This window comes from Tenrec ecaudatus, chromosome 4 (assembly GCF_050624435.1).
Source record: "Tenrec ecaudatus isolate mTenEca1 chromosome 4, mTenEca1.hap1, whole genome shotgun sequence".
Taxonomy (NCBI): domain Eukaryota; kingdom Metazoa; phylum Chordata; class Mammalia; order Afrosoricida; family Tenrecidae; genus Tenrec; species Tenrec ecaudatus.
In genome coordinates, this window is record NC_134533.1 from 176,814,685 (window position 1) to 177,096,347 (window position 281,663).

The following is a 281,663-nucleotide window of genomic DNA, read 5'->3' on the forward strand; positions in this document are numbered from 1 at the left end:
GGTGTATTCTTGTATCATTGGATTGCATGGGCTCTTGGTCAACAAGATCCTACTGCTGAGCTAGGTGCCTTGCTGGGTGTCCAAGTGCTCTCTAACATCGGCCCACACCACCACGCACCGAGTCTGTCTGCACGGTGCTGCGTCCACTTGGTTCTCTACAGAATGGATGTTTCTTTTCTGTTGCCAGTGCCACACCATTCGCAACTCTCATTCCCACTGAAGGGGCTCCTCCAGCGACAGCCAAAGCATACGCCATCTGGACCAATTTACCAAGATGGGCTGAAACTTAGCAACAAAACGTAGCCACACTGCCAGCTTTACTATGAGAGCCAACTTGCTTCTCTGCTCTTTTTTGCCATGTATGTGATTCCACCATTCTCCTGATACTTTGTTTTTAAAAGGAGAAGATGCATTTGGGAGAAGTCAGTGGAATGAGAAGGCAGTAAGGACTTCCTGGCCAACGGCAGGGAGTGGTCAATACAGATTCTGGTTTCCCGCTCCCAGGTCCTCAGCTGCGGAGACAGTCCTGCGCCTGGGATCACACCCTCCTCCGGACAGCTTGTCTTCAGGCCTGGGGGAGGGGAGGGTTACTTTGAAGCAACATGAGGCAAAATTCTCCCGGGTAATAGTGACTGCCAAGCTCTCCACCAGGCTGGCCGATGCTTTGCATTATTGTGTGATGCTTCCCTCTGCCTAATCCTGTTTCCTTTCCTTTCCCTTCGAGTCACAGGTTTGTCAAAGAAAAGCGCCCTGGAGAATGTTACCAAGGTGGATTATTTCATTCGGAAGGGGAGGGAGGCCAGAAGTCAGTCTGAACTCAGTTCTGCTGACCGCGAGGGCAGGGGGGTTTTAAGGACGGGAGTGAGTTCATGGAAAAGTACGAAGCACGTGGAGAGTGGGGAAGCGTTAAGTAACAGGGTGTGGAGTTATCTCCTGCGCTTATGGTTTAGACCAACATGTTCCAACTGGATTCTAGGGGCCTGGGAGAGAAGACTGGGCCCTAGCCTCAGAGATCAGCCTGCTGATTGTTTCGCCAAGCAAGGGAGCAGTAAGGCCATCTCTGCCAGTGCAGATCCTTCATATATATTTTGTACCCCAAGCTCTATAAGTGTTTGGAGAACCCAACCTTCTACCGGCACCGAGCGCAAAGCAGAGGCCACATTCCCAGTCATAAGTGTGGGGAGGGGGGGGGAGGGTGTTTGGAGCTGGCAATGAACATGAGCAGGAGAAACACCCAGTATAAGGTGGTCTTTCACTTGTGAAAACTTTCACTGCTGGAAACTGGACTTTTACCAAGAAGGGAATGCCCCGTGAGTCAAGTATCAGCTAGTTGAGATGTATGGAGGAAATCGCAGCTGAAGGATCATGACATTAGTACCACTGATCCTTAACAACGATAAATACAACACAGTTGAATGCCAGGTGCAGAGGCCAGAGTTGCTCTTTGGTTGCACACAGAGAAGTCCTCTCTAGAGAGGATACAGTAGAGAAAGCGAAGGACCAAGTTCAGTCAACTTCAACAATGACTAACTTATAAAGGGAATTAAATACACAACGAAGCAGATCTGTTACGCCAACTTGAAGGCCCTGTTGAGGAAATCTGTACTTTGTCTAGTAAGATAATGGCACAGAGCAGCAGTTCTCAACCTGTGGGTCGAGACCCCTTTGGAAGTCGAACAACCCCTTCACAGGGGTCGCCTGAAACATACCAGTAGCAAAATTACAGTTATGAAATAACAACAAAAATAATTTTATGGTTGGGCGGGGTCACCACAATATGAACTGTATTAAAGGGTCGTGGCATTAGGAAGGTTGAGAACTACTGACAGAATGCCATTTAAGACCCCAAAATTTGAGACTCACAGTTGTAAGTTACCATAAGCTCAGTCAGCAAGTAAGTCAATTGCAACTGCCAAGGCCATGTCTAGGTCGTGTCTTGATTAGGGGAGCTGATTTCCAGTCTTCTGGAGAGGAACTGGTGGGTTTGAACTGCCCATCTTTCATTAGCAGTTGAGTACCCCAGCTCATTGCTTTTCTAGGTATCCAGGACCGCGAGTATCATTTAATAATGTCCATCTCTGAAAAATGCTGTGTTTTTATAAAGAAATGCTGAGACAAAGGAATAGCAGTATGACTTTATAAGATTATTTATCCTTTGATGAGCATACAGTTCATTTCCCACAAGACAATACACAATTCCTCCAAATGAATCAAAGTTCACAAAACAAGCATTGAAGGTATAAATTCAGACAATGAATGTAACAGGTGTGAAATGAGAATTGACAGCACTCAGGAAAACATTTAAGAAAAAACTGAAATAATCTGGCAGGAAGATTAAATTACAAATTCCCCTAGAAGAGACTTAATTGAAAATATTAGAAGAAGAATTTAAAAGCCAAGATAATTGAGTGAAATGAAGATAGAGGTTAAAATGATTAGAGAAAAAGTAATATCAATAGGCAAAAAAGATTTAACATGCATACAACTGAAACTAAAAACACAACAAAACTGAAAACTAAAAACACAACAAAAGAACAAAATAAGTATTTAAAAACGAAATCCAAGAAAATCTTCCAGAGAGAAAAAAGCAGCACGTTGAAGGGGCCCACCAGTGCCTGGTAAAATTAATCTGAAGTGATTAATTCTTAGAGATAACTTAGTAAAATTATTGGATTTTAAAGATCAAAGGGGGAAGGAATGAAACTCCTGTGGACGTGAAAACAGAGAAAAAGGAAATTTAATGTGGTGACGATCGCTTTTACAAGAATTAACACCAGACAAGTCCCCAGGAGTTGAGGGTTGATGATGCTCCAATATCCAACTCTTCTATGATGCTATTCAGCTCCATTTCCCCACCCCACCCCCACCCCCAACTCAGTATTTCCCCCACATTTCTGGGTTCTGGAAATCACTGAAAGGTCCCACATAAACTCACAAGTTTTGAGGAGGTGTCTCACCTGATAAAGGGGCGGGGGGTAAGGGGGCTGGTCACTCCAAAATCCCAAAGTGAGTCAGGGGGTAAGCCAGATAGATGCTGGGTCTAGAGGACGAGATCCTGGCTCTTACCAGTGATGAGATCAAAGCCCCTGCTTCTCGGAGGGCTCGTTATTTTATACACAGCAGGGAAGCAGGTGACATGGCAAGGAATCCTTTTCACAGTTTCTCACCAGTGAGTCCCATCAGTATCTTCACCTTCCCAACAGCTCCAGGTAAGGAAAGGTCGTTTGATGGGAGTTACATTGAGTATCAATAGCGTAATCAAATTCGCATATAACCTCTCACCTTTTTAATGAGATCCAAAGATAATAATCTATTCTCCACCCTGGACTGTAGCTGATCTATGTCCATGTGACCCGGGACCCCTGGCAGGATGTTTCCAGTAGGCAACGGCTGTCTAATCTTAATTCGCAAGGGTTTCCCCAGAAACAGCTTTTCTCTTCTCAGCTGTAGTCTACCATTTGTTTACATCTACTGTAAGCAACAGTAGCCAAGACAGCCATTAAACGAGCCTGGCCGGATTCATGCCGGTTAGTAAGGCTCGGTCTTACTCTCGTCCTCTTCCTATTGGCAGACAATACTACTGGCCCTCCCCAATGGAACTGCAGCCGCAGGCACATGGTGTCCAGCACGCTCTCACTAAGGGATTATGGCTGAACGGGCTGTATTCATTGGCCATAACTCAACGAGGAAGCAACTCATCTTCTTGAGAACATTTTGCAAAGCAAACTAAGAATAAAGCAAATATTCAATAAAGGACAAAAATATTCTTCAACTATAAATACTACATAAAAATCCGGTGATACGTGCAAGAAATTAAGATGTACTTACAGGTCCATCCTAAGAAACTTAAACGATAGTTTCATCTAAGAGGTATTTGGGAGAAACTGATAAACATCTGAGACTAAAGAATCTAAACCATCTGTCTGAGAAAACCAGAAGGGGACACTTCCTGACTTGCTTCTTAGGCTACTATTACCTTGTATTACCGTGCAAGCAAAACCAGACAAAGACAGTACAAAAAGAAAGAAAACAACATCAATATCTCTCATAATTATAGATGCAACAATACCTAGAATATTATCCAAGAGAATCCAACAAAACAAAAATAATGATACTTTCTGATCAAGGGGGAGTTTATTCCAGGGGGGCAGAGCTGGTTCAATATCTAAAACGTAAATTATCAGCTAAAAGCTAACACAAGGGTGAAAGGGGTGACTAATATGTAAAAGTTTTGTGTTGGGGACGTTGTTCTCTGTACTGCTGTCAAGGTCATGGCTTGGAGCATCTCCCAACTAGAACCCTTTGTACTGGGCATTCTCTCCTACTTGGCTGTAATTCCCTGTTCCAGGATTGGTGTTGATGTGTTTGTTTTGCTTCTCGGTATGTGTCATATGGCACTTGGTCAACTCCACTGCCACTTCCTTTGCCTGCAGCACAGCGTTGTGTAAAGCCGCTTGGGGCCAGCTGGGAGGAATGACCCACCAGCGATGGAAGACACAGCCACCATTAAAACTGATCTTACTTGCTTCTCTTTTCTGTGAGTAAACCCTTTCCCGTGCATTACCTCTGTGGGCCATGTCTTTTGGCAGCTCCAGCGCTTGCTACCGGTGGAGTGGGTTGAGCCACTCGGGCTGTGGCTCCTGGCCACAGGTAGGCAATCTCATGCCCTTGCCAATCTCCATCGTCCTGGCACTTCTCTGGAGGTGGTAATTGATAGCGCTCTGGCATCTTTCCCCAAAATAGAATAATAAAACTTTAAAAATAAGAGAAAGATTAAGAGTAGAATATGCGCTATGTGTAATAAATAGACGGCAAAGATATAATTTAAGTTGATACACTAATTGGCGGAAGCCTAGGGAAAGCAAAGGCATCTAAGGACATCAGGAAAGGGTTAGTATAAATTCACTAGGTCAAAACTAAGAACTTTTTCAAAGAAAACAGATAACAGAGACAAGGAAACACAATATACATAGTAACTATTTAATAATGCACAAAATAACATGACAGAGTTGAATTGAAACACATCTGTCACATTAATTCATGTTAAAGATTTTAAGTTGATTATCAAAAAGAAAATTCAGATTGGTACACACACAAACAAAGTCATATTTAAGATGGATACAAGAGAGACCCCTAAAATAAAGCAAGTTAAAAAGGCTAAAAATAAATGAAGGGCAGCAGTACATCAGGAATATATAAACAAGAGAAAAAATAAAGATGTTGTTCTTGATACGAAATAAACTATCACAAGGCTGTTCCTTAGGACGTTTTTTGTAATAGCAAAATATTGGAAATAGCAGACATGCTCCGATATAGAAAATGGATGGGAGGGCGAATAGAGTATCCATCTCTACAAACTGATAAGGAGTGGTTTCCAGGATAGTGGTCACCTGGAAAAGAGCACAGTAAAAAAAGGGAAATAATACTGAGAATGATGAGTGTAACGAATGTACAAATGTGCTTTATACAATTGATGTATGTATGGATTGTGGTAAAGAGTTGTATGAACCCCCGTTTGTAATCATTTTTAAATGATTTTTAAAAAACAAGGGGGTAGTAATTAAAATATTTTAATAGCGAAATAAATCTGTAATATTTCTAATTGCAAATGTACAGAGATTTCACAGCCTCACAGTCTTAGAACACAAACCATGTTCTCTGTACCTTATGATACAGGGGAGTCGCAGTCAGAGGGAGGTGCTCCAGCCAAGCTCCGTTTGCATTTTCCCTTTTTCACATACTTAGAAAAAGAGTAGTGATGGGGGCATCTGTGTTGGGCGGGGGTTAAGGCTGAGTCGGTAGTATACTGCCTTATATATAAGAAAAAAGGAGATTAAGAGTCTAGACATGTTTCGGCTTGTCTTTATAAGGCGTAGGTAGACGGGGTGGGGGGTGCAAGAGGCACGGAAGGAAGACTTCTGAATACGCTTTTCCTATCGTTTTTATTTTTGAATCATGTAAACAGTGTACAGATCCCAAATGTAAAGTTAAATGAAAAGTATCAAACACCAAAACTGAGTAGGAAGAAAAGAACATAAACCTAGTTGTATATGGAAAGGATGGCATTACCACAGGGGGCAACAAGCAAATAAATTGTAACCATGATACTCTACATGTCTTTCTCCGGTAAGTAGCAACTGGGGTCTTAAACGTCTGAGAGCAGCCTCTAAGGTCCAACTGTTGGTTCCGCCCAATCAAAGGAAATAAGAGCGATGAAAATCAAGAGACACACAAACCTTGAGGCCAGTGGACTAGTTGACCTGCAAACACCCTGAGTCTCCACACCCGAGACCAGCAGAACTAGATGGTGCCCAGCTACCATGACCCACTGCTCTGAAAAGGACAGCAGTAGAAGGTCCTGAATAGAGTGGGAGAAACAAGAACCAGACCTCGAATCACGAGAGAGACTGGTGGAAAACTCCTGAGACTATCTAGCCTTTAGTTCCCTTTTAGGTCTGGAATTGAACTCTCCCCTGTCTTAAAATAATCAACCACCGAAGACCCAAAGTGTAGCATTTGGCACAGGACAACATTCACAGGCTTAGGAAAGAAGGTGGCGACAGGCAGCGCACAGAGGGAGGGGGATAAGTGTACATTGAGGGGGTTGCAGGATGTATGAATTGTTGAATGTAAAACTGGTGCTCTTTCTCTAAGCTTTCACCTAATTTACAATAAAAAGTGAAGGGGGCAAGTTAAAACTAGGAAACTCAGGGACTTCTACCCTGTCTTATTGGGCCACGATGAGTTGGAATTGAAGGGGGTGAAAGGTCTTCAAATTAATTTTGTAGTTTTCTTGTTGCTGAAAAAAAATTGAAAATATTTTAAATGCATCGCAGAATAGTGCAGTTGCACCAATTATTTAATATGGCTCTTTGAACCATAGTCTGGTAACTCCCACTAAAGGACTTTTCCTGGAGGATCCCGGTAAGACGATGGTGGCCTATGCTAATAGGATTGTATGACTCAGCTGTGAGTGATTGTTAAGCAGGCTTAATGGTGATCGAGGAAACTTGGAAAGCTAACACAGGGATTGATGAGTTTTTCCATTCTGCTGGATGTTAAAGGAGCCATTTCAGAAGCAGGAAAGAGGGGGAGGGAAACCTCACCACCATCAAGAAGGAAGACCCCGGAATGGCATATCTAATTTGGACCCTAAGCTTCCTCATCTAAGGACAGAAAACGGTGACACCAGAGAGGTGGCAGAAGCAGGACCCAGAGCTAGCCCACCAGACAGAGTGAGTAATGCTGAGTGTCTTTTGATTGGCAGCTTGCTTGCAGTGTGATGCCTCCAGGCACCTAAGTAGGGCCCACAGTTTGCTGAACCTTGGAGCTCGGGCTGAGTGCCTTCAGGCTTAGGCTCACGGCTGAGGTACAGTCCCTGTGGGCATTTATCAAGGAGCACTGGAAAAGCTCTGTATCATTGCCTGCTACGAGAGAAGCCAGGCAGCCGGGTGGCCGAGAAGTCAAGTATGGAAAAGAAGAGTGTCTGCAGGCACAACCAAAGCTGACACACCCTGTCCTAATTAAAAGGCTATTTCCTGAACGTTTCTAATCTCTAATAGCAACCTAATCACGTGCTCTAGTCTTAAATATTTCTCGCTTGTTCCATGACAGAAATTTCTTCTCTGGCTTTTTAAATAGTGTTGGTGGTCTTTCTTACTCTTTATTTGTATTTTTATTGGGGATGTGGGTGGGGGGTGGGAAGTGTGAGGGGATTTGGGGAACAAACGATAAATGCAGAAGGGGGGAAGGAGCATTAAAATGGAATATGATGATATATATAAATCTTTTAAAAAGCTAACTATGAAAGTGTATGATATGTAAATATTATATCAAGAAAACCACTAGAAAAAAAAAGGAAACCAAAGTTGACCAATCGTTAGCATAGGTGAAGGAAGAAGTGTTTTTTGCTTAGGGGGAGTTTTTGCTTAGGAGTTGGGTTTATGTTCATGGTGGTGGAATAATCTGGAAAAGGCTATCAACAGTGGTTGTACAACAGGAAGTATACAATCAATGGTGCTGAATTATACAGGTAGAAGTTGTTAAATTGGATGTTTTGTTGTGTATATTTTTGCTACAAATAAAAAAATAATTACACGAATGAGTACAAGGAAGAAGAAAATGTTCTAAAATGGATTGTGCTAATGATTGTACAACTCTTCTTGGTATGATTGATATTGGATTGTATGACGTGGACGAAAAAACAAAAGTGTATAAAAAAATTTTTTTGGGTTCCACCAGTAGCTCATCACCATGGCTGAGGAAGGCACAATTACTGGAGGTATAGTGGATGTTAACACAGCTTTATAGAAGGTGCCGGAGACTGCTTTTTCCACGAGGGTCTAGTAGGTGGAATTCTTGAAACTGTCAAAGCCTTAGCCAGGCGCCAAACCAATCTTTAGGCTTTTATCCAGCTGTGATGAATCCACGTATGTCCACCTAGTGGGGGCCCTGGGTGCCGAACACCAGATCAACCTTATTCAGGTTAATGACACCTTATTAAGGCCTCTGAAAAACTGACAGAGAAGGAAAACCCCCAAAAGTGGTTGATTGCAGTAGTGTGGTTAAGGCCTAGGGCAAAGAATCTTAAACCGAGTAGGTCGTTGAAGAATATTTCAAATGCAAAAACTGAACAAATTAAATGTGGTTCTAATGGTTTTCCTTTTTTTATTGACAGTAGAATAAATAGGCTTCTGTTAATGAATGGGAAAAAAAAGAAGAGTTGTATAATCTTCACCATAATCCGTTTTAGAACATTTTCCTCATTCTTGTACTCATTGTTAGCGCCCATTGCCCCCACCCTCCCCTGCCACACCCCCAAGGAACCATTAATCCAGTTAAAGTCTCTATAGATTTGCTTAGCCTGCATTTCACATACAGAGTAACATTAAAAGAAAATAACAATAAAGGTAAAACTGATATGAAACCTCAATAGAAGAGAAAGCAGAAAATATTAGAACTAGACCACATTTGAATGGATCATAAAGGAGATGAAATGATAAGAGGGGACATTTTGGCCTAACTGCATCTGCAACGGTGGACTTTCCAAAGCATTCTGCATGTTAGCAAACGAGTCACACCCTGTTCTCTGGGCAGAGGGTTCACCAGGGACTTAATTCCCATGTATTTCCCCTAAATGTTGGTTTATTTGTTTTACACAGGAACAACTTTAAAATGTGTCAAAAGGATTATCAAATGAAAGAGCACATTTTAACCTAACTATGTCATAATAACTTTACAATGCTCTCTGATAACAGGGTTATTCAGACGCAGCATATGAGGCTTATTCCATGTGAGAACCCTATGTAGCAGTTACATAATCTGTCAACTTGTGAAGGGGGAGAGTCTGGCCTGTCAATCAGCCTCTGTGTGCGCATGGCCTTCTTCTGAAGATTCTGGGAACTCCTGTCTTCCTCTCTGGAGGCAGGACACACTCTTCACTGCTTGATATTCCTGATGACAAGCCACATGGAACTAGAATGATGGAGCCCGAGCTCTGGAGTTGGAGACCCATGCCAACACTGAGATGCTTTCACTGCCACTGGATTCACAAGAGTTTCCAACCACTGGCCTGTGACCTTCCTGCATTCAGTGTCATTGCATGTGTTTCATGAGTCTGAAAAGGAATTTAGATTGGTATGGGCTAATAGACTTATGGACTTGATCTGGACTGGGCTGGGATGTTTTAATATACAATTTTTTATATACATAAAGCTCTCTCTTATACACGAGTCTCCCTAGAGTTGTTTCTCTAATCTACCCAGACTAACACACCTTGCAAATGGATTTTGGGCTTCTACTGTCAACCATATCCTTCTGTAAACTAAGTGTTCACAATGTTAGCGCTGATATCATCCCCTCCTTTAGATTTGGATTATATTATTTCCATTCCTTGCATCACACAGGCTGGTGTGCTTCTTCCATGAGGACTTAGTTGACACCTCACTTAGAGGGCTGGGAATTCTTATCTTATTCTTTCTTAAGCATCATCTCCCTCAGTGACAGAAAGGGTATGTGAAAGTGGGAAATGCTCAAATGCAGACATTTCCTGCTGTTATTTGCTCTTCCTCTTAACCCCTCTTACTGGCACTGGGTTAATGTTTACCACAGAAAGAATGATGAACTTTCCAGGTGGAAGAGACAGTGAAAGTATGTACAACTGACATCCTCTCACAATACTATTCCCTAAGACCCAACCACCTGTCATGGCCCTGGTCCTGGAAGGTTTTTGTTTTTTCCCTCCCACTATTAGTTTATTTCATAAACCTCTCCCCAGCCCTAGTGATGTAGTGGTTACATACACACTGGGCTGCTAACCACAAGACCAACACTTTGAAAATACCAGATGCTCCCCAGGAAAAATGAGGCAGACTGCTCTTGTAAAGATTTATAGCCTCAGAAATCCACAGAGACAGTTCTACTTTGTCCTCTAGGGTTCCTATGTGATGGAATCGTCTGGACTGTAATGAGTTTGTTTTCCCTGGCCCCTGTGAGTTCTCTAGGATTGGTTTTAAAACTGAATATAACTTACATGTCTGAGACTCTGCTTTTTAAGTGTGCCTAGATAATTCCTTAGGTTATTGGATAATTACGACATTGATCATAGTTTGTAAAATTTTATTATTCCCATGTGGTGTAACCAGGAGTTTGAAAAAAAAAACAAACAACCCATGTCAAATGATTTATCCAGTTACAGATTGAATTATGGATAGGAATCCTGAAGTCACTGGAATGACAATGGAAGGTCGACATCTGGATTTCAAAGGAGACAGCCCAAGTATGTCATAATCAACTTTACAATGCTGTCTGATAACAGAGATATTTACACCCCTCAACTATCAGAGAGCTTGCACAGGAGTTAATAGTCCACCGACTATTACCTTACTAGTATTACAGATTTATTTATACACGCTTAAATAGAACTTTCTGAACTGGTTGCCTGCTTTGGCCAAGAATCCTAGAGCTCTGGATTAGTCAAATGGGCCTGGCACAGATACTGTGTGTGTGACCTTGCGCAGGTGCTTTCACCGAACTTTTCCATTTCTAAATGTTACCTTTCAAATTTACTTTGGTAGCTCTATCGAGTTTTCAAAAAGAAAAAAAAATCAGTAGCTTGTTGAAATTTAATCAGAGGCTCCCCACCCCTCCCTTCCCTAGCCGATCTACAGGGTTTCACCTGAGTTTTTAATCTTTATATTGGTAATTAAGGCTGCAAGCAGGTGGACTGGTGCTCAGTATCTGGGTTATTTTTAGTAAAGGGCCTTCCCCGACTCTCCAGTAGAAATTTCCTCCTTCGAGCTACGAGACCCGAATCCGCACACGGATCTGCCTTCAGGAAGCCTCTGCCTTTCTCTCTCGTCTTCCTCGGATCAAGGAACTTATCAACCCCAAAACACGCGTGGGGAGGGCCGGGCTGCGTAGGGAGATCCTTTGTTCTTTCCAGGTGTGTGTTACAGTGGCTCTCCTAGTTGGTTTGGAGCTCAAAGGTCAAGAGATTGATAGGTTTGTTAAACGCAACCGACACCTGGCTTAGCCCAGCTTCGCCATGCTGCTGCTGTCTGTAACCCCGCAGGTGGGTGAGGACTTCTTGGAGTTCTTTCCGAGGAGCGTTGATTGACATGTACCAATCAAGATTTTCTCCCCAGAGGGCCTTCCAGTCCCGAGATGGGGTGCGAGCTAATTGGCTAATAGTCACAACTGGTCTTTCCCCCGCCCCTCCCCTCCGGCGTGAAGGTAAAGAGCAGAGACTACTGGGAAAGTTCACAGACGAGAGAAACACGTCCGGAAGTGGCGTTTGGGACGACCTTCCTCTGATGCTGTCCAATGAACTTTCTGTGTCGGCCGTAAATTGGGTCCACGAGTCAGCCAAGGAGAGCATTTTGATTGGTTGGTTGGACCCTCGGCAAAGAGACTCACGGGAGCCTCGCCGTAGCTCCCCTTGCCCTTATTGGTCTGTTTGTGTGTCAATCTTGTGGCCTCAGGAGGGGGCGGGAACAGGCTGCCGTTCCGGCCCCGCCTCTTCCTGTGCTGGTGGGAGACCAGGCAGCAAGGCCGCTGGGGCCGGGAGCGCGGCCCCGTGGGCGGGGCGACCCTGCTCGGCTCTTCGCGTCTCTGCGGCGGGCGTGTCCCGAGGCGCGGGGCCGCGAGAGGCGGGCCTGGGCGGAGGGGGCGAATGAAGGGCGGGGCTGGGGCGGGGTCGATGTAGGCGGAAGCGGTGAGCGAGTTCGAGCCTTAGCTGGAGTCGAAGCCGTTCGGGCCGCCTGAGCTGCGTCGGCGGGGTTGGCCGGGGCGGCGGGCCGCAGAGCCTGGGCGGGCGGGCGAAGGGCCGGGAATCGAGGCCGGGGCTCGGGTTGCGGGCGGGCCGAGGGCTCGGCCCTGTGCGGTCTGCGTAGCGGGCTGAACTCCCGCCCCCGCGGAGTCCGGGGAGGATGCTGCCGGGGGCCCCCGGGCGGGGCGGGCGGCGGCGGCTGCAGCGCTAGCAGCGCCGGGCGCCGGGCGCGGGGCGCGTTGGGTGGGCGGCGGCATGAGGCGCAGGGTCGGCGCCCGCGGGAGGGAGGCGCTGCCGGCAGCCCGGCCGCTCCCGCTGCAGCTGCTCGCCGGGCTCGCCGGGCCGTGCCCCTGGGGCTCCGGCCGCTCCCGCTTCGGCCGCCACCCGTGCCGCCGCTGGTGACTGCTCGCCGAGCGCCCGGAGGCTTCACCCGCGCCCTCCCCCAGGACGCGCCCTCGGAACTCCGGCCCCTTCGTCCTGGACGCGGAGGCCGGAAGATGGCCTGGGTGCTCAAGATGGACGAGGTGATCGAGTCCGGGCTGGTGCACGACTTCGACGCCAGCCTCTCGGGCATCGGGCAGGAGCTGGGCGCCGGCGCCTACAGCATGAGGTACCTGGGCACCTGGGGAAGCCCGTCTCCGTGGGGAGGGCTGCACAGCACTGGGCGTCTGTCCGCCTCGGCCGCTCCCAGGTGGTGCCCGGGCCGCTCCGGCCCTGCCGCGTGGCCGTTGGCAACCTCCGAGTCTCGCAGGCCACTGCCCACCTTGGTGGCAGGCACTGAAAGGCTTCCACGAAGCGCTTCTGGGTGCTCTTAAGCTGTAGACACACCCCACTGCGAGGATGGTTTGGGGAGGTGGGGGGAAGGGGGTACCTTCCAGAGCAAGGGATTTACAAGCTCCTTGGTGATGGATTCTGCGCCCGTGAGAAGGGTTAAAGCCTCAGAACCCCCAAAATCCAGTCGCTGTGCATCGGAATCGACTCGTTGGCAGTGGGGTCTATTTTTTGGTTGGTGGTGGCATATACGTTGGGTGGATACTTTGCAAACGTTTGGGTATCAGGGCTTGCTTTGTGGCTTTTCATTGTAGTTACCTAAGGCTAGCATTTTTTTAAGTGCAAGAGTAACGACGGGGGTTGGGGTGGGGAGGGACACTGATTTTAACGTAGGTGTTTTTCATTGTCTTGAAAGTGGAGTTTCTCCCTTGTGGGGCGGGGACAACCTCAGGCAGTTTCTTGGCAAGGGCTTCAAGATGTAGCATTGCACCACAAGCAATTGTTTAGTCTGTGTGGTGTCTGTTCTAGCAACCATTCATTTTCTTTAAGTTTCAGGAGCTGAAACCAGACGAGCTTGTTCCTGGGCCTTTACTTTAAAAGACAGTTTTTACCTACTGTCGGTTTGGAAGCTAGTCTATGTTTCATTTAGCAGCTGTGGAAATAGAGTTTACACACCAGAGTTGAACAGCTAAAGGCTTAGTTCAGTTACTCAGCTACTCGTTTTTTCTTGTGATTTTCGTAAAGCTCCCTGAATGTGTTCGTGGAAGTCATGTCTGACATCTTTTGAAGTGCTGTTAGTTTCCCCATCGAGCTCAGGGACACATCTAACCAGACATGGCTCTTAGAGACTCAAAGAAGGTAGAGTACAGGGCCAGGGCCGGTTGAGAGATGCCCTCTAAGGTGTTTGGCTTTTACGTCGTAATCAGAAACTCTGGGCTGTGACAACGGTCAGAAAGGTGTGGAGTCCTTTCCCAGAACGTGGAAGAGAGAGGTAGGAAGCATCTCAAATGGGCTCTTAGCCACCACTGTGTGTCCCCGAGTTAGCCCCTGCTGGTCTCCCTGAACTTGGCACTCCTCTCTGCAGTCCAACTGGAAGGCTCTCCAGGCGGGGCTGTTTATGTTCTAGAACAACTGTCTCAGTTGTTGAGGAAATTGAGTTTCTGAAAGTCATGGGGGTCTCTCTAGACAAGAGTGCCAGGCTCAGTGCTTCCCTGGTGGGGGGACACTCTTGGAGGGTAGTGCCATGCTGTGCCCTGACACTTCCTGCAACCCTAAGCTTGAGGTCAGGAAGGAGAGCACAGGTGAAGGAAGGTCAACGTGTGCATTTTTAGTTGCTTCTCAAATTAAGTTAAAATAAAATCTTGTTATTGAAAACTTTGTTTAGGGGGCTATTTTAAGCTTTCAGCTTTTTTCTGGTTTTCCTTTGAGCCTCACTTGGTTTTGGTGTTTAATGAACTAATTAACATAATTAGTTAATTGTGTTACCTAATTAACACAATACAATGAACTTCTGTTTCTGGTTTATTTCCATGAAAAGGAGGGGAAAATCGATATTGAACCTCTTCCCAATTTTTGTTCTTAATGTTATGCTCAACATTTTTTAAATTGTGTGGTGTTCACAACACTTTCTAGGAGACTTAAAAAATGTTTTTTCCTGAAAATACACAGAAAGCCGTCACCAATTCAACAAATTCTTCATGTATATGAGGGGGCTTCAAGTGTTCATGAAAAAATTCCATTGCCTTTCAGTTCCATGTTCTATGAATTTTTTGAAGCCCTCATGTTACTGGCTCAGTGACATTGACCAGGACTTGATTCTTCCTGAGGTTGCACAGTATTCCGTGGTCTGTGTGTCCCACATTGTGCTTATCCATTCCTCTGTTCATAGATATTTCGGTCACTTTCATTGTTTAATCTGTAGTGAACAATCTCACATTTTTTCCACCCCATCATATTCTGTTTCTAGATAGGACAGACATGTGTTTTTTCTCAGATTGACAGTGCCTGACAAGGATAGAATCCCGCATAAGCAAAGTAAGCGCAGGCTGACTTGTACTTAGTCTGGTTAAACCTTTCAGCCTGTGCTGACATTGTTTATTGGGTACTCTGTCCCTACTGATGGGTACCGAGGATTGAGATTGCTGAAGTATAGGGTAGTTTTTTAGAAACCACCGGACCTGTTTTCCACAGTGGCTGTGCAAATTTGCATTCCTTTTAGCAGTAGATGAGGGCTCCAATTTCTCTACTTCATCACACTCCCTATTGATTCCCTTTGTTGTTATCCTAGTTCCTTTTTTAAGCAAAAGGGAAGAAATTTATTGGAGCCCATACGGGAAACCCTAGAGGGGCCCAGCATACATACTCTACTGTGTAGACATGCTCAGCAAAGGGTGATACCATTCACTGTACCCCCATGTCCCAGAGGGACTCCCCTTGAGCCGGTTATCCTAGTTCTTAGGGAGATAATGCGGTATTATTTCCTTGCATTGGAGTGCTACCACAAGGTTGGCATTTCAAACCCACCAGCTGCTCCTAGGGAGCAAGATAATAGATTACCTGCTCCTGTAAAATTGTACAGATTCACTCCGAGTCAGAATCGACTAGGTGGCGATAAGTTTGAGCTTTAAAAAAAAAAAAAGGTGAAGGAAAGGTGTCTTGGTGGTGCCACAGGTTAAGCACTGGGCTATTAACTACAGGGTTAGTTGTACAAGCTCACCAGCTACTCTGAGGGAGAAAGACAAGGCTGTTTGCACCTATGCAGGAGTGTGGTCGTGGACACTCTTTGGAGCAGTTCTCTCCTATAAGTTCCTGTGAGTTGGACCGCCCTTGTAAGGCATGGATCCTGATTCATTCTTCTGCATGTGGATTTTGGTTTCCCCAGAACCAGGTATCAAAGAGACTCCTCCTTCTCCACTGAGTGGGCTTTTCATCTTTGTCAAAAATCTTTTGATACAGATTTATGGATTTTTCGATTTTCAATTCTATTCCACCCATGTATAAGTCTTAAACTACTAGTAGGCTGTTTTAATTACTGTGGGTCTGTAGTATGTTCTGAAATTAAGTATGTACCATCCCACTTAAGATTGCTTGTCCTTCCGTATGTAGTTGAGGATTGGCTTTTCCATTTCTGTAAAGAGGGGTTTGGGGGACTGCTCTGGGTAGTATTGTCATTCAAGACCTTTAGTCCAGCAACACTCAGTGTCCTTTCATTTACTTAGGTTTTTAAAACTTCTTTTGATATTAAACACAGATAACTGTGTACAAATCTGTAATTTTCCTGGTTTAATATATTCTTGAGTACGTTTTTCTTTTAGATGTTACTCATTAGGAACAGTTTTACTTTTTGTGGTTGTTATTTGATCTGAAATTTCCAGCACCTTTGAAAGCAAGTGCCATTCTTAAGGCGTGGATTTAGTAATGCTCAGTGCTTGAGTCCTCAAAAGCTCAGAGGCCTCTATGTATGCCCTTGCCTGACGCAAAGGCAAGACCGCTTATTTGAAATTCTGATTTAGAAAGTTTGAAGAAGGCAGTAGACTGCCCTGGCTGCCTGGTCCTTTTCCTGGGCCTCCACAGTGCCCAGAATGCAAACTTGTCTTGGTGCAAGCTTGCTGTTCTCCACATGGGCAGTCTTTTCCCTCTGGCATCAAATGGAAAGTCAGGCTGTTGATAAGTGGCTTTCCTTTTCCTTTGTTCTGTCTTAAGTTAGAATAAGTGAGGTGATAAACTTGAGATTATTGGAAAAGTAATTCTTGATAAAAATTTATTCTGTTAGGAAGTTTTCATTTTTAATGTGAATTGAAGTATGCTTGCTGTATTTGCTTTTTTAATGGCTTTAAAAATCATTTTATTGGGGCTCATACAACTCATCACAATCCACACATACATCAATTATATAAAGCACACTTTATACATTCGTTGCACACAATCTCAAAATTCTCGCTCTCCGCTTGGGCTCCTGGAATCAGCTCCTCATTTTCCATTTTTTCCCTTCCCCTCCCTATCCGTTCCCCCTTCCCTCATGAACCCTTGCCGTTTATAAATTACTATTTTATCATATCTTACACTGCCCGGTGTCTCCCTTCACCCACTTTTCTGTTGCCCATCCCCCAGGGAGGGGGTTATATGTAGATCCTTGTGATCGGTTCCCCCTTTCTACCCTCCTCCCCCCCACCTTCCTTCCCGTATCACCACTCTCATCACTGGTCCTGAGGGCTTCATCTGTCCTGGATTCCCTGTGTTTCCAGTTTCCATCTGCACTGCTGTGCATCCTCTGGTCTAACCAGCTTTGCAAGGTAGAATTGGGATCATGATAGTGGGGGGGGGGGGAAGCTTTTAAGAACTAGAGGAAGGTTATGAGTTTCATTATTGCTACACTGAACCCTGAGTGACTCATCTCCTCCCCACTACTCCGCTGCAGGAGATGTCTAGTTGTCTACAGATGGGCATTGGGTCCCCATCACACACTCCCCTCATTCATGATATTTTTCTCCCCACCTTTGGTGCTTGATACCTGGTCCCCTGGACCCTTCGTGATCGCACAGGCTGGTGTGCTTCTTCCATGTTTGCTTTCTTGCTTCTGGGCCACTTGCTTACTTTCAAGCCTTTAAGACCCCAGACACTATATCTCTCGATAGCCAGGCACCATCATCCTTCTTCACCACACTTACTTATGCACACATTTGTTTTCAGTGTTTATATGGGGAAGGTGATCACACAATGATGGTTTTTGTTCTTTGGTGTCTGCTACCTAATCCTTCATCACCTCATGATTGCACAGGCTTGTGTACTTCTTCCATGTGGGCTTTGTTTCTTCCCAGCTAGGTGGCCGCTTGTTTACCTTCAAGCCTTTAAGACCCCAGACACTATCTCTTTTGATAGCTGGGCACCATCAGCTTTCTTCACCACATTTGCTTATGCACACGTGTCTTCAGTGATCATGTTGGGAAGGTGGGTGTCGTAGAATGACCATTTAGCTGAGAAAAGTGCTCATGTATTAAGGGTATGTGCAGGAGGAGGCCCAAGGTCCACCTGCTACCCTACTACTAAACCATATAAAATCTATGTGCATATAAATATATGCACATAGATTTATTTCCCCCATAATTATAAATATATTTACATATGTACATGTCTGTATTTAGGCCTCTATGTATGCCCTTTGCCTCCTCCTTTCTTCTGTTTTCTTATGCTTTCCTCCTGCCCCACTACCATGTTCAGCCTTCATTCTGGTTTCAGTAATTCCTCTCTGTTACATTGCCCTTGGTCACTCCCTACCAGTCCTCCCATCCCTTCCCTGCCACTGGTTTTGAACCACTCATTGTTCCCTTGTCCCTGGGTAGGCTATCACCTCCTCACTTCCCCCACCTTCCACTCTCACACAGCCCCCCTGGACCTCTGGTCCCATTGTTTTCTTCTCACATTGTTTATCTAGCCTATCTTATCTAGATAGACCTGCAGAGATAATAATATGTGCATAAAATTGCAGATGGCTTCAACAGCACCAAAGTGGCACATAAGAACATTGCGACCAGCAGCAACACAGACAAACTAACAAACAAAAAAGCCACTGACATACAAAATCTAAAAGAAAAGAAAAAGCCTGTTAATAGTTCAGGACCTCCTTGCTCTGCTTGCCCTGCCTCTCCATTACATGCCCCCAGTGTTTTACCTTAGTGTGGTGGGGTCAGCTCAGTCACACATCCCCCACCGTGTCTCCGGTGCTGTCCCGTGTAGGCTCATGGGTCAGTGCAGGATGTCGCATCTCGCAGTGGGGCCAGCCTTATGGTCCTTTCTGTGCATTGGACGCTCTGAGCCGGCCTGTCTTCCTCTGAGCTCCCTGGGCCTTGGTGTGCTCCACTCCCTTCTTCCGCTTCCTTTGCTTCAGCTTCCCTCTGGGTCTGGTAGGTCAGTTCCTTTCCCACACCAGACGATCTGTTTTCATTTTCTGTGGCACTCCCTTCCATGGTGGGGCTTGGGCTGATTCTGGTTGGGGCCAGGCGTGTGTATGGTCCAGTCTTTTTGTGGATTACGTTGCCCTCCTGGTTTGGGGTGTCATGGTGGGGTCTTTATGCACATTCCAGTTCTGTGGGGACACAACCAGTACTCTCTTCCTGGGTGGATTAGTGCCCTATTCCCCCCATGCCATCAACTCATTTTCTCCCCACCCCAGTTCTCCCTCCTCCTGCCCCCCTTCCCCGTCTTTATGTTGGACTCGCATGTACCTCCCTGGGTGTGGTCTGCCCTCCCCGCAACTAACTATGCTTCCACCCGTTTATTGTGAGATAGGTGTTTATCCTTCTATTCCTGCCATGCTGATTGGACTTACCTCAGGGGACTCATGTTATACCTGTCCTTTTGAGATTGGCTTACCTCACTTACCATGATTCCTTCCAGCTCTTCCCACGAAACGATGTGTTTCATGTGATCATCTGTGCTTTTCAGTGCTGCATAGTACTCCATTGTGTGTATGTGCCAGAGTTTACTAATCCATCATCAATCGATTGAAACTTAGGCTGTTTCCAAGTCTTTGTGATTGTGAATTGTGCCGCAATAAACATTGGAGTGTAGATGACTGGTTGTGTTTAATTTGTTGCTTCCACCGGCTACATGCCCAGTAGAGGGATGACTGGGTCATAAGGTAGATCAATTTCCATTTTCTTTAAGTATCTCCAGATTGCTTTCCACAGTGGCTGTACAAATCTACACGACCAGCAGCCTTGGAGGAGGGTTCCTACTTCACCACAGCCCCTCCAACACTTGATGCTCTCTGATTTGCTGATTTGGGCTAGCCTCCGGGGTGTTAGGTGGTATCTCATGGTTGTTTTCATTTGCATTTCTCTTACTTTTTAATGGCTTTTAAGGAAGAGTATTAAGACTGCTTTTAGGGAGTGGTTTCATCCCTTTTTTAGGATAATAGTTTGAAATAAATGATTTCTTTAAATAGTCTTAAAGTATTTATTTGTATTAGACGATGTAGGCTGATTGTGTTGGGGATATGTTAAGGTTAATTCCTTTTTTTTAAATCGTTTTATTGGGGGCTTATACCTCTCTTATCCCATCCATACATACATCCATTGGGTCAAGTACATTTGTACATATGTTACCATCATCATTTTAAAAACATTTGCTTTCTACTTGAGCCTTTGGTATCAGCTCCTCATTTTTCCACTCCCTCCCCCCTCCCTCACTCCCTCATCAACCCTTGATAATTTATATATTATTATTTTTTCATGTCTTAACACAGACTGCTGTCTCCCATCACCCACTTTTCTGTTGTCCATCCCCCTGGGAAGGGCTTAAATATAGATCATTGTGATCAATTCTCCCTTTCTCCCCCAACCTTCCCCTGACCCTCCTGGTATCCCTACTCACATTATTGGTTCTCAGGGGCTTATCTGTCCTGGATTCCCTGTGTTTCCAGCTCTTATCTGTACCCGTGTATATGCTCTGGTTAGGTTAATTTCTTAACACGTTTGCTTCCCTTTGCTCTGATTCTCTTTGTGTGTTCGATTGTTTTTGAAATGAGGCAGGGTCATATTTGGGTAAAGCCTAGCTAGAATATTAGGATTGTAGAGATGGACAAAGAGACCTTTAAAATCTCCAGACTAATGCTTTTATTAAAAATTAGTAAACTGCGACTGAATGTTGCTCACTGACTGGCTTATGTGAGAGCATTGCTGTTCCGAATGAAGGCTGCTTTCACCTGAACCCCACTGTGACCTGAAATCTGGGTCATTCGTGGTCTGTAAGTAGGTAGCCATTAACCCAGTGACTTAAGAAAATAAAACTCATTAAAATGCTTACTAGTGACCTCTTCATCTCCCTGTGCACCTGAAACTGAAAATCTGTAATAAGTTAATTTTCAGGATTGACAGCCATGTTGAACTGTTTGTTGAAGGTAATAGGAGTGAAGGTGGCGTCTGTAAAATACTCACAAAATGGACATTGATGTGTAATATGTTGTGATGCCTGTGTAAATACAGCGGGCATTGTCCCAGCGCCACTGTTTGTTAAATTTTGCTTAATATAAATGTATTTTGAAGCAAAAAATAAACTTTATGGTTTGTATTCTCAAGTAGGCGTAGATCCATATTTTGTAGAAAATTTGCTAAATCAAAATGACTTTGGGAGAAAGACAAGTTTCATTACTGGCAGGAAGGTGAAATGTCTTGTGAGTACTACGCAGTATCAGGAAAATGTCAACTTTGATCAATGTTAAGTTAGTCAACTAATAGTAAAATAGGGCTTATGTAGCTTTTAATAGCTGTTATCTTTTTCTTTCTTTTTTCCCAAGTACAAACATTGTATTTTCCCGTGGAAGAAGAGAGGGGAAGGCAAAAAGAATCAGCCTGTGTTATAAAATGATAGGGAAAGGAAGTCAAGCTATAGTGAAATCAACCATCCCACACACCTCAGTGACTGAAAGGCTCACTAAAGCCCAATGGAATGAGGTGAAGGGATAAGGGAAATGTTCCAATTTTACTTCATTAACTTAAAAGATGAACAAACTATATGGTTTAAATGTTGTTGATTATCTTCTGATGTCATGGCAACACGATGTCTTGGAAGGTGACATGTGTTAGAAGTTAGAAAAATTTTAAGTTCAGATTTAAGAAATTTAAAAAATTATTATGGTAACTAAGAATTCGAGGGGACTTCAGAGGTCATGGGCAAGTGGAATTAAAAGATAAAAGTAAAAAAAGTAAGCTTTGTCAACATAAAATTCCATCAAGGCTAAGGGAATGTCAGTGAGCAACTGTGATACTAGCCTCTTCGTCTGGTCCTAAAAAGGAATTATAGCCATGTCAATGCAGTCTTTTCTACATTATTCATTACAGAAAAAAAAAACCACTGTGACCCTGTAAGACAGCATAGAACTGTTCCTTAAGATGTATGGGCCTATAAATCTTTTAAAAAAAAATAGATTGCCTCATCTTACTACTGCAGAGTGACTGGTGGGTTTGAACTGCTGACCTTCAGGTTATCAACCAGTTTCTTAACACACAGTGCCACAGGATACCTAACCCTGCCCTCCGTTTTTGCCAAGGATTTTACTCTTGACTGATCCCCTTTTGCTGTGTCTGGACCACTTCCACCTCTTGATAGCCATTGCTTTTGCGATTTCTTCAGGATCATACTGGTAAAATCTGTGTTTCATATCTTGTTCTAATTTTTCCAAGACATATTTTAGGATCTTGACCTGACTTGATTCACATTTCCATAGAAGCAGCCCTTGGTAGAGCTGATCTGGATGCAACACTTTTTGATACCCATTGAGCCTCCGTCGCACATGCAAATTAGGCTGCTTTGGCAACAGGCCAATCAGAGAATTCAGGGGAGCACACCCTGCCTGTTAGTAATGGCTTACAGTCTTCAACCAGGTACGCTGCGGAGTGGCATGTTTATGCAAATCAGGCGTGGGCGAGGACAATCTTTTACCCAATTAAGGGGAAGCAGGACACAGGTGCTTCTCTAAAGAGCATCACCCCTTGTTTGCTCAAGCTTTACAGCTGCAGTGCTCTGTCACCTAGGCTGGGTGGAAGAATACCCAGAGCTCAGGTTAATAAATTCCAAGTAATGGCCGGGCCTCATGGCTCCGGACACACCTCCCTGGTATTTTTCTTCACTTCCTCCATGTCTTCAAATCACTGATGACCTTTCATATTCCTCTTCATCCCAGAAAACAAAAAGAAGTAGCACGGAGTGAGGTTAGGTGAGTAAGGTGCACGGGGCAAGAGAGGCATGCCGGTTTTTTTTGCCAAAAACTGGTATGCTTATACTTGTGTATAAACTGAGTTTTTCAGCATGTTTTTGTGGTAAAATTAGGTGCCACGGCTGATATTCAGGTTGGCTTATACTCGAGTATATATGGTAGTTTAATTTTTAGGTAACAGGTATTAAAATATGTGACTAACTTTGAGAAATGATAAATACGTTCCCAAGATAGATAGTATGACTGTCTCCCAGAGATGGAAGTTTTGTGTCTCTTTATTCTGGGAAGAGGGTGAAAACATTAATCCTTATTTATTTTACAGCTAATTCATCAGGAAGTCCTAATGATTCTATTTTAAAATATATACAGAACCCAGCAGCCTTACGTCATCACCCTAGCTTACGACCCTGGGTTGAGTTCACATCATCGCTTTTCATACCACTCAACCGTTTATGCAAATTTGTTTTGTGTCCATGCTTGCTATCCCCGCAGTGTGTCAGGACTGCCCCTGTGCTTTCACCCTGTGTTCCCTATTTCAATGCCTCCAGTTTCCCTGCCCTGCTTAGTCTTCACATCTCTGCTTTGGGGCAACTGTTTATTTTATAGGGCAATCTGTTATTGGCTGAAAGCTGACCTCTGGGAGTGGCTTCAGTTTCCGGTTACAAGGTTGTCTCAGGGACTCAGTCTTGGGACTTTATTCTGCATTTTTCTCCCATTCTAACCAAGAGCTATTGTTTCCGTGATCAGAGTGGTCATACATGTTAATCTATATTCAGAGGTCTTTATTTTGTCTTAATTCTGAAGACTAGGAGGTTTTCTCTCACTAAAGGGTAAGGTTCGATACAGTTTATACCCTTCATTTAGGGCTGTTTGAGACTTGCCATTGTATTGCTATGAGCTCATACTGTTCAATGTGCTTCTTACAGTGGACCTGGTAGGCTTGCTAGGGCATCATTCTTTAAAAAAAAATTTTAATCATTTTATTAGGGGCTCATACAACTCTTATCACTATCCACACATACATTAATTGTGTAAAGCACACCTGTACATTCATTGCCCTCATCATTCTCAAAACATGCCAGGACCTATTTCAACATTTTCTTGCTGGGAATACTACCTGCTTGTGAGTTGTATTTGAAAGACGTTTTGGGGAGGGAGGGGAAAAAAAATAAAGAGGATCTGATGCAGAGGGCTTAAGTGGAGAGTAAATGCTTTGAGAGTGATTAGGGCAAAGAATGTACAGATGTGCTTTATACAATTGATGTATGTATGTGTGTGGATTGTGATAAGAGTTGTATGGGCCCCTAATAAAATGTAAAGAAAAAAAGAAAATGATTAGGGCAAAGAATGTCCAGATGTGCTTTATACAATCGATGTATGTATATGCATGGATTGTGATAAGAATGGTATGAGCCCCTAATAAAATGTTTAAAAAAAAGAAAGAAAGAAAGACGTTCTGTAATGTTGATTTTGCTTTCTTTGGGACAGATAAAACAGGTGAAAATTTGTTTTGTATGAACACTGGTTTAGAACTCATAAGAATGGCATTTAAAATTACTTTTATAAGTCTTTTTAATGTCTTGCTTAGTAGAAAGATAGATGATTTCTTGGATCTGCTATTTGTTACGTTGTTTTGTCTGAGGTGCAAGAGCGCTTCAAAAAGTTTTTAGAAAAATAGAATAAAAAAAGTGATGGGATTCTTTTTTTCCAGCCTCAGTAGATACATGGTTGGAAAAAAATTGTATTTTGCTAGCTTTACTACGTTGTGTCTAAGGTGGTGGTATAGTAGTGGTTACGAGTTGGGCTGTTAACTAGAGTCAGCAGTTAGAAATCACCAGCTGCTCTGCAGGAGACAGACAGCTGTTCTTTCCTCACCTGGCTCTTTGTCCTTTCTTAACCTCTCAATCTATTTCATAGCATTGTGCCCTTATTGCTGCCTTCTGGAAAAGAACTCCTTACCGATGTTCCACTGTCTCCCTTTACTCTTCAAATATGCTTGAGCTGCTAGTAAACTTGTCTGAGGTCTTAATTTTGGCACTTGTATATTCCTGCGATAGAAGCTCTATTTGTTCATTGTCAGTATAACTCTATTTCTTGTTACTTGTAGGCTTTTACAGATGTGTTTTACTTTGTAAAACAGTAAGCATAATTTTTTAAATATAGTATCGGTCTGATAATTAAACTGAAATCTTTGGGCTCACTGTCAGTTTGTGTCCAATCAGAGATTTATTTAATGAGGTGTTTGAGTGCAAAGATGCTGGAAGGGCTTGGGTGAGGAGAGTGTACTACCTGGTGACAAGGAAGTCGTCATGTGATTTGGGGTTAGCTGCTGTGAAACTTCTGACACAGGCGGCTTTGCACTTGCCTGTCTCTGACTTTCCTTTGCCACTCCTTCATTTCCTGCCAGTGGTTCCCTTTGGGAGTAACCTAGCAAGGGCCCAACTGACAAGATGTCAGATTTTTGTGCACACACTGACTGGGTAAAATGCCAGATAATGAGTTCGTTAATAGTGCGGGGTTAGGTGTTTAGGTCGTTTTCAGGCCACTAATGCTCTGCAACTTAGAAAAGCACTAGACACCAGCAGATAGCATCTGGCCATCTGTTGCTTTTGCTGCCGCTTTTGCTAGTGAAATATTTTTGTTCTCGTGTGCCTGTGGTTTTGAGTGCTAGTACGTCTTGGACTTTTGCTTTTGCTTCTCAGAACCCTGAGGTATCTACCAGTCTGGGAAGACAGACCTTCCTTGAAATTCAAAGTAAAGATTCCCTGGGCCACCCTGGAGCAGCTGACTGGCACTAAGAAGTAGCGCAAAGGCTTCCTTATTTTTGGTCATGCTTGGCTGGCTACTTAGACCTTTGCATCACAGTTAAATGTGGGTGTGAGTATCCTTGCCCTCAAGCCCCCAAAACATACGGAGGTGTGACACACCCTTTGTAATATGTCTTGACTGAACAACTGTATCCTGAGCATTTCTCACCTAATTGTAACCTACTAACTTCCAGAGTAAGACCCATAATCATGAGCATTGTCTATGAGTTCTATGTGACCACCACCATGAATTATAGAGCCCAGTAAAAGTCTGGTGCTGTGGGAGACAGAGCAATTGGTATCAGAAGTGTTGGATTCATTTTTAGTTGCTCCAGACTCAGGGAAACCATGGTGGTTTGTAAGAAAAGGGAGGGGCAGAAATTCTTTGATGGTTACTTTGGTTATTGTTAGCTATAATGGCTGAGAAGAATATTTTTTAAAACCTGATAAGCTGCAACTGGGGAGAAAAACTGCTTCTGGAGTGGCCTGGGGCCAAAGCCAAGCTGGTTCAGCAAGATAATTGACAGTGGGTCAGAATTTACTGTCAGATGCCATATGTACAGAAATGGAGAAACACATAGTTCAAGGGTGTTAGAAAAGATGAAAATTTCGCGTTATTAAAAAGGTTAAGGTTATTTGTTTATCTGATTGCACTGTGTATCTTTGACAAGATTTTATTGTGTGTGTTATGAATGATACTTCTGGCTAATTTTTGCCATCACTTTTCTTTGGGATAGGCACAAATATGGATCTTTCCTGATCAGTTGGTTAGGTGGCTGTCTTCCAAATTTCTTGGCCTACATGAGTAAGCACTTGTAGCTTTTGCATCTGTTTGTTGAAACATTTCAACTACTTGAAATGTTTTACAGCAATGTTTTCAGTGCAGTGGTGGGGGGAAGACCAGCCCCCCACAACTAATTACAGGTTCGATAGGCGCAATTGTACGGTTAAGATATATAGAAATTATAATAAAGTCCTAGAGAGCATGAGAAATAAAAGAGAGATCGAAATAATGGAGTCAGACACATTTCATGGTCGCATGCTCACCTCAGCCCTGCATAGAGATCTACATGGAGCTCAGGGAAGGGGAAGAGGAAGACAAGGGGAAAGGGAACAACGGGAGTGAGGACCAAGGGAGAGAGGATGGGGGAGTGGAGAGAGGCCAAGAGGGAATCTTTATTGCTAACCCAGGCTTATATACTTTTGGGGGGGCATGCAAGCCCCCTAATTACAGGCAGACATGTGTCACAGGAAGGGGTTGTACTATAGGTAATACAGCAATGAGAGTAGGACAGTTTAGAGATATACATGCAATAGGAAGAGGAGGGATTGGGGGTATACATGTGACAAGAAGGGCAGACCCTAGATTCAGGATGGCAGCCTAACTGGACGTCACTGAGCAGGTTTGACCTGCTCTCTTGATCTCCATAGAAACCAATATCAGTAGGGTGTAAACCCCACCTATAGAAACCAGACTAATGGTCACAAGCCTTTAGAGAGAAGTAGCCCATTGTCCTTACCAGCAGGGAGCAGGCCCTACCTGTGGTGGAACCAGACAGTAGTCTGACAACTGACTGACTTCAGGGAGGTAACTTGACAATCGTTTACCATTGGCTGCAGTGTCCTAAGTCTAACATATTTGGGAGATGACTTTGTATAAATCTTTGTTTCCCATAGTGCAGGTTAGATGTCTTCCTTTTAACAGTATTAGTTCCTGGAAGTTATCTTTTATTTATTTGTTTGCTTTGGAAGCTATTGTTTGAAATGGATGAACATCAAACGTTTGTTTTTGGTACAGTGGCAGTGTATTCCTACAATTTTCCAGTGTCATTCAATATTTTGCCATGGACTCCTTCAATAGTATAACTTAGACCTTGAATTTTTTTTCTCCAGTTCTTTCAGCTTGTGACATTGTTCTTCCATTTTGAATTTCTAAATTTACGTCTTTGCATGTTTTATTATAATACTTTGGCTTCTCAAGTTACTCTTTGAAAACTTTTGTTCAGCTTTTACTTCATTGTTTCTTCCATGTGCTTTAGCAACTCTGTTAAAGAGCAAGTTTCATAGTCTCAACAACATAAAACATAACCTACTGCGTTAGGGTTGCAATAGTTTATTGTGCTAGCCTGGCCGATAAACACAAGTAGGATTAATTGAAGGGCGGAGGGATAAATGGCTCAATGAGCCTTGCCTTGCTTGTTCTGTGCCTCAATTTAAAGGGGTACACTACCTGTGGGATGCCTAGCCTGTGGATTGTATCGCTGTAAATTGAGGTCCCTTTAATCCCACAGGATTGGAATGTTCGTCTCTGGAGCTAGTGACCGACAGTTGGTGACCTGCCTTGCTGTTTGCTGCCTGGGTACATATAGCCCAGCTCTCTCTACAGAAGGGGACTGGCAACTGGCGGCTCTCAAGCCTTAAAGGACTGCTAGTGTCTCACAGCTGTATAATTTAATGGTTCATTTCTTGTATTATATATCTTTATAAACATATATATAATTACTAGCAATCTGGTCTTGTCTCTCTAGAGAACCCTGTCCAACACAAGGGTCAACTCCAACTCGTAGCATACTTTGTGTAAGGTTTCCAACCCTATAAATCGCCGGTAGCATAGAGCTTCATCTTTCTCCTGTGGCGCAGCGGTGTTAAAAACAGTGACTGCAACAGTGGGCTCAAATACAGCAATAACTGGGAGGATGGCATAGGACAAGACAGGGCTTTGTTTCAACCTGTTACGTGCTGTCCAGTTGGTTCCAACTCATACTGACATTCTAGCATAAGTAAACGTGCTCTGTAATATTGGCTAGCCTTATGTTTTTTAAATTTTAGTATATCATTTTATTGGGGCCTCTTACAACTCTTAAAACAATCCATATAGCATAAAATCTTTTTTTTTTAAATCATTTTATTGGAGGCTCTCACAGCTCTTTACACAATCCATGCATCCATCCATTGTGTCAAGCACATTTGTACATATATTGCAATCATTTTCACAACATTAATTTTCTACTTGAGCCTTTGGTATCAGCTCATTTTTTCCTTCCCTTCCTCATGTTCCCTTAATAATTTATCAAGTATTTTTTCATGTCTTACACCGACCACTGTCTCCCTTCACCCAATTTTCTGTAATTTGTCCATCTCTCCCCCCCACCCCTGTTGTGGTGGTTGTGTATATTGATTATTGTGATCGGTTCCCCCTTTCTCCACTCACCTTCCCCCTACCCTCTTGTTATCGCTTCTCTCATTATTGGTCCTGAGGGATTTCTCTATCCTGGATTCCATGTGTTTCAAGCTCTTATCTATACCTGCATACACACTCTGCTCTAGCTGGATATGTAAGGTAGAATTGGGGTCATGATGGGGGAGGGCATTAGAGAACTAAAGGAAAGTTGTATATTTTGTGGGTGCTTTACTGTACTCTGAGATAGCCTGAAATCTTTATAGAAGCACATTGCCAAGTTTTGGGGTTTTTTTGGATTGCCAACTCTTTTTCTCCTGCAGAAACATCAATGGGTTTAAAATCACTGACCTTTCAATTAATACTGAGCACTTAATTGTTTTGTGGCCAGGGCTTCTTAAATATTTTATAGTATCCTAATCTTTACCGCTAAATTTTATCATGTTAAATTTTGCCACATTTTAGAGCTTTCCATTTTGTCTTATAAAATATTTAAAGTATTTTGAAGACACAAGTTTGATGTATCACAAGGTCAAGACTAGTAGCTTTTTATTCAGAAACATTAAGTTTTTAATGCAATTTGAGAGTCTGTTTAATACACCCATGCATTACTTAATGTCCAAGGTACGTTTTGTGAAATGCAGGACATCGGTAGTCTGGTCCTGCTTTCCCCTTCGTTCCTTAGTCATCTTCAAGGTGCTGAGTGGCTCACTTTTGTAACAGCAATGAGAATCTTCCCTTTGTTTTTGAGATTCCTTTGATTGTTGAATATGACATGCCCAATTGTGAGCACACTGATTTTCCATCACGTGTTGTTTGATAACCTTTTGTTTCATACGTAAATTGATACCTCGCCTCTGCTTCCTGTTGTTGCTATCATGAGCATTAGGGTTGTTGTGTTTGAAGGCCATGAAGCACTTCACCGTAATATTTAAAAATTACAAGAGCTTGGCAAGGTGGGGGATTTGGATGCTTCTGCCTGTGGGTTGACTCATACTGCTGTATCGTGAGCTTTTTAGGTAGCAGTACAGTACGTACATAAACCAGTAACAGGCATTCATTCTGATGATTAAGACAAAGTATTATGTAGCTCAGAAGTAACAAAGCCCACGTGGAAGAAGCACACCAGCCTGTGCGATCACGAGGTGCCAAAGGGACCAGGTATAAGGCATCATCCAAAAAAAAAAAAATACCATAGTGAATGAAGGAAGTGCAGAGTGGAGACCCAAAGCCCATTTGTCGGCCACTGGAGATCCCCTCATAGAGGGGTCTAGGAGAGGAGATGGGTCAGTCAGGGTGCGAGGTAGTACCGATGAAGAACACAGCTTTCCCCCAGATCCTGTTTGCTTCCTCCCCCCAACTACCATGATCCGAATTCTACCTTGCAGGTCTGGATAGGGCAGAGGTTGTACACTGGTGCATATGGGAGCTGGAGGCACAGGGAATCCAGGGTGGATGATACCTTCAGGACCCAAGGGTGTGAGGGGAGATACTGGGAGAGTAGAGGGTGAGTGGGTTGGAAAGGGGGAACTGATTACAAGGATCCACATGTGACCACCTCCCTGGGAGATGGACGGCAGAGAAGGGGGGGGAAGGGAGGCTCCGGATAGGGCAAGATATGACAAAATAACAATCTATAAATTATCAAGGGCTCATGAGGGAGGAGGGAGCGGGGAGGGAGGGGAAAAAAAGGGGACCTGATGCAAAGGGCTTAAGTGGAGAGCAAATGCTTTGAAAATGATTAGGGCAAAGAATGTACAGATGTGCTTTACACAATTGATGTATGTATATGTATGGATTGTGATAAGAGTTGTATGAGCCCCTAATAAAATGTTTTTTAAAAAAAGAAAACAAAACATTTTTCCCTCTCGAGATACGTTCTGCAGTCAAAATTTCTTCCCTGTGGTAATAGCCTTCCTTCCTATCGTTACAATAGTCTCTCTCCCCTTTCTTTCTTTCTGAATAAACCTCCCACCAAATCTCTAAAAAAAAAGACATAGTATTATAGATTACATGTTCTGTACCATTATGCACCTGGCAACATAATTCTTTTGCACACACGACACATGAGCTACATGTGTTGCATGTGGAAGCTATTGCATTTACTATGTCCCCTTGTCTGATGGGAATTTTGCTGCAAGCTATGGGACTGCAGAGGCCCTGGAGGCATAGTGGTGGGCTTTCTAACCAAAAGGTCAGCAGTTGGCTCTCCAGGAGAAAGAGGAAGTGTATTTTCCCCCTGTATAGTGTTATGATCTTGGAAACGCACAGGGGCGGTTCTACTCTGCCTAGGGTCAGCATGAGTTTGAATTGGCTTGCTGGCAGTGAGTTTTAGTTTATGGAAGGACAAATGTACATGAGGCTGAGCATTCAGTTCAGCAGCATTCAACAACAGCAACATGGAGCTCTTCCAAACGCTCATGGGAAATAGAATGAAAAGATCGTGGAAACTCCCATGAATTTTTAGAAACCCCCCCCCCTGATTCTATCCATAGAATTCGACTTAGGAAGTCATATCACATTTTTAAAAGTGACCAGAACTGGCTAGAGCTGGATAATGGAAATTGTGAATATGGGTGGGAAGATGGAATATTTAAGGTCTCTGTGTACGATGAACCGTGAATGACAAGGTGAATGAAATGACCTATTGGGGACCCAGTATCAGAGGAAGGGCTCTGCGGCGGACTGCATGTGGCGGCCATAGGCTCCCTCGTGGAGAGCGCATCGGCTGGCAGCGAGGAGCAGATCGGGTAGGGCCTTGCCGAACTTTTAAAACCTGGTTGGAGGATCAATGGAGGACTCGGAGGATTGAAATGATGTTCCTTGAAGGATCACTCACTGCTCCTTGTTGGAGTATGTTTTCTAATTAGGTAAAGAATTAATTGCGATCTTTAATGTATTTCTTACAGCCATTTTTATGTAGTCTTATGTCTTACTTTGATAATGTATACCTAATAATATAACTTACAGTAACTTAGAATTACCATGTAGTATATACCCAAGAAAATAGAAATTATATGTCCACACGAAAATCTGTTCATAAGTGGTCATAGTATCATCATTCATAATAGCCCCAAATAAAAACAACACAAATTCCCATCACATGCATGGTGAAATATGATCTATTCACACTGTGCACTTGGCCATAAAAAGGACTGACGTACTGATATGCTTGCTCCTCATAGATGGGCCTTGAAAACATTGTGCTAAAAGAAGTCAGTTATAAAAGGCCACATATTGACTACATGATTCCATTCATAGGAATTATCAAGAAACCGCAAACCTAGGAAGAAAAAGTAGTTTCCGGGTTGTCGGGGGCTGGGAGCAGGAGGAGAATGGGGGGCCACTTTTGCTGGATACAGGACAGGTTGCTTCTAAGGGTAATGAAGAAAAGTTCAGAAATCAGTGTAAATGGTTGTAAAACTATGGGTATGTTAATCACTTAAATTGTACACCATAAAGGAGTGAATTGTTTGTGATGTAAAGACAAAAACAACAACAAATACCCAAACACCTATAACTACCACTTTGATTAATGGAACTGATAGTGCCCTGGTAGGCCCACCTTTAAGCCCCTCCCAATCTGTGCTCCAAGTTATTCTTGTGGGGAAAAAGAAGTAGCTACTTTTACTACTTTTTACTTCTCAGCAGCAGCCTTGGTTTTAGACAAAGTATCAAGCTACTGCTCTCAGTACCGGCCTGCCAGGCTGAACAGAGAACTTTTTAAACAGTGTGGCGTGCCATTTTTGTCATGTGCCTCCTTGTAAATCTCTAGTCCTGTGTGAAACACCTGCGACAACAATAATAGTTCCCACCTTTTAAGACCGGTAGATGCACACTTTTGACTTTCCAAAAATAATTTAAAAACAAAAATTCACTGCCATTGAATTGATTCCAATGTATAGTGTCCCTCAAGGATAGAGTAGAATTGCTGCCTCTGTGAGTGTCTGAGGCTGTAAATCTTTAAGGGAGTAGAAAGTTTCAGCTTTCTTATGTGGAGCGACTGGTAGTTTTGAACTGCTAACCTTGTGGCTGGCACCCAACCTATAACCTACCTATGTCACAGGGCTCCTTAAACAATAGTAAGATACTGTATATATTGTGAGGAACTTTGGTAACTTAGTGGTTATGTGTTGGCCTGCAATCGTCAAGGTCAGCAGTTTAAAACCACCATCTGCTCCTCTGGAGACAGATGGCCCTTTCTGCTTCCATACAGTCTCAAAACTCACATGGGATAGTTCTGGCCTGTCCTAGAGGGTTGCCATAAGCCAGTATTAACTTTAAAAAAAATCATTTTATTGGGGGCTCGCACAACTCATCACAATCCATACATCCATTGTGCCAAACACATGTGTACATATGTTGCCATCATCGTTTTCAAAACATTTTCTACTTGAGCCTTTGGTATCAGCTCATTTTTTTCACCTCCCTCCCGTTCCCACCCTCCCTCCCTGCCTCACGAACCCTTGATAATTTATAATTATTTTTCATGTCGTATACTCACCGATATCTCCCTTCACCCACTTTTCTGTTATCCGTCCCCCTGGGGGGGCGGTATATGTACGTAGGTCATTGTTCTCCCCCCACCTTTCCCTTAACCCTTCTGGTGTTGCTGTTCTCATTATTGGTCCTGAAGGGTTTATCTGTCCTGGATTCCCTGTTTCCAGCTCTTACCTGTACCAATGTACATGTTCTGGTCTAGCCGGATTTGTAAGGTAGAATTGGGGTCATGATAGTTGGGGGTAGGAAGCATTAAAGAACCAGAGGAAAGTTGTATGTTTCACTACACCCTGACAGAGCCAGTCTTAACCTGATGACAGTGAGTAGTAGTAGTACATATATTGTGGACCTGGCCTGCTACTTAATCAGCAGCATGAACTTTACTTATTATGTTATATCTGAATTTCTATTTCAAATTAGTTATCTCTCCTGCCATCTCTCTTTCAATGAAATATAGGATATTAGTATTACCATCCTTTAGATTAAACATAAGCATTAACAATTCTTTTTTTCATTATATCATACTTAATGATAATTTTAAAAAGGAATTCTGCAAAAATGGTTTTATATGTTAATATGTGTCGATACCCAAAGTAAGGTTGTGCTTTTTCCCCAGCGATGTGTTGGCATTACCCATCTTCAAGCAGGAAGATTCCAGCCTTCCACTGGACGATGAGACAAAACACCCTCCCTTTCAGTATGTCATGTGTGCGGCCACATCACCAGCAGTAAAACTGCATGATGAAACACTCACGTACTTGAACCAAGGTCAGTATAACGAGACCGTATTTTGACATACAAGAATTTACAAATTCTAAAGTAAATGTTTTTGGCATTCTGGTCTAGATTACTGATAAAAATTCAAGTCTTCTTCTCCCCCCCCCATCTTTGTTTATAACTGGTTAATGAAAATTATAGGAATTTTACCAACAGCCAGAAGAATGAGTAGTTTGTGGGAACTGTTTTATCGAAGAAGAGTCTGTGGTGTACATTCTACAGGGCTTTTCGGAAAAGTGGGGAGCTGGGAGAAAAGGCTATCAGTGGTTTTAAGAATGGAACCAGAGGAAGAACCAGAAGTTCAACTCAGAGAGGAAATCTGTTGCTGAAAATATAAACATCAAGATGCATTCTATGACTATATTGCTTCAAATTTTATCACCTGTAATTGTCTATAAGATCCAGGGAACATAGTGGTTATACATGGGAATGCAGGTCCCACAGATTGAAGCCACCAGGTGTTTCCTAAGGAAAGATGAGACTTTCTCCTCCCATCAGAAACCACAGTTCTGGAAACTGACAGGGCATTCACCTTGTCCTATAGGGTTGCTATGAGTCAGAATTGACTGGATGGCAGTGAGTTTGGTTTTCATTGTCATATGCTTTGTCAGAGTGTTTGGGCAGTAATATAAATGGGAGTGTATAATAGGGTAAAGTTAATTATAGATTAAGGGATTCTTTTTTAGGTGCTCCTAACGTTTTGGATACAAGCCAATGTGACTCAGCAAATATAAACTAAAATACTTTGATATGCATAAATTAATTTGTAAGATGTATGTATTGAAGATGTTTACTTCTCTTTCAAAATTTGTGTTATGAAAATAGTACGTTTATTGTAGAAAAATTTAAAAATATGAGAAGGAAGAGATATAAAGCCAAAAATGGACTTCATTTGTATCCCAACATTTTTGTGAGACTAGGTACTTTGGATTTTTCAAATACTTGTCCTCATTGCTTCCAACTTTTCCATCCCAATCACCAATAATAGTCAACGCATCTCGATTGTATGTTTGATCGATTTCAGACTAGAGATGTTGGTAGAATTCAGTAATTTCTGCATCACAAACTAGTGGTGGGTACATAAAATGAATAGTTGTGTTGATATGATTTCCTTGTATGCGGGAAACATTAATGTCTTACCAACAGCATTGTACTTTAAAATTGCTCTTGAAATGTCTTTTTGAACAAATGCAACACTGTACCTCTTGACTGTGTCATAAAATGGCCACTCCCAGTCCACTTCAGTGTATTGACCGTGTTAAAAGGTGCTTGCAGCTGCTCCACACCCCATCAGCAAGTCAGCAGTGAAGCCTAGACTCCTCCTTCAGTGGTTATGGTTGATTCGCTTTGAGAATGCAGCTGGCTCTTTATCATTCACATTTTGAGTGACTTCCATTCTAGCACTAACTCTGACAATGTTGTGCTTTTGTTGATGAAGCTTTTCAATAACTGTTTTGATGGTTATTCATAGCTTTTTCAGAGGCTAATTCATTTGAAGTGTGGACAATCTATTCTTTCTTCATAGTTTGTCTTATTCTGGAAGCGCCCGAAACCTGTTCACTTTTTCTTTTTAAAGTTTTGTTTGCACTCTATCCATGCCATACAATTCAATAATCAGTCATACCAAGAAGAGTTGTACAATTTTCATCACATTTAATTTTAGAACTCTTTCTTCTTCCTTGTAGTCATTATTCATGTTTTTCCCCAAATTGTAGCAATAATATACACAACAGGGCATTCTCTATTTCCACAACTTCCACCTGTATAATTTAGTCTTTTTTTTAATTAAAAGATCATTTTATTGGACCTCTTACAGCTTTTACAGCAATCCATACATCAATTGTATCAAATATATTTGTGCATATGTTGCCATCATTATTTTCTAGGAAAGGTTTTTTTTTTTAAATTGTACTTGTGTATAAGCCAAGTTTTTCAGCACATTTTTTTTCTTTTTTACATTGATTTGGTCTTTGTGCTGTACAGCCACTATTGATATTCTTTTCCAAATAATTGTACCAGGGACATAAAGTCAGTGCCCTCTAAGCTGAAACCTGTTCTCTTTGGACGCACCTGTTAGTATTTGGAATACCGATGACTTAGACAAGCCACCACAGTACAACAAAATGACAGATAAGTGGAGTTTATCAGGTGGTTTTTAGCTGGATTGCAGTAGTCACAGACCTCACAGACAAGTTTAGCGATTACAGGTTAATTAAAGAAGTTAACAGGTTACAGTTCAGCTGAGAAATGCTCAGGATCTAGCTATTCAGTCAGGACAATTGCTTCTCTGCAGTGCCCACACTCAGGCCTCTCTGGCCCTCAGTCTCTGGGCATGGCCTTTGCCCTCTTGTGCAGTGTTTCTATTTTAGGGCTTCTAGAAAACGCGGGAGGGCATTCAGGCCGCTGGAAGGCACTCTTTTCATTTCCAGCTCTATGGTCAGCAAACCTAGCTCCCCAGTTAAGTGCCTCAAGGCACCCCACTCCACAGGCTAGCTAGCCTTCTGCCCAAAGCATTGTTTTCCTTAACTCTAGGAATTCCACATGTCTCATGCTTTGTCTCCTGGCTCTCTTGCTGCTGCTTCTCTGTCCAAGCTGCCTCCTGGATCATGGAGGTTCCCTGTGTATCGTCCAGAGGACATGCTAACTAACCTGACTTTTCTCTCTTGCTGGTAATGAGGTCCTCTCTTCTCCTGCAGTGATGGGTCGTTTTGTACCCAACAGAATGGCAATCCCAATGACTCCTGTTCACAAGCACTGACAATTGAATCCTGTCAATATCTCCTCCTCCTTTCTCTGAACCATACCCAATAGGAAAATATCATTTGGTAGGCGGTAAGAGACTTGGGCTAGAAAGAGCTTTGTTAAATAATTCACTGTAGTTGGCCATCTTTATAACCACACTGTTCTTTAGGTCATGGCTCCCTTCCTAGAGCCTCTAATAAAATTTTCCAATGCTGCCTCTATGTTTGACGAAAACAGTTTCTCTTGGTGAATGATAACATCCTTGATGATGTGAGAAGATGGGGTACTGGAAGTAGGCATGCCCTTCTCTAGCAGTGGCTCAGGCAGGACTGGACCCTTTCCCAGGACAGCCATGTAGTGGGATTGTTGCAGGAGTTTCTGAAACAATTCACCCAGTCTATCTTAAGAGGACCTGGACTGCCGAGCAGAAGCCCAGGATGCCTTAGACGAGAATCAGCACCATCTTGTGTGAACTGCATTTCGATCTTGGGACCACGTTCTCCAGAATCCTAAGCCCTTCATGTCATCTAATAGAAACAGATAGACCATTCTTGTACTGAAATCCCCAGAATCCCTCATGCCTTTAATCCACCCTTCCACAAGTACTAGCTGTTGTCATCCTTCTGTCCGAACCATGCTTCAGGCTATGGTTTCCCTTTAAGGGTCATATAATCAAGTTGCCTAGTGTTAGGGAAATTTTTTAAAATTTAATTAATAAATAATTCACTGTACTCCTGAAAATGAGAAATCCTCAATTAGATGGGTTGACATGATAGCTGTAACAATGGATTCAAACATACCAATGTTCATGCAGATGGCACCAGACCTTGAAATCTTTTGTTCGGTTATACATAGGGTCACCATGAGGTGAAGCCAATTTGATGTCAGTAAACAGAGTTCTTTGCGGAGTGTCGGGTAAGCATTGAACTGCTAACCAGAAGGTTGGTGGTGCAAACCGCTTAGTTCCACAGGAGAAAAGGCATCTGTTTTCGTAACTATGTACACCCTTGGAAAACCCTGTGTCTATTTGCTATGAGTTAGAACCAACGATGGCAGTGGGTGAGGTGTTAGACAAGTGCTTTGAACTAAGCCACGCAGTCAGATCTTGGCTTCCATGACTTCGTGTAAGGAAACTAGATTTAAAAGTGTCTATTCATGGGTGCATGAATAGGCATGAACACTGCAGATACACATTTACAATCTGGTAGTGCCATTGCATTTCTAAACCAAAAAGGGAGGGGAAAGTGGAACTCTGAAAGGATATTTAGAAAACAAAACTAAAAAGTAGGATTAGAACTTCTAGAGTATTGTTCCTTGACTCTGCTAATTTTATTTCTTAATAGTTGAACTTTATAACTCAGAACCTAGACTATATTGCAGGAAGCTATGTTATATTTAAAAACATGGAATCGGGGTGGGGGCCCCAAATTGAAATTATGCCTGTTTAAATCTGGTGACCTTAGTGGCCATGACTATTGGAGATATTTGTTGTTAGGGACTCCTAAATAGTCTTCAAATTGTGATAAACCTGGAAGACAGACAGAGGTCTGCACCACCACCACCCCTTTAAAAAAATTATATTTGAAGCACGAAGCCTAAAATTTTAGAGAATATGTATTTAAACCAGTCAGAATGTTTGAATTTTTTTAGAAGAATACATACCAGATCAGTAAGTCTTAAGAGCCATTTGTGGAAATACATTGGACTTACATTGAGTATAATTGTTTCTTCATTAAGCTGACCTGGAAAAAGAAGATAAGAACATTAGAATTTCTTTCTTTTATTTGCTTTCAATCCTGAGTATTTTTGAGTGTGAGTATCCCAAGAAAACTTTTCAGAGGCAGATGGTCTTTCCGTACTCTGGCAGTGAGAGGGTTTCTAGGATGCTGTGTACTTGATTCACCTTGCCCCTCAGCATTTCTTGAACCAGAAAACCAAACCCACTACCGTGGAGCCTGTGTTAACTCATAGAGTAGAAATGTCCCAGAGCATTATCAAAGCTCTTATCTTTGTTTTAATTTTTTTAATTGATCATTTTATTGGGTCTCATGTAGCTCTTAGAATAATCCATACATCAGTTGTATCAAACACATTTGTACATTTGTCGCCGTCATCATTTTCAAAACATTTTCTTTCTGCTTGAGCCCTTGGAATCAGCTTCTCTTTTTTATCCCCTCTCCTCCTCTACTCTCCCACCCTTGTGCACCCCTCATACATTATAAATTATTATTTTTTTTCATACCTTATACCATCCACTGTCTCCCTTCACCCAGGTTTCTGTTGTCCGTCCCCCTGGGTGGTGGGTAACAGAGGGTTATATATCTTATCATTGCGATCAGCTCCTTCTTTCTCCCCCCACCTTCCTCCTAGCCTCATGCTATCACTATTCCCATTGTTGTTCCTGAGAGGTTTATGTGTCCTGGATTCATTCTGAGAACCCTTATTTGTACCAGTATACGTACTCTGGTCTAGCCAGATTTGTAAGGTACGACTGGGGTCATGATAGTGGGGGAGAGGATGCATTAAAGAGCTAGAGCAGTGGTTCTTAACTTTCCTAATGCCGCGACCCTGTAATACCGTTGCTCATGTTATAGTGACCCCCAGCCATATGATTATCTTTGTTATTTCATAACTGTAATTTTGATACTCTTATGAATCAGGAAACCCCTGTGAAAGGGTCGTGCAACCCCCAAAGGAGTCGCAACCCACAGGTTGAGAACCGCTGAACTAGAGGAATGTGTGTTTTGTTGGTGCTGTGCTGCACCCTGACTGGCTTGTCTCTCTTGTGACCCTTCTGTGAGGGTCCAATTGTCTAGAGTTGGGCTTTGGGTCTCTTAACTCCCATCATTTTGTATCGATATGATTTTTTTGTTTTGGGTCTTCTGATGCCTGATGATACCTGATCCTGTCGACACCCCGTGACCACACAGTCTGGTGTGCTTCCATGTGGGTTTTTTTTGCTTCCCTGCTAGATGGCCACTTTATTAACTACAAGCCTTTAAGACCCCAGACAGTGTATTTTGATAGCCAGGCATCATCAGCTTTCTTCACCACATTTGTTTATGCACCCATTTTGACTTCCACGATTGTGTTTGGAAGGTGAGCATCACAGAATGCCAGGTTATTAGAACAAAATGCTCTTGCATAGAAGGAGAATTTGAATAGCGACCCAATGCCCGTCTGCTACCTTAGTACTTACCATTTCAATATATGTTCCTAGACCTGTATCCCTGTCATTATATATTAATATATTTACACCTGTGCATGTCTATATTTATACCTCAATAAATGTTTTCATTCTTACGGAAGTTGACTCCTTTCTTGGACTGGATTGGTTTAACAGGGTCAAACAGTGTCCTGTTAGCAGCTGAGTATTTAAGTAATGTGCCACTAGGACACTGCTGCTTTGCTTGAGGTGCTCTTACTGTCTCAGTGAAGTAGTCTGATGATCAGTCTTAGTCCACCTTTTTATCTCAGCTCCTCCTCAGGTGACCCTGTGTTCAAATGGCTTTTCCTAAGCACCATAGTGAAGACTACTCCCATTGTCGCCTTTGTTCTCATCCTCTTCGCCCCAGCCTTCTGTAAATCTACTTGATTGTTAAGTTATTTGTCCAACGGACATCTTAATGTGTTCAGTTGAACTTGTTTACATAAGTTAGAAATATATGTTAGAAATGTCTGTCGGTGTGGTGTATAATTCTACTTAAGTGAAACATCTAGAACAGGAAAACCCATTGAGACAGAATTAGTGGTTCCGGGGGCTATGGGGTAGGAGCTAGGGGAATGGCTGTGAAGAGGGTACAGGGTTCCCTTTTGGGGTGACGTAAATATTCTAAAACTGCTGTGGTGATGCTTTTATAACTGAATATACTCAAGACCACTGAGCTGTACTCTATAAAAAGGTAAGTTTTATAGTATGTAAAGCATGTCTTCATAAAGATGTTAGTAGAATTTGTCTTTGGAGATACTGTGTACATGCATAATAAGTTTAGTGTGAGAGTGTCCCGAAAATACATGGACAAATCCTAACAATCAGAAGGGGAAAGAATGGTGTACTTTGCAGAGAAGAGAAAAATCAACTTGAATTTGCATCTCTGATGAATTAGCATTACACAAGGGCTTCAAAAAGTTTGTGGAATAATTTCATCTTTCAATTCCATGTTTTCACAAACTTTTTGAAGTCCCTTCAAATGCACTTCTCTGTTCTGAGAGAATGTTGGGTTTATATTAAAGTGATGTTCTCTTTATGGATTGTTTTTAATGTATTTTAAAATAATAGGTCAGTCCTATGAAATTCGGATGCTGGATAATCGGAAAATGGGAGATATGCCAGAGATGAGTGGGAAAATGGTGAAGGTAAGGACTCAAGCCAAACTCACTGGTGTTGATTCAATTCTGAGCCATAGCAGTCTGATGGGCAGAGTAGGGGTGCTCCTCAGCGGTTTGGAAACGAAATCCCTATGGCTGCAGACAGCTTCATCCACCTCCCCCCCATCTTCTGTGGAGCCTTGGTGACCTTCCTCCAGTTAACAGCCTCGTGCTTAACCCACTGTACCACCAAGGCTCCAAATGGAAGGACAGTTCATTTTAATTACTAACAGATGCATGCAATGATGGAATGAGGTTGCAGTCTTGCTGCCAGAGCTTTGACTAAAATATTGTTTAGTTCCATACCAAGAAGGTGTAGATGTAGTAAAACTTCTGTCTGACCTGTAGCTCTATATCTTCACTTTAAAATTGGAACTACAACAGTAAGTGCTATCAAAGTCAAGATCATTTGTGGGGGAAGATGTGAATGTTATTTAAACGTTGTTTTTTAAATATCTTAAAACCTATAAAAATGTTTTTTTCTCACCAAAAAAAAAAATGTTTTTTTCTCTTAAAAGTTCTAAGTAGAAAAAAATCTGTGGAGCCGTTTCAATGTATCTGGATGAAACAACTCATCCCAGACATAGGAGCGCAGAGCCATTGGCTTGTAAGCCAGTTCTTTTTAGAATATATTTTTGAACCATTCTTGTGCCCTGCAGTCACATTAGCTCTCCTGGTCCTTTTCTTTCCCGCTGAGAGGCCTGCCTGGGTGGACATCACACTGAGGGACCTTGTCTCTTTGTGGAGCTACCATTTAAAAGAGCAAGCATAGGAAAGGCTGCTTGGTGAGGAGGATAGATCTTCAGGCCGCTTGGTTGCAGGCAGTTATAAACTGGGGTACTAGCTAATAATCCATGTTTTCTGGAAAGGCTACCTTCTCAGCACCAAAAGGCCTAAAGAACCTTTGGGTGTGTTGCCATGTCTTCTCAGCACTGCGTCCAGGAAGTCCCCGCTCGTCTAGGTGGTTGCTCTTGATGCATCTCCTATTGCTAAGGGAAAGATGGGGGCTCAGTATCATCGCAGTTGTTGCCTCACCAATCTGTGGGAGCTCTGAAGATTTTCCCTTTCTTTCTTACTCTAGGTAGGAGCTCTCAACATATTTAAGACAGAAGTAAGGAGGTGTTTGGGGCCCAATTTCATATTTGCCATTTGGATTTTGAGCTTCCTGTGTCTGTTCCCCATCAGTTGGCGTTGGGCACACACTTAGATAGTTTGTGTAATAAAAGTTTCTGTGAATTTTGCAACAAAATCTGTGGTTACCCTTGTTTATGCCTACAGGAGTAGAATTACTGAGCCATGTGATAAGTCTAACTTTTTATTTTTTCTTTTTAAAATAATTTTATTGGAGGCTTGTACAAATCTTATCACAATCCATACATACATCCATTGTGTCAAGCACATTTGTACATTTGTTGTCATCATCATTCTCAAAACATATTTTTTCTACTGAGTCATTGGTATCAGCTCCTCAGTTTCCCCTTCCCTCTCCCCCCCCCTCATGAACTGATAATTTATAAATTATTATTTTTTAAATGTCTTACACTGTCTAGTGTCTGTCTCCCTTTACCCACTTTTCTGTTGTCCACCCCCCAGGGAGGGGGTTATTTGTAGATGCTTGTGATTGGTTCCTCCTTTCTAACCCACCTTCCCCTTACCCTCCTGATATCACTTACTCTTATTATTGATCCTGAGGGGTTTATCTGTCCTGGATTCCCAAGTCTAACTTTTTAAAAGGAACCACTGGACTATTTCCCCCAACTGTTCACTCCAATTTAGAATGACTACATTGAAAAGAAATACCATTATTATACCGCTATTTTAAATAAAGTTAATTTGACCACTGGACGTGGATTTTTCCTCTCTGCTCATATTTTTTTCTTTTTACTTGTTCCTATGTCTTTGGACATTTTGTTTGTCTTAAAAATAAAATTCTTTCCTTACTGCTTTTATAGGAATGGATCTTAATTTTGAGTTGTAATACCAAACTCTTATGGAAAGTCACTTGCATTCTTTATATGAGTTAAACTTTGACCAAATAATTATACCCATACTGTAGACCTCTGACTGCAGATACTTTCAGACTAGCTGACTTATAAAATATTTAAAGCAAACGTTTATACGCTATTTTGTATTGTAGGTTGGTACATAAATAGTGAAAGTGCATCTGAATTTTTAAGTAGAGCAGTTTAGAAATAGTCAAATTTTCCTCGCTTGTTCTGTAGAGCATCATAAGAGTTGTGTTCCACGACAGACGGCTACAGTATACAGAGCACCAGCAGCTTGAAGGATGGAAGTGGAACCGCCCAGGAGACAGACTTCTTGATTTAGGTACATGTCAAAAGCCCAGGGAGTAACGAGGGCAGTTGTTGCTCCCCGGTGTGCTGGCACCAAAGGGAGTTGTGTGGAAAGGATTTTGGTATTAGCAGATTCTGTGAACGAGTTGTTTTGTAGTTAAAAACAAAGTCATTTTCCAGGCGGCAACAGTTCTGGAGCCATTACATTTTATGAGCTTGAAGCCATCTACTTCTCAATGAATGCTTTTTACCATGGCTTAAGGAAATGAAATATAACCATGGTGTGAGAAACTGTCATACTTACTACATGGGTTGTGAGTTGAAGAGGTAGGCACAAGCTCAGTATGGTGGTATAATAGTTTTATGTGAATACATTGGAGGAAGTCTTAGTCATTCAATGAGGGTGAGTTTTTCATGTGACTTTTTTTTTTTTAATCTAGATATCCCAATGTCTGTGGGAATAATTGACAAAAGGACAAATCCAAGCCAATTAAATGCAGTTGAATTTCTGTGGGACCCTGCAAAACGCACATCTGCTTTCATTCAGGTCTGGATTTTCACATTTGTGACTTAGTCTTGTAGAAGGCCATGGAGAAGATTGAACTCTTGATGTCTGCTATACACCCGCTCCTCACTAGGTTCCAGAGGCTAGGTCAATATGCCCCCCCAAAAATGAAGGTGATCATGTGAGATCACAAAATAGAAGATGACTACATCATCACTTAACCGCCAAACCATTGATAAGCATGACGCAGACAAGTTGACACATGCTGTAACCGTCTTAGCAAGTATTGCGGTCACTTCACTTTTTGGTATTATTTATTACTGCCAGATGTACATACGTTGCTAAAGTGCAAAATACTTGGGGATGGTATATTTTTTGCTATTATCGTAATGTGAAATCTTGGATAATGATAGATAAACAGGCATAAATATCATTTCCTTTACATATTTGTAAATTATCCTGTGATATCTTTAAAAATATATACACAGTAAAATGAGGTTTAATCTACTAAATCAGTGTTACTGTAAATTAGCATGGAGACATTTAATGATTTATAAAGCATAACAACATTACAATAACATCATAGTGCTGAAATAGTCAAACCCAACAATAGTAAGGAAATCGTACTAGTGAACCCTATGTACCCTGCACTTGGCTTCAGAGGTTCATAAAAGCAGTGGTATACCCTTTTAAAAATTGTTTCTTGAATACTCAAAAATAATACTACTATTGTGCCTGAGAACAAAACAAAACAGTGAAGAAACACTACCACTAAGACAAACTTAATAATAATTCCAATTCCCTTGGGGCAGTGATTACATCATTCCTCTCGATATGATTGACCTATTGAATTGTAGGATATGTGGATTCTGTGCCAATTAAACTGTTAAAAAATGCCCTGTCTACTCAAATTTGTAAAGAGTGATATTAAAGCTACCGAGTAAGGTAACAGTTACGTAGAAAAGAGAAACAACCAAGTCGGCCAGGGCTTACTTTTGCCTTTTTGTTTGTTTATAGATGTTGGTCCCCATCATCTAATAATCAGTAGACAGGGTTTGTCACCCTTGGGATTTTCGTTAGTTGAGCAGTGAATTAAGATCTACCCTTTAATCTCAGGTTGTATAAGAGTCTTTTTGCATAGATTGGTATTAACAAGATGAGGGCAGGGCTGCAGGATCTTGAGTGGTCGTAGAAGGGTTAACAGAAGACGTTAAACGAGTAGAGGATTTGTTGGCCTGTAGAAGCTCCTACACAAACTACTATGTGTAGGAAGACTACTGAGAGTTGGCTGGCTGCAGCAGGGTAGGGGCATTGGAGGGCAGACAAGTTTTGAAATGCGGTAGATCTTCGCTTAGATGGCTGGGAGTCAGGACAGGATGGTGCTGATACACTACGGATGTAAAAGTTGAGTCCAAGAGTTGAGTCCAGGTGGGGTCATAGGTATAGGAGGGAGTCACCATACTGTTGGAGCCTTGACCAACCAAGTCCTGCATTAGCGAGGAGGCCCCGGATGATCCGGAGCGCATCCCAGAGCCCAGAAAGACTCATTTCTATTTGCAGCTAAAGGACAGCCAGGCGGCACACCTGATTCAGAGACATTAATGAGATGCACGTTTGGGAGTTCATTGTCAAAGACCTTACATTTGTAGTGCAAGCAGGATATCCAGGAGGTGACAACATAGAAGGCAATCAAAGGAAGGGGCTTTGAATCCATTGCAGTATAAATTGTTTTCTTAGGTACATTGCATCAGCACAGAATTTACTCCCCGGAAGCATGGAGGCGAAAAGGGGGTACCCTTTAGGATCCAAGTTGATACCTTTAAGCAGAATGAAAATGGGGATTACACGGATCATCTACACTCAGCTAGCTGCCAAATCAAAGTGTTCAAGGTAAGAAATGGAAACTAGACTTCAGTAATTAAGACTTTGTTCCACCCATAAATCTACTAGCTTTTTTCAGCCGAGTGAAATAATCAATGTACTTTGTTTTAAGCCGAAAGGAGCAGATAGGAAACAAAAAACAGACCGAGAGAAGATGGAGAAGAGAACTGCCCATGAAAAAGAAAAATATCAGCCGTCCTACGACACCACCATCCTCACCGAGGTAATGTGGAGCGGTGCTTTGGTTTTGGAAGAGAAGCAGAGGTTTGCATATTAGCAGCATCCCAAAGAGATGAGCGTCACTAGGAAGGGTTATGTTAGGGGAGGATTGGGTGGCAGGTTGATAGAATGACCTTTGTGAAATTCGTGGGAAATAGTTAATATGAATATGGGGGTTTTAAGAGTGTAGTTTCCTGGGTGGGATCTTGAATGAAGAGGTTGAAATCCCAAATCAGGTCTTGGGAGCAGACCTTAAAGACTCTGAAGTTGGAGAGAGGTGAAGTTGGGCGGTAGAGTGTCGAGAGTTTGACCACAGCTGGGGTTTTGCAGGTTCTTTGCTTTCGGCTCCTGCTAGTCAGACATTTGATTGGACTGCAGAGGCATGAAGCAGGGTATTAGATCTTTCTTTGTATAATGAAAAGACATTGATCCCAATCTTTGGTGTTTGTCCAGATGAGGCTTGAGCCTATAATTGAAGATGCAGTTGAACATGAGCAGAAAAAGTCCAGCAAGCGGACTTTGCCAGCAGACTACGGTGATTCTCTGGCAAAGCGAGGCAGTGTAAGGGCTTCTGCTTCTCTTTTCATTGTGCGAGAGACCGTGGGCAGTGTTAGATATAGGACCAACTTCCACCGAAAAGTAAAGCCAAATTGTTTTTGATGTCCTTGTCTTGATTTAATTTGCTTTTGTTTAGACTTACTGCTTTCTGTTTGTTCCTCACTGAGGAAAATTTCCTAAATCTAACACTTTAAAACAGAGCAAAAACAATGTTGACTGTATTGGGTGGTTTTGGAGGGGAAAAAAATCGACACTCATAGATCCATGTTCTTTTCCCTGTCTCCTCCTTCCCGTCCTTCCTCCTCCTCTCTGTCTCTCTCACACACCTTTCTTCAAGAGCACTGAAATTATCGGCAAATACTTTCTATAGTAAAATCGTTTTCTGTAATTTAAAAGGTGTTGCTTGCTTTCTCCTGTGTACAACTGACAAGCAAAGTCTGCTCACACCGAGAGGCTGGAGGGCAGTGAGCTTTGTGTCCGTCCCCCAACCCCACCCCACCCCACCCCCGCATGTAGTATGAGAATGGGTGGGCATGCTTTCAAAAAGCCTGTCTGGCAGCACTGAGAGAGAAGAACCTGGCCGCATTAGTGCTTCCTCTTGGCCTCTGCATTGCGACTTCACGCTTTAAGCCCAAGTAGTGAACTGTGCCACGCGTAGGCCTGGCTGCTGCCCCAACGTGCAGCCAGGGTGCTTTTGGTCGACAGCGAGCTTTGTCAGGAAACGTATAGCAGAGTCTTCATTTTGTGCTGTAACTCTTTGCCACTGACAGTCCACAAAGGATCATCGTGTGACTCTAACGTGAATCAGCTGTAGACTCTCAGCAAATAAAAACCCAGAGGAGTACACACCTTGTCAAATTGCCGTCATCCTAGGTAGTCATGTCAACACTAGTCCATCTTTGCAGTGTTTCTGCATCAAGATCCACAGTGCAGATTTCTTACTTTGATCTATGGACTTTAAGGTCGCTATCACAAAGACTTTATTCTCAACAAAGCAATGGGTGAAAATGTTTTAAATGCATCATTGTGCAACTTAGATGGAAAATGTACGCACCTATGTGTCAGAAGGAGCACATGTGTTACGTTTTCTGTTATTGGGCTCTTTCCATTCAAATCAAAGCGGCACAGAATATCCATGTACCCATTTCCCAAAGCACATCTCTCCTCCACACACGTATCTTCACGCCTTCTCATTTACCAGCTCTGGGCTCATAGGTGATTCCTGGCAAACCTTTTTGGGCAGATCATAATAACAAATCACTTTTCCCTTCCTATGATAAGTCATTCAACACATTAAAAGGCTGGTGGTGATTGAGTTGGGCGGGTGGGGGGGGGTTTCTCTGGTAATTTATAAAAAACAGAACTCAGTGAGAGTCCAGCACTAACCTGAAAGTGGTGAAGTTGTTGATAAGCTTTCAATAATTCCTAACTCAGGTCTAAAACAGGTAAAACTGCAGCATTGGAATGTCACATCTTCCCAGTTAATGTGCTGCTTGCTGCCCTTGCTGTCTTTGATTTGGTTAAGATGATTCTAGATGTAGTTATGGTTCATCTTAGAAACCTGTTTTTTAAAAAGCAGGGTATGGGTCAATCCTTAAAAAAGAAATCCCACAGCACTTTATATACTTCTTACATGCTTTCAAATCCTGCCTACCAAGGCAGGCCAATTTCTCTTGTAGTTCTTGGACAGTTCCAATTGGCTTTCAGTAAAACGGGATATCCAGACTTAAAGACTTTTTGTTAGAGTTGAAAAGATGCTGTGTGAACTGGCCCCACACTGATGAGAGTCACTACAGTTGGCTCCTAGGAAAAGATTCACAACAAAACCCTTACTGTGTCTGTTGATCTCTGCCCCCAAGCTGTGTTTTATTGACTCAAATCAGGGCTGCCAACTGCTGCAGCCCGGGATGGCTCAGCGTTGCCTAATGGAGTCCAGGCCAGGGCTTGCTAGAGCTTTCTTGAATTACAGATTGTTTTTAGGGGAACAAGCCACTGGCAGCCTAGTGACAAGATAAAAGAAACATTGTGAAAATTTTCTGGTATGCTTTATTTTTGAGCTGAAACTGCAAAGGAAACCTGTAAAATAGGGACACTGGCAGGTTGTAGCATTTCATTCATTCTGGCAGCTACAGAGCAGAAAATCTGTTACTTCTAAAGTTAGAAGCCTCCCAGTAGGGCCAGTTTTCATTGACTACTACTAGGTTCCCAGTGTTCAGTAAATTGAGACTCATATTTATTGGGCGAGTTTTAGATGTCAACACTATTAACTCTTCTTTTGCTATCAGAAGCTCAATGTGTAACAGTGAGATCATCCTGGTCAGTAAACCTGGCCGCACCGCCTTACTGTGCCGTACTCCTTAGTACTTCTAGAAGGCTGGTTTCCTGCATTAAATAGCTGGCAACGATGGCCAGAAAACATGGGAGGAAACACGATATTGTATCTTTCTCCCGGGTATCTGCCTGGTGGGTTCTTTCAGCCAAGTTCTTGTACCATCAAGCCGTCAGAGCTCCTGGCATTCTCCCTGTAAATAACTAGAATTGTCAGTTGGTTCAGTGGTCTTGGGTTCTTCAAACTGCAAGCAGGGTGTGCTCTTTTGTAATGTGAAAGAAACCCAAAGAAAGATCCTAGTGTGAAAAGAGTGAGCGTTGTGGTATGAAGATCATTTATGGCGGCGTATTAGATGCAGTAAGCTTGGCCAAGCTATCCAGTTAGAGTCTCCCTCCCGCCTTTACAGTCACGATAGTAGCTGAACACTACCAAGGGGATACTATTGCAGAACATTTTGGTTTTGGAATTGCTATTTTAATTTTCCTTGTACCTGTGCTTCTTCGAGGGGGTGTCAGACACGTGGGGGCCTGAGCTCTGGGAGAGATGTGCGCCCAGCCTGTTAGGTCTTACATACTTGGTCTTGTCAGTCTTTCTGCCCTACCCTCAAACTGAAAGTTTGCATTACAAATTCGAGTACTTGAAAAGGAACTAATTTTCTGGCATATTAAACTTATTTATATTGTCTGTTAAAATGATTAAATCGCTCTTAAAAATTATCCTATGGACTCTTAAAAACTCAAACACAAAAAAAAACCTCAACTACCATGAGGCATGCCAACTCAAAGTGACCCTATAGGACAAGGCAGAATGTCCCTGTTTGAGGTTCTGAGAATGGAACTGTTTACAGGAGTAGAAAGCCTAATCTTTCTCTCACAGAGGCAGGTTGATGCTTTTGAACTGCTGATCTTGTGGATCGCAGCCCAGTGCACCACCAGGACTTTCTGTGGACTCTAGAGACCACAATCTTTTCACACCCTTGGCCATTCATTTGAAGAGTGTGCTCAAGCTTCTGAAGAAGCCGAAATTCTACCTCATTCTTCTCGTTATCCCATGCTTCTGTTTCACTTCCCTCAAAGAGTTTTAATCTTATGTCTGATTGTCTCTTCATAATGACTTTAATACTTTAGAATACATTCTTAATTGGAATTTAAAATTAAAAATTCTCAACATTGAGAACTTTAAAACTTAGCATTGTTATTACATATTTATTAAAGGCTGAAATGTTACTAGAAATGTATTTTGAATGAGACAGGATAGAATATAAATTCCCTTTTAAATAGATGTAAGAAGGCTTTATAAGTAAGTAGATGGGGGAGAGTTGTTTCAGTAGTTCCATTAAGTTGAACAACTTTTGAGATTATCTTCCAAAATCATATTGTAATTATGTATATACAGCTGGCAGCTCATTTAGGCCCTCCTTGAATTCTGCTGAAAGAAAAATGAAAACACCTGACTTACATTTTTGTAGACTGTTAGGGCCCTGTGCTTTCCTCTCCGTCTCTCTTCCGGAGGCTTTGCGTAGTCCACTGCTTGTCTGGTGGGAGGCTTTGTGCCCCAGGGCCCCAGGGGAAGGAGACGCCCTTCTTGTGTAAAGTGGAGGAGGAGAGTGCTATGAAAGAAGCCCCTGGGATGAGGGCTTTCCCAGACCCACGTAGATGAATATTTGGGGGAGGGAAATGGAGTCCCAGCAGGGCGTGCTTTACAGGCTGCTCCTGGAGACCATACTGGCCTGCTCAGTGTAATTTTTAAATTAAAAGGAAATCATTTTATTGGGGGCTTGTACAACTCTGATCACAATCCATACATCCATCAGTTAAATCAGGCATGTTTGTACATATGTTGCCTTCATTCTTTTCTAGACATTTACTTTCTACTGTGTTCTTGGTATTAGCTCCCTTACCCCCCAGTGTACTTTTAATTTAGGATCTTTCAACCCGTGTGCTAGTGTGACTTTGCTCTATACTGGATTAGAAATGGTACCTTGAGCTGAAAACCACTTCACCAAGCTTCTAGCAGTGACAGACAGAGGCAGGCAGTGTGACCTAGTTGACAACACATTTTGATGGTGGATCTGTGTGGTCTTCCTTAGGGATCCCTAATCCGAGGAAACCAATGGTGGGCATGGGCACTGGGCGGCTGCGGGGGAGAGGGCAAGGTGGTGAGGAAGGGCCCTTAGGTAGGGCAGAGGGTCTGTCAGGCGTTGCTTATGAATCTTTTCTTGTCTCTGCTATTCTTAAACATTGATAGGCACTTGTTAGGGAACTGCGATTTCACTAAGATTTCAGTACAGAGGGGGGTGAAATTGTGCAGAAACATACACTTAACACTTTAGGTCTATTCTACGAGTAATCGGTATCTAGCTGCACACACCAGCAAAACATGTTCTGTGCCACACAGAAGTAAATTTGAAGTGTTTCTGTGAGGTTTGCTTGATGAGTGTCCATTATCTTGCGCTTTATAATCTTGGATTTGGCCAAACTAGAGCGTGAATAATAAAGATTTCTTCCATGTGCTTTTGAAGCCAGTTATTAATTTCTTCTTGTTTCTGTTCTTAGTGTTCTCCATGGCCCGATACCCCCACAGCCTATGTGAATACCAGTCCTTCTGCAGCGCCCACGTTCACCTCCCCCCCGCAGAGCAGCTGCAGTGTCCCCGACAGGTACCGATGGTGTGCTTGTGTGCGTGAGGCCGTGTCTTGCTCGCTCGCCGCATTCCTTAGCATCCTCTGTGTGTGCTTAAAGATACATGTGCGGCTTCAAAAAATGTGTGGAAAAATCAAATGGAAAGGTAGTAGAATTTCTCCATGAGCATTTGAGCCCCCTCCGTATCCTTGTACTTCAGTTTCAGAGGGAAACGCTTGTCTGTTCTTCCTGGGCCAGCTCTTTGCTCCCAGAGCCGGGGGCCTCCCACAGGCACACCAGCAGTTACTATTTCCAAAGGGAGCGTTCTCCCGGCACTCTGTGAGGTAAAGACATTAATGAGGCTCTTGGGTAAAGAGAGGACAATAAGGAGGCTAGGATCACTGAGGTCCAGGTGCTGAGAAAGGAGCCAGGAAGGTGGCCACAGCCCCTGTGGAGTGGTTCTGCATTTTCCTTTTCCTTCTGGAAAGACAAGGAGAGTGGTCACAAGTGATTCCAGTCACCAAGTTGAGTCTGACTTGGGGGGCCCCATTATAAGGCTTTTGAAACTGTCAGTCTTGATGGGAGCAGACAGCCTCGTCTCTGCCCGCCGTGGGGGTGGCGGGCTGGCCTCTTGGGTAGCGGCTTGATACTGGACCCACTGTGCCACCAGGGCTCCTTGTGTGAGTTCAACCACCGTATACACCGTGTGTACTCAACTACCGTATAGACCATATATACACAAGCCGGGTTTCTTCAGCACATTTTTCCTGCTGAAAAAAGCCCCCCCGTTTTTTTGTGATAAAATTAGGTGCCTCGGCTTATACTCGAGTATATATGCTAATGCATATTTTATATTTTGGATTATTATGCTGTTTATTGTAGTTTATTATGTTTTTATATCATTATTTTGAGTTATGTTTTATTTGATTTCTCATTTCCCCCATCCTCACCCCCTCCAACTGAAGAATAATCAACTTTCATTTTCCTGGCACCACGAGAGATCATTAGAACTTGAAGTTCTTACTAGGACAGGTGGTGGAGGCAGGAAGAATGAAGACGAGGGGGGTCTTCGGGGACTTGATCTCACCAGTGGCGTCTGTTTATTACCCCTCCCGCCACCCGCAGGATTGTCTTAGATTAAAGTCACCTACTTTCAGAGCCTTTACGGTCTTTATTTTGGGAGGGGAATTATATAAAAAAGTCATCTTTTCTTTCTCTTCTCCCAGTAATTCTTCTTCCCCGAACCATCAGGGAGATGGAGTGTCACAGGCCATTGGTGAGGTGAGTATGTTTCCCTATGCACTCAGCTGCTCTGAGCGTGTCCTCCTGTATGTTTAGGGCTCTCACTGGGTGGTCCCTTTTGGGGACCTCTTGTCATTATTGGGTCACTTGAACCGTTGAAGTTATGTTCTTGGGCATTTTACTGTAAATCTATAGAATTTCTGTGTTCTGTTTATAATATGCCAGAGACTTGGATTGTTTTCTCTCAAGTTTAAAAATTTCCTCTATTTATATTCGTTTGTTGTTAATAGCAACTTCAGCCCTCAGCCACGACCCAGGAAACACAGCAATGGCTGCTCAAAAACCGATTCTCTTCCTACTCAAGACTGTTTTCCAATTTTTCAGGTATGCTTGTGTATACATTTTCTTTTGTTTCTGTAAGTAATTTCCTTACCCTTTAGAAATTTGACTTTTACTGGTAATAATTATAGATGGATGAAAAGCTGTACAGAGGCCTCTGTAGCCATCACCCATTTTCCCCCACCAGTAACACCTTGCATATCTGTGTCATACCACTAGGAAATTGCTAGTGGTACAATTCATAATTTACCAGATGATGCGAATTCACTTGCGTGTATATGTGCACAGATCTTTTTGATTTCCCTTTTATTAACGTGTAGTTTTATAGGAAGTTACAAAGAGAATCCCTATGTACCTGGCATTCAGTGTCATTCACCGGGTTACATCTCGCATAATTAGCATTAACCAGGAGACTAATTGTGGTGTAAGGTGCATCAGTACCCTTTTACCATGGGTAGATTCCTGTGACTGTCATCATTGTTAACATCCAAAACAAAACTATGCCATCACCTGAGGCATCCCTTCTGATTGCCTCTCTTATAATTGGACCTACACTACACTCTTTGCCACCATTCCTGATTCCTTACAACCACTAATCGATCCCCATCTCTATGACCCTGTCACAGAGCTGGTAGAAATGGAATCATACAGTATGCACAAACTTTGGGAAGCCCCTCTTATAAATCATCTGCTCTCATTGACTGTTGTCATTTGGCAAAGTGTTCTTGACATCCCTCTAAGTAGCTGCGTGTATTAAGAATTTGCCCCTTTTTATTGCCAAATGGTACTCCCTGGCGTGGAGAATCTTTGATTAACAACAAACAAAAACGACACCCTCACTGCTAGTTAGGCAGTTCTAACTCACAGTGACCCTTAGGACAGGGTAGAACCGCCTCTCTGAGACTGTACAAGAGTAGAAAGCCCTTTCTCCTGTGGTTTTTGTTCTTCATAAATTTCAGAGTTCATTCAGCTCTCATATGTGAATCCTACAGACAGGAGGAGAATTCATCATCTTGCTACATAGCCGAGGGGACAGGGATCCCATATAAAGCCTGCTGCAATCCTGGAGGGCCTCTTCGTTTCTCTAGCCTGTGCTGTCACAACTGGTACAAAGGGCCAGATGGGATCAGCTCCTGGGTGACCATCCCAGCTTCAAAAACAGCTGGTCTGTGGCCAGTCTTCCTCTCCTGCACCCCACCCCCTTTTACGTTAAAGCAAACCCTAGATGCCAGTTCAGTGACGTGTGCAGCTCTCCTGCCATGCTCGCAAATGAAAACTGGCTCTGTGATCTCTTTTATGTTTCAGAAAGACTTTGTATTGTATTTTAAATTTAATTTTTTCAAAATTTGTATTGTAAGTAAGCCCTCCTAATCCTAGTTTTACCAAGTATAATAGTGTGACTTCAGGCAAGGCCCAAGATTCTGGACTTGAAATTCCTTTTTTTTTTTCCTCCCCTTAAAGAATATCGTAACTGATCTGGGTGGTTTCCAAGTCGAGTGACCTGCAGTTACTTTTATCCACAAAGCCACAGCAACAAAACCAAGTAGGCAGTGACATCCTCTGTTGGGACAGACAGACTTAGAAGCCTGGTGACTTGGTTAACAGCCTCTGCTCTAAGGTCCGCCACACAGGATGGGGAACAGGCCGTGTTTTCACTGGCTCCGAGGGACGAGGATGGCGTAGGTTCTTGAGCTGTCCAGGTAAACGTGTCCACTCAGGACCCCTCAGGGTTTTGAAGGACGCTGCGCCGACTGTGTGAAAGCAAAACCGTCCCACTTATTGCCAGAAGCTGATCCCAGCTGAGAGACTAGAGGACAGAGCGGACTGCTCGTCTGCGTTTGTGCCGCTATCACATCAGTCTTCACAGGAGTAGACAGTCTCATTTTCCTCCCACGGACCCACCGGCAGCCTGGAACCGCTGAGGCTGTGCTTCCCAGTGTGCCACCAGGGCTCCAGCTGTGAACACAGAGCTCAGGGAAACTGCCAACTCTGCTAGTTCTTATGGGAGAAAAAATTCTGCTTTCTAGGTGCCGACTTATTAAAATTGACGAAGGAGGACTTAGTTCAAATTTGTGGTGCAGCGGATGGGATTCGGCTCTACAACTCCCTGAAGTCAAGGTAAAAGATTGTGTTTCAAAGGAATAATTTTGCTTGAAATATGAGTGTACCTTCATGTGGGGAATTGGGGCCGAATGTCTTTCCATGCTAGGTTGGCGTGTGCTTGTGCGCGCTGTCGAGCATGGGCAGGCTCGTGCTCACGAGGAGACTGTTTTGTGTACACCTTCAGGGCAGGCCCAGATATGATGCAGGCACTGATGAGGGCAGAGGTAGACTGTAAGACTGGTAGAAATGCACATGGGCAGGACTGATTTATGAAGACGACTGGGTTTGTTGCCAAGAAAACAAAACTTCTCATTTAGGTGAGCTATACAGAATCTATGGTTTTTAAGGTCGTGACTACTAAACAGTTGTTAAAAATGTAAATTTTTATTGTGAAGTAAAAGGATAAAACTAAACGCTGTTGGCTTTTAAGATCTCCACTTACCACTGCTGTTACTAGACTTTGATGTCAAAGTTCCTTTTAAAATGGAATCTTAACTAACTTTACAGTATTGACTTAACTTTGCAACTTAATCTGCCAACATGTGACAGACCTTCTTCAGTGGTTGGAGTCTGGGTCATCAGATTAGACCACCTGTAACAGTGGTGTGACAGGCGTGGTTTTTACTGGCAAATCACTGTATGTAATGGAGTAACGCTGTACAGTTCTCATGGGATTTAGAACTTACATTCCTGTCGTCGGTGGTTTGTGCCCACCCCGAGACGGCAGCTTTCTCTTCTAGGCTCATGAGTGGCATCTTCTGATTACAGGTCGGTTAGGCCTCGATTAACCATCTATGTCTGCCAGGAGCAGCTGAGCACCACACCGCTGCCTGGGCAGCAGCAGGCTGCAGGCAGTGCAGGCGAGAATGGCACTTGTACAGCCTATGGTGGGTATTGAGGGCGTGTCACTGTCCTGTCCCTCGGTGGCTGAGGCTGAGGTAGGAGTGGGACGGGCCTGTCCACTTGTTGCTGCAGGAGCCCTGATAGCTAATAGGAAGGTGGCAGCTTGAGGGCCAACACCTTGGGCGAGGAGGGAACCGAGTTGGCCCGCCTGTTATTTCAGCCCCACTGCGCAGTTCTAGGAGCCCCCGTGGCGTAGTAGCCCCATGTTGGGCTGCTAACTGCAAGGCCAGTGATTTGAAACCACCAGCTGCCCTTCCAGAGAGAGATGAGGCTTTCTACTCCCGTGAAGAGTTCGTCTGAGAAACCCGAAGGGGCAGTTCTACCCTGATCTCTAGGTTCACTATGAATCAGAAGCCGTTTGATGGAAGTGAGTTTGACTTGGGTTGTTGCATCTCTGTTGCAGAAGGCTCTTTATATCAGAAATAGTGACGGTTTGGGGGTTTTAGACCCCTAATGTGGATATATTTTTATATATATTATATATATATATATTTACTGATAGCTTAACCAAGAGTGAGGGTTTTTCTTTCCCCATTTTACTGACGGGGAAATCAAGAGTCTTAAAGGGTCACACGTGCAGAGAAGCATCTGAGTAGTAGTAGTACTGTGTGGACTGTGACACAGCACGGGGAACCTCGTGCGTGCTGGTTGTACTGGTGCCACTGGGAGTACATTCCAGGCGATTTTCCATCTGAGTGTGACAGAGCTTCATCCTGAGGAGTTTGCTTAGTGTAAGGAAAGATAGGAAACTAAAACAGCTGTTTGCTCTACGGATGGGCGGGAATATGCAAAATACTTCATGGTGAACATTTAGTGCTTTTTCATTTGGAACTATTTTGACTTCAAAGTTCATTTTTTCAATTTTTAAGATTTAGGATACAAATTGTTTTTATAAAAGAATATCTTTGGAAGGAAGTAGGGTATAGATCCATCCCCACCTGAGGCTAAAGCCTAAGTTGTAGAATATACTGGATCAACATCTAATACCCTTTTAAGTTTTGTTTTTTTAATATAAATTCCTCCCAGAGATCTGCACTGTCATAAACTCCTTTAGTCCTGACCACCTCCATAAAGACCACGCGCCCGTTTGACTTTGAAACTGGCGTACAGGCAGCTCGCTGTTCATTGTAGAGAAATCAAGAACATCTAAAACTCCAAATCCTTTTCTGGAGATTGCTTTAAATGTGCATTACCTAGTGCACAGCCTTGCTGTTGAGCATGTTCGTGTGGTTCAGATGGAGTGTCAGGGAAGCTTGAGAGGACTGGGGGAGTGCGCGTTGTCGTTCTTTATTTGGTACTTGGAAAAGTGTGCAAGAAGCCCAAGGTGACTGTTGAAATGCTGTTCTTTTTATTTCAGTTTATCATGCCATCTACTTGGAAGAAATGGTTGCCTCAGAAGTTGCTCGAAAGCTTGCGTTGGTGTTTAATATTCCTTTGCACCAAATTAACCATGTTTACAGACAGGGTCCCACTGGCATTCACATTCTTGTTAGCGATCAGGTAAATAGTGCCCATCTCCTCTTCCCTGCCGATTATACCGGTGATTTACTTTGACACACTGTAGGACCTGCTCTGCAAATACGCGTGAAAATTATTCCCAAAGTGCAAAGGAGCAATTTTTAGCATTTAATGAAGAGCTTCAAGCAGCCCCGTGCTGAGGAATACAGTGGTCCCCTCTCCCTGACACTATTGGGTTCCACTCTAGGCTCTGGCCCTTTTTATGTCTAGAGGCATTTGTACTCCTTATTAGAGGACTAGTTTTAAACTACACATAAGACTAAATTGACTTTGTTAAGAGACTCACAGAACCTGCAGGCAGCACGCTTCCCAGTAGGTCACAAGGGTGATGGGAGGGCTCGCTCCGGGGGTAAGTACAGTTCGGATGGGTCGACCACTGCAGTGTGTGCATTCTTACTAGCTCACTCCATTCATAAACAGTGCCTGAATGTATAGACTGACAAGTGAGTTTTGATTATTCTGTACATATGCTTTCTTCCTAGATGGTTCAGAATTTTCAAGACGAGAGCTGTTTTTTATTCTCTACCATAAAAGGTACATGTGTGCTGCAATTGAAATGAGAATGTGTGCCTAAGCACCCTCTTGTCTTATGTTTTAGTCTTGGAAAATCTCCAATGGTTGCTATAAAGTTGCATGATGGACAGGGAATGGCTGGGATAGATGACTGGAAGGAATCACAATTCACTCAGCCATTGCTTTCTGAGCGCCTTGTGTCGTGAGACACCATACTTTGGGAGTTAGTTGGTTTGAACAAAATAGCAATAGTTGCTCAGTTCTTGGAACCGGGAAAATCAAACAAAAATTAGAACTATCTTTTAAGGGCCATATGGGGTTGGTGGCTGAGCATCAGGAAAGGCCTTTCTGAGAGGTTCTCATGAATGCTGAGTTAGCCAGGGAGCCTTCCGAGGTGCATGGGCGGCTGTGCGATGGAAAGAGGGCCAGTGGGGAGTGGGTCGAGTGAAGCAGGAGGCTGGTACTTGGTATTGATGGGAGTTGGGATTTTGTTGAGAAGCTAATGAAGTAGTTTGAACAGAGTGATATGATCAGGTTTTTTACTCTAGCTTCTTTGTGGAAGACAGCAATCTGGAGGCAAGAGGTGTCATCCAGGTGAGATGTGGGGGTAGCCCATAGATTCATAGACAGGGCCCCACATTTGAGTGTGAGGAAGAAGGAGGCCGAGCCTCTGGCCTTGGATTGAGCACAACTGATCACCCCATTGACGAGGTCGCTAAGGTTGAGGGTAAAGCAATCAACAGTTGTTTGGGAAATGTAGAAGTGGCAGGTGGGCAGTTAATTCTATCAGCCCATGACTCAGAAAAGGCCTTTTAAAAAGTCCATCGGTAAGTTTGTACGTTTTCAGCCATAGTTACGGTCACTGATGATGCAGGAGGACTTCGAGTGGGTACCGGCGGATTCCCAGTGAACCGTAGAGGGGGGAGGGTTAGTTTAGTGCAGTCGATCTAGAAAGGGGCAGCCTGAAAGCGTGCTTTCCCTCAGCTTACCCACCCGAGGAACGAGTTTCCATTGCGAACTGGTTCGCGTTACCTACTTTCAAAGCCGTTTCTTGCTCAGTCTAACCCGGCAGGGGCTGGTGAGGTTGGCAGACGGGGTCCCTCCCCTCCCATCCTAGGTGACTGGTTTTCAGGCGCCCCGCTTCTCACCTTCTACTGAACAACACGAGGCTGCCAGGCAATAGTGCTGCTAAGGAATCCACTCCATCACCCCCAAAGGGGAAAACTTTCCAAAGAGCTGGCTGTGGGCTGCCCATCCTGCTTCCTCCCTCTCCATGGGAGTGTCTGAAGCTGGTCGCGAAAAGCCCTCCAAGAAAGGGGACGTGCGCCTGGAGGTGCCTGGAGAAAGCTAGTCTCTGAATTAGAGGGAAGAGATCATAGTTTAGGTTTTCCTAAGCTTACTAAAAGAATGTGTTTAATCACTCTTTACTTTTTTTGGCAGCTGAAAATGGTGGCGGTATCTACATAATCTTGAAGTGATGTCCTTGTCCTAGGTAGATTGAACTTTTATTCAGTACCAAATAAGTCATGCTTAAAGGTGTGTGAAGACTGAATCCAAGAAGTCTCAGCGTTGGATTTTACCGTCTAAAATGTTTCATATTGAAAACATCAGATGACCTTCCAATGAGATACTGTCTGAGGTGACTCGTCGCCGTCACTGCCACAGCCGAGCTTCCTGGTGAGAGCGAGCCCGGTGGAATGGCCCATGGGCTGGGCGGCCTGCTTCTCTGGCAGAGGCCAGCAGTAGACGTCACTAGGAGCAGCCTTGCTTCTTTTACACTGTATGAGGCTTGGAGATGAATGTAAACTCTTACTGTGGGCATTTACCTTTCTGTGCCAGTTTGGCTTTTATTGCCTGGACCTTCGCTGACAGGCGGGGTGGGCAGCGCTGTGTGGAGCCCTGCAGGACATAATCTGCGGGGAGACACTGTCTTGACAGTGAGCCGGTGGTCGGGCTAGGAGGCTGCACCTTCTCAGAGGAAATCCTGTCTAAGAGAGTGTGTCTGATGGGATCAAGCCAGGAAGATGGGTTTCAAGCAAACTGCATTATCAGGAGTACCTTGGTGAGAGGATCAGTGTAAATCCTAATAGGTACAAAGACTTTTTTGTGTTTTGCTTTGTCAGTTTTATTGAAAAATGTTTTGCTTCTGCTTCCATTTTTAGCATTTTAGCTTCTGGTTTTTCCTTTTTAAAGCCCCATTGCCTTTAAAATTCATGTGGGTATCCTCTTCCCTCTCTTGTACTTTTCAAGCTCTATGCTACCCTAGACATTGAAAATGAGTGACCTCAGCAGGGGGAGGGGGGGTGGAAATAGTATCGTTGACCGCTTCTGACTTGGTGTTGAGCAGGCTTAGTTAACCAGAAGATAAAATCGCTTCTGGAGCGCCAGATGTCATACGTCAAACATTAGAGGGCACCATAAAAATCCCTAATCCTCTCCTCCAATGCCAAGCTTTAGTACAATCACGATGAAAAATTCTGGTTATTAATTAGGGACTTCTTAGCCACCACCCAATGGCTTCATTTTCTATCAAAAGAATGCCTCTTTCACAAAAACCAAGCGCTTTTCTAATAGTAACTTTTCAAGGAAATCTCGGTTTTGCATTGTCTCCTTTCCCTCAAGGCTGTTTGAGTGAAATTCATCAAGCATTTTTCGAGGCCTGTGATGTAACAGACTGAGTTTTAAAGAAAACCGTGAGGGCTTCAAAAAAGTCGAGAAATCATTATCTTTCTATTTCATTTTCCATGAACTTTTTGAAGCCCCTTCACATAATCCTATTTTAATTAAATTCTGTCCATGTGTCCGAGTATTCTGGCTTTGAATGTACTGTCTGATCATCTTTGTTTAGAGGGAAATAGGAACAATCATGTGTGAAATTTCTTCCAGAAGACAATACCGTGGGTGAGTGCGGTGATGTTCTCCAGTCCATAAAGTGGTTCCCTCTGCATTTTAACGCAGCGCTGTCTCGATATGTGTCCATCTTTGGTTTGCGAGTGTGTGTGGCTCCTGTGGACCCCGGCAAAGGACAGCTTTCCCTGCCCCCCTCTTCCCTTTGCGTGTGTTTGGCCAGGTGTTTTCTGGACCTGTCACTTGGGAAAGAAGCGGGCTACCCTCTTGGTTTAGCGTCTCACTGGTCATTTTAGCATTCCTTTGTGTCTCAAGATTTTTGGAACAAATGCCATTTAATGCTGTGTGCTATTTTTAACTCATCAGGTTTTAGGAGTGGAATAAAAATAATTAAAAGCTCATCAAACTAAAAATTCTATTTGAGCAGTATTGAACATTAGTCTGTCCCAACGAAACAGGTTAAATTACGGCACCAGCATATTTGCTATTTTTTTAACAGTAGGATGTACACGTTTCAGTATAATAAATGTTTTCCAATTGTTTTGCAAATGTGTGTCTCATTTAAAACCTGCTTCTGCCACCTGTGCAGTGTCCTTGCCAGTCCTGTGCGAACCGTAGGCTGGGGGTGGGGGGGCCTTTTCCTTTTGTCTGTTCTTGCAAAGCAGGTCACACCGAGGGCAGGTAATTCTAGTGACGTCACTGTTGACATTCCAGGAGGAAGCAGATAGTTCCTGAAGGTTTCTGTTTTGCATGAGATCACGTGTCACTGAGCATCAGGTCCAGGACTCCTAACACGTAAGAATTTAAGACTAACTCATAATCACTGAAGCAAATCTGTCACGTATTCATGTTTATTTAGGTGGCTTCCTGCATCATCTTTTTCGACAAACAGTGGTGTAGACATACATTGAACTGCTGTGCTGTTCACACAGACTATAGACCAGGAGACACTGAAGTAGATCACAAAGCAATAAAGGCAGCAGGTCTTGAGGACATGCTGCACTTGATGGGGTGCGGTAGGCGTAGCCGCCTGGCACCGGGCTGAGGCAGCGTGGCGGAGGTGCTGCACGGAGAAGTCTCCTCGCAGACTCGGATGTGATGAGCTCCGGGCCCCTCCTCTTCAGTCAAGCTCACCAATGTGGACAGCAGCAGGGAACATCAGGTCGTGTCACATATAGGAAAGGTCCGATTTCAAAAACGCCTTTGCTCAGACTTGTCTGTGTCATGAGATTATAGCAATAAAACTCTCAATTTCTTTTTAACATTTCAATGGTTTATTCATTTGAGTAAAAGGTGCCAACAACTTTACTGATCTGAGTTTAAAGTGTAAGACTTTTTTAAATAGTTCTGGTGTAACTTGATTTCTAAGATTTTAAAATAAACTTGAAAAAAAACCGCATCCATTCTACATGCATCCATTATTTTTAATTGGTTACACCAGTGAATTTTGAAAAATTATATTTCTTTGAGGTTCCCCAGAGTTGGTGAGAGATGTGGACACGCTCTTTGCGTTACCGGAAATGCCTAATGTGCTCCATGTCGCATAGGCCAGGGCCTGTGGTTCCAACCGGCAGCACACCCTCTGAATTGCAGCACACCCTCTGAATTGCGCTCGCTCAGGTTTTGGTCCGGAGTGTCTTCCACAAGTTGACGGAAGCAGAAGGGTGAAGACCCTGCTCCACCACTTGGAGTCATTTCTTTGGTGTCTCATGGAAACCAGTGGGCATGCCTTGCACACAAGTCTCTACGTCGGCCCAAGCAGGCAGTGCACGCACTCGGATAACGCTCCTATGTAGTCTTCAACGTGGAAGAGATCCTGCGGCTTAAAATGGACTCGTTGTGAATTGCAGTAGGCCACTGGCTTCTCAAGTAGAAACTCAACAGCTTGTTTTCCTACTCCATTTGTGCTAACACTGACGGTGTGTTTGAGGAGTGCCGACAGAGCCAAGGGTGTGACTGTCTCCCTCGTCAGGCGCCCACCAGCCAGGAGTGGAGAGATGCGAGGTTTCCCACCCGGCCCTGGCTGCACGGAGGCTACTCGCCATGTGTTGCCTGACACAGGCTGTGAGTGACTGGTAAGAACTGTCAGCAGATTTAGCGCAACCCGCCCAGAAGTCTTTCACCTGTACGAGCCTTTCCCAGTGACGTGTCAACAGATTGGGGTAGTGGTGGAGGTGGTCAGGAAGACCCGGGTCTTCTCTGGAGAAAGGAGGCCACGCCGTGCCTTGCGGAGGGGCATCGTGTCAGAGAACAACACAGCACCTGCACAGCCGCTGTCCACTCCCTCCCACTGCCGTTGGTGGGGTGACAGGTGCAAAGTAGGCATGTACTTTAACATGCGGGAGCTGAGCCTGGAAGAAGAAAGGAGTGTCAGGTTATGGTCATTCATCCAAAGATGTCTACTGGTGGTAACTTGGTCCTGGGTGCAAACCAATGTGCTGGGCAGCTCTCGCCTCCCTGGAAGCAGCTACATTGGGGTGCAAATAGAATGTCTAAACTTATAAAATGATCCCCAAAATGTTTCTTTAAGAACTAGATGGGGAAAGAAAAGCAAACTGTTGGGCCTCACCCTGGACAGCAGCCAAGAACCTGTCCCCTTAACCCTGGCAGTAATCTTACCCCACCTTTGAAGGCAGGGCTTCTCTAGGGTGTAGATCACCAGGATATGGGGCACAGGCCCTCTCAATCAGAGGCAGGGTCTAAGCGAGCGACCTTTGAAGAAGCCCAAGGGCACTCCCTGTGCAACCAGGTGAGTTTGCACAACCACTGAGGAACTCAAACCGTGGAGTCGGTCGGTTTGGACTCTTGACGGGGGTGCTCGTGCAGTGGTTCTCAACCTTCCTCCTGCCGCTATCACCCAACATCCATATTAGGTTCATGGCTACTTCATGACTGTAATTTTGGTACTGTTGCAAATCGATGACCCCTGTGAAAGGGTCGTTCGACCCCCAAAGGGGTCTTGACCCGCAGGTTGAGAACCGCTGCCCTACAGGAAGGACAGAACGTCATGAGCTTGTGGTTAGCAGCCGGGAATCCTGATAGAAGCCAGAATACCGGTGATTCGTTTGTTGCCTAGAAAGCGCCAGGTGTGGCCCCCTCCCCTGCCCCACCTACCCGCATCCTCTTGATGCCTGCGCGGGTGACCTGCTGGCAGTCGTAGAGCTCCAGGCGCTCCAGGCCCCGGCAGCTCTCCAGGTGCTCCAGGGCCGCGTCCGTGATGAGCAGGCAGTTGTCCAGCTCCAGCACCCGGAGCCGCGCGTGCCCGCAGGTGCTGTTACTCAGGTGCAGGATCCCATCGTCCGTGATGAGCTCGCAGTGCGATAGGCTCTGGAGCAGAAGGAAGCAGATGTTACCAGGGCCCTCGTTCTGGGGCTAGGGCTGGGAAGAGCAAGGAAGCTGTGACCTCTACCCACAGGAACTGTGCGCCCTGGGCGAGGAGAATTACACACACACCCCCGGGCCCTGTGGCAAGGGGGTTCCGGTCTCTAACCTTTCTGAAAATCACTTTCGGGGAGAAATGTCAGCATCGACCCTATCCATGCACTTTCATAGGCCATTTCACCATTTGGCGTGAGACCAGCAATCAGTCTAATGCCCTTGTTCAATTAAAAAAAAAAAGTAAATGGCCATGACTGAGAAATGCTTGTCTTTAAAGGTTACCCACAAAGACCTTCATCTGAGACTAGCGGTGTCAGTGGGTCTAAATGGCAAAGGTTGCAGAAAGTGGCAAATCCAGGTTTCTGTTGTCTAGGGAACCCAGGGCTAGTGTGCCGCGGAAACTGTTGGACGAGGTAACGTTTCCTTCCATGTAAACGAGAAAGGCGGGGAAGGCTGCTGCAGTCCGCCAAGAGTGGGACTGAAGGGATCCGCCAAACGAGCCGTGTCCATTGGGTTCTAGGTCTCCTCTGATGACACTGTTGTAATTCAGTTCTCCATGGCCGGAATTTGTTCCCAACTCCGAGTCAGGTCCCTCCTGGGCAATGGTAAGTAAAACTCTGAACCAGAGCGGAAGACCTGACCAAAACCCAGCTCACAGCCATCCGGTCCCTCCCACCTCAGCAACCCTAGAGGACTGGGGAGAAGTGTCTGAAGGGTTACACGGCGTTAACTACCAATCAAAGCAATGGGAGCATGAGTTATGGGGTGACGATGACTGAATCTAGCCTGTGTCCAGTGAAGGGGAACTTGGCCAGAGCTGAGGAAGGGGCCGGATAATAGAGCTGCATCGGCTACGGGAGGAATGTTCCCGCCCTTCTGAGGTCATTGGCAAGTCTTGGGGAAAATGCAAAGTTTATCTTGTCTTGTTTTATTAAACAAATGATCTCTCCACCCACCAGAATGCTTAAAAGGAAAAAGATGAGAAATGTTGAGGCTGTGGAACACAAAGCTCATTTGTTACTGGGGCAATATGAACATTCCTGGCAGATGCATACAGGAGGGAGCTTCAAAAAGTTGGTGTTCCATTCTCTCTCAGTTACATCTTTTCCTAAAACCTTCAACTTGAAGCCTTCTCCTACACATGAGCTAAAGCCAACGCCATACTGTCTGGACCTGCAGAAAGGACGCGTACAGCCCCAGGGTAACCGCGCAGTCGAGTACCAGACAGCAACAGTGGACCAAGTCCAGCTGCATCCAACCATGTGGCTGCACCTCCCAAACCCCATGCTGACTGAAGAAGCTGACACCCTATCTGGTGAGCGGCAGATACAAATCAGGCAAAGTTAATGCAATTGGGTGTCATCAGCTCTGGGGAGTAGGGAGGGGGGAGGCCTGTGGGCCCTGGTAATGTGCAATCTGAGTGTGCTCAGCTTTTGAAAATGCACTGCTGAAAAAGAACAAGCATTGCTCTATATCATGGGCTCCCAAACTTACTTGGCCAGTGCCCCTTTTCATAACAAAATAAAATTACTCAGCACTTCCCTTGCAATTAAACGTGTGTAACATACCCCACAATCCAGGATAAAGTGCAGGTGTCTGATTTAAGAACACCTTGAATCCTTCCAGGGCCCCCAGGGGGCAGCATCACCCACTTTGGGAAACACTGTTCTACACAATATAACCATTCTGTGTAGTCTTTTCATACAAAAGTTAAAATCTAAAAACCTGCCTACTGAATGTACATAGGGTATAAATGGGGATGTAATCAGAAGCAGGTTATTGTAGCCTTTGAGGCAAGTAGAGGCTGGGAATTTGGACCAGATGATGGATTGCATTTGGAAGAGGGGGCTGTGAATTCCTCCCTGAAGAATAAAAGAAGCCGGCACGCTGGCCTTGGACGTAAGAAACAGGCAGCTGAGTGCAACTGAGAAGCAGAGGAGGATGAGCAGCTGTCAGACCCCGATGCTTGAAGGGCCTCCATGAGCTCTGTCTGAACCGAGATTCAGTTCCTGTTTTCCGAGTCCCAACACATGAACTGTCTATGCATTAACTACTACCGATACATGTTCAGCAAACCGCTAGCTTTTAGATCTGAGTTACGGATAATGCAAGAAGAATCCAATATGGTTACAGAACGGAATGTCCAGAGGCTTTGTAAAGGTAATGGTTCAGAAAGTCAAAATGCAGGTAGTAAAATGCAACCAGAAAAAGAAGTGTGTGTCTATGTTGCACACAGATACACTCCCACAAGGTTAACAACTGTCGGAACCAAGCAGATACTTCCGTATGCCTTTAAACATCGCTTTACCGACAGGGTAAGCATTTGTATAAACTAACTGATTCACTTTACGGAAGATCCCAGGGGCAGTGGATGTGCACCTGGTCCCTAAGCTACAGGCCTTTGATCTGACCGCTGCTCCCCTTGCATTCTAACACACCTGCGAGCCAGGTGATGCCCAAATTACAGATGAGGAAACAGGTTCAAGGAAGTTAATGGCCCATCATACCCAGCTCTGGCCCGGAAGCCTGCCACCCTACCCTGCCGCTTCCTGGCCGGCTGCAGAGTCCAGGCTACCTTCATTTCTGCCATCTGCTTCCGGGCAGCTGGGCTGGGAAGAAGTCCAAAAGGTACGTTTCTCACTGTTAGTTGTGCTCTTCCGGCTAGGAACGGGTGGAAGAGAGCAGTCACAGCAGTCCTGAGAGTCTGAGCGTGTGTGTGAGAGGGAGAGGTGTGAGGGTGGAGACAAATCACCACCTCCCTACAGGCACAGGCCCTGGCCACCGTGGCTGTCCCTGTGGAGGGGGTGATTGGGAACTTAGGACGGGAGTTGGACTTCTCACTTGTATTCATTGCTTTTGGGAGAACAGGAAGTTACAAAACCGAGATGGAGAGGTCCCGTATGCTCTCCTGAACACAGGTCCAATATGGTACCCGGACCAGGAGAAAGCACTACGCTGAGGACAGTTCTAGGCCACTTTGTCACATGGATCAGGTGGCTTCAAAATGTCCGTGAAACAATTCCATTACGTTTTCCTTTGTGGTCCCCCTTGTGTACTGGGTTCATGTAACCACCAATACAGCCAAGAGCGGAACAATTCCATTTACTGCCAAAGCTCCCACTTCGTGCACACTTCCTGCCATGGACAATCCCTGCTGAAATGTTTGTCGTTTCCATCCCCTCACAAAAGGGTCACAAGGAAAGGAAGAGCCAGCCAGGGTGCGGTATAGCACCGACACGAAACACATTCCTCGAGTTATTTATCGCTCCCCTGCCCCCACCCCACTATCATGACCCCAGTTCTGGCTTACGAATCCGGCTAGACCAGAGCATGTACACTGGTACAGAGAAGAGCTCTTGACACACAGAATCCAGGATACACCCCCCCCCCCATGAACAGTAATGGGAGTAGTGATACCATGAGGTGAGGGGGTAAGAACGGGGTACCAATCACAATGATCAACATTTAACAACCTCCCACCCCCCTCTGGGGTGGGGGAGACAACAGAAGCATGGTGAAGGGAGAGAGCAGCAGGCAGTGGGAGATATGGAGATAACTGATAGCTCCATCAAGGGATTAGGAGGATAGAGGGAGGCGGGGTGGGGGAGGGAGGAGGAAAAGGAGCCGATACCAAGGGCTCAAGTAGAAAATGTTTTGAGAATGATGATGACAACAAATGTACAAATGTGCTTAACACAATAGATGGATGTATGAATTGTGATAAGACCTGTAAGAGCCCCCCAATAAAATGATGTATTAATTTTTTTGGTCATTTCAAGCAACTATGGAACTATTGCACTATGGGACTACTTGTAATTGGCCTTTTCCCCTGGGGACACTGCCTTGTTCCTTTTAACTGCAGATCCTCCTCCCCGAGGTGCTGCCGTGCTGCCGGCGGCACAGTGGGCTAAGCACTGAGCTCTCCGGGCTGACCAGTGCGTGCCCTGTTCCCGCCCGCTGCCCCTCGGGAGAAGGGTGCTTGGCCTCCAGAATGGCGAGCAGCAGCTCTGGTTCTCCTGCCGGCGGCGCTCTCTGCAGAGCCTGTGCCAGGCTCCGTGTATCCTTGGCCCGCTGTGCCAGGGTACCAGTTCACCCGCTCCAAGGCAGTTCTTCCATTGTTTCAGATTCTGCCCAGTGAAAAACAGTGGCTGTGAACACTGAGGTGTGGGCACAAGTTTCCTTTGGGACTATGACTGCTAGGATATCGGTCTGTTTCTTAAAAACCAAAACCACAAAGAGCGAGCAAAGGCCGAACTAGCTGCCACAGTGGCTGTACCGTGTTACATTCCAGTCTCGTCAGTGTAGGCCAGCCCCAGTGTGTCCACATCCCGGGCAGCATTTCATCCTGCCCCTTTCTCCCTCACTGTTCCATTACACCTGCAGAGAATCTAGTCCTGAGCTCAATTTGTACTTCCTGACTTAATGGCAACATTAACATCTTTCCACTTGCTATCGTATATCCCCTTCAGTAACATTTCCCTTCATGTCTTTTGCCTTGAAAACCCCATCGAGTAAATCTGCTGGGCACACATGGGGTCACCGTGAGTCAGAACGGACTCGGTGGCGGTAAAACCACATCTTGGCCGGACCGCATGCTCAGAAGAAAGCAGGAGCGCTGCGGCAGTGACTGCCACACGGCATGGAACGGTACGACGTCTGGGTTAGGTCCTGCACCGTTTGACTGAAACACTGATGTGTCTTGCCTCCAAACTTGACCCAATCAACAATTCTTTGTTGTTGTAGATATTGTTTTATTTTCTATTTTTGCTTCGTTGTACTCGGTCTTGTGATAGTGCATACTGTTGTCAATACATGTCTACCTGGAAGTGATAGGTGGGATAACCAGGCCGGAAGAGAGAACAACAGGATGACACTTTCGGGGGGACATGGGAGAGGGGGAAAAGAAGTGGGTGTTAACAAACCCAGGGACAAGGGAACAACAAGTGATCCAAAATCAGTGGCAAGGAGGTGTAGGAGGCCTGGCAGGGCTGGATCAAGGGCATTGTAACCGAGAGGAATTCTTGAAACCCAAATGAAGGATGAACATGATAGTGGGACAAGAGGAAAGTACAAAGAAATAGAGGAAAGAGCTAGGAGGCAAAGGGTAGTTATAGAGATCTAAATACAGGCATATACAGAGGTAAATATATTTATATATGAGGAGGGGAAAATAGATCTATGTACATATGTTTATAGCTTGAATATTAAGAAGACAGATGGACAGTGGGCCCCTGTTCCAGTACTCGCTCAACACAAGAACACTTTGTTCTAACAATTCAGCAGTCTGAGATGCTCACCTTCCCAACACGATCGCTGAAGACAAAGTGGGTGCATAACAAATGTGAAGAAAGCTGATGATGCCCAGCTATCAAAAGAGATAGCATCTGAGGTCTTAAAGGCTGGAAGATAAACAAGTGACCATCTAGCTGAAAAACAACAAAGCCCACATGGAAAAAGCACACCAGCCTACCCTGACACAATCGCTGAAGACAAAGCAGGTGCATAAGCAAATGTGAAGAAAATTGATGGTGCCCCGCTATCAAAAGATATACAGTCATCAAGGTTCATGAGGGAGGAGGGAGTGGGGAGGGAGGGGAAAATATGAGGAGCTGATGCCAGGGGTTTAAGTGGAGAGCAAATGTTTTGAGAATGATGAGGGCAAGGAATGTACAAATGTGCTTTACACAATTGATGCATGTATGGATTGTGATAGAGTTGTATGAGTCCCTAATAAAATGATTTTTAAAAAAAGATAAAGAGTCTGGGGTCCTATAGGCTGGAAGATAAACAAGTGGCCATCTGAGAAACAACAAAGCCCACATGGAAGTAGCACACCTGTGAGACCACAAGGTATCGAAGGGATCAGGTATCAAGCATCAAAGTTAAAAAAAAAAGATAGCATTGTGAATGAGGGGGTGTGCGGAGTGGGCACCCAGGGCCCATCTTTGGGAAATTGGACATCCCCTTGCCAAAGGGCTCTGGGGAGGAGACGAGCCAGTCAGGGTGCAGCGTAGCAATAATGAAACATACAATTTTCCTCTAGTTCTTGAATGCTTCCTCCCTCCCCCCCCCACTATCATGATCCCAGTTCTACCTTACAAATCCAGCTGGACTGGAGGATGTACACTACTACAGATAGGAACTGGAAACACAGGGAATCCAGGACAGATGAACCTCTCAGGTGAGAGTGGCGATACCAGGAGGGTGAAGGGAAGGCGAGGGAGAAAGAGGGAACAGATTACAAGGATCTACATATAACCTCCTACCTGGGAGACAGTGGAAAAGTGGGTGAAGTATAAGATATGACAAAATAAAAGTAATTTATAAATTATCAAGGGTTAATTGGGGGTGGGGGAATGGGGAGGGAGGGGAAAAATGCGCTGATACCAGGGGCTCAAGTAGAAAGCAAATGTTTTGAGAATGATGAGGGAAACAAATATACAAAAGTGCTTGACACAATGGATGGATTTTGGATTGTGATAAGAGTTGTACGAGCCCCCAATAAAACTATTTAAAAAAACAAACACAATTCTTTAAAAACAAGAGAGACCCTTGCTGGGCATGGAGGCGTTCCTGAGGAGTGAACGACCTGGACTCACCAGGGCTTGCAGTTTCGGACAGTGAATGGAGAGCTGGATCAGCGTGCTGTCTGTGATCTGGAGAGAAACATGCCGGGGCTCAGTGTGACGTCCACTGGGGAATTCAGTGCCTAGTCCTGCCTCAAGGGTTCACGCCCAGCTGAGACAGGCTCGAAAGGTAATTAACCCCCCTTGAGCACACAGGAGCGGAAGCACCTGTCCACTCCAGGGTCACCCAGCTGATCTTTGGCCTCCCCTCTCGGGTCCCCGGGCTGTGCGGGAACCTAGGATCTCCTCCCTGGAGGCCGTCCATCACCACAGACAAGCTTTCAGGCAGCATAAAAGCCGCCCCGCCTTTGTTTTAAACTGGCAAACACGTCCTCGTGACCGTGACCATCTCTGCTCCCGTTCCGCTGTGGCCCCGCCCTCCTCAGGCCGCGGGCGCTGTCGGCCGCTCACCAGCACGCACTCTTCCAGATCCAGCTTCTCCAGGCCGTGACAGTTCTGGAAGAGCCCCCGCAAAACCCCCCGGGGTGCAGGTCAGGGCCACACTCGGGGCTCGCCCTGGCCTTCAGAGGGCTGGCCCAGTGACCCTGTCCTCGTCCATCCCACTGTGTCCTGTGCTACGCCAGCCCGTGCGGCAGTTCTGCGCCGGAGGGACCTGGGGGTCACACTGTGTCTGCAAACGAGGCCAGGGCTGCCCGGGGCTGCATCACCCTCTCTCCACCCAGAAAGGCAGGTGCCTGCCCCTCCCGGTGGTGCCCACGTGGGCATGGAGCTTGACTCCTGCCGAGCAGGCGGGTGGGGGGGGGGGCAGGAGAAAGGGTGACAGGCGCATCCTGGCGGCAGGCTAGCGGGGCTCCAGCCTGACTGGCATGTGCCGGGCACCGCTGTCAGAGCAGCAGGCGCCCGCACGGAGCAGCCCAGGGGTCAGGTGGAGGGCCGTCTGAGGAAGGGCCCCGGCTGCCCGAGGGAGGCTCTCGCGTGGCCGTCGGCCGCCTCACATTCCTTCTCAATCACTGGAGCAAACCCCGCGCCCCACGGGGGCTCTGTTCTACAGGGCACCTGTCAACATCGGTCCACGCTCTTGGAATCAGGGAGGAGTTAGAGTTTGGTTTTGCTTTGTAAAATATATGCCTTACCCGAGCTAGAAGTGTAAAGCCTGCGTCAGTCAGATGGGAACATCGGGCAGCCTCCAGGATCCTGGTGGGTGGGGGAAGGGGGGGGGATGCGGGCAAGAAAAAGGACCGGCTGGTTAATGGTGAAGACACAAACGCCATGCTGTGCCACACCCAACACCGCTCGGACAGGATGCTCCACGCCCCCTCCCAGAATGCACATTTTAAATATCTTCATACTGATTATTTTATCTCATTGTTGAAATACACCAAGGCAACAATTTCTACAGGTGAATTTCAATGACATTGACCCATTTGGGGCAATGTTTACACTTGCGACTATTACAAGGAATTGGGTGATGCCACTGATTACAACATTTCAGTCACGGGATCCCTTCGTGGAACTGTCGTAAATACAAACACTGTCCCCGATGGGCAGAAGAGCGCCTAGAGAGGAATGTGACCTGCCCCCAGGCCAATCCAAAGTTTGGACAACAAATCTAGATTTCCCCCCACAACATCAGCATATGATTTTTGTTTCTAAATACTTCTCTAGCCAGCAAAAACCAGGAGTTACCGCGATTCTCACGTGCCCATACTTAACAGGGATGGATGAATGAATCCATGACATTTCCAGTCAGACACTCCATCAGATCAAGCACGTGGACCTCCTCTCAGACCCTCCCTCGCTCCCATTCCTTGAGGGGAGAGATGAGTAAGAGCTCCCGTCTTCTCTAACAGGAGAGTTACACCACCGTGGGGGGCGGGGGGCACACCGGAACAGACACTTCGTACCGGACACTTCCTATCAGGGAAAGGGGGGAGAACCTAAGAGGCTGTCCTGCCACCAAAGCAATTAACAAAAAATACACACTAATTCTGCGTTTGGGTCAGAGCGCTCTTGTGTTCTCACTTGATCCCGGCACCATGCCCACGCTCCAGCCCTGTGGAAACCTTGAAGACAAGGGGGCACTCTTGGTGCAGGCTCCTGGTACCGAGGGACCGATGAGGACTCTGTTGCCACAAAACTTAGGTTTGACCTCTCTGGGCACCCCTTGAAGGACAGCTCAGAGGCATTGTTAAAACCCAGTGAAGGCCATGACCACCTGGTGGGGAGGGTGCGCACCAGGGATAAATAGACAACCCGACATTTGTAAAGAAAGACTAAGACAGAAGACGGCTGAGGAAGGACGACGCTGAAGAGCTCCTGCGGGTTCATGGGATTTAGAAGACCACACACGTACCCAGGGCTCTGCTCACACTCAAAAAGTAACTGCCAAGGCCTCAGTCATCTTGGAGCGGCCTTCCGCAGGAAGCAAAGGACGACGCGGAGCTCTAAACTGCAGGCACGCACCCGCCCGCCCACAGAGATCAACTGCAAAGGCGAGGCCATTTCTGTCCAGGGCTTGAGGACAATCTCTGTTCATATCACTAGGTCACTACGGCAAGCTAATAGGACCGTAATTCCAGCGGCTACAAACAACACACATGTAGAATTGAAAAACGAGTAAAAGAAATTCATTCAGCAACTACAAGTAACTACAACCACCACCACCAAAAAAAACCAAAACAACCCTAACAAAACACAAATCAGAAACAAACAAAGCCCCGAAACTGAAGCAAACCAACTTTGGGGAAAGGGAAGAATCCGGTCCCCAGAGTCCCCATATTTTAATACTAATCAGATGCCCAGTTTTCAACAGCATGTAAAGAAAGGAGAGTGGGGACCACTGAGGATTCAGTAATCTAGTGTCACCCTAATAATAAAGGTGGCCTTTGCCTGTGGCTCCAGGAAAATTACCCAGGAAATAACAGGTGCATTGGTCTAGGATTTCCAGGTCACATATGGAAATTCCTGCTACCTGGTGGGTGTGTGAAAGGGGCCGACACAGGTGGCACGACCAGGAAAGTCATTTGGGCGGTCAACATCAGCTCGCCTCAGGTGGCGCTGGCTGATCAAGCCCCTGGACACTGAGGCGGAGAGCTGCCTGGCTGAGGAGGACAGCTGCTTTCAGGAGGTGGCCCATCCCTGGTGACACACAGCTCCCTATCAAGCAACTTTGAAGATGTTGCCCCAAGCCTCTTTTGCGTCATGTTTACTGTAATAAACCGGTAGCCGTAAGGATGGTATCATCTCTGAGAATTCCGTGAGTTGTTCCGGCAAGTTTCTGAGTCCAAAAGACAACGGGCGCCAACAGCTGAGCTGAAGTTAAGGGGTAGTGTGGGTTCCTGGGTTTGTGGCTCTCCTACCGGGATGGTGAGCAAGGCGCCCATCCTCGTGGTCAGATGACTAGTCTGTCACTTGCACGGATGCCCCAAAGCTGCAGGTGGCATGTATTTGGCAGTCTGAAGGATGATGTCCCTTTTAATTTTTAGTTTCGATGGTATTTTGGGTAGAAAGATTACACAGAAATTTAAGTTTCCCCCTCAAAGCTTCTACACCAATTGCTCATTAGCATGACCTTTTTTCCAGTGTATCAACAACCCTTTAACTGCGTTCTGGAAATGAAGGTGGAGGAGAGCTCCTACGCTCTGGGCGCACCCCTGGAGCGGCCTTTCCCACCCCCAGCAAAAGCCAACATCGCCATCCTCGCCATCACCTAGTTCATTTGCTGGCCGGCTTTTCCTCTCCTGCGCATCCTTCAAGGCCACTTCCTCCAGAAAGCCCTCCTGGTCAGCCCAGCCACGCTCCAAGTCCCACCAGCTCTGAGCAGTACGGGGAAAGCAAGCCCGGGTACTCACTGGAGCCTCGGGCAGTTCAGGCCCAGGGCTGTGAGAGAGGCGTCTGTGAGGTTGCTGCAGCCGGACACGCAGAGAGCCTGCAGCCGGTGGCAGCCCCTGCAGATCTGCAGCACGCCTTCGTCCGTGATGTGCTGGGAGAAACGACACATGGTTAAAACGCCAGCTCTGAAAACACCGATTTGACCATTGGTCAGCTGTTTAGGATGTCTGCTACCAAGCAAACTACCCTGATCATCTAAACCAGTGGTTCTCAAACTTCCTCATGCCACGACCCTTTCCTACAGTTCCTCTTGTTGTGGTGACCCCTCCAACCATAGAATCATTTTCGTTGCTACTTCATAACTGCAATTCTGCTACTGTGATGAATCGGGCGACTGTGTGAAAGTGTGTGTAAAAAGCCAACGTCAGTGTGAAGGTTGAGATAGCTTCTTTCTCACCAGACCAGCATCTCTGCATGTGGGCGGACCGCCTGGAGACGGATAAAGGAGCGGTGTCTCGGTTCCTAAGATTGTCAGAAATATGTGTTTTCCGACGGTCTTAGGCGACCCCTGTGAAAGGGTCGTTCAAGCCCCCCCGCCCAGCAAGGGGTGGCAGCCCACCAGTTGAGAACTGCTGATCTAAACAAAATAAAGAGTAGAGTGGGGCAGGGACTTTTCCTCTGAGCAACTTGGAAATATTCTTGTATTACTAACGGAAAGTATAACATCTCATTTTTCTCCTCAGGTATCAAAACAGATACAGATTTGATTTTTTTAAAAAAGGACTAATCCATAAAGGGTATGCTAACGATCAGATGAAATTTAGATCTCAGGAAGGCTTACCTCGTTAAATGGTTATCTTTGGACTCAAGTTCTACAAGTTAATGCTTGTTCTACATTACTAGATAACTATCATATAAAATATTTAAAGTAATAATATAGTACCTATAAATGTAAATATTTCCTTATGTTTTGAAAAATAGGAAAATGATATCAATCACTATATTACTGATAAATGCATACAATTCTCCAAAGTTAGCCATAAAGGTCAAAATAATATCTTAAACACACCAATTCAAGTAGGAATATATGCTCACGTGCACCTTAAGCCATCTACCACTATCTCACCCACAGTTGTTTTGAACTGTGTGGTCAAGAGGTCACAATTAAGCCAGAAAGGGGTTCCCACCCACCAGAGACCCTACATTCCTGAGTTGTTCATTAAAAGCTGAGCACAGGGACTGGGGTTCCCTTGGAGAAGTCCCAGAGCAGCACGGGGCAGAGATGGGCTTCAGTGGCCACTGTTGGCAATCGTGGAGAAGGGGGAGGGCCTGTTGCTCACAGGCCAAGGTCCTCCGTGCTTCTGTAAACATCACTTAATTCTCAGAGTATTTTCACAACCAACTGCCATTTTTGACCCACTGAGAAAATGTGAGGGTTATCATCAACCTCACTTTGTAAGTGGAGAAAAAAAATCGGCCTTCAGACCTTCTTGTGAATCGGGCAGGTGTTACGGCTAGTTGGGGACTGGTGTCCCCACATTGTTGTCTTCTGTCCCAACACTCGATGCTATTGACATTCTCTCCAGGGGAAGGTCAGAGGCTAGGTGCCTAGTGTAATAATGCCTTTTGTTGTTGTGTTTTCATCCTGTGGCCAATGAATAGATGACACAGGGTACACTGCCGATCACCTCTCCCCTGCCAGAGGGGCTCATGGTGGTGCCTGGAGCAGATTCCCGAGCGGACGGTGCTCAGAGGGGAGGCAGGCTACTTACTGAGCAGGACTGTAAGTTGAGGCTCACGAGCTCATGGCAGTAATTCTGAATGTGTTTCAGAGCTTCGTCCTCTAACTGAGTGGACAGAGGCAAAGAGAGAAAAGGAATCCAGGTGAGGGAAGTGGAGGTGGTATTGGGGGGGGGGGGAAGGGGGCATTCCAAGAAGAACAGGATGGACACAGCTGTGTGGACCGCTCGGTACCTGAGTGCAGCCTCTCAGGAGCAGAGCCTTCAGGCCCCGGCAGCCTCGCCCCAGGGCCTCGATGCCGTCCTTCGTGATCTCATCGCACCACGAGAGGTTCAGGTACTCTAAGTTTCGGCAACCCTCGCTGAGAGAACAACAGAACCCAGGGGTCCAGCTAATTCAGGGTGAAGGGCACCCGTGTGACCTGCCCTCGCCACCCACTTCCTGCCCCAGAGGGACTGTGAGGACCATCCCATATTCACCGCTGGGCAGCTGTTTCTCCTGTGCACACACTGCAGGTGCTCTTACCTGATCCCTTTCAGAGAGCTGTTTGTGACGGACACACAGGAAGTTAGATCCAGATGTTTCAGCTTGGAACAGAATCTGCTAAGGCTATAACACGTGCTGCGAAAAAGCAGACAAACTAAAGATATTTTCAACCGTGTGTCTTCCTCCTCACGCTCCCCCCGGCTCTTTGGTCTCCAGACTGATCCACATTCCTTACCTGTCAGTGATTTTGGTGCACCCATTGAGGTTTAGGTGTTCGATGTTTCGGCAGTTCTGTGCAAAGGTCCTGAAACGAGAAGCCACTTTTATTTCAAACTCCCTCAGGAGAGGTGCAAGGCACTATGCCACCACCAGAGGGCATGTGTCCGCACCCAGACAGGGCTCCTCCAGGCTGGGGCCTTGGTCTCCCTGCAGTCCGCTCTCTGAGGAAGTTCCCAGGAGACGGCTGAGCACCACACCGGCTCCCTGGGTCCAGACCCCTCTTCATCCACACCTCGGTGAGTCTTCCGAGAACGGAGGACCTGCTCTCTGTTCTTGCCCCTCTAGAGAACAACCAGACGTGAGAGGACCACATCTTTCTTGTACGGTGTTGAGCCATCACTTGGTTACCAGTGATGATTTTGAGAAACCATTTCTAGCCATGGATTTAGTGAGTACTTCCTCAATGTCAAGACCACCAGAGAGGGCGGGGAGAAAGCCGGAAAGGCAATTTCCCCAATGGTCTGGGGGTTGGTAGCAAAGCCAGAAGGGGAACCCAACATCCCCCATTTGCCACTCAGTGCAGTGTACCCAGCCAGGGCTGCCTGGTGGCATCTGCAGCTTCCTGAGCTACAGCTGCAACACAGCGGACAAGATCAACCCTGACTCTTGCTACTAGTCAAAGGTCTCCTAACCCTGGCCACGCTTATCTGTCCCTCCACTCTGTGTGGCGGAGGGGCCGGTGGACGCTGTGCTGAGCTAGAGCTGTCGTGAGACAGCAAGGCAGCTAGAGTCAGCAGAGCACATTGTCGTCAGAGTGGAGGGAACCACAGAGCCCTGTGGAGGCTCCCCTCCGACTTCAGTCCTGCTGAGAGAAATCCACTCAAGGCTGGGAAAGGAACCACCGAGGTGTTGGAGGGCACACCAGCCAGGGCTCACCTGGGATCAGGAATAGCGCCCATGCCCACCAACTAGAGTGGAGGAGGGCCCCGTGGCTTATGGCGCCCTGGGAGGGGAGTGGAGCACAGACTGACTATGGCTTTGGTTCTATGTCACAAACCCCCACCCCACTTTCCCCTCAGAAATCTTAAAAGCAAAATCTAAAAGGAATTACTCCTAGTTTAACTAAATCCCAGAACAAAACTTAAGAATTATGATACAAATACAGAAACACCGACGACTTAATAAAGTAAAACGTACATGGTCAGGCATCAAACCAAAAACCTCCATGCAAAGAAAACAATCTATCCACAAGGAAGGCACTTTTCAATCCACTAGAACTGACACAGAAGTGACATAGATATTTCAGATGTGAAAACCACAGTGGCTAAGAGGAAAAGATTAATGAACAGGATTAACAGCAGACTAGACCTTGTGGAAGAAAAGGTTAATGAGCTTGAAGCCACAGCAACGGAAATTATCTAAAAGAGAGGAGACGAGCGGGGAGAGGGAGTGTGGTAGCTACATAATCTGATGTCATTTGGGGACTTGAGAGGATTAAGAGTGAATGGGGTATAGTCTAGTCTGTCAATCAGGTCATAGCCAATGAGGCCTCTGTGTGGGCATGGCCTTCCCCCGAGGATTCTGGGAACTCCTGTATTTTCCTCCTTGGAGGCAGGAGACACTTCTCTCTCTCTCTCTCTCTCTCTCTCATCACTCCCTGAGAGACACACTACTGAGAAGACACATGACGCTACACCCTGCGAGCTGCAGAAGCCACATGGAACTACCCTGATGCAACCAGACCCCTGGAGCCAGAGAAGCCACGTAGAGACCCCAGCCAGCGCTGAGATGCTTACAACGCCACCGGATCCACATACACACTTTGACAGAGGAGTAGCATTCTCATTGGTAACTATCAAATAAAGAGAATTGGACAGTATCTTTAAATACAGAAATTAAAAAACAAAAACCTGTCAATGTGGAATATCTTTCAAAAATGCAATGAAAAGGACTTTTCCTAAGGAACAAACGCTGCAGGAAGACAGCACCTGCAGAGTGAGCTACAGGATCAAAATGCACTGCTGTCTTCTCGATTTCGGCTTAGCAACCTGAAAGACCGGGTGGAACTGCCCTTGTGAAACTGCCACATCGGTCTCCCATGGAGCCACTGTGGTTGGGACGGCCAGCTGTTTCCAGTTAACAGCCGGACACGAACTCCGGGGCCACCAGGGCTCCTAGGGCTACAAGAAGTGATCAAGCAAGGGGCAGTCCTTCAAGAAGACAGAAAGAACGTGTGTGCAGGGACCAAGGAATGACGAATACTGGAAACGGTACACACGTGGCCGTGTATGATTTTTTTAGGTACTATTTGAATCTCTTTATAATACTTGACTGCTTTAAAATGGAGTCTAGAACACGCAGAGCTAATCTCTGACAGCAGCAATGAGGGGGAAACGTGGTGGTAAGCAGTGTAATTTCAGGAAGACTGTGGTAAATGGCTGTGATAACCCAACCCCTAGGGATCCCTGGGAGGTGTGAAGGGTGAAGCACGGGACTGCTCACCCCGAAGTTAGTGAACCGCCTGGGGATCTTTACAGCGCACACAGCCTCACCCCGGCCGCTCTCAGGCGCTGAGCTGGAGGCTTTGTTCTGCCAACTTCTGAGATTAGCAGCCTCATGCCTGGTGTCCTGGGGGCTCAACCCATACTGTTGAAGGAATACCTACACTGCCCAGACACCCTGCAGGAGGAGAGTGTGGGCTCTGGCTGGTTCTACGGAGCTGCAGTCTGACTTACTTCAAGGAGGAATCCCCGACACCAATGCAGCCTCGCAAGCTGAGCTTCCGCAGGAACCCACCGCATCGCTTCGAGATATTTTCCACCACACGGCCCTTCAATCAGAAAGTGAGAAAGGGTAGTGTTTTTCTGTCTAAAAGCAACATAACCCGGCATTTAGGAGCTGAACATAGACGCAGTCCCCAGATTATGAGTGAGTTCCATTACCAAGAATGTCTTTCCGTCACATTTGTACTTAGATCAGAACAGATAGGTGTGGGTAGCTCGTCGTGTGTTTGTCTTAGTATTCAGTGTACCCTTCTATGCAAAAAAACCATTAAACACATCGGAACACATTGACCATTTTTAACGTAACACAGTGATGATCACGTTGACGTGCAAGGCCAAGTCGCAATTATTAGTCATTATAAACACGATGGTGTAGACTTCGCATTGTTACGAGACGAGGCTGAGGAGCCTGGCCAGTAACTATGTTGGAGGTTTGTAACCCAGGGCCTGTGTTTTCAGGTGTGACAGAAGATCGTCTGAAAGTTCCTCCAGCAGGCTCAACTGTATTCCTACTCTGTACACTGGGCCTGTAAGATCTCAAAGACATCTTCAACTAGCATTCTAAAACAAACAGCCAAGCCCAGACCTAAACCCAGAGCAACTGTGTGTTCATCCTACAAGCCTAGCCCTGAGGGGCTAGGTGGCCCTGCACAGGACCCAGAGCTCTGGCCACCAATCAGGAACTTCAGCTTTGGGGACACAGGCTGCTTAAGGAAATGCTACTTAGTACTTGAAGAGCATGTAGCTATAATACACAAGTAGTCCTCTGTTTAAGCACCTTTTCTTTGAAAAAGGAACCTTTGCTGGACACTGGCAGAAGTATTAAAGGAAACAAACATGAACATTGACTAAGCGCTCTCACCTTTCAAGGTCTAATTTTAGCACTTTCTCATACCTATTAGTGCTCATTTAATATTCATGACAACCTCATAAGAGTGTATTACCTTTCACTTTTCAAAAAAAGAAAGCCCAATGGTTCAATTGTGCTGGGCTGCCCTTTTGTGTGGAGCTGGGGGTCTTAACAGGTCTGTGTGATTGAAAAGTTGGTGTGCTCTTCACGAGACCCCTTTTACTCCCTCCCACAGGGAGGGCATTGAAAAGGGCGGCTCTCTTATTTATTTTTTTTTTAAGATACTATTCTCCTCACTTGGGAAACAAGCCGTCTTGGCGCCAAGCAACCTGTCAGATCCGCAGTGTTGGCTCACAGTCCTGTCCAGCCAGCTTACCTCAGAATCCAGCCAAAAAGCTAGCTGATACCGCTGGTGGCATTTCTTCAGGTTTACTTGCGTATTCCCTAACAGTTACTGTTGGACACAAAATTTTAGGCAACTGTCAAATAAATCTTTGTCATTAAAAAAAAAAGGACTTGGAAATCCAAAATAAAATCGTTAAGTAACTAGGACAACAGTCAGAACCCTGAGCCATGTCTGTGCACAGAGCAGCCAGTGCGTGCCTCCTTTCCCAGTCCGCCACGTTCATTCGCTTTCGATTCCTTTACTTTTGAGACTTTCTTGTATTTAAATTTTTTTTGAATGACAACATTCTCTGCTCCACTGTTTCCAACCAAGAAACACAGGAAACAAACCCTCCAAAAACACCCATATGTTCAGCAACCCATGGAAACCATCAAGATTTCGGACGTTCCATCTGTGACAGGGTACGGCCTCACCACTTTTCTATCGCGGTGGGTGGGAAATACGTTTTTCTTCTGTCCCAGCCTTACGCAAGTCCCAGCTTCCTCGGGCTGCACTGTGCAGTAAGAAAGTGGCTGGTTCTGAACCTATTTCCCGGACATCAGGGTGTAGTTGCACACTTGAGAATGAAGGGTTCAGAGAAAGGTAAGATCCAAGATAGGTCTTTAAACCCTGGGAAATTGCTCTGTGGTCAGGCGGGTGCCTTGAAGTTGGCACCAACTCATAGCAACTCTACTTCGAACAGAATGGAACACTGTCCGGTCCTGCGCCGTTCTCCCAACTGCTGTTATTTCTGAGCCTGTTATTGCAGATACTGGGTCACCCCTTGTTGAAAGTATCAGCCTACAGACTACGTATTGTGAAAGGATCGAACCCTGACACATATCTTCTCCCATGTTAAAGCATGCAGTATTCCCTTTGTTCTGTTCACAGAAATTAGGGCTTTAATATTTTTTCTTCAAATTTTCACTTGCATGTGATTTACATATCATACAACTCAGCAGCTCAACCACATCGAGAAGAGCTGTACGAGCCCCACCATCAGTTTTAGAGCGTCCTCTTCAGTCTGTGCTCATCGTTCCTAGCTCCCCGTCCCCTCAGTCCACCCAGTTACTCTCTCTGTAGACTCACTTATCCTGGGCTTCATGTACACAAAAACATTACAAACAAACAACACAACAAACCTAACGAGAAGAACAGGAAAACAGATAGAAACCCCAATCAAAAAGAAAACAGAAAGTACTAAAAACTGGGACAAATTGAAATGGACCAACAGGAGGATCAGATGATAGGATGCTCTCGATCTTAGCCTAATTGCAGCATCTGCAACGATCCAGCCTCCAATGCCGTCTGCATGCAAGGCCAGTCACATCCCTGGTGCATGGTCAGAGGTTCACCGGGGCTTCATCTACATGTACTTCCCCTTCACTTAAAACAAAAATGGAAACAGCTTCAAAATGGGTCTCAAGGAGATCAAGTGATATCACATTTGACCTATGTCTGCCACAGTTGCCTTTCCAGTGCTCTCTGGCTGACAACTGAGCTTTTCACACCCCTGAACTATGTTCGGAAAGGATTCACCAGAGGCTAATTCCAGGTGTGGACCCTGCAAATGGGTTTTGGGCTTCCACTGTCATCCACAATCTTCTGCAAACGAGGTGTTGACAATCTAAGATCTGATACCATTCCCTCCTTTAGACTTGGATTGTATTATTTACAATCTTTGGATCGTACAGGCTGGTGTGCTTCTTCCACGTGGACTTAGTTGACCCTTCATTTAGATGGCTATTTGTTTGAAAACAAGCCTTTACGACTCCAGACACTATTCGCTCTTCTTTCTGATAGCTGGGCACCATCTAGTTCCTTCACCACACTTTGTTATGCACCCGTATCTTCAGTGATCTCTTCATGAGGGTGAGCATCCAGCAGGACCACATCATAAGATCTGATTGCTCTTAGATTGGGACTAGAATTAAGTATAAGCCCCTAATCCACTCCTGCACCTATGAGGTGTGTGTGTGTGTGTGGGGTGTGTGTGTGTGTGTGTGTGTATGTGTGGGGTGTGTGCGGGGGTGTGTGTGTGGGGTGTGTGTGTGGGGGGTATGGGGTGTGTGTGTGTGTGTGCGCACGCGCGTGTGTGTGGTTTACCTTAGAGGAAACACTGTCATTTGATGTTAGAGAACATTATCAATCATCCAGAGGCATCGCTTTCATAGCCATCAAGCCAATGCTGACTTATGTCGACCCCACAGGGCCGGGCAGAACTGCCCTGTGCGTCTCCAAGCCTGCAGAGCTTCCCAGCAGCAGAAAGCCTCATCTGTCCCAGGAATTAGGGGTGGCTGCTTTAAAAACCGCTTGACTGAGAGCTCTTACAGATGTCGTACCATTTCATGTTCAATCACGTCAAGCAGTATTGTACAACTGCTACCACGTTTCAAAACATTTTCTCTCTTCTTGCATTCCTTGATAACAGCTCCCCGCTATCCCCTCCCTCCCCCACCCCCACCCCCAGGAACCCTTCTTTTTGCCACGTCTTACACCATCCACGATCAAATACAATCCTGTTGCTCACTTCCCTTGAGGGGGCTATACAGCCATGCATGCTCTCAGTACCCACCTCCGCCCTGCCCGTGTCCTCAGGGTTGGAAGGGGATGCAAGGGCAGGCAGTGGGGCAGTTTGATCACCTTGCTGCCACTGGCTGAGGATATCCTCAGAAACAGACTCAGCTCAGGATCCACAGCCAAGAGAAGCCAACAACTCTGCTCCGGATCGCTCGCCTGTGCTGGTTCCCAGCTAGCAGCCGCATTCTCTGGACTTTCTGGTCTTCAGTTCCACACTGTCTGCCGTCTTGCGTCCATCAGCACAGGCACACTGAACCTCGCCTCCATACTTTCTTATTTTGAAAGAAAACTGACCCTACTTGTTGCCGAGCGCCAAGTGGAGTGATCGCAAGGGCACCCTGGACCTGGAGTTAGGGCTTTTAAGTCAACACACACACACACACACAAAATCACAACTGTAACTGCCAAATTGATGCTGGCTCAGAGAGCCTCTAGGGCAGAGTAGACTCGCCCCAGGAGTGCCATCACTGCGCTCCTATGGAAGCAGACTGTCAGATTTTTCTTCTCCAGAGCAGCTGGTGGGCTTGAACCGCTGACTTATTGGCTTGTGGCTGAGTGCTTTAACAATGACACCAGTAGGGCTCCTTTAAATTAATACACATACTACAGTGCTTACCTGCTACTATGTGAATTCTGATCCTTGGCACTCACTTCGTCACCAGTCTGATAAGTCACCATTTCCTTTCAAAAGAACTCTTCTTTGAGATCCGGTGCTCCTTCCAGAGCAGAGCCTATGGAATCTTATATCGAGGATATGGGGGCGCTAGTAGTTGGTTCATGACCCAGCCTAGATTCAAGGTGCCAGTTCATAAGGAGGACTAAAGATTTGACTTAGGCCAGACTGGATGCAATTCTTAACCCAGTTGGTGAGCCCCAGACCCCCAGAGGAGCACTGCGGTGGATGCCTGAGTAGTTCAGCAGCGTGCACACATAGCTGAAGCTAGCGGACAGTCAGTAGCTGACATTCTGAAATAACAGAATTTTACTTGAAATCACATTTTTTTGCTAACTTAAAAAAATTATAGTTTGAAAAACTGTCCAAAGGGAACTGAAGAGACACAAAAGTAAACCAGAAAAAGGGAAACAGATATTTCAACATAATGACTCCTTTGGCCAGTAGACAAGAGTCTGTTCAGGGCTTAGCCAGCTGTCAGCCCAAACCCCCAAAACCCAACCTACTGCCATCAAGTCAATTCCAAGTCACAGCGACAATATACAAGGTTTCCGGGGCTGACGATCTTTATGGGAGCAGACAGCCTCTTCTTTCTCTCAGAGCGGCTGGTAGGTTTGCACTTGGTGACCGTGCAGTCACCAGCCCGACACCTAACCCACAGCACCATCATGACTCCTTTGGTACCACCCAGGGACTCCCTCATCGTTGTTGTTAAGTCTGAAATAAGCAAGAAAGAATTCTTAATACAGGGACGGACGCCAGTCTAAACTAGTTACTAGAGGAGTTGGTCTTTCTATTATGAGTATGAAGCCCTGAGGTTCTTGCCTCGTTCTGAGCTCAGACACCACAATGAGAAGAATCAGGGTTTTCCAACATCAACGGTGGAAAAGCCCTGCTCTGCCCACTGGCTAGAGGTGTTCAGCTCTACGAATTTAAGATGCGGACCAGAAACTCCTCATCTACCAAATTACCTACAGAAAGAGGGGCTGGGCCTCTACACCTGGCCATTCACTCTTCTAGGTTATACCTGGTTAAGTACCTAGCATGAGTCCATCTCACCATTAAACCAAGTTCCTCAAGTACTAAACCAAACTTAAACCCACAGCCACTACAGGGTTTCTAAGGCCATGGATCTGTACCGGGACAGACAGCTGCTTCGTTCTCCCAACGAGCGGCAGATACAGAAAGGACACCCAGGCAAACACCCATGGAGCGCCGTCTGCGTGAAGAACCAACCGGGCTGTAATGCGCCCCTGCTGCTGTCACTGAGTTCGCAAACCCAGAAGTCCATAGGTTAACCCAGCGCAGATAATAAACTTCAGAATCGCAAGACCCTTAGACCAGCATGACGTAAAATATTCTTTATTCTACCTCTTTTCCTTTTAGGTTGAAAATTTCGTTATTTAATAGTGTAATGAATTGAACTGTGCCCACCCCCACCCCCCAGTATGTGTTGAAAACCTAAAGCCTCTATCTATAAATACGACCCTGTTTGGAAACTGGGACTTTTCTTCGGTTATGTTAAGGAGGCCATACCGGGATAGGGTGGATTCTAAACCTAATAACTTCTTTGCCATAAAAGGGGAGCAGCGTGCGCACATGCGCACACGAAAGACAGATAGCAAAAATCATCAAAAATTTCCAGCAGCACTAGAAGCTACATAGACAGGTCTCTCTCTCCTTAAAGCCAGGCTCTGAACTTTCAGACTTCTTGCCTCCAGAAATATGAGAAAATAGAATTTCTGCTCTTGAGAGCCACTCCCTACTAGGTAACTGAGGCGGAGAGTAAAGCTGGCTTAAAAGTAAACTTTCATTTAGTCAAGTTACCACTCTTAAATGTAGGTATCCATATATTTTCCAGATTAGTATTCCAGCATCTTAGCATTAGCAAATGTTTAAAAAGAGTACTGCTTCATTTTATAGAGCTGAAACGTAGGCACTGGAGAAGCGTGGCAGAGGACGGGGGACACGTCAGCTCTCCCGCTTCACTCCATGGCTTGTGCTGCTGCTATTTCTCCATTACTGATTCAGAATCTGAAGTCTCCGTGGAGCTTTTGAATTACATACTTGTCAAGAGTTACTTTAGCATAAAGCACTATTAATGGTGTAGGTGGGAGGATTTAAAAGTTGAGATGAAACTCAAATTAAAATCTTAAACAAGAGGGGAATACACTAATATTTACTAATACAGTAAAAAATAAAATACACCCTGAATTTTGGCCTGGAAGTAGGTAAGTATCTTCCAATATTCCCCCCTCTCTGTTCCATCTTGGCACCTATTATATGTGAACGAAGCACAATAAGCAGAAAAGAGGACAGTTTACTTAGCTTAAACAAACCACTGCTGCTTCATACAGTGAGCTTACCTCTACATCCGTCTGAAAGTTGAAAAGGTCTATTCTTTGCCAGTTGCTTCCATCCAGAGCTAAGATGTTCCACGCCTGAGAGGTGGGGGTAAAAGAAGGTGGATTGGGGGGAGAAAGAGAGATAATTATTGAAACTGTTAAATAAATCATAGTTTGACGCAATCTCTGTATTTCAGAACTTCTATTACAGATATAAGAAAATGAGGAAATGAAATAATATCAGGCTATATTAAATATAACATAATAAAAATTTTAACTGTTTGCTTGAACCAAAACCTATTCTCATCCTAATAAAGTATTAGTTTTGTTGATAGAAAACATAGCTAATACTCTACCTTGGAAATCTGTGCACATCGGCACAAAGTTACTATGTCCAAGAAGGAAAATATTCTAAAAGGGGGAAAAATACAAAAATGAAATGATGTTAATATTTCAGGATATTTATAACTCGAAAGGTAAAGCCTAGTGTGCCATCTTGAATATACTCATTTTTTCAAGATTCCTCAATTTGCAATGCATTATGATGTTACATCACCACTGAGAAACACTAACCATTCACAGGTTCAGATGTTTTAGACAGTACACAAATCCTCTTAAAAGCGCGATGCACTCAGCTTTTGCTGGCATTTACCTTGTTTAAAGGAACTGGCCTGGGACCGCACTCCTGGCCACGCGACACGGCAGGAGAACTGTCCCCAGGTTTGCCAGAGCTGAGTGCGGGAATCTTCACCAATGCAGACTGCCACCCCTGCCTTCTCTCCGAGTCAATGGTGGGTTTGAATCACTGACCTTTCAGTTAGCAGCGGAATGCTTAGCCAACATGCGACCAGGATTCCTATGACATAAGATAGATCGCATATCAAAATGCAACGACCAACTCTCTAATCTCCCAGGCCCAGAGCCAGGCGACAGCTCTTAACACATACTACAAATGCCTTTTAGTGGTAGACACACCAAACCAAGTATCGCAGGCAAGGAAAGCTCAATGGTAAAACTTATTCAGACGGATGCATTTGTTCACTGGGCAGAGGATAGAGCTGATTGGCAAGGTCCGTCAGTGACCAGTTCTTCCTGGGCAAAATCTATGAAGCCACAGGAGATGGGAGCGATGGGGAAAACAAGAGCAGAGAAAAGCAATCAGAAACATCGTTGACATCCATTACTCCACAGAGGCAGCAGCAGCAGCCAGCACAGATCCGATTGGGTCCAGTTTCTCTGGCACTGGAGGAGAGGAGTGGCTGCTGACGGCTTGATGACAAACAGCAAGATGCGCCTCCACTCTGTGGAGCAGCAGCTGACAACAGAGCGGCTTTGCTTTGTGCTGAGGTCAGGGACAAGAATAGCATTTTAATTCTGGCCCTGTGTTTGTGTGTGTGGAAGCACAGGAGTGAGATGACAGAAAGTCTCCAGAGTAACAACCAGTGGTAAGTTAAAGGTCCCTGGGCTTGGTGAAGGTTAGCGGAACAATACAATGTACCAGGAATATAAAGCCTACGGTAATATCCCCACAAGCAGTGCCACAGAGGTAGTGACAGCGTGGATTCCAATCTACAACATGAGTTCCCATCATCTTCTAGTGGGAAACAGAGGGCAGGCCTTCAAAGACTTAGCCGATCTTGTACTTCGGAAAATGAAGGTGGCTGAAATATGCATATTTAAGTGCATGTATGAAATCTATTTCAAGGTATCTCTTAGGCCTGCCTCTAAGGGAAATATCTTTCCCCCACTCACAGGTTTCTTGCTCCAAATGTTCAGCACGTGTGTTAGAGAGCCAGTCCCCAACCAGCCAGAATGATTGGCAGGTCGCGAAAAAGAAACTAGTCTGACAGTAGAATTACATTACATGCTGGGTTTGGTTCTCACGTACAAAATGAAGGTGAAAACAGAATTAGCTAAATTCCCTTAGAAGATCCCTCAAGGTTGTGTAAAATGGAGAAACCACATATTCTATTATTTCTTAGTGATAGAAACATTGATAATAATAAAAACAGCTGACAGCGATTAGCTATCATGGATTAGAGAGGATCCCCTCAAAAGGTGTCACCTTGGCTGGACCATAATGCCCAGTTTGGCAGTCATGTAATAATGCAGTCATGCCCACGATGATTGCTGATCAATCAACTTTAAGAGGACTAGGGCCGATTGCAACACCCTTGCTCAGGAGACAGCCTTGACCCCACCTAAAGGTGATTTCCCTGGGGGGTGGGGTGAGGTGGCCTACATCATCTTTTATCTTAAAAGCGATAAGAAAAAGCAAGCAGAGATGGAGGGATGGATCTGTCTACCACCAGGAAAGAGGAGCTAGAACAGAGATGTCCTTTGGACCCCAGGTCTCTGTGCTGAGAACCTTCTAGACCCAGGGGAAGAATGATGCCAAGACACATGGAGATTTCCAAGGAACCATGGGCAAGAATCACCAGGCAGAAGTTCCTATCTGTCATCTCATGCTTATTACCCAATGTTATAGTTACTGAGTGAAAAGGCCAGCGGCAGCTTGTGCCGTTTTCTCTCTCCTGCCCCTACCCTATCTCCTTTGGCAATGGACGTACGCACGTAGGAATGCCGGGACTCCAAGCTGCCCAAAATGCAGCATACACCAAAGTCCAAAACCAAGTTTCAGAGCATAAAGTCAATGCCCGGAACGACACAGCCTAGAATACAGGCAATAGATACAATAACGGCAGAAGCTACAGCAGTGGAAGATGAGTCTGGTCCCTCCGAAACACTTTCTCCTGGACATTGCTTCCTATCGCAAACAACCCCATCCTCCATGAGATGAGCACTGCAGGAGCACCAGGTTGTAAGTGTGTATAGCTACGTGGTAGGAGAACTACTTCTGGAGTGGGCATTTTATCTCATTGGTTTGCTTGTCCTTCTGCCAACAAGATCCTAACTTTAATGACGAGCCTTCATAATCTTGATTTCAAGTCCTTCAATTCTGTTCACCTTCATCAAATATTGGTTACTTGGGGCTATCTTGCTTCTCTGAACTCCCACTTAAGTTTTACGATCAGCATTATCAATGTCAATAAACTTTCTATAACTGTTTGTGAAACTGGTGACTGAAATGGTTTTATTAAGTCTTTGATTCGGAAACATTAAAGACTGAAAACCTATTGCCAACTCAAAGCCATCTAGATGTTCTTATCTTGTAGAAGTTGTATAGTTCTGCATGTTATGGCTGGCTCTGTGGTAACTGTGCATTCAATGATGTGACAGTTGTAAGGTCTCTATCTAGATTCTTTTGGTTATTTCTTGGCATGTGGATTCTTACGACGTCACTTCTTGAGAGACTCCCCTCTCCCCTAGAATTGCCTTTGCTCTTGTGAAAGATCAGCGACAATTGGCCGGGACTACGAATCTGGTTTGGGTTACTTCTGGACGCGCTTCTGTTCCACTGCCTTGTCTACTTTCTATCGTCACAGTCTTGATTGCTGCAGCTTTACCGCAAGTCTGGAAGTCAGGTCCTGTCAGTCCTGCGTCTGTTCTTCATTACCGTGCTGGTTATTGTGAGTCTTCTACTTTTCCATCTAAATATTAGATCAGTTTACTGACAGGCACAAAATAATTTATTTTGATTGGGGTTTGTACTAATTCAACAGATTAAATTGGGTATAGGTGGGGAATGACATCTTAACCATACTGAGTCTTCCCAATATAATTTGTAATTTCTATTTACGTAGAGTTCCTTTGATTTATTTCATCAGAGGCTTTAGTGTTCTGCATATAGCTCCTGTATTAATTTGTTAGACTTAAAAAGAAATTATTTCATTTGAGAGGGCACTGTGACTAGAAGGAGCCACGGTGGTATGGTGATTAAAGCACTTGGATTTCAGCCAAAGGGTTGGTAGTTCAAACCTACCAGCCACTCTGCAGAAAGATGTGGACAATCTAGTTCCAAAATGATTACAGTCTAGGAAACCCACATTCTGTCACATGGTGCCATTCCGAGTTGGAAACGAATTTGACAGCACCTCGTAACAACAATGCAACTGGTGCTGTGCTTTAATTTCAAACTCCAGTTTCCATTGCTAGGACATAGGAAGTAATATACAAGGCATAAAGATAAGGGTCTATGACTCTTTTTGGAGGGATAATATAGTAATATTTGTGTTTCTATGAGCATGTAAGGTATAGCAATGGGTCTAATAACAACTGTTTTTTCAAGCAGCAGTGAGCATAAACAATTTCAAGATTATCGTAACAACGATAAACAATGGAAACGCCTGGGATTTCTCTTGCTGACAAAGTCCTCAGTTGCTTTCAGGTTGATCTGACGAATTGAACACTTCAAGTGTCAGAGCAGAATTGTACTGCATGGGGTTCTGAGCCATTTGTACGCGCTCGATCCTAACCAGTGCATTTAATCCCTTTATAGTCAGTATAACAACAGATCACTATGACTGTCATTTTGCTGTTTTTGCTGTGTGTGTGCACGATTTCTTTGTTCCACATAATTTTCTGTGCCAACCTCATTTTGTTTATAGGTTCTCTTGTCATTTTCTTCCTTGCTGTGTATCTACTAAAGCTTTATAATTCCTCTTTTTAACTGTAATGAGGTTTATTAATTTTCTTCGAGGTTATCTTGTCATGTATTAATTTCTTCCCATGTTTAAACAGTCTGTTCTGTCTTGAAATCTACTTGACTTCCTCTGTTTGGAAGTTCTTTAACTACACCAGCCCCTCTTATTATCTGTAATTAATTGTTTTTATACAAATCACTCCCTGGTTCACTATTTTCAGCTTTATACTTTTGATACCATATATCTGCATTGACGTCTGGGTGGCGGTGTCACACATGTTGGCCTGAGATTGTTGTCCACTGTTGCGATTCTCTGTCCAAAGAAGTCCATTTACTGCTTCCTGTAAGGTTGGTCTGGTTTTCACAAATCTTTAATTTTTGTTTACCTGGAAATGACTGGTGCCACCGTCACCACCTACATGCTGACAAAGACATACAGCTCACGCCTAAGTCTCTGTATGCCCTCTGCCTCACCTGCCTGCACTCCTTCTCCCTGTGCCCAGTGCTGCACCACACTGGCTTGGGGTCTTTAAAACCACTAGGGGGATCATTAAAGGGAAGCTGCTTTCCTTTTCAAAAAGAAGGGAGGGGCGGTTAAGGGACCAGGAGGGGTGTGCACCAGCCAGGCATTTTCCGGGCAGATGTTAAACTGTACTTCAAATGGTTTGCTTATTATTTCTAATGGGTAAGTGCAGCATCTGTAATGGCTACTTGAGTTACTCCTTCAATCACTGTACCTTTCATTAGTTTCTGCCAGCTTCCCGAGCTTCCTTTCCTTCAGTAGGATACTCAACAGAATGAGGATTTGCACTCGTCTTCCTTCCCAGTTTTGTAAGAAATTATTCTAACATTTTACCGTGAACAATTCCGGTAGGCTCGATCACTCTCCCTGGCCAGAAGTTCCCACAGCTGTTTTTCTTCTTGCTTGTTTTCACTTGATGTATCTTAGGAACATTTCTGTATCATCACAGAGAGAAAAGAGAGGCCTGCCCACCAGCTCCTCTACAGCTTGAGACACCCTTGTTAAATGTGTAGATTCAGGCCGTACCTTGTGTGCTCTCCAGGACTGTTGATCAAAGTATCAATCTTCCGCAAGGGGTCTTAGATAAAACAAGGCCTCTCACAAGAGGTAAAACACCCATAAACTTTGGAGACATTAGCTGACACTCAAAAAGCCTGGCTTACATCAGTTTTCCAATGAGACTGTCTCTCAGTAAACCAAAGTCAAACTACCAGAAAGAAAGCATTTATAATGCACTGAATTTTCTTTACCCTTTTCCTTAATCCCTCCTGTCAAATGAAGACTTCTCACTGAACTAATTGCCCACAAATTTCATGGTCACTTAACTAGTCACTAATAATTTCTTTGTTACTTGCCTATGAACTGTGCTCTCTCTTTTAAAACAGGGAACTTGGCATCAACTGGGGCTGGATCCCTCTGCAAGTAGAGTTTAGGACATTTTACAAATACTTGTGAAAGAACTCAAGCGGTCTTTGCAGCGTTCATTTTCATACCCCCTCATCAGTTTCTACAGCCACGGGGACTGGGACTGCAGAGGAAAGCCCCCAGTTACATGAAGGACCTCAAGCAGCAGTTGGAAGTTTCAGGAATAAGGAGATGAGGACCCTACCAGATCTTGCCGGCTTCTTTTCCTGGCTCGTCACCTTCTCCATTTCGTTCATCTTTCCAGTAAGATTCGGTGACATGAAAAAGGTCGTCCTGAGGTTAAATTTTCTGTGGGTGTCCCACATCCCCCACTTGCTAAACCACTACTGTCCTGTTTGTGAAAAACAGAAAATATATACCACGGATCACGCAAATTATCGTCTTGTCTTGATAGATCTCGGTACTCTGACACCTTGAAGCAGAAAAGATCCTGGTATTCTGACACCTGACGCACCCAGCAGAAGATCAGAAAATGCCCGTCTTGGCTCGATAGAGTCATGCTGTGAGAATAATAAAGTTTGTGTTCCCTTCTCCTTCCTGGATACACCCCTCACTACATGTTCTAGCCCTGGAATGGGAGCTGGCTGGAAGGGAAGTCCCAGGTGACGACAGTAATGCTTCCACGGCTCACAAACCACGGGCAGCAAACTTACCCTGCTGATCTCCTCACACCCAAATCTTTCCTTGAGGAATAGTTCACATCTCTGGTTGAGACCTCGGGTGTATATCACACAGATAAGACACAATCTGCCCAACCTAACGACATTAATGTAGAGAAGCAGATCTTGAAGCAGAGTACCACTAAAACAAAAACATAAAATGGATTCTGCCGAGCGACTGGTCGGGCAGGCACCTTCGAGGCTGAGAAGACAAAGACGTGGTTAGGTGCCCTGCTGCCTGTGAGAGCGGAGGGCTGGTTAAGACATCAAGCAGATCTAGAGAAGAGGTTGGGCGGTTTTGAAATGCTGGTTCTCCTTACTGTGTTTAGCAAGGCATTATGAGAAGGGACATAGCCAGGAGAGAAAGGGCCAACTTTTGCGCAGTCGTCAAAAGGCGAGAGCATACAGACATTCAGGGCCTCCGAAGATTTAAAAAGCTAACTGCTGCTAAAACGTGCACATCAGAACAAGACTGGAAAGCACTTTGTGCCACAAGGGGGCCCTCAAGAAGGACAGTCTACTGAACAAAGTCAGCCCGAGAGTAGCGATCAGGCCTAGCTGTCCCCTTTCCTTGCAAGCCCATTGCTTCAGAAGTCCCCAGAGAAACAGCATGAGGAAAAAGTGGCCCGTGAGACAGGAAACGAACACGAGAAGCCTCAGGCTTGAGTTGAGAAAAGACGAAAAACCACCAAATTCTCTCCCAGGAGTTGATTCCGACTCATAGCAACCCTTATCAGTCAGGGCAGAACTGGCTGGTTTCCAAACTGTACTCTTTACAGGAGTAGAAAGCCTTGTCTTTTCCTGAAGAGCAGCTGGTGGTTTTGCACGACTGGGTTTTCAGTTAGCAGCCCAGGCACAGAGCTACTGTGCTACCAGGACTCCTAGGGGCAGTCAGTAGCACTCACACCAGGAGAATCACACACATGACAAGTCTACTAAATTATCTCAAAGGACCCGTAACTTGACCAAAAACACGATGCAAACACAACTTAATCTTCTCTGTCCAAAACTGAACAAGTAGGAGATGGCTTCCAAGAGGCCCCTTCTCGAACACTCCTTTCAGAAACAGCCATGGAGGATAATGGTCAATAAGGACCCTGCCAGAGTTGGAACTGAGTCACAAAAACGATAGATAAGGGAGTGCCTTCCAGAAAGCAGCATAGGAACAGCCCACTGTCGAGACTAGACACACATAATGACTGTGTCTTCAAGACCCCCCTTCTTTAAGGGGAATGTTTATGACAGTTATCTTGTCCCTGCTTTTGACTCAGGGGCAAAGACAGAAATGGGGAGAGAGTAAGAAAACCATTAAGAACCATATCCAGGTCTCTCAAGATGACGGACTTTAGGCTGGATGTGAATAGGTAGGATACGTACGAGTGTCTCTCGGGGGTGCAGTATGGGTATCTTGTGTTTGCAGGAGGAAGAGTCACTAACATGGAAATTTGATCACCACAAAGGCCAATTAAGGCAAGCGGGACCGCTGTTCACAAAGTTTTGTTAGGTAACCAGAACAGGGGCGAAGGGGTTGTCTCACCAAAAGACTGCATAGAGCCACAACAAAGGGTTTGGAAAGAAATCAGGCACATTAATTAGACACCTCTGGAAAGATGCAAACTGAGCATGCTCCCACACAGGCCCAGGTGGGAGGTCCACTTTAGTGCACAGACTAGGCCCAACCACAGAACACCCAGGTGTACCTAAACTCAGCCAAAGAGGACGGCCAATACGTTCAACCTCGCCTCCCTAGCCTGTCACAGGAAGGCCAAGCCTTTTTGACTGGGTGCGCTCTTGCAGGTTGGAGACCCACACACGCTGCCCGGATCCTGGAGCCCAAGCTCCCTCAGGCCTCTTTCAGGGCAGTGCTCTTTGGGGACTTCCTGTGAATACCTGAAACCTCCCTTTTCCTCATAAAAGTTCCACGGATTTACTAAAGTGCTGAATTCTTTCAGCTTTGGGAAGCAAAAGTGAGGTGTAAACCACCCAGAAACCTAGCAGTGCCATGTTTCGCTCTTCTTCCTCGGCCTCTCTGACCTGTGTGCCTAGGAAGAATGCAACACTGACTTAGGAGCGTGCCTCTGGCCCTTTTGCAGTGAGGGGAGGCACAGGTGATTGAACTACCATGAAGAGAACATAGGGTATGACGTGTGCCACTCACAGGGATGGCTTACAGCATCTCCATCAAGATCCTCTGTACAATTAGCTCCTAATTGCATAAACTACTCATAAATTGGCGTAATTAAATTTAGTTGTTCTTAAGCGCCTTTGAGTCCATCTGAATCGTAGCAAACTCATGCATAACAGAAGGAAACACTGCCAGCTCCAGCGGCACCCCGCAATCCTAGTTGGGCCCCAATGACAGTCCTGATGTCAATCTATCTTGTTGACCCTCCACTTTATCAGCACTCGGTCTCCCAGGAACTGGTCCATTCAGGTAATATGTCCAAAACACAGGAGAAGACCTCTCACCACCTTCGCTCCTACGGAGCACCTGGCCGTACTGCTCCCAGCATAGTTTTGGTTGTTCTTCAGTCGGTTCATGATATAGTCAACATTCTTGGCCATAATACCCTAATTCTTTGGGTATTATATAGCTTTTACGTGCATATGAAGTGACTGAAAATACCATGGTCGGGCTCATTTAGTCCTCAAAGTAATTTTTTTTTAACACTTTAAAGAACTCATGGTAGATTTACCCAATCATTTGATTACCTGACTACTCCTTCCATGAGCAACAATTGTGGGTCCAAGTGAAATGAAATCTCAGATGACTTCAATCTTTTTTCCATTATCATGATGTTGCTTATTGGTCCTGTTGTTCGGATTTCTGTTTGTTTTTTTTTTGTTTGTTTGTTTGTTTTTTTAATTTTAACAATTTATTGGGGCTCATACAATTCTTTTCACAGTTCATATATATACATACATCAATTGTATAAAGCACATCTGTACAGTCTTTGCCCTAATCATTTTTTTCTCTTTTCTTCTTTTACATTTTATTAGGGACTCATACAACTCTTACTGGATTTCTGTTTTATGTTGAAGAGGAATCCAGACTGACAGTGGTTGTAGCCTTTGACCTTCATTAGCAAGTGCAAGTCCTCTTCGTTTTCAGCAAGCGCATCCAAGGTTCTTTGTAAGCCTTCCTCCGATCCTAATGCCATGCTCTTCCTCAGATGGTCCAGCTTCTCAGATGATTTGCTCAATACATAGATTAAATAGGTGTGGCGAAAAAATACAACTCGGATGTGTATTCTTTGCTCACTTTAAAATACACAATATCCCCTTGTTCTGCTCAAACTTCTATCTCTTTTGATCTACACACAGGTCCCTCATGAGCACAAATTCTGGAATTCCCATTCGTCACAATGCTATCTATAACTTGCTGTGATTCATATTTGAATCCCTTTGCATAGTCAATAAAACAGAAGCACACATCTTTCTGGTGTTCTCTGCCTTCAGCCAGGACCCATCTGAGGTCAGCAATGATATTCCTTATTCCACATCCTCTTCTGAATCTGGTTTACATTTCTGAAAGTTCCCTTTCAATATAACACTACAACAGTTTTTAAATTATCGTCAGTAAAATTTTACCTGCGTTTAATATTAACGACATTGTTTGATACTTTCTTCAATCTGCTGGATCATGTTTCATGGGAATTGGCTCAAATATAGCTCTCCTCCTGTTGTTGGCCAGGTTAACTGTCTCCAAATTTCTTGGCACATACGAGTAAGCGTGTACATCATGGCATCTGTTTATGAAACCATCTGTCACTTCCCGAAGCCCTGTATTGGTCGATGCCTCCAGTGCAGCTTGGGGCTCTTCCTCCAGTACCATCGCTTCTGGACAAAGTGCTATGTTCTGAAATGTTCGAATCTTTTTTGTTTAGTAACTTTGCATATTCTTTTCATTTCCCGATGCTTCCCGGGTCATTTAATATTTTGCCTGTGAAGCTTTTCAATAGTGCAAATTGAGGCTTGAAGCTTTTCTTCGGTTCTTTAAGCTTCAGAATGCTGAGCATTAGAAACCCTTTTGGTTTTCTAGTTCCAGGCCCTTGCACAATTCATTATCCTACTTTGTCCTCTCAAGCCACTGTTGCAGTCTTCCTCAAACTTTTATTTCACCGTTTCCCCCATTTGCTCAGGCTATTCCATGTTTAACAGAGAGTTTCAGGGCCCCTTCTGATATCCATTTTGGTCTCATCTTTTGATACTCAAGTGAACACACCAACCACTAAGGCCAATGATGCAGCAATTGAAGAATTCTACCAAATTCTTCAGTCTGGAATTCATGAACTATAAAATCAAGATGCACTGATAATTATTGGTTATTGGGAGGAGAAAGTTGGAAACAAAAAGGAAGGATTAATAGTTGGAAAAAAGGCCTTAGCAATAGAAATGACACTAGAGATTGCATGATAGAATTTCAAAAGACCAAAGGTTTATTGAAAATGCCTTTTTTCAATAATATATATATAAGGTGACTATGCATAGACCTCATCAGATGGAATACACAGGAACCAAATGAATTACATCTGTGGAAAGAGATGATGCAGGCACTAAATAGCATTAGTGATAATAAGGCCAGGAGTCAACTATGGAACAGACCATCAATTGCTCATATGCAAACTCAAGTTGAAGCTTAAGAAAATTAAAACAAATCCATGAGAGCCAAAGTTCAACTTTGAGCATACTTGACTTGAACTTTTGCCCCACTCCAAAAGAAAGCCAAACACAAACTTTTTTTGGTAATAGATTGTTTAAAAAGGAATAAATGGATTGAAAATACTAGTCAAATATTAACCAAAAGAAAGTGGGTATAACTATATTACTATCAGAAAAATTGATATCAAAATAAGAAACAATGTTGTAACACAGATTTCACTAAAACAAAACAAAAACCACTGCTGTTGAGTTGATTCTGATTCACAGTGACCCTATAAGAACAAACTGAATTGTCCTTGTGGGTTTCTGAGATTGTAAATCTATATAAGAGCAGAAAGCTGGACATCCCCTTACAGAAGGGTCACCGGGAGGAGACCAAGCATTCAGGGTGCAATGTAGCAACAATAAAACATACAACCTTCCTCTAGTTCCTAAATGCTTCATTCCCCCCCCCCCACTATCACGATCCAAATTCTATCTTACAAGTTTGGCTAGACCAGAGTATGTACAGTGGTGCAGGGAAACACAGGGAATCCAGGACAGATGATCCTTTCAGGACCAGTGGTGAGAGTGGCTTTACTTGGAGGGTGGAGTAGAAAAGGGGAACTGATCACAAGGATCTACATATAACCCCCTCCCTGGGGGATGGGTGAAGGGAGACACAGGACAGTGTAAAATATGACAAAATAATAATAATGTATAAATTATCAAGGGTTCATGAGGGAGGAGGGGGAGCATGGAGGGAGGGAAAAAATGAGGAGCTGATGCCAAGGGCTTAAGTAGAAAGCAAATGTTTTGAGAATGATGATGGCAACAAATGTACAAATGTGCTTGACATACAATGTATGTATGTATGTATTGTTATGAGTTGTATGAACCCCCAATAAAATGATTTTCAAAAAAAAGTCTCCTTTTTCTCCCTTGTAATGGCAGATAGCTTTGAACTGCAATGAGTCTAAATCTAACATGTTACCTCACTATGGCGCCTTAATAAAGATGATAGATATATACTAATAAGCTTTTCAACTAACTAGGGGAAATAATGATTTAGAATGCATTTGTACCTACTTAACAAATCAGTAACCCAGTGGACATTTTCAGCACCCTTCTCTTCCTTATTAATAAGGCAAGGGGTCAAAAACCAGCAGCAGGTCAATCACAAAAGGACGAGTATTATAGGAGCCCACTCCTGAAAGAGGGAAAATGGAAAACAAAGAAAAAGGCAGACTCCGGTCCCCAGGCCATGTAATCTTCTCATCTGGTGCCCCCATATGGAGGCAGTGTGCCGACCTAGTTCCCGTAGGCTGTGTATCACCTTCTCATTACAAACCTTACAAACCATCTTAAGGGAGGGTCGCCTCACTAGAGATGGGGTCAGTTTCCCATGTTGAGAGAGAGATGATCAATTAATTCCTGTCATATAGCAGTGTTCTATGATCACTTCAAATCAACAGACAGTCCTACCAGAGTAATTAGTGAACGTTACTGGAGACTGGCTCGAGGAGGGTGCGGGCAAGCAGTCATGACTGTACTGGAGGGGGGGCTGCACTTCTGATGGTGGGTGGGCCAGGAGAGGTACCCTGGGAAAAAGGCTCAACGCTGCTTGAAGAGAACCTAAGGGGGACACACATGTGGTATTATGTTCCTAACTGGACACTTCTGACCTAGTTTCAAAACTCCTGGTGACCCTGGCAGTGTGCTATAAATAGTTGGGACATCAGATTCTGTCTCTCTGAGGTACACACAGCACCATGCATAGACCGCAAAAGGATCTGAAATGGAAACCCCACTACGAGGACCTTACCTTTAAACTCACTTGTAGCAGAAATAAGGAACTAAAATGCTCTTGAACTTGAAGCCAAAGTGCCCCAGTGAGAGAAGCACAGACGATAGCTATGCCAAGATTGGGGAACTGGCGGTTGCTGGACTTTGGGTGGCTTCGGACCTATTGCTTTGAGGGTGCACAGCTAATGGTGAATCAGGACCAAGATGCATTTGCTGCTTTCACGCCTCTCTGCCTTCTTGTGCATGTTAGCCTCCCAGGTATGGTTCTGCCTTTGTCAACATGTATCACTGAAAACGATACCATATCTCCAACCCTCGTGACATGTGTGTAACAGTGTCCAATCACCCATATTTGGAAGATATACACGTTAACCTTCATGTCTTGGAATTTACTAAGAAGTCCTACACATGCATAAAGTCTTTTGCTCAAAAGTGTTTTCCATTGACTGAAATAATGTTACTATCAATAGAATTACCTTAAGGCCAATGGGATGACTTATGATGTACTACAATAAAAGGTTAAAGATATCTCTAAAGCGAACCAGGGACACATAGAAACCATGGTTATGAGTGGATTTTGAATGTCCACTGGATTAAAGCCCTAATAAAGGAACAGTTAGTTCTTGTGACATGGCCCTGCCTGGTACTTGTCCTCATGAGATCACCGAAGACAAGGGTGCCATAGCAAAGGGTGGTAAGATGGTGCCTGGCTATCGGAAAGAACAGTGTCTAGAGTCTTAAAGGCCCGTTTCAAAACAGCAGCATTTCAGTGAGGAGTCAGCTAAGCCCACATGGAAGCACACCAGCCTGTAGGATCCAAGGATCGTAAACAATCATATCCAAACCCAGAGAGGGTACAGTACCAGTGCCTAAATTCTAAATACCTGGTTTTCAGAATGCTATGGACAACAGTGGAAGCCCAAGACCCATCTGCAGGGTCACTAAGTGGACCGAGTTCCCAGCGAATTCCCTACACACATAGGCTAGGAACATGAGTAGCCCTAAGATCAGACAAAGGGCATCGAACAGTGGATTTTAGCAGCTGTACTTAGGGTTCTTTGGACCCACTGTGAATTGATTCTAAAATTTTAATATTCTGTTTTCCTTTAGATTGAGGTCTGTTTTCTTTTTTATAAATCATTTTATTGGGGGTTCTTACAGCTCTTATAACAAACCGCACATCATTTGTAGCAACCACATTTGTACATAAGTTGCCATCATCATTTTCAAAACCTTTTTTTTAAACTTGAGCCCTTGGTATCAGCTCCTCTTCCCAACCCCCCTCCCACTCTCGTGACCCCTTGACAAATTATAGGTTATTATTATTTTCATAGCTCACACTGTCCGCTGTTTCCCTTCACCCATGTTTCTGCTGTTCATCCCCTTTGGGAGCAATCACGTCTCGCTCCCCCTCCCACCTCCCCCCGCCCTCAGGCTATCACCACTCCCTTTACTGCTCCTGAGGGGCTTCTCTGTTCTGGATCCACGTGTCGAGAGCTCTTACGTGTGTGTACCGGTGTACCTGCTCCCATCTAGACTGATTTGTAAGGTAGACCTCTTTCTCTGTTTACTAAGGTCATTGATACTGGGTTATTATTTTTTTTGTTGCTCTTGTATGTCTATCTGTAGAGGGACACTGGGATGGGTGAATTAATGATTGGTCTGGGGGCACAGAAAGGGGTGGGGGAAATGCAGAGTCAACATCAATGGGTACAAGGAGGCAGAAAATGTCCCAAGGTTGATTGTGGTGATGAATGCGCAACCCTTGATATGATTAAACTACTGAACTGTATGATATGTTAATTTTCGTTCGATTTAAAGTCAGCAAAGGCATTAAAATTATTTTTAAAATAAGACAAATGTAATCATCATATAGAACAATTTGCCCCTGAAAATTTAAAGACATTCTTTTCATACTTAAAACCATTTTCAAAAAATGCCAAAGACTATCATATAGACCATGCTCTCTGATCATAATATTCATACAGTTTATCTAGATGTTAACAAAAATGATAAATGCTGAAACCAGTGGATATTTAAAACCAGCCTAAGTGCTTTCTGCCTGGGGACGGCTCGGAGGAAGCACTGTTGGGGCTGTCTCTCCCCACGCCGCCATGTCTCCTCAGGACCACAGATGAGTCTGCGGCCACGGTGTGGAGAAGAGAGAGAGACGCAAACACCAAGGAAGGCGCGGCCACCCAGGCAGACGGCAGGGCTGTCTCACGAGCGGTGACAACGCTCTCTGTCGGGGCACCCAACTAGACACTGAAGAGCACCACCTCCGAGATTATTCTGAGCAGCGTGGGAAAAGTGACGGGATCGAAATCGTGACGGATGGAGGCAGCCGCAAGAAGGGAGGCTTTGCTTTGTGACTCTTGATGACCGTGTGACCGTGACCTGGTAGTTGAGGCTGTCGTTCGGAAACACCACACTGAATGGCACAGCTGTGAAGCACGGAAAGCCCTGTCGAAGCGAGAGACGGCCAGTGCCTCCTCCAGCCACAGAGGTGGGAGCGGTTCTGGACGCTTCGGTGGTGGCCGCGGTGGTGGATAGAGCGGCAGTGGGGATGGTTATAATGGATTTGTTCACGATGGAAGCTACTTTGGAGATGGCGGAAGCTACAATGATTTTGGCAACTACAACAATCAATCTTCCAATTTTCGGCCAATGAAGGGAGGGACCTTTGGAAGCAGAAGCTCTGGCCCTTTCGGTGGTGGAGGTCCATACTTTGCCAAACCACGAAACCAAGGCTGCTATGGTGGCTCAACAGCAGCAGGAGCTAGGGCCGCGGCAGACGATGTTAAATGACTACCAGGAAACAAAGCTCAGCAGGAGAGGAGAGCCACGGAAGTGACAGGGAAGCTACAGGTTACAACAGATTTGTGAACTCAGCCAAGCGCAGCGGTGGCAGGGCCTAGCTGCTACAAAGAAGACTTGTTTTAGACAATACTCATGTGTATGGGCAAAAGAACTTGAGGACGAATTGTATGACAGTATTTTAGTTTCTGTTTTGTGGAGTGTAAAGCATTCCAACAAGGGGTTTTAATGTAATTTTTCTTTTTTGCACCCACGCTGTTGATTGCGAAATGTAATAGTCTGGTCATGATGCTAAATAACTATCTTTTAAAATAACCAAACAAACAAACAAATAAAACCTAAGTAATGTAAGGAGATTCTGGGAAAATGATAGCAACTGAGTTGGTTTTTGAATTGTCACAACTCTCCAAATAAAAATATTGACTAGATAACAATACTAAAATATATAAAACTAATGACAAAACACTAAAAAATAAAAAGACAAGCCCCAGACTTGGAAAAGTATTTGAAAAACAAAATAAAGGGCTAGTATCTCTAATACATAAATAACTCTCAAAACTCAGTATCATGGATAGGACTCTGCACCACCCCTTCCCACCCTCCTTCCCACCAACCCCCTAAGAATGTACTGAAGTCCTACATCCTGTATTTTTATATGCGATGCTACTTGGAAATACGGGTTATTTTTAATGTTAGTCGGCATATACCCCAGATGTGGGACCCAAACCCAATCACTTTTGAGTTCTGAAAGCAGCACGCGCACATAGACACACACAGCAAACGCATCTATAAATCCAGTATAATCCCAGGGATTGCTGTTTGTAGAAGCTGAAATTGTCCAAGAAGACCCTCTCTATAGAGCCACTCTGGATTTAGACTTGTAGCCTCCACACTGTGAGAAAATAAATTCCTTGTCTTGAAAGCCAACCCCGTGTACTTTCTGTTACAGCAGCCCCAAGTAACTAATATACTCAGCAATAGGGAAGCAAGCCAACAGACCTGGGCAGAGTAAGAGCAGAGACGGCGCACCAAGGAGAACACATGGACAACAAGTAAGCACATCAAAAGCTGTTCAACATCTGCTGGGGAAATGCACATTAAAGCCACAATGGTAGAGAGTAAACAACCCAAATAAAACGCCTGGTAGGAATGAATGTGAGCAATTAGAACTCTCATACTATGTTGGTAGATAGACAAAATGGTACACTTCGTTAAATAGTTTGGCAGTTTCACAGAAAGTTAAATACAGATACATAATTTAACTCGGCAATTCAATTCCCAGGTATGTACCCAATAGAAACAAAAACATGGACGCACACAAAGTGTTATACATGAATGTTTGTTTGTCACAGCTTTATTTATAACCATGCAAACTTGGAAGCAACTCAGATGGCCATCAACTCGTGAACATATAAACAAACTGTGGTACATCTATAGAACAGGATCCTACTCAGCAATAAAGGAACCACCTATACTCACAATTCATGGAAGATGATAAAAGCTTTAAGCTGATTGACAGAAAGTCAACCACAAATGGACCCATCTTTAGTAATTCTTTTGATATGATATTCGGGAAAACCCAAATCATGAATATAAAAATCAGATCTATGGCTGCCAGGTTAGAAGGGAGGGTTTGAACTGATGTACAGGGGCACAGAACTTTCCAAGGTGAGTTAAAGTTTATTGTGCCAACCTGGCCAATAAACACATGTGGGGTTAATCGAAGGGCGGAGAGATAAATGGCTCTGTGAGCCTCGCCTTTCTAGTTCTTGGGTATCTTGCTTTCTGATGGTCAGACCAGAGTGCAGCTGCCTTAGCCAGTTCCCTGGCAAGGCTCACTTCCTGCAAGACATCTCTGAGGAGAAGCCATATGGACCCACCCCAATGCAGCCTGGGTGCTGGAGCAGCCGTGTGGAGACCCCTGCCAGTGCTGAGAAGCTTATGTGTTCACTGAATTGGCTTTCCTCCTGCAGTAAGCATCACTGCATGTGTTCTGTGAGATGAAGGAGTACTTTGTGGACTGGTGTCAGACATACGGAATAATGTTGGACTTGTGGGCTTGGGCATCACTGGGTTGGGATGTTTTCTTGATGTGCACCTACCCTTTATATAAAACTCTCTCTTATACATATGTGTCTTGGTGGATTTGTTTCTCTAAAGTACCCAAACAATTAACACACAAGGTGATAAAAATTCTACATGATGGAATCTATGAAGAAGTCTGCCATGCTTATAGAACTACAACCCTTACAAGGTAAATTTTATCATACATAAATAAATTTGACTTTTTAAAAAGCCTACATGATAAGGTATCCCCCCAAACTCCAAAATATAAGTTGAGTGGGAACAAACCAGCAATGACCATTTTTTAATCAGTTGTGTGGGAAGAAGCAAAGAGTCCTTGGATTCACGTGAGAACCAGAGAATCCCCAAACGAGCAACATTCCCAAGAAAGCACAGGCAGTCAGCGTGGGAACAATAGCTGAGACTGGGACAGGAGCATTATGCTCAAACAACAGGTGAGGGCAAGGGGTCAGTAATTTCTGAAAGGAGCTAGTGCATTGGGGGTCATTTGAACTTTTAAAAGCAACTTCCAAAGCTCCCTAACTTAAATTTTTTTTTTCATTTTTTGTTGCTTCACATTTTGTTTTGCTGATCCACAATCTGATTTCTTTTCAGCATGTTACACTTCCTTGATCCCCAAAAGCTAAACGCCAGGGCCAATTTGTAGGCAGGTGGGGCCTTGGTGGAAGAGGAAGTGGGTGTGGGAGGCTGTGACAGCCTTCTGGAAGGGTGGCAAAGAAGGTGCTTTGGGAGATAGGGTTCTTGGGTGTAAGAATGTACCATAGATGTTCATCTGAAACCCAGAGGCTGGATATCCAGAACCTGTACCAGAAACAGGGGTTCTGGGGGTTCCGGCCACACTCTCTCCTCAGGGTTATGGCCACCCTTGGGGTGAGAGGCCTGAATCTGGATTCTCACGAGGCTCCCGGGAGAGAATGAAAACTAGATCAACTTGATGTTCTTCTCTTGAAGAGCTTTTAAATTTTTTTTTAAAAATGTGACTTGGGTGGTGGTTTATATTTTAGATTGTTAACTTTGTATTGCACAGACTAAACTACCCCGCCATGAATTCACCTGTACCCTGCTCCATGGTCCCTCCTGTGGCTCACACCTTCTATTTCACCCAGTTCCACACCCTTCCAACTAACTTGGTTAAGGTGTCAATCAATACTACCTACAGTAATCTAGAAAGTCAAAGCAATCCCTATCAGATTCCAAGAGCCTTCTTTACAGAAAACAGGTCAATCTTCAAATATAAATGAAAGAGAAAAGGAGCTACAGAAAACTTTAAAAAGAACAAACTAAGAAGATTTAAATTTCCTGATGCTGTCCATTGGAATAGTGTGTGGAGTCTTAAAGGTTTGTATTCAAACAAGCAGCCATTTAAGTGAGTGGTCAGCTAAGTCCACATGGAAGAAGCACACCAGCTTGTGTGATCCAAAGGTGACGATAACAAAATCCAAACACGATGAAGGTCAAAGTATCAGTGCATAAGTTGTGAACATCCAATTTGTAGAAGGCTAGGGAGGGTAGGGGGAGCCCAAAATCCATCTGCAGAGTCTCTAGGTAGATTAAGCCTTTGGCAGATCCCCTGTAGCCACCGGTGAGGGACGTGAACAGTTTTATTGTCAGACAGCGATCACTGTTCACTTGACTGTGGTGGATCCAGCCATGGTAGAATATGATACGTGGTCAGCTGACGTCGCTCTTGACTCAACATGAATTTTCTCTAGGCTTAAATATTTCTAGCTTGTCCCATGACAGAAATTTCTTCTTGGGCTACTTATGTATTATTGGTGGTTTTGTCTATTTTTACCTTTCTATTATTATTTTCTTCTTGCCATTTTTTATTGTTTCTGTTAGGTTTCCCAGTTTATGAAGCACGGGAGCTGGTGCATAGACACAGTAACTGTTGCAATGGTTTATCAGGAAGGAGGCGGTGTGGGGTGGGGGGAACTGGGGATCAAGCAATGAATACAGGAGTGGGGAGGGAGTACTAGAAGTGACTGTGATAATGTATACACAACTCTTCTTAAAAATGACGTAACCATGAAGTGTATGATATGAAAATATTATTAAATTATTTTTTAAAACTTGTTGACCAATGGCTCCCATGGGTGAAGAAGAGGTGTTACTTAAGGGGCATTGAGTGTGGGTTAAGGTGGTGGAATCATTGGGTCAAGGGTATCAATAGTGGTTGCATAACACGAAGAGTATAATCAATGACACTGAATTATACATGTAAAAGTTGTTGAATTGGAGAAATATTTTGTGTATATTTTTGCCACAATTTAAAAGTAATAATACACTAATAACAATGAGTACAAGAAAAAAAAAGTTCTAAAAGTGATTGTGGTAATGATTGTACATTTCTTCTTGATATGATTGAATTATTGAATTGCATAATATGTGGATGAAGTTCCAATAAAACTGTTAAGATAACATAAAACAGCGTGGTACTAGTACAATAACAGACATATAACCCAGTGAAATAGAATTAAGGGTCCATATATCTATGGTCAACTAATTTTCAATATATGATCTTACTGGTCCTGGGTTTGGCATTCTGCCAGAAATGACCAGTTGGGCCACAGCCTTCCCTGCGATTGGTCAATTTTACATACCTAGCAGGGAATGGTCAGTTTACAGCCAGAAAGATGGTGTAGCCAACCATCCAACAGGATTAAGCAGTCCTACTGGCTGGTTAGCATATGGTCCTGCTGAGAGGACCAAGCCTTAAAACCGACACAGAGTTTTCTCACAACAAATGGCCAATCCCAAAGAGGTTTTTAGAAAGCAGCAGCAAGGAGAGAACGAACGTCAGGCCCAGCGGTCTGGACGGAGGGTTTTCACGAGGAAGAGTAACAGCAAGAGGCCTGGCTGGGGCCCACCTAGCAGCAGAGCTGGAGGGCCCAGAGGGTCTGCCTGGTGGACACTGTGCTACACCAGCCATGTGGGCGAGTTCCCAGAAGGGTCACCTGCTGGGAGACCACCTGCAGAGAGGTTCTACTCAGTCAAAGGGAGCTCAGCGCAGGAGAGGCCTGCTTGCATGGCTGAAGGGGGCGCAGAGAGCGGCAGAGAGAGCTGTCCTGGGTGGAAGCACCTCTGCCCTGAAGGAGGAAGAGGACTGCTCTCTACCTGGAGGGCATGCTCCAGCCTTCTAAACTTGGCCTATGCACTTCTGCTCTGGGTCTCAATCCCTATTCCAAGTTGTTTCTCTTATTTCCCAGTTGATCCTGATCCTGAGCTACAACTGATTACTTCCCTAAGAAATCACATAGCTGTGAGTATGATCTGTGAATTCTGTGTAGTACAGAGTGCTATGCAGTAGCCAGCTAGTGTTAGAAATGGTGAAGAAATTGAAGAAGAAAAAAAAGAAATTGAAGAACAAAAGTATATGAATTAACTTTGTGCTGATCCTGATTTTCACCTATCAGGAATTTATAATAGTTCTTCACAATGCATTAAACCTGCCTAGCTCAGTCCATGGAGAAAGAAAAGACAGTCTCATTAATAAGCATTGCTAAGGAAATTGTATTTTCACTTACAGAAGAATGAAACAGGATCTGAGCCTCACATCACAGGCCAAAAAAACAAAAACAAAACCCAACAACAATTCAAAATGGATCAAGGAACATTTTGGAAAATAATACCATCAAAATTTAGAAGAACATTCAGGGGGTTAACTGAGTAACCCAGTTTTTAATGACAAGATGATCAGAACTGATAACAACAACACAAGCCGCCAAGGACAAAATAGATAAATGAGATCTCAAAAAGTGAGATACTAAAAAAAATAAAATTAAATTAAAAAAGTGAGATACTTTTGTTCATCAAAACACTTGATGAACAAAATAAAAAGACAACCTACAGAAGGCATAAAAATACTCTTTAGGATCGATCCTATATGGGTCTAATATCTAAAATATTAAACATTAGCACATTAACAAAATTACTACACATTAACAGCAAAAAGGCAAACAACTCAATCAAAATGAGCAAAGGACTTGACCACATAAAGCAGAAATTAAATGAAAAAAATATATGAAAAGATAGTCAACATTATTAGACCTTTTCATTGCCACTAGGTCTACGTTATTAAACATTTTCATTGCCACTAGGTCAATGCTGACTCAGTTATCCCGCGGAGCTGCTGGTTGTTTTGAACTGCTGACCTTGCATTTCACAGCCAAACACTTAACTATGATTCTACCTCACGCCCATTAGAAATGCATTGATGGTTAAGCAAACAAACAAACAGAAAAGAAGGGAGGCCGTGGAGAAACTGGAATACTCATCCATCCATTGCTGGTGAAAATGTAAAATGGTATCACAGACACTTTAGCCAACAGTTGAGCAATTCCTCAAAAAGCTGAACACAGAAATCATGGCCAGCAATCTCCATTCTCAGTCTGTCTCCACAGTTACGGCAGGACTGTCCACAGACCCCGTGCACCAGGGCTCACTGCAGCACCTTTCACAACAGCCAAAAGGAGTCAACAACCCAAACGTCCACCTACACGTAAATGGGTAAGAAAACACCTGTGATTGGCATTCCACTTGGCAATTGTCTTTGCAACGGTAGAGAGACAGGATTAGTACAGGGTATGTCTCTGCGGAGCTGCACGGATTAAAGTAGGAAGTGAGGAAGCAGAGATGGGGAAAAGAGATGCCACTCCACATGAAGATTGCTCACGAGCAAAAGCTCCAAAGAGGAACCTTCCATCAGAGCCGACAGACAGAAAGCTTTCTCCTAGAGCCAGTGTGCTAAATTCACACGTCTAGGGCCCTACACGGTGAGAAAATCAATTACTGTTTGCTAAGCTACCTATTTGTGGTATTCGTGTGGTAGCAGCTCTGGATAACTAAGACTGAATTGGGAAGTAAGGACTGGAGGGTGAGGTACTACTTTTACAAATACTTAAAACATAGCAGTGTGGGGTTGAGCATTGATTGAGTGGAGGTGTGAAGAGTTTTAAGGTGGTCATTCATGTCGGGCTGCTGAGCAGTTAGCGGTGTGAAACTGCCAGCCAATACTCAGCAAGCTGTCCACTCTGGTAAAAAGTTACGGTCTCAGAAACCCACGGGGGCAGTTCTGCCCTGCCATATAGGGTCCCTCGGAGTCAGCACAGACTGCATGGCAGTGCTTGTTCTCTTCTCTGCTCAACAGTACAAACCTAGATCACCTGGGAGTGGCCTCAGTTTGAGAGAGAGAGATTTTCACCAACTCAGCTCCAGAGTCTCGAAGGGGGGCTGCATGCAGTTCAAGGATACCAGGGAGAAGGGGCCACTGCCTAAAGCTGAGGAAGCAGGTCTGCCATGCCTAAGAGGCAGAGGAATGGGTGGGGCCTCCTGTGTTGGTGTGGGGGAGTCACCACTCAAATGGACTAGGAGAATGGGACCTATCACTGAGCTGCCATCTCAATGGGCCTGGAAAGTGAGGCCCAACCTAGGGCCAACAGGCCCCCAACCAGAATCCATAGTTAGCTCTCAGATTCCGGAGGGTGGGGATGCCCTTGTCCAGATGGTCCCAAAGAACACAGAATTACCTTCCAATCTTGAGAGCTAATGTAAATTGTTATGCTGGAAGAAAATACAGTAACATATTTAAGATAATCAGGAAATGAAAATTTGAACCAAGAAGTTTATAGCTAATAAAACTGGCTTTCAAGCATAAAGGACACAGACAAACTGCTACCAACACAGAAAAGTTCAGATATTTTCCTGACCATAAACTATTTCTGAGGAATATTCTGAAAAAGAGGATGAGACAGGGAAACCCTAAACGGACACCGACAGAGGGACTGGTGGTGAACCTTAAATATGCTACATGAGGACTAACAAGGGTAGAGGGCTATATGTGATGGCTCTATAGTGACAAAGATTTAGTACATTTATCCTCATTTAAAAATGAAGATATGGAGAAATATGCAAGAAAATTTTTAACTGTCTTCAGTAACCACTGTGCTGTCATTCTGAATCTATTGTGTGTGTAATGTGGAATAAAGTAAATTCATAATTACTCAAAATCTCACTGCCATTGAGTTGATTCCAATTTATAATGACCCTATAGGACAGATTCTGTGCGTTTTCAACACTAAATATTAATAGGAGTAGAAAGCCTCACTTTGCTCCAGCTTGAACTGCTGACCTTGAGGGCAATTAGCAGCCCAATTGGTAACCCACTGTGACACCAGCACTTGTCTAAATCTTCCAGGAGAGCAGGCAGCCAGTAGAGAGGTCTGAGGGGCCAGCCCCAATCCCAACTACATGGATAGCCTCCCCACCCCACCCCCAACCCCCTGAAGAATTTACTTCAGAGGACAGAATTGAAACTGCAGCTCAGGGAGAGGGACTTGTCAGCTCAGAGTACACTGGAGCAAATGAAGGGGTAGGAAGAGAGAGTGGAGCACATCCTGGACCACAAAGCCTTGAGGATGATATACCTGCTCAGAGCAACCAGTGCACAGAGAGGACCATATGGCCAGCCCCACTACGAGACACAACATCCCTCACTGACCCATAGCCCTACAGGGGACAACACTGGAGACACAGTGTGGGAATTGCACCCGATCTGACCCCACCACACCGAGGCAAAACACTAAGAGCGAGCAACAGAACAGCAAGAGGCGCAGAGCAAGGAAGTCCCGAGGGAATACCAAAAATTGACTTTGAGGCCAGGGTGTGGCACCCCATCAGATTCAACCGGACAACACTCCTAAAGGTTAACAAACAGACCTTGAACTATTTACAGTCTTTTTTGGGGGGGGAGGGGGCATTTTTTGTTGCTTTGTTTTCTTGTGCATATTATTATCTCTGTAGGTCTATCTAAATAAGATAGGTAGGATAAACAATCTGGAGGAGAAAACAACAGGATCTATGGTTGGGGGTGGATATGGGAAAGGAGGAGGTGGGGGAAAGGAAGTGGATATTAACAAACTCAGGGACAAGGGAACAACAAGTGATCTAAAATTGGTGGTGAGGAGGGTGTAGGAAGCCTAGTAGAGCTTAATCAAGGGCAATGTAACCCAGAGGAATTACTGAAACCCAAATAAAGGCTGAGCATGATAGTGGGACAAGAGGAAAGTAAAAGGAAATAGAGGAAAGAACTAGGAGGCACAGGGCATTTATAGAGGTCTAAATATAGGCATGTATATATGTAAATATATTTATATATGAGGATGGGAAATACAGGCATGTACATATGTAAATAAATTTATATATGAGAGTGCTATCAAAAGATATAGCATTTGGGGTCTTAAAGGCTTGAAAATAAACAACCGGCCATCTAGCTCAGAAGCAACAAAGCCCACATGGAAGAAGCACACCAGCCTGTGTGATCATGAGGTGTCAATGGGATGGGGTATCAGGCATCAAAGAACACAACATCATAACATTGTGAATGAGGGGGAGTATGGAATGGGAACCAAAGCTCATCTGTAGGCAATTGGACATCCCCTTACAGAAGGGTTGCAGGGAGGAGACGAGCCAGTCAGGGTGCAGTGTAGCAACAATGAAACATACCACTTCCTTCTAGTTCTTTAATGCTTCCTCCCTACCCACTATCATGATCCCAATCTTACCTTAGAAATCTGGCTAGACCAGAGGATGTACACTGGCACAGATAGGAACTGGAAACATAGGGAATCCAGGACAGATGAACGTCTCAGGACCAGTGGTGAGAATGGCAATACTGGGAGGGTGGAGGGAAAGTGAGGGAGAAAGGGGAAACCAATCACAAGGATCTACATATAACCCCCTCCCTGGGGGATGGACAACAGAATAGTGGGTAAAGGGAGCCATCAGTCAGTGTAAGATTGAGGGGACCAGTCCTGCCGCGTGACGTCGAAGACAGAGTCAAACGACGCCTGGCCCGGCTTCAGAGAAGCTGGACGGTGGGAGTTGGCTGCCCAAACCCGCTCTCGATATGTATTTGGACTTGTTTGATTGGCCTTGCCGTAATTATTTGGAGTGCTTTTGGGCAAGATTCTAAAAAAGTTTATCCTCTTCCCACGGTTTTCCCCTTTCCTTATCTTGGTTACCGCAAAGGGGGCAGAATATGGCATCCCCCTCCAGGAAATAACCCAGAGAAATACAGTTCCTGGCCTTGATTTACCTTATACGAGGGCTTACAATGAAAATGGCATAAGAATAGTTAACAAAGAAAGGTGTACAAGTTCCTTTTAGTAGTTTAAGTTTTATGGAACAGTTAGCAAGAAGGCGGCCTCCGTGATGTTTGAAGTCCACTGAAGCAAAGCTACCTATTGTGAGGCAACTCACACCTTGGTACAGAAAGACTTTTGGGGGTTTAATTATGGGAACTTAGTGGAAGAGTAAGAACAAGAAATGAAAGCCATAGAACAGCCTAAGAAAGAACAGAAAGAACAGTCAAAGCCTGTCAAGTCATTTTTGATAATGAAATGTATTAATGCTTTATTGATTTCATAGTTAGCACAATGCACCCTCGGTGGATGAAGTGTGATCAGTTATTGTTAGAAGGCTTACGTCTATCACCCTTGTAAGAGAAAGTTTTAGTTTCAAGATGTACTAATTTTTAACCAAGAATCATGATGTGATTGATGTAACTTGTTACAGTCTTGTGGCCTGAGAATTTCCTAATGTATGATCTCAGGCCATAAGCTTTAAGCCAAGAAAAAGAATATGTAAGTTGAAGTTTTGCATGAATAAAATTGGAGCAGTCACCGCAACCTTTGAGTTGTGTGATTTCTGTCTCCCACGCGTCGAAGCCTTACCCACCTAGCGGGGAACGCTGGACCGCATCATAAGATATGAAAAGATAATAATAATTTATAAATGATCAAAGGTGAGGGAGGAAGGATAGGGAGGGAGGGGAAAAATGAGGAGCTGATAGCAAGGGCTCAAGTAGAAGGAAAATGTTTTGAGAATGATGAGGGCAACAAATGTGCAAATGTGCTTGACACAATGGATTGTGATGAGAGTAGTATGAGCCCCCAATAAAATGATTTAAAAAATAAATAAAATCTTCAGGAGGAGAAGAGTCACTATGAGTCAGAATCTACTCAATGGCAGGGAGTTTGGTTAGGGATTTGAAGATACAATAGGAGGACATTTTGGAACTAGATTTAAAAAGCATAAAAAGCAGACTGCGTTTGCTAGGCAGATAGGCGGTGGAAACGCCTGAGACCATGGCCCTTCGTCACTCTGCAGGCCTGGAACGGAGCTGGCCCTGTGGCTCAAAGTTTCAGCCAAACAACACACAGGGCTGTAAGGCAGACAGTAATACTAGCGACGGATGTATTCCTTAGAATAAGCCATCACTGGAGGTCTGCAGGGCGGTATTTGCAAAAGGGCACAGTTCTGCAGGAAAGGTTAGGCAAGAAGCAGGGGTGGAAACAGGGAGGAAATGTGATACGGAATATTATAATGTGGGACTATAATCAATGAAACAACATGTGCAAGGACTACTGAGTTGGGAAACTCATTTGCTCTGTGAACCATTGCCCGATTCACAATAAAAACTGGAACTTTTTTTTTAAGATGTGTATTCATGAAGGGAAAAAAAACACTTTAAAAAATAACCTACGAAGTGGGAGAAAATACTTGTAAGATAAAACTTAACCTCTACTGGGAATATATAAACTCCCACAAAGCAATAAAAAAACGAGCAATAGGCAAAAAAATATAAACATGTATTTCATAGAAGAAACATACGTGGCTGATAAACACATACCCAGATGCTGAACCTTAGAATTCCCTAGAATTCAGAGAAATTCAAGCCGAGAGCACAGTGGGATGCCATTTTACACATTTTTGGTACAAATTAAAATGTGAAAATACTAAGTGTTTAAAAGGATATGGCTCAACTGAGTCTCTTATCCATTTCTGGTATGAGTATAAATTGGTAGGGCTACTTTGGAGAAACATTCAAATATTATAAAGTGTTTGCTTAGACTATAATTCCTGACAAAGTTACTCCTACAGAAACTTTCAAATGTACATTCAAGTGACAGTTACAAAAATACCAGCATGACTTATTACAAAACCACTGGAAACAATTCAGATACTCATCAAAAGGGAAACCAATCAGCAAATTTGGGACACTGACCCAAAGGAATATTGGTCAGTAGTAAAAATTAATGAACAGCAGCAAGGAGCACACCATGGATCACTCTTGGTAACAATATTTGTGACCAATGTATCTCCAAAAGATCTTCTATTTTCTACAGGGACAATAAACAAGCAAAAGTAAACAGAATGTGTTTTAGCCACACATATACTTACGATATAAATTATCTTTTAAACCAAGGAATCCTATGTAATTTTTTTAGTTTTTTTTCTTAAGTTTTAAGGATGTTTTCCTTTGAACACTGAAGAAATTAATCATTGATTATAGCATGTGACTGCTATTTTTGACTCATGGCTGCTATTTTTCTTTGGTATGGTTATTTTTTGTCCTATTTTCACAGAGACAAATTAACCAATCTTTTCTGTTATAGCAACTGTATTCACGGTTTTAACCAACTGGATTATAAGATAATGTTCCAGGAATCAGACATTCAGGCAGACTGTATCTAGATCTATACTTTTTTTAATGGGGAAAATATTTTAATCTTTTTATTGGGGCTCATAAAGCTCTTATCACAATCCGTACATACATCAATTGAGCAAAGCACCCTTTTTTTAAAACAATTTATTGGGGCTCATACAATTCTTATCACAGTTCATACATATACATACATCAATTGTATAAAGCACATCTGTACAGTCTTTGCCCTAATCATTTTTTCTCCTCTTTTCTTTTCTTACATTTTATTAGGGACTCATACAACTCTTATCACAATCCATACATATACATACATCAATTGTATAAAGCACATCCATACATTCCCTGCCCCAATCATTCTCAAGGCATTTGCTCACCACTTAAGCCCCTTGCATCAGGTCCTCTTTTTTTTTTCCCCCTCCCTCCCCTTTCCCCCATCCCTCATGTGCCCTTGGTAATTTATACATCGTTATTTTGTCATATCTTGCCCTATCCGGAGTCTCCCTTCCCCCCTTCTCTGCTGTCCCTCTCCCAGGGAAGAGGTCACATGTGGATCCTTGTAATCAGTTCCCCCTTTCCAACCCACTCACCCTCCACTCTCCCAGCATCGTCCCTCACACCCTTGGTCCTGAAGGTATCATCCACCCTGGATTCCCTGTACCTCCAGCCCTCACATGTACCAATGTACAGCCTCTGTCCTATCCAGCCCTGCAAGGTAGAATTTGGATCATGGTAGTTGGGGGGAGAAAGCATCCAGGATCTGGGGGAAAGCTGTGTTCTTCATCGGTACTATCTCGCACCCTAATTAACCCATCTCCTCTCTTAAACCCCTCTATGAGGGGATCTCCATTGGCCGACACTTGGGCCTTGGGTCTTCACTCTGCACTTCCCCCTTCATTTAATATGGTATATATATACATATATACATATACACACATATACACATACATACACACACTTATATCTTTTTTTTTTTTTGCATGATGCCTTATACCTGGTACCTTGGCACCTCGTGATCGCACTGGCCGGTGTGCTTCTTCCATGTGGGCTTTTTTGCTTCTGAGCTAGATGGCCGCTTGTTCACCTTCAAGCCTTTAAGACCCCAGACATTATCTCTTTTGATAGCCGGGCACCATCAGCTTTCTTCACCACATTTGCTTATGCACCCATTTGTCTTCAGCGATCCTATCATGGAGGTGTGCAGTCAATGATATGATTTTTTGTTCTTTGATGCCTGGTAACTGATCCCTTCGGGACCACTCGATCACACAGGCTGGTGTGTTCTTCCATGTGGACTTTGTTGCTTCTGAGCTAGATGGCCGCTTGTTTATCTTCAAGCCTTTAAGACCCCAGTCACTATCTCTTTTGATAGCCGGGCACCATCAGCTTTCTTCACCACATTTACTTGTTCACGCACTTTGGCTCCAGCCGTTGTGTCGGGAGAGTGAGCATCATAGAGTTCCAATTTAATAAAAGAAGGTATTCATGCATTGAGGGAGTGTTTGAGTAGAGGCCCAAGGTCCTTCCGTCACCTTAATACTTGACCTATAAATATAGACACATAGATCTATTTCCCCATCCTCCTATATATATTTGCATGTACATGTCTTTGTCTAGACCTCCATGAATGCCCTTTGACTCCTAGCTCTTTCCTCCATCTCCCTTGACTTTCCTCCTGCCCTGCTACCATGCTTCGTCGCTACCTGGGCTAGAGTATACCTCTTCTCTAAGCAACCTTACCCTTGATCATTTCCCACCAGGCCTGCCACTCCCCCTTCTCTACCATTTAGGGTCCCATGTTTTTCCCTTGTCCCTGGGTTTGTTAACACCACTTCCTTCCCCCCCTTACCCCCCTACCCCAAGTCCCCCCGGAACTGTCGGTCCCGTTGTTTTTCCTCCAGATAGTTCATCCAGCCTGTCCTATGCAAAGCACCCTTATACATTCATTGCACTCGTCATTCTCATAATTCACCTTCCACTTGGGTTTAGATCTATACTTATTATCTATGGAGTTTTATTGGTGTCTCAGGCCACTTCATTGTAGGTTAAAAATCCAAAGCCATCATCGAGGTTTTAACATACAAGGACAACCCTAACTTGGCAAAAGTAAAATTTTCTCCTGCCATGATAAACAGTATAAAATAATTTAGAGAGGTAACAAAAAGGAAGGGCCTTATGTATTATAGTTTCAATGTACCTATTCATTTGGTCTCACATTGCTTCATGGAAGGTAAATCAGAACAAGCAAAGCCAACAAATCAAAAACAAATTCATTAATAACAAAATTTGCAACGATATTTGAACACTGGACATAGTTATGTATACCCCAAAAGAGCATCTTACCTGTTAGAGGGAGAGGAAGAGGGAGGGAAAGAGGGAGGCAGGGAGGGGAAGAGAAAGAGAGGGGGGGGAAGGTACAGGCAGCACACATCACAGATAGCAGGACGTAGATTGGGTGTGTGTATAAGGCAGCACGCATCACAGATAGGACATAGATTGTGTGTTTTTGCGTGTGCACATGTGTGTGTGTAAGGCAGCACGCATCACAGATGGCAGGATGCAGAGGCACCAGTCCTGGAACTAGTGTACAGAGTACTGAAACCACCCGGCAGGCAAGAATACCCTCTCAACTGCACACCCACAACAGGATGGGCTCCTACTACAACTGCTCCCCGAGGCTCGGTGACTGCACACCAGCAGGATTCAACAAAAAACACAATTTCACAAAACTTCAAAAAGGAATATTTAAAAATGTAAGCACTAGTCATGCTATCATTTCCCCTACCAGATTCCGCTACTAAAACTGCTAAATTATACACAATTGTGAACTATTTGTTTATAATTCTCTATTGCCCTAGACTCAGCACTCTCAATTGAGAAAGGCAAACCTTCCTTCTCCAACCACATACACTGAGACTTAATTTTGCAGTGTATGCAAGTAAGCTAGACAAGGTGAGAAAATTACACCAATAATGATTTAACTTAAGCTTGTTTTTTTCAATCTGTATTAAAGAGATCTCTTTCATTATTATTTCATTCTAACACAAACTTCTCAGAATGTTTGGAGCTATTTATTGCATGTATCATCACTATCTCCCGTGAATCACTTTATTCATATCTTCATTTTATCACTGACATGTTAAAAGCACCACCACAGAAATAAAAACTTGAAGCCAAACAAATTAACACCAAAGTGTATAATCTGAGTTTTAGGCCAATATTCCACTCAAAGACAGTAATTTCTCAAAAGAGGGAACAGTTCTTTCCGAGACACTGTCATTTTAATATGTCCTGGTGGAGTCTGTCTCTTCCCTTATTTAAGGCATTTATTCCATTGTCAAAGACCAGCTATCGCTAGGTGAATGGGTTTGCTTCTGGAGTCTGAGTTCTATTTTCTTGGTCTACGTGCCTGTCGTACTAATACCAGTCTAATTTGACTACTGTGGTTGTTGCAGATTTTGCAATCAGGAAGTGAATGAATTGGTTGATAATGATGTAATGAAATATTGGGTTACATAGGCTTACTTAATAATCAATTAGTTGAAATGCTTTTAGCAATAGTATAAGGAGCCCTGGGGGTATTCTGAATTATATGTAAGGCTACTGCTAACCTTAAGGTCAGTAGTTGAAACCCAACAGTCACTCTATGGGATAAAGATGAGGCTGTTTGCTAAATGAAATATTATGTTATGGAACCTGTTATAGTACTGTAGTGATTTGGAGTTGGTAGTTGGCAGCAGGTGTGGGTCTGGGGGTTGGTTATTAAGATGCATATATTAAGATCCAGGACAGACTGCTTTACCAGTTGCAGCAGCAGCAATATCATCTACCAGTAAGCAGTCATCCAAAATTTGGTATTAGTTAATAAGAGTAAGATTTAACATTTATTTAACATTGATTAGGCCCAAGTACGCTAAGAGAGCAGCAACATAAAGAACTAATATTACCGTTTGACAGTTGATGAAGTTAAGACCCAGAGAAATAAGTAATTAAAGTCACAAAGCTAATATAGGGAGAGCACTGAAATGTCATCCCTGAAAGTCTGGCTCCAAAAGTTACACAGTAATTATGAGAACAAGCAAGGACACACAGATTTACAATAGGACAACAAATTAAATGTCCCCATCGTTGTAAGCATTCTAAAAATGTATTCTCACGAAGAATAAAAGTACAAGCGGCTTGTTGAGCTGTGTGGGATCAAAGCGCAATAGAAGAATTGGGGTACTTTTAATTTATCAATGCAAGCTGTGTAGAAAAAGTTGTTCGTGATAAACTAAGCATTTGGTGGAAGGAATTTGTGAATTAACTTTGTGAATTTGTGAATTAATTTTAAGAAGCAACGAGTCTTCTTAAAATTAGCAGTATGACCGTCAGATGGAAAGGAAACTAAGCTTTTTCTGAGCGGATCCAAAGTGATACAGAGATAAGAAGTGGCATGCACATCATTCCAACTAAGCTTGTTCAATAAGGCTCCAAAGAAGCCACGGCGTCTCCTGATGGCCTGGGAAAGCCGCGAGGGAGAATTTAAGAGGGCAAAAACAGATGCGCTCACAAATAGCACACGAGAAAATGACCTTACCTGCAGGCAAGTCAGAATGTCATAAAGTCAAAGGATCTACACATACTGACTGATGAAGTGTGACTAGAAGTAAGTAGGGATTCAAAAAGAATACAAATAGTCGGCACTGTCCCAGAAGGGGACCATGTGAAGTCACAGAGTAAGTCGAGGGAAGACATCACTTAAATGAACAGAAAATGACCAAGCTATAAGTTCTATGAATGGGGGTACAGGGTGGGACTGGGTTGCACTTAAGAGTGAAATTAACAGATGATGAAGATGGCTCTTTGGTCACCTGCTTCCCATCCTTCTTCAATGTTTCACTTAAAAAGGCTATTGCTAGGGAATGGGAGAGCTACCAGAACTGGAATAAAAAGACTCAGAGCAAAAAGAAATTATTTAAAGGCCATCATGAAGTAAATAAATCAATGGAGTTAATTTTGAGATTAATGAGTCACTGTCGTGGCAGTGCTTCAAATTCCCCTCACCGAATCCAAAATCAGAGCGGCACTGGGCTGCAGGTCTACGAAGACGTGCTACAAGCATTACTCTCAGGGCAACCGTGGTGTGCCAGGTGGTCGCAAGGCATGCGCTTGCGATTCCAAAGCTGTAACTATGACGGCAGCCTCCCTCCAGGACACCTAGCAGCTGGGCTCATCACGGATTTTTTAAAGAACTAAATTAATTCTGAGACCCCCGCTTAGAGAGCACACCACACAAAAAGTGATGCAATTTCTTGACTCTTCACTTTTTTCAGTGTGGCCTAGCCCCATTCTTCTTTCTCAACAGATGAGAACTGTTCCAAGGTTGAGTAGAGTGTAAAAGCTACTGTATCGCAAGTGAAAAAGATGCAATTAACATCCTGAGTCAGACAGAAGTAATCATGCAAAGGGTGGAGTTTAATCACATCCCAGTGTCGAGTGACTAATATGGGTCAGCCTGAAGCGGGCTAGGATTCCCCAGAGTAAGTTCTCCATATTCATATTCCTGCTCAGGGCTGTGCTGGACCGACATTCTGACTGGGCCTGGAGCACTGTTCGATCCCACGGACTCCAGGCCCACGGCAGTGTCTTGGGGACGGCGTTCCCTGCTGCTGCAGGTGCCTGCCCTGTCCTGGCAGTCCTGGTTTTAACAGTGTGCTGGGCTTATATGCTAAATAAACACGCCTGTCTTTCACAACTTCCTGAAGTCAAAATGATCTAAATGCCAAGAATAGTCTCTTTTCCCAACAAATATTGGTTCTATTGGAATAACATCTAATGGCGACACGTTTCATATGACCTTGTTATCAAACGATGTATTGTTTCACTGAGTGGAATGAGCTCATGCCGATAATGACAAATGACGGCGAAGGACCACTCACCAAAGCCCCTGAAACAGGACCACCACCATCAGGAAGCTCAGTCCTCACACCACTGTGAGGAGTCGAGCATCCCAAGAACACGGAAGGTGAGGGCCCTGCTGTGTTTACCATGCACCCCCAGGTAGAGATGAAAAGAAGGACCACCAGCTCTTAAACAAGGCTCCTCCTTATTCCCCAACATCACAACGAGGTGGAGCAAGGTCACAGCCATGAGAGGCTCCTCCCAGAGTCAGTAAGTCTGAAAAGCCACAGCTACCCCTCTCGGGGCATCACTATGATAGCTCTGAGAAGTCCTGAATTAAAACACATTTTTTAATGCATATACTTTGTTTGTTTAACCCAGGGTCTCCCAGATTTATTTGATCACAGGACTGCTATTTGTTTTGTACTGTGGATAATGGTGCTATGAGAAACGAAGTTTGGGAAATGTCATTTAAAGATTACCCTTTATATATGCATTAGTTTTATAAAGAGCTAAAATGTAACAGCATCCAAAACTAAAATAAGGTTTCTTCCATGATTACAGAATCCTGAGGGAATGGCACTACCTCGGGATCAACAAATGTTGTTTCATAAAGCTGACCAACAAAACAGCATTTATTGTTTCACTCAGGGGGCTCCACAAAGTTCATGGAAAAATAGAGTTAAAAGATCATGAATTTTTTCCATAAAGTTTTGGAAACCTTCCATATGCAATGAGACTAGAAATAAAAATATGAAAAGCTTGTGTCGCAGTTCTTACAGTCACTAAGCACACAATTCTCACAAAATGAGTGAAAACTAATCAATATTTGAAACTGACAGCGTTTTAAGTGATTGATGAGAACATAACAAAACTTTACCCTTTTTTTGCACTTATTAAAAACGCATCTATCAGAAAGCATCAAAAAGTCTTTAGGAGCTCACAACCTGACATGTCAGTTATCTACTGAAATCGAAACAGTGGCACCTACTGAAGATTATCACAATACTTACCACATTACAAAAAGAATCCAGACCAATGCTATGTACATACTTTAGTACATTCTGGATTAGACCAAGTAAAACTTAACAACAAGCTGAACAGCATTCTATAAAACAAAAACAAACAGTCAGTTAGGCTACTTCTGTCTGTCTATGCTCTGGCCTCGTAGTGAGAAAGAAGCAGCTCTTGGAACTTGAAGACCGATCCAAACTCTTTATCTAAAACCTACCTACACTTACCTTAACAGAAGTTCTTTAGGTAACTTTTTGTTAATAAGGCCTTCATCGTTGTTTGAGAAAACCTGGAAGAAGATGGAAAAAGAAAACACTTACAATGTACTCCCGTCAATACTGAAAAACAAAAGCATTGTTACATGTTGTTTGTATCAAACAGAACAGGACAGCCAGGGCCCTACATAATTAATTACACCAATTTCGTGAAGCTACAATACTCCAATAATAATGGATATAAAAATATTTACTTCATAAAACAGGGCAACAGTCACCTTTATGTTACTTTGTATGAGAGATTTAGCCAAGGCAATTTAGCAAGAAAAGCAAATAAAAGACACGTACATTGGAGAGGATAAAACAAAGCAATTTCTATTATTGGATGACATAATCTTATATATACAAAATACTAAAGAATCCCTAAGAAATCTATGAGAACTAATTAGAGTTTAGCAAGTCTGAAGAATATGTCAATTCACAAAAATGAAGTCATTCGATACACTAACAATGAACAATCAAAAACAAAATTTAGAAAATAATTTCATTATTTTCTTTTATCCCCATTATTTTCTAATAGCATAAAAATACTTAGGAATTCATATGTTCATGGATTAGACGACTGAATAGAGCAGGAAAGCAGTATTCCTCAAGGAGCTCTGTTAGTGCCAACAGTTAAGCATTCATCTTCTAGCTGACAAGGTGGGCAGTTCAAATCCACCCAGCTGCTCTGATGGAAAAAGACCTAGTGACCTGCTCCCATAAAGATTACAGTCAAGAAAATCCCACAGACCAGTTCTATTTATTGTGTCACATGAGTTGAACACAGCTCTCAGATACCAACAGCAAAAGTTCTCAAATTGATCTACATATTTAACCTACTGCCTATTAAAATAAACTTTTTTCTTTTAAAAATCATTTTATTGGGGGCTTATACAACTCTTATCACAGTCAATCCATACATAGTGTCGAGCACACTTGTACATTTGTTGCCATCATCATTCTTAAAACATTTGCTTTCTATTTGAGCCCTTGGTATTAGCTCCTCATTTTCCCCTCCCTCCCCATTCCCTTCCCTCACTAACCCTTGGTAATTTATAAATTATTATTTTGTCATGTCTCACACTGTCCAATGTTTCCCTTCACCCACTTTTCTGTTGTCCATCCCCCAGGGAGGGGTTATATGTATATTCATGTGATCCATTCCCCGCTTTCTACCCCACCTTCCGTTACCCTCCTGGTATCGCTACACTCATTGGTCCTGAGGGGTTTATCTGTCCTGGATTCCCTGTGTTTCCAGCTCTCATCTGTACCAGTGTACATCCTCTGGTCAAGCCGAATTTTTAAGGTAGAATTGGAACCATGATAGTGGGTGGGGGGAGAGCATTAAAGAACTACAAGGAAGTGGAATGTTTCATTGTTGCTACCCTGCACCCTGACTGGCTCATCTTTTCCCTGTGACCCTTTTGTGAGGGGATGTTCAGTTGCCTACAGATGGGCTTTGGGTCCCCACTCCACATTCCTTCTCATTCACAATGTCATGATTTTTGGTTCTTTGATACCCGATACCTGATCCCATCAATACCTCATGATCACACAGGCTGGTGTGCTGCTTCCATGTGGGTTTTGTTGCTTCTCAGCTAGATGGCTGGTTGTTTACTTTCAAACCTTTAAGACCCCAGATGATGTGTCTTTTGATAGCTAGACACCATCAGCTTCCTTAACCACATTTGCTTATGAACCCGCTTTGTCTTCAGAGATTGTGTCGGGAAGGTGAGCATCGTGGAATGCCAGTTTAATAGAACAAAGTGTTCTTGCATTGAGGGAGTACTTGAATGAAAGCCCAATGTCCATCTGTTACCTTAATACTAAACCTATAAATGTATACACATGTATTTCCTCATCACAAAAATATATTTACATATATACATGCCTATATTTAGACCTCTATAAATGCCTTTGCCTCCTAGTTCTTTCCTCTATTTCCTTTTACTTTCCTCTTGTCCCACTATCATGCTCAGCCTTCATTTGGGTTTCAGTAATTCCTCTAGGTTACATTGCCCTTGATTAAGCCCTACCAGTCCTCCTAAACCCTCCTTGCCACTGATTTTGGATCACTTGTTCCTTTGTCCCTGGGTTCGTTAACACCTACTTCCTTCCCCCTACCTCCCCCTCTCCCACATCACCCAGAACCTTACTTCCAGTTGTTTTCTCCTCCAGATTGTTTATCCTGCCTACCTTATCTAGATAGACCTGCAGAGATAATAATATGCACAAAAACAAGACAGAGCAAAACAAAGCAACAAAAGAAAACAAAAAACCAATGGCAAAAAAAGAAGAAAAGCATGTAAAAAGTTCAAGGTCTGTTTATTGACCTTTAGGAGTGTTGTCCGGTTGAATCTGATGGGGTGCCACACCCTGGTCTCAAAGTCGATTTTTGGTATTCCCTCGGGACTTCCTTGCTCTGCGCCTCTTGCTGTTCTGTTGCATGCTCTTAGTGTTTTGCCTCGGTGTGGTGGGTCAGATCGGGTGCAATTCCCACACTGTGTCTCCAGTGTTGTCCCCTGTAGGGCTATGGGTCAGTGAGGGATGTTGTGTCTCGTAGTGGGGCTGGCCATATGGTCCTCTCTGTACACTGGTTGCTCTGAGCAGGGATATCATCCTCAAGGCTTTGTGGTCCAGGATGTGCTCCACTCTCTCTTTGTCCCCCCCTTCATTTGCTCCGTGTGCTCTGATCAGACATGTCCCTCTCCCTGAGCTGCAGCTTCAGTGCTGTCCTCTGAAGTAAATTCTTCTGTGGGGTGAGGGGGCTATCCACGTAGTTGGGATTTGGGCTAAAATAAACTTTTAAAAACATAATTTGACAGGTTGATTCTAAAAGCCACATGGAAATGCAAGGATTTAAGACTATCCAAACTCATCTAATTTTAAGCCATTTGATTGACATATAATTCGATGGTGTAGATATATTAAAGGAGCTGTGCAATCAGTCAAACTAATCTAGAAAAAGAAAAAGTGGGAAGGCTCACACTTCCTAATTTCAAAATTAACTACAAAACCACAGTAAATGAAACAATGTGATATTGGCATGACCAGTAGATTGTTGGAAAGAAGTATCTTATTGTATTTATGGAAGCAAGAAATTTGGAAAACAGTCACCTCACCAACTGTCTGAAAGAGATCCATAACTGTGTCCTAAAGACAGGTGACCCAACTCATACTAAAAACTCACTGCCAAGGATATGCTGCAGACTGATAGTGACACTATAGGAGAGGGCAGAATGTCAATCTGTGAGTTTCCAAGACTCACTTAAAAAATCATTTTATTGGGAGCTCTTACAGATATTATAACAATCCATAAATCAATTAGATCAAGCACAATTGTACAATTGCTGTCACCATCATTTTCAAAACACGTTCTTCTTAAACTCTTTGGTATCAGCTCTGCTTTATCCCCTCCCCGCATGAACCCTTGTTGTTATTATTTTGCCATATGGGAGTAGAAAACCTTTGACTCTGGTAGACTGACTAGTGATTTCAAACTGCTGACCTTGTGGTTAGCAGCCCAACTTGTAATCCACTACCACCAGGGTTCCTTTAAGTGAAGTAAAAACTTGAAGATAATTCAACATTGACAAGAGCTAGAAATTCAAGCTGATACTTGATTTAAAAAATAATATGGCACAAAGGATATCGTTCTGGAACCAGGTGAATCTCGGCTGAAAGTAAAGAACACCAGAAAGACGTTTACACGTGTTTCATTGACCACAAAGGCAGCGTTTGACTGTGTGGATAATAACAAACTATTAAAAAAAAAGGGAATTCTGAAACACTAGCTCTGATAACAAAGAACCTGTATATAGACCAAGAACCAGTCATTGGAACAAGCAAGGGAAGATGGTGTGTTTTAAAATCAAGAAAGGTGTATGCATGGGGAATATTCTTACAACATTTTTCTGTCTGTAAGCTAAGCAAATAATTCAAGAAGCTGGACTATATTAGAAAAACGTGTGACCTCAGGAGAAAGGCTTATTAACCTGTGATACACGGTGACCCTACTTGCTTACTGGAAGTGAGAAGAACTTGAAGCACTTGCTGATAAAAGTCAAAGATCGCAACCCCCAGTGTGGACTGCAACGCAATGTCAAGAACACCAAAACCCTCACAACTGGACCAATGGACAACCTCCTGAGAAATAGGGAAAAGCATGAGCAGTCAAGGCTGTCCTTCTGCTCGGATCCACAGTCACTGCTCACGGAAGTAGCAATTAAGAAAGCAAATGCCCTATTTCACTGGGCAAATCTGTTGCACAAGACCTCTTGTAATGTGAAAAGCAGGCTGCCACTCTGAGAACTTAGGTGCTCTGACCCATGCCATGGTATTTTCAGTTGCATACGCATGTGAAAGTTGGACAGTGAAGAAGGAATTTGAATTATAGTGTTGGTGAAGAATACTGAAAGCACCATGAAATGTCATTAAGAACAAACATCTGTCTTGGAAGTAGCACAACCAGAAAACTACTTAGAAGGATATAGCAACACGTACTCTGGACATGTTATCAGGAGAGACTGGTCTCTGGAAAAGGACATGCTTGGTAAAGTAGCGGAGCGGGGAAAGAAGACTGCCGAGATGGATTGGAGCAGTGACTGCAACAGCGGGCTCAAACATAAGAACGATTGTGAAAACGCTTTGTTCTAATCAATCGGCAGTCTGAGACGTTCACCCTCCCGACACAATCGCTGAGGATAAAACAGGTGCATAAAGAAATGTGGTGAAGAAGACAGATGGTGTCCGGCTATTAAAAGATATAGCGTCTGGGGTCTTAAAGGTTTGAAGTTACACAAGCCGCCATTCAGCAGTGAAGCAACAAGTCCACATGTAAGAAGCACACCACTGGTGCGATCATGAGGAGTCATAGGGACTGGGTCATAGGCATCAGCAGACACATAATAAAAACATATTGTTGAGAGCAAGCGGGGCTGGAGCAGAGATCTAAAGCCCATCTGTAGACAATGGAACAATCTCCCCATAGAGGGTCCACAGGGAAGGGATGAGTCACCAGGGTGCAGTAAAGCATCGGTGAAACACACTGTATTCCTCTGGTTCCTTGAGGCTTCTTCACCCCCCACTATCATGACCCCAGTGCTGCTGCCCAGTTCAGACTAGACCGGAACATGTACACAGGCATAGAAAGGGATGGGAGCTCATGACACACAGAATCCAGGAGTGGGAATGGTGATGCCAGAAGGGTAGGGGGACGAGGAGGAGAGGAAGGGGGAAAGAGGGAACTGATCTCAGTGATCGACACAACCATACACCCCTCTACAGGGGGGAAGGACAACAGAAACATGGGAGAAAGGAGACAGTGGTCAGTGCGAGATGAAAACAACAACAATGTGCAATCTATCAGGGGGTTAGGAGGGTGGGGGTTGGGGAGGAAAAAACAAAGAGCTGGTACCGAGGGCTCAATAGAAATTAAACGTCTAGAACATATGTACAACATATGTACAAACATGCCTAATTCACTTGACGTATGGACAGTAATAAAATGATTTAAAAGAGCGATTGTGGGGGTGGCACAGGGTAGTGCTGTTCCCGAGTTGCTCTATATTGGAAATCACTCAGCTGCACCTAGCAACTTCATCTCATTGGAAATCTTTATGACAGTGGACTTCAAATCTATCTATTAATCCAATGTCTGGGCTTCTGCAAAAACAATTTCTGCCAGATTTTCTTTTTTTTCCTTCTTCTATGAATAAGCCATGCTTTGTATGCCTTGTGATTTTTTTTGTTAAAAACTGCTATTTGAATATTATGAAGTAGTAATTCTAGACATCAGATTCTCCTGATTCATCAGCGCTGGCTGGGGTTGAGTATTAAGGTCATAGCTGTTGGTTTGTTTAGGAATTTTTCCAAACTATTTTTGCAAAGACTCTGCTCCTGTGTGTCAGTCCACTGTGCTTTGTTCTGTTTCTGAATGTTCAGCCAGTGCCGCAAAGGAGATTCCCTTAAATGCTCCAGCAAACAAAACAAAAAACTCTCCTGGTCTTTACAGACGGATTCTAAGCTAGAGACGCTTTCAATGCTAAATGTGTCTGCTTACAGCTCTGCCTTAGCCTTCACCTTTTGCTTGTGAGAACTCCAAGATCAGGCAGAGGTGAAGGTGTAGGCTTTTAGTGGTGTCCAGACCTATACATGTTTGTGGCACTCCAGATTTCCCCCGGATACATAAGAGTTCCTCAAAGTCCTTTTTCTGACAAGGATTTTCCTCATCAGCAAGCTTCTTCCTAGGCTTTTGAATTTGTTTGTTGCTCTATCCCTTAAACATGTATTCAAATGCTTCAATTGGCACCTAGTCCCCCATGGGAGACAGGCAGACAGTAATGGTCAGCCCCTGCTCCAGGACTTGAGGGAGCCACTAGACAGGTCAACTGGCTTTGAGAACAAGATCTATATTGTACCCTTGGCACCAGCATGGCACACCAAGAATGTAGGCCACAGTCCCCACAGCCGCCCCCACATGCTGGAGAACGGAGGAGAGTAGGCAGGTAAGCAAAAATTAAATACTACAATGCACTTCCTACCAAAGATACCTATTATTTACTTAAGCCCCTGCCATTTTATTTCTGTCTCACAGCTTTCAAGAAACTAATTTCTTAAAGATCTAAGGGCTGCCTTCCTGGAAAAATCACAACCACAACCATCATCACTAGTTGGTAAGCTTTTACAAGGTGCCAAGACTATTGCAGGCACTTTATATAAAAATGAACTCAATGCATTCATGAGGCACAATCCATTACGGGAAAAGGACATAGTTATTAGCAATGCAGAGGGTCAGCAAACAAAATGATGACCCTTCATAAGACAGATGAACGCAGTGGCTACAATGGGTGGCTGCTATGCTTACACGCAAACATAGAATGCAGTGGCTACAGTGGGTGGCTGCTATGCTTACACGCAAACATAAACAGGATTGTGAGGATAGGATGCTCCAGAACCAGGCAGTGGTTAATTCTGTTGTCTGACAGGGTTGCTCTGTGTCAGAACTGATTCAATAGCTCCTAACATCAACAACACTCCACAGAAAATCAATACAATTTTTATACTGACTTTAATACACTTACTAGTTGATTTTGCTCTTTGTAGTTTGGGTATTTCCATTAGAATGTCTATGAATTTAATTATGACATCTGAGGAGAGTAATAGCTATACTCTTTCCTTTCCAAGCTTTAGGTTTTACTTATTCTTGCTTTATTGCCCTAGCAATAGTGGTTAATACAATAATAGAAGATATTCTTTTTTTTTTTTTGCATTCTTTTTTTTTTTAACAATTTATTGGGGCTGATACAATTCTTTTCACAGTTCATACATATACATACATCAATTGTATAAAGCACACCCATACATTCCCTGTCCCAATCATTCTCAAGGCATTTGCTCTCCACTTAAGCCCCTTGCATCAGGTCCTCTTCCCCCCCCCCTCCCTCCCTTTTCTCCCCTCCCTCATATGCCCTTGGTAATTTATACCTCGTTATTTTGTCATATCTTGCCCTATTCGGGGTCTCCCTTCCCCCCTTCTCTGCTGTCCCTCTCCCAGGGAAGAGGTCACATGTGGCTCCTTGTAATCAGTTCCCCCTTTCCAACCCACTCACCCTCCACTCTCCCAGCATCGTCCCTCACGCCCTTGGTCCTGGAGGTATCATCCACCCTGGATTCCCTGTATCTCCAACCCTCATATGTACCAGTGTACAGCCTCTGTCCTATCCAGCCCTGCAAGGTAGAATTCGGATCATGGTAGTTGGGGGGAGGAAGCATCCAGGATCTGGGGGAAAGCTGTGTTCTTCATCGATACTACCTCACACCCTAATTAACCCATCTCCTCTCCTAAGCCCCTCTATGAGGGGATCTCCATTGGCCGACACTTGGGCCTTGGGTCTCCACTCTGCACTTCCCCCTTCATTTAATATAATATATATATACACATACATATATACATATACACATAAATACACATACATATACACACTTATATCTTTTTTTTTTTTTGCATGATGCCTTATATCTGGTCCCTTGGGCACCTCGTGATCGCACTGGCCGGTGTGCTTCTTCCATGTGGGCTTATTTGTTTCTGAGCGAGATGGCCGCTTGTTCACCTAATAGAAGATATTCTAACATTGCTCCTGATGTTAAGAGATAAACATTCAAAGTTTTAGAGTGTGTATTCGAATGTGATTGGGTTTTCATGGATGCTCTTTATTGAAAAATGCCCTTCTGTTCCTAGTATGCTAAGAGTTGTTATCAAAATAGGTATTGAATCTGAGGTCTTAAAGGTTTGAAGATAAACAAGCAGCCATCTAACAGGGCAGCAACAAAGTCCACATGGAAGAAGCACACCAGCCTATGTGATCACAAGGTGTTGAAGGGATAAGGTATCAGGTATCAAAGAACCAAAAAAACATATCATTGTGAATGAGGGCGAGTGCAGAGTGGAGACCCAAAGCCCAACTGTAGGTAACTGGACATCCCCTTACAGAAGGATCACAGGGACGAGATGAACCAGTCAGGGTGCAGTACAGCAATGATGAAACATACAACTTTCCTCTAGTTCTTTAATGCCCCCCCCAACTATCATGATCCAAATTCTACAAATCCGGCTTGTACACAGATGTACACTGGTACAGATAAGAGCTGGAAACATAGGGAATCCAGGCCAGATAAACCCCTCAGGATCTATATTGAGAGTAGCGATACCAGGAGGGGAATGGGAAAGTGCAGAAAGAAAGGGGGAACTGATCACAAGGATCTACATATAAACCCCTCCCTGGGAGATGGACAACAGAAAAGTGGGTGAATGGAGACATCAGACAGTGTAAGACCTGACAAAATAAAACAATTTCTAAATTATCAAGGGTTTGTGAGGTAGGGGGGTGAGGAGGGACGGGACAAATGAGGAGCTGATACCAAGGGCTCAAGTAGAAAACAAATGTTTTGAGAATGATGATGGCAACAAATGTATAAATGTGCTTGACACAATGGATGTACATATGCATTGTGATAAGAGTTGTATGAGCCCCAATAAAATTATTTTTAAAAGAAAGAAAATTTCCATACTAAAAAAAAGAATGAGTGTTGATTACTATCAAAGGATATCTCATCTCCTACTTTTTTTCGTAAAGGATCAGCAAATCCAAAAAGGAGGGAGACACAGAAAAAGATGGACTGATTGATATGGTAGCTACTACAATGGGCTCAGACGAAGTAACAAGTGTGAGAATAGGTCAGGACCAATTATGTTTCATTTTTTCATATGCAAAGTGCTGCTGACTTGACAATATCTAACCATAGTCATTTTCCCCTTTATTCTGTTAATGGAGCAAGTTACAGTGTCCAATTTTCAGTAGTACATCAAAATTTTATCTTTGAGGCAAAGCCATGTCAAAATATGTTATCCTTTTTATATGCTGCTAGATTTTATTTGCTACTATTTTATTATTGATTTATACATCTATATTCATAAGGAATACTGTTTTTTATTTTATTTTCCTATCTTTGTTAAGTTCAGTATCAAAGTTATACTAGCCTCAAAAACAAAGCTGGTAAATATGGCTTATGCATCTATTTTCTAAGCAATTATACAAAATCAGTATTACTTCTTCTTTAAAAGTTTCATAGAATTCACCAATGATGACATGTGACTCTAGAATCTTCGTCATGGGAAGATTTAAAAATACAAATTCAATCTATTTATAGTCAGGGTACTCAGATTTCCCTTTTCTGTCACCTTTGTTTTATTGTGTTTCATCTAAACTCACAAATTTATTACTTTAGAGCTATTCATTTCTTTAGCTATAGTGAGGTCCCTGCTTCATTACTGGTATTGGTTATTGTGTTAGGCTGGGTTGGCTACAGAAATAAGTCCAGTGACACTCATATATGTATAAGAGCTTCATAGCAAGAAGAACTTATATATCAAGAAAATGTCCCAGCTGGTCCTTAAGTCAGAGATTAGTCCCTGAATCCCTCTTCAGACTCACGTAGCCATATGCGATGGCACAGACTTCAGAAAGGTCACAGGCTGGCGGGTGCAGTGTGTCAAGTGGCTCCAAGGTCGGCAGAAACATGGCAGAGCCCTGGCCGGCACGCAGGAAGGTGAGGGGGAGAAAGGGTCCTCCGTATCATAAGGCCCCGCCCCCAAGGGGACAGCATCAGGCTAAGACCTGAGTGACAGGTCTGACTCCACCCTTAACCAGGAGTATCTAGGTGACACAGATGTAACCACCACAGTTATCTATGTTTCCTTTGTTCTTCGTTGATTTTATTTTTTTTTTTTAAAACAATTTTTAAATTTGTTGATTTTTTCCCCTATGGTCTGCCTTTGATTTCATTGTTTCCTTTCTGTTATTTTTTTACTATTACCTTTGTTCTTATTTTTTTGTATTTTTAAGATGAGAACTTAGGAAATAAGAAAGATGTAAAAATAACCATTCAACATAATCCTGAACAGTACAATTTTTCCTCTAAACACTACTTTGGTGGATTCCTACAAATTCTGGTATGTCATGCTTCTATAACTATTAACTGGAAATTATTTTCTAACACTTCAGTGAAGAGGACATAAAACAGTCAATAAACCCATGACAAGTTGTTCAATGTTATGAGCCACCTGAGAAACATAGATCAAAATCACTCCCACCCAGTTGATGTTAATAGCTACAGTGTTGGAAACCCACGGGGGCAATTCTATGCTGACCTACAGCATCACTAGGAAGCAGAGTATATTTGATGGCAGTGAATTTATGTTTTTTTTTAAGATGACCAGTGTTTGTTTTGCTTAACTACAGAAAATAACAAGCGGTGGACAAGTAAAAGTGGTGGCTTGCTATACATTCACCGGGTCCCCACACCTGATGAGATCCTTGAAGGACAGAGGGTATGGGCCCAAACTGAGAACTCAGATCTCCATATATTTTTCCTCTCTGGGTCTTTCCCCACCCTGGTTTCACTTTTCTTCAATCTAACCCCCTCCCTCCCACCACCACCTTTTCTTCTGTTTTTCATCCTTTCTTTTTCTGCATTTCATTTTCTTTAATGTTTCTCTTTTCTTTTCCTTTTTTCTCTTCTTAGTTTTCTTGCTTTTTTCCTGTTTTGATTTTCTACTTCCCTTATCTACTTTTGCTTATTCCTATTTTATAGTACATTCCCCCCCTATTTTCTTCCTTATGATCCACGTGTGTTGTCTTAATTACGGTTTTCAATTTTACCAGTGTTCCAATATCTATTGCAATGGCTACAGAGAACTCACAAAATTCATGATTAAAAGGTTTATTAAGGAAGTCAACAAATTGTAATAACAATGAGAAATGCTCAGAATTGAGTTATCATGACATGTTACAAAGTTCTAGCATATCTGTAACTAAATGCCCAAAGGGCATACCACTCCACTGAACACCTTAGCCTGAAGGTTTTCAGTTCAAGTCCCGTGGGTCAGCAGACCCAGCTCCCTGAATGAAGTGCCCAGAGGCACCCCACTCCATACGCCAGCCTCCTGCACAAAAACACTCAGCTTTCCTTGCTCCACCACTCTGTTCCGTGGTCTGGCTCCTGGTTTTCTTGGGGCCCCTTTGATGTTATGTCTTCGGGATCCAGAAGGTTCATCGCACAGGGACTTCAGGTCCAAAGGAGACACTCCACTCGTGTCTCTTGCTAGTAATGAGAGCCCTCCTCTTGCTTCTCAGAGGGCTCATTTTATACAGGAAGGCATCCCAGGAGATCTTGTTCACAATTACTTGCAAGTGAATCCTTGGACCGCCTTCTCACCAGACCCAAGCAGGGAAAGGTCAACTGGCGGGAGTTGGAGACTTTGGCCAGAAGAGCCACATTAGTAAATCACTGCCCCTGGCCTTTGTTTTCTTTTTAGTTATTATATCTCTCGACATTGAAAATACATATTATTTTCTTTATTGGATGCTGTTTATTTCTTTCTCTTTTTATCTTGTTCTGCCCACTTGGAGACAGCCATGGTCACATAGCCCAGCCTTACCCATATCTCCTGTAGACATACCTAATACTGGGCATAGGCAATCTACCCATTATTGTACCACCTGATCATAGTCAGTCAAAAATATCATCCAACCCTTCCTCCTCAGCTATGCTACATGAACAGCAAATAACTGTGTAGCATCCATACTCTTGATTACAGCCATCAGACAATAGGTGGTAAGTGGCTAAGGTCTCACCAACATATAGTCATTAATTAAATACAAAGACACCACAATTTCTCAAAGACAAGAGAACATTTCAGTTCATGTAAAAATAAAAATACAGTGGCTCAAACAAGTGACCAATACACAGAGACAAAGGATCTTTCTCAGGAAAAAGACATTGAAACTACCTGATAAGCAACTAAAAAAAAAAAAAAAACGGTAGTTAGACTCCTTCAAACAAATTGATGAGAAAAAGACTGATGTAGACAGGGGCAGGGTGGGGATGGGGGGAATGTTAGAAGAATTCAGGAAAATACTGTAAGAAAAAAATGACAAAAAATAAATGTAAACTTAGGAAATAAACAAATGCAACACATAGAAATATAGAAGATTAACACTGTGGTTTCATAAATAGATAATGCATTAAAAGAGCAAAGAAACAAAATTGAATCAGTGGAAGACTGAATTACTGAACTTAACGCCTAATAACTCAATACTGATCTGCTAAAGCAGAGTTTCTTAAAACTGTTGTAAATGATTGTGGGAGTGGCAAAAACTGTCAACAGTAAAAGGTTTCTGAATACACGAAGATCATCATGATGAATCTGCGGTGTTTCTGGCAGCGCTTGTCCATGTTCCATCGTGCAATCGCATTGCAGCCTTAGTCCTGAACACACAACATACACTCACAGTCAATACATCACCCATCTCTAGTCAGGGCCTCTGTCCCAAATGCTAAGCTTTATATTTAACATGTCAATTTTCATTTCCACCTGCATTTACCATCACTCTTTGCTATCAAGTGAGTTCTGACACATACACTGGACTTTTGAAATCGTGTCCACTTCTAACCACTTCTCATCTGAAAATCTTTATGTGACCTTGAGTATACATACTTACAATAAAGTATACAAATAAAACACAGATCTTAATGAAGCTAATGACTTGGATAGGATTGTGAAAGTACAACTTCTAACTCTGTTGCTATTTTGGGGGGATATGAGGTTTGGAACCAAGACTGCATGCAGTAGCACAATATAACACAGATAAGCTCATCAGCACCACCTGGGATACATTATGCATTTGCTTTTGAGTTAAATTTTGGCTATTGCATGTTCTGAAATCTTTACTATTGCCAAACTTTTGCCACACCTCTACAGGGTCACAAAGAACAGTTTAAGAGGCTCTGTGCCAGAGGGTTTTTCTCTAATCATTTTAATGGGGGCTCTTACAGCTCTTACAACAATCTGTACATCAATTGTATCAATCAATAATGTGTGCATATGTTGCCATCATCATTTTCAAAGCATTTTCTTTCTACTTGAGCCTTTGGTATCAGCTCCTCTTTTTTCCCTCCCTCCTCCATCTTCCCACCCTCGTGAACCCTTGATAAATTATAAATTATTTTTATTTCCATATCTTACACCATCTGCTGTCTCCAGTCACCCACAGTGACTCTTTTTTTAAAAGAGCAAAAATTAAGGAAAAAGAAGAATTATAAGGGATGCCAGCAAGAGTAATAACTTATGTGTGCTCAAAATTTCAGAAAAGGAAGAAACAACAAAATTCAGAGAGAAAACTGCCAAAGATGTTGTAAGAAAACGTACCTAACATCATAAAAGACAAGAAGATATGCATTTACAAAGTTGAACGAACCCTAAATAGGACAAATCCCCAGAGAAAATCACCATTACATATCAAACTTCCTACAACCAAAACTAAGGAAAGAACCCTCAGAGCTCCTTATAAAAACAGAAAAACAAAGAATCATCTACCCTGAAAAACTGGCCCTCACAGATGATGGCGAATTAGGGCATTTCTAGATAAACAGAAATCAAAGTAATTTAGAAATTACAAGACAATCTTATAAGAAATACCAAGGAAAGAAAGCCCTTTGGAGAAAGAACCAACAACAATTAGAATATAATCTGAGATTAATATGGAAGTATAGAAGTAAAACAACTCTGCAAGCCTGAATATTGGTTAAATTAAAATATTTAAAATATACTTTAAGTTGTAACAAATGAAAATGAATAAACCCTCTCATCAAAAGAAAAAAAATCAAACATTTAATAAATACTGAAACAACAGTAATGAAGAAAATAAATCCACAAATAAAATAAACCCAGGCAGGAAAACTAAGTGGAACAAAGAAGCCATCAGCATGACAAAACCAGCAAAATACACCCACTCAGCAAATGAGAGCAATAAATTCATTACTAATGATAATTACAGTAAATATAAATGGATTAAATGTACCGGTTGAGACAGCGTAGCAGAATGGTTAGGAGGACCCACATATATGCAACCTGTAAGAGGCACACCTTAGGCACAAAGAGAAAACAAGACTTTTGTGGAGTGAAATTTCTTCTATCCATGTGTTTATAACTCCCACCGAATTATGAGGTGGGATTATGCAAATAAAGTATGTAAAACACTAAAAGAGGAGATTGATCAGTTGAGTTGCAATTTCCCTGGCTACAAGACAACTATATCAGAAGCAGGAACAGAGGGAATTCCCAAAAATATCAAGGGAAAAGATCTACCAATTTAGCATATTAGAAATACCTGCTTGACGTGACAAGGCTGAGACTAGCGAAGGAGCCACTGAAACCAAGTACAGGGATGATACTGCTGACACTGAAACACTCAGGTGGAGCAAACTGACTTTCTGGCCCTCAGAGGCCAAGGGACCAGATGGCAGAAGCTGACGACCAGAGATTTGGCTGCCAGCTAAGGAGAGGTGTTGCTGTGGACTGATGACTGCTGATCCTAGCTTGTGCCAGCCTGTTAGCTTCCCTAAGAAACCACTTTAATTGTGAATACTGCCTGAGTTCTGTGAGGCCACTGGAACAGATGATCAAATCCACCAGAAAAGAATAATTAGGATTACTAAATTATAATAAGGATGGAGGGTGGAGGCACAGCTGACCTCTACCTCGTGGCAATAGATATTGGGCTGGTGAGAAATTTTAATTCTTTCTCCCTTGTGTAGCCAGCAGATACAGTCCATCACATCTTTTCTTCATAGAAAAAAAGCCAAAGGCCAGGGGGAAAAAAACCCATTAAAGTAGTGCCAATCAACAAAAACAGAAGTAACAATAAATTTCTGATACAATAGACTAAGGCAAAATCCTGCATAAGAGACCTATAATGTTGAAGGGTCAATTGAACAACAGGACATAGCCACAAAGATCTGTGCACACAATAAAAGATCCTCAAAATATACTCATCACAAGCTTACTGAATTGAAGAAATAGACAAATTTGCAATGGTAGTAGGAGACTTAAAAATAGACGACTTTCAGCTTCTGATTCAGATGGCCACAAGGCAAGACACACAACAGAATCCCTCTCCAAATATGGAGAAAACCAAAATGGAAGTAAAACATAAAATCTGTGTGTTAGACAGGGTTCTTTAGAGACAAAACCAGATTGCTAATAATTTTATACACACACACACACAGCTGGATTGAACTGAACCAATCAAACCACGAATTCTCCACAGCCAGTGGGCTGTGTGCGCAGAGAGAAGAAGGTGTGGACTAGGCAGATCTACCAAACTACTCATGAGGCTGTTGGAGTGGAGGCTGATCCAGCCACATTTCCCCAGATGGAACTGTATAAAAGGGTTGTCAGCCAAATTCTCCGTGCTGTTCTCAATGTCTAAGAGGAAAGTCCACCCAAACAGGGTGAAAGGATACTGTCCAAATATTACCGACTGCTCTCCGTGGTTGAGGGTAGATCCTGCTCAAATATCACACTAAGGGATCATTCACCGCATACTCCCCATTGCTCTCCATGGTGGAGGGGAGAGCCCATTCAAATAGCACTGGAGCAGTGGTTCTCTACCTTGGGTTGCGACCCCTTTCAGGGTGTCGAGTGACCCGTTCACATGGGTCGCCTGATTCATAACAAAAAAATTACAGCTATGAAGTAGCAACGAAAATAATTTTGTGGTTGGGGGTGCACCACAACACGAGGAACTGTATTAAAGGGTTGCAGCATTGGGATGGTTGAGAACCACTGCACTAGAGGGTCACTAGCCATCTATGCCCTACTGCTCTCCATGCCTGAGAGTAAAGCCCACCAAAGCAGTGTTAGAGGGTTGCCAGTTACATTCTCCTTACGGCTCTCTGTGGCTAGGCAAGAGCCCACAGAAACAGTGCTGTAGGGGAGTGTGTCACTGTTTGCTTTTTATTTTGTTGATTTTATTATTCCTTTCTCATACCACTTGATGGTGCCAAGTATCGAACACGACCCCATCACCCTCACACTTCTAACAGTTGCATTACAATGTTGTAGACCCAACAGACAACCTCTTTCAATGGGGAAAAGAAAGGCTGGCACAAACAAGTGACCAAGATACAGAGCTAAAAAGTCTTCTTGGAGAAGAAAAGGCATTGGAAATATCAGAAAAAGATTTCAAAAGAATATTAGTCAGGTACTTTCAAGGGATGAAGAAAGAGCAAGCACTATGGGGGAAAATGTGAAATTGAAAACATATGATGACAACAACAAAACCCAGAAGATTAATACTAAGGAAATAGAATTAAACAACAGTTTAAGAGTCAAGCTGCAAAATCAAAGCAATGGAAAGCCAAATTAGTGGCCTTGGAAACATCTCTCTCAATTCCAATCTATGTGGGAAAATAATCAACAAAAATAGGGGAAAAGTCCAAAGAAAATCTAAAAATTCTGTGAAACACTAGCAAGAGGAATAACTTATGTATCAGAGGAACTCTAAAATTAGAATAAACAACATCGACAACAATCTACAGAGAAAATACTCCAAAAACTTCTGGAAGAAAACTTTCCAATCACCATAAAAGGGAAAACAAACAGCTATTCAAGAATCTGAAAGAACCCCCCAAGGATAGATGTCTCCCCAAATCACAGCATATCATGGTCAAACTTTCTAATATCAAGGACAACAAAAGACTCCTGAGAGCAGCTCTGGAAGATATTTCCTACAAAAGGGAACCAATAAGAATAAACTTGAATTTTCAGCAGAAACCATTCAGGCAAGAAGGCAACAGAATGCCACATAAAACTCTGAAAGAAAAAGAAAACAAACTGCTAACCAAGAATCCTATATCCAGCAAAATTGAGCAGAATAAATAAGAGCATTTTCAGATGAGAAGAAATTAAAAGAATTTTTAAAAACAAGACTAGCTTTCAAAAAATACTCCTGGGAGTTATTTGGACAGAGTCAACAAGAGTAGACATAAATCTGAAATCAGAAGTACAAAAGGTACCATGTCCCAGAAACCGACTGAGATAAAATAGTACTCAAAGTAATACAAGACAAAAAATACGAAGCTCAACATATCAATTTGCAATGAAGACAAATATAAATACAGCTAATGAAAAGTATGTGTACTAAACATTCAGATAAAAAGTTAAGTAGTTCACAAGAGAAAAAACTCTTACACTTAAGAAAATAAAAATTAACGAGACAACCTTAAAGAAAATGGAAAAAGCTCATCAAACGAAAAGGACAAGTAAAAAAATCTACTGAACAGTAAAACAGTAAAGGAAAGAGGACAAGAAAACCTATAAACAGAAGGAACTCAGCAAAGAAATTTATGATGAAATATAGCACCACACACATACCCCCCCACACAGAAGCACACATCAAAATGAAAAGAAGCCTACAAAGATCAATAATGACATGGACTATAAATGGATTAAATGCACTTATTGAGAGGCAGATAATCAAGAGGATCCATTGATATGCTGCTTACAAGAAACATGCCTTAGACACAAAGACAAAAACAGACTAAACATCAAAGCATGGAAAAAGTAAATCAAGCTAATGACAACTCTTTTTAAAGGCAAGAGTGGCAATATTAATTGCTGATAAAATCGTTTTCAAGGCAAAATTTATCATGAAAGCCAAAGAAGGGTATTTCCAAATGACTAAAGGGAAAATTGAACAAGACGATATAACCATAATAAACATTTATGCACCCAGTAAATAACCCTCAAAATACATGACTACAACTCAGTTGAAGAAAGAAATAGACAATAGTACAATAACAGCACTCTGAAGAAAGGACAGAATATTGGGAAAGAAACTCAGTAAGGACATAAAACTAAACAACACAATAAATGAACTTAACCTCTAGACATACACAGAACACTCAGCTCAACAATAGTACACTATATATTCTTTTCTGTGCACATGGAACATTCTCTAAAATAAACCACATGGTAGACTACAGAACAAGCCTTAATAAATTAAAAAACATCGGTATCTTAATTTTCTCAGACCACAACACTGTAAAATTAGAAACCAACATTAAGATCGGGAGAAAGAAAATCAAATACATGGAAACTGAACAACACTCTGTTTTTGAAAACTACTGGGTAATTTAAGAATTAAGGAATAAAAAAATGTAAACTCCTTGAAACAAAATGAGAATGAAAATACAACATAGCAAAACCTTGAGTCATCGCAAAAGCAGTACGCAGTGGGCAATTTATAGCAATGAACACACAAATCAAAACAGGAGAACAAAAATCTATACCTTAATCCATTACCTTCAACAATTAAAAAAGGAACAACAAAGTCAACCTTCAGCCACCAGAAGAAATGAGATAACAGCAGAAACAAGTGAAGAAGAAAAAAAATAGGAAAAAAATCAGTTAACAAGCTGGGTTAAAAAAAAAAGATTAACAAAATTAACCAATGACAAACTTAACAAAAGAGGAAAATGTAAATATCAAGAACAAGAAATGAACGGGGTGACATCACAACAGAACTAAAATAAAAAAGCTAACTACAATAATATGAAAGACTATACTCCAACAAATTTGAAAACCTAGATGAAATGGGCAAATTTTTATAATACAAATTGATGTAGAAATTTTCAAAAGATCAATATCCTGTATAAACTTAGATGCAAAAGTCCTCAAAAATGACCCCAAACATTAGTAAACAGATTTCAACAAAATATAGATAAAACATTATGATCAAGAGAGATTCATACCAGGTATGCAGGGATTGTTCAACATTAGAAAAAATAATCAATGTAATCCACTATGTAAATAAAACAAAGGATAACAACTACATGACTATATCAATTGATTAGAAAAGGATTTGATAAAATCCAACACCCATTTCTGATAAAAACTCTTAACAATATAGGAATGGAAGGGAAATTCTTCAACTTAATAAATGCCAAATATGTAAAACCAATGGCCAACATCTAGCTTTTAGGTGAGAAACTGAAAGCCCTCCCCGGTGAACAGGAACTAGACAAGGATTACCCTCGATCATCATTCTTATTCAAGATTGTGCTGGAAGTTCTATCCAAAGCTATTAGCAAAAAGGAATCAAGTCTCCAAATTGAGAAAGCAGAGGTAAAACTATTTGTTGATTTTATGATTCTATTTGTAGAAAACCCCAAAGATTTACAATATAAAGTGGTTGGAAATACTTTATAAAGATTCAGCAGCATAGTGAGCAGGGTACAAAAATCTACATACAAAATCAAATTCCTGAGGGGAAAAAAATCAAATTCCTGTATACTAATGAAAGGAAATCAAGAAAACAATACTATTTACAATAGCCACACAAAAGATTAAGTACTTAGGAATAAACCTAACCAGGGAGACAAAACACTTGTATAAAGAAAACAACAAAACGCTACTGTAAGAAACCAAATGGAATCTACATAATCAACAGAAGAATATACCGCTGGTAATATATATATATATAGCTAGAAGACTTACCACGTGAAAACGTCAAAACTACCCATACCAATTGTGGTAGTTACATAATTTCATGTCAAATTTATAAAAGTGTAGGGGTGAAGTCTAGCCTGTCAATCAGGTCCCAGCCTGATGGTACCTACTTTTGGGTGTTGCATGTGGCTGCTTGAGTCTGAAGAGGAACTTATTATGGACTAGTGTCGGACTTATGGGCTTGAGTTGAACTACGCTGGATGTCTTCCTGATATATAAAGGTTCTTGATATAAATATCTTTCTTACACATATAGGAGTATCATTGAATTTGTTTCTCTAGTCAACCCGGCCTAACACACCAATCCATAGAAATAATGGAAACCTGGTCCAGATTTGACCACCATTCTTTAAAGACATGGAAAAACTGATCAACTTTCTATGAAAAGGAGAGACCCAAGATAAGCAAAGCGACAAAGGAAAACAAAGTAGGAGGCCTCTCACTTCCTGACTTCAAAACCTACTATACTGCCACGTAAGTTAACATGACCTAGTACTGGTCCAATGACAGATGTGTAGAACAACAAGACTGAACAGAGGACCCCAAAATAAGTTCATTCACCTACGGACAACTGATTTTTACCAAAGGCTGAAATACATTAAATGAGGAAGTGATAGTGGTTTACCTAAGAAGACATCAGGAATCCAACCAACCTGAAGAAATGCTCACATTTACTAGCCGTTTGAGAGATGCAAATCAAAATACCACATCACACAACATTGAAAGCAAAGTTTTATAAAAAAGAAACAAAAGAACACAGAGTATAACAAATGCTACAGAGGATAGGGAGAGAGGGGAACGCTCACACACTGCTGATAGGAGTGTAAAATTGTACACTATGGAAAGAGGTTTGGTGGGTATAGAAGTAGCACATGACCCAGCAGTTCTTCTACTTGGTATGTATCCTAAAGAAACAAGGCTCGAAGAATCAGCAGGTGTATGCCCACCCATGCTCATCCCAGGACTATGCACAACAGCAAGATGATGGAAACTACTTAAATGCCCATTAGTGGAAGAATGAACAAATTTTGGCATACATACGCAATGGTAGATTACACATTTCTAAATAATGATGATGAAACACTTCATGACATAGATTTGGATGACATGCTGACTGAAGTTATTCAACCACAAAAAAAGTACAAATGTGTTTGAGATCACTGTCATAAAAGAAAGGGTTTTCATATAAAAAGATACAGATTTTGATTGCTGCCAGGGTTTGGGAGTGAGGGAAGGGGGAATTAATAGGCTGAAAGGTAGATAAGTGTTACTTGGACGAAGGAGAAGATAATTACAACAAGAAGGAGAAAAGTGGAATGGGAGCAGACGGCAAACAACTGGATGATTAAATTGTTTAATAGAAAAATGATTATTTGAAATTATGTGAACCCCACCTAATTCACAATATAAAATTATTTTAAATTTATTTTGGAAACTTCCAGAGAAAAAAATAGAATGAAAACTAGATTAATGGAAACACTAGAATGTTCATGAATTTTAAGGAATATAACCAATGTCGCTGAACAACTTGAATAGAAATTATTGAATGTTAACCTAAACTACTAGGTAAATTTTTAACAAGAACAGTGAAAAAATATTGTAAAGTATTTTCTGCTGAAGACCAATGTGTGCATAAGCAAATGTGGTGAAGAAAGCTGATGGTGCCCGGCTATCAAAAGATAATGCGTCTGGGGTCTTACAGGCTTGAAGGTAAACAAGCGGCCATCTAGCCCAGAAGCAACAAAGCCCACATGGAAGAAGCACATCAGCCTGTGTGATCATGAGGTGTCGAAGGGATGAGGTACCAGTCAACAAAGCAAAAATTCTATCATTGTGAATGAGGGAGAGTGCGGAGTAGGGACGCAAAGCCCATCTGTAGGCAACTGGACATCCCCTTATGGAAGGGTAGCAGGGAGGAGAAGAGTCAGTCAGGGTGCAGTGTAGCAACGATGAAACATACAACTTTCCTAAAGTTCCTAAATGCTTCCTCCCCTCTACTACCATGATCCCAATTCTACCTTACAAATCTGGCTAGACCAGATGATGTACACTGGTACAGATAGGAATTGGAAACAAGGAATACAGGACAGATGATCCCTTCAGGACCAGTGCTTGAAAAGAGTGGTGATACAGGGAGGGTGGAATAGAGGGGGAATCAATTATAAGGATCTACATAGAACCTCCTCCCTTGGGAACAGACAACAGAAAATTGGGTGAAGGGAGAGGTCAGACAGAGTAAGATATGACAAAACAATAATTTATAAATTACCAAAGGTTCATGAAGGTGGGGTAGTGGGGAGGGAGGGGGAAAATGAGAGCTGATGCCAGGGGCTTATGTGGAGACCCAATGTTTTGAGAATGATGAGCATAACGAATGTACAAATGTGCTTTATACAATTGATGTATGTATGGATTTTGATGCATAGTATTAGCCCCCAATAAAATGATTTTTTAAAGTATTTTCTGATTTTCTTTGTGGTTTCTTCTTTGAACAAAGAAATATTTATAGGAGTTATTAATGTCCTACTGTTTTGAGATTTCCATGCTAATTACTGCTATGGAATTCTACCTTAATAAAACTGTGGTACCATCACATACTCCATTATTTCAATCCTCTTAACTGTATTGAAACTTTTTTTAGGACCTACTATATGGTATCTAAAGAGCTCTCTGACATAGTGGTTAAGTGCTTGGGTGCTAGCCAAAAGGTCAGAGGTTCAAGCCCACTAATTCATAGCAGAAAGATGTGGCAGTTTGTTTCTATGAACAGTAGTTTTTAGAGCTGTGATCAACTCAATGGCAACAGGTGCATAAGGTCCCTCAAACCAAAGCTCACTGCCACAGAGCTGATTCTGACTCACAGCCACTCTCTAGGGCAAGGTAGAACTTGACCTGTGAGTTTCTAAGATCCTAACTCTTTACAGAGTAGAAAGCTCCATCGTTCTCCCATGAAGTGGCTGGTGGTTTCCAACTGTTAACCTTGAGGTTAGCAGCCTAGATCATAGCCACTATACCACCAGTGCTCCATAGAAAGGTGTAAATGGTTAGCACTTGTTTACTAAACATTGTTGGTCAAAATCTACCTAGTAACACCACAGGGAAAAGGTCTGGCAGTCTGCTTCCATGAAGATTACAGTCCAGAAGACCCTACAGAGTTCTACTGTAACATCTGGGGTCATCATGAGTCAGAACTGAACTAGACTCATATGATCTAGTTTGATGAATGTTGCATATGTACCTGGCAAAGACTATAATTCTGCAATAGTTAAGTATATTATTTCTATAAATGGTAATTGGGTTGATTGATGGCTCGCTGCCACTGAGACAATTCTGATTCAAAGTGACCCTATATGACAGTAGAACGCCTGTGGATTTCCAAGACTAACTCTTTACAAGAGTAGAAAGTCTGTTCTTTCTCCTGTGGAGCAGCTGGTGGTTTTGAACTGCTGGCCTTTCGGTTAGCAGTTCAATGTGTAATCACTATATCACCAGTACTGCTCAAATATTCTCTATTCTTACTGATTTGTGTATATGTTTATCAATTAATGAGAGGTGTTAGTATCTTTTTGACTTTCCGAAATTTGAATATGATTTCTTTGGTGCTGAGCTTCCTGGATCTGTAGTTTAGTGGCCATCAACAATTTTGGGAAATTCTCAGCCATTTATTGCCCTAAATATTTGTTTTGTTCTTTCTTTTCTTTATATACATTATGCATACACTACATATTTGGTAAATGTCCCACATTTCTTGATATTCTATTTTTTAATTTCAATCTTTCTTCTCTTGGATTTTCAGTGTGAAAATTTCTACTGAATTATCTTCAAGCTCACCAATTCTTTCTTCAGCTATGTGCAATCTCTTAAATCCATCAATGAACAGAAAAGGGGGTGAAGGGAGACGTTGGACGGGGCAAGATATAACAAAATAATACTTTATAAATTATCTAGGGTTCATGAGGGAGGGGAAGTAGGGAGGGAGGAAAAAAAATGAGGACCTGTTGCCAGGGGCTTAGGTGGAGAGCAAATGATTTGAGAATGATGAGGGCAATGAACGTACAAATGTGCTTTACATAATTGATGTATATATGGATTGTGATGAGTTATATGAGCCCCTAATAAAACTATTAAATAAATAAAACCATCAAATGCCCTTGTTCATTTCCGCTACAATGTCTTTTTCTCACACTTCCTTGACTATTTCTTAGAGTACTCAATTTCTTTGTTTAGATTATTCATCTAGTCTCGTATGTTGTCCACTTTTTTCCATTGGAGTCCTAATCATAGCAATCAGTTCTTTTAAATTCCCCAAATCATAATTCTCACAATTCTGCCATCATCTGAATCTGGTTGTGGATCTCTTCAGAGTGGTTCTTCTCCTTTTTGGGATGCCTTGCACTTTTTAGTTAAAAGCTAGACAGAAGTATCAGGTAAAAGGAGCTGATGTTCTTTCAGATGTAAAGTTCTGGTAATGTAAGGTGTAGGGGAAGAGAGTCATTTTTATGAATATTTGATGAACATCAAGCCACTCCTCTATTTAAACCCTGCCTTTTCCCACAAAAGAAAAGTCAAAATCCTCTTAGTGGCTCCCAAGTGCTACATTAAGTGACTTTCCATGACAACATTCATCTCACCTCCAAGAACTCTCCCCTCCCCCTATTCTAACCACACTGGTTTCCTTCCGGCGCTCCAACACATCAGGCATGTTCTTGCCACAAGACCTTTGCACCTGTGCCCTCTCCTGAGATGACTTTTCTTCAGGAATTCTCCTGGCTTGTGTTCTACTCAAACACCACCTTATCAGAAGCCTTTATTTCCCTCCTACATTAAACGAATACTTCCTTCCCCCTTATCTACTCTCGCCCTGTCCTAGAATTTCCTTTCCCTCTTCCCCAGCCATCTGTCCTTCTCACAGTAGAGTATAGGTTCAATGAGGCTATAGTTTTGCTAGTGACATTCACTGTCGGATACCCACTGCCTAGAACATGCAATAAATATTTGTTGGATAGGAAACCAAAGAGACAAATCAATGGAAAGATCCAATTATTGGACAGTACTGAGAACTGGGCCACCTGTGCGAGAGCCCTGGTTCTGATACCACAAAAACTTCCTTACTGTCTTTCCCTAGACATACCTTCCTTCAATCTGATCTCTCACAGCCTTCCCAGCCCTCTACCCCAGTGCTGGAAGTAGACTCCCACGGGGGAGCAGCAGGACACAAAGGGATGGTGCGGTGAAACGGGAGACAGCTGCGAAAGCAAGCCCATCTTTCTATCTTAGCCTTGGCTGTCTGCACTGAAAGAAAAGAAGCTAAGAACACTTTGTAGAATGGCAGTAGGTATAATAGAGAATCTATCATAAAATCAAAAAGGGACTTGCTACCTCAACTATTTAGACATCGAGACCCTTAGAGTACTACACCCATGCTAGGCATTGGGCACAATCTTTCGTTTGGAAAGAAGCCAGGATGCAAAAGGTACATCTTTGCAGACAGGTTGGTGGGTTCAAATCCGGACCGTCATTTACCAACAATGTCGTCTTGGGAAATTAAATAGGGTTTGTTATTCTCACTGTCATCCCGTTAATTTGGACTCAGAGCCACTCCACAGGACAGAGTAGAACTGCCTCTGAGGTGGTAAATCTTTACAGGAGCAGAAAGCCTCATAGCTCTGGGTTTACTGATACTAAATTCAATACACATTTTGGAACGATTAAATAAATGTAAAGTGATAAGCACAGAAATGGGTATGGCGAGAGGGCTTTATAAATGAAAGCTACTGTTACATTTATTAAAAATTACCATCACCCGTGTAGACAAAAGGACCTTCAATAGTTTCAAGAGTGGGAAAATATACAGAGACACTTTCTATTATTCACTCACTGCCAGTGAGTCGATTCTGACACATATTAATAGAGATCTCATCACACAAGCTTATCAAAGGAGCCCTGGTGGCACCACCCTGAAAGCATTCTGCAGCCAAGCCAAAGGTCGGTGAGTCAAAGCCACCAGATGCTCTGCAGAATGATGGACAGCCTTGGAACCCTTTGGGGCAGCTCCACTCTGTCCTACAGGGTTGCTAGTTGAAATTGATATGACAGCCGTGGATTTGGCGATTATACCATATGATGGAAAACAGATCAAAACTGTTTCCAAGCCCTTAAGAAAACCACCTTGATGTGAAAGACCATAATTTACTACTTTACTACAAAGTTTTCCCTATCGTGTTCTCCCCAACACCTGAGAAGCGCCGACCACAGTCAGAGGGAAAAGAGCCAAATAAAGAAAAGTGGAAAAAAATTGTATGATACAATGTGATTTTAAATTTTCAAAAAATTAATCTGACTTACACACTTGTAATAGGTAATTTCACATTTTATGCAGATGGATTAAAATGTAAACATTTTATGTCTTTTTAATAAGTTTTAGGATACGCAACTAAAATAACTTTCAAAAACATAATTGATATGTAATGAAGTTTTCCACAAATTTTTGGAAGCGTCTCATATTGGGGAAAATCTCAGAGAAAAAATAATTTTAAAAAAATTTTAAAACCACATCAATTTTAAAGTACTGTCTCATAGCCTGAATCTAAAAAGCGTTATATAAAGTACTGATCTTTATGAGCCAAAAGAAGGTGCCAATTCCTTAACACAAACTGAGGTGACAGGCCTCTATGCTATCATAGTATGAGTCCTGATCTAATATTCTGTCTTCATTAATCCTTTTCATTTTATCTTTGTAAGAGAGGGGAGATGAAAAGAGAGAGAGAGGGGGGAGATAGGAAGAGGGCTATGTGTGCCTGCTCTTTCTGTAGCATCTAGTTCAGTGCCAATAACAAAATGCAAATATTCCTAATGCAAAAAAAACCCTCGAAGGTCAAACACTAGTTTTCTAATATTTACTCATGTAGCACAATGAACTGTTCTTGGCTACTAACTGAAAGGTTAGTGGTTTAAATCCAACTATAGGTGATTTAGAAGAAAGGTCTGGCGCCCTACTTTCAACAAGTCACAGCTATTGAAGACCCTATGCTGTGCAGTTCTACTCTGAAACACATGGGATCATCACGTGTGTTAGGCCTCCTGGTAGACTACAGAAACAAATCCAGGGACACTCATATATGTACAGGAAAGAGCTTTAGATAAATTATGATGCAAAGGGCTTAAGTGGAGAGCAAGTGCTTTGAAAATGATTGGGGCAAAGAATGCACGGATGTGCTTTATACAATTGATGTATGTATATATATGGATTGTGATAAGAGTTGTATGAGCCCCTAATAAAATGTTAAAAAAAAGAAAGAAAGAAAACCCGGCCCAGTCCAGATCAAGTTCATAAGTTCAATATTAGCCCTTAAGTTCTATATCAGCCCCTATGTTCGATACTAGTCCATAAATTCTTCTACAGACTCACACAGCACACGCAATGATGCCGATCGCAGGAAGATCACAGGCCAGTGGTGAAAACTCTTATGGAAGCATCTCAGCACTGGCGTGGCTCTCCATGTAGCTCCTCTAGCACCAGGGCTCTCTCTGGCTGCCATCAGCATAGCTTCATGTGGTTTGTCAGCAGAATGTGAAGCTGAGACTTGAGCGTGTCCCACCTCCAGGGAGGAAGACATGAGTACACAAAATCCAAAGGAGAAGGCCACGCCCACACAGAGGCATTATTGGCTAGACTCCACCCCTTCACTTGACAGAAGATTATGTAACTGCCACATCATGACTCAAAAATGATTGGAACAGCAACTGCACTGGTAAACCATGTATGGCATATCAGTCCCACTGCCATGGGAGTCAGTTCTAAAAGACAAACTAGAACTGCCTCTTTGGGCTCATGAGACATTAAATCTTTAGGAGAGCAGACTGCTTCACCTTGCTCTTACAGAATGGCCAGCGAGTCTCAATCGCCAACCTTGAAGTTAGCAGGTCAATATGTAACACATTATGCCCTTAGGGCTCCTTACGTATGGCACATGCTGGGAAAATTAATTTCTGAGCATCTGTAGGGGCATATGGTACAATGGATATATCATTACATTGATTACATAAGCAGATTCTGAAGCAAACCATCTTTGAGTTTGAATTCTAGCTCAATTTATGAGTTGGGCAACCTGAGCAAGTTACTTTATGTGGTAGCTACTTAATCTCATGTTAACTTGAGGCTATTAGAGTGAAGTGTGGAGGCTAGTCTGTCAATCAGGTCACAGCCTAATGGCTCCTTGTGGGCATGGCTTTCCCCAGAAGATCCTGGGAACTTCCTCTTTTCCTCTCTCCAGGCTGGATGCACTCTGTGCTTCACCTTCCGGTTGAGGAGCCAGCACTGAGATGCTTTCACCGCCACTGATAATAAACTTTCCACCCACCAGCCTGAGATCTTCCTGCATTTGGCATCATTGCATGTGCTATGTGAGTCTGAAGAGGGACTGATGGACTAGTAGTGGACATATGGGCTAACATCGGGCTGGGGTGGTTTCTCAATATACAATTGCTCTCTTATATAAAGCTCTCTCTTATACACATCAGTGTCTCTAGTCAACTTGGCCTAACACAGTTTACTTATTTGTGCCTCAGTTTTACCATTTCTAAAATGGGCCCTACTAAGCTTGTTGTGATTAAATAAGACATGCAAGACATTTGAAAAGGGCTTCATACACAGAAGGTACACAGTAGATATTAGAAACAAATGGTTTAAAAAATAGGTACATAGAGTTGCAAAAATTCTTGAGTAAAATCATCAACTGCTAAAGATGTAAATTTAAATTCAGGCATTTATAAAAGTATAATGTTGTGAGCTTGAACTGAATTTTGGGTACTACACAAGCAGCCTCTTCATATCCTTCTACACCAACCACTCCCCATCTCTCTCTCTCTCTCTCTCTCTCTCTCTCTCTCTCTCTCTCTCTCACACACACACACACACACACACACACACACACACACAGCAAAGCATTTTTAACCCAGCAAACACTAGCACAAGTACTTTAAAGAAACACAATGATGAATTAAGGTGGACCATGGTGGCACTGCACGTTAGGCACCGACCTGTACAACACAAGGTCAGCGGTTCAAACCCACCAGTCAATCCTAAGAAAGATGTACAGTCTAGGATACACTATATAGGGTTGCTATGAATTAGATTTAACTCAGTGACTGTGTGTGTGTGTGTGTGTGTGTTTTCTTCTCAATAAGTCTATACAGAGTCCCTTGTGGTACAATGGTTAAAGTGCTTGGCTGCTAACCCAAAGGCGGAAGGTTGGCAGTTCAAACCCACTACTGCTCTGCGGGAGAAAGATGTAGTCTTAGAAAACCTAAGGGGCAGTTGTCCTCTGTCAGGTGGAGTCGTTGTGAGTTTGGTTTGGGTTTACTAAATGTCAACAGTTACCTGGTGCTGCTGTAGCAGAAATACCACAAATAGGTGGTTTTAACAAACAGAAATTTATTCTCTTACAGTTTAGGATGCCCGAGGTCCAAATTCAGGGTGGCAGCTTTATGGGAGAGCTCTATACTGGCTCTCGGGGAAGGTCCTTTTCTCCTTTTATTATCTGGGTCCAGTGTTCCTTGAGATCTTCATGTGTCTTACCATGAATTTTCCCCAAGAAACTAGAAGGTTCTCAGTGCAGGAACCATGGGGTCAGATGTGCTTCACTCCCAGCTCCTCTTCTTAGTGACTATAGTTTCCTCCATCTCTGCTCACTTTTCTCCTTGTACCCATATTAAGATAAACGGTGATACAGGCCACACCCCAGGGACACACCTCTTACGCTGTCTCAGAGCTGAGACCTCCATCCCAACCTAACCTCTTACAACTTTTGGCTGATGACATCATTACATAACTGCCAAATTATATCATTGCATAACTGGCAAATTACAGGGCTTGGGGTAGGGGGCACAATTTAATCCATGGCATGGGTCAAGATGGGAGGGGTGGAAAAGGGGGGAGGGATGGAATTGGTCAACAGGTGAAATACGAGAATTCAGAGAACTGCGAATATTTAATTTCTGGATAGTCTTCTTTTTTCCCCTTGCTGTATTTGGAAGGGTTTTTCTCACACTCAACACATACAAGTAAATCACTGCGCTATTGAAAATGTTTTCATTTCCATACTTATCTAGAGCTGTTGGTGGCTCCATTAACTTGTCCCTAAAACTCAGAATCCAAAAGGAGCATCAAAGATACATTTTAAAAGGTACGCTTCTGCCATTTGTGGGTGATGCTCCTTTCCTGCTAACAGGAAGCCACCCACGTGGGAGCTCCTTTCGCAGGGCCAGTGAGACACAGAGCCACGCACCTTCTTACCACCACGGCACCACCCTCCAGTTACATCGACACGGCAGGGGCAGCCAGTCTCAAATGGTAGCTGTTCTCTCCAAAAGACAACTGGCACTTGGAGAGCATGTCACACATTCTCAGTTATTATCAGCACTTCACTAACCTCGCAGATAAGGAAGACACTGCCACTGAACTACTCATTGTAAAAAGATGGTTTCTTAAAACGAGGCATTTCCGGGTTACCCACTGAGCCCACCTGCTCTGCTCTCCCTGTCTACCCAACATCAAACCAACCTCACGGTCACCGTGTCCAGACCAACTCACATGGACCCTAAAGAACAGGGCAGAACTGCCCCTGTGGGTTTCCAAGACTGCAACTCTTTACCGGAGTGGAAAGCCGCGTCGTTCTCTCATGGTGAGGCGGCTGGTTTTGAACTGCTGACCTTGAGGGCACACCACCACCAGGGCTCCATCCCCTGCCCACACACATTCTCAAGAACTCGATAGCCAGAGGGCGCCCCCAGGCAGGTGTCCAACCCCTCTCTCCCTTTACACCTCCTGGAGGCCTCTGGAGACATCATCCTTGTGGCTGGCAACTCCCTGAACCGTATCTATTCACGCTGACACCTCTTCAAAGCGGCAGGTGCGTCTGTACGTCAGGTTTTTTTAATGAGTTTAATAGGGGCCAGGTGGTATACTCAAGCCCCCTCGAGTTCCTTAAGAATAATTTCTTACGATGTTGACGATGCCTTAATTATGGGTTAATTATGTCCCGTAGTGAGGATGCTGTATTCGGGAGGGGGGTGCCTCCCGCTTAAGCCCCCCATTAAAAAGTGGGAGGAGGGTATGCATGGGAAAATCTCCAAAATCAGCCCGTTAGAATGATGCATTTGAAAGCAATGCACAATTGTATCACAGGGCAGACATAAATTTATCGAAACAAGACGAGTCGCCTACCGACGGGGTAGTATACATCTAAATATGTACGCCGAAACGTATGCCTAGATCTTCATTTTTCCTTTTGAAACCACACCCTCCTTGGGTGGCTTCCCAGATTCGCCCGGGCCAAATGGTCAGCGTCACGCCGTCCGGGCGCCCACGGGGAGGGGACCTGGCTGCGGCTCCCTGGTCCAGCGGCGGAGCCCCCCGCGTGGCGGGGGCCCCGCAGGCGAGCACTTCGGGGACTCCCTGGATGCCCCCTGCTCCGGGCCCGCCCAGCGCGGTCGCGCAGCCCGCAGGCCGCGGCGCAGCCTCGGCGCGACCCCAGCGCCGCCCGCCAGGCCCGGAGGGCGGCCGCCGGGGGACCTGGCCCCGGGCGGGGGCAGCGGACGGCCCGGCGGGCGCGGGTCCCACACTCACCATGGCCGAAGAGCCGCGAGCGCGCCCACAGCCCGGAGTCACACGGCGCCGGCGACGCCCGTTGTCCTGGTGACGCCAGACCGGCGCCCCGCCTCGCTCCCCAAGGTGGGCTCGGAGCAGGTCATTGGCGGTCTGCGAGCACGTGGCCAGGGAGGGCGGGGCCGTCGGACCGCCCCGCCCCGCCCCAGGCGATTGGGCGGGGTCTCCTACCCATTTCTGGGGGACCCTTCTCACCTTGATTCCTCTCACCTGACAGACAGATAACCAGGGTGGAAAACTGCCCAGCTGCGAGCCAGCGGAACGGTTTTCTTTATTTACCAAGCAGATCCCATAGGTGATAATTTGATTCTGTTTTTCATATTCTGACTATTGAAGCCATGTTTGAAGGACAATAAAAGAGGAATCTGAAAAAAAAAAAAGTCAAATTCCAACACCCGAGGTGACACCCTGGCTCACATTCTAATCTGCCTCCAAGAGTCCAATGCAAAACATACATTAAACTGTAATAATTTCATACTGCAATAGATTATCTACATATACTCTACTTTCTCCATTAAAGTGATTATCTTTTCCTGTCAATGTATTAAAGCCATTGGTAATTTGTTGGATTTTTCTAGTACAAGTATAGTTGAAGGGACTTTCCTATCTCCTCAAAGCTAACCCATCAAGTTTACAAAGGATTCCTTCCGAGTCTTAGCCTGCGTCTCACCCCTAGGTCTTATTCATGTATTTACATGCCAGGTTTAACAAAACATCCCTCCTCTCAAAACCTACATTATCTCAGACAATTCCTAGCAGTAAATTCTACCTGCACACTTGAGGACATCCTCATTTGCATATACTATTGAGTAGGTAAACACTCAGCTTCAAAATCCAAACTTAACACCATTTGGTCGAGGCCAATTCATTGCTGAGCCTGAATTGTGTAAAGGAGTAGAAAACCTCGTTTTTTTCTCCACCGAGCAGCTGGTGATTTCAAACTGCTGACCTTGTAGATTGGCGCCTAAAGCATGATCACTAGGCCACCAGGGCTCCTGAGGGAAGATATGGCTACTTACCCCCCAGCCCCCTCAGGTTGAATAGACATCTCTAACTCAACGAGAACCTAATAAAACTGCATTTCTTACTCAACTCGCAGTATTTCTCCCATTGGTGGCAAATGTTCTCACTCAGCTCTCGGATGTTAGAAGTCATTCCTGATCTTTCTCCTTTCTTCACATCTTGCGTCCAACACAGTAACAAATACTCTGCACACGTGGCTCTGAAAATAAATCCTGTCTGTTCACCTTTCACTATCCACACGTTACAACCACCTTGAGTTCTTGCCTAAAACTAATCTCTCAGCCAATGGCTCCTCTCACAGGCTACGTAACCACAGTTTTCCAGTGGCTTCTCCTGGTGATCTCCCCAACTTCCTGAGGGGTCCTTATGCAAGTTTGTTAGTCACTTGAAACAAAGAGTGTAAGAGTAACAGCAAGGAAATGTGTGTGCAGACAAGGAGCAACAGCGTCTCCTGATCGAAATACCTAGAGTTCTCCAATGAGAGACAACTGGGTCTCTGATCCCTGAAGACTTCTGATATTCTGACTTCTTCCCAACCCCTGCCCTGCCGCCCCACCTGCCTCTGCCCACAAACAGGTTCAGCTGGTGAGCGGTGTTTACGGCGCCAAGCTTGAACTTTCCACGGCTCAAACGGCAAAATTGAAGACCAACCTGCTCTGTTGTAGTTTTGCTCCGTAGAACTGAAAATCCGACTTGAAAAAAAAAATCTGTACAGGTGAAGAGTGAGTCAAGGTCTCCTCTCACTGCAGACACAAAGGGGTGACGCTTCCGAAAGCATCGCTTTTGCTCTGACAGCATACAGGGCTTGAGTCAGTGCGGGAACACTTTCGTCAGTGTGTTTCTCCTTGTTCTTTCTTGGTACTTTACTTGCGCAAGACATCTTAACCATGGCTCCGAAGGAAGTTAGGGATAACATCAGAAAGCCTAAGAGGAAAGCTGTGAGAACAATAGTAAAGAAATAAATCACTGCAAAATTGGAATCAGGTTGCTGCTTGTCTGATTTGGCAGCTGACTACAACATGGTTAAGTCGACATGATCAACATTTTTTGCGGGGGTGGGGGATTGGAATGTGATTACAGCGGCTCGTGGAAGGGTGTGCAACCATTAACCAGGAAACTAAGAACTATTTCGACCATCGAAGTGCTTGAAAAATTACTGTTAACTAGGATAAACCAGAAACAACTTGATGGAGATAGCATGTCCAAGACAGTGATAGGGGAAAAGGCTAAAAGCCTCCTTAGTGATTTACAGTCCTAGGAAAATGAATTTATAAAGTGTAATCTGGGGACCTCAGAAAGAAGCAGGTGTTGCCCGGCTGTCAATTGGAATGGTATCTGGGGTCTTAAAGGTTTGTATTCAAACAAGCAACCCTCGAAGTGAGGCGTCAGCTAAATCCACATAGAAGAAGCACTCTAATCTGTGTGACCCAAAGGTGATGATAACAAAATCCAAATATGAAGAAGGGGGGAAAGCACCAGAGCTTAAGCTGGGATCACCCAATTTGTAGAAGGCTATGGAGTACAGGGGAAGCACAAAACCCATCTGCAGAGCATCGAGTCAGACTAAGCCTCTGGCAGATCCCCTCTGACCACGGGCAAAGGACTTGAACAGCTTTCCTTTCACTTGATTATGCACACTTGATTATGGTGAATCGAACCATGGCAGCATATGACACGTGGTCAGTTGACCTCCCTCTTAACCCAACCTGAATTTGCTCTAGGCTCAATTATCTCTCACTTGTTCCACAACAGAAATTTCTTCTCTGACTCTTTAAATGTTGATGGTGGTCTTTTCACTCTTACTCGTCATTCTTATTTTTATCTTTATATTATGACTTTCTGTCTATATTTCATTTTGTTTTCATTGTTTCTGGTAGGTTTCCCAGTCATGAAGCACAGGAGTCGTGGTGACTGCACAGAGACAATAACTGATTCGATAGTTTACGGGGAGGGCTGGGAGGGTGAGGGAATTTGGGAGCAAATAATAACTAAGGGAGGGGGAGAGGGCACTAGAACAGATTGTGATGATGTACATACAATTCTTTTTAAAAGCAATTTAACTCCGGAAGTAGATGATATGTGGATATTATATCAAGAAAACCACTAAAAAAAGAAACCAAACTTGACCAAGGGTGACCATGGTGAAGGAGGAAGAGTTCTTGCTTAGGGGGCGTTGAGTTTGTGTTAATGGTGGTGGAATAACTTGCAAGGGACATCAATAATGGTTGTACAGCATGAGGCATATAATCCATGGAGCTCAATTATACATGAAGTTGTTGAATGGGAGCATGTTTTGCTGCATATATTTTTTGCCACAATTTTTAAAGATCACACAAGTAACAATGAGTACAAGGGAGAAAAGAAAGTTGTAAAATTGATTGTGTAACGATTGCACATCTCTTCCTGATATGATTGACTATGGTGCGATATGAGGATAAAGTGCCAATAAATCTGTTTTTTTTTTAAAAAGAACAATATAGAGAGCAAAAGAAACTCACAAAATCCTAAGTGGTGGCAGACCAGGTCATCCTAGTTGTTGGTGGGACAACAAAACAGGAAAGGACCATGTTAGGGCTTCATACACAGTGGCAAATAGCGAAGCGTACGAGATTGGTTCAGGACCCTGTGACGCAGGCAGTCAGATATGCCCACGTAAGTCCCTAAGGGCAAGGCTGTCCTTCCTGAGCTGGCTTAGGGGAGGGAAGCAATTCACTTTTGAACACACTCCAAGGGCAAGCTTTTCACCTTGCCTGTCAGTGGTCACCAGGAACCTTGATGGCATGGTGGTTACTCATTTGGCTGTTGCTACCTGCAAGGTCAGAGGTTTGAAAACACTAGGTGCTCTGTGAGAGAAAGATGGGTACAGTCTTGAAAACTCACAGGGGCAATGTCCCTAGAGTGTCCAGAGCTTGTTTTTGCGTTTGTCAATGGTCAGAAAGAATCCACTGGAGGGTGACACCACATGAAGACACGAGCATGCGTACAGGGCTCTCACTGTAAAGTATGGTCTTCTGAAAACCAAGAATTTAAACTTGAATAGCACTCCAGAACTCCACACAGTCATTCTCCTGTTGGATACACATCAGTTATCTCCTCAAACGGCCTATCTTCCCATCAGCCCTTTAATCTAAAATATCTCACCCCAGGCACTCTCTCACACCTCACATTTGCTCTCCTTGAAGAATTAAGCTGTGTGGTATGTGAAGTACATCCCCATAAAAATATAAGAATAATAAAAAGATCTTGTCCTCTTTGAAATTTTCTTTTTGGCTCATTTTTATCTCTCTCCCTATCCCTCCCCCAGAATACACATTCCATGGAAGCAGGGACGTGATCTGGTTCCATGTCTGTTTCAGGACAGCATTCCTGGCATGTACAGTGGATCCTGGAACCGCCTGGGTTTGAACGGTGCAGGCCCATGACTGTGCAGATTTTGTTTTCCGTTGCTGGAGTGACAAAGTCTTCACTTGGAGATGATTAGCAGCACAAGGAGTCTTAAAAGGACACATGAAATACAGCTGTCACTCCAGCTACGAGGGATGAAAGGTGAGGGGCTAACGGTTATTGGAGAGATAAACTCACGATTAGCCCATCAGGAGTTTTAAGGGGAAACAACTTGAGTTCATTTCAATAAATGGGGGAAAATACACCTGTGCCGCTGAAACCTGAGTTGTTCCAGGGTCAGCTGTAGTCAGCATTCAAAAACTATTGATGAGGAGCGGAGCAGGGCATGCCATTGAGAGGTTTCACCAGTGGTCTAAGTTGTTGAATACAACATTGATTCTCTGACATGGAAAACCCACCTCATTCGCAATAAAAGTGACAAAAGATAAGAGAAAGAGAAAGAAATATTGATGAGTGGATGTTCAACGTGAAGATCAAAATAAGAAAGTAAAATATAAAGAAATGAAAACAACGAAGGAAAAAAGGTCAGAGTGGGGCTTGCGAATAAGACATGAAATACTGGCATTACTGACAGCTCTTCTTTTTTTAGCCTTTTTATTGTCAGATATATATGGAAAAGTAATAAGATACAAGCACACCGTTTTTGAACCATCCAGTTCAAAATATCAGCAATCCAAAAGCTACTTGTGTGTCCCCTGCCGATCTTACATGTCCCCTTTTACCTTGGAGGTGATAACGATTCTGATGTTTCTCAAAATCAGTCTCTTGCTTTTCTTTATCGTTTGCATAGTTTCACGGACATTGCTGTAATCTACCAACTGAATGTGCAAGGCTATGGTGAGCCATCCTGGGTAAGGGATGGCATCAGTGACAAAGAGGGAAGACAATCTTCAAAGACATGGATAGACAGTGGCTGCTACGGTGGGCTCAGGCATAGCGACAATTCCGCGGATGGCCCAGGATCAGGCAGTGCGCGTTCTGTTGCCCCCAGGGTGTATACGAGTCGGAACTGACCACACAGCACCTAGCAACAACTACAATCACAGCTCTTGCTCACAACTGGGTCATTTGGTCGTTTCCTTTTTAGGGCTATTATTGAGACAATGTAGCTATGGACAGTCCCTATTGTACACCATTTGTAATGCCATTAAGTCAGGTTTTGTGAACTTTGCACGTTTACCATCAAGGGCCAACAGCTGCTTTGTTGCGGGGGTGCTGTGCTGCGCATTGGAGAACGTTTAGCAGTCCCCAGGCTTCCACACATGAAATGCGAGCAGCACACCCCAATTGTGTGACAACCAAAAATGCTCCAGGCATGTCCTCGTGTCTCCTGGGGCAGGCCTGTCCTTCAGGATCACTTCTCTGCGGTTCCTAATGAGGAGCAAGATGGCCAGTTGCCGTGGGTGCCTGCGGATTTACTACCACCCGGTGCTTAGCCATTTTCCAAAGTGACTGCACCAACGTTCCTCCCAATAACCAGTCTCCAGTGTTCCATTCTCCCACCAGCTCTCACGTTGTGGTCACTCCAGTAACAGTGGAGTGTGTTCTTTTGTGATTTTAGATGGTATTTCCCTGATTACTAATAAAGTTGACATATTTATTGACTTTCGATTTCTTATTTTATGAAAAATTTGGTTGTCTTGTGTGTATTTTGTCATTCAGTTTTTGTCCGTGGATTTCCTCACTGATAAATAGGAGCTTTTTCACACCAGCCTGTGTGACCACGAACTGTCGAAGGGATCAGGTATCAAGCATCAAAGAACAAAAGATCATATCATTGTAAATGAGGGTGAGTGCAGAGTGGAGACTCAAAGGCCATCTGTAGGCAACTGGACACCCTCTTACTGAAGGGTTTTACGGAGGAGATGAGCCAGTCAGGGTGCAGGGTAGCAACCATGAAACATATAACTTTCCTCTAGTTCTTAAATGCTTCCTCCTCCCCCACTACCAGGATCCCAATTCTACCTTACAAATCTGGCTAGACCAGAGGATGTACATTGGTACAGGTAGCAACTGGAAACACAGGGAATCCAGGACAGATGACTCCTTCAGGACCAGTGGTGAGAGTGGCGATGCCTGGAGGGTGGAGGGAATGTGGGGTAGAAAGGGGGAACCGACTACAAGAATCTACGTGTAACCTCCTCCCTGGGGGATGGACAGCAGAGAAGTGGGCAAGGGGAAACGTCCAACAGTGCAACATAAGACAAAATAATAATAATTTATTAATTATGAAGGGTTCATGAGGGAGGGGGAGGAGAGGGAGGGGCAAAATGAGGAGCCGATATTAAAGGCTCAAGTAGAAGGCAAATGTTTTGAGAATGATGATGGCAACGAATGTACAAATGTGCTTGACACATGATGTATGTATGAATTGTGATAAGAACTGTATGAGCTCCCAATAAAATGACTGAAAAAAAATAGGAGCTTTTTATATAGCCTGGTAATGAGTTCTTTTTCCTTTTTATGTGTTATAAATCTCTCTCCTCACGGTGTTACTTGTCTTTTTACTTCAATCAGGGCTTAGCTCTCTTTCTCGGCCCTCTATTCCCAGTTTTTTGTGTATCTTTATGTTGACCATGTTGTTGCTGTCAGGGCCCTGAGTCGGTCCCGCACACAGCGACCCTATGCATAACAGAGGGAAACACTGGCCCGTCCTGCGCCAGCTTCACCTTGTTCTCATGTTGGAGCCCATTGATGCAGCCACGGTGTCAATCCATCTTCTCAAAAGTCTTCCTCCTTTTCCCTGCCCTTCCGCGTCACCAAGCACGACGTCATTCTCCAGGAACTGGTCCCACCTGACAACATATCCAGAGCAAAGGCTTCCCATCCTTGCATTCTGACTGTACTTCTTCCAAAACAGAGTTTTGGGTTCTTTTGACAGCCCATGGTATCTTCAATATTCTTTGCTGGCACCATAATTCAAATGTATTTATTCCTCTTTGGACTTCCTTATTCAATGTCCACCTTTCACATGCACATGAGGTGAGTGAAAGACCATGGTTGGGGTCAGGCTGACCTTAGCCATCAAAGTAACATCGGTGCTTTGCAGCTCTTTAAAGAGGTCTGTGCAGCAGATTTACCCAATGCTGTGTGTGCTTTGATGTCTTCACCGCTGAGCAACGGTTGAAGATCCAAGCAAGATAAAATCCTTGACAACGTCACTCTTTTCTATGTGTATCAAGATGTAATCTACTGGTCTAGTTGCAAGGATTTGGGTATTCTTTATATTGACTTGTAATCCAGACTGAAGGATGCAATCCTGGATCTTTATCAGTCAGAGGAAGTCTGATATGGGTAAATCACTCTGTTATTGTTGGAGACATGGCGTTCATTGTGGTCCTTCAGTGACCCAGAGTACCGTAGAATGAAGCACCACTCAAGTCCTGAGCTACTACCCCTTGCATTCCTTACTGTTTGCATCGATTCTACCTCGCTTTACCCAGCATGATTTCCTTCTCCAGAGTCTGGTCCCCCCTGATAACATAACCAAACGACACGAGACGAAGTCTTTTCTAAGGAGACTCCTCCCTTCTAAGAAGCAATCTGGCAGTATTTTTTCCCCCCCATTGACTATTTATTTATTTATTTATTTTTCATTTTTTTCTTTTTATTATTTTTTTTAATTTTAACAATTTATTAGGGGCTCATACAACTCTTATCACAGTCCATACATATACATACATCAATTGTATAAAGCACATCTGTACATTCTTTGTCCTAATCATTTTCTTTTTTTTTTACATTTTATTAGGGACTCATACAACTCTTACCACAATCCATACATATACATACATCAATTGTATAAAGCACATCCATACATTCCCTGCCCCAATCATTCTCAAGGCATTTGCTCTCCACTTAAGCCCCTTGCATCAGGTCCTCTTTTTTTTCCCCCCTCCCTCCCCATTCCCCCCTCCCTCATATGCCCTTGGTAATTTATACATCGTTGTTTTGTCATATCTGGCAGTATTTTTTCCAAGACAGATTTGTGTGTACTTCTGGCCGTCCACGGTATACGAGTTCTGTGCCAATACAAAAATTTAAATGTGTCAATTCTTCTACAGTCCTCCTTATTCATTGCCAGCTTTCACATCCACCTGAGGTGAAAGTACCATGGCGTGGGCCAGGAGCACCTTAGTCCTCAAAGTGACATCTTTGCTCTTTAATGCTTGAAAGAGGTCGTTTGCAATAGACCAATGCACATCATTTGATTTCTTGTCTGCTGCTTCCATGAGTTGGCTATGTATGGATCTAAATAACATGAAATCCTTGACATCAATCTTTTCTCCATTTATAGGATGTTGTTTATTGACTCGGCTGTGAGGATTTTTGTTTCTCTGCATTGAGATGTAATTCATACTGAAGGCTATAGTCTTTAAGCAGTATCAATAAGACCTTCGAATCCCTTTCACTTTCAGCAAGCTTTCCTTTCTTCTAAGGTTGTGGCATCTGCATATCTCAAGTTGTTTATAAGTTTTCCTCTAATCCTGATATAGCATTCTTCTTCACATACTTCAATTTCTTGGATTATTTGCTCAGCATATAGGTTGAATTAAATACGAGGAAATACACATCTGATGCACATCTTTCCTGATTTGAAACCATTCAATATCCTCTTATTTGTCTAAACAACTGCCTCTTGGTCTATGTTCAGGTTTCTCCATGAGCACAAAGAAATGTTCTGGAGTTTCCATTCTTCCCAACGTTTTCCATATTTTCTTAGGATCAACACAGTTGTATTATCTGCTTCACCCAAGAGCCATCTGTGATCACCAAGTGCGATCTTCAATTCCACATCTTTTTCTGAATCCAGCTTGAGTTTCTGGTAGCTCTCTATCGATGTACAGCTGCATCAGTTCTTAAATTGTCTTCAGCAAAACTTGATTTGTAGGGGATATTGATGATACTGTTCAATAATTTCCACTTTCTAGGGGTCATCTTTCTTTGGAATGAGCACAAATATGGAACTCTTCCAGTTGGTTGGCCAGGTAGCTGTCTTCCAAATTTCATGGCATAGGTGAGTGAGCCAGCATCAGTTTATTGAAGTATTTCAATAGGAATTTTGTCTACTCCTGCTGCCTTTCTTTTCTCTCCAATGCCTTCAGAGCAGGTTGGATTTTTCCTTCAATGCTATTGGTTTTTTCTCCGTACGCTACATCTCTTAAAATGAGTGAATAGCAATTAATTATTTTTGGTATAGTGAATATTGTGTATTTGTCAAACCATTTGATGTTATCACAGTTATTGGCTCTTTTTTCCCCCTGACTCTTCTTTTTGTGTTTTAGCTACTTAATTTCTTTTTTTTTATAATCCTAACCCTAGTTAGTTAATTTCTAATCACTTATCTTTAAGTATACTGATTCTTCTCTTGACGCATTAAAAATTTTTTAGTATTTCTATTTGATACTTTCTTATAGTTTACATCTCTGTGAAATTGCATAGTACAGATATTTCTAATAATCTATTCCTGTATAAGTAAACTTAGTAGCTGAAAACAATAAATATTTATTATAGCATAGTTTCTTGTGTCAAGTATTCAAACACAACTTAGCTAGATGCTTCTGATCCAAAGTCCCTCCGAAAGTTTAATAAAGCTGTTGGTCAGGACTGCAATCTTATCTTAAGGCTGGATTGGATGAGAATCGTCTTCTAAGGTCTTTCTTATGGTTGTAGGTACAATTCTGCGCCTTGAAGGTGGTTAAACTGACAGCCTCGGTTTCTCACTGGCTTTTGGATGGAGGGAGAAGCACCGGTAGCATAATGAGATACATATTAGGCTGCTAACAGTTCACAAGTTCATCTGTTCAAAACCACCAGCTGCTCCACATGAAAAAGTTGAGGCTTTCTACTGCAGGAAAGAGTTATAGTTTAAAAAACCCACAGGGTAATCCTACTCTGTCCTGTAGGGTTGTTTGTGGAAGTGGGACACCAAATAAGGAAGTCTGAAGAAGAAACAATGAGGACGAATTGTGGTGCTGGTGAAGAATAGTGATGCTATCATGGGCTGCCAGAAGAACAAACAAATTTGTCTTGGAAGAAGTACAACCATAATGCCTGCGGTAGTCACTTAATCTGGGGTCAGTTTAAGGATTAGAGCATAGGGGTGGAGTCTAGGCTGTCAGTCTGCAGATAGCCAATGAGACTTTTGTGTGGGCATGGCTTTCTGAGAATTCTGGGAAATCTGGTACTTCCTCCTTGGAGGCGGAAGATACTATCTCTCGGTTGACTCCCTGGGAGACATTGCAGAAGACAAGCCACCTGGAGGCAACCAGACCTTGGAAGCCGGAGAAGCCACAGAGAGACCCCTGCCAGTGCTGAGATGCTTATAACGCCACTGGACCCAAAGACTTTCTACCCACTGGCTAGTGATCATCCTGCATCTGGCTCACTGCATGTGTTTCGTGAATCTGAAGAGGACTTTATAGACTGGTATCAGACATATGTGCTAATATCAGACTTATGGCCTTGGACTGGACTGGGTTGGGATGTTTTCTTAATGTTCAATTCCGCTTGTATAAACCTCTCCCTTATAAACATATGCGTGTTTATGAATTTGTTTCTCTAGTCTACCCAGACTCACACAATGCCTCTTAGATTACTTAGAAGCAAGTATAGCAAGAGTTGTCTCACATACTTTGGACCTGTTTGGCGAGACCACTTCCTGGAGAAGGACATCATGCTTGATAAAGTAGAGGGGCAGGAAAAAAAAAGGAAGACCCTTGACAACTTGTACTGACACAGTGGCTGCAATAATGGGCTCAAACAAGAAGGACTGTGAGGGTGACAAGGGCACGGGGGGGTGTTTGGGTTGGTTGTACACGGGGTTGCTATTCGTCGGAACTGACTCAATGGCACCCAACAACATGATTTTCAGTTGTAGACTTTACATCTTATTCTTTTTCATAGTCTCTATGCAATATCTGAATCTAAGAGTTACTTTAAAGTTTTCATCTGAAACCCTGTGAAATAGTTCCACTCTGTCTTATTGGGTCATTAAGGGACAGGATCATTTCAATACTAGTGATTTCCTTCTTGGGCTACCGTCTCATATACCCATAAACTCGTATGCAGAAATATTAGCTTACCCTATTGCCCTCTCCTTCCAAATGTAAATAAAGAAAATCTTTGTCTAATAGTTCCAATAACTAGGTTTTTTTGTGTGTGTCTCATTTGTGTGTGTCTTTATTGTCTTGTGTTTCTCTTCATTTAATTCCTTTCTGTTTGGTTTTCATTTTAAGTTAGATATTTATTTTCAGAACTGTTTGCCAAAGAACTTGTTTTCCAGGATGATATATTCTTTCTCAAAAGAAGATTTTTATTTACTTCTCTGGATGCATATTAAGAGGCTAAGTCTAAAAGTATTGCTAAAAAATCATAACAATCTTTACTAAATAAAATACCAAAATGTGGAGCTAATTTTTCTGGATATATCTATGCTCCATTTAGGTTTCCACACTGAAAAAAAATAAAATGTATAGTTTATATTCTTAATTTTCCATTCAGTAAAACATCAATTGTCAATGTATTAAAGGTAAATGAATGGTGATTGATTAATGCTGAAAATCTGCAATATATATATATATAATTTTATAGAGGGCTCCTGTAGCTCTTATAACAATCCATACATCAATTGTATCAAGCACATGTGTACATATGTTGCCATCATTATTCTCAAGAGAGATTTTTAAAATCACTCTTTTTTTTTAAAGCATGTAAAACATTTTAATACCCCTACCACTGCCCACATTTGGGGCATACAGTAGTTCTTTTTTTTTTTAACAATTTATTAGGGGCTCATACAACTCTTATCACAATCCATACATATACATACATCAATTGTATAAAGCACATCTGTACAGTCTTTGCCCTAATCATTTTCTTTTTTTTTCTCTTTTCTTTTTCTACATTTTATTAGGGACTCATACAACTCTTATCACAATCCATACATATACATACATCAATTGTATAAAGCACATCCATACATTCCCTGCCCCAATCATTCTCAAAGCATTTGCTCTCCACTTAAGCCCTTTGCATCAGGTCCTCTTTTTTTTCCCCTCCCTCCTCACTCCCCCCTCCCCGATGTCCCCCTGGTAATTTATACATAGTTATTTTGTCATATCTTGCCCTATCCGGAGTCTCCCTTGCCCCCTTCTCTGCCGTTCCTCTCCCAGGGAGGAGGTCACATGTGGATCCTTGTAATCAGTTCCCCCTTTCCAACCCACTCACCCTCCACTCTCCCAGCATCGTCCCTCACACCCTTGGTCCTGAAGGTATCATCCACCCTGGATTCCCTGTACCTCCAGCCCTCATATGCACCAGTGTACAATCTCTGTCCTATCCAGTCCTGCAAGGTAGAATTCGGACCATGGTAGTTGGGGGGAGGAAGCATGCAGGATCTGGGGGAAAAATCACTCTTACTTAAGAATACTTAAAAGAATTGCATCTCTAGCGACAAATCTGAAAATTAAGTATTTCATTTCCCTATTTTTCATACCTTCGTCCCAGCCCCTAATCCCTTTACTCTTAACATCCAACCAGCATTTTTTAAAGGTAAATGCATTCACTTATCTCCCAAACACAAGACACTCTCTGCTCCTTCATAAAAAAGGAAATTCCCAACAGTCTAGGGATTTCCTTCCAACATGTGGCGCAAAGGGACCTGAATGGCCCTGATTCAAGCATTCAGAACACTCCTGAGTCCATACCTGTGTGAGAGTTTGCTGATGTGATCCTGAAGAAAGTTTCAACAGACTGCAGGCAACTAACAGAAAATAGGCTTTGATTGATGTGTTTCTATTTGCTTCTGCCAGGGTGACTGAAAACAAGAAAGCTTTTTCATCAGAGGTTAGCGCTGATGTCAATTTCCTTTTCCTGTTTCTCCTGCTCTTCCTCATGTTGTTTGTTTGCTTTGTTTTGGCAGATTAATTTTTATGTTTTCCTCTTGCTCATCTGATATGATCGGAATGGCTGTTACCTCTCTCTGTTTTATAAGCCCTTCTTTCCTGTAGAATCTGTCTTCTCTGCCTAACACTCTCAGCTCGTCTTCACTTGGCCTCATGCTTATTTTCAGTAGAAGGTGGCGATTTCTCTGAGAACCTTGCCTTTAAACATTGTCTGCCTGCAGAGGAAGCTCAAAGGAAGCAAAGCGGTGGATAGAGGTATAAATATAGCGGTGTACATATGCAAAACTACATTAATCCACAAAAATAGAGGTATTGGCCCATATACATATATGTCTACAGCAATACACTGAGGTAGGGGATGGACTTTGGGTCTCTGCTCATACCTTCCCTCAATACAAGAACACTTTGTTCTAACCAGTTGGTATACTGAGATGTTCACCCTCCTGACACAATCGCTGAAGACAACACAGGTGCATACGCAAATGTGGTGAAAAAGGCAGATGGTGCCGGCTATTAAAAGATATAGCATCTGGCATCTTAAAGGTTTGAAGTTACACAAGCCGCCATTCAGCAGTGAAGCAACAAGTCCACATGTAAGAAGCACACCACTGGTGCCATCATGAAGAGTCATAGGGACTGGGTCATAGGCATCAGCAGACACATAATAAAAACATATTGTTGAGAACAAGCGGGGCTGGAGCAGAGATCTAAAGCCCATCTGTAGACAATGGAACAATCTCCCCACAGAGGGCCCATAGGGAAGGGATGAGTCACCAGGGTGCAGTAAAGCACCGGTGAAACACACTGTATTCCTCTGGTTCCTTGAGGCTTCTTCACCCCCCACTACCATGACCCCAGTGCTGCTTCCCAGTTCAGACTAGGCCGGAACATGTACACAGGCATAGACAGAGATGGGAGCTCATGACACACAGAATCCAGGAGTGGGAATGGTGATGCCAGAAGGGTAGGGGGACGAGGGGGAATAAGAAAACAAAAGTTTTCTGCCTGATAAGTGTGTAACCACAGGGACATGATTTACATGCATGAGGACCTGTTGGTCACACTTGGGGCATGGGTGGGTGACGAGTCTCACTTTCTTGGCTGGAACTGCAGACACACTCCTCTCCCCTCGACCGCAGCAATAGGTCTATACGCGTCTGATGGTGGTGTCTCCACGTTTCTAGCCCTTTCCTGGAAGAGTCTGCACTCTTCAATGTACACCACATCAGAACAACAGTTTTGGCATCTAGAGATTCAAATTGTATTCTATTTCAATATTCTTTGAGTTTGGGGAACAAAAAGAAGTCAAAAACAGCAAGATTTGGTCTGCAGGATAGATGAGGTCAGGCTTCCCAAGGAAAGTCTCCCAGGACAGCCCTTGCTACCCTTGAAGAATGGGCAGGTATGTGTATTGTCATTATGGGGGGAAACATTTCAGCGCAACGTTCTTGGTCTTTTTCTCAGCAGCCCAATTTTCAATTTTTAGAAACCTCTTCCTGATAAGTTCTTTCCTGTGTCCTTAAAGAAACTCTGCCAAGATGACCCCTTTGCAGTCCCGAGAAACAATGACCATAATCTCCGGAGTAGACTGCTCAGCCTTAAGTTTAACTGGCCCAGCAGATCCCTGACGTCATTGTTTTGATTGAACATTCATTCATTCATTCATTCATTCATCCGTTCATTCATTTACTTATGTTGAAGGCACCCTAAAAGGCCTAAGAAAAGTGTATTACTGTGAGTTCTTGTCTGCAGCCATCCACAGATCACAGAAACATGTTTGGGTGGAATAAAGCCGTGCATATATGAACTAGAATCCTAGAAGCAATACTTTATTATTTTCCCAGTGACTTTTCTTATTCAAAGCTGATCTGAAATCCCTGCAAAGATCTGCCTGCTCTCATACAACTTTATTACTAGTTTGGAACACTTGAGACTCCAACACAAAGAAAGGGAATCTTCCCTGAGTCTTGCCCTTTTCCCACCCACTTTGCCTGATGAGCTGTCACAGCACCGTCTAGTTTTTCACTCAGCAAGTGTCTTCTCTTTCCTGGAGCCTAGGCTTTGGGATTAGCTCCTTGATGTCTTTAATGAAAGCTTTTCAGATATTGCCAAGGTTTTGCAGTTGTCCTCCAAAAAGGAAAGCTATCAGATTTCACTATTACCAGAAGTGAAAAAATCCCGAAACTTTTCCCACTCATTTTATATCTATATCTGTGTATAGATACACAGAGAGAGAGATATCCACATATGGATAACTATAGATATATGTATTCACTTACTGTAGCTAGAAATGAACATATCTAGGATATAGATTAATATATATGTGTATATACTCATGTCCCTTTATCCATTTAAAATACATCACATTATCTAATGTGTATTTTCATTTTTTCAGAAATAGCATAATAAAGTTTATTAATCAAATTTCTTTTATTTATGTCTTGAACCTCTTTATTAAAACACAGAGATCTATCTCATTGTCTCCTGACTGATTTCACAATAATAGGTATGCCAAGGAGGACAGCTTTGCCTTTGTTAGAGTTGGTACTCAAAGAAGGGTACTTTGGCTTTTATAGGTTTATATTTTGTTTTTACAAAGCGAATACATTTATTTTCATTTGTGTAATTAAAACATTTCCAAAATAAAATTATGTTGGTGAAAAGGGCAATTTGGAGTAAGCACAGAAGGTGCTTGAGGAAGAGCGTGTAGTTGTGCCAGGCCATTTCTTGGGCATGAGGGGTCCTTATAACACAGTGTGTTTTCATGTCTCTCTCCCTCTTCGGTGCTTCAAAAGATTCAGCTGCTTCTCCAATCTCCTCCTGATAATTTGGTCAACCTCACTACCTAATCAATTCACACAAGGTTCTCTGTTCGCCGGGAGCAGCCTCTCTTCCCCGTCTTTTCTTCCCCTTTGGCTTCTCTGGGCACATCGTCTGCATTTTTTGTGGGTCCTGGAGAAACTGAAGTCCGATTGTTTATTTTTTTCATATAAATGAGATAAAGTTCCTAAAACACTAGTCCAAATAACTACAGAGAAATCTTTTTATTTGTTCATTGACTCTTACACAGACTCTTTGGCAGGGCCCTCTCCAAAGCCAGTACACAGGAAAATATGCTGTTTTAAAATATAAGGTAATGAAAAACCATGGGCTTCTAATCAAAGTCCCGAAGCAATTCCTATCCCTTCTAATGAATTAAAGCAAGCTCAGCCACCTTATAATAAACAGCATAAGAAATAAACAGGGTCTGAGAAAGCAGATGGCACCCCCAGCAATCCAAGATACAGATCGTGCAATTCTTTCCAGCACTGGAGATGCCCTTCTGTAGGGTTTAGTCGGGCATTGTCAATGCCTTATGTAATCTTGGGTGGCTACCTACCTCTAGAGCCTCCTAGATGCTGGGGATGACCAGCTTCATCCCTAGACTTGGCCTTTCACCTCCTTCTAACTTGAACACTCCCTGAGAAGGCTTCTGAGTGTCTCATGTCCCTATCTATATGCGCTTTATTGAATGAATGAAAAAATAAGAGCTTAATGATTTTCTGATGGTCACAATATTACCAAGTGACAGAACTGACTTATTTTTGTGGGTGCCGCATTCTGCTCTCCATTGTAGGAAACAGAGAGAAATACGAAATACTTCTCTGTCCTTTTCCATATTACCTTTGTGAAGCCAAGTCAGTTCTGCCCAAGCGGATAGACATATACATTGGATTACTTTTACATGAATCAGCTTAATTGTTGATTTAACTGAAGACATTTCCAGATTGATAGAACTTAAATGACTTTGTCAAGCCAGACTAATCTTACAAGAAACACTCAGAGGAGTTCTTCAGAACCAGCAACCGCCAACAATAATTTAAGATTACCACGTATAACCACACCATCAAGAAGTCAACCCTGATCTGGAAGTATTCAAAGTGAAACTAACTACAATACTAACATATAAGACTGAAAATAGGCAACCAGAAATACTGATTTATAAACAAAGGTCATTACGAAGTAGAGGCGGGGTGTGAGTAATGTAGTTACAGCACTTACAAATGGAGAGGAAATCAACAGATTTAAAGATTAAACCGACCATTTTAAACCTGGGGATAAGTTAATGAATTACACGGTGGACTCAAAGAAAATGAACCGACCTAAAAAAGAGGAAAATCATAAAGACTTAGTAAACACTGAACAACAGCAATAAATAAAATGATAAGAAAATGCAAGACAAAATGAACACACCACAGATATCGAGATGGTCCAAAGAAACCAGCAGCACTACAAAAAACACATGTAGCAAAATTATAGCAACAAATTCATACCTATCGATGATTTCACTGCATATACATAGTTTAAATGCAACAGTTAAGAGACAGAGAGTAAAAAATGAATAAGAAAATGGGACCCAACATAATTCTATTTAAGAAGACAAAACTAGACTAAAAATCAAAGGTTGAAAGGACAAAATGGTGTTTGTTTTTTAAAAAAGAGTTGGAGTGGGGAACCAGTGGAGAGTTCTGAGGGGCAGGCCCCCAAATCCCAACTACTAAGTGGGGTTTCTGTCCCTCCCCCAGAAGAATTTATTTCAAAGGACGGCATTGAATCTGCAGCTCCGGGAGAGGGACATATCTGATTGGAGCACACAGGTCATGCTTAAATGATAAGAGTATCAAGATAACGGAGCACACGGGAGCAGTTGAAGGGGGAGGAGGAGAGAGTGGAGCACATCCTGGCCCACCAGGCCGTGAGGACGATTGTGTTAGTCTAGGTAGATTAGAGAAACAAAATTCATAGACACTCATATTTTATATGAGTTTTATATAAAGGGCAAGTGTACATTGAGAAAGCATCCCAACCCAGTCCAGTCCAAGCCCCTAAGTCCGACATTATCCCATATGTCTGACATCAATCTACAAAGTCCTCCTCAAACTCACAAAACACATGCAATGACACCAAATGCAGGACAATCACAGGCCAGTGGGTAGAAAGTCTTTGAATCTAGTGGCAATGTAAGCATCTCAGTACTGGCAGGGGTCTCCATGTGACTTCTCCAGCACCCAGAGCTACATCAAGGTAGGTCCATGTGGCTTCTCCTCAGAGATGTCTCACAGGAAGTGAGTCTTGCCAGCTGAGGCAGAGAATTAACTAAGGCAATCACATATTGGCCCCACCATCAGAGAGCAAGAGACCAGACGGGCGAAGCTCACCGAGTCATTTATCTCTCTGCCCTTCAATAAATTCCACATGTGTTCATTGGCTAAGTTGGCACAATAAACCTTAACTATCAAAACGATGTTCCCAATTAGAGCAGCCAGTCCACAGAGAGGACCACATGGCAGGCCCCACTATGAGACATGACGTCCCTCACTGACCCATAGCCCTACAGGGGACAACACCGGAGACACAGTGTGGGAATTGCAGCCGATCTGATCCCACCACACCAAGGCCAAACACTAATGGGGTCCATCAGAACAGCAAGGGAATGGAGTGGTGAATTCCCCAGGGAATGCTGAAGGTGGACTTTGGGGCCAGGATGTGGTGCCCCAACAGATTGGACTGGAAAACACTCCTAAAGGCCAACAAACAGTCCTTGAACTAACTATAAGCTTTTCTTTTTTGTTGTTTTTTTTTTGTCATTGGTTTGTTGTTGTTGTTTTGTTGTATATTGTTGCTTGGTTTTGCTCTGTCTTGTTTTTGTGCATGTTATTATCTCCGTAGGTCTGTCTAAATAAGATAGCTGAATGAACAATCTGGAAGGGGAAAAAAAATGGGACTGACAGGTCCAGAGGGACAGGGGAGAAGGGGAGGTGGAAGGAAAGGTAGTGGTGTTAACAAACCCAGGGACAAGGGAACAACAAGTGATCCAAATCAGAGGTGAGGAGGGTGTGGGAGTCCTGGTAGGGAATGGTCAAGAGTAATGTAACCAAGAGGAATTGCGGAAACTCTGGTGGGGACTGAGCATGATAGTGGAACAGGAGGAAAGTCAAAGGAAATAGAGGAAAGAGCTGGGAGGCAAAGGGCATTTATAGAGGTCTAGATAAAGACATATACATATGCAAAAATAATTATATATGAGGATAGGGAAATAGATCTTAGTGCATATATTTATAGGTTTAGTATTAAGGTAGCAGAAGGAGATTGGGCCTCCACTCAAGTACTCCCTCAGTGCAAGAATACTTTGTTCTATTAAATTGGCATTCTATGGTACTCACTTTCCTGACACAGCCGCTGAAGATAAAGTGGGTGAATAAGCAAATGTGGCAAAGAAAGCTGATGGTGCCCGGCTATCAAAAGAGATAGCGTCTGGAGTCTTAAAGGCTTGAAGGTAAACAAGCGGCCATCTAGCTCAGAAGCAACAAAGCCCACATGGAAGAAGCACACCAGACTGTGGAATCACGAGGTGTTGAAAGGATCTGGTATCAGGCATCAACAGAACAAAAAATCTTACCATAGTGAATGATGGGGGGAGTGCGAAGTGGAGACCCAAAGCCCATTTGTAGGACATCCCCTGACAGAAGGGTCTCTGGGAGGAGACAAGCCAGTCAGGGTGCGATGTAGCAACGATGAAAAATACAACTTTCCTCTAGTTCCTAAATGCTTCTTTCCCCCTCCCCCCTCATCATGATCCCAATTCTACCTTGCAAATCTGACTAGACCAGAGGATGTACACTGGTACAGATAGGAACTGGAAACACAGGGAATCCAGGGCAGATGATCCCTTCAGGACCAGTGGTGTGAGTGGTGATACTGGGAGGGAAGAGGGAGGGTGGGTTGGAAATAGGGAACTCATTACAAGGATCTACATGTGACCTCCTCCCTGGGGGATGGACAACACAAAAGTGGGTGAAGGGAGACGTCGGACAAGGTAAGATATTACAAAATAATAATTTATAAACTATTAAGGGTTCATGAGGGAGTGGGGAGGAGGGAAGAGGGGGAAAATGAGGACCTGATGCCAGGGGCTTAAGTGGAGAGCAAATGTTTTGAGAATGATGAGGGCAATGAATGTACAAATGCGCTTTACACAATTGATGAATGTATGGATTGTGACAAGAGTTGTATGAGCACCCAATAAAATGATTTTTTTTAAAGTTAGAGTGGTAATGCTGATTTCTGATAAGATAGCATTTAAGGAAAAAGCAACATAAGAGATAAGGAAGGATATTATATAATGATTAAATGGTCAATTTTTCAAGAGAACATTACTATGATAAATATCTAAGTAGTCAATTATGGTGCTTCAAACTACATAAATCAAATAATAGGATTGAAGAGGGAAATAGACAACTCTACAATAATACTAGGAGACTTTAATACACCACTTTTGATAAGGGATAGAACAACTAAAGAGAAACTCAGAAAAGACAGAAGAAATAACAGTATGATCAACTACCTTGACATCATAGGTATATACAGAGTAAAATAACCTCGATAAGTTTTAAAACAACAAAACACTGCAATGCATTGTCTCAGAATACAGAGCAATATAAGTATCAATCAGCAATAGGAAGATCAGAGGGGAGGGGCAAGTCAAATACAAGAAGATGAATAACCGTCATATGAAAACCTTTGTGACACAGCAAATGTAGTGCCCCGAGGGCATTTATAGCAATAAACATGCACATCCAAAAAGAAGAAGAAAACCGAATCAAACCCTAATCGAATGTCTAAAACAACTGGAAAACACCTACCAGAGGAAAACAAACAACGGTGATTAGAGCAGAAAATATAAAGCAGAAAAAAAAATAGAAAGAATCAACAACCCAGATGCTGGTACTTTGAAAGGATTAATAAAATTGCCAAACCACTGGAAAATCCAACAAAGGAAATGTAGACGAGACAGGTAACATGAACAAGAAATTAAATGGACAACATCACAATCGAACTACCTGAAACAAAAGCAATCACAGAATACTGCAACAAATTTGCCAACGTAGAAGAAATGAACCGATTTCTAGAACCACATCACCTACCTAAAGTAATATATCGTGAGGTAGAAATTTTGAACACACGTAAAACAAAGAAGAAATTGATCAGATTATTTTAAGACCACAGAAAGAAAAAAGCACGGGGGCAGATGGCCTCACTAGAAAATTCTAACAGACATTCCAAGAAGAGCTGATACCAATTCTAATCAAATTATTCCCAAGTATAGAAAAGAATAGAATCCTCCCAAATTTATTTTCTGAAGTGAGCCTAATCCTAACATCTAACCAAGTACAGATATCATGAAAAAAGAAAGTTATAAACCAATGTCCCTCACAAACATGGATGCAAAGATTCTCAACAAAATCCTAGCCAACAGAAAAAGGGACGATATATAGAGATAATAATTGACGCAATAGCTTATTAGGGATGAGGGAGAGGTTGAGGGGAATTGGGGAGCAAATAGTACAGGAGGAGGGCGGATGAATTAGAGTCGATTGTGGTGACATATATTCAACACTTTTAAATTATGATTGAAGTTATGATATGTGAATTATCTCTCAATAAATCATTGGGGGGAAAGTTCTAATTAACAGAATAAAAAAAACATTAAAAAACAAACAATCAGTAAATCATGAGCAAGTAGTACTCACAGCAGGGATGCAAGGATGTTCTTCATGAGAAAAAGGTGACGCCACCTGCTCTCATAGCTACGAATAGTCTCAGAACCCCACAGGTGAAGCTCTACTTTGTCTTACAGGGTTGCTGTGAGTCAGAATTGACTCCGTGGTGATGGGTTTTGGGGTTTTTGTGTTCCTATTTCAGCTTGATTTTTCTGAATTTCATTATTCATCTGTAGTTACCCCTCCAACCCCGCCCCCAAACTATTTTTTTAGGAGTTAATCCAGATAGCACACCAATTCCATAGTTCAGTCTTATCAATGAGTGTTATATAATTGCTACCACAATCAATTTCAAAGCATTTGCTTCCTTCTTTAATTCCTTGATATCAGCTTTCCCTTACCTCCCACATCCCCATCATACCTCCAGTCCAGGAACCCTTATTCTGGTTATTGTCTTTATAGATTCACCTATCCTGGGCTTCCATACCAAACAAGAAGAAGAAGAACACATAACAGAGAGTCAAAAAGGCCACCAGCAATGACAAAGTACAGCAGAGACAAATTCCAACATAGAAAAAAACAACACAGAAACTATTAAAAACCAGGTCAAGCATAAAGTATATCAAAAGGAAGATCAAGTGACAAGGTTTTAACCATTCAAGTCAGATTTATAATTTTAACATATTATAGTTGCCTCCCCATTACCATCTGTCTGAAACCAGGCTGTTCCCATCCCTCAATTATGGTTAAAAGGACGTCACCCAAGGCTCATTCCCTGTGCAGATCCCAGCAAATGTACTTTGGGCCTCCACTGTCATCCGCACACCAGAATCTCACAATTGAGACTCTGATATTATACCTTCCTTCAGATTTAGATGGTATAATTTACAGTCCTTGGATCCTGGATGTTGGTGTTCTTCCATGTGGGCTTACTTGATGTCTCACTTAGCTGGTTACTTGCTGAAAAATGAGCTTTAGGACCCCAGGCGCTATTCTTTCTGATATCCGGGCACCATCTAACTTCTTCACCACACTTTTACTGTAGCCCATATATGTTCTGTGCTTCCTTCATGAGGCCAAGTATTGAGCAGGGCCATGTCATAAGAACTAATTGTTCTTGGATTGGAGCTAGGCTTAAGTGCGAGCCCCAGATCCACTCCTGAATCTATGTTATCTGTGTCTGGTTCCCCTTAGAGACATCTTGTGAATTTATGGTAGAGAATCTTATTAATCATCACTCTGGACCATAAGGACCTTTTGTTTATAGTGTCACTGATTAACCTGTGGTACCATTTTGAGACACTAATTTAAAATTGAAAGTGAGATTGAACAAGTGTAGGCTAACTACATATCATGATACATGGATTATTCACTTATACACAATAAATTCTTATGTGACTGGATACTATTTGCATAAACAATGGGAGTTGATCAGGCAAAACTTACAATCTATTCACCTACAATGTCAGGCACATGCCTGCTAGAATAACACATGTCCTAATACAGCAAGAAGGACATTGAATTAGTAAGTAAATGTTAAACTGACTACGGACAGATCAATACTCTTGGAACAGCTTCTTCACACTCCATGTAATTTCTGACTTAAGTTCTTGAGTTTACAGGAGCATTTGAGGTAGAGCTTGCTTCCCCTAATGGAATTTCCACATCACATCCCTCTAGGATGACCTTTGGAGTATGTTGGGTGCCTGGAAAATTCAGGGTTCAATGTCCCACTGTTCTATGGTCTATGGCCTAAGGTTTTTGATCCATTCAAAAGCCATTCCAGTTTGTTTGTTTTTTAAAGGAAAAGGGAAAAGACACGATTCTCTCTGACTGTGCCCTAAGGCTGTGAATGGCGTCGGTGACATGCGGAATGCATTGGAAAGTGGGTTGTTGCAGATGCAGGTAGGTGAAAATTTGATCTCCCTTATGATCCAATTAAATTTATTCTAGTTATTAATATTTCCTTTTTGGTTGAGGTTTTTTAAATCAGTTTTACTTTGCTCTGATTGTTATTTTAAAATGTTCTTCTATGTATGAAATCCAGGATAGGTAAATCTATAGAGACAGGACCTGGATTAATAGCCCTGTGGGAGCTTGGCAGTGGAATTTGGAGGAGCGGGTGATTGGGGAGCTAATAATGAGCACAAAAATGAAGAAAATGTTCTAAAACGGATTGTGGCCATGATTGAACCAGGCTAATAAAATCATTGGGGGAGAAAAGGAAGGAAATGAAACATAAAAGACAGATAGCAAGTGCGGTGATATTATGTTATAGGGCTGAAGTCAATAAAATGAAACAAAATGTGCACAGTTGTTCATAGAAAACCGATCTGCTCTGTAAATGTTCACTAGCTCACAATACAACACTTTAAAATACATAATACCCGTGGATGTAGCCAAAATTAGCATATGCATTTGGATGAGTGATATTATAGCATCATTATGTTATTTTTTCTGCCTTTTCAATGTGTCTCATGTAAGTAAAAGAGTATTGCTACAAATTATATAAACCTTTGTTTTAAAAAGTATCCAAATGTGAAGCTATTATTTCTCAATAATCTTCCATCCAGCTCTAGACCCTTCTGAAGGCAGTGGTACTTCCATCTCTCTAACCCTTCCCTGAACAATTCTACTCCCTTGGATTTGCACCCCATCCAATGGCAGTGTTGACATCTTCAAGCAACTCAAATGGTTGTCCTTTGATTTGGGGTAAGAAATCGACATCTGAAGAGGCTAGATCATGGTTGTAGAAAGGATGGTGTAAGGACTCCCAATCTTTGCTGTAGAAGAACGCATTGTCATCATGGGGGGCGGGGGGGGATTCCTTGGCACAGAATCCTTAGTCTTTTCCCACCAATTTAATCCCAATTTTCTTGAAACTTTTTCCTAATAAGCCCCCATCCTGCTCCTGAGTCCTCTGAGGAAGACATATCATGATTAAACCTTTAGTGTACCAGAGGATGTACACTGGTACATAGAGGAACTGGAAACACAGGGAATCCAGGACAGATGATCCCTTCAGGATCAGTGGTGAGAGTGGTGATAATGATACCGGGAGGATAGAGACAGGGTGGGGTGGAAAGGGAGAACCCATTACAAGGATCTACATGTGACCTCCTCCCTGGGGTATGGACAACAGAAAAGTGGGTGAAGGGAGACATCAGACAGTGTAATATATGACAAAATAATAATAATAATTTGTAAATTATCAAGGGTTCGTGAAGAAGGAGGACTGGGGAGGGAGGGAGAAAAATGAGGAGCTGATGCCAAGGGCTTAAGTGGAGAGCAAATGTTTTGAGAATGATGAGGGCAATGAATGTACAAATGTGGTTTACACAATTGATGCATTATGGATTGTGACAGGAGTTGTATGAGCCCCCAATAAAATTATTTTTTTTAATTAGCTGAACTGAGCTCCATATAGTCCAGATAACTCCCCCATCTCGTCAATGGTTCATTGTCGGTCTTTGAGCACAAGTGCATAAATTTTGTCAACATTTTCATCCGTTTGGGAAGTTGACAGGCATCCAGAATGAGGTTTGCCATCAGTTGACATTTCACTTTTTCTGAAACAAGAGCACCACTCGTACACTTGAGTTTTCCTCATAGTGCTGTCTTGTACGCTGTGTCCAACATCACAACAGGTTCTGCAGTGTGCCCACCCCAGCCCCTCCCTCCAGCAGAAAGCCAGATTTCATAGCCGCACGCTGTTTTCTTAAATTGGCCACCACAAAAAGACAAGGTTTGAACAAAATTGCTTTTACAAAAAAAATTTACTCTGACCAGAGAGAACCTTCCCAGGTGACACCACTGGGTGCACTAACTCGGAGCGAGTTGCTCAATGCTTGCCTAGCAGGAAAAATTCAGACTACAAAAGCGTTGCTCAAGGGAGCCTCGGATACGTACACATGCCATATACATATATCCATGGTAATGCAGCGTGTCTTAGGTTGGGTTTTCTGGAAAAGCAAAAACTTTCAAGTGAAGCATATGTGAGTGTGGCTATGTCTATATATCCCCATACAGATACTTGTATAAGCGTCTTTGGTTTTGAGTGTCTATCAACGATACATACATACATCCATGCTCCAGTGGTTTTGTTTCTCTGGAGAGCCCAGCCTCAGACAAGCAGCACTATCATCTCTCTCTTTTGGTTGGAGAAACGCAAGCTTGGAGACATTGAAATGGTGTGTCAGACTTCCTTGGATATTGCTACGGAAGCTCCACTGTAGCACAGGTCTTCTGAATCCTTTCTCTCCCAAAAGCATGTGCATTTCAACAAGGGTGAAAGTCGTCTATGAAAGCAGGAGGATTCAAGCCTAGGGCTTCAGGAGTTATTGGGGTGGGGTGGGAGGGCTGGGGGGGTGGGGTTGTAGCACTGGTACCTCTCGTGGCACAGTGGGTACATATAAGGCTGCTAAAACCTCAAGGTCAGCAGTTTGAATCCACCAGCCATTCATTGGGAGAAAGAACAGGCTTTCTACTCCCACCAACAGTGACAGTCTCAGAAACCCACATGGGCAGCTCTACCCTGTTTTATATGATCACTGAGAGTTGGAATTGACTCCATGGTCATCAATCTGAATTTGTGAGTATGGGACCTTCTCGGAATTCCTGAAACATCACCCCAGAAGTAGTCTGGAAATAAGACTGATGCTGAGGGGGAGGACCACAGCCCCTTGTCTGCCCTGCATTGCCTCCCTGCCTAGTGCAAAGGCAGGACTTTTGGGGCCAGGACTTCTGAACGGCTTCCTGAGGGCTCATTCCTACTTTTCATTAGATTAGGTGCAAACTCTCTAAGTAAACAAAATAAAAATTCTCTACAATTGGGAGCCAGCTGCTCACTGCTACACCCTGGACGGTCATTATTCATTTGCAGGTACACACAGACACACACGCAAAGGAGTAAAGGGTAAGTAGGGGGAACTTGGCAGGGGCCGTGACTCCAACTGCAAATCAACTTCAGACCCCAGAGAACTTGAAAGAACGACCAGTGCCCACAATGGCTCTTCAGTGCAGCCAGTGTTTACTCAGCACCCAGCCCACAACCTCCACAGCCCCGAAGGCAGCCTGCTTGTAAATGCCACACTGTTGCACTGGTTTTTCGGTTCCTGTGGCTTCGGGCCGGTGGCAGATGATTTGTGAGTCTGCTTCAGAGCCATCTGGTTTGAAATTCTGCCCTGGCCAGGAAAGACTGCTTTGGGGGCTCATATATAAAGTGCGTGGACATGTCTCATGATCTTTTCCTTGCATTCCATGAACTTTTCGACCTCCCCCCTCCTATTTACCCATCGATTCAGCAACGTTTAGCCCAATGTTTCCCATGTGCTGGGACTGCACTAGCCACCAGGACTCAGCAGCCATAGAAGACATGGCTTAAAGAAGAGGCTAAGACGAGCTCTAGGAGACCCTTTAGCAAGCTCCTTATTTTATTGCGAACATGACTGTGGCCTTGACACACTCTCACGTGGCTGTCTTCGTAGTCTTTTCTTTTAGAGCTGTGACTATGTCCTTTAATTTTTGTTTTTTTCCCCCTATTCCTGGACGCTACAGTGTCTAGAATATAGTAGCACTAGACTAAGCTTTTCTGAATGGGTGGATAAGTAAGGAAGCCCCCCCAAATGAGCTTAACATGTCCCATGATGAGTTAGCAGCCAACAGGCCAGGGTGCACGATTAATTTATCAAACATAGTCTCAGAAACCCACGTAAAAGCACCAGACACCTAAAGACAGAAAAGACATGGTCTCTGTCCTCACGTGTGTTCAGACAGAAGGAGCCCCGGTGGTGCCATGGCAAAGCACTCAGCTGAGAACCACAAGGTTGGCAGTTCAAAGCTTCCAATTGTTCTGCAGGGAGAAGATAGGGCCGTTGGCTTTGGTAAAGGTTTACAGCCTTGCAAACTCTATGGGGCAGTTCTTCTTTGCCCTATAGGAATCAGTATAATCAATACCAAGGCAATCGGTGTGGTTTTTCTTTATGGAAGTGAGAGGAGATCAAACTGCAAACCAACAGCTCCACCAAAGAGCCAAGTTATTAAGACAGACAATGAAGTTCACAGGACAGAGGCTCCAGGGGACTAAGTTACTAAAGACTTCCCAGAGGAGGGTCATACTATTATTGAATCAAGAAAGAGGAACCCGGTGAAGTGCTGAATACTTGTTAGGGATTGAACTGCGTCCTATCCTACCAAATCTGTGTGTTGTCAATCCTAACCCCTGTGGCTATAATCTCATCTGCGAATAAGGTGGGTTTTTAAAAAAATTGTTGTTGTTATGTTAATGCAGCAGGATGAGTAGGGAGTATCTTAAATCAATTTATTTGAGATATGAAGAAGCAGTTTAATTCAGCAAGTAAGCAAAGATGGGGGAAGATAGAAGACAGACTGAGGAGCAAAAGCCCATTGGGCCAGCACAGCGACAACTTTCCCCTAGATGTGGCGCCCTGCTGGCAGACTTCTAGCTACGAAAACAGTGGGAAAATAAACTTCGGTTTCTTAAAGCAGCCCATTAAAAAAAATCATTTTATTGGGGGCCCATACAACTCTATACATCCATCTGTTGTGTCAAGCACATTTGTACATTTGTTGCCCTCATCATTCTCAAAACATTTGTTTTCTGCTTGAGCCCTTGGTATCAGCTCCTCATTTTTTCCCCTCCCTCTCCACACGGCCCCCTCAGGAACCCTTGATAATTTATAAATTATTATTTTATCATGTCTTACACTGTCCAATGTTTCCCTTCACCCACTTTTCTGATGTCCATCCCCCAGGGATGGGGTTATATGTAGATCATTGTGAGCAATTCCCCCTTGCTACCCCACCTTTCCCTTACCCTCCTGGTATCACTACTCTCATGATTGTTTCTGAGGGGTTTATCTGTCCTGGATTCCCTGTGTTTCCAGTTGCTATCTGTACCAGTGTACATCCTCTGGTCTAGCCAAATTTGTAAGGTAGAATTGGGATCATGATAGTCAGTGGGAGGAAGCATTAAAGAACTAGAGGAAAGTTGTATGTTTCATCGAAAGCAACCCATGTTGATCGTTCGGTCATAAAGCATGATATAACTAAGACTGTATGCCAGATACTTTAATAACAATAATTTTAAAAACTCATGCCATTGAATAGATTCTGACTCATAGTGATCCTACAGGACAGGGTGGAACTGCCACTGTGGTTTTCCCAAGACTTTACTGTTTATGGGAGCAGAAAGCCTCATCTTTCTCTCATGGAGCAGCTGGTGGTTTCAAACTGCTGACCTTTCTTTCAGTTAGCAGCCTAATACGTAACCACTATGCCACCAGGGCTCCTTGATACTATAATAGACAATGGGAAGAGAGATGGTAAGACCATGCCCCTATCCCCTAGGAACTTATTTCCCTTCTCCAGGAAAAAGGACACATTTATAAACAAATATTCACAATACAATGACCTAAGCTATACCGTCACAAGGTACAGAAGAGGTTACTAAAGGCTTCTTCCTCACACGTGGATGTCCAATGTCCACATCACATTCTACTTTGCTAGAATTCAACTCTAACGTAATAGGGAGACACACTCAAGAGGAATCTAAGGGACAAGATGGCACGAGGGAAGAGCAGAGACCTTGGAAATGGTGATGGTTGACCAACATGCTGAATATAACTAACCACTGGATCATACATGTGAAGAACGGTGAAATGGCACACTTTTGTTTTATATGTTTACTGTAATAAAAAACAATAGTATAGACTTTGGAATTGTACATTTGGGTTCAGATTCCACTTTTGTAATAGTAGCTCTGTGACCACGGGCCATTGATAAATTCTCTTTGGAACAAGGCTTTATTTTCTCAATTGTGTCAGTTTTGGTGTGAGGATTAGACCTAAAAGATGTATAAAGTGACTGGTGATGGTAAAAGGCAGTTACTTGTCAAGGCACATGCAATATTTTGAAGCAGCCTCTTCTAAAACCAATATAATATATCAAGTTCACTTAGGACAATCACTGTCCATTACTTCAGCACTCAGTACCACTCGATATTTAGCCTTCAGACTCCATGGGCCCAAGAGAAATATATACATAATAAGATGGAAATTAGGCCAATTAGATTATCCAACATTTAAAGTATGTAGTGCTAATGCCAAGAGATCTACTTGTGACTGAGGTCATTAAAGCCTTGGTGAGATTTTTAGATAGAGAACTAACTTTGCCTACAACAAAGAGGCTTAGCTGGACAGCATAAATTGGTTTACCAATCACCTAGGGATTTGAGGACAGCCAGATACTTTTTGAACTCATTAACTGTGAAATGTTTGAACCAAATCATTTTTTTAAATATGAATCATGACACTCTCAGGTCTAGTCAAAGCTCACTTCAACTGCTATTGACAAAAATCAGCGTTGTGGAATGTTTATGAGAGGTGAGTGTTTGTATGTGATGATGGAAACCTAGGGGAGGGGCTAATCTGGGAAAGAGGAAGAGAGTTGAGGACAGAGGACGGAGATACACGGGGAACACCAAAAGCCATGGTTGAAGAAAACCACCAGATAGTCAAAATACTTATTAAGGGGAGGGGGGAGGGACGAGGGAGGGGTTAAAATGAGGAGCTGATGCCAGGGGTTTAAGTGGAGAGCAAATGTTTAGAGAATGATGAGGGCAATGAATGTACAAATGTGCTTTACACAGTTGATGTATGTATGGATTGTGATAAGAGCTGTATCGGCACCCAATAAAATGGCTAAAAATACTTATTAAAACAGAGAAATTTAATACTCAATTTTAAGTTGTTTGCATTTTCACAAAGTGAATGGAGTGAGTAGAAATCAAGAAAAGATATTATAATGAATTCCACACTTGAATGGCTGTCAAGTTCGATAAGAAGATGAGTCACTTTCTGGAGAAACAACAGAAAGCAAGCAACCCAACCCTTTGCCTTCTAATTCCTACCTGGTTTTCTGTTCTGAGAAACCAAATGTTTTTTATTTTGTCAAATCTTTGGATTTGTCATAGAACTTGCTAGATAAATGAGCAAATCATATTTCAGCTTTATCTGAAAATATGCAAAGAGGAAAACCCCAAGTTGGTCAAGAGTCAGAGGCAGCAGTTATTGATGAGAGTAGTAGGGTCCATAAATCTTATGTAAAACCATGTAGGGCAGAGATTCACAGTCAGGAGAAGATCACAAGGCTGCTGCTGCTGCTGCTGGAAATAGTGGCATAAACCAGGCTATGGAAGGAGGAAATGTACCTACCTCTAGACAGACAGGCACAGAAAGCAGGAGACCCAGTAGCATTCTGTGTAAGGGGAGCAAATTCCCCAACTTGAAAGTCCCGTGACGGGGACTACCACCAATGAATAGCAGTCTCAACAGAGCCCTCTGAGAATGGTCCTTTGACCAATTTCTTTTTTGACACCTCCAAATTGTGGTGACTCTGGCTGCAGAACTGACTTCTTACCAGTTGACTTTGAGGTTCATGTCCCCTTCTGTGAAGCGGGGATCCTCTTTGGTGAAGTGGGGGATCATACGACCATAGAGTTTTTACTCTGAGTAAACGAGGGCTCCGGCCCAATGCCAAACAGTCAAGTAACTAGCTATCCAGCAGATACACAATACAGTCTTTTCATTCCTTTGGGGGACATTATTAGGAAATGCAGTAGGAGTTAAGTCAAATCTCTTACAAATGTGTTAATAAAAGACCTCTGGCAAACCAGAAAACGCAAATGAACAGTATGTGTTACTTGAAACATGCTAATACTTGGAAAGTTTTTAGAAGGATGTATCTAGTTATGTAGGATGGCTTATCGTAAACATACATGTAACTATGGGTTTACATGGCTTGGCTGCCTGGAAATATCATGAAGGCGATACAGTCATCTAAGCATGCAGTGGGACTATTTCCTGACTGAGATGACTTCTTGTGTATAAGTGCCGCCACCGTGTACATCCCCTTGGTGACATCATCTGTTATTGGGCCGACATTCCCAACATGTGAGGGAAAGTAGGTATAACAATATAGAAAGATACAGGGTAAATTAGAACACTCTAATTTAGAGGAGTAAAAAATGAGGGTGTCTGCTCCTTTAAAGATGTCCAGTCTTGGTGACCATATGAGCAGTTTTACTCTGTCCGGTAGGAGTCCCATGAGCTGGCACTGGCCTCATGGCAGTGGGTGGCATGGACGGAGAGGGACAGAAACGATGCAAGGGTAAGAATAGTCAAAAGCAATAACCTATACTCATGGAGGAGCCTGGGTAGGGTAATGGTTCCCCGCTGGGCTGCAATTCACATGGTCAGCAGCTTGAAACCACCAGCAGCCCGTGGGAGAACAGCTGGGCTTTCCACTCCGTGGACACTTAGTCTCAGAAACCTACGGAGGGCTGAGTCAGCATGGCCTTGATGGCAGTGAGAGAGAGATGGCTTCACGGAGAAGAGACAATACTGTATTCCTGAATGGAGACCACAGGATGGTAATAACATAAAGCACAACCAAAAGAAATACGCAGAGTACAAAAGAAGAGCTCTTGGAAATTAAGGCAGGATATCAACATTGAAAACTCAACAAATGGGTTAGAAGATAGAGAGAGGAGAAAAGAAGAGAGAAAAGGAAGAGAGAGAAAATAAGAACGCGAGAAAACTATTCCAGGAGATGCAGCATGTTAAAAGTGGAGAACATTTTTTAAAATGATAGCGCGATTGCTATTTCACAGGGTAAGGAAACAGCATCAAACGAATAATACAAACAAAAGAAAATCTCCAGAGCTAGTAGTGACTCTCTACGAATGGGTAGCGCTGCTCCTGTGCGCTTCCAAGACCAGAGCTCTCTAAGGGAACAGAAAGCCCCATCTTCTCCCACAGAGCAGCGGGTGGTCTCACACTGCTGACCTTATGGCATGAAGCTATTCATGATGGTACCCAAATTTATTCGAGTTAAAACAACATCAAGAAGTGTCATCATTCCCCAACTATCATGACCCCAAGTCTACCTTGCAACCCTGGTTAGGCCAGAGGATGCGCAGCGGTGCAATTTGGATCTGGAAACACAGGGAATCTAGGACAGATGAACCCCTCAGGACCAATGGTGAGAGTGGCGATACCGGGAGGGAAGAGGGGTAAAAGGTGGGAACCGATCTCTGGGATCTACATGTAACCTCCTCTCTGGGGGATGGGCAACAGGAAAGTGAGTGAGGGGAGACGCCGGGCAGTGTAAGATAAAATAACAATTTATAAATTATTAAGGGTTCATGAGGTAGAGGGGAAGGGGGAGGGAAAAAAAGGAAAATCAACTGATTCCAGGAACCCAAGTGGAAGGTGAATTTTGAGAATGACAAGGGCAACGAATATATAAGGGTGCTTTACTCAATTGATGTATGTATGGATTGTGATAAGAGTTGTATGAGTCCCAATAAAATGATTTAAAAAAAAGAAGTGTCATAATTTATTATAAATATTGTGTTCCCACAAAATTTGAATTTATATAATCACTAGGAAAAAACTTAATTCAAATGCACTTTAAGCGATGTTGAAGTCCTGGTGGCGTATTGGCTCAGTGTTTGGCTGCTCTCTGAAAAGCCCACCCTTGGAAACCCACCAGCCGCCCCTGAGGAGACAGATGGCAGTCTGCTTCCATGAAGACAGACAGCCTTGGGAACCCCAAGAGGCTGTTCCACCATGTCCCGTGGGTCTACCGGGGAAAACAAACTTGATGGTTTGGGTTGGCTAAATAATGGCAAATGTTTGTCTTTGACAAAATGAGCTTCTGAAGCGCTTCTTTTGATTTCATGCGTTAGGTGTGTGTGCCGGTGGGGGTAGGGGTGGGGATGGGTGGGGGGGAAGGGAAGGCACGGGGATTGAACCACTACTGAAGTTCACCGCTTTTCTATTTCAAGTATCTGTTGACACCACCATAAAAGCGGCATCATTTCACCATTAATAGAGCCAACATATGTGCCTAAAACACTTGACAGAAAAAAAGAACAAAATTAATTGAGAATACCAGCCCTGTGATCTAATTGAAAAGTCATGTTTCGTAGAGTGATATGCAAATCGGCCTGCTGCACTGCGTATGGTAAACTATTATCTTCAAAAGTACTGTCTCTGAGCAGTGTTCTGAAAATCACCACGGACTTTTGAGGCGGTTGCTGATGTTTCTTCAGCAGATTCATCTATTTTCATTTCCACGTTGTCAGTGACAGCCCTCACCTCCAGGGTGGATGGGAAATTCCTACAAGCATTTTGGGTTGCTTACATGTTCATTATAAATACCTGAGACATGAACATAGAGTAATCAATGCATTTTTAGGCGTGCACTCCAATTCTTAAGTGGGTTGCTACTGACAGGATTTATTGCAAATTAAAAAGGGTTACCCAATGAATATGTAAGTAAACAGTTATAGACTTTTACCATACAATAAATTATCAGTCTATGAAGCAAGAATATTCACACTACACACTAAGTGCTTTCTACTAAGATAGGGCTTTCTACTCCCTTAAAGATTGGCCTAGGAAACTCACAGGGGCAGTTCTCCCCTGTCCTGTAGGAAGGGCTGCTATGAATTGGCATGGACTCTATGTCAGTGGAGTGTCTTTTTATTTTGAGAAGCCTATTAAGCATGCACCAGCAACTTGAAATGTTTGAAATATATGGGGAATTACCAAATTATGACACTGAGACACAAAGTAGAGCACGTGATATTGGAGAAAAAAAAACGATGCGGATCGTCTTACTCGATGCAAGCTGGCCACAAACTGGTGCCGTCAAGGGAAGATGCAAAAATGAGCTACGTCTGTACTCTCACGGATCATTGTGTCAAAGTGGTTTTTAAGATGTCCAAATAAAAAATTTTAAAAAAAAGTCCAAATAAAGGGGGCACGAACTGATTTTTAGGCAGACTATCTCTTTGCTAGGGAGAAGTAATTAGAAAATTACATGATCTGAGAGCAGAAGTCTGTCTTTGTCTTGATGTTTGTCTTAGAGTAGTGGACCCGCACAATATTTGTCCTTTTGTGATTAACTAACTCCACTTAGGATAATAGGCTCCAGGTCTATGTGTGTCATAAGGTGTTTCATGGTTTCATCACTGGTTTTAGCTGGCCTATATACATATAATTTCCTATTCTCAACAGTGTTTTAAATTCTATACCTAAATTAATGGTACTATCAACAGAATTACCTTATACCCATGGAGGTGATTTATAATATGCTCTATCATAAAATAATAATATCTTTAAAGTGAACCAGAGTCAAACTTAAACCACAGATATATGAATGGATTTTGAGTTCTAATCTAAGAAAAATTAGTTCTTATGATGTAGCATGTATTAGGCACGGTTTTCTAGAGAAATGAAACCAGGACACTTACGGATTTTATATATATAAGAGGATAAGTTTATACAGCAAGAAGGAATATAAGCGCTAATTAGTGTACACAGCAGTACAGAGGGTTCAGTTCAACTCACTTCCATGGAACAGTTAATACACTGAAAGCCCTTCAACTCACATGGGCTGCTGGGTCCAAGGTCAAGGAAACAGATAGCAGAGACCTCCCTGGGACAAAGCAAGTAGAGTCTGCCCACAGGCAACAAGCAGCAGGGTGGGTCACCAACAGTCAGTAGCTCAGAAGCTTAGCAATATCAAATGCAAATGATACAAGGCGATAGAATCCAGCAGTCTTAAGTAGCAGGGCGAATCAGGTCTCAAAGGAGCCTCAAGCTCTAGCAACACTGTCTATGGGTTGGCCTGGCCCACAGGTAGTGCAGCTCACAGGTTGAGGCAGAGAACTAGCTAAAACAGCAGCACACTCCAGCATGCTCCAATCACCAGAGAGCAAGAGAGAGGGGGCGGGTCTTGTGGAGCCATTTATCTCTTTGCCCTTCAATCAAACTGGGACCTGACTAATCCCACATGTTCCTATTGGCCAGGTTGGCACAATAACCCTAACCATCACAGTCTATCCCTTGCCTACTTGGCACCTGTACACAATTCTTTAGCCATATATAATTTCTAGACATTAATGAAATCACACTTACACCTAACATCATACATCTATTATATATATATATATATATATATATATACACAAAAACACACTGACTCTAATTGTATCTGATACATTGTACATGAACAAAGGAAAGATATTCATTAAGCTCATATAAGAACTACTGACAATCACAAGCTTCACTTTTGAAATTGACCACTTGTAATTGCTAGGTTTAACTACCTTCTTCTACTACCCATTCTGTATTACCTTTGTCCGCGGCCAGCACCTCGGCTGACCATGGTTCTTTGCCTGGTGGGGTGACCCAGACATTCATTCCTGAGGGGTCTGTGCCATTATACATTCTGTCAGGATTGGGTTACTGTAGTTTGCCATTTACTTTACCCACAGGGTATGCGAGTACTAAGAGACAACCTAGGAGATCCCCTAAATTCCAGACACATTCTTCTTTACCTTCATGATGTAGCACCAGTCCAAGTTCTCCTTGGTAATCAGGATCACTCACACTACTCAGTACAGTGACACCCTTCCTGACCTGTTGATCCAAAAGCATGAGGAGCCCAAAGTGCCCAGGGGGCATTCTCAGCTGCCAGTTCAGTGGAATACGTGCTGTGTTTCCAGGTGGGAGAGTTCCTTCCTTCGGGACCAGGACCTCCAGAACTGAAGAGCACAGGGTTGCTGGGACAGGAAGCAAAAATGCTGCAAGTGGATCACTAGGGGTAATAGTGAGTGGTGCCACTCCAGCTTCTACCCCTTGGTTCCTGGACCCATGAATCCTGGCTATTGGAGACACAGCATCATATATTGGCCACTGGTTCAGGGCATATACAGCCTCCTGGAGAACATTGCCCCAGTCCCGCAAGGTGTTGTCACCTAGCTGGCGCCATAATTGTGTCTTCAGGAGGCCATTCCATCGTTCTATCAAGCCAGCTGCTTCAGGAAGATGAGGAACATGATACGACCAGTGGATTCCATGGGCCTGGGCCCATTGCCGCACTGCATTTGCTGTGAAGTGAGTCCTTGATCTGAAGCAATGCGATGTGGGATGCCATGCTGGTGGATGAGGCATTCTGTAAGCCCATGAATGGTAGTTTTGGCAGAAGCATTGTGTGCAGGGAAGGTAAATCCATATCCAGAGTAGGTGTCTATTCCAGTAAGAACAAACACTGCCCCCTCCATGACAGAAGTGGTCCTATGGTATCAATCTGCCACCAGATTACTGGTTGATCTCCCTGAGCTACTTACTCAATATTTGTCCTCATGAAGAAATCACTGAAGATATGGGTGCTAGAGAAAAGTGTGGTGAAGAAATCAGATGATGCCTGGCTAGCAGAAAGAATAGCATTTTGGGACTTAAAGGCTGGTCTTTATGCAAGCAGCCATCTAAGTGAGGCATCAGCTAAGTCCAAAGGAAGAAGCGCATCAGACTTTGTGATCCAAAGTTTGTAAATAATAAAATCCAATTCTGAAGAAGGGAACAGTTTTAGAAGCTAAGTTCTGAAGACCTGGGTTGCAGAGGGTCATGAATGACAGTGGAAGACCCAAATAGATTTGCAGGTCCCCACCTGGATTAACCATAGTCCAGGCAGTGAACAGCCTTTCTATCAGACAGAGGGCTTTGTAAAGTTGATTAGGGAAGATGTAGTTAGGTTAAAACGTAACACCTTATTTGTTCTCCATTTTGACTCATTCGGGGAGAAAGATAGTGCTTTCCATTTCTGTAAAGAGGTACAGGTTTGGAAACTCGCAGGGGCAGTTCTACCCTGTCCTAAAGGGCTGCTATGAGGCAGCAGCAACTCGATGGCAGTGAGTTTGTTTCTTGTTTCGACCTATTTTAAAGTTATTTTAGTTTGTAATGTTTTCTGCTGTCTTTTTGATTGAGGTTTTTCTCTGCTTTGTTTCATCATTGTTGTTTTTTTCCTTGTTTTTGTTTTGGATGATTTTCTGTATACGAAATCCAGGATATGTAAATGTATAGGGACAATAACTGGAATAATAATAATAATAGGGACAATAACTGGATAATAATTGGAATAATAATAACTGGAATAACAATGTATAGGGACAATCCAGGATACATAAATCTATAGGGACAATAACTGGAATGATAACCTAGAGGCATGGCAGGAGAGGTTTGGGGGACATGGGAAGTTAAAAACCACAAAGCATGAGAAAGAAGAAAATGTTCTGAAATTGATTGTGGAGATGATTGCACAACTCTTCTTAATATGACTGAACTATTACGTTGTATGGTATGTAAATTATATGCCAATAAAGTGAAGCCTGTCAGAATCTCAGTTGAGACTAGGTTGTCTTTGTTATGTTAAAGTGACAAGGTTGGAGTAGGATGTATCTTAAGTCAGTCTCTTTGGAGATATAAAAGAGACTGAACAAGCAGGCTGAGGAGAGGTGCCAACCACTGGAAGAGCGGCCAGGAGGGCAAGCTCTGATGAGACCAGGTCTCCCTCTAGAGCCTTCAGAGAGAGAACGCTACCTGCTGGGGCCGTGCTAGGAACTCAGACTTCACGCCTCCTGAAGTGTTAGAAAACCCATTTTTGTTTGTTACAGTCACCCATCTGTGCTATTTCTATCATGGCAGCACCACATAACTAATTTAGAAGTGTGCAGTACGCATGTAACAATGCCTAAATGTGGAATCGGTGATGGAATTAGGTAATACCTAGAGGCTAGAACAGCTTTGTAGTGTCTACTAGTCAAAGTCTAGATCGCCTCAAAGAGTCTCTCCTGCTAAAGCTATGAACGTCCAAGGCAGTTCTGGTGAGGGCTCAGCAGGAAGTGAGGAGAGCTATGGAGAAAATGTCCATTATCCTAGAAAATGCATATGGCACCAGCCACAGAGGGGAATTACTAAATCTGCTTCTAGAGAGGCTTAAAAATGAAATGATGAACAAGTGATTGAGCCATGCAGGAAAGGCTATGATTTTTATGTAGTGGCAAAAAAAAGTGAAATAAAAAAAATCCAACTTACTTGAATTATGTTCAAATGTTTGAACTTGAAAGTGATGAACTTGAATATCTGGCTGATGAAATTTCTAACCAAGATCTTCAAGGAAGTCTACGATTTCTCCTCGAAGCTTATAGTAAAATAGGAGAGGAACGAGATGACCTTAAATATAAACTAGGTAAAATGAAAACAAGATTTAAAGGTATGGAAAATTTGTTTGTACAAACTAAGGACAAATATCCTAGAACATTCACCATGAATGTGCCTACCCAATTTTTTTGTGTGTGTGATAGCGGCACCAGCTTTATTATTGACAGGATGGGGTGGGAATGGGGGGCAGCGCCAGCAGACTGCAGCCTCAGGGGGTGGCCTCAGCCTGCAGAGTGCCTACCCAATTTTTTGTTCAAGAGATTGCACCCTTGATTGACCTAACCAACTACCACAGCAGAAAACCCACCGGCTTAGACTGAAGGGGCAAAGAAAGAACCAAAGGAAAGAATGCTGTCTGCCCTTAGACTTCTACAGGCAGGAAAAAGGCTTATCAGACAGGATGGTGTGCTTCTTCCATGTGGGCTTTGTTGCTTCACTGCTAGATGGCCGCTTGTTTAACTTCAAGCCTTTAAGACCCCAGATGCTATATCTTGTAATAGCCGGGCACCATCAGCTTTCTTCACCACACTTCCTTATGCACCCATGTTGTCTTCAGCAATCATGTCAGGAAGGTGAGTATCATACACTGCCACATTATTTGAACAAATCATTCTTGTACTGAGGTAAGATTAAAGTAGAGGCCTGAAGTCCATCCACTTCCTCGTTGTATTGATATATATATTTACATAGACAAATATGCCTATCTTTATATACTTACATGTGTATCTATATATAATTTTTACTTTCTTTTTTCTTTCCTCCTGCTCCGCTGCACATTTACCCATCGTTCGCCTCTCAGTAATTCCTCTCGGATACATTTCAGCTGATCGGACACAACCAGGAACACGATCCCCTCCTCACCATCACTTTTAGATCCCTTGCTATTCCCCTGTTCCTGTCATTATGAGAAATATTGAATATAATAACAAAGGTACTTGGGGGAGGCGGAGGGGGGATAAAAGAGGGCAAGAAGAAACAAAATGTTTTGCAAATGGTGGTGGCAACAATGGCACAATCATGCTTGATCTAACTGAACTATGATTGCTAGAAAAGCTGCAGAGTCCCCAATGAGAGGGGGCGAGTACATGCGCTGTTCTCCAGAAAAGAAGAAAAGGACCTACCCCAGGAAGGAGCACAGGCAGCAAGACCCTATTGGTTTCCCCGGGGGGAGGCGGGGGGACCACAGTCTCCTGGATCTCACAGGGCGGGGCAGAGTTTCCTAGGTTTTAAAGAGTTGCATCTTTACCCATCTTGGTTCTAGGGTGTGGGGTGCCATTTAAGGTGTGCCAGGGTGATGGGGTCTGTGTCCAGAGCTAAGATGGTAGGGTGATTATGCCCTAAAGGCAAAAGAATAGGGAGGGCAGGAGCCAAAGGGGTTGAGCTGACACGCATATGATCTCAGAAAAGGAGGCTGTTCAAAGCCAACGGAGCAGAATTGCCTTCCCAGAGGGCTCAGAAGATGGAGCTGAACACTGGAGCTCAAGGGCCTTCACGAGGAATCCAATATCTAAACTCTGGAGCAGCGGTTCTCAACCTTCCTAAAGCTGCGACCCTTTTATACAGTTCCTCAGGGTGTGGTGACCCCCGGCCATCAAATTATATTCGTTGCTACTTCATAACTGTAATTTTGCTACTGTTATGAATCATAATGTAAATATCTGATATGCAGGATGTATTTTCATTGTTAAAAAATGGACACATTTAAACATAAAGCATGGCGATTAATCACAAAACAATATATAATTCTATATTGTGAAATATTTATGTGTTTTCTGATGGTTTTAGGTGACTCCTATGAAAGGGTCATTTGACCCCCAAAGGGGTGGAGGTAGTTATTGTGCCAACCTGGCCTATAAACACATGTGGGGTTAATTGAAGGGTGGAGAGATAAGGGGCTTGGTGACCTTGCCTTTCTAGTTCTTGGGTCTCTTGCTTTCTGATGGTCGGACCAGGGTGCAGCTGTCTTAACCAGTTCCCTACTTTAGCTCCCAAGGCTCACTTCCTGCAAGACCTCCCCAAGAAGAAGCCGCATGGACCTACCCCGATGCAGCCCTGGGTGCTCTAGCAGTCAGCATCATAGTGTGTGTTTTATGAGATGGAGGAGGACTTTGTGGATTGGTGTCAGACATATGGGTTAATGTTGGACTTGTGGGCTTGGGCAGCCCTGGGTTGGGATGTTTTCTTGATGTGCACTTACCCTTTATATAAAACTCTCTCTTATACATGAGTTTCTGTGGATCTGTTTCTCTAAAGTACCCAGACTAACATAGGTGGTGACCCACAGGTTGAGAACTACTGCTCTAGAGGATTGGGCTACTGCCCAGATAGTCTTCGAGAATAGAGGATTAGTATTTTCAAGAACTATGTGTTATAAATCACAAATGCTATGGCTGTGATTAGAATCACATTTGGGAATGGGACGGCTGAGTTAGGTTCCTCAGGCAGGGTAAGTCTGGAGTGATTTTACTGCATCTCATTCAAGATATAAAAGATTGAACTAGTGAGCAGAGGCAAGCAAGCAAGGAGAGACACTGGGGTTGGGGAGATGGGGGGTTGGTACGGGGTAAGGATGCCAAGCATATGAAAATGGCCCAGGAGCAGAAACTCTGAAGAGACAAGGACCTTCCTCCAGAGCCATCAGAGAGAACTTCTTCAAGAGCTGCCACTATGAATTTAGATTAGCGTCCCAAATTGTCAGAAAATAAATGTCTTTCTGCCATTTACACGTGGTATTTCTGAGAGCGCAGCACTAGATAACTAAGACAGGGATTTAGATTTAGTATATGAGAACCCTTACAACTCAAAAATAAAAAGACAAACAACCCAATTTAAAAATGGGCACAGGCTCTGAATACACATTTTTTTCAAAGTAGACATACAAATGGCCAAGAAGCACATGAGAAGATACATGGTATCTTTTCCTGCTAGGACATGCAAATAAAAATCACGATGAGATAACATTTCACACTCACTAGGGTGACTAGAATAAAAAGCCAGACAAAAACAAGAGTTGGAAAGGATATGGAGAAACGAGAACCCTCATAGACTGCGGATACAAATATAAAATTGTGCAGCCGGAAATCAGTTTGGCACCATCTGGGGCCAACACCCTGTGAGGTTGACCCTCTGCTGACAGCCTTATTATCCCCCTGCTGCCATCGAGTGGATTTAGACTTATGAAGACCCTACATAGGATTTCTGAGACTTGACATCTTTACAGGAGCAGGTAGTCTCATCTTTCACCTACAGAGCAGCTATTGGGTTTGAACTGCCAACCTTGAGGTTAGCAATCCAACGTTTACCTGACAGGGCTCCATCAAAAGTCTACACCTTAGACACGCAGTCGTTATACGGTATCATTTCCTTTGTACAAAATACACTGGTCTAGGAACCACAGGGTGGAAGTGAGAGTGGCCTCCCTGTTATTACCTATTACCATCCCTCTTACTATTACCTACCAAAGTCTTACATCTCATCCCACATCTTGGTGGGCTTGTAATAGGTTCAGATACCCAAGGGGGAAAGATTTCCTCCAGTAAAAACAGAGCCTTGTGAATGAGAAGCTGAGACTGAGCCCTGGGAATGTTGAGTTTCTCGTGTTGTAGGGCCAAGAGGAAAAAGAGCTCACATTCCTGGATGGGGTGATTAATTCCGGTTGCCATGGGAAAATTGGGATGCAGCTGCATACTCATGCATGGAGGATTATGTCTAGATCCAAGTGCTGCTTGTATGTAAGGGTCAGTGGGAAGGTGACTGATAACCTGGTTAAGACAAGTCCTTAGAAGGAATGAAAGTTGGGGTCCCCAGTCAAGTGTCCATGGAAACCACATGGTGCAGTAGGTAAGGTATTCAAGCTTCTAACCTAAAGGCTAGTGGTTTGAATGTACCAGCTGATCCATGGAGAAGGATGTGGCAGTCTTGTTTCCATAGTAGCCATGCAAACTTCACTGGAGAGTTCTACTGCCCTGTCTTGTAGGACTGTTAACAGTTGGAATCAATGCACAAGCAGGAGGTGCGTTTGGTTTTTGAAGGGGTGAAACAGTTCTGAAAAAAAAACAAGACAAAATAAAACAGTCGACATGCCAAGATACTCGGAGAGTAGGAGTCTGTAAAGGAAGTGATCTCAGAAGAAGGCACAGTAGCATCTATACCAAAGAGCTATCAAAAGTCCGTGAGGGCAAGGAGCTGAAAGAATGGAATTTCCCATGAGATTTTGAAGCTCCCTCATAGTCGATGATAATTGTTTATTTATCTCCTTTTCCGTTTACCTCGTATGAAGAACACGGATGGCAGGTTATATTACAATTTAGCTTCCATGTAGGGTAAGATTGAGTTTGACTTCATTAGGAGGAGCTGATAGGTTTTTAAATTTTCTTTTTTAAAAAAATTAAATAATTTCATCCAAATGAGGGAAAAGACTATACACATGGAATGTGCTGGTTACTTTTCAGTTGACTCTTCAGATCCACTATCTTTCTTTGGACCTGGTTAGATCATCCTTATTGGCTGCCACACCTGTCTGCAAGTTGATTCCAATACACAGTGACTCTAAAGTAAAACTGTCCTCTAGGGCTGGTTTCCAAGACTGTAAATCTTTAGGGAAACAGACTGTCTGATCTTTCTCCTGTGGATCAGATAGTGGGTTCGAACTCCTGACCTTTCAGTTAGCTGCTAAACTCTTAACCGGGAAGCATCTGGGCTTCCAGAACCAGAGACGTGGAAGCATTTGTTTCTTCCTTGGCTCCTGCTCTGCTGTCCCAGTGGGAATTGCCCTCCTACCACCAGCCACTGCTCCAGGGACTCAGCCTCGTGCCTGGCTAGTGTCAGGCTCCAGAACTGAGATCATATGTTTCTGTTCTTCCAAACCGTCCAGTTTGTGGTACTTTATTTCGGTAGCCCTTGGAAACAAATATAGAGAGTAATAGCCAACAAAATGCTCTAAAACCATTACTATGCACAACTCCTGAGGGGTCAGCAGGTAGCTGCTGTGGGTGTCTTTGAACATCTCCCCACCACTCTCGGTTCTCACAGGCTTTATAATGCCCCCTCCTGCCCAATAAGCAAATGTGGTGAAGAAAGCTGATGGAGTCCAGCTATCAAAAGATGTAGTGGCTGGGGTCTTAAAGGCTTGAAGGTAAACAAGCGGCCATCTAGCTCAGAAGCAACAAAGCCCACATGGAAGAAGCACACCAGCCTGTGTGACCACGAGGTGTTGAAGGGATCAGGTATCAGGAATTAAAGAACAAAAAAATCATATCATTGTGAATGAGGGGGAGTGTGGAATGGGGACCCAAAGTCCATCTGTAGGCAACTGGACATCCCCTTACAGAAGGGTCGCAGGGAGGAGACGAGCCAGTCAGGGTGCAGGGTAGCAACTATGAAACATACAACTTTCCTCTAGTTTCTAAATGCTTCCTCCCCATCCACTATCATGATCCCAATTCTACCTTACAAATCTGGCTAGACCAGAGAATGTACACTGGTACAGACAGGAACTGGAAACACAGGGAATCCAGGACGGATGATCCCTACAGGACCAGTGGTGTGAGTGGCAATACTGGGAAGGTAGAGGGAGGATGGGGTGGAAAGGGGGAACCGATTAGGGATATGTATATAACCTCCTCCCTGGGGGACGGACAACAGCAAAGTGGGTGAAGGAGACATCGAACAGTAGAAGATATGACAAAATAGTAATATATAAATTATCAAGGGTTCATGAGGGAGGGGAAAAATGAGGAACTGATGCCAGGGGCTTACGTGGAGAGCAAATGTTCTGAGAATGATGAGAGTAATGAATGTACAGATGTGCTTTATACAATTGATGTATGTATGGATTGTGATAAGCGTTGTATGAGCACCCAATAAAATGATTAAAAAATATATATCTCCCTCCTGCCCAGATGTGAGAGGTATCAATGCCTGAGGGAACTATTAGTTGTTAGGCTAGGGAAGCAGCTAAGTAAATTACACTTCTGTGTGAATGGTTGTCCAGCCTAGAGTTATTTGTAATGGAAAACAAAGTTTTATTACCCCAAAGTAATAGCTTTGGATGTGTAGTGGGCCACGGGATTTGGGTTGCTTCACTCTTGGCTCAGCAGTTCAAACACAGCGCCCAGTAAGAGTGAGAAAGATGAGGCTTTGTGCTTCAGCAATGAGTACAGTTTCAGCAACCCAGGGACCAGCTCTGCTCTGTCCCACAAGGTCTCTAAGAGTAGGGATGGGCTCGCTGGGAATGAGTTTGCTTTTGGTGGACACCTAGGCAGGAGCCATTGAAGCAGAACACTGCCCCTTCAAGAATCATGTGGGTTGAAAAGGACACCTACAGTAAGTGTAGTAAGTTAATCAGAGCTGGGTTCCAACGCCAGCTTTTACTGTGAAGAATCCAAGTGGATCAGTCCAAAGGCTGTCAGTGTCTGTTTCCGAGTTCATGAAATGATGACACTTGTCTGTCCCACATAGCATCCATCACTTGTTCAGTCTTAAGTATGTTTAGGGCATTTTAACCCTTATTTGGAGTCCGGCAAGCTGCCAGAACTCAACAGATATTTGCTGAGCACCCCAGGTTTATAACAACACGGACCCCTATGACTCTGCTTATGAGCAATGCAAATCCTCCTTCCTGCACTGAAGGATGCTGGTGCCGGGGACACAGGCCAGGGGCACAGCGGAAAGGTACAGGGACTCCCGCAGATCTCACTAGGCTACTGATTCAGGGCGTTAATTCCTAAACCTAGACCCAACGAATCCCAATTTCAAGCGTCAAGGTCAAGGAGCCTGATTTGGGAGTGGATGATAATGGTCACGGTCCGCCATTATCTTTAAGGGACGCTGGTGATCCCGGCAAAACATGCCCCTTTCGTCTCTTTATTCTGTGTGTCCAACTCCATGAAGTGAATTTGCCATTTAGGGCTCCCCCTTGGTTTTTTAATAGAATTTTTCCTCCTTTATATGAGAACCGCCCGTTGGAAAGTCGAGAAGCAAGAGGCAGCGTTAGGTACCAGTTTCTTAACAGTTCTCTCCTCGGACGGGCTCGGCCTTTCAAACGGTGCCACCCTCTTGCCAAGGGTCACCCAGACGGGCGGGGGTGCCCTGTAGCCTGGTATCTGTCGTCCCCCCTCCCCTCGCTTCCCCGCGCCCTCACCCTCCGCCCCGGAGGTGCCCCCCTAGTGCGCTCTGCAGCAACCCCTTTTGGCACCGAGGCCTCCAGGTGCCCGGGGAGCTGGCGGGCCCAGCTGCGGCCGCCTCCCCGGCGCCACGGCGATGGACCCCACCCCCGGCCCCCAGGGGAGCTCGGCTGCGCTCCTCCCTCTCCGCGGGCCGGGCGCGAATCCGGAGCGCGCGAGCAGAGCGCAGCGCAGCGCCGAGGGGCGCACGCCGGGCAGTCCCTGCGGCGCGGCACCCGGAGCGAGGCCCGAGGGCGCCCGGACGGACCATGGCTGCCCAGGGGCTCGGCCCCCGCGGCCCCGCGCTAGGCCGCCTACCGGGACTCTGCACCTCGGCGCTGCTCCTGCTCGCACTGGCGCGCTTCTTCTCCGTGCGGGCTGAGGGTGAGTGGCGGGAAGTGGGGGGACGGGGAGGTTTGGGGTCCCGGCTGGGAAGACGAAACTCGAGGGGGGGGGTTCCTCTGTCGGAAGGACTCGGCCATCGGAGAGCCTGGGAGGGAAGGAGGCCGACGGCTCTGCTGTGACTCAGTGGCCCTATCCGGACCCTCCGGGTCTCCAACACCCAATGCGCTCTCCGGAGCCTTCCTTTCTAGCCGAGGGGGCAACTGGAAGGAGCCGGTGAGCACGCATCCTCAGTGCTGCCGCTAGCTCTCTCGCGCGCTCCCTGAAAATTCTTTGAAATGAAGTCACGTCTAGGGTGCCCTATTCTACCGAGGTTTGATTTTCCACCATCCATCACTTTTCAGCGTCTAATAAATGTGCCTTCAGGCGGCAAGGCCAGTGCTTGGCAGACTCCCTGCGATTTTGCCTGCTCAGGAAGATCTGAAAGATAAATGGGAATAAACTGGGGAAAGAGGGGAGGAGAGCGTGCCCTTGGTAGAGGAAGAGCAAGTACAGAGGCCTTGTGAGCCGTAGGGAAAACGAGGGGGAACGTATCAGACTATCAGACGTGGTGGCTGGGGCCAAGAGGGCCAGGTGTGAATGTCCTCTGAGGTGAGATAAGATAGAGCGCTAGAGGCTAGATCGTTGCATGGCAATGATTTTTCTTGTTCTTTGAAGCTGTATTCAGCTTTTAATACTTCCCCGAAATTAGCATGATCAGAACTCTGCATGATCAATTGGGTTTAGAAAAGCTCATTCAGCTCTGTTTTGCTTCTGGCACAAAACGCTGTTGACTTGGTGCAGGAGGATCTGAAAGAAGCCAGCCTAAGAGCCAGTTGTTTCGAGGGCATCCAAGCTTGGGACAAACTAGATTGATGAAGGAGGAAGAGCTCTCAGCTGCCTTAAGCGGCTTTGTATGGATGGGTTTTTTAATGTTTGTATTTAGCACTGTGTGAAACTAGAAAAAAGGACATGAGGAATTGTGGTGGTTTAGGGAAAGGGGAAAGCCAGGAGAAAAAAGAAGATAGATACTATTTAGAATTGAATTTTTAGTACATTTTATCCTAAGTGCCATTTGGAGAGCTTTTTGCTTTGGAATAAAAATGAATTATCTTTTTATGTCTGCTGAAGATCACCAGTATTCCTTTCAAGTTGGAATGGAAGTCACATAATATAACATTACCTTTTTTTTTTTTTTTTTACAATTTAGTTATTTGGTGTCTGTACCCTATGTTGGGTAACCATCACTGCTGTCTAATTTCAGAACATTCTGGGGGTGGGGGGGTGGAACAACCCAGACTGACTGGCATCGGTCCACGAGTAATTCTCTTATACTAGTGATTTTGCTTCTTTGGCCAATTGAATTGGCTTATTAAGGGAAAAATCCAGCTAATTTTAAAGAAGGCAAGTTGAACAAATTGGAGCTGCATTACAGGTATACTGAAGCCATTTTAATTCTGTTTAAAGACATATTTACACAAACCCGAAGATTTTCGTTTCACTGCGTTACAACTGTTTAAGTGGAATGACAGGAGGCAGGGACCAAAAGAGTGCTGTAGAGTCATTGTGTCTCAGAGATCCTCTGCGCTGGCAGCCAGCGCTCACTCCGATGACCCACACAGAGCCTTGTCCTTGGTACCATGCTGAAGTTCCGCCACTTCCTTCCCTGTGTGGACGTGGAGGGTTAAGGTTTACCATGATAGGAGGAGGAATAAGAACGATTCCATCCACCTGATGTGTTACAGGTACATATTTAAAAAGACAGAATTGGAGAGAGAGTATTTCTGGCGGGGAGAGGGGGGAGTGAAAAAAATTCAGGTGAAAAAATTTAGTTTATATCTGACTAATGAAACATGCATCTCATAATACTATAAATACATCGAATGCTGGAAAAAATCTTCAAATTAACTGAATCCAAATGAACTGTTTGGTTTCTGATCATAGAAAAAGATACTTTAATTTCATGATGTTTAACGAGTAGTTACCCTATGCCAGGCGCTGGGCTTGCTATTGCGGATAAAATGATAAGGAGAAACAGGTTCTTGTAACCAGTGAACTTAAAATCCAGTGGGGGAGAGTCCTTAAGCAAATAAGGATATGAGTGGAGTGAAATTGCAGGGGTTTTTATTTTCCCCATTGTTGAAACGTTTTAAAAAAATAATTTTACAGATTGCAATGATTGACACATAATCATCCACCCCTCTACAGGGGGAAGAACAACAGAAAACATGGGGGAAGGGAGACAGCGGTCGGTGTGAGATGAAAATAATAACAATGTACCATCTATCAGGGATTATGAGGGTTGGGGGGTGGGAGAGGAGCTGATGCCAAGGGCTCAATAGAAAGTAAATGTCTAGAAAAGAATGAAGGCAACATATATACAAACATGCCTGATTCATGATTCAATTGATATATGGATTGTGATAAGAGTTGTACGAGCCCCAATAAAATGATTAAAAACTCTTTTTACAGTTTTATGACATATAATTCACGTTCCATACAATTCAATGTTTTACACACACTAAAACCAGTGTGTAATCACAATAAATCATTTTCTTCATTCTTGCAATCATTGTTATTAGCTTCTCATTTTCCCCAGCCTGCCCCCTGCCACAACTATACCAAACCAAACTCCCTGCTGTGGAGTCAGTGCTGACTCGTAGAGATCCCCCTGTGAATTTCCAGGAATTTTATGGGAGTGGAAAGCCCAGTCTTTCTCTCACAGAGCTGCTGGTGGTTTCGAACTGCCAACCATGTGTACTGTAGCCCAACGTGTAACCACTACACCACCAGGGCTTAGTTACTGTCTCCTAGATTTCATATAAAGAAAAACATACTACTTTCCTGCGCACACCCCCCTGCAACAAAATCTGGAGAAGCCCATGTGTATAGTCGCCATTTGTGTTGTTGAAAAAATGTTTGCAATTTAGGAAGACCTTAGTCTTGTAAAAATCTATCATGATTTCCAACTTCATTTCTGTCACCAAGACAGTAATTTTTAACTACTGTTCCTTCCTCTTTGTTTCCAACTTTTGCATTCCAGTCACCAATAATTATCCATGCATTTTGTTTGATCAATTTCAGATTGATAGACTGCTTTAATTTCTGCATCACTAGCTTTAGTGGTTGGTGCATACATTTGGATAATAGCTGGATTGGTTGGATTTCCTAGAAGGCAGACAGATGTGGTCCTATCACAGACAGCGTTGTCCTTCACGATAGATCTCGAAATGCCCTTTGTGTCGAAGAATGTCATAACGCCATTGCTCTTGATTGTGTCACCCCACACACAGTAAACCAAATAATTCTCTGATCCAGAATGACCGGTAACAGTCCATTTGAGCTCACTAACGCCTACAATATCGATCTTTATGCGACCTCCAGTTTTCCTGGATTCCTATTTCTTACAATCCAAGTTCTGGTTATTAGATTTTTGCAGCTGTTTCTTCAAATCTTGAGTTTTGCCCCATCGGCAAATGAGGAAGGCTTTACTTACTCCACGGGCTCTACTCCACTCATGTCACTGTAGTCAATTTTACTTTGAGAAGGCACAATGACAAACAGAAACCTCACTGCTGTTGCGTTGAGGCTGACTTACAGGGACCCTACTATAAGACAAGGTAGAACGACTCTTCACGGGAGTAGAAAGCCCAGTCTTTCTCCCTGAGAGTGGCCAGTGGTGTAGACCGGATGGTCAGCAGTCCAACACATAACCACCACAGCACCAGCTTAGTCATATTCTGAGTGCCCTCTGGCCTGAGAGGCCCATGTGGCACGATCCTGCGTATATTCATTAGGCTCCAGCATCTGACCATGTTTGATGTTTAAGATTTTCCGCAACTGATTCCTCTGAAGGTACAGCTCTTCCTTCTCTGTAGTCTGTTCTTAAACACCTGTCCACCGGCATTTCAAATACCGGTGACGTAGCTTCTGGCATCACAGCAACACACAAGCCACCACAGTGTGACAGACTGACAGACAAGGGGTGGAATTATGGCTAAAAGGGCCCTATGCCTACATATCAGTGAGCAGTCCCCATACACCCCTAGAGTCATGAGCTACAAGGCAAATCTAAAGTTTCAAAAACATAAAGTTGTACAAAGTGTGCTTTCGATTAGAAACCTAACAAGCTAAAATCGCGAGTTTTAACGATCACTTACATTAGATCACTGTCTAGGATCTAACATTAGGTCCTATCTGGGAGCCCGGGGAGCACCATGGTTACTTACACATTGGGTTGCCATCTGCAGTTTCAGCGGTTCAAAACCATCACCTGCTCTTCAGGAGAAAGATGGGGCTTTCTTTCTACTGCCATTAAAAATGTAAGTCTCTGACCTCTAGCCACAGGCTATAGTCGATCAGCCTTCCTGTCAGGCAGAGACCACTGTAATCTTGGTGATGCTTGATCCAACTCAACACTTGGCCAGTGACCACCCTATAGACATGACCTGAATTTATTCTGGGTGCAAGTATCTCGTACTGGTTCCGTGACAGAACTTTCTTCCCTGGTTTTTGAATATTGTTGGGGGGTCTTTCCCTTCTTACGCATTATTAGTATTTTTGTCTGTATACTATTGTTATTTTGTTTTTTATTGTTTTCTGTTGGGTCTCCAGCTGTGAAGCACAGGAGGAGTGGATGCATAATGGTAATAATGGATATAGGGGGACATAGGGAATACAAGGGCGGGGGAGGGAAAAGGGATTTGGGGAGTAACTAATGAAGATGGGAGGGGGAGGGAACACTAGAACGGATTGTGATTACATAATCATCTTAAAGGCAATTTAATTATGCAGGGGGAAGCCTCTAAAATTGATGTGGGGGTAATTGTACAGTTCTCCTTGATATGACTGAATGATTGAACTATTGAATTATGTGACATGCAGATTACTTGTTAATAAAACTGTTGGAAAACAAAGTTAGGTTTCAGAAACTTACGGGGGCAGTGCTTACCTGCCCTCTAGGGCTTCTAGAATCACCAGCACCTCAATAGCAGTGGGTTTGATTTTTTGGTGTGATGGATGGTGTCTAAGGAACCCTTAGACATAGTGGCTTAGAGGGTTATTCACGGTCAGCAGTTTGAAACCATCTGGTCCTAGCTGTACAGTCTCGGAGGCCCAAAGGGATAGCTCTACTTTGCCCTGTAGGATCGCTACTAGTCGAAACCGCCATGTTTGCTGTGGCCTTTTGACCACAAGTCCTCTGACTCATAGTGACCCTAGAGGACTTACTGGAACGCTCCTCTGGGTTAACGAGCCTGTACATCTTTTCAGCTCAGTCCTTCTCACCTTGCTCCCTCAGAGTGGCGGTGGTTTGAATAGACCTTGCGATCGAGCCCAGCATCAAGCCCACAGCACCCCCGAGGCTCCTTTAACACTGTATGGGTGACCGGTCAAGCTAGTGAGGTTAGCGTGTTGAGTTGTCATTTAAAAATAGGCTTTGTATAACTCTGGTCTTTTGAAAATTTTTTAGATTTGCCTTGTAGCTGAGTGATTTTGCAAATGTTCTTTCTCTGTGTGTTCATAAATGAATGTGCAGGTGTCCTACACAGGAGCTCAAGGAAGCCCTTGGCTGTATGTTCTTAAGTGTGCTGGTTTTCTTGCTTAAATCTTTCGTATATTTTCTGATATATTTCTGTTTTATCAATTACTGAGGCAGGGAATATGGCTACCATTTTCCAAGATTGAGAGCTTTTTTATTTCTCCTCACAGTTTTGTTAATATTGCCCTTTTAATACTCTAACTCTTTTAATAGCGCTTAAAATTCTTTAATATGACTGATGAAATAACTCTTTTTATCAGTACAAGAGACTTATTTTTTCCCTTCTAGTAGTGCCTTTTAAAAATAACAGCTTTATTGAGATACAATTCACACAGTGTTCAATTCACCCATTGAAAGTGTGCAAGTCAGTGGTTTTTAATGGAGTCATCAACTGCAGCCATCACCCCCCTCCCATTTTAGAATACTTTCATCACCTCAAACAGAAACAGAGTGCCCATTGTCAGCCACGCCCCACTTCCCTCCAAAGTGACCATTAATCTACTTTTATGTCTCTGGATTTGCTTACTCTGGACATGTTATGGAAATGAAATCATATAACATGTTGGCTTTTGTGACTGGCTTCCCTCACTTAGTATGTTTTTAAGGTCCATTCTTCTTTAGCATCCATCAGTACTTCATATCTGTTTGGTTTGGGGGATTTTTTTTTTTTTGCCAAATAATGTTCCACTGTATTATAGTCTAGTGAACTGTACACCACATTTTGTTTACTCATTTATCAGTTGGACTGTTTTCACTTTGGGGCTATTATAAATAATGCTACCATGACCAGGTTTTTGTGTAGACATGTATTTTCCATTATTTTGAGTCGACAGACACGTAGGAGTTGAAGTGATGGGTCGTGTGATAGAAGAGCTGCCAAGTCGTTTCCCAAAGCAGCTGTGCCATTTCATCCTCATCAGCAGTGTCCCGGTCTCCTTAGCCTCTACACCTCTTGTTTCCTGCCTTCCTATTGGGTGTGAATGAGGATCTCATTGTGGCCTGGTTTTGTATTATTTCTCTGATAGCTAATGCTATTGAGCATCATTTCATACACCCTGATTTGGCCATTTGTTTATCTTCTTGGAACAAATGTTTATTCAGATGCTTCCCCCATTTTTATGTGGATTACTAATCTTTTTATTAAAAGGACCCCTGGTGGCATAGTGGTTACCGGTTGGGCTGCTAACTGCAAGGTCAGCAGTTTGAAACCACCAGCTGTCCCTCCAGAGAAAAACGAGGCTCTCTGCTATGGTAGAGCTACAATCTTAGAACCCCTCTTCCCCCGCCCCCTGGGCAGTTCTACCCTGCTCTAGGGTGGCTCTGAGTCTGCATTGACTAGATGGCAGCGAATGCATCTTTTACTACCAAATTGTAGGAATTCTTTATATTCCTGAGACACAAGTTTTAAATTTTTTTTATCAGATATGTACTTTCAAGAAATGCTCTCTCATTCTTTAAATGGTTGTCTTTTCACTTTCTTGATAGTCTTTGCTTTTCATTATGGTGAATTAAAGTTCATTATGACGAAGTCCAACTTATTTTTACTTTGCTTACTTAGACTTTTGATATCAGAGCTAGCAAACCATTGTTATAGCTGAGGTCTTGAAGGTTTTTACTAATGTTTTCTTCTGAAGGTTGTAGGTTTAGGTCTGACATTTGGGTCTTTGATCCATTCGAGTTAATTTTGTGTATGTGGTGAGAGGTAGGGTCCACCATTACTTGCTTGTGTGTGGAGAGCCAGTAGTCCCAGTATCATTTCAAAAAACAGCATACTGACATAGTTCACATACTACATGGCGCAGTGGCTGAATCATATTAAGAAGAATTGTGCAATCATCCTCACAACCAATTTTAGAACATTTTCTTCATTCTTGTATTCATTATTATTAGCTCCTCATTTCCTGCTCTGGTGGCGTAGTGGTTACGTGTTGGGCTCCAATCTGAAAGGTCAGTAGTTTGAAACCACCAGTTGCTCCTTGGGAGAAAGACAGGGCTTTCTACTCCCATAAACAGTTACAGTCTCAGAAACCCACAGGGGAAGTTCTATCCTGTCCCATAGGGTGGCCATGAGTCAGCATCTACTTGATGCAGTGAGTTAGTTTTGGACACTTCCCACCAACCTCCCCTGCCATCATGCTAAAACTCCATTGATCTGTTTACTATGTAGATTTACCTATCTCGGGTTTCATGTACAGAAAAACATATAAAACACAAAAACAATATAAAACAGATAAACCTTAATAAAAAGGAGAAAACATTAAAAACTAAAACAAATTCAATATGTCAAAAGTAGAACAATTGTTCATTTTTAACTCAAGTACCTTTGTATGAATCCACTTTCCATTGCACTCTGATAGCACGTCCCTGGCCAATAGTCAGAGGGGATTCACTGGAGGCTTCAACTACATGGAGACACTACAAATGGATTTTGGTCTTTCACTGTCCTTCATAGCCTTTTGCAAACTGGGGGCTTAGAATTTAAGCGCTAGTACAGTTTCCTGTTTGGGTCTTGGATTTTATTATTTACAATCCTTGGATCACTTCTTCCATGTGGACTTAGTTGACAATTCATTTAGATGGCTGCTTGTTTTAAGATAAGTCTTTAAGACCCCAGACACTATTCTTTCTGATAGCAGGGCGCCATCTAATTTCTTCATCACATTTTGCTATAGCACCCATATCTTCAGTGATCTCTGCATGAGGGCAAATGCAGATTAGACCCATGTCATAAGAACTAGTTATTCTTAGATGAAGGTTTACAGTTAAGTTAGACCACAAAATCCATTGAGAAACAAAAAGTATATACCATATATACTCACGTGTAAGCCAAGTTTTTCAGCACATTTTTAATGCAGTTTTTGTGGTAAAATTAGGTGCCTCGGCTGATATTCGGGGCGGCTTATACTCGAGTATATACAGTATGTATAGGACAGCTTTGTGTACTAAAATACATGGATGGTTGACCTGTACAGGTTAAAAACTTAAGTGCTTGGACACTGTGCAAACAATGGGGGTAGGAAAGAGGGCAATATTTTCAATAACACAACAGCAGAGCGATGCCTGCTGGATGAAGACAAGTCATAAAAAGTAAAGGGAATACAAAAATAGCAAATATATGGTAGTTTTGAGTTGCCATTTATTAGACACCCTCAAAGCAAGAGATTGGAACCAGAGTCCAAAGACTTCCAAATCCAAAACTTAGATAGTATCTGCTGCCTCTCACATTAGGATGTTTCAGCCTTGCACCTAAGGGAGTTTTTCAGTTCCTTTCATCTGTTTCAGGTAAAGCCCAGTTCACTTAGTGGGGTTTCCAAATCGGATCCTTCCAGTGTGACCTAGGAAGGATGTTGTGCATACAATTCTTATCACAATCCATCCATCCATCCATTGTGTCAAGCACGTATGTATACTTGTTGCCTTCATCATTCTCAAAACATTTGCCTTCTACTTGAGCCTTTAATATCGGCTCCTCGTTTCCCCACTCCCTCCCCCTTCCCTCATGAACCCTTCATAATTCATAATTATTATTATGTCATAAGTTACACTGTCCAACGTCTCCCCCTGCCCTGTTCTCTGCTGTCCACCCCCCCAGGGAGGAGGCTGTACATAGATTCTAGTAATCGATTCCCCCTTTCCATCCCACATTCCCTCCACCCTCCAGGCATTGCCACTCTCACCAGTGGCCCTGAAGGGGTCATCTGTCCAGGATTCCCTGTGTTTCCAGTTGCTATCTGTACCAATGTACATCCTCTAGTCTAGCCAGATTTGTAAGGTAGAATTGGGATCATAATAGTTGGGGGAGGGAGGAAGCATTTAAGAACTAGAGGAAAGTTACATGTTTCATCGTTGCTACCCTGCACCTGGATTGGCTCATCTCCTCTCCACAACCCTTCAGTAAGGGGGTGCCCAGTTACAATGATATGATTTTTTGTTCTTTGATGCTTGATACCTGATTCCTTCAACAGCTCGTGGTCACACAGGCTAGTGTGCTTCTTCCATGTGAGCTTTGTTGCTTCTGAGCTAGATGGCCGCTTGTTTATCTTCAAGTCTTTAAGACCCCAAACACTATCTTTTGATAGCCAGGTACCATCAGCTTTCTTCACCACATTTGTTTATGCACATGGTTGTCTACAGTGATCATATTAGGAAGGTGGGTACCCACTGATATGATTTTTAGTTCTTTGATGTCTGATAACTGGTCCCTTCTACACTTTGTGGTCAGACAGGCTGGTGTGCTTCTTCCATGTGGGTTTTGATGCTTCTCAAGCTAGATGGCCGCTTTTTTATCTTCAAGCCTTTAAGACCCCGGATGCTATATCTTTTGATAGCCGGGCACCATCAACTTCCTTCACATTTGCTTATGCACACATTTTTCTTCAGCAATTGTGTCGGGAAGGTGATCCAGCACATTTTTAATGCAGTTTTTGTGAAAAAATTAGGTTCCTCGGCTGATATTCGGGTCAGCTTATACTCGAGTATATACAATAAGTGTCTTTATTTATTTATTTTTGTCCCAACAGTTTTATTTGCAAGTAATTTATATATTGTATAATAAAATAATTCAATCATATCAAGGAGAATTGTACAATCACCCCCACATCGATATTTTTAGAACATCCCCCCATGGTTAAATCACCCCCAAGATGAGTTATGCAGTCACAGTCCATTCTAGTGCTCCCTCCCCACTCCCATCTTCACCCACCACTCCCTAGATCCCTTAACCCTCCCATCATCATCCCCATCCCTGTATTCCCTATAACCCCTGTATCAGTTATTCTTTTTTTTTTTAACAATTTATTGGGGCTCATACAACTCTTATCACAATCCATACATATACATACATCAATTGTATAAAGCACATCTGTACAGTCTTTGCCCTAATCATTTTTTTTCTCTTTTCTTCTTTTACATAAAAAAAAAAGAGGACCTGATGCAAGGGGCTTAAGTGGAGAGCAAATGCCTTGAGAATGATTGGGGCAGGGAATGTATGGATGTGCTTTATACAATTGATGTATGTATATGTATGGATTGTGGTAAGAGTTGTAAGTGTCTTTATTTTTATTAAGTCCCAGTCATGAATTTTGTCTTCCACTCTGTGTGCTTCCTCTCTTGTATTTGGATGTATGTGTATGCCCTCCAATAAGGCCTTTAAGTTTGTCCCAATTTTCTCATTGGTGATCTTCATAGCTCTGGGATTTTCATTTAGGTCTCTGATTTATCTAGACTTGGTTTTTGTGCATGGGCAAGCTCATCCTTCTGCAGACGGAGATCCAATTTTGTCAGCACCATTTGTTGAAGAGGCTGTCTTTTTCTCATTTAATTTTTTTGCCCCTTTGTAAAAAAAAAATCATTTGCTTATAGGTGGATGCATTTATTTATTTGTTCTATGATTCTATCACTGTACCAGTATTAGGCTATTTTGTCTACTTTGGTTGTGTAATTGGCTTTGAGGTTGGATAATGTGAGGCCTCCTATTTAGTTCTTCTTTGTAAGGAGTTCTTTGCTTATTCTAGGTCTCTTCCATTTCCATATGAAGTTGTTAATTCGTTTTCCTTTTTTTTTAAAGAATGAAGTTGGGATTTGGATAGAAATTGCATTGCATTTATAGGTTTCTTTGGGTAGTATTGACATGTTCATAACATTAAGTCTTTGTATCCAGGAACACGGGGTATTCTTCCATTTTACAGGTCTTCTATTTCTCTGACTAGGTTTATTCTTAAGCATTTTATCTTTAGTGTGGCTGTTGCTCATGATATTGCTTTCTTGATGTCTTCTTTGGACCTCTCTGCTGGTATATAGGAATCCAATCGATTGCTGCTTGTTCATCTTGTAACCTGCTACTTTACCATATCCCTCAATTGTTTCCAATAGTTGTTTTATGGGCTCTTTGGGGTTTTCTATATGTAAAATCATGTAATCTACAAATGGAGTTTCATCACTTCTTTGTCCAATTGTATTCCTTTGATTTTATTTTGTTGTCTAATTGTTCTAAGACTTCTAACCTGATGAATAAGAGTGGTTGTAGGGGGCACGGTCCCTGTTCTCAGGGAAATGTTTTCAGTTTTTCCTTGTTGAACATGATGTTGGCAGTTGGTTTTTCATATGTGGGTTTTGTTATGTTGAGTGATTTCCTTTTTCAAGTACTATTTTGTTGAGAAATGGGTGTTGGATATTGTCAAATACCCTTTCTTCATCTATTGGTATAATCATGCTTCTTATTTTTTGTGCTGGAACTCATTGATTGTTGTTGTAAGGCTGAACCATCCTTACATCGCTGGTAGGAACCTCTTTTGATCATGGTGAATTTTTCTTTGATATGTTGTTGTGTTCTGTCGGCCCCAAATTTGTTGAGATTTTTGCATCTGTGTTCATGAGGGATCTTGGTCTGTAGCTTTCTGAGTTTGTAGGGTCTTTGCCTGGCTTTGGGATCGGCGTTATGTTCCCTTCATAGAATGAGTTTGGCGGTTTCCTGTCCTTTTCTGTATTCTTGTGGAATCTGCATAGAATTAAGGACAGCTCTTCACCGAATACTTGGTAAAATTTCCATGTGAAATCATCTATTCCCGGTTGGAAGTTTCTTGATGATCTTCTGTATTTCTTCTTTGGTTATGGATCTGTTGAGGTTTCATTCTTCTGCATTAAGTATTCGATGTGTTTCTAGGTATTTGTGCATTTCTTCTAAGTTATCAAACTTGTTGGAATACAGTCTTCCATAGTACTGTGTTGTCATTTTATTTATTTAAAAAATCATTTTATTAGGGGCGCATACAACTCTTTTCACAATCCATACATACATCAATTGTGTAAAGCACATTTGTACACTCATTGCCCTCATCATTCTGGAAGCCATTTTTATTTCTTTTGGATCTATTTCTAGCATCATTTATTGAAAAAAATGACTCCACAAATGCAAAGTGTTTTGACATCCTTGTTGAGAGTCAATTAACTCTAAATGTGAGGGTTTAATTCTGGCTTCTTAATTCCATTCTATTTTCATACCCACTACACAGTGATTTGTTTACTATACTTTAGTAATACATTTTTAAATTGGGGTGTGTGACTCCTCCAACTGGCGTGGGTAGCCTGGAATCCCTGACTTTGCATACGAATTTGAGTATCAACAAAGGCACCTTAGATTTTTATAAGAGTTGTACTGCACCTGTAGATCAATTTGGGGAGTATTGCCATCTTACAAAACTTTTCATCTATGAACATGGGATACCTTTCTGTATACTTAGGTCACCTTTCATTTCTTTCAGCAATGTTTTGTGGTTTCCAGAATATAACTTTTCCTCTTTTGTTAGGTTTATTCTTGTGTCTCCGTTGGTGGTGAATGATGAAGTGCTTGACTGCTAGCCAAAAAGTGGGTTGTAAAGCACCTACCTTCTACCCAGCTGCTCTGCTAGAGACGACTGTGGCGGTCTGCTTTCATAAAGATCTGCAGCCTTGAAAACCCAATAGAAAACTCTTACTCTGCCCTGATTGTTTGCTGTGAGGCAGAATCAACTTGATGGGAATGGATTTTTATAAAATACTATTGTAATGGCACACTACTTGTCCGTCAGTTTGTCACACTGTGGTAGCTTGTGTGTTACTGTGATGCTGGAAGGTATGCCACTGGTATTTCAAATGCCAACAGCGCCAGTCAAAGGGAACAGGTTTTGTTTTAAATACTTTTATTGGCATATACTTCAAACATCATATAATTTAATCATCGAATCATATTACGATCTGTGCAGTCGTCACTACAGTCGATTTCAGAACATTTTCTTCTTATACTCATACTCCCATACAATTTCCAGGGTAGGGCTAACTTTTCTCTTTTTCTTTTTATTATTTATAAAAATTTTTAATTATTTTATGGGGGGGGCTCTTAGAGCTCTTATCACAATCCCTCCATCCAACCATTTGTACGTATGTTGCCATCATTTTCAAAACACTTTCTTTTTACATTAGCCCTTCGTATCAGCTCATTTCCCCCCACTCCCACCTACTCTCCCTTATGAATCCTTAATAATTTACAAATTATTATCTTTTCATGTCTTACACTGACCACTGTCTCCCTTCACCCACTTTTCTGTTGTTCATCCTGCTGGGAGAGCTTATATGTCTATCATTGTGATTGGTACCCACTTTCTACCCCTATCTTCCCCTTCCCCTTCCCCTTTTGGTATCACTACTCTCATTATTGGTCCTGAGAGGTTTATCTTTCCTGGATTCCCTGTGTTTTGAGCGCTTATCCGTACCATTGTATATACTCCGGTCTAGCTAGATTTGTAAGGTAGATTTGGGATCATGATAGTGGGGCGGGGGAGGCAAGAAGCATTAAAGAACTAGAGGAAAGTTGTGTATTTCAGCGGTGCTGTACTACACCGTGACTGGCTCATCTCCTCCATTTGACCCTTCTGTGAGGGGATGTTCAATTGCCTATAGATGGGCTTTGGGACTCCACTCCACATTTTCCCTCATTCACATTGATATGATTTTTGGTCTAGGTCTTTGATGTGGGATACCTGATCCCATCAACACCTCATGATCACACAGGCTGATGTGCTTCTTCTATGTGGACTTTGTTGCTTCTCAACTAGATGGCTGCTTGTTTGTCTTCAAGCCTTTAAGATCCCAGACGTGATATTTTTGATAGCCGGCCACCATCAGCTTTCTTCACCACATTTGCTTATGCACCCTTTTGTCTTCAGAGATCTTGTTGAGAAGGTAACTATCACAGAATGCTGGGTTATCAGAACAAAGTGTGTTCTTGCATTGAGGGAGTACTTGAGTAGGGGCCCAATGTCTATCTGCTACTTTAATACTTAACATGTAACTATACGTACATAGATCTACTTCCCTATCATTATATAGAAATATATTTACATACGTACATGCCTGTAGTTAGGTCTCTGTAAATGCCCTTTGTCCCCTAGTTCTTTCCTCTATTTCCTCTTGTCCCACTGTCATGTTCGGCCTTCATGCAGGTTTCAGTAATTCCTCTCAGCTACATTGCCCTTGTTCAAGCCCCACCAGGCATCCTCTGCCCTCCTCACCATCGATTTTAGATCACTTGTTCCTTTGTCCCTGGGTTTGTTTGAGACCCCCTTTCTTTCCCCCACCTCCCCCTTTCCCGTGTCCCCCCTGGAACTATTGGTCCTGTTGTTATCTCTCCAGATTGTTTATCTTACCTAGCTCATCTAGATAGACATGCAGAGACAATAATAATAAGCACAAAAAAAGAGAGCAAAACAAAAAACACCAAATCAAACAACGACAACAAAAACGACAAAAAAAGAAAAGCCTGTAAATAGTTTGTTTGTTGACCTTCAGGAGTGTTTTCCAGTAGAGTCTGATGGGGTGCCATGCCTTGGTTCCAAAATCTATTTTTGGTATTCCCTGGGGGCTTCATTGCTTCGCTCCCCTTGCTGCTCTGTTGCAGGCCCTTAGTGCTTTGCCCCCGTGTCGTGGGGTCAGATTGGGCACAATTCCCACACTGTGTCTCCATAAATGTCCTTTCTTAAAGAAGATAGGAGCAAAAAGGAATCCAAACACCCATGCAGCTGTCCCCCAGGCCCAGGTGGGAGGTGTGCTGGCCTGGGGGGGTTGCTGAGCATGGGTCTTCAGGCAAGTAGGAATCTCCTCTGCTGACAGGCATCTGCCCAGAGAGTGAGTTTGCTGTGCTAACATTCCCCTGGGCCCTGGAGTCAGCCTGTGTTTGTGCTTGTCCCCCCACAGGGAAGCTCTTTGTGCTGGAATCTCAGAATGGCTCCCAGGGCCTGGCACTGGAGGCAGCTCGGTTTTCCTGCAGGAGCAGGGGTGCCCACCTCATATCTGCGGAGGAGCTGCGCCGGGTCATCTCGGACTGTGCCTTCCCAGTGTGCACCACGGGCTGGCTGGAGGATGGCAGCATCGGGTAAGTTCTTGAGCTTCCCTGCAGAAGTGGCTCTTTTCCCATCCCGCGACTTCCCCATCCAGGCTCACATGGGGGCCCGACATTGTGACACCAGGGTGGGGAAAGCACTGCCAGCTTGCCCTCAAAGTCTTGTTGTGAGTTCTCAGACAAAGGCATTGTTCTGGTTTTCCATCACAGCTTGCTTTTCCCTTTACTTCATCATCTGAATTTTTATTGTAAGTTGCAAAAATAATGCATGCTAGTAAAAATGAAAAAGCGATATGTGTATTAGATATGTGTGCACATATACATATATATGTGCAAAACAAAGTGAGTTCCTCTCTTTTGTCCCTTGTAACAGTTTAGTAGAGGGTCTCTCTCCTCTGTGGGCATTTATCCACATGTGTAATACACCTGTAGGATCACCACCTACCTTTCAGTTTGTCGTTCTCCGGTGCCTTGCCTGGAGTTGTGTTGCTGGGAGTTTTGCTGCCAGTGTTGCAAGTTCCAGCGGGAATCACCCGTGGGGGACTGGTGTCAGTGGAGCTTCCAGGCGAAAACAGACTGGAGGGAAAGGCCTAGTAATCCATTTAAAAATCAGCCAAGAACACCTTATGAATCACAAGAGAACATGGTCCCTCTCAACTGACTTAGGGCATGTCATCCGGAGGGATCCCTCACTAGAGGGAGGGCATCATGATTGTTGACACATGGGACCAGCGAGAGCAAGGGAGAGTCTTGGTGAGATGTAGAAGCACAGTAGCAGCAGCAATGAACTTGGATATGCTGGTGACCATGAGGACGACACTGTAGCAGGCGTGGTTTCGTTCTGTTGTGCATGGAGTCAACGTGACAGGAAGTTCTACTGAACTTGATTTGAGTGCTCCTCCACTCCGTAGGAAGATGGCATGGGAGTTTGCAATTGCAGCCGCACCAACGGGGTTTGAGACGGGTTCGAATGGACTGGATGGCACCGAGCAACAACAGCTCCCCTGGAGGGGGTACTGGATCTCCCCTCCCTTTCGATTAGGAGAGCGGGTTATTCCCTTGCCTGATGAACTACAGCAAACATGTTGCCGTGAGCGCTCGGTCAGTTGCCTACAGAACCAAATCCAGTGACACTCGTATATGTATAAGAAAGAGCTTTTAGAAACCCTGGGGGAAGGGTGACAGCGGTTGGTGTAAGATATGAAAATAATAATTTATAATCTATCCAGGGCCATGAGGCGGGGAAAGGGTGAAAAGAGGAGCTGACACCAAGGTCTCAATAGAAAATAAATGTCTAGAAAATAATGATGGCAACATATGTACATAGGTGCTTGATACAATTGACGCATGGATTGTTACAAGAGCTGTAAGCGTCCTCAATAAAGGGTTTAAAAACAAAAAAAGAATAAAGCTTTATATCAAGATATAATTATATATCAAGAAGCGGTCAAACTCAAGTCCATAAGTTTGATGCTAGTCCCTAAGTTCCTCTGCAGACTCATTGAGCTGCCTCCTGGTGATGCAGAATGGTGAACCAGGAAGCAGGAAGATCACAGGCTCTGTGATCACAGAGTGACCACATGAACGCAGAGTCATGTGGCTCTAAGGTTAGTGAACCCATGGCAGGGCGCCTATAGCTCTCAGGTCAGGTGGCCCCTCCTTGGAGGGCCACCCCAGGAGACAGGCAGAGTCCCAGCAAAGAGGAACTCGAAGTCACACACATACAGAGAGGGAGGTTCCCAGTTTCCCTGCTTATAAGAAGGACACCCCCCTCCCTGCTCCCCCCTGGGAGGTACCATTAGGCTGTGGCCTGATTGATAGGTTGGATTCCACCTCAACACTTTCATACATCTTCGAGTTGACCAAAAAATCACCTAACTACCACACCATGTGACTTGTGGGTTTAGGTCAGAAAAACCCGTGCACCATCTTCCTGATTTTCTGGGATCACTCCCTCTTGTAGCCTGGAGCTGCCATGTATGAAGTCCGACTGCCTTGAGACATTGCGCTGTGAGAACACCCGGGCGACATGAAGAAACAGCAATAGGTGCTCCTGCTGGCAGTCCAGAGGAGTCCACTTCGAGAGCAACATGTAGCGGCCAGTGATAAAAGTGGAGCCTACTGCTCCAGCTGTTGAGTTACCTTGGAGAAGTATTCCTGTCCTCTAGGAGACAAACTGGCCAGTGGTGTTGGGACCTGCTCCTCGAGGTGTCCTCAGAGAAAGATGACTGGCACACGTACAGCAAAACAGGCTCCCCAAATTCCTGGGTTCGCCATATCTCCCAAGATGTCTTTGGACAGGTGGCCATGAGAACACCCACAGCCACCTGACTTCCGTCACGAAAACGTGACACATGTGAAGCAGCCGGTGAATAACAAGAAGAAAAACTGAAGTTGCATCTAAGGCTTTCTGGTGCATCTGGAGCCGTGACCTTCTCTGCCTCATGTCCACCACGCTTCTACAGGAACAGGCTGTGCCCAGGCCAGGTGTGTTTCTATATGGTTCCGTATGGATGTTTTCATAACGTAATGTCATGTCATGTAACCAGGACACTCGGAGACTCTGAAGAGCCAGAAGAGAGCTAGGGTTAGGAGGCACTACAGGTCAAGACCGTGTCTTTGAAAAGTCCCCTTCCTCTCGATCTGCCCCACGGTGGAGCTCGACATGCGGACATGAGAAAGCAGTCATGCTTATGGGATGTGTTTCAGAATAGCGTTTTTTAAAACTAATGGATTCTTTTCCACGTTAATGTTTCTGGAACCAAGAAGTATCTGACAAGTAAAACATGTCCTACGTGTCCTGTCCCTCCCTCACTACCCCTTGTCCATCTAAGCCAGTAGTTCTCAACCTTCCTCATGCCCTGACCCTTTCATACAGTTCCTCATGTTGTGGTGACCCCCCAGCCATAACACTGTTTTCATGGCTACTTCATCACTGTCATTTTGCTACTGTTATGAATCGGGCGACTCCTGTGAAAGGGTCATTCAACCCCCCAAAGGGGTTGCAGCCCACAGGTGGGGAACCGCTGTTCTACGCATTGATTAACTATGGCATTATTTACCACGACTCCCTGGACAACATAGAAGATCTGATCTCTATCTCCAGGAATGCTTATTGACATTCACAAAAACAGAATAAGCCTAATTAATCAATTCAAATGTAGGCTGAATCTGAATGTCTTACTTGCAATGGGTGTGGATTCATAGGCAATTGGGTCTTTTAATTGCTTTTAATCTTCTGCTTATAAGAACTGTAAGAAACTTCACTTTTCCTTTCTCTGTAGGCTGCTTTCCAAGGGCAGGGCCATCGGATCATGCATGGACCATGGAGCTACGGTGTCTGAGACAGTCATATGCCTGCAAAGTGGACATGTTTCATAGTGTTCTTTATTGGGAGAATTTAGTGTAAAAAACATTCCAATTGAAAGAATTTGAGGCAGTAAAATTAATTATATCTTGTAGCTGTAGTATTTAAAAAATCATTTTATTGGGGGGCTCATACAACTCTTAACACAATCCATACATACATCAATTGTGTAAAGCACATTTCTACATTCTTCGCCCTCAACATTCTCAAAACATTTGCTCTCCATGTAAGCCCCTGGCATCAGTTCCTCATTTTCCCCCTCCCTCCCGGCTTCCCCTCCCTCATGAACCCTTGATAATTTATAAATTATTATTATGTCATATCTTACACTGTCCGACATCTCCCATCACCCACTTCTCCACTGTCTGTCCCCTAGGGAGGAGGAGGTTATATGTAGATCCTTGTAATCAGTCCCCCCTTTCTCCCTCACTTCCCTCCACCTCCTGGTATTGCCACTCTCACCACTGGTCCTGAAGGGATCATCTGTTCTTGGATTCCCTGTGTTTCCAGTTCCTATCTGTACCAGTGTACATCCTCTAGCCAGATTTGTAAGGTAGAATTGACATCATGCTAGTGGGGTGGGAGGAAGCATTTAGGAACTAGACGAAAGTTGTATGTTTCATTATTGCTACCCTGCACCCTGATTGGCTCATCTCCTCCTCACTACCCTTCTGTAAGGGGATGTCTAGTTGCCTACAGATGGGTCTTGGGTCCCCAATCTGCACTCCCTCTCATTCACAATGATTTGATTTTTTGTTCTTTGATGCCTGATACGTGATCCCTTCGACACCTTGTGATCACACAGGCTGGTGTGCTTCTTCCATGTAGGCTTTGTTGCTTCTGAGCTAGATGGCCGCTTGTGTAACTTCAAGCCTTTAAGACCCCAGACATTATATCTTTTGAAAGCCGGGCACCATCAGCTTTCCTCACCACGTTTGCTTATGCACATGTTTGTCTTCAGTGATCACAAAGTATTTCTTTCAGCCTTTGACATGAACTGAACATACTGTAAATGCCTTGGAGTGGAACTATGGTTCCCTCTGCCTTATATTTTAGATCTACCATCAGAACTAGACAGATTATGCCCCTGTATGCATATTTCCCTCATTCAGTCAAAAATCATCCTGCCAAGGAAGATAACATGCACAGACGACCTCACCATCAAACATTTAAAAAGTGGAAAAAATACCAATCTTACACACCTCCTTTTGTAAAATAGAAATTTGCTATTTGTGAAAGAAGTAGGCAGGTTTGGGATCTTTACCACATAAAGGTCAGCCTTCTGACTCTGTGGTTCCATGAACTTAGTCCTCCACCATCCCTCTTTGGATTTATCTAAATGTGGCTTAAGATGGAAGAGAAGAGGGAATAAAATCAGAAGTCTGTACAGCCAGTGACAGTAATCATGCCCACTAAATAGAATTTTCCATTTGAGGAATTGGGTACGTATCCAATGGTGGCTGTACCAGCAGTAGCGAATAGGGCATGTGTTAGCAGTCTAAGATCCAAGGCTAAGCTCTGCACTTTTTCCCCCTCAACCATTTTATGGGTACAGATGCACTTTTTACAGCTGTGTAATTCTTTCCAGGCCCCATTTACCTTAGTTTGTGCAACTGTGAAGTGGTAATAATTGAAAACAATTGAAGTGGTAATAATTGAAAACTGCCAGTGATATTGGAAGGGAGTTGCTGGGTGATGCCAAGCGTTTGGCATCAGGTGATTCAGACCCACCGGAAAGCACCTCAAACAAAAGGCCTGGTGGGAGGCAAAGGACATTGATAGAGGTCTAAATACAGGCATGTATATATATAAATATAGTTATATATAATGACAGGGCAATAGCTCTATGTACATATATTTATTTATAAAGTAATACAGCAGAAGATGGACATTGGGCCTCCACTCAAGTATTCCCTCAACACAAGAACAATTTGTTCTGCTAACATGGCACTTTGTGATGCACACCTTCCCAACACGATTGCTGAAGACAAATGGGTACATAAACAAATGTGGTAAAGAAAGCTGATGGTGCCCAGCTATCAAAAGATATAGCATCTGGGATCTTAAAAGCTTGAAGATAAACAAGTGGGCCTAGCTCAGAAGCAACAAAGCCCACATGGAAGAAGCACACCAGCCTGTGTGAACATGAGGTGTCGTTGGGACCAGGTATCAAGCATCAAAGACCCAAAACAAACAAACAAAAATCATATCAATGGGAATGAGGGGGAGGGCAAAGTGGAGACCCAAAGCCCATCAGTAGTCAATTGGACACCCCCTGTCAGAAGAGCCACAAGGAAGAGACGAGCCAGTCAGGTTGTAGTATAACACCCAATGAAACACACAACCTTCTTATAGTTCTTTAATGCTTCCTTCCCCATCACTATCACGACCCCAGTTCTTTCTCACAAATCTGGCTAGACCAGAACATGTATACTTGTATAGATAAGAGCTTTCAACACTGGGAATCCAGAACAGATAAACCCCTCAGGACTAATAGGGGGAGCTGCGATACTAAGAGGGGAAGGAAAGGGGGGGAGTCAGAGGGAACTGATCACAATAATTGACATATGCCCCCCCCATGACATATGACATACGGACAGCAGAAAAGTGGGTGAAAGGAGACAGGGGTCAGTGTAAGACATGAAGAAAAATATATATAAATTATCAAGGGGGCATGGGGGAGGGAAGGAGATGAAAAATTGAGGAGCTGATACTAAGGGCTCAAGTAGAAAGAAACCGTTTTGAAAAAGATGATGACAACATATGTACAGATGTGTTTGACACAGTGGATATGTGTATGAATTGTGATAAGAGCTGTAAGAGCCCCCAATAAAAGAAAGGCCTGGTGATCTGTTGCTGAAAGAGCCTCACTCGGGATGTGCTACGGAAGGCGGTTTTCATCTGAAATAGGTGAGGCTGCCACATATCAGAGCAACTCGATGGCAACTCGTGTGCTATAGATGGGCATAGCTGTCCTTTCGCTGTGGACAGCTTTAGCATAGAACAAAGTGGGTTTTGTTAAAGTGTGCTTTCAGGCATGAGAATGTTCACGAGGTAATACAGAATGATCAGGTCGAATGAGGGAGATGGAGGGCTGACACCACTTGGTTCCTGAGAACTTTTATAGATTCCAAAAAGCGTGGATAAAAGAAAAGTAACAATTTTGATAGCTTATGGGACTAGGAAGGCATTCGGATCTAGGTTCTATGTAGGAGGAACCTTTGGCTTTTCATTGGGACCTTGCCAGGCAGCACCCAGGAACAAGAGTAACGGGAGGAGGGCACATACGGAACCCCTGCACCCTAGCTTCATAGCCTCTGAAGGCACACACTTGGACGGAGCTGGAATTAAAGGTCCACTGTTGCCGCGGGCAGTTGTCGTAGTCATTGTCGTTAGGTGCTGTTGAGTCAGTTCTCACTCCTAGTGACCCTGCAATGTACAACAGAAGGAAACTTTGCCCACTCCCGTGCCAGCCTCAATGCTGGTATGTTTGAGCCTATCCCTGTAGTCGCTGGGTCAAGCCATCTTGTTGACGTTCTGCCTTTTTTTCCCCGCTGCCCCTCTGCTTTACCAACCTAATGCCCTTTTCCATGGACTGGTTTCTCCTGACAGAGTATGTGAGAGTATGCCCAACGTATGTGAGTCGACGTCTCACCAGCCTCCCCTCAAAGGAGCATTTGGCTGTACTTCTTTCAAGAAAGAGTTATTTGTTCTATGGGCAGTCTATGAGACTTTGAATATCCTTTGCCAGCACCATAATTCAAATTAATTGATTATTTGGTCTTCTTAATTCAGTGTCCAATTTTCATATGCGTATGAGGCGATTGAAAATACTGTGGCTTGTGCCAGGCGCCCTTTAGTCCTCAAAGTAACATCCTTGATTTTCAACACTTTAAAGAAAGCACTCTTGGGCAGCGCATTGTTTGATCTCTTGACTGCTGTTTCCATGAGCATTGATTACAGATCCAAGCAAAACGAAATCCTTGACAATTTTAGCATTTTCTTTGTTTACCATGATGTTACCAGTTGTGAGGAATTTGGCTTTATTTTATTTATTTATTTTTAATTTGGCTTTCTTTAGATTGAATTGCAATCCATACTGAAGGCTGCATATCAACCTGGGATATGCAGATGACACAACCTTTGCTTGTTGCAAGTGAGGAGGACTTGACGCACTTGCTGATTAAGATTAAGGATTGTCCCAGGTGGCTAGCATAATTAAATAAAATCCTCCCTATAAGAAGATAATACTATCCTAGGTGTCACATTTCAACCAACAATTTGGCAAACGTAGGATCTCTCACACAATATAAAATGTTATATGAAGCCATCAGGCAGCACGAATTAACATCAGAAGAAATCATACCCAATAGAAAGAGAGCCATGAAAAAAGAGCTGCTATTATTGTTAGATATACATTTTATGTTACTATTTATACCACTCAAAGATGTAAAAGATCAAAGGAATTTTGACAGAAGACTAGAAAACTGCTTACAAAATAACTAAATGGGAAATCTAGAATAGAAAATTAAAGTAACTAAAATTAAGAACTTAATGGATAAATCTAACAGCTCCCTCAAAAGGGGACCAAAGAGCGAATAGGAGAACAGGAATATTCTCCAGGGGAAGATATTTAGAATAAGGATCAAAGCAGAAGGATGAATATAGCACAGACGATCAGTCCAAAGGCAAAGAAGATGCATGTAACTGGAATGCCAACAGGTGAAGAGAGCAAAGGTAATATTTAAAGAGATAAGAGCTGAGAATGATCCATGACTGAAGAAAGCCATTGAAGCACACATTCAAGAACCCCTATGAAGTATAGGTAGGAGAAGTAAAAGTAATCCTATGTACACCATGATAAAACATCAGAGGATTAGATCTGAAGAAAAAATATTAACAGTAACAATAAGAAAGAGAGAGGGGACCTGTAGACTCTACCTACTGGTAGGTGGCTTTTTAAGGAAGTGACAGTACAGCTCGGGACCAGGGTCAGGAAGCACGGAGTAAGTAACGTCTGGTAGGCTCACCCAAAGTGGAAGCGCATCCCTACCTTCATTCAGTGCAGCGCATCCATGGGCTCAGCATCTCTCAGCCATGCATGCAAGCAAGCAAGCAGACTCTTCTCTCTGCCAGGCACACCCTCTCGTCGCCATGCAGGCCTCGTCTGAGCCCCTCCGGACCCTCTCAGGCTGGACTCCTCTGCCTCCTGTTGTCCTCTCCATTGCTGATTGACCAGTGACATGCCAGTGAAGCATTGGTTCAGCTGTCCTAGCTGCATCCCCAGCAGGACATTTCTTTTGTCACCATCAGCTTGCCGCAAGGTGCCTTCTGGGCCTCTCTCCCTCTTCCGTGTTACAGCCCTTGACGCATGGTGGTGTCCAGGCGTTTTAAGGATTTGAAGTCTTTATCTCCTTCTCCATTCTTCCCTCTTTTCCTTTCTCTTCGTGTCATCATCTTCTGTCCACCAACCCTCTGTGACGTTGCTTGCATACATGAAGGGGCTTCAGAAAGTCTGTGGGAAATGGAACCAAAAGATAGTGATTTTTCCCCCCCACAATTTTTTTTCTCTTGTATGTTTGAAATTATCTTGTATGTCCCTAAAGACTCTATGTCCCTTTCAATTTTACTCCCACCCTCCCTTTTTTTTGACAGACTAATATTTAGGCCCCATGGGTCTGGAACGTGGAGGGATTGATGTGTTCGGTAAGTCTGAGAGCCTTCACGCTTGCTCTGTTCTTTGGGTTTTTGATGACGCACATGCGCTGTGGTGGTACAGCCCATCCCAGCACGAGATCAGCAACAACAGCCCACGAACTACCCCATCCACACGGTTCTCTTCCCCCCTCCCCACCCTTCCTCCCGCTTCCCAATATCCAATCCTCCCTTCTCACTGTCGCCACCTTCACCCATGGCCTCCTTATCGTCATCAGTCTTATCGTTGGTGTAAAAAGCGCCTTTCTTTTTCTTGGTGTTTCCTTAGAATAATGGTGTTATGGAGCATTTAGCTCAGTAAGATTGACGGAATTTGCTAAGCATCAAGTTCTCTAGTGTGGTCCATGTCTTGCTGTGTTTAAGAGTGGTCATTGTTTTTTACTGATACATAATATCCCATTGTATTCCCCACACTTGTTGAAGCTCCCCCCCACGTATTAGTAAACTATTGGTCAATTTCCAGAAATGGCTCCCCACCCCCCACCAGGGTCCCAAGCTGACCAATGCCCCAATCCTCTCTTGGTAGGTCACAATCACTTCATTTGCACAGTGGATTAGAGTCACTTCATTTGCATAAATATCTTACCCAATGCTCACCAAGGGCATACAATAGATCCATCACGGGATAGGCGGTCGCCCAGGACCAAACAAAACGTAGCAGGTCATCAAGCTGTTTACAGCTTCCCCAAGAAATGTCAGTCAACTTGGAAAACAGTAACAAACCCTCTGGGGTCGAAAACCAGGGCAAAACTAATTCCCTAGGGATTAAGCGGGAGATCTCTCACACTGGTTTTCCAAAGAACCAAGGAAAAGGCCACATAAAGAAACTCTTTTTACCACGCCCCCTGCATGTGCAAACGACTATTGCCCACCCAAAGTTTTGCCGATGATCCCTCCCTCCGGCTGCACGCAGCCCCCTCTCCTGAGCATCACCAGCCTCAGCACCAGTATCCCCACTTCCTCTGAGAGGCCTTCCTTGGCTGTTCCAACAAAGTAGATCTCCCCATCCTCTGCTCCTCCATGTCACGGCCCATCATTCATTTATTTTATATATATATTTTTTTCTATTGAAATAATTTTTAAAAAATCCTCACAACATGGGATGCTTGTCTCAGCCAATTCTGAATCTCTCGTGCCCAGCATCACTCCTGCCCTCTGTACCAACTGAACAAATATGTGAAGAATGAATCATGCTGAAGGCCGGGCACCACTGCATCTTCACACCAACCCTGAGATGAAATAAGGACAAGCAGCTATGGCCGCTGACTCTTCCTTCCCTATGCAGACTTGAAACTACCTGAGAGAGAGGGTCATGGGAGGGGAGGAAGGAGAAAGGATGAGAGGCAGGAGTCAGGAGAGGATGGAAGCAGACACTTTCCGGTCCCTGGCCAAACCAGACAATTCTAGCTTGCTTTCTGTTTCAGAGACGCGTTCATGTCTGTGGAAGGCAGATCCCAGGAGGGTAGTGGGGCTGGTTGGGGTAGGGGGACATGCCCAGTTTCTCTTGCCAGGGGCAAGAACAAATAGAGTCAAGACATGAGACTGCGTGGGTTTACCCTCTGCCTGAAAACACAAAGAATTGGTAATAAATCGTCCTTTGTGCCATTAAGGAGCTTGCCCAAATCCATACAGCTGTTAAATCATACAGCCTGGATTCAGACCTGTCTCTGCTCCGTCCACCAGTCCCTAGTTTAAGATGAGGTCTCCCGAGTCTACACCCTTTAGGTGGTCTTGCCTTCGCCTCTCTATCTCCACCCAATTCCTCTCACACATAAATATAAATTCCTACACATTTCAATCTTATCTAATGTTTCTTTCTTAAGTGGTGCATGATAAGTGAATTCTAAACAACAGGTATCTGATGCGGAGACAAATTCTGGTTGAGAATGAAAATCGTTTTCACTTCAATAAAATGTGAAGGCAGAGGGCCCATCCAGATACCTTTTCCCAGGGGGCCCTTGTTCTGATGGTGGTTTCGGGGTTTCTTCTTTCTGCTCTGACTGGTTCTCGCAATCATTGCCTCTGAAACACGAACAGATAGATGTGACCTATGCCTTTCGGAATATCTTTATTTTTGAGGACAGTGTTTTCTTTCAGCCAAAGCTCAAGAGTAAGATGATTTTCTGTTGGCACAGAACTTACAGCAGAGAGGAATTGTACTCTCCCCGCCTTTCTCCCCCAAATCTAACCCCGTCGTCCTTGTCTGTTTCAGGACCATCGTGTGCACCAAGGGGTCTGGTGAGCCACCAGGCGTGAGAGCGGTCGATGTGAAGATTGAGCGCAACCCAGCTCCCGGCCAGCCATACCACGCCCTTTGCATGAAGGATGAAGGTCAGTGCCAGGCCCTTGGTCGAGACCCTGGAGGGCGTGCTCTTGGGGTTGCCGTGTCAGGTTGGAGTCTAGAACCAGACGGTGAGGTGAGGATGCGGTGACCTGTGGCTTATCAGCAAGCTTGCCAAAGAAAAGCCAACAGGGAGTGGGGGAGTGGTCAGAGAAAGAAAGGGGCCGGGTGTGATAGGCATCAATGCACCGTGTCATATAAACCCATAGGGTGGTGAGCAGTCTCACGGCAGTGTTAAGACAGGAGGAAACTGACTCCGTCACCTAAGAGGTCTTTGGAGAGAGTGTAAGGAACTCAGAGTTTTCCTCAGTAGAGCTGAGGGAGCTGGACTATTTATCCCAAACCGTCCGTCATGGTGAGAGGCTGCTTCTGAGAGTGCTATGGTTTCCAGTAGCCTGAGCACCACCTTCCAACAAAGAGGCACAGATCTCAACCTGGAGCCCCACGCCTGGGAACGGTAGAGCCAGACCAGGATTTCAGGCAGGACCCTGGCAGCATCTGCTACAGTGGCCGATGCTCACAGCGGGCCTGCGGTTTCTCTTCATAATGTATATCACTCTAAAAAGAAAAGAAAAAAATATTCTCTATTCCCCAAATGGAAATTTGGAAAAGTTAAGCGATTTCTCCTAGGAAGGAGAAACTCCGCTTCCTTCCGGGAAGTCAGCTGCCTGGATAGGAGCCTTTCAAAAGCCAGCTGAGTCCTGGAGGTCCAGATCAAAACCAGGATGAGCTACCAGCTCAGCCCCAGAACAGAACAGAAAACTACAAATGCTGAAGAGGGTGTGGGGGGACTGGAGCCCTCAGATGCTGCTGGTGGGCTCTGAAACCGTACAGCCACTGTGGAGAGCCCCCGGTGCTCCCGCAAAACACCGGGACTGGAAAGACCACAGGACCCAGCAATCCCGCTAAAGCAGCAGGGATCTTAACAAAAACAGCTATAAGTGCACCCGCGTTCATCGCAGTGCTGGTCACACGAGCAAACAGATAGAAGCAGCCCAAGTGCCCCTCAGTGGAAGACTGCGTAGACTCAGGTCCATCTACATACACTGGGATACTGCGCAACATTAAAGCTTAATGATGAATCAAGGGAGACGCCGGACAGTGTAAGGCATGACAATATACTAATAATTTATACATTATCAAGGGTTCTTGAGGGAAGGGGTCAGGGAGGGAGAAGAAAAATGAGCTGATACCAGGGGCTCAAATAGAAAGCCAATGTTTTGAGAATGATGAGGGCAACACATGTACAAAGGTACTTGACACAGTGGATATTATGTATGGATTGTGATAAGAGTTGTATGATCCCCCAATAAAATGATTTTTTTAAAGCCCTTAATGATGAATCTATGAAACACCTCTTGACATGGATGAACCTAGAGGACATTATACTGAGTGAGATTAATCCAAAAATGAACAGAAACATAATGTATGGGGCTGGGTTTTTGTTTTTAAGAAAGAAATGCTAAAAGAAACATTTTGATTGCTATCAGAGGCTGGAGGTTGAAAAGAAGTTCTGGTGAAAGTACAGGTTAGAAGAGAGACTGATACCGAAATAGATGAAATCATCAATAGGATTAACTTATGCCGGGGGGGGGGGGGATGATCAAGAATATTCTCTAACATAAAATGACAATGATGTCTCTAAGGTGAACCAGAGACATATAAACCATAGGTGCACGAATGGATTTTGAGATTTCACTTAACTCTAGCCTCAATCTAAGAAGAGTTAGTTCTTATGACGTGGCTCTGCTTGGTGCTTGTCCTCATGAAGAGGTCACAGAAGAGATGGGGGTTATAGCACGGCGTGGTTCAGAAGTTAGATGGTGCCTGGCTGCCAGAAAGAGTCGTGTCTGGGGTCTTGAAGGCATGCCTTCCAACAAGTAGCCATCTAAGTGAGGCATCAGCTAAGTCCACACGGAAGACGCACACCAGTCTGTGTGATCCAAGGATTGTAAATAGCAATCCAAGTCTAGAGGGAGGCATGGTATCCAGAGTGTACATTGTGAACACCTGGTTTGCAGAAGGCTGTGTATAACACTGCAAGCCCAGAGTTCATGTGCAGGGTCCACAGGTGGCTGAAGCCTCTGTTGACTCTCCTCTGGTCGAGGTCGAGGGATGTGAATAGTGTCGTTATCAGACAGAGAGCATGGAAAGTCCACTGTAGCCAGTGCAGGTTACAATGTAATAGCTCATCGTTTGATTTTCCTTCTGATGCATTTAAAGATGTTTCTGTTAAAAAACAAAGTGGATGGGAAGTACACGTGGATTAAGCCTCAGGTGCGTTCCTTCTGACCACACCTCAGGGATGTGGCTAGCCTTGCTTGGGTGCAGAGCGCATTGGAAAGTGGATGATGGCGGACGTGCTCAGGTTGAAATGGAACGCCTTATCCTTTGATCTTCCTGCTTATGCATGCTGAATTTGATTTCGTTTCTAAATTTCTCTGCTTTGGTTTTGATTGGGGTTTTTCTCTGCGTTACTTTGTGAGTGTTGTTAGTTTTTCTTTCGTTTCGAATGTTTTCCTGTCTATGAACTCCAGGTAAGTCTATAGCGAGAGCAACTGGATTGATGGCTCCCTGAGGGAAGCGGAGGTTGAGGCGCAGTGGGGAGCTAATGGCAATGAGGACAAGAGTGAAGACCATCTTTTAAAATGGTCTGTGGTGGTGATGGCACCATGACTCTCCTTAACATGACTGAACGATAGAATTGCAAGAAGCTCTGGTGCCGTAGCGGTGATGAGCTGGGCCGCTAACCCAGAGGTCTGTAGTTCAAAACCACCATCCACGCTGAGGGAGAAAGACAGGCTTTCTAGTCCCATCAAGAGTTGCAGGCCTGGAAGCTCCCAGGGGCAGCCCTACCCTGTCCTCTAGGGTCCCTGTGAGTCGGCATTGAAACAAGGCAGGGAGTTTGGTCTTAGGTTATTTAATTGTATCATCTGTGAATTTTATGACAGTAACTGTTTCAAGAAAAATAAAAATGAGACCTTCAGCAGAACCAAGGAAAGGCTTTCACACTAAGAGAAGCAGATTTTGATGGTGGTCAGAGGTGGGAGGAGAAGGCAAGGAAGGGGAAAACACAGGTGAGAAGATGGCTAGGTGTTGGTTGGGTGAAGGAGAAGAGGCTACCATCAAGACGGGGAGGGTAGAGGGTGGGAGGGGGCGGCATGTGATGAAACTGGGCACGACAGTGGGAGGGCTGATGAGTCATTGACCATCTAACTGATTATCTATTCTGTACACTGTTACCTCATTCACAATGAAAGATTTTCTGACAATCAGCTGAGTAGTGATGAGAAACCCATAACGAAGTCTCCCGGGCAGCACGTCTTGTGCACTGAAGCCAGTATGCCTTCATGATCGGGCCCAATGCTGGTGAAGGGGGATTTCCACACAAATGAGGAAAAAGCCAGCTGCCAGCTCCTCCGTCATAGAAACCAGCACAGGTCTTACTTGGCAGCACATTGGACCCACCTGGGGAGTTTTGAAAAACGCGGAGGCCTGGGTCTCCTCTCTTGAGGTTCTGATTTAACCTGTCTGGGCATGGAAGCTTCATGTTCTTAATGGGCCGCCCAGGTTGAAAACAGTTCCTGTGATTCAGGGTTCCACAGCGTCACTGGGGATGAGAACACCACGTGAACTTGTCGAAAATAGAGATCCTTAGGCTGCCCTGAAGAGCGCCATTGTAACCTCCGCGGACCTGAAGATGCTTGTTAGTGGGAGTCCTCTCCTCTGTGACAGGGGGTCCCTGCGGGGAGGGCTTCTCTCTCTGCTGCTTTCTATGGGACAGTGTGTTGGGGAGCCTCCGACATCATCTCTCTGTTCAGATAACTGAGAGGTGTGGCTTTGATTTGGAAAGATTCAGAAAGAAGAATCCCTCCCTTGAGTGTGTGTGTGTGTGTGTGTGTGTGTGTTTTAACCAAAAGTAAATTCATGTTTGAATCCCAAACATGGCCAGAGGTTCGAATTGCAGGGGGGAGACAGGACAGAGTCAAAAGAAAAACACATGCCTCTCTCCGGTCATCTCACATGAATATAAAGGGCTAGGTCTTATCGCTTTGCCTAGAGATCAAGTGTTATTAGTTAGCTTTTTCTGTAGAACAAACCACCCCCAATACAGTGGCTTCAAACAGCAATGGTATAGTTAGCCCACAATGTGTGTGGCAGTCAGTTATGCTGTGCTGAGGTGGGCAGTTGTTCTGGTCTCAGCTAAGTTCATAAGTCAGCAGCCCGGTCATCCAGCCCGCCAGTGCAGGCTTTCCACATAAGAGAGTTTCCAACAGGCTGTTGGTGTGCAAGTGTATCCTCTTGTCCACAGTTTTAGGACACGAAGCCGAAGGTTGGGAACATCCATTCATGCCCTAGAGAACCCAGGGCCAAAGCCAATGATTAACAGCACAATAGTTTGCGAGAGTTGATTTTGAGTCCTGATGATGACAGGTGACTGAGAGTAAAACTCTAGCACCTCTGGGTGGATTGGAACTAATTGCACCTTTTGGTTGGCAGGTGAGCGCTCAACCACTGTGCCACCAGGATCCCTAAAGCCACAATAGTTACTGCAAAGTTTGAGCTAAAGAGTCCTTTAGAAAACACACACCCACAAGTTCAGTGTGAGAAAGAACCATCTGACGACATAAGTGGCCCGTACTCTTAAAAACGTCAAGGATCAGACAAACAAAGACGGGCCAAGGCTCTAGACCGAAGTAAACGAAAAACTCTCGACATTAAAATGCAGTTTGTGATCCTGGACGTATCCCGGACCAATCAAAACAGCTATCAATGACCTAATTTGGAAAATGGATGAAATTTGATCACACATTACGTAATAGCGTTGTATCAATGTTTCAATTACCTGATCGTATTAATGGCACTGAAGTTCTGCAAGGAAATGTTCATATTTGCAGAAATGCACACTGAGGAGATTTAGGGTCAAAGGAACGTCATTGCCTACAACTTACTTTCAAACGGTTCAGGGGAAACAACCCCACAGACAGATGCATTCACCTGTGTACATCTATATGTGTACGCATGTAGCCATATGTCTATGATATGGCTTCAAAAGGTTTGTGAAATGAAAATTCAACGATACTTGACGCTTTCCATGAACTTGTGGAAGCCACTGTGTACATCATGCCGGTATAGGATGTGCAGCTATATAATGCATATCTTTAGAAAGAGGGGGCACGGTGGCACAGCAGGTTAAACATGAGGCTGACAAGCTCAGTGAATTGAATCGCCAGCTGTGCCGTGAGAGAAAGCAGGTGAAGCAATGTCCTCCATAAAGATCTCCTTCTCGTTCGTTCTTTTTCTGGTGAATTGGGTGAAGGTTGACAGAGTAAATCAAGAAGCAACTTTTCAGCCAGCAATTCCTCCACCCTTCCTCGGTGGGTTAGGCTGAGCTTTCTGGAGAAACCAACCCAGTGACCTTTGGGGAGGCCCAGGAGACCAGGCTCCTTGGGGTTCTGGGTGAATGTTGGTGAGGTCTGGTTCAGCACACACACCCCCACCCCACCCCACCCCAACTACACTATTGTCTTCAAAGGCTGTCTGTGGACCCTGCTTCATGGCACTTGGCTCACACATCTGCCTCCCTCTGTCCCGCCAGGGTGAAGGGAGAATGCTAACTCCCGAAACGCCAGCCATGTGCCTCTGAAGAGCCCAGATGGGAAACAGGCAGCTTCTCCCCGTGTTTCTTTGTAAAATAAAGTTCATCCTGAATATAGACTTTCCTCATTTTCCTTCCAGTATTTTTGTTTCACTGACAGTGAATTTCCAGCCCTGTGGTGATTTCACTTAAACTAATAAGTGAAGTTATTTTTAACCAACAGGATGCTGATGAAATATGCCGCCCCCATTGGGCTCTCTGACTTTGCTTCTCTTGGCAGCTGCTCTGTGGGGTTCGTGGCTTGGGGGCTTGAAAGCTTGAAGTCTCCTGACAGTTCTATCCGCAAGGCTTCACTCTGTACGCTTCTATTTCTCCCCTTTTAAGGCAGGAGAGGAGCTAACCGGTAGGTCGGCGGCCGCTGCAGTCTGCGGCGGTGAAGTTTGACAGCCGTGGAAACCTCCTGGGGGCAGTTCTACTCTGTTCTGTAGAGTCGAAGTTCGAACCCACCAGTCCTTCTCAGCACAGAGCAAGGCTTTCTGCGCCCGTCAATATTTACAGTCTAGGAACCCCAGAGAGCAGCCCTACCCCCACCTGTGGTAATCCACTCGATGACCGTGTTGCATTGCGTCGTGGTCCTGCCGTGTTGGGCTGCGATCTTCAAGGTCCGCAGTTGAAAACCACTAGCCGTTCTGCAGGAGGAAGACGGACTTTCTACTCCTGTAAAGAGTCACAGTCTTCGAAACCCACAGGGTTGCTATGAGTCAAAATCAGCTCGAAGGCTGTGAAGTTTGTTTGTGGTTTGTGGGATATTTTTGAGCGAGTCATTAACTCAGCGACAGTTGGTTTGGGTCTAAGACAGGGCTGGCCTCGCCTTCCTTCCGGGCTGGCCTCTTTGATGACTCTACTCCTCTAGCATTCAATCAAATCAGGAAGAACTGCACAATCATTACCACGACCGATTTTAGAACATTCCCTCCCTCCCCCCATGGTTAAACCGCCTTTAAAATGAGCTGTGTAATCACCGTCCGTTCCAGTGCTCCCCACCCCACCTCACCCCCGTTCCCTGGGATTCTTTCATCACATTCTCACAAACAGATGCACTTACTCCTTTCCTTCCTCCCATCATGAAGAAAGCCAGGGGCCAGCCTGCCTTCAAGTGTCACTAGGAATTTTCGAAAACGGCCAATCCCCAGGTCTGCCTGGAGGAGACCTCACCATGGCTGTGGGGAGTGCCCCATGAGGCGCTGAGGATGGGACCACATCACTGCACGCCTGTGAACGGGCGGTAGAAGGGACTTAGTTCAGGGTCTCCGCGGGAGGTACCGCTGGCCTGGCTTTGACTGTGTTTCACATCTGTGCTCCTCCAGATCGTGCAGGGTCCTGTGCTCAGGTTGGCGGGGGCTCCAGAAGCGGCCTGGTTTTTGTAGATGTCAGGAGTCCCTGAGTGGTGCTGGGGTTTGACTGCTGGCACAAACGTCGGTGGTTCAAATCCACCCAGCGATGCCTCAGAAGGCAGATCTATCTAAGGAGCTGCTTTCAACAGGTCCCAGCCTGGAAAACCCTAACAAGCAGTTCTACTGTGCACACAGGGGTATCGGGATGGACTTAGCAGCAACTAACAGTGGTAATGTGTCTGTGTGTCTGTGTAATGTAGGTATATCTCTGTTCATAAATGTATGTGTGTATATATGTGTGTGCACACATGCATCTACGGAGGGGCTTCCAAAAGTTTGTGGGGAAATTATGTTACTGTTTAATTCCATTTTTCTACACACATTTTAAAGCTGCCTCTATGTGTGTGTGTGTGTGTGTGTGTGAACCCATGTCTATAATATGAAGGAGAGGGTGATTAGAGAGGTGTCTTGACCTGTGGTATTTGAGGTGGAACTTGAAGGATTTTGTTTCATGAGGAGAGAGAAGGGGGCGAGGAATCCCGGGCAGAGAGAACAGCTGGCGGATGGGGCAGACGTCCAAAACTTGTCTGCTTCTGGAAGACTGGCTGTGGGCAAGCCATTGTCCTACTACTTCGGGGGAGTAAGTTGGTTCTCAACATCCCTGTGGGCTGGAGGAGCTGCTGGGCAGGTCTGAGGTAGCTGCTGAGGAAGACCAAATGAACTCCAGTCCCAGAGAGAAGTGGTGCCCACGCCCCGCCACCCACACACCCAGGTCTAGACGGCGCCTGATCTTACTTTCCCAGGCTTGAGGTCTTTCGCTCCAAAAACCGTGGGCTAGACCAGGCCTGACACAAACAACCAGCTCCTGGGACCGCCAGACATCTGGGCAGCCAGAGAAATATGCTAGTGGGTCCTCGGGCCCCGGAAGCAGAGATGGCGAGGACATCCTGTGGGCACCAACACGGAGTGCAGACCTGCTGCTCGGAGGAGCTGGGGCCGCTCTGTGCTCCTCGCCATGTCCAGAGAGTCGTGGTTTGGTTCTGGCATGTGGCAAATCGGAGAAGGAATCCAAATGCCTCACGCACACACACACACACACACACACACACACACACACACACACACACACACATGCTGGGGGCAGGGATGGGCGACTTTGTCCTCCAGGCCCTGCTGCCTTGCTGGGGCGCACTGGCCTCTCAGTTGAAACCTTGAAGTCTTTCCCCCCACCTTCCACAACCTGTGAGACTAAGGCTTGTTTACCGAGTGAGTCTATTATTAACCTTCCCCAGAAGTGTCCTTAACGTGGCTCGGCATCCTGGACAAAACAGAGAAGGTACAGCGCTCCAGTGAGAGAAAAGACTACACCACCGTTTATTTAGCGGCCACCAGCTCCTTTCCTGACATTTCTCCTCCAAATCCCCACAGCGACCCCACAGACTCAGGATGTTTCCAGAGGGAGCTCGAGGCCATATTTGGCAGGTGATTAGACGGGGGCTCTTTCAGACCCCCAAGTCCGGGGGTGCTGTCACACAGCATCCCAGGGGAAACATCCGTGGGTCAGCAGTTCTCTGGACATGCAGTCGGGCCCGCTGTAAAGCGTGGCTATAGGTTCTTTGACCTTCGAGTCTCATCTGTGGTCGGTAAAGAAGAGCAGGGGAAACGGGGGCATGGGGAGGAGCCTGAGTAGTGGCAGGTGGCTTGGTGAAGGCCAGTCTCGGGGACACTCTCCCTTTGAGAGCCCAGGATCAACGCCCCCAGGGTTTCTGACTCATGCATATTCAGATACAGACCTACCTCCTCTTTGCTCCCTGGGCACCTCCCTGTGTCCATCAAGGCCTGGCCTATCTCAGTTTGTCTAGTAGTAAGGTCACGTCACGCCTGTCTTCCCAGACATGGGCTCTCCGGCCCACGGAGTCCCCTCTCCTACTTCAACTGTTCGGCACCCCATCAACTTAGCAGCCCACATTTGGGCTCTTCCTTCGAATCATTTCTTGCAGGAGGGCTCCCTCAGGCACTCTTCTCTGTCAGTGGAGGCTGAGGGTTACCTATGCGAAGACAAAGCTATTCTTCCCGTGAACAATGGTGAAGGAAGGAACTCATCCATGACATCAGACCTTGGAAGACCTGGTGTAGTGCAGCTGAGGCACTTCAGACCACATCTCCCATCACACCGCAGAATCTCAGCTCCGGGACAATTCCTTCCATAGGAGGGGTTCCAGCAACACTGGACAGATCGCTGGACGAGTAATGACAGGGGAATCCTGAGAATGGGGCAGCTCTAATGTATTCTCAGGGCCTGTTTGAGAAGGACCATGACACCCACTGCCATCCAGTGGGATGTGACTCACTGAGATGCTCCAGGACACAGTAGAACGGCTCTACCGGATTTCAGAGGCTGAAAATACTGATTGAAGCAGACTGCTTCATCCTTTCTCCTGACTTCTGATTAGCAGCCCAAGGCTTACCTGCAGTGCCACCAGGGCACCAGCAGAGTTAACTTAAACCCCATATTGATCTTCCTCAGAGACCACAAACCAATTACCAGCCTTAGAGTGCATCTTGAACTCAGCTAAGGGTTAGAGAAGAGTCTGGTGTTAATGGAGAGTGGAATGTCGACAGGAGACAGGGTGCGTAGCTGGAGGTCCTGATAAGGGCAGATCAGAGCTATCTCCTACATTTAGCTGTTCATGGGCTCTTCTTTGGACTGTAAGAAGGACTGGTTTGGGGACCAGGTTGTTATATTTCCTTTTGATAATGAATTTATTTCATACCATGATATTTTTTATTAATCATTTTATAGGGAGTTTGTACAGATAGCGTAACTATTCATAATTCAATTAGGTCGAGCATAATTGTACAGTGACTATCACAATTTCCAAACATTTTCATCCTTCTTGAACTCCTTGATATCAGCTCCCCTTTATCCCCTCTTTCCCCACCTTACCCTCAGGAGTCCTTATTGTTATTAATATATTATTGTTGTTGTTGCCATATCTTACCCCATCCAGTAAATCCATTCGCTTACAATTCTGTTGTTTGCTCCCCTCGAGTGGGGTTATAGAATCATCCTTGCTATCAGCTCCCCCTGCCCCCTTCTCTTCCCGTAGCTCAGGGAGATATTACTCCCTTCACTGTTTTCAAAGGGTTATCTATCTTGGCTTCCATGCATCGAACTATCTTAATTATACAAAAGAGCCTACACAGGTCAAACAAGATTAACGAGATAAAACCAAAACCATAATAGTGAGGGGGGAGGAATATTAAAGCACTAGAGGACAGTTAGTGTTTCATCGGTGCTATACCGCTCCCTGGATTTATCAACCCTTTGGGGTGGTCCTTCCGGGAGGGACCATCATTTTAAGAGGGAGAAAGAGAGGAATGAAGAAAGTCACTAGAAAAAAGGCAATGAGAGTAATGATTTAGAAAATCTTCCAAGACATCTTGTGCAAATCTCTGAGTATGTATGAGAGGTCTCCAAAGAGTTTGTGCAAAGATGGAATAAAAAGATCCTGGGAAATTTTCCATGGACTTTTTGAAGGTCATGATCAGTTGTTCTTGGGTGCTGGAGTTTGTCCTACTCACAGCCACCCTGTGCTCAGCAGCAGGAAGCAGCACCCAGTCCTGTGCCATCCTCTCCGTTGCTCGGTGTGAGCCCATTGCTGCCACCACTGTCAGTCTGTCTCATTGAGGATCTCCATCTTTCTCACTGACCTTCCACTTCACTGAGCATGACGTCCATCTCCAGAGGATGATCTCTCCTGATGACACGGTCATGTGGAGTGCGATCTAAGTTATGCCTTTGATTTTTCTTGATTGATTGATTGATCATTTTATTGGGGGCTTATACAGATAGTATAACAACTAAATCCATTACATCAAGCGAACGTGTATAGATGCTGCCACCACCATTCTCAAAACATTTTCTTTCTATGAGTTATGTCTTTTAAAAATTAATTTTCATGTGTCTCTGTATGCCCATGAAAGGCCCTTCGCACTAAGCGGCACATCTGAAGGAGACACCCCTGCAGAGGAAGCAGGGTGAGGACTGAAGGGAGACGTGTGCATAGCTCATGCTCTGTACTGTGTGTGCATTGAATCTCTATATTGCACATGCATTCTTCCATTTCTTATGTAACTTAAAAATATCTCCCTTTAAAACAGACTAAATATCCTTTGATTCTATTTTAAAATACCCTTTAGATAGAATTAAATTTTCATTCTCCCTGTGTGTTTACCCTCTGAGCCATTCCCAGCCCCCCTCTGCCCCCCCCCATGGAATAACTTTAGAAAGGCCTTTATTTGCTTTAAAAAAAATCATTTTATGGGGGGCTTGTACAACTCTTATCATAATACATACATACATACATACATACATCGTGCCAAGCACACTTGTACATTTGCTGCCATCATCATTCTCAAAACATTTGCTTTCTACTTGAGCCCTTGGTATCAGCTCCTCATTTTTCTCCCCTCCCTCCCCAACCTTCCTCCCTCATGAACCCTTGATAATTTATTATTATTTTTTCGTGTCTTACACTGTCCAACGTCTCCCTTCACCCACTTTTCTGTTGTCTGTCCCCCAGGGAGGAGGTTATATGTAGATCAGTCCCCCCTCCTTTCCCCCAGTTCCCCTTACCCTCCCAGTATCGCTACTCTCATTATTGGTCCTGATGTGTTTATCTGTCCTGGATTCCCTGTGTTTCCAGCTCTTATCTGTGCCAGTGTACATGTTCTGGTCTAGCTGTATTTGTAAGGTAGAACTGAGATAATGACACCGGGGGGGGGCGGGGGGGCGCATTAAAGAACTAGAGGAAAGTCGTATGTTTCATCGGTGCTATCTGGGCATTCTGTAGGCCAGAGTTTGTGCCTAGAACGGTGCTTTCATCAATACTTTGGGCTTCCCTATGCAGCCAGTGTCTGGTAACTCCAGTGCTCCTGGAAGCCTCCAGTTCTCCTTCCCATCCCGGTTAAGTCCGTCATATGCACTAGCCCACATCTCTCGTGGATTCTGTACTTCTTCAGTTTGCTATAAGCGTTCTGGGATGGTGCAAATAGTTCAGCACTCAACTAACCATTCACTAAACTAATGGAGAGGTTGGTGGAGACTCACCCAGAGGCATTCTGGGAGAAAAGCTTGTCAGCAGCTTTTGCAAGGTCTTCAAAATCCTAAGGAGCACAGTTGTTCTCTGACACACTGGGAACTCCATTGGGAACCCCATGAGTTAGATTCAGCTCCATTAGACCTGGTTTGGCTTTTACTTTGGCTATGGTGCAATGAAAGAGGAAGAATCTAGTAAGCAAAGCTATGGATAAAGGGACAAACACAGGAGTTTGCATATGTAAATACATTAATTCGTAAAAATAGAGGTATTGGCATATGTGCATATATTTATATGGAAAAACATTGAGGTAGTGGATGGATTTGGGGCCTCTGCTCAAGCCCAGCCTCAACACAAGAACACTTTGTTCTAACAACCTGGAATTCTGTGATGCACACCCTCTGGCACCATTGTTGAAGACAAAATGGGTGCACAAGTAAATGTAGTGAAGAAAACTGGCTATCAAAAGATATAGCACCTGGGTCTTAAAGGCTTGAAGGTAAACAAGCGATCATCTAGCAGAGAAGCAACAAGCCCACATGGAAGAAGCACACCAGCCTGTGCTGGTCATGAGCTGTTGACAGGATCTGGTAACAGGCATCAGAAGACCCCAAACAAACAAAAACATATTGTTGAGAATGAGAGGGTTTGGAGCAGAGACCCCAAACCCTTCTATAGACAATAGGACATCCCCTCATAGAAGGGTAATAAGGAAGGAAGGAGTCAACCAGGGCACAGTACAGCAACGATGAAACACAATATTCCTCTGGTTCCTTGAGGTTTCCTCACCCCCCACTATCATGACCCCAGTCTTGCCTTTCGCTGCAGGCAAGACCAGAGCATGTACACAGGTACAGATGGGAGCTCATGACACATGGAATCCAGGTCAGATAAACCCCTCCGGACACCAGGAGGGTAGCAGGAAGGGGGGAGAGAAGGGAAGAAAGGGGGAACCAATCATAATGATTGATACATAGGGAGATAGTGGTCAGTGTAAGATATGAAAACTAAAGTACATATAACCTCCTCCCTGGGGGACGGACAACAGAAAAGCGGTGAAGGGAGATGTCAGACAGGTCAAGATATGACAAAATCATAATTTATAAATTATCAAGGGTTCATGAGGGAGGGGGAAAATGAGGAGCTGATGCCAAGGGCTTAAGTGGAGAGCAAATGTTTTGAGAATGATGAGGGCAATAAATGTACAAAAGTGCTTTACACAATAGATGTATTTATGTATTGTGATAAGAGTTGTATGAGCCCCCAATAAAATTATTTTAAAAGGAAAAAAAATTCTCATAGGTTCCCAAAGTTAATCTGCCCACTGTTCCCTTTCCAAACAATAAATTACTCAGTGCCCCAATTGCAACAACAACAAAAAAGAAAATTAAAATAATTTATAATTTATCAAGGTGTCACGAGGGTGGGAGAGGAGGTGGGAGGGAATAAAGAGGAGCTGATACCAAGGGCTCAGAGAGAAAGTAAAGGTTCAGAAAATAATGATGGCAACATATGTACAAATATGCTTGATACAATTGATGTTAGGATTGTTGTAAGAGCTGTAAGAGCCCCCAATAAAATGATCTCAAAAACAAGATTCTATGTGCAAAATATGGAATGATGCAGGAAGCATCCAAAAAGATGGAAAGAATACACAGAGTCATTGTACCAAAAAGAACTAGTCAGCATTCCATCGATGATTTCAGGAGGCAGCATATGAGCAAGAGCCAATGGTGCTGAAGGAAGAAGTTCAAGCTGCATTGAAAACATTAGCCAAAAACAAGGCTCCATAAATGAATGGAATACCAATTGAAATATTTCAACTAGCTGAGGAAGTACTGGAAGAACTTACTCATCTGTGCCAGGAAATTTGAAAGACAGCTATTTGGCCAGCTGACTGGAAGAGATCCATATTTGTATCCTTGCCAAAGACAGGTGACCCAACAGAATGCTCATATCTTAGAAAAATATAATTGATTTCACATGCAAGTAAAATTTTGTTGAAGATCATCCAACAATGGTTGCAGCAGTACATTGACAGGGAACTGCCAAAGCTTCAGGCCAGATTCAGAAGAGGATGCAGAACAAGGGATAGCATTGCTGATGTCAGATGGATCGTGGCTGAATGCAGAGAATACCAGAAACATCTTTACCTGTGTTTTCTTGACTGTGTCAAGACATTTGATTGTGGATCATAAACTATGGATAGCCTTGAAGCATGAGAATTACAAAAAACTTCATTGTGCTCATGAGGAACTTGTATATGAATGAAAAGGCCGTAGTGCGACCAGAACAAGGGAATACTAAATGGTTGAATATCAGGAAATGTGTTCCTCACATTTGTATCCTATCACCATACTTATTCAGTCTGTATGCTGAGCAGATAATTAAAGTAACTGGGTTATATGAAGAAGAATGTGGCATCAGGATTGGAGGAAGGCGTATTAACCTGTGATAATCAGATGACACAACCTGGCTTCCTAAATTTGAGGAGGACTTGAAGCCCTTGCACATGAAGATCAAGGATTGCAGCCTTCAGTATGGGTTACAACTCAATATAACTAAGACCAAATTCCTCACAGCTGGGCCAGTAGGTAACATCACGACAGGCAGAGAAAAGGTTAAATTTGTCAAGGATTTTTTTCTTGCTTGGATCCACAATCAATGCTCATGGAAGCAGCAGTCAAGAGCTCAAAAGACGTGTTACATTAGGTGAATCTGCTGCAGAAGCCCTCTTTAGAGTACTGAAAAACAAGGATGTTACTTTGAGCATTAAGGTGTACCTGACCCGAGCCATGCTATGGTCAGTTGCTTCATATGCATGTGAAAATTAGACAGTGAATAGGGACAGCTGAAGAGGAACGGCTGCATTCGCACTGTGGTGCTGGTGAAGAATAGGCAGCGTCTCACGGGCTTCCAGAAGCAGGAACAGATGTGTCCTGGAAGAAGTATAGTCAGAATGTTTCTTAGCAGTGAGGATGATGAGACTTCATCTCATGTACTTTGGGAATAGTATCAGGAAAGATTAGACCCTAGAAAAGGACGTTAGACTTGGTAAAGTAGAAGGTCAGTGAAAAAGAGGGAAGACCGTCAACGAGATGAACTGGTTCAGGGGCTGCAACAACAGACACTTGTGCAACCAAGATTTCACCAAGAGTTAAAAGACTGGGGCGGGGGGGAGGAACATGACAATTGTGAGGATGGCGTAGGACCTAAGTATGTTGTATAAACACAGATTTATACTTGTGTTAGGCCGGGTTGACAAGAGATACAAAGAAAAAGCTTTATATCAAGAACTAATTATATATCAAGAAAACATCCCAGTCCAGTTCAACTCAAGTCCATAAGTCTGAAACTAGTCCATAAGTCTCTTCAGACTCACGTAACCACATGTAATGACGTAGGATACAAGAATATCACCGCCCGGTGGATGCAATGGTGGTAGACACATCTCCAGAGCTCAGGCAGCACACAGGACCCACCAGCAGGAAGGTGAAGACAGAGAGAGAGCGCGGAAGGTTTCCAGGGCCCTCTTATGAGAAGGCCATACCCACAAGGAGGCACCATCACGCTGTGACCTGACTGACAGGTTGAATACCACCCCTCCACTATTCGGTATTTTCAAGTTGACATGAAATTTTCCAACTACCACAATACTATATTGTTGTTGATTCCATTGAGTTGATTACACATCTAAGTGACCCTATAGGACAGGGAAGAACTGCCCCTGTGAATTTCCCAGACTGGAAGTCTTTATGGGAGTAGAAAGCTGCATATTTCTCCCATGAAGCAGGCTAGTTGTTTTGAACTTCTAACCTTGTAGTTAGCCGCCCAACACAACCACCAAGCTACCAAGATGGATTGCGTGCATTCTGAAAAAGTTTGAAGTATTGTGAGAATTACCAAAATGTGACACATGACATGAAGTGGGCAGGAAAAGGGTAATTTTGATCAACACAGGGTTTCCACACACTTTGTATTTGTTAAAAAAAAAATGGCATGTCTGCAAAGCAAAATAAAATGAAGGTAAAGCTGGGGTCACTGAAGTCAAATAGCATCACATAGTCAACAAAGACGGTGTTCTACAGGTGACTTTGGTGAGTAGCACCTGTAATTTTAAAAGCTTGGGAGTGGCGATCTGAGGTCAAACTCTTGGTCTCTCCTTCTCTGGAGCAAAGATGAGTGAAGACATTTGAAGAAAATGGAAACATTTAGCTCTGTGGAGCAATTGGACCAAGTGAACATCGGCCTCCATGACTCTGAGACCAGGAGAAGTAGACAGTGTCCACCACTGCTACCAGCTGCTCTGCCCACTAGAAGGTCCTGGGTACAGTGGGAGAAGGATGTGGAACAAATCTCCAAATCATGACATTGCCAGGCTTCAACGTGATCTCCATTTGCAGCAAAATGAAACAGGATTCATGTCTCATACCAGATAGGGAAATGAATTCAGAATGGACCAAAGCCATGAATGGAAAATCTAGAACTACAGAGATCGTCATGACATGACATGACATGACATGATTTATACATGACATGACATGAATACATTTCAAACATGGTGGTACACAAACAGCAGATGACAAACTAGATGATTGGACTGTTTAAGAATTAGACACTAATGCACAACAAAGGTTTCAACAAAAGAGTTAAAAAGGGAACCAGCAGACTTGGAAAATATTTTTGCAATGACCTATTAGGAAAATTTATAGAAAACTTCAACACCGCGACAACAAGACAATCCAATTTTCAAATGGGTACAGGACACCAATGAAGAACAATCAGAATCGGTGAAGACATTCAGGCAGCCAGCAACCGTGAAGGCATGTTCTCAATCATTAGCCATTGGAGATGGGCAAATCCAAACAGCAATGAGATCGCATCTCACCTCTGCATTAATTGCAGTTGAAAAATAGTGAACAAATACTAGTGAGGGTGTAAAGATGGAACTCTTATGCATTTTGATTTAAATGTAAAATGGTGCGGCCCCAGGAAAACAGGATAGAGAGATACCATATCAGTGAGATACCCAACAATATCACTACTTGGTATATATCCTGGAGAAACAAGAGTTGTGACATGAATGCATATATACATACTCATGACCATCACAGCACGATTCATAGTAGCAAAATTAGGGAAGCAAACAAGATGTGCATCTTGGAAAAATGAGTAAACAAGCTATGTAAAAAGTAGGTACCCTCCCAAAAAAACCTGGATTTTTTTCAAAGCTATGTATTTGAATTTTTTCCCCCAAGACAACCTTATCCCCTTCAGAGTACTCTCCATTACACTTAATACATTTGTCCAATCTGAGATTCCAGTCTTGGAAACATTTTTCATCTGTTTGAATGTCTGACAGCACCTCCCTTGATTTTTTTCCTTCATCTATTCTACATTGTCAAATTGTGTCTTTTCATGTCCCTCTTCATTCTTGGAAAAAAAGAGAAGTTGCACAGAGCGAGGTCAGGTGAGTCGGGTGTGTGAGAGAAGAGAGGCATGCTGTTTGCTGCACTGAGATGGCTGCGTGAGCAGGTGCGTTGTCATGGTGGCAAAACCAGTTTCCAGTCTGCCACAAGTCAGGTCTTTTTAGTTGCACACTGTGATGCAATCTTTTCAGAACCTCTAAATAGAAAGCTTGATTAACAGTCTGACCTGGTGGAACGAATTCCAAATGCACTATCCCCCTACATCACATGAAGTACCCCCTCATATGTACACACGATGGAGTAGCACTATGCAGTGTTAAAGAAAGCAGATGAATTTGTGAAATACCTCTCACAATGAAGATGAATTTGGAGAACAGAATGCTAAGTGAAGGGAATCAATCACAGAAGGGCAAATTAGACCATTACTGTAAAGCATCAAAAAAGATTTTGGGGTGGAGTGGAGATGGGAGTATAAGACAGCTGAGGTCAAGGGGCTCAAGAAGGAAAAGACGGTTTTGAAAGTGATTGTGGCAGCAGTTGTACAATGCTGCTTGATGTGATTGAACTATGGAATGATGTTATCTGTATTAGCTCCCAATAAAATGATTTTGGAAAAAAAGAAAAATTTTTCATGATAAAAGAAGTATTCTCTGATAGTTATCAGGGGCAGGAAGGAAAGAGAGGGTGATCACTAGCTCGAGGGGAGACACATGTTAACCTGAGTGAAGGGAAATGCAATGGACACAGTCCGAGGGAGGTTGGGAAAAAATGCTGGAGACAGGGAATGACAGTGAGAGGCAACACAGGTAAATACCGTTGTCTACACAATCCTGCAAGGGTGGTGATCTACATACAGGTGGTGGCCTGGAGAGGCACACAGGCCCAGCGGGTGCGAGAGGGTAAGTGGGGCTATACCTGTGAATATATACATATGATCGACAGAGGATACTTCTACATGTGTATTTACTTAAGCAGCAACCTTCTCCATAACTGTGATGGAGCATACAGGGAGCAAAGTTATGGAAAATGTTTTAGAAATAATCAAATACCGTGAGTCATGGGACCTGGGAGCGCAGGACCATGGTATTGGGGACACCAAGGTCAATGGGCAGGGAATGCTCCACATCCTACTTTGGTGACTAGTGGCTGAGGGCTTTTGTGAGCAGCCTTCTAGTGTGCAACTACTTGTTGGGAGGAAAAAAGAGTGAAGTAAATTGAAGATACCTGGAAACCGTCCATTACCTTTAGATCTGGAAATTCTCTCACACCCCTGCTCAAATTAAGCCAAACAGTGGTCATTTCTGTTGACCCTGGAGCTCAAATCTGATCATGAACTCTGCATAGACTTGAGATTCAGTCTTCAGGAAGAGAATAACAACAGCACCTACTGTGCCACCTGTGTGGACACATTTAATCCTCGCCGCAAACTTGAAGGCAGTTAATGTTGCCACCCTTCTTCTGAAGGAGCCCTGGCAACACAGTGGGTTATGTGTTGGGCTGCTAACTGCAAGGTCAGTAGTTCAGTACCTTCAGGTGCTCTTGGGGAGAAAGAACGAGGCTTTCTACTGCTGTAAAGAGTTGCAGTCCCAGAAGCACACAAGGACAGTTCTACTCTGTCCCAGGGATGCTGTGAGTTGGATTCACTTTGATGGCAATGAGTGAGATTGGCTTAATGCATGAAAATTATATTAGATATACATGAAAATTATATTAGAGTAACTGCCTTCCAATTTGCCCAGGATAGTTCTCACTTACATTGGTTAACTGACTGAGGAGAGGGCTCCTCTCATTTTCAAACGTGTCCTTGTATGGATAATAAATTAGATAGTCACCTTCGCTAATATCGCTATTGATTCAGAAGAAAATTCTCCCAGGGAACTCTCTTACCAAAAGAGGAAAGTGTGTAAATGGTAGAATAGAGGTTTTCTCCATTTGCACTTCCATGTCAGCTCCTTTCTTACTGTCATGGACCACTCAGGTTGCTGCCTGGCTGTTCTCTCATCTCCACGCTCATTTCCCCAATCCATGCAGTACACTGCTAAGGATGCCCTTTCTAAAGTCTTTGAGGGTCATGTTATCCCATGCTTTAAATTCTTTCATGGTTCCATTCTTCTCTGGGTGAATTCCAGACTTCCAGACTTATAAAGCTGGGCACATTACCCAATAAGCAAGGTAAGCACAAGTGAGTAGTTTGACTTATTTTTCACCACTATAAAATTAGTCACTTCAAAAGCTGATGGTGCCCGGCTATCAAAATATATAGCATCTGGGGTCTTAAAGTCTTGAAGATAAACAAGCGGCCATATAGCTAAGAAGCAACAAAGTCCCCATGGAAGAAGCACACTAACCTGTGTGATCACAAGGTGTTGATGGGATCAGGTATCAGGCATCAAAGAATAAAAATCATATCATTGTGAATAAGGGGGAGTGCGGAGTGGGGGCCCAAAGCCCATCTGTAGGCAACTGGACACCCCCTTACAGAAGGGTCGCAGGGGGTAGTCAGGGTGCAGTGTAGCAACGATGAAACATACAACTTTCCTCTAGTTTCTAAATGTTTCCTCCCACCCCACTATCATGATCCCAATTCTACCTTACAAATCTGGCTGGACCAGAGGATGTACACTGGTACAGATAAGAACTGGAAACACGGCCCCACTATGAGACATGATGCCCCTCAGTGACCAAGGGCCGATACAGGGGACAGCACCGGAGACACAGTGTGGGAATTGCACCTGACCGGATCCCACCACACCGAGGCAAAGCACTGGGGAAGTGCAACGGAACAGCAAGGGAATGGAGTGGCAAGGTCCCCAGGGAATGCTGACAGTGGACTTTGGGGCTAGGGCGTGGTGCCCCAACAGACTGGACTGGAAAACGCTCCTAAGGGCCAACAAACGATCCTTGAACTAACTACAAGCTTTTCTTTTGTGAAGTGTTTTGTTTTGTTCTTTGTCAGTGGTTTGTTTTTGTTGTCTGGTTGTATACTGTTGCTTTGTTTTCCTCTGTCTTGTTTTCATGCATGTTAGTGTCTCCACAGGTCTGTTTGAATAGGACAGGCTGGATGAACTATCTGGAGGAAAAACAACAGGACTGACAGTTCCAGGGGGAGTTGGGATAGGAGGAAGTGGAGGGGGTGATAAGGAAGTGGTGTTAACAGACACAGGGACAAGGGAACACATGGGACCCAAAATGGTAGTGATGGGGGAGTGGCAGGCCTGGTAGGGAATGATCAAGGGTAAGGTTACGTAAAGAAGAGGTATAGCTGTAACCCAGGTGGGGACGGAGCATGGTAGTAGGGCAGGAGGAAAGTCAAGGGAGATGGAGGAAAGAGCTAGGAGTCAAAGGGCATTTATAGAGGTCTAGACAAAGACATGTACATGCAAATATATATATGAGGATGGGGAAATAGATCTATGTGTCTATGTTTATAGGTTTAGTATTAAGGTGGCGGAAGGACCTTGGACCTCTACTCCAGCACTCCCTCAATGCATGAATACTTTCTTTTATTAAATTGGCACTCTACGATGCTCACCCTCCCAACACAACTGCTGAAGCCAAAGCGGGTGAACAAGTAAATGTGGTGAAGAAAGCTGATGGTGCCCAGCTATCAAAAGAGATAGTGTCTGGGGTCTTAAAGGCTTGAAGATAAACAAGCGGCCATCTAGCTCAGAAGTAACAAAGCCCACATGGAAGAACACACCAGCCTGTGTGATCACGTGGTCCTGAAGGTATCAGTTATCAGGCATCAAAGAACAAAATAATCATATTATTGGCTGCACACGTCCATGATATGATCACCAAAGACAAACGGGTGCATAAGCAAATGTGGCGAAAAAAGCTGATGGTGCCCGGCTATCAAAAGAGATAGTGTCTGGGGTCTTAAAGGCTTGAAGGTGAACAAGCGGCCATCTAACTCAGAAGCAATAAAGCCCACATGGAAGAAGCACACCAGCCTGTGCGATCACGAGGTGGCAAAGGGACCAGGTATAAGGCATCATGCACAAAAAAATATATATACACCCACCATAGTGAATGAAGGGGGAAGTGCAGAGTGGAGACCCAAAGCCGATTTGTCGGCCACTGGAGATCCCCTCATAGAGGGGTTTAGGAGAGGAGATGGGTCAGTCAGGGTACAATGTAGTACCAATGAAGAACACAGCTTTCCCCCAGATCCTGGATGCTTCCTCCTCCCAACTACCATGATCCGAAATCTACCTTACAGGGCTGGATAGTGCAGAGGTTGTACACTGGTACATATGGGAGCTGGAGTCACAGGGAATCCAGGGTGAATAATACCTTCAGGACCAGGAGTGTGAGGGGCGATACTGGGAGAGTAGAGGGTGAGTGGGTTGGAAAGGGGAACTGATTACAAGGATCCACATGTGACCTCCTCCCTGGGGGACGGACGGCAGAGAAGGGGGGTGGAAGGGTGACTCCAGATAGGGCAAGATATGACAAAATAACAATGTATAAACTGTCAAGGGCTCATGAGGGAGGGGGGAGCGGGGAGGGAGGGGGAAAAAAGAGGACCTGATGCAAAGGGCTTAAGTGGAGAGCAAATGCTTTGAAAATGATTAGGGCAAAGAATGTATGGATGTGCTTTATGCAATTGATGCATGTATATGTATGGACTGTGATAAGAGTTGTATGAGCCCCTAATGAAATGTAAAAAAAGAAAAGAGGAGAAAAAAAAAGAAAATGATTAGGGCAAAGAACGTACAGATGTGCTTTATACAATTGATGTATGTATATGAATGGATTGTGATAAGAGTTGTATGAGCCCCTAATAAAATGTAAAAAAAAAACTTCAAACACAAAATTAGAATAGTATAGTAAAAATCTCATGTACCCATCACCAACAATTAGCAATATTTTGTCAATATTATCAATTTAAACAATATTGCCAATTTAGTTTCATGAACTTCCCCCAATATTTTTCGCCAATTGGACTATTCTAAAGCAAATCCCAAACATGTCAGTTCATTTTAGAAACTATTTTAGGCGGGGGAAGGTCAGTGATTATCCTCATGCAGATTTTCATGCTATAATGGTTTAGATTTATTCCTTGATTTGATGTATTGATCAATTTAAGGTGTACTTGCATATGAACTAGTCGACGAGTACTACTTTTCTTGGAGTCGAAGCATTCTAATTCGTGGTGACCTTGATGCAAGTGGTAATGCGATCCACTACTAACCAAAAGTTACAGGTTCAAGCCCCATCAGAAGCACCACAGAAGAAAGGCCTGACAATCTACTTCCCAAAAAATCAGCCACAGAAAACCCTGTGGGGTTCTGTTCTGGCACTGGGAGGCCGTGTGGACTGCTGTCTGCCTTGCAGCCCCGGGAAGGTTTCCAGGGTAGAAGCCTGCCCGCTGGAAACCACGGTCTTCAGATGTGGCTCTTGCCAAACACAAATCCCCCTTATAGGTGTTGTGAATACTGTCGACTTCATGTTGAGCGAATTTCCGGTTTTGTTTTTTCCTTGAGGCATAATTTGTGCCAAATGTTTACACCCGTGTAATAGTCAAACTACTAATTCAGATAGAGAACATTCCTTCGCTTCAGAAAGTTCGCAATGATCCACCACATCACCAGACACGCCTCTCCAGGGGGAAGAACAACAGAAAACATGGGGGAAGGGAGAAAGCGGTTAGTGTGAGATGTGAAATTAATAACAATGTACAATCTATCGAGGGTTATGAGGGTGCAGGGGAGGGAAGGGGAAAAAAGAGGAGCTGCTACAAGGCTCAACAGAAAGCAAATGTCTAGAGAGGAGTGGAGACAATATACTGCATATACTGGTGCATAAGCCAAGTTATTTTAATTCTACTTATTTATTTATTCGTTTTATTAGGGGCTCATACAACTCTTATCACAATCCATACATACTCAGTTGTGTAAAGCACATCTATACATTCATTGCCCTCATCATTCTCAAAACATTTGCTCTCCACTTAAGCCTCTGGCAGCAGCTCATTTTTCCCCTCCCTCCCCACTCCGCCCTCCCCATGAGCCCTTTATAATTTATAAATTATTATTTTGTCATATCTTGCCCTGTGCGACGTCTCCCTTCACCCACTTTTTCTGTTGTCCGTCCCCCAGGGAGGAGGTCACATGTAGATCCTTGTCATCGGTTCCCTCTTTCCAACCCACTCATCCTCTACTCTCCCAGTATAGCCACTCACACCACTGGTCCTGAGGGGATCATCTGTCCTGGATTCCCAGTGTTTCCAGTTCCTATCTGTGCCAGCGTACATCCTCTGGTCTAGCCAGACTTGAAAGGTAGAATTCAGATCATGATAGTAGAGGCAGGCGGGGGTGGGTGGGTGGGGGGAGGAAACATTTAGGAACTAGAGGAAAGCTGTGTTTTTCATTGTTGCTACATCGCACCTTGACTGGCTCGTCTCCTCCCCTAGACCCCTCTGCCAGGGGATCTCCAGTGTAAGTAGAGTTTTTCGGCACATTTTTAATGCAGTTTTGTGGTAAAATGAGGTGCCTCGGCTGATATTCGGGTCAGCTTATACTCGAGTATATACGGTATATACAAATTCGCCTGATATAAGCGATGTCTGGATTGTGACAAGACTTGTGAGAGTCCCCAATGAAATGATCTCTTGATATAAAAAATGAGCCGTTTTTGGTGGAGAGAGATTTGTCTATGAAAGTAGATCTCCTTTTAGAAAGTCTCCGTTTGGAAGGAAAAATACTAGAAGTTGCTTTTGATGTTAAAACTGTGGAAACGCAGCTCTTAGGTTTGAGAAATCCACTAACCACAGTCTCTGCCTGTCGAATAATTGAGAAGCAGCAGTGAAAACTGCCCAAACGTATGTTTCCCTGGAGACGAGAATGTCCAGGTGTGTGTTTCCCTGGAGACGAGAATGTCCAGGTGTGTAGCCAGCTGCTTTCCATGGCTCCCTGTGAGGTTCAGGATGGGAAGCTTGGTGAAAGGAACTGATTCAAGTTGCACCTGGACAGGAGTGTTTTTGGCGCGCAGTTGGTTAACACATGGAACTGTTGTCCCGGAGCTTCTGAGAACACACTAGCTAAGAAGCCATGTGTTTCCTGCCCTGAGCAATTCAGAAACGTGGTGCATGGACCCAGACCCTCAGGAGCATTATTGTGGTTTCCCTGAGCCAGATTCTAGCCCATGCCATCCTAGAAACGAATTTTGAGGGAGGTGTTGGCAGGCCGTCTATCGTGGAAAGTGAGTGTTTGATGAAGAGCCTCTGGTTTCCTGGCACCGGATCCTGGTGGAGAAGAGTCTGGGTGTTTGGTCTGAGTGCAGGCAGCTGAGGATGGTACAGAGAGAAACTCGGTCTTTCAAAGCATGGATGCCCACTGGAATTCAGTCTAGCCTGACTGCGGCTTGGGACATGGGGCCCTTTTTCACCTGGTGCCCCACTTAGACCCAGAGAACCCAAGGCTGCAGGCTCCCATCTCAGTGGGGTTGCCCCTGGCAACATTTAGTTAGATTGCCTGCCTGTCCCTGTTTGCCATCCTGGTGAAATAAGCACCTACTCTCCTGGGGTTCCCAGGTAAGGAGGATCCTGTGTATTGTCTGCTTGAAGTATAGTCACAGCTCCTTTTCATTCATAATTTCTTTCCAGTTAATGCCCATAGCTGGGACTCTCTGAGAAAGCACGACCCAGACTACAAGCTGTCACGCTGGTGAAGGTGGTTTAAAGCCCAAGTTATACACCATATACATCTTTTTGCAGTGTATCTTTCTTTAAGCAAAGTGCAGTTTCCTTAAGTACTTGGTAAGGAATAACAGAAAATTTATAAAATTATGAAAAGAAATTTGAATTAACTATTTGTTTTGGAAAAACAAATGTCACTGTAGCTCCTTGATTCAGTAGGTCTACTTCAAGAAACATATCCTGGGGAAATAAGATGTGTGGAAAGATGCCCAGACGTGGATGTTCGTTGTAGCACTGTTAGCAAGAGTGAATAAGCAGAATCCACATAAATGTCTAGTGATTAAATAATGTAAATTATAGTACTAATGGTGCAAGAGCTCTAAGATTTATAGATATGTATCCACACATATGTATATAGGTTCATAAACAAACTCTACTGCCATCAAGTCCATGCTGACTCATGGGGACTCATGTGTGATAGACCATAACTGCTCCATAGCGTCTTCTTGGCTGCGACTTTGACAGAAACAAATTTTATACATGCGTGTGCCTGCGTGCATGTGCATACACACATCTGTGTATGCATGTGTATAAGTATATGTCCATACACGTGCATATATATTACACAGGCATGCATCTGCATTTATGTGTGGATGCCAACAGTTCCCGGCTACTTCTAGAAAAGCATTCGATAAAGAGCACATCCACACTTGTGTCCCAAAGTAGCTCGCTGCTAGGGATGTATCCTGGTGTCCTCCTTACATGCAGACAAAGGGAAATAGTGTTGCCTGGCAACTTCAAGATAGAAAGTTGTCGACTTCCCTGCACATACCTCTGTTCTACAAGCACCGAGAGGCTCACCTGCGCCAGCTGTTTGGCCAGGCCCAAAGATGCCATGGTGAGCAGGGGCTGTGGACCAATCGCAGCCCCTGTCTCAGGGACTTGCAGGCTGCCCAGACAGACCCGTCACCTGTGCTCCCACGGGGTTCTGTTTTGAAAGTTTGATATTTTGGACCGAACAGGTTCTGTGTAGTTTAGAAAACCTAACTGTGATTCTTTCTCCTCAGACAAGTCCTGTGGAGACCCCCCTTCGTTCCCACACACCATCCTTCAAGGACGCACTGGCTTGGAAATGGGGGATGAGCTACTGTATGTGTGTGCCCCAGGCCACGTCACGGGACAGCGGGAGACGGCCTTCACCTTGCTGTGCAACAGCTGTGGGGAGTGGTACGGCCTGGTGCAGGCCTGTGGGAAAGGTAAGCCACCCCCGGGGACTGGGCCACTTCCATGGACCCAGAGCCGGCAGGCAGTCTTTGCAGCGGCAGTCATCTTGCTGGGGCTCCACCATCTTCCCTTTAAGTTTTAGATGGGGTCACATGGTGGTCTTACAGCACTGCAAATGTAGTACATCTGCAATGGTACTTTCCGTCATTCCTCCTGTGGGTCAAGGGTAAACAAGACCCTCTCTTCTTCTCTAAGAACAAACTTGACCTTGGGTTAATTCTCTAGCTCCCGTTTCCCTGCAAACCTGGTAAAGATGGAAAATCAACTGCAGTCCCAGGTAACAGCGTTTAGTGTTTTAACTCAAGATGAGCTGCAAACATCTGTTAGTAGTCAGAAGATGCAAAGTATGAAGTAAGAATTTTTTAAAAGTAGAAGGTGTCAGAATGAAGTAGAATGCATAAAGATTGATAGATTAGGTATCGGCGAAGTGAAATGGAATGGTTTGGGCCATGTTAAATTGGACAATCATCTGATCTATGGTGGGAATGACACGGTAGAAGAACGATGTGGCACTGTCAATAAGAACACTTCAAGATCTAGCTAACATTTCAAGTACAGCACTCTCAGTGACGGGATAATACCCATACACCTACAATGAAGTTAACACAACCATTCAAATTTCAACCGAATCAAAACCAAACTCACTGCCATCGAGTCAGTGCTGATTCACAGTGATCCTATAAGACAGGGACACCTGCCTCTGTGGGTTTCTGAGATTGTCACTCTTTTCTCTCTTTTAATATATTTATTGACATATTTTACTCAATTCATTATATCCATTCACATATAATTCTGTTGTTCAATCCCCCATTGAGTGGGGTTACACAATCATCAGTACTCTCAGCACCCCCTTCCCGTACCCTCAGGGAACCATTGCTCCTGTCACTGTCTCTGAGGGGTCATCTATCTGGACTGTCATGTACAGAGGGATCTTAGATATACAAATGAACATACAGAAATCTAACCTGATTAATGAGCTAAAACACATAAAAGCCTTAATAGTAAGGGGAAGGAGATCCTAAAGAACTAGAGGATAGTTATGTGGTTCATCAGTACCCTACCGCACCCTGGATTTATCATCCATTCCATGTAGCCCTTGAGAGGGACTGTCCAATTATCTTGTAGATGGATTTTGGATCTCTCTTGCATCCCCGCCCCTTCACATTGAGTTGGTTGCATGTTTTTTAAAATTATTTTGCCCTCTATGGGATATTTTCTTTCCTTTTTTATTTTATTTTTAAGAAATCATTTTACTAGAGGCTCTTACAGCTCTGTAACAATCCATATATCCATTGTGTCAAGCACATTTGTACATATGTTGCCATCATCATCTCCAAAACATTTTCTTTCTACTTGAGCCCTTAGTATCAGCTCCTCTTTTTTCCCCTCCCTCCCCTGCTCTCCCACCCTCGTGAACCGTTGATAATTTATAAATTATTTTTATTTTCATATTTTACACCATCTGCTGTCTCCCTTCACCCATGTTTCTGTTCATCCCCTGCGGGGGGAGGTGCACATCAATCATTGGGATCAGTTAACCCTTTCTCCCCGACCTTTCATGATATCACTACTGAGGGGTTTATCTGTCCTGGAATCTGTGTGTTAAGAGCATTTATCTGTACCAGTGCACATGCTCTGGTCTAGCTGGATTTGTAAGGTAGAACTGGGGTCATGATAGTGGGGGGGGGGAAGCATTAAAGAACTAGAGGAATGGTGTGCATTTCATCAGTGCTATACTGTACAAGACTGTCATTCTTTACAGGAGTAGAAAGCCTCATCTCTCTCTTGAGGAGCGGCTAGTGGTTTTGAACTGCCAACCTTGTAGTTAACAACCCAACACACAACCACTGTGCCACCAGGATGCCTTCAAATTTCAGCACCAAACACTAAAATCTGAAGATAAAGAATTTTAAGATTTTTACCAACTTCCATAGTCTGAAATTGATCAAACATAAAATTAAGATGCATTGGTATTTTTCATTGGTGGTAAAAGTTGGAAACAAAGAAGAAAGCTCACTATTTGGAAAATATGGCCTCGGTGGTAGAAATGACACCAGAGGATTGCATGATAGATTTTACAAGACCAGTGACATATTCATTAGGGGTACCTTTGTTTCAAGAGCATAAATGATGACTACACATGTGAATCTCACTGATGGAATGCACAATAATCAAACTGACTGTATCTGTGGAAAGAGAGGATGGAGAAGCTCAGTATCCTCAGTTCAAATAAGAGCAGAGGCCAACTGCAGCAAAGACCATCAATCGCTCATTTGCAAGTTCTAGTTCAAGCTTAAGAAAATTAAAATACATCCAGAAGAGTCAAAATGCAACCTGGAATGTAGCCTACCTGGATTTAACCCACTTGAAGAATGTATTTGATGCACTGGGCATTAATGACTAAAGAGGAGCAGAGTTGTGGGATGATATTTAGGATCTCATACATGAAAAAAGCAAAAAGTAACTAAGAAGGCAAATATCTGTCTTAAGAGACTGTGAAACTCGTCCTGGGATTTTAAGTAGATAAATCGAATGGAAGCAATGATGACGTCAAAGAGCTGAACAGAATACTTCAAACGATGGCTTCAGAAGATAAAGTACTATAATGAAATGTGCGGAGACCTAGAGTGTGAAATTAGAATGGAAGAACACACCATTTCTCTAGCTGAAAGACTGAAGACAGATTCAGGTCTTGAGTTAAATATTTAAGTATTCTATGGGCAAAATATTGAATAATGTTGAAGAAGTTACAAGTAATAAATGGTCACTATACTAAAAAGAATTGGCCTTAGGATGTCCATCCATTTGAGAAAGTACTGTGTGAAGAAGGCCGATGCTGTCGAATGAAGACATCCAAGCTGCACTAGGAGTTTGGGGGGGAAAGCGAGGCTTCTGGAGCTGAAACAAGGGCTCAAATAGAAAGTAAATGTTTAGAAAACGATGATGGCCATGCATGTACAAATGTACTTGATACAATTGATATGTGGAATGTTATAAGATACCCCAATAAAATGATTAAAAAAAAACAAGGATTCAAGAACTTATTGAGACATCAGTTGAGATGGTTCAGCAAATGGATGCAAAACCTACAGCACTCTTCTCTATGCCAAACAATTTGGATGGCATCTACTTGATCCACTGCCTGGAAGAGATCCACGTTTGAACCAATTCCAAAGAAAGGTGATTAAGCAGAATTTGGAAATTATAAAACAATATCATTATCAAACACAAGTAAAATTTTGGTGAAGATCATTAAAAATCAAAAACAAAGCTTGCAGCGGTACATATACCAGGAACTACCCGAAAATCAAGCTAGATTGAGAGGAGGACAAGGCACCAGGGATATTGGTGACATCAGATGCCTCTTTTCTGAAAGCAGAGAATATAATAAAGATGTTTACCTGTGTTTATTGATTGTGCAAAGGAATTTGATTATGTGGATCATAAAAATTATGGATAACATTTGAAAGAATAGGAATTCTATAACTTATAATATTTTATAATTATATAAGGAATTATATAAATTAATAATAGGAATGATATAATTCTATAAAATAGGAATTTCATTATGTTTCTGTCAACCTGTATATAGATCAGAATGTAGTCATTCAAACACAACAAGGGGATACTATGGTTTAAAGGCAGGACATGAGTTGATCAGGGTTAGATCCATTGCCCACCCTTTGGCTCCAATTCATAGCAACCTGATATACACAAAACGACAAAACACTACCTTGTCCTGAGCTATCTTCACAGTTGTTGCTATATTTGAACCCATAGCTTTAGCCGCTCTGTCAGTCCATCTTGTTGAGGGTCTTCTGCTTTTTCACTGAACCTCAACTTTACCAAGCATCCAAGCGTGATGTCCTTCTCCGGGACTAATCCTTCCTGGTAATATGTCCACAGGAAACGAGACAAACTCTTGTCATCTTCAGTTCCAAGAAACATTTGACTGTCCATCTTCCAAGACAAGTTTCCGTGGCAGTCCACTGATACTCACTGTGCTTCACTCATACCATAGGCATGCAAAGGCATTCGGCCTCAGCCTTCCCTACTCACCGTCCAGCTTTTGTATGCATATTAGGTGGTTAAAAACACCATGGCTTGGGTCATGGCTTATTCATCAAACTGAAATCATTGCTTTTTAACACATTAAAGAATCATGTGCAGCAGATTTACCCAATGCAGTATTGACATTTGATCATGGATCCACGTAAATTGAAATCCTTGACAACTTAAATCTTCCCTCTGATTATCATGATGTTGTTCACTGGACCTTAGGAGAAATTTGTTTTCTGTACATTCTAGTATAATCCATACTGAAGACTGCAGTCTGATTTTCATCAAGTCCACTTGGCTTTTAGCAAGCAATATTATGCCGTTTACATCTTGCAGGTTTTCTCCTATCTGGATGTCACATTTTTCATATACCTCCGCTTCTTGGATTATTGGTCCAGATTAAATAATTGTGGGGGATTCAAGCCCGTCTTTCTCAGAGTGGCTTAAACTGCTGACCTTGCAGTTAGCAGCCTAACATGTAACCACTACACCGCCAGGGCTCCATAAAGTTAAAAACATGCTTAAATAATAGGTAAACAAATAGGAATGTACAAACCATGAAAGTCCAGATAAGGGTTATTTCTAGAGGGGTGAGGGTATTATTGTTCGGGAATGGGCATAGCTAGAAACGTTCATTCCCGGCATTTGTAGTGTTCCTCTGATAACCACAGTCCATTAAATATTCATTTATTTCTGTTTTAGGAAGTTTCAATGTGTTCATTATATTTTACAATTTATAGAGAATGGGATGAGAGAAGAAACCATCAGTAGAAAGCTTTTTTAAAAAATCATTTTATTAGGGGCTCATACAACTCTTATCACAATCCATACATACATCAATTGTGTAAAGCACATTTGTACATTCATTGCTCTCATCATTCTCAAAACATTTGCTTTCCACCTAAGCCCCTGGCATCAGCTCCTCATTTTCTCCCTCCCTCCCCGTTCCCCGCTCCTTCATGAACCCTTGATAATTTATAAATTATTATTTTGTTATATCTTGCCCTGTCCGACATCTCCCTTTACCCACTTTACGGTTGTCTGTCCTCCAGGGAGGAGGTCACATGTAGATCCTTGTAATCGGTCCCCCCTTTCCAACCCACCCTCCCTCTACACTCCCAGTACCGCCAATCACACCACTGGTCCTGAAGGGATCATCCGTCCTGGATTCCCTGTGTTTCCAGTTCCTATCTGTACCAATGTACATCCTCTGGTCTAGCCAGATTTGTAAGGTAGAATTGGGATCATGATAGTGGGGGAGGAGGAAGCATTTAGGAACTAGAGGAAAGTTGTATGTTTCATCATTTCTACACTGCACCCTGCCTGGCTCGTCTCCTCCCAGAGACCCTTCTGTAGAGGGATGTCCAGTGGCCTACAAAGAAAACTTGCTTTCAAGGAGATTTTCTGTGAAGGGCCCCAGAGCAGTGGGTCAGTAGAGGCTACTGTGATGAATCACCTGCCACAGAAAATCAGGAGTGAGGCCCGAGCCTCCTGGTTGTTGAACATGTCACCTGGATGTGTACCCATCCTCACCCTGAGATGCTTAATGAATTGGCCTCATTGCTAAGGAGGCGCTGAAGTTGCACCATCCCATGAGCCACACCCACTAGCCACATGGGTTGTTTACTGGCCCGGGTAGAATGAGAAGTGAATGCAGGTTTTGTGCATCTGAAATGGTGTTTATTTTCTCACTGCAGTGCAGAGTTGTTAATGCTTTCAGTGCTGGGCAGGAAATCGGCTTTCTCCACGTGGCTGAGTGTACAGTTCATTTCCCTGTTAGCAGTTTCATTTCCCTGCAGATTTAACGTTGAAAGTGCCTGTGCTCCCACGATAAGGGTGTGTTACAAGAATAGTTTCACCTGGTGTCTTACTCCATTTTTTCACATTTTCCCAGTGAGCATCATCGTGTCTTTTTTCTTAAGGAACGGCGTCAGGGAGGAGAAATGCCATCCTGAGGTTGTGGATCAAACCAGGATCTTCTGTGTGAGACCCATCTTGGTTTAGAAAACAAATCTTGGATGATAACTTGTCCACGTGGGAACCACTTGGTCGTTCATTCAATCCCTCATTCCACACCCCTCCATTTGACAAGGTTCTAGGTATTGGATATACAGTATTGAGCAAAACACTGTCCCAACTCTACAAGAATCCATCGTCAATATGTTGCCTCATACGTGGCAAAAACAGTGGCTGATGAAGGGGACTAGAGAGAGAGGTGTGTCATAGACAGATCAGAGTGATAGACCCGACTTGAATGGTTAAAACCTTGTCACTTGATCCCCTTTCTGATACACTTTGGGCCTGATCTGGTTTTCCGTATTTTCTCTGTGTGCGCACGTGTATGTTTTCATGTTGGGTTTATCTCTGATGTATTTGTCATTGTGGATAGCCTTCTTGAATCTTTGTTATGTGCTTTCTGTTTTTTCAATATATGAAACCCAGGATTGATGTACCTATAGAGACAACAAGTAGCAATAAGAGTTCCTGTCAGAGGTCCTCCTAGGTGGTGCAAATGGTTAACACACTTGGTACTAATCCAAAGGTTAGGTTCTAGCCTGCCCAGAAGTACCACAGAAGAAAGAGACCAGCTTTCAAAACACAGCCATTGAAACCCTTATGGGACACAGTTCTCTCTCTCATCTCCCTAAGTCGGGGGATAGAGAGGACTGGCTCTGGTTTACAGATGAGAAAACTCAGGTACAGAAAGGTTACATGACTTGCCCATGTCATCCAGCTAGAAAGTGTCAGAGCCAGGGTTTAAAACCAGGCATAATGGATTGTGTGTGATAAGAGTTGTATGAGCCCCCAGTAAAATGATTTAAAAAACAACAACAACAAAAAAAACCAGGCACTGTTGACTACAGCGTCTGCATCACATCTGTGCTTCCTCTAATAACTCCCCCAAGATTTCTTCTCTCCAGGGACACCCCCCCTCAACTCAGCTAGTGAGGAGCAGGACCTCAGAGCCGAGCAGCCCATAGGCTGGGCTCACTTTCAAAGTAGTTGTCTGCTCAGCAAGTGGCTGTGTTCTTTTCTTTCTCCTTTTAAGTGCTTTTCTTTAGTTTTCTTAACTTCCACTTCTGTTTTTGTTTTTCTTTCTTTCCCCATTTGGCAACTTAATTCCCTTAAAGAATGAAGCCAGGAGGCTGACAGTGAATTTAGAATATCTGTGTCTGAGTCGCCATATTTGTTCAGAGCTCCCTTAAACCAATGGTTATTTCTGTCTGTCTGGTTTCTTTTTTTAAACTGCTATTTTTAAAGGCTCTGCAGCCAAGACCAGATGAAAAGACAGCTTGGGGGGTGGGGGGAGGCTCTCAGAAATGCCCAGCATGATAAAAGGTGAAAAGTGCTGAGAGTGACGGAACCCCAGGATTCTGGGCGCTCGACCCGCCCTCACCAGCTCCCACCCCAGAAGAAACGCAGGTCCAAGCCAGCCTCCTCCTTTCACTCCTGGGTTATAGCTATCTGTGGGCTTCTGTTTCCCAAAAGTACCAGTTAAATATAAACACACAGTGAATGGCCTGATTTTTGCCGGGGGAACCCATGAAGTTTACATTTCCTGGAGCTGTTTGTCTAAATCACAAGGCCGCATGTTGTGTTAGCAGAGGCTTTCACGGAGCTCATGGGGCAGGGCAACCGTCTAAAAGGATTGCGAGGTGATTAAGGAGGATATAGGGGGGCAAAAAGACACACTGAAAGTAGACACGAGGGGGGAGATGGCACCTCAATAGGCAGAGAGCCAGGCGTCTCCATCTTGGCAGGAGAATTTAATTGGGGTTGATATTGAATCAATAACAGAGAGGTTTGGGATCTTTGTTCTGAGTAGATTACTGGTGACAACCCAGCACCCAGTTGGCGCTTGTCTTCATTTGAGGGTTTGAGAGAACTGTGGCATGTTGTTGTCAGATGCTCTAGAGTCGATGTGGACTCATACCGCCCCCCCCCCCCATGTGACAGAGAGCTGCCCTGAGGGTTTCTACACTGTGATCTTTATGGGAACAAGTCTCCAAGCCTTTTCTCGCCTGGAGCTTCTGGGTGGGTGCTCACTGCCAATCTTTTCCATTAGCAGCCGAACCCTTAACCAGTATGCCACTTTGGCATCGAGAAAACCTGTTTCCGAGCCAGGAACTTGGCTGGGAACCTGGGGGACAGGCAGAACTTGGCTTGCAGTCCTGGGCTGCCTTCCTGGGATGCTGTCGCCCCGGCCAGCGAGGAGGAGCACAGACACCAAGCTGAGGCTGACCATAAGGCCCAGGGCGAGGCAGGCCCACCCACCGTCGGAGGGGGCTGACCTTTCCCAGATTCTCAGCTCTCACGTTAGACACTAGGCCAGTGTTTCCTGCAGCAGACAGTGGCCAGTGGCCACTATGCGCCAGGCGCTATGGTGTGTGTTGAGGATGTAAAGCCAGAGGGCAACTGTCCTGGTTTCATAAAGAGTTCCGGGCTGGGAGAGCAGGGTATGTCACCAGTGCAGAGGGGATAGTGAACACATTGGTGACCTTTGCCATTATTCTGGTGAGATCCATTGTAGCTGTAAGTTCAAGCGCCATTAAGAGATGGACTGGTTTTACCCGGTCTATGGAAGGGTGAAAGGTATCTAACGTACTCGTGCCAATCCCCCGATGATAAATACCTCTGATTTTACCACCGAAATTCCATTTCGGACATTTACCGGGTAGGTGAGGGGCCCCTGATCTCACCAATAGAAACCCAGTTCAGGGAGCTTGTTAGCAAACTACCACCATCTGTCAGTTGGTGGTGCTGTGTATGGGGATTGCGTGTTGCTCTTCTGCCAGGGTTTCACATTCCAATAGGGCCACCCGTCCTGGGCACACGGAGCTGAAGACAGATCAGGAAGTGAGGCCTAGCAAGTGGTCTACCTCCAAAACAGAACCAGTAAAGAACCTATAGATCACAATAGAACGCTGTCTGCTGCAGTGATTCCAGGGAAGCCTCCAACGCTGGAACGCACAGTGGCCGCCACAGTGCGACAACACCAACCATTGTGACGACACCACAAGACGCGGCAACAGTTGTCTTTTAGATGGGTCACCACGGGTTGGAGCCAACCTGCTGGCAACTAACAACGACAATGACCAAGAAAATGCTGTGTTCTTGTCCATGTAGTAGCTGCCTCTGTGAGACGCTGGATAAGAGTGCTGCCCACCTCTAGAGCGAATTGGACCCCACCAGCAAGTAGCTTAACACAGGGCAGCCTCGAATAATTCTATTTTAAAAGAGAGCACATACAAAACACTTCAAAAATCAAAGGGTATCATGCTCCCGGACGGTCCGTACCATACGCACACTCATGTAACTGTCATCCGGATCAAGAAGTAGAACATCACCAGCAACCAGAGCAAGCCTAGTGCCTCTACCCAACAAGCCCTGTTCAAACTTCTAAAGCCGCAAAGTCCCTTTTCTGTGCTGGAATTTTATTTTAGTGGAAACATACACCATGTGTTCTTGGGTATGGCTTCCTTCTACTCAATAGGACGTCTGTACGACACAGCTACAGTCCGTGAAGCTGTCGTTCATTCATTTCCTTTGTTGTCATCTACCTAATGCTGCATTCTAGTGCTGTGAATATTTTCATTCCAATTTGGGGACTGTTATAAATAAGAGCATTCTCGTTTGGTGCACGTGTTGCATCATTTCTCCTAGGCATATGCTGAGGAGTTGAATGTCTGGGTCATAGGGGTTCTATAACATCAACTTAAGTAGGCATGGCCAACCAATTTTCAAAATGGGTGTATCAATTTCTAGACCCACAGGCAGTGTGGGAAACTCCTGGAGCTCCACATCCTCACCAACACTTGCAATTGTCAGTCTTTCAGTTTTAGCCATTATGATGGATGTGAAGGAGTCCTACAACGCAGTGGTTAAAATGCGCAGCTGCTCATTTTAAAGGTCAAGGGTTTGACCCATTAGCTGCTCTAATAGAAAAAAGATGTGGCGGCCTGCTTCTGGGGCAATTATTCTCTGTCCTATAGGGTTGCTATGAGTTGGAATCATCTTGATAGCAATTGATTTATGATCATAGTTTAGTACAGTAGAACCCCAGACCTCGATGCTAATCCATTCTAGAATCAATTTTTCTCATAAGAAATAACTGAAAATGGATTAATCAATTCTCGACCACCACGTTTTACCCTAACCTTGCCTTTTTATACAAAACACCGCACAGAAATTTCAAAGCAAATAAATTCAGAGTTCTATAGCATAATTTAAATAAGAAGCAACATTTAAAACAGTTTTTAACAACTACAGTATGGTCCATACCATGAGATTGATGAGGATCTGGATCTGTAGACACGGATGTGGAGAGGAGGGATGGAGAGAGAGAGTCAGTGTTTGGAAGGGGAGTCCCCTTCTATAAAATCAACTAGTAGCTGCTTTGCAGGAGTTTTCCCTTCTTTGCCTTTTTTCACTTGGACCTGGCTGGCTTTCTCTAAAAACAACAACAAAAAACCAATCTGTCTAACGTGGTCTGCTGTTGGTGTTTCCTTAACTGTTTTCTAAAAGGGTTTACTAAATTATCGACAACATCGATAACACGGTTAACAACATCGATAACACGGTTAACAACATCAATAACACGGTTAACAACATCGATAACACGGTTAACAACATCGATAACACGGTTAACAACATCGATAACACGGTTAACAACATCGATAACACGGTTAACAACATCGATAACACGGTTAACAACATCGATAACACGGTTAACAACATCGATAACACGGTTAACAACATCGATAACACGGTTAACAACATCGATAACACGGTTAACAACATCGATAACACGGTTAACAACATCGATAACACGGTTAACCAGTTCCTTATCATGATGATTCTTTTCAAAACACTTTCTTAGAATCCATATTTTTATCTAAAAACAGTACAAAAAGCCACAAAAACGAAGAAAATTATAGCAAGACGCTTGGAACACAGCTGCAAAAGGTAGAATCAGCGAGTACTAACAACGCCAACTAACTCCCGTGACCGAAACATGAACTGCATTTGTTTACAACAATCACCTGAGTCGGGTCGGATTCCCATGTTTTCTTTCTTTTTTTAAAAAAATCATTTTATTGGGGGCTCCTACAACTTGTATCACAAATCCATCCATCCATCCATTGTGTCAAGAACATATGTACATTTGTTGCCATCATCATTCTCAAAACATTTGTCTTCTACTTGAGCCCTCAATATCTGCTGCTCATTTTCCCCCTCCCTCCCCACTCCTCCCACCCCGTAAAACCCTTCATCATTCATATATTATTATTATTTTGCCATTTATTACACTGTCTGACGTCTCCCCTTACCCTCTTCTCTGCTGTCCCTCCCCCAGGGAGGAGACTATATGTAGATTCCTGTAATCAGTCCCCCTTTCTACCCCACATTCTCTCCACCCTCCAGGCATCGCAACTCTCACCAGTGGTCCTGAAGGGGTCATCTGACCTGGATTCCCTGTGTTTCCAGTTCCTATCTGTACCAGTGTACATCCTCTGGTCTATCCAGATTTGTAAGGTAGTATTGGGATCATGATAGTGGCAGAGGGGTGGGGGGGGAAGTATTTAAGAACTAGAGGAAAGTTATATGTTTCATTGTTGCTACCCTGCACCCTGCCTGGTTCATCTCCTCCTTCCAATGTTTTCTTCAAGCTCGGTTGCAAAATTTTCTCGATATTTCAAAATTTTCTCGATATTTCACGTCCAAATCCACTGATGTTGAGTACTGATGTGGTCGAGTACCGGAGTTCTACTCTATCTCTTGATGTTGATTTTCCTGATTATTAATAAGGTTGAACAACTTACGTATTTCATGGTGTGTTAGTCAGTCACCTTGAAGATGTAGGAAAGTGTAGGGGTGGAATCCGGCCTGTCAATCAGGTCACAGCCTGATGCCATCTTCTTGGGGGGCGTGGCCTGCTAAAAAGAAGACTCTGGGAGCCTCCCCCTCTCTGTGCTTTCACCTTGAGCGCTGCTGAAGCCCCGCCAGGTTTTTCCACCGACTTAGGATCCAGGTAACTTTGCACTTACAGGCGGGTGATCCTCCTGCAGTCAGTCATTGCAGGTGGCAACCTGAGTCTGGAGAGGGACTTGTGGACTAGTATTGAACTTATGGGCATGAGTTGGACTGGGCTGGCAATTACTTCTTGATAGAAAGCTCTTTCTTAGGTATATGAACGTCACTGTATAAGTTTCTCTAGTCAATCATTTAGTCTAACACAGTTGCCTATTTTAGTATTTCATTTGGGAAGTGCCTCTTCAACTCACTTTTCTACCTTTCTCCTCGTAGTTACTTTAACAGAAAGGTGGGGAAGGGAATGAATGTGTAGGAGTTCTTTAAATATAAAGAGCTGTACTCTTCTACTCCACAAGCCATTCCTTTGGAGGGCATATAGGTTGCAAACATCTTTTGCTAGATAATTTGGCTTTTACTTAATTCATCTTTTGTGAATAGAATGTTAATGCAGTCTTATTAATCCTTTCTTTTATAATCAGTTTTTATATATTTAAAAAATCAGGTTAGGGAAATCTTATATTTTTCGTGTTTAAAGCTTTTTATTAAACTGTTGATTTTTATCACAAGTTTTCCTGGGTCTTTTTTCAAATGTTAAACCAATTACAAATTCTTGGGATAAACATAATTTAATGCGATTTATTGTCCTTTTCAAATATTGTTTAACTCAGTTTACCAATATTTATATACTGCTGAATTCTGTTAATATTTTATTTAGGATTTTTGCATCTATGTTTAATGAGGTTGATCTGAAATATTAATTTTTTGTCATGTTTTTTCCTGGTTTGGGGAACCAAAATTACATTAGCCCTGGAAAAGAAGTTGTGAGGATATGTCCTCATTTTCTATTTTCTGGAAGAGTATGTGGATTATTAACACTATCTTATTTGGTAGACCTAATAATTTGGTGGAATTTATTTCATAAACTTAAATATTTGGTAGAGTTCATTGGCAAAACCATCTATGGCTAGAATTCTCTGTACATTGAGATATTTAATTTCAGATTGAATATTTGTAATAGTTAATAGAGTATAAAGAGTTTTAATTGTTCTTGTGTCACTTTTAGTAAGTTCTATTTTCATAAAATTTGGCCCATTTCATTAACATTTTCAAATTATCTGATATAAATTTATTACAGAATTGTTTTAGTGTCTCGCCTACTATCTGTAAGGTCTGTAGTGATGCCTCTTTAATCCTGTTATTTTTCATTTATGTGGTTTCTGAATGCTTCTTAATTATTTTCACATGGGATTTACTAGTGTTACTGGTTTGTTTTTTTTTAAAAAATCCTGGAGGTTTTTTTTTTTTTGCTTTACTGAGCCGCTCTATTGTATATTTATTTTTTTGGAATTTATTTTTCCTATTTTCCTTCTGGTTTTTTTTTTTAACTTAATCCATGCTTCCTTTCCCAGCTTTCTGGGATTTATGATTTTATTATCTTTTATTTGTTTTTAAATTGTGGTTTGAGCGAGGGTTTACAAAGCTACTTAGTTTTCCATTCAGCAATGTGTATATATTTTGTTTCATGACATGAGTTGCAACTTCCTCCTAGAGTTCTCCATCTCCATTCTTTCTCCTTTCTTTTCTTCTTAGAATTTGTTAACTTATGGCTTAACTTACAGTGAATTTTAGAAAATTATTTTAGGAACACTTGAAAAAATACTCTATAGTTATTGGATGTGTGATGCTCTATGGATGTCAAACAGGTCAAATCTATTAGACAGTTGTTCAAATGGGATCCTTATTCTGTCCGCTTATTCTACTTTATTATTATTTTTATGTTGGTCTTTCATTCGGAAACAAATATTCATTGCAGAATTCAGAGGCAAAGACAGATATCCCCAAATCACTGTTCCCCACCAACTTGTCAGGCCAGAGCAGAGTTGAAAGCAGGTCAGTTCCACTGGAGCTCCAGGCACACAGGACTCTCCTATATCCTGATCTAGTAAGGTTAGCTAGGAACTGGCATCACTGAAGCCCAAGGTCTAGTTTGGGAACATTCATGGCTTCCTCAAGTTTCAGCATTCCTCATTCTTGTCGCTCGTAGTGCCACTGGGCCAGAGGCTCAAGCTTCCACTTGGCCTATAACTTGTAACAATAGGAGCCATAGATCACAACCTTCATGAAGTTCAAGGATTCCAGAACCTTCAGCTCAAGCATAATCTTGCTCACTTGCTTGAAATATGAAATTAGAGATCCATTTGGGCCAAATATAGTTACCAGCTGCCATGTCGGAACCAGAAACACCTCGGGATCTTTTATTTTTTGTTATTTTTAATAAATCATTTTATTGGGTGCTCGAACAACTCTTATCACAATCCATAGATCTATCAATTTTGCCAAGCACATTCATACATATGTTGCCATCATCATTTTCAAAGCATTTTCTTTCTCTATTAGCTCTTCGTACCAGCTCATTTTTTTCTTCTCCATCCCCACCCATTCATTGTGTCAAGCACATTTGTACATTTTTTGCCATTACCATTCTCAAAACATTTACTTTCAACTTGAGCCCTTGGTATCATTTTTCCCCTTCCCTTCCCCTCCCTCTCTCATGAATTCTTGATAATTATAATTTTTTTCATATCTTGCACTGTCTGATGTCTCTCTTTACTCCCTTGTCTGTTGTCGATCCCCCTGGGAGGGGGTTATAGATAGGCCATTGTGATTGGTTTCCCCTTTCTCCTCCCATCTTCCCCTTCCCTTCTTGGTATGACTACTCTCAATATTGGTCCCAAGGAGTTTATCTGTCCTGTATTCCCTGTGTTTCCAGCTCTTATCTGTACCCATGTCTGGTCTAGCCAGATTTGTAAGGTAGAATTAGGGTCATAATAGCGGGGGGAAGGAAGCATTGAAGAACTAGAGGAAAGCTGTATGTTTCATCTGTGCTATACTGCACCCTGACTGGCCCATCTTCTCCCCACCACCCTTCTGTAAGGGGTTGTCCAATTGTCTACAGATTGGCTTTGGATTTCTACTCTGCACTTCCCCCCTCATTCACATTATGACTTTTTGTTCTGGATCTTTGATGCCTGATCCCATTGACACCTCATGATCACACAGACTGGTGTGCTTCTTCCATGTGGGCTTTGTTGCTTCTGAGCTAGATGGCTGCTTGTTTATATTTAAGCCTTTAAGATCCCACATGCTATATCTTTTTTTTAATTAATAAATCTTTTTATTGGGGCTCATACAGCTCTTATCACAATCCGTACATACATCAATTGAGCCTTATACATTCGTTGCACTCATCATTCTCATAATTCACCTTCCACTTGGGTTCCTGGAATCAGCTCAGTTTCCCTTTTTCCCCTCCCCCTCCCTCCCCGCTCCCCCCTTTCCCCTGGTCCCTTGATAGTTTATAAATAATTATTATATGCTATATCTTTTGATAGCCGGGCACCATCAGTTTTCTTCAACACATTTGCTTATGCACCCACTTTGTCTTCAGTGCTTGTGTCAGGAAAGTGAGCATCATGGAATGCTAGTTTAATAGAACAAAGTATTCTTGTGTTGAGGGACGACTTGAGTTGGAGGCCCAATGTCACCTCAGGATCTTTTAAATTGTCCGGAGACTTTATTCCCACAGTGGGCTATCTTTCCATTCCAGGTGTGCCCCCATCTTGAGTTCTTCAATAAACAATCCTGCTTGTCCTAATTTTTTAAAATCATTTTATTAGGGGCTCATACAACTCTTATCATAATTTATACATACATCAGTTGTGTAAAGCACATTTGCACATCCATTGCCCTCATCTTTCTCAAAACATTTGCTCTCTACTTAAGCCCCTACCATCAACTCATTTTTTCCCTCCTTGTCCGCTCCCCCCTCCCTCATGAACCCTTGATAATTTATACATTATTTTGTCATATCTTGCACTGTCCGATGTCTCCCTTCACCCACTTTTCTTTTGTCCGTCCCCCAGGGAAGAGGTTATATGTAGATCCTTGTAATCGGTTCCCCTTTTCCAACCCACCCTCCCTCTACCCTCCCAGTATCGCCACTCTCACCACTGATCCTGAAGGGATCATTCACCCTGGATTCCCTGTATTTCCAGCTCCTATCTGTACATTCTCTGGTCTAGCCAAATTTGTAAGTTAGAATTGGGATCATGATAGTGGGGGGACTGGGGGAGGAAGCATTTAGAGGAAAGTTGTATGTTTCATCGTTGCTATGTTGCACCCTGACTGGCTCATTTCCTCCCTGCAACCCTTCCGTAAGGGGCTTGTCCTAATTTTTAATGATAGAAGTATTTAAAATATCCTACAATGATCTTAGAGATTAACTATTTCTAGTTTTTATATTTTGAGGCTATGCTGTTGGATGTATTCAATTTTAGAATTTAATAACTTCCTGATGAATTGTATACTTATCTTTCTAACTTGCCCTCTTTTTATCACTAGTAAGACTTTTTGATTTTGTTTTTACCTTAAAGTCTCTTTAGTCAGTAAGTATTCTGTGGTATGTATATTTTCATTGTTTTAGCTTCAACTTCTCTGTACGTCTGTTTAAAGTGTATCTTTTGTAAGAACGACATAGATATATAAGTTCTCTATCTTTGTCCTGGTTTGCAACTGTTGTCGTTTAATTGGAGTATTCATGTATTTTACATTTACAGTCATTAATGATAGATTTGAGTTTTAAATAACTTATGTTCTCTTTCACTTTTCATCTTTTACCTTATTCCCCTTTCTCTGCTTTCCTGTCTTCTTTTAGTGTGATTATCATATTTTACTGTTACATGTATCCGAATGTTGCCTTGTGGTATATCACAGATTGACTACGAGAGTGGACGCAAACATAGCAGCAGCTGTGAGGGGTTGAACCAGGTGGTACTTTGCTCCACTGTACACAGGATTTCACTGTGTGCTAGAACCGACTTGATTTGGAATCCAACAACAACAATCATTTGTTTACTTTTTTGAGTGGTTATTTTAGAAAACAAAAACGTTTACTCTTGACTTATCAGGCCTGTGGGTGTGCAAGAAGTTAAGCACTATAATACCAAACCAAAAACCAAACGCACTACTATTGAGTCAACACTGACTCATAACAACCCTATGGTTTTCTGAGACTGTAACTGTTTACGGGAGTAGAAAGCCCAGTCTTTCTCCCATGGAGCTGCTGGTGCTTTTGAACTGCTGACCATGTGAGTCACAGCCCAACTCCTAACCCCTACTGCTAACCCCTACACCAGGTGTCCTAAGCACTAGAACACAAACCAACCCAAAAGCACCTTGGAAAACAAACCTGGGAATTAGCTTCTGAAGCTCACAGCCCTGAAAATCCTATGGAAGAGCTTTCTCTTGCCAGTTTGACCCCCATATAGATTGTTCTTAAAAGACTATTGTGCTATGTGAATTATAGGCCAATAAAACTGGTTTTTAAGAAAAGAAAAAGAAGAGAAATAAAAAAGTAAACGAATAAAAAGATGGAGGAACTAATCAATCAATAAAAAGGACGTTGTCCTGAAGGCAAACTTTTTCCCCACCACGTAAGCTAAGCTGTTGTTTGTTTTAAGATGACTTTGGGGGACATTTTCATTTTATGTTTTAAAGATTATCAGAAGGAGCCCTAGTTGTATAGTGGCTACACATTGGGCTGTGATCTGAAAGGTCAGCAGTTCGAAACCACCAGCTGCTCTGCAGGAGAGACAAGGCTTTCCACTCCCATGAGCAGTTACAGTCTCGGAAACTCACAGAGGGAGCGCTACTTGGTTCTATACAGGGCGGCTGTGAGGTGGTGTTGACTCAATGGCAGCGCGAAAGATTAGCAGGGCTATAGCTTGGGACGTTCATCCAGCCTCCTTAGGTCCAGACGGGATAGAATACAGTAATTTTAGCTTGAGCTTCTGATAGGCCCTCATTGGAAAGAGCAAGAACGGAGAGGCCTGTAGAAGTGGAACAGGTGAACATGGGCTGTGCAGGTGCAGGAAGAAGCCAGAGCACATTTCAAGATGTTGCAGGATTTTGATTACCCACACGCTCGTTTAGCTGTTGATTCTTTGGGCAGACTCCTTTTCACTTATGACACTATATGGTCACACAGGCTGGTGTGCTTCTTCCATGGGGGCTTTGTTGCTTCCCTGCTAGATGGCCACTTGTTTGACTGCAAGCATGTAGGACCCTAGACACTATTATATCTTTTGATAGCCGGGCACCATCAGCTTTCTTCGCCACATTTGCTTATTCACCTGCTTTGTCTTTAGCGATTGTGTCAGGAAGGTGAGTATCATACATTGCCATATAACTAGAACAAACCGATGAACAGTTGTTTTATATTGACCTTAGACCTGTGACCCTTGACAACCGCTCATATTAATTGTAATGGTATGTATGTAGGTTTTTTGGGCTGATATATGTATGACACACCGTCCTAGCACCTGTGAATGACGACGCTTTTATTTCTACTGGTCCAGTCCTTAATGGTTTTCATTTCACCTGCTGTGTTCCACACTGGCCCTCAGACTTGCAGCTCATGAGGATTTTTCTCTTCCTTTCCAGATGAGGCGGAGGCACATATTGACTATGAAGATAATTTCCCCGATGACAGATCCGTGTCATTCCGAGAGCTCATGGAAGATTCCCGGACAGAGGCAGAGGTGGACAGGGACCAGGGAGAGGACGCCCCAAAGCAGGACCGCCTGGTCCCCATTTCGGTGGGCGGAGAGAGCAAAGCTCGCGATGAAGTCGCCCTTGTCCCAAGCACAGGCGCACCCAGCCATGAGGGGATTGTCGTCACAGACTTGCCCAGACCCCGGCTAAACCGGAAGTACTTGTTCTGGTCACCCGCTGAGACCGTCCATAAGCCTGAGTTAGCCAAAGAGATGGATGATGATACTAAAAAGCAGTTTCCTGCTGGAGACAACCACAGCGGTGTGAAAGTGGGCCCTGGGGAACCCAAAACCAAGGTGCTCCACAGCAGCACCGAGGGCCCCTCGGGGTCATTTGTGGGCAGGAACGACAGCAAGGCAGGGGACCCGATGGTGAGCAGCAGTGACGAGTCCTGGTTAGATGGCTACCCTGTGACGGATGGGGCTTGGAGGAAGACCGCGGCGGAAGAGGAGGAGGATGGAGACAAGGGGGATGGGTCGGTGGGATTGGATGAAAGTACCCTAGTTACTCACGACCTGCCCATTCTTGTGGATGTTCAGAAGCCCTGGACTACTGCCCTCACAACGAACGAGAACCTGACCACGGCCCCTCGTCCAGCTCTTCCATCTCAAACGCTCGAGGTGGAAGTTCTGACTCTCAGACCCGTGAGTGTGGCCGGGCCAGAGGACTCCAGCAAGGTGGATGGTCACGTGACCAGGTACCAGTCAACGATGTCTTGGAGATTGGCCACCGATAACTCTCCTGTGGCCGGCCGACCCTATGAACTCACTAAGTCTACCCCGGACACAGTCACAACCATCGTCCAGCCGGTGCCTAAGCACACCCCTACCCCCATCATTGTGGCCACCCAGCCACCAGGGGAAACCAGTGCTCCTGCGGCCCAGGATGGCTTCCCATACCTGCTGTCTGAGGACTTCCTGGGACAGGAAGGCCCAGGTGCAGGTGAGGAGCTTCCTCCAACTTTGGAGCCGTGTGTGGGGGACCAGTGTCCCAGCTTCAGCAGAGGACCTGTGATCGCCACCATTGTCACTGTGCTGTGCCTGTTGCTGCTCCTGGCAGGCGTAGGGGCCGTGTGGGGCTACCGCAAGTGCCAGCACAAGAGCTCCGTGTACAAACTGAACGTGGGCCAGCGGCCGGCGCGGCATTACCACCAGCAGATCGAGATGGAGAAGGTCTAGCCGGCTGTGGAGGGTGCTCTCCCAATGCCTCTTGGGAGGGAACAGAAACCGTGACACCATCACACCGATGAACTTGGGCAGTTCAGGACCACAGGAAACAGGGGAGTGGGGCCCATCTTTCCCCACCGAGGTCCCTTCGGGTCTTTGTCTTATAGGCTGAGCCGTGTTTCTGGAGGCCCCGGCAGGGCAGGAAGGCTGTGGGGGCACCATCGCAGCCCCGGGGCCCCCACCGCCCTTGCCCTGTGCTGCGCTGTGCTCATCCCTGCTTCGTGCGTGAGCAGTGAAGCACCTCCTGCGTCGACACGACTCATTTCAGCTTTTCCTCTGAAGAAACACAAGTGACCTCCGCTGAGGCCCGACATTCACAAAATGCGTGTGCGCTCAATGGAGCATTTGAGAGCAGTGCTGTCTGGGACACAGACACGTCTTTGTGCAGAGCGGGGCACGGGCGGACAGTGGGACGTTTAAAGTGTGATGTGCCTGAGCGTGAACGAGTCAGGAACCAAGACACCGTCCAGAAGCTTTGCGGTTTCTTTTTCGCTGTTTCTGCCGGCAGAGACCGCCCTCGGGGACTGGAGCGAAAGCAGGGACGACGTGTTGTTAGGGAAAGGTGAGGAGGGAAGAGAGACACATCCACCTCTGTTCCCTCCGCTCTGGGGACAGCCCATTGCCTTTTTGAGAAACAAGGTGCGCTCTGTACCAAGCAGTACCGTTTCCTCTCAGAAGCAGTGGCCTGGTTGTCCGTGACTAGCCTGTGCCTGGCAAGGTCTTGAGCTTTTTGCCAGGACTAACAAAGCCCGGGCCTTGGTTTCCGCTCTCAGGACTCACCATTTCTCCGAACGCCAACATGAGGGAATGGCATGGGAGGAAAAACGTTTTAAGAAGGATATCAAGTCCCGGTTCCCCCTTGAGGGGAAATTCTGGGAACAGAGGGACTACTGCGGCATTATCTGCGCTGTTCTATTCCTGGCTTTTGTCTACAAATGGGGAGCCGACCTCATTGAGGCATCTAGATCACCTTTTGGAGACCTGGCAAGACGTCGTTATAGTGCAATGGTTCTGGACGCGCACGGTTCTTAGACCGGCGACCTCCATGTCTCTTGGGAACTTGTTGGAGCTGCAGACTCGTGGGTCTTACCCCAAACCCATGCAGTGACTTGACTTGAGTCAAGCCCAGCCACCAGTATGTGACCCAGCCCTCCAGGTGCCTGCTGTACCCCGGGGTGGAGCACAATGGGTTTGTGATGAGTCATGAGCTGTGGGGCCTCCTGCAGAAGTAGACCCACAGATGAAGCGTGACCCCTGTGATCTGTCTTGCCCGATGTCAGGGGCAGGCTCCTGCACCCAAAACAGCGTTGGAACCTGCCGGCATGCCATCTTCAGTGGCCGCTACGTCCTGGTCCAGAAACAGAACACATTAGATTTCTCTAACCTGAGTCTTCTTCTTAGGAATCGTTTTCAGTGGTTAAAAAAAAAAAAAAAAACTGACGAAGGCAGCACATTTCTCTTGAGACATCACAGGAGCCTAAGCGTTTTTGTGGGGGGCTTGGGAGCGACCTCAGTCTCTTTCTGCTTTGGAGAAATGGCTGATGGTTTCTAACAAAGGAAAAGCTTTCCACAACATGTGTTCTGCCTCGCCAGCACCTACACCCTCCCCCTGCCCCACCTTTTTTTTTTTGGGGGGGGGTGTGGGCAAGCTTTGGAGAAATAGTAAGCTAAATGGCTATGAAGTCAGTGCCAATGGATGTAACCAGAGTTCTCTGTCCCATTCTCGGAAATACAGTGACAGCTAGTAGAAAACCTGTACACGAGATGAAATCTCGAACAATAGGGACAGGATGCTTTGTACAGGGAGCCAAAGCAAGCCCAACAGAACAACAGCCAGCGACGGTGTGTACTGATCCCAGACAGACGTTTCTAATCAATCACAGGACAACTTTTCTACTGACAGCAGTATAAAGTAGCCTCCCCAGCCATGGATGGTGTCCGTCATTATGTAACAACCCAAGAACATTGACCCGATAATATAGCTCTTGTAAAGGTAGTAATACAAATGTCTTAGTCAATTCCTTACAAATATATTAACCCACCTAGCTGCATTCTTTTGTAGGCATGGGTTGCAAAATAAACCCAACACACCACCTTTAAGTTTTTATTTTTTAAAAAAAGGTTTTATTGGTTTGATGTCATCCAAATACATGCAGTGGAGCCGAGATGCATGTAGAAAGGGGAGAGATGGACACTGCGCTAATCGTTGGTCCTTCCTCAGCTGCAAGACTGGCCGATGGTTAATGCGCCATGAAAACTGAAGGGGGTGTGTGGAATGTTCCATTAACACAAAGCTTCTGAGGTATTTAAAATAAATAATTATTTCAAACACCAGTTGCTGCATGTATATTTTTTAGTTATATTGCCGATTTTTTCTTTCTTAGAAAAGATTGTCTATTAATCTTGAAAATTGTATTTGAATACTTGCTATACCCAAACCTCCCAGCCAAATTACCCCCTGCAGGCTCCAGAGAAGTCTAAAGATCTTCTGATAAGTCTGTCCCCTCTCCTCCCTCCTCTTCCTTCCCCACTTCAACTGGAAGAGGCTGTTCATTTCATGGCAAAATGTGTCCTGCTCACAGCAACTGTGTTAGGCCGGGTTGTCTAGAGAAACAATCCAATGACACTCGTTTATATACAAAAAATGTTTTACATCAAGAAGTAAATACATATGAAGAAGGCATCCCAACTGAGCCTGACTCGTGTAGCTGCAGGTTGGTGATGAGAAAAGTGAAGCAGGAAGATCACAGGCCGGTGGGTGAAAGTTGTGTGGATCTAAGGTCAGTGGAAATATGGCAGGGTGCCAAGAGCTCTCAGGGTCGGTGGCAGAGTCCCAGCAGGCAGGACGGCAATGTGACAGAGAGGATCTCAGCCTCGCTCTTAGGCAGAAGGCTTATAACGTTAAGGTGTCCTCAGGCGGTGACTTGATTGACAGGTAAAACTCCACCCCTAGAGTGTCTACTTGACTCCCTCCCTAACTAGCAGAGACCCTATCTACAACAGATCAAAAACTGCCCAGTCCTGCACCATCCTTACAGTGGATGTGTTTGATCCTCTTGTGGCAGTCATGGTGTTATTCCATCTTGCCGAGGGTTTTCCTCTTTTGCAATGCCGTTCTACGTTACCAAGCACGACATCCTTTCCCAGGGTTTGGTGCCTACTGATAACATGTCCAAAGTATATGAGACGAAGTCATGCCATCATTGCTTCTAAGGAGCATTCTGGCTGGACTTGTCCCAAGACAAGCAGCTTATTAAAAATGCAGACCCTCAAGCCTAAGCTCAGTCCTGCTACATCACATCTTCACTTAACAAGATGCCCAAGTGGTTGGTATGCACAGCACAGTTGAGAAGCACTGGCCTAAGAGACCAGAATAGATTACCCTCTAACTGATAGGGGCACTGGGAGGAACTACTAAGGAAAGGGGACTGCTAGCAAAGGGGTGGGTAGGGTTAAAAGAACCATCAGAAGAAGCGCACCAGCCTGTCTGACCACGAGGTGCAGAAGGGACCAGGTATCAGACATCAAAGAGCTAAAAATCGTATCAGTGGGTGCCCACCTTCCTGATATGATCGCTGAAGACAAATGGGTGCATAAGCAAATGTGGTGAAGAAAGCTGATGGTGCCCATCTATCAAAAGATATAGTGTCTGGTGTCTTAAAGGCTCGAAGATAAACAAGTGGCCATCTAGTTCAGAAGCAACAAAGCCCACATGGAAGAAACACACCAGCCTGTGTGACCATGAGCTGTCGAAGGGATCAGGTATCAAGCAGCAAGAAACAAAAAAGCGTATCATTGAAAATGTAGGTGAGTGCAGAGTGGAGACTCAAAGCTCATTGGTAGCCAACCGGACGCCCCTTACTGAAGGGTTGTGGGGAGGAGATGAGCCAGTCAGGGTGCAAGGTAGCAACAATGAAACATATAACTTTCCTCTAGTTCTTAAATGCTTCCTCCCCCCTACTATCATGATCCCAATTCTACCTTACAAAGCTGGTTGGACCAGAGGATGTACATAGGCACAGATAGCAACTGGAAACACAGGAAATCCAGGACAGATGACCCCTTCACGACCAGTGGTGAGAGTGGCGATGCCTGGAGGGTGGAAAAAATGTGGGGTAAAAAGGGGGAACCGATTACAAGAATCTACGTATGGCCTCCTCCCTCGGGGATGGACAGTAGAGAAGGTGGGGGGAGACGTCGGACAGTTTAATATGACAAAATAATAATTTATGAATGATGAAGGGTTCATGAGGGAGGGGGAGTAGGGAGGGAGGGGGGAAATGAGCAGCAGATATTAAGGGTTCAAGTAGAAGGCAAATGTTTTGAGAATGATGATGGCAACGAATGTGCAAATGTGCTGGACACAATGGATGTATGGATTATGATAAGAATTGTACGAGCCCTCAATAAAATGATTTTTTTAAAAACCATCAGAGATGAAGAGCTGGTGGTGAACCAAGAGCTTCAATAAGAGGCACTGCTGGGGTGCCGAATAGCTCAGTCGGCAGAGCGTTAGACTGAAGAAAGGCACGGCTGGACAAGAGCTCTGACCTTAATGAGAGCCCAGCTACTGTCCCAACTGTTTATGGTCTGGAGGAAACAGGGATTTTAATAAATACCCTGCAGGCTCTTGCCCGCTCTTTACAGTATCTAAATCCAGCAAGAAGGTAGAGGGCAAAGCAGGCCATGTAGACTCCTGGGGCACAAGGTTAAGGTAGTGAACAGCTTATGTCCATATGACGTCTGGTCTCATTTCCTTTCTGACCACAAATGGTCCAGGCCTTCCAAGCCATTCAATGCCCCTGGTGTTCCACCCAAGCTCTCCAGCTACCCTGAGTGTTCGGTGCTAAATACTCATAAACACTTAAGTGAGCCCTTCCACCAGAAGACGGTGCTTGGCCTAATGGGCGTTTCCTTGCCCAAGAGGTTAGGCCTATCCTCTAAGGCCAGGAGCCCTGGTGGTACAATGGGTTACTGGTTGGGCTCCTAACCACAAGGTCAGCAATTCGAACCCACCTGCCATTCCTTGGGAGAATGAGGAGGCTTTCTACTCCTGTAAAGACTGACTACCTCCGGAAGTCCTCAGAAGAAGTCCTGTAGGTCATTTCCAAGTTGGAATTGACTAGATGACAATGAGTGAGTGATTCCTCTAGGGAAATCATGACTGACAGACGAGTAGCCTTCTTGCCTCCAAGCAGAACCAATGTGAATCCATGCTCCAGAGCTGTCCAGGGGATCAGGCTGGCACTCGACGGAGACCACATTCTTGATCACACCTCCAGTGGCCTCCACATCCCTTTTGAGAGCAGCTCCCTGGTGAGGACAAGCCTGTGCTTCAAGAGATCCGGACCTGAGAGATCCATCCACACTCAAATGTATTCCAGACAGCGCCACTGCTTCTCAGCCCAAACTTTGCCGGTGCCGTGCGGAATTCCTAGGCTGACATCAACAAGATCCCTTTTGTCCTCCACCTCTTCTTCAGACAGCTGGTGTTTGGACTCTCCCTAACACGGGCCTCTTTGTGCACTGCTGACTCCTCTATTCCCATCCGCCTCCAGCCAACTCCCTTCCCTTTCTCCTTGCTTGCCTCTTACTAACGGGATAGAGCACAGTGGCTATTGGCAGTCATGCCCGAAGATGTTTTGGGTTCTTTAAAAAAAACAAAAAAAGGTACATATTGAGTCTCTTCTCAGACCTTGGCAATGAGGGACCAGCTCACCAGATCCAAAGCAAGCCTTGAGCTCCAGATGTTTTCCAAGTAGAATCCCAGGTCTCAAGAGAGAATTTTCCAGAGAGGAATAAGCCTGGGCTGCCTGCAAGGTCCTTAGTCAGCACGTGGCTCACAGGAGTTGACCCTGCCTACTATAAGAGGTCCCGGGTGCCTCACATAGGTTTCTGCTTTGCTAAGTGAATGTCAGAAATTTCACCCATCTGTCAAAAGAAGGTCTCCTTAAAACATTCACCCCAGAATGCACGGGTGTGTCTGCCCCTGTCCATACTGACAGACTCAGAAACCCTGGGGAGGAATGCTATGAATTGGAACTGACTTGATAGAGGTTTAGTTTGCCTCCCTTAACAAGGCTAAACCCAGGAATCTAATCTTGTACCAATTGGTCAAATTGTGATTCCTTTCTAGTCTTATAAACCAAGACACTCGTCGCTTACCTTCTGAGCTTCAAGAGGCTATTGAGGCCATCCATTGGACCAGCACCAAAGCCAGGTCATGGTTGGCAGACAGTGCCTTGGCTGTAAGTTGCCATGTGTGCAGCGTGGACCGTTTCCTAGGGTTCTCAAGGCAGCGACCTTTCAGAAGCAGATTCTCGGCCTTTCTTCTGAGGGGCCTCGAGTAGATTCAAGATTCAAGTGGCCTGCCATTCTGCCAGAGTAGTCAAGACCTTAACCCTGTATGCCAGCCAGGGAACCCCTGGGGTAAAAGCTCTACTACGGCACAAAGCCATAGGAGTGGATAGGTAGGGGTCACTCAAGGCAGAAAGCCTGAAGGTCAAGGTGTCCTCCCTCTCCGGGAGATGCCACTGGGAACCAGCGGGAACGGCCTTGCCCATGGCTGCGGGCACAGGAAATCCACTGCACAAAACCTTTGGCTGAGGCTTCTTTGAGGCCCCTTCTCCTCCCTCAGCCCGTTGTACACAGCTTCAGCTCCCCACACTGGGCCATTCAAGCGTGGCGTCCCCAGAAAAAAGAAGTCGCTGTTTGGGGGATGGCAGATGATCAAGAGTTCAGACAGGTGGGGGTGCTCCTCTGTGGCCCCGCACAAACGGTCGCAGTTCCACGTTCAAACACTAATTAAACGGGAATGTTTGCTCTGGCACCCGGCCACCTTCCCCTCGCCGTTTTAAGTGTTGGGGAGGGGGCTGGTGAGAGGGATTTTTAAAAAATTTTTTTAACCAAAACTGCTTAGGCTGAACAGTGCACATGTAAAAAACATTATTTCCATCAATATGGGCCAGAGCCGGCCACTGGTGACTCCGCTGGCAGCCATACCGAACGGGTCCCTAACAAATACCTAACAAATCCTCCTCTGGTTGCCAGCGGTTTCATTCAATAAAATTGTGCTCCTGAACTTCCACTACTGGTGGGTCCCGAAGAACGTGCACCTTTCAGAAGGCGGCAGCCCTGGGGTCGGCGTCCCCTGTGCGGGCCCTTTCTCGATCCCAGAGGTGTGCTCAAGGGGATGTGGTGAGAATTGGGCTTGGTGGTGAGAATTGGTAGCTTCGTGTTGGGTCCATTGGCCTGTGCCACGTTTCGGTCAGTGAGCCAGTTAATCGTGTATGAACACAACCCCCCTGAAGTAAATTCAGCACATGACCAGGGGCCACACCGGCGGCCCCTGCCCGAGCAGCAGTGGGGCTGGGGAGGGCTCCCCGCCCCCGGGAACAGGCCCGAGGGACCCAAACAACGTTCAGGTGGGTGCGAGGCCGGCAGACGCATCCTCAGCTAGGCCTGGAGACAAGCCACATAGCTGACGACTAGGTTTGCTTGTCTCAAGAGACAGGCAGATGCTGCTGAACCGATGGCTCAATCCAGGAATCTTCTAGACTCTTCCAAGAAACACAGTGAGGGAGAGATGTTGGGTGGAGGTCGCCGAGTGCAGCCTCCATACTGGGGTTTCACGGCGAGTTTGAGGTCACTGGCCCCTGACCACACGACCTCTCCTCATTCCGTCTTTTTATTTGCTTTAAAGATTGGTTTTGGTTTCTTTTGAAATTTAGTTCCCCAGCCTTCAACGGGAGCAAATCGCTTCAAATGTTGCCCCACTATCACCAGTCTCTTCCTGGGGGCTGAGGTCCTTTGGGGCCTGCAGTGGGAAAGAGACCGACTGCAGAGAATGAATGA

The 281,663-nt window shown here is 43.7% G+C and overlaps 3 protein-coding genes and 1 pseudogene across 5 annotated transcripts; 2 read left to right on the forward strand and 2 right to left on the reverse strand.

Moving 5' to 3' along the window:
* Nucleotides 1–12,316: 12,316 nt before the first annotated feature.
* UBP1 (upstream binding protein 1) lies at nt 12,317–61,544 on the forward strand. Of its 2 annotated transcripts, XM_075547085.1 has the most exons (16): nt 12,318–12,878; nt 33,853–34,004; nt 41,035–41,111; nt 43,346–43,451; nt 43,858–43,964; nt 45,660–45,812; nt 45,916–46,026; nt 46,476–46,583; nt 51,465–51,568; nt 52,757–52,811; nt 53,063–53,156; nt 55,139–55,229; nt 55,983–56,101; nt 57,475–57,617; nt 58,118–58,169; nt 59,589–61,544. In XM_075547085.1, exons 1-16 carry the CDS (start codon nt 12,766–12,768, stop codon nt 59,624–59,626), a joined length of 1,623 nt encoding a protein of 540 aa, XP_075403200.1. In that variant the 5' UTR covers nt 12,318–12,765; the 3' UTR covers nt 59,627–61,544. The 2 variants fall into 2 exon arrangements, with proteins under 2 accessions (XP_075403201.1, XP_075403200.1); XM_075547086.1 differs by lacking the exon at nt 46,476–46,583 and having other exon boundaries at nt 12,317–12,878.
* FBXL2 (F-box and leucine rich repeat protein 2) lies at nt 56,638–154,167 on the reverse strand. Of its 2 annotated transcripts, XM_075547087.1 has the most exons (15): nt 154,046–154,167; nt 122,479–122,540; nt 87,209–87,263; nt 86,874–86,948; nt 79,972–80,066; nt 77,253–77,321; nt 77,057–77,152; nt 76,766–76,892; nt 76,564–76,638; nt 74,812–74,942; nt 72,094–72,154; nt 71,411–71,455; nt 70,973–71,029; nt 64,110–64,322; nt 56,638–63,346 (listed from the first exon to the last, which is right to left on the reverse strand). In XM_075547087.1, the coding sequence occupies exons 1-15, from the start codon at nt 154,046–154,048 to the stop codon at nt 63,239–63,241; spliced, it is 1,272 nt and encodes a 423-aa protein (XP_075403202.1). In that variant the 5' UTR covers nt 154,049–154,167; the 3' UTR covers nt 56,638–63,238. The 2 variants fall into 2 exon arrangements, with proteins under 2 accessions (XP_075403202.1, XP_075403203.1); XM_075547088.1 differs by lacking the exons at nt 86,874–86,948; nt 87,209–87,263; nt 122,479–122,540; nt 154,046–154,167 and having other exon boundaries at nt 77,057–77,171.
* Nucleotides 154,168–165,943: 11,776 nt separating this feature from the next.
* Nucleotides 165,944–200,485, reverse strand: LOC142446129 (UPF0547 protein C16orf87 homolog; annotated as a pseudogene).
* Nucleotides 200,405–276,140, forward strand: SUSD5 (sushi domain containing 5). Its single transcript, XM_075547089.1, has 5 exons — nt 200,405–200,598; nt 215,861–216,038; nt 227,300–227,418; nt 253,662–253,850; nt 272,473–276,140. The coding sequence occupies exons 1-5, from the start codon at nt 200,484–200,486 to the stop codon at nt 273,759–273,761; spliced, it is 1,890 nt and encodes a 629-aa protein (XP_075403204.1). The 5' UTR covers nt 200,405–200,483; the 3' UTR covers nt 273,762–276,140.
* Nucleotides 276,141–281,663: the final 5,523 nt, after the last annotated feature.

What these genes read in the sequence shown, in the direction of transcription:
- UBP1 (XM_075547085.1), top strand. Translation starts at nt 12,766, where the DNA reads ATGGCCTGGGTGCTCAAGATGGACGAGGTGATCGAGTCCGGGCTGGTG. An exon ending in AGCTGCAGTGTCCCCGACAG is followed by an intron (nt 51,569 to 52,756) that starts GTACCGATGGTG and finishes CTCTTCTCCCAG; the next exon opens with TAATTCTTCTTCCCCGAACC. An exon ending in TGTCACAGGCCATTGGTGAG is followed by an intron (nt 52,812 to 53,062) that starts GTGAGTATGTTT and finishes TGTTGTTAATAG; the next exon opens with CAACTTCAGCCCTCAGCCAC.
- SUSD5 (XM_075547089.1), top strand. Translation starts at nt 200,484, where the DNA reads ATGGCTGCCCAGGGGCTCGGCCCCCGCGGCCCCGCGCTAGGCCGCCTA. An exon ending in CCTTTGCATGAAGGATGAAG is followed by an intron (nt 227,419 to 253,661) that starts GTCAGTGCCAGG and finishes CTTTCTCCTCAG; the next exon opens with ACAAGTCCTGTGGAGACCCC. An exon ending in GGTGCAGGCCTGTGGGAAAG is followed by an intron (nt 253,851 to 272,472) that starts GTAAGCCACCCC and finishes CTTCCTTTCCAG; the next exon opens with ATGAGGCGGAGGCACATATT.
- FBXL2 (XM_075547087.1), bottom strand. An exon ending in AGCTCTCTGAAAGGGATCAG is followed by an intron (nt 76,893 to 77,056) that starts GTAAGAGCACCT and finishes TTGTTCTCTCAG; the next exon opens with CGAGGGTTGCCGAAACTTAG. An exon ending in TCAACTTACAGTCCTGCTCA is followed by an intron (nt 74,943 to 76,563) that starts GTAAGTAGCCTG and finishes CGTTTCTCCCAG; the next exon opens with CACATCACGGACGAAGGCGT.